Source organism: Furipterus horrens, unplaced genomic scaffold, assembly GCF_987537825.1.
Source record: "Furipterus horrens unplaced genomic scaffold, mFurHor1.1.pri manual_scaffold_11, whole genome shotgun sequence".
Taxonomy (NCBI): Eukaryota; Metazoa; Chordata; class Mammalia; order Chiroptera; family Furipteridae; genus Furipterus; species Furipterus horrens.
The window spans coordinates 29,469,464-29,755,088 of NW_028327181.1; the positions used below are offsets into that span (position 1 = coordinate 29,469,464).

Below are 285,625 nucleotides of genomic sequence, written 5' to 3' on the forward strand. Positions count from 1 at the left end.
GACGATCCCGAGGAACAGGAGCTCGCCCAGGCACCGGTGCTTGGAGACTCCCTCAGGCCTACAGGTTGACTTCTTACAGGTAAGAGGCGTTAGAGACACGTTGGTAGAATTAGGAATTCCGCTACACTGACAGTATTTTTTGCAAATGAGAAACTGCTTAGGTGGCCCAAACATGCCATATAAAGTATTTCTTGCAAGTATTTCTACCAGGCTAGAGTTCTGCTACATAATTGGGATAATGTTTCTTTTTCAAATAGTAATTAGAATTCAGCTGTAACCCCCAAGAAAGTTGAAAACTGACTGGATTAAACAGGGAAACAAAGTACATCCGTTTGGAGAATCGTAATTCCAAATATTAATTTATTTACCAAATTGCAAATCAAATGAAGTTCTTCACAAAAAGTATCGGAGGGAACCAGTTAGAATGAAATAGAGTAATACAGTGAAATGGAGAAAACACTGGTTTGGGATTCAGAACACCTGGGTTTGAATTGCATCTTGATGCCTAAGGTTCTTAATGGGGGCCTGTTTCCTCATCTCTAAAATGGGGAAAAGGACTCTACCTCCTGGGATTTTGTGAGGCTGAAACGAGAAAACGCAGTGCGTGGCCTAAGAAATCTGAGGTGAAGCTGACAAATTTTAGGACAGCGTTTCCAACCTATGCCTGACCGAAGCAGATTTTCCATTTGGTTCGAGTCCTTGTTCTCTGTTAGCCTTGAACAGAAAGGGTGAGAACAGGGAAGCTGATTATCGACAAATAGACTTTATTAAGCAGTGATGTTGCAAAGTTGTGTATAAATCAAGTCATCCCTAAAATGCATTAGGGAAACTCCCACATAAAGGAATTCTATGTGTGTAAAGCAAAAAGGCCTTTCCGAAGGCAAATAACCATTCTGTTACAGCTTTTGTGCAAATCTACATGCTCGCATGTCGGCATGCGTCCTAGTGAGGTATGTGTTTGATTTAACTTCTCGCCCTGTGCGGGCTTACGAGGGAATTAGATGCAGAAAGAATGTTTTCAGAAAAAAGTAGAATGAGTGTCTGGGCTCCTTGGCGCCATTTGTTCTTCAGTTATTCTTTGAGGTTGAAATGAGGCAGGATAGAAAGAAGTAGGGAAAAACCCAGAAGTGGAATGAGGAAGTGGGAACAGACATCTCTGACCCAGTCTGCACCCCCCGCACCTCCCAGCCCCTTTGATGGTGCTGGAAGTCGCAACAACAAGGTCCCCTCCCAGCCAGAAGGCAGGGGTAGAATTTGGTGTCACAAACACTTGGAAACACACACGCTCCCAAGAACTAATGAACTGTGGGAGAGGCAGTGTCCCCAGGACTTCCCGCCCTTTCACAGTGGTGCCCAGCCCTGGCCTCTTTTCTTTCTCTACTTGAATAAAACTTGCTTTATTCTCACTCCCATTTGTCCCTGAAATCTTTCCCGGCAAGTCAAGGACCCGGTGGCCCGACACACAACACACACAAGGTCCCCAACCCTGCAGAATGGCCCGATATCAGACATACTACTTCTGAAGTACAGTAACCCTGGCAGTAATAAAGGGAGAACTGGACCAAAAGACGTTTGATTTACAGAAAGCAGCTTGAGTTCCATCCTTATGACCTCGGTCCAACATTGGCGGGACAGGGCTAGAGAAGGTCGGGCGTTGTACTAAACATCTAGTGTTTCTTCCAGGCCTCTCTCTCTGTCGGCTAAGGAAGGTACAGTGCCCATAAAATTTTCCAGCTCTCAGTCTTCCGAAAGTACCAGCCTGCATCAAAGGGGTGGTGGGAGGTGTGGGGGATGAAGTACTTACTTGCTTTTCCTGAAAATAGTTAATGTTTAGTGATATTTCGTGTTTATTTGGATGCTCTAAGTTATGCAGCAGGGGTCTTCCTCATAGAGCGTGACTTATTGAAGCTGATTACTTGAATAAAAATGTTCATACATGTAAAGGAACAATCCATTTTAATGGATCCTTTTTGTAAAACGAATGATTTGTATTATATGATCATTTCGACTCATGTGTTTTTTAAAATCTGCATTTTCATACACCAGTATCACTTAAAGCAAATTGCTTAAACCTTTCCAGGAGACTTTAGGGCTCACTCAGCATAACCAATCCCCCAAATCCCAATTCCAGGGTATTAACATGCCATGCAGTCACTGGGTTAAGGCCAGCTGCGAGGTCAATGGTCCATTCTCAACTCCCAGGGGAGGGGCGGGGTGCCAGCACCGCCCTGGTGGATAAGGACAGCTGGGAGCACAGCGGGCACAGGCAGAAGGGCTGTCCCGGAAGCATGGGAGCATCCGACAGTGGGGCTTGCATCAACGCCAGAGCTCACGCCGCTGCAGAGTTGTTCACAGTTACTCCCTCCAGACGCCCTCCTCGCAGAAAGATAGCGCAGGTGCAGAGGGAATGGTGTCCAGGGCAGGATGCAGGGGCCGCTGCTGAACCCCCTCCACTGAGCCCCGCCTTCTTCAGCCCCGTCCTGTGTCATAACCAGCTGGTCCCACTTTTGTTTGAAGTGGTGTGTGAAAAATTAATATCCCCCCGGTGCTTGGCAAACACGCTGTTTTATCTCATCAGAACTAGCTGGGCAATTTTTACAGTTTCTGCGTTCTATCTCAGGGTAGTAAGATACCCCGTTTCTGCTCAATCCTGGAGCAATAGGAGCATCCTGCCCGAGACAGCACAGCCTCTCTGGATCTTGCTTTGCTTGCCTGCAAAAGGTGGCTACTTTTCTGCTTAAAGGGAGGTATGTCCTGGCCAGAAATATAAGCTCTGGTGGTGGCTTGAGCACTATAAAAGTAACAATTTCCTAGAGTCCTGGAGCCATTCTCTTTAAGGGAGTCAAGCTTCCCACTCTGAGTCTTGGTTCTTGTATTCAAAGCCCTGTATCATCTGAAGCTTCAGCTCTTTGATATGTGATTTTAATAAGTATCTGTTAAAAAAAACAACAACTTGTGTCTCCATTTTCTAATCTCAAAAACAGAATGAACGGTAGAGATAAAGTGATGATTAGACCAGATCTTGGAAATCCATGTTCCATCATTCTGGGATTTTGCAATCACCAGGATATAGACCTGCCTTTGTGTGTACCCCTGTTTTCCAGCACCTAGAACGTAGCCTGCTTGATAAATGCAAGTTGATGGCTGAATGAAAGAATACTGATAGTAGATATTATCTCTTGCTCTCATCCCTCATCCAGCTGAACATTATGGTCCAGTCAGCTGCTCTTTTTGTTCATGCTGTCTTTGACACGTCCATGCCTGTGCACATGTGGTCCTGTTACCATAAGTTAACTAGTTATTAATAATAAAGTGAGCAAAGGGAATTAGATGCTGAGTTTAGTAAACTGGGGAGCATGAGCCTGCTTGCTTCATGAGGAAGCCACAGCCTCATTCCCCAGGGGATCACAGCATTGCTCCGCCAAGGGGAGTAACACTCCTCCCTTCCCTGCTCCGGTACCAGATTGTTGAGGGGGCGTAGGGGGAGGTGCTTGACCATAGAGGCCTGTTAGTCTAACTAGAGGTGGACCTATGAAAACCCCACAAAAACTTGGGAAGTTGATTGGCTGTTTTGAAAAGGCATCTGGTCTGTCCCAAACCCAAACTAATATAATCCCAGGGGAACAAAGAAGCGCTTGCGCCCCCACCCCACTCCCCGTGACCTGCACTCACCCCTTGCATTTGCGCGTTCTCTCTCACCTCGGAGCGCAGGACTCTGTGAGTCTGGCCCTTACTGGGGACCTCAGCAGGCTGCACGGCCACCAAAGAACTAAGCTTTAATATGAAGCAAAAACTCTGGACACTGGCTTTTGTGTTGGCTTTGCTGAGGACACAGTTGGACTTTTTCCGTAGTGGGACTGAGGGGTATGGGACAGAGGGGACACAGGCAGCCTTCCACATGAATAAACCATCTTGCCACACCACAATCTCCTGAGTGGGGGTCCTTGGAATGCTTTCCTTGCAATCCTGTAGAAGAACCTGATTTCCATGGGCAACAGTCCCTCTGCCCCCTCTGGTCTATCTACATGGGCAACTCTGCTGACCTTGGATAGGCACTGCCTCCTTGTGAGGTTCTCTCCGGATCAAGGTCTCGCTCCTCTGGGCTCACACTGCATTTGGTACAGGCTTCTACTGAAGTGAATTTTCTTACCAAAGCGTAGTTCTTGAATGGGCTTTCTGCTTCCTCCTCCCCCCAGATTTGAAGCAACTGAGGCCAGGGTCATCTTTGATGGACATTTGAGTTATTTTTGGAATAAATGAACAGTTTTACAGAAACTTTCAGAAACAGTACCCAGTGTTATGTTGTGTTTAGAGTTTGGGCATAGTAAATACTTTTTGATTGATTTGCTAGATTACCAGGTACTACCAAGCTTCAATTCTCTGAGAAGGTACAGGCAGAATGTCATTTTAAATGGCATAATCTCACAGTCACATTTTGTTTCTTTGAAACATACATCTACCAACAGTAAAAGACACACACACACACACACACACACACTGATTTTTACATTCTCATTTCATGTCCTAGAAGGGTGTTTAGCGCAGGCTGTTTGGTAGAAAATAGATGTCTTGCGTTCCTTTGATGGCCCGACTTCTGGAGAGAGCAGTGTGATCGTGCAGCGCCGTTTGTTCATTCCCTACTTACCCTTGAGCACATAGCAGTCGCGTCCCTCACCTGAAATGGCTCTCTCAGACGTCAGTGGCCTAATGACAAAATCTAATACAATGACAGCAGTCTTTCTCCTGCCTGACTTCATTTCAGCATTTGTCATCTTTTATCTGTTTGGAATGTAATGTAATTGAAAGCATGGGTTTTAAAGTTTTAAGGACCCTAGTGTAAATTTGTGCTCGTCTTCCACTTCCTACCTGCACAAACTCTGGGCCAGTCACCTTTTAAAAATCTGTCCTCACCCTCACACGGTGCTTTTAATGCCGATTCCGGATGGTGGGAGTCACTTGGGGTTTTGTGTCTAAACCATGCACAGAGCCCAGGGCCTGGCATGCAAGTGTCATTCAATAAACGTTGGCTCCTTTCCTCCCTTGACTTCCGAATCATCACTTGCTCTTGGTTTTCTTCCAACTTACATCTCTGCATAAGTCTTCATAGGGCTTTTCAGTGCCTTGCCCTGTGCCACATATTTCTCCTGCCCAATTTCAGATTTCCTCTTCTCTTACCTGAACTGTCTGCCATGTATAAAGCCAATGTTCCCAAAACATGGACTGATTGTATAATAGTCTCTGAATTGGCCTCTGGGGGTCCTCTCTTTTGCTTCTCCCACTCATACTTCACATGGTCACCAGAATTGATGTTCTTCACATACAGGTTGAGTCTGTCACTGCCCCCACCTCCACCCCTCCCCCCAAAAAACCAACTTGAATAGCATCCCATTGTCTAAAGAATAATATCTTTAACACTCACAGCACTCTGACCCGCCTGGTTGCCCAGCCTCACCTTCTCTTGCATCCTTTCGTAAGCTCCGACTTCTCTCCCTATTTTCAAAAACTGTCTGTGAGGTTTTGTTCCTCAGTGCCCTTACTCAAACTGTTCCTTTATTCCAGAATACCTTATTCTTCTTTTCCACTAAAATCTATACCATCTTAAATGCCAACTCCTCCACACAGCCCGCCTAGACCACCTCTTTCCCTCTAGTTAAAATGTATCTATCTTTCCACTTACCTTGTTTGCACTTATATGTTGCACATAATTAACTCTCCCTTGCTAGACTGTGTGCTCCAATGCACACATTGTCTTTCTAAAAAATGTTATTTATTGATTTTAGAGAGAGAGGAAAGGAGAAAGAGAGAAACATCAGTTTTTGTTGTCTCACTTATTGATGCATTCATTGGTTGATTCTGGTATGTGCCATGACCGGGGATAGAACCTGCAACCTTGGAGTATCAGGATGATGCTCTACCCACCTGAGCTACCAGGCCAGGGTCATGCACTTTGTCTTACTCATCATGTTGTATCGCCAGTGCTCACTAAGTAGGGAAGCTCACACAGTGCTCTAGCTTAACAATTCCTTATAGAATTAAACTGGATTGAAAATCAGCATGAATGGCCCTGCTTCCTAACAAGGGTATTGTCAAGGAGACATAATTAGATGTAACAAAGACTAACATTTATAGTGCACTTCCTATGTGCCAAGCACTGTTCTCAGGCTCACAGCAACCCCGGGAGGGAGATTTCACAGATTAGAAAAACTGAGATACAGACAGGTTAAATAATGTATCCCCAAATCAAGCAGCTAGTAAGTAGAGGACAGGGGTCTAAAACTCAGACTGCATACCTTTGGGTCGGTGCACGTAATGACTATTGGGTGGCACAGATAGCAATTGGGAGATCTTCCGAGGACAGCAGCAGAAGAGCCAGAGCATGCCACCTGCCTTCCTAGGGATGGGTGGCAAGGAGCCGGATGGAGCAACCTCAGGAAGTCTGTCCCTGCCCTGCATTGCACAAAGACTGCCCTTGTAGGATTTAGAGGACAAGGGATGATGTTGGTCTGTGCCCTGGTGTCAGGAACAGGGGCAGCCAAATGTTATGCAAACATTCTCCTTAGCCTTCAGATGGGCAGTTAACCCAGGGAGGCTTCTCTGGTGACAGTCTTCCCGCGGTGACGTCACTGCTCACCCTGGCCCCAGCCGAAGGCCAGCCTTGTGCATTCCCCCAGCAGAAAGGTTCAGCGGCCCGCTGTCCTCTGGGACTGAGCCGCTGTGCAAGTCCTGTTGCGTTTCCTCCCTCCGCCTCTAAACAAGAAGGTGGCCAGTCCGATGTGCTTTATGCGGGTTGTATTTGCCAGCCCCCGCCACCCTCCTTTGACCACGCAAACGCAGTGTGCGTTCCTCTGACTTCCCCAGTAGCCAGCTCCTCTGCGGGGAAGTGAGGGAGGGACCTGCCAAAGTGGCAGAAATGAGGCACCAGGGGCAGGGGTGCAGCTCCCCACCTTCAGGGCGATCTCTCGTCCCCTGGGTGCGTTGCCCCATGAGTCTACTGGTTGATCCCTGTATTTCTCTCTTACTGAGCAAGACATCAAAGCTGCTTGTGAGATTCACTGGGGTGCTTAGCACCCAACAACCAAAATGCCTGGGGCCGGAAACGTGTCGGTTCAAAGCAACATTGTTTTAGGCATAAATGAATTGCCTTTTTTTTTTTTTTAAAGAGAGAAAATCTGGACCTTACAGACCCACAATGCTAGGGTGGAGACCGGGCCTTTAAGAGAGAACTCTGTCATTGCCTCTAACTAGGCTCTAGTTTCCATTAAAGCTGTGCGGAGGAAGCACTCTCTAACCATCCTCGGCCATTCATTCCAGTCCTTAACTGGCCTTACTGTCAGTAAATGTTTCTCATCTAACCTGAACCTCCCACCCTGAGCTCCACACAAACTCACTTCCCCTTGCCCAGCAGCGCAGGAGGGCGAGAGAATCGTGCCTGGCCACCCCTCCTTCTGTAGTTGAAGACAGTCAATGACGCTGCTCCCATCCTGTCTCTCATGTTTCTGTCAGTGTCAGCCGTGTCCCTGACAGCACATCTGCCCACTGCCCTTGCCTGTGGGCCCCACCTCTGCCTGGGGGCACCAGTCTTGGAGGGCATCCTCCCATCTGTGCTCTTAGAAATTGCCAGCCCTGTGTCCCCCGGCAGGTGGGGTGGAGGGGGCCTGCCCCGTACTGCGCTCTCACTCGGCTGTGCGCCCAGGGGAGGGCAAGTGTGACGGCAGCTGCCTCCGGCTTGCGTTCCCTCCTGGGAGTTTCAGCTGCACACTGGACTCCGCGTTGGTGGGTCTGCAGAAGTAACAGACAGGTGTCCAGTGTCTTGTGTCTGTAGAAAAGGGAGCCTGCACAGCTGAGGACAAGCAGCAGCTGCCTGGTAACCCGAGCCCCTTGCATTTCCATCCGAGGCCTGGCAGCGGGTGGGGAGGGGGAGGCCAGGCTGTCCTGCCACCACCTGCCTGGGAGGACAGAGGTGAGGCCAGTTTCCCAGAAAACCATGGAGCTGTCGGCTGAGAGCCAAATGTGGGGGAGCGGTGGGGAGGGGAGAGGCTCGGAGAGGCTTGCAGTGGCCAAGAGTCTGAAGCAGGTTGTGGACACCAGATGCTTTGGGAAATAGTTTTTCAAAACTCTGCTCTTCTGTTTTCCCAGTAAAAATAACTGACACGTTATTTTGTAATATATCCAACTAAAATCAGGGCTGTAAAAAAGGCTGGGGCTACTGGGGACCTGCTTTCCAGAGCTCATGCATTTGTTGATATTTTTGGGGGGGCTTCTGATGGGCTTCAGAAGACCTGGGTTCAAGTTCTGGCCTTGTCTTTGAGTATTGCTATTGTTGGTTATTTATATCCTTGGATAAAGTTCTACCTTAGTCCTAGGTTGCTGGGAAGATAAACTATTATGTATGCAAGCCATTTAAAGAGTGTAAAGGTTGCTGTGCAAAACGTCAGGATGCTGGAGAGAATCACAGGAAGGAGAAACTTGGTTCTTCCCTTGAGGGGCTTATAGTCTGAGCAGTAGCGTGGCTCACACTTGTAGGCGGTTCTGATTTTTGGAGCAGTGTCCCTTCCACCTTCTGACTGGAGAGCGCCACAGCAGAGTCCACAGAGACAGCCTGGGGTGGGGCACAGGCTGTGTTTTGAATAGGGTTTTAATGGGTGAAAAAGTTACGGCTTGAAGCAAAAAGCGGATTGCAGGCGGCAGTGAGTGAGGGCAGTGTTAGAGACTTGAGGTGCGCTGGGCACCTGCTTCTCAGCCAAGGGAAGCCATTTCAGATTTAGTCTGGAGGAAGTTTTGCCTCAGGTCAGCTGAAAGGTAAATGATCATTCTCAACTCCTGCTGTGCCCAAGGCTTCAATGAAATCTCACAGGATTTTAGATTCTAGATCTGGAATCTGTTGAGGGTGGAAAAATTGGCTGAAGTGCGCAAGAGGAGGGAGCTGGTGACCTCTGTTCCTTTAAGAGGCATACATTTAAATCCAGAGTGCTGGCCATGAACTTCACTGGGGCTGCTCCCTGGAACCTCCCTTTCCCCAAAACACCCTTACAGTCATTTGGCCCCTCTATTGTGGACCCTCATGTTTTGTTTGTTTGTTTTTAGCTTCAGGTAAATGGCAGTATCCCAGCTTCCCTTCTCTCCTTAAGCACCAGAGACCCCAGTCTCATCAATAGTTAGGTTCCTTGAACTGGGAAGTTATAGGATCCCCCGCAAAGTGCTTGTCCTTGAAGGAAATCTAAGGCACTGTGCAAATCTGTGGTGCCTTGGTGTAGCTTTGGATCCTGAAGCTTGGAGTTACAGCTCAGCCTCATCACTCCCGGAGCCAGAGGAAGTGTCCTGCTTCCTGCCAGGCCTGACACCTGATGGGGAAGGGTTTCTCCTTTCTGTGCCACATCCGGCAATTAAAATAGAGTAATAATGGAACCACCCTCGAGAGAGCCAGTGGCCGGATGTGGAGACTCAGAAATAAGATGGAGCTGATGTTCTGGGGAGTCATTCTGGGTGGGCCTGGCCTTTGCTTCTTTGGCCACAGTATCTCTCTCCCCTGAGCAAAAAGTACTCCCTTGGTTCCTACTGCCTCTCAGGGGCTGCGCAATGTCATGATGCCTTTAACTCCCCACCATGTGTCATGCAGGGCATGATAGACCCATGGCCACCTGTCACACTTGATGTCTTGCTGAACTGCAGGGACATATTTTCTTGCAGCGAGTTCTTGTGACCTTTAGGGATGTGATTTTCTCTCAGCTCTGGGACACTTGTGAAATGTTCCCATGAACTTCATCCTGGTAGAGAAGCTGGCACAAGCTTCCCCCCCCCCCCCAATTGGAGTCACACAGGAACAGAGGAGAGTAGTGAATCAGAGTATGGACATAATGGTGCATTCTTTTGTATTCCACCTGGTCTATTGGTAAGCTACAGTCTCTACTTGGGTTCTCACTTGCCAGACTTTCTGGAGAGACAAATGCACTATCCTGGAAGAGAGGAGAATGGGCCATAGAGCCTCTGCTCTGAAAACTGTCCTGGTTTAGACACAGTCTTGACAGAGAGCCTTCAATAGGGTGCATCACTTCTAAAGCCACTCTCTCAGGCTGTACATGAGTCTAGGGAGTGAGTGTGTCTGCAGAGCTTGGAACACAACAGGACTGACCTAGACTTTCTAGGTCCCATGAATGGGGACATATTAGACTTATTTGTGACCCACCCCATGCCCCTTGCAGGTTGAAGTGGAATTGAATCATCCCCCAGGAATGCAAAGGGATCACCCTCAGCTCCCTGCGCTCCGCCCCCCCCCCCCCCCCACCAGAACTTTGCTGGATGCTGTACCTCTGGGTACTCACCCTCGAACTTGATTCTTTGCTTGGGATGGGGCTATGGTATTGATACTGGACCTGTGTACTCTGTGTCAGACCCTAGGTCTGTCCTTCCTTGGTGCATCATGTCTGCTGTCTCAGCTTACTCTACAGAGCTGTCCTCTCTTCTCAGCTTGTCAGCTGGGAAGCAGCCTCCAGGAAACTCAGTCTCCCTTTGACTATGCCCGGGCTTCCTGTGCCCCCGCCTGCACCCCAAATATTTCAAAGAAATCACCTTGCTTAGGAGAAGAGAGCCAGCAGGAAAAGTCCCCTCGTTTCCCCTCAGCCCTGTGTCATGGGTGGCCTTGAGTGAGGACTAAATTCCTTGATTTCTCCCTTCTGCTGGCCTGCCCTCTTCCCCCAGGAAAATCAGGGAGTGAGATTAATGAGAGCTGCCTGGCCAATTGTCACTGTGATAAAGTTTGGTTTGTAATCCTATTTCATCAGGCTGGTTGGAACAGCCTTCACTCCAAGGTAGAGTCCCTGGCGAGGGAGTCCACGTACAGTTACACTAGCTGTCACCACCAGGGCCTGCCCTTTCTGGGCAGATGTGACCTCCTCTCACTCCTTCTTCACCCCCTGCTCCTCCTCCTTCCTTTATTTTTATCCAGCGTTTGGCTTCCTCTCTCTGTTTCCTTCTCCCACCTCTGCCTCTTCCCCCTGCTCTCTGCCTCCCTGCAGCGCCAAGGCCCCGCAACCTGGTCTGCCGCACGCAAACCGCTCAGAGTTTGCTGAGCCGGCCCCTGGGGCCCCGGCTGCCGAGTCCCGCTAAGGCACCGACGCCAGCGGGCGAACGAGAGCGGAAGAAACACAAGCGGACGCGCGCGGGGAGCCCCAGGAGGGTAGCAGGATAGCCGGCCGGCGCGAACGGCGGAGGACGAGCGCGCAAAAGTTAGACTCCCGGTGGCCGCGCCTCGCCCCGGAGCTTCGTCCCCTCGGCCCTCGGAGAGGAACTTGATCTTCCGGCATCTCAAGCCGCAAGCGTTGCCCAACGAGAGGGCCGAGCGCGCCGGCCGAGCGGGGAGCAGGACGCGGCCGGCGGAAGCGCGGCGACGACGGGGATCCATGCCAGCGGCCAACCTGATGGAGAACCTACAGCCGCCCGCCTTGCAGGTGCCCGGGCCGCAGGGCGCGCCCGAGGGCAGCCAGGTCTGGTCCAGCTCGTCGACCCCCACCCTCCGCCGCCGGCGCTTCAAGATGCACCGCACGAAGAACGTGCAGAGCCTAGAGGCCGGGCTGGCCCGGGACCTGCCGGGCGTCCTGGCTCCTGGCAAGGAGCTCTTGCAGCTGCCGGCCATCGAGATCACGCCCTCCAGCGACGAGGACACCCCGTGGTCCAACTGCTCCACACCCAGCGCTTCCCCGCGCAGAAAACGCTTCCTCCTCCGCAAGTGGCTGAGGGTGAGGGAGCGGAAGGAGTGCAGTGAAAGCAGGTACGTCTCTGTTCTGCCCCCGGCCTTCCTTCCCAGCCCTCTCCCGCTCCCCAGCCCAACCGTCAGGGGCTCCAGGCAGCACCCTGGCGGAAACTTAGGAGGAATCCAGAAGCCCTTCACCCCAGTGAGCGTCAGGCACTGTGGTGCCTGGCACAAGGGTTAGTGGCATTTCTTCCTGGCAACCCAGGGCGAGGGGCCAGTGACTTTAATAGAGTAAGTATATCTAACACGTTGGCAAGGGTGTCACGCTGCAGTCCATCTGTGATCCTTACAGCAAAGTGAATAATAAAAACCATGCCAGGTAATATTTTTTGCTCCTGTCATGTGCCAGTCATTATAATGAGGACTTCACTGCCTATCTCTAGATTTAATCCTCAGAAAAACTCTTTGAGGTAGGCACTGATAGCATTCCCATTTTACAGGTGGAGAGAGTGGAAGAGGGAGACATTATGGAGCTTTGCCACTTAGACTTACACTGCTAAATGCTCCATTTCAGTTTTTATTATTTTATCTTTGGCAGCATAGGGTTGCCTTTCCTTAGTCTTTAGACACCTAGGTCTGGGCCATGCCATGGTGTTGTGTGCCAGCAACTTTTTTGCCTGGGTAAATGTGGCATCTGTGGAGTGGGCGACGTTCGCTTTTTCTATGCAGAGAATCAGTATGGAAAGCTATAGGCAGCTCTCCACAGCCTTGGCCAGGAGCTGTGTGTGAGCCAAGGTCACCGCCCTGTGGAGGACCTCACTCATTTACATTCAGATTTCAGGGCTCTGTCTCTTAACAGTGGTTTGTGTCCTTGTGTGGGGTAATTGAGCAATTGGCCACCTTCCCTGGGGGTTCTCCCAATCTGATCAATTTCATTCTTTTCACCTCAACAAGTGCTTATTTAATGTTCTTGGGACCTGAGTCTGGTACCAGCTCATGGCGACTGCTTCAGGAGTGGGGGGTGCTAGGCAGAATGAAGGGATGTGGAAAGTGAGAAGAGGGATAGGAGGAGGCTTAGATAAGAAATTAAGACATGGGTTTCACTGATATTGAAGAGGAGGAACCACTGGAAGACATACTGTGTGTGCCACATGCTACTGACTGTACAAGAAAAGAGAGGAGAAAGACTTCCGGAAGGAAGAAACTCAAACCATGACCAACAGGCAGTGTGAGACAGTGGACAGGTCTGAGGCCGGGGCATGCCATCAGGAAAGGGAAGCTATCTGGACAAAGGTGTGAGAATAGTGAGCCAAAAAAAAAGATAAAAAATATGAACAATAAAATGGCAATAAATACATATCTATCAACAAATAGACAAAAAATAAATGAACAAGCAGAACAGAAACAGGTTTATAGCTACAGAGAACATTTTGACAGCTGTCAGATGGGAGGGGGTCTGGGGGATGGGTGAGAAAGGGGAAGGAGTTAAGAAATACAAATCGATGTCACAAAATAGTCATGGGCATGTAGAGCGCAGCATAAGGGATGTAGTCAGTAATATTCTGGTAATATGTGTGGTGTCAGATGGGTGTGAGATTTATTCAGATGATCACTTAGTAAGCTATATAATGTCTAATCACTGGGTATACATGTGAAACTAATGTAAATTGTACGTGAATTGTAATTGAAAAATGAAAAATAAAAAAATAAGATAATGCGACTAAAAAAGAAGGGCAGGGTGAGCCTTGTGCCTCTGAGGGGATGTTGTGGAGCCCACAGGGTCATGCAGAGGATGAGGGTCCTGAGCCGCCAGGGTTTCTCTTTCCTCAGGTGCAGTGGCTGGTGTGTCATCCCTGCAGGTGCAGATGGACAGCTTTGTTCGGGGGCTTGTGTGGGCCTGGGAGAACAATTCCTTTGTCTGCTGCTGTACATCCTGCTGTCTTTCCACAGCATCGAGGAAGTGGGGCACTCGGGGTGGGAGCTAATCTGGAACTGAAATGGTTCATTATGGTTTGTGAGCTTTCTCTTCAAATGTGAGAGATCCTAAAAGAGACTCTGTTTTGATTTTGAGATTCTTTCACGTAGGCTGAGGGCAAAGTATGGGGAAAACAGTCCTGCGTTGCTGGCCAAGGTGGGAGGGGGTGGATTTGGTTAGATTTAAGGAAGACTTCCCTGGTTTAGAGAATTGTCTAAGGGTTCAGTGGAATCTTGTTTTTTGTTGGAGTAGGGAACATACTCTTAAAATAAGGAAGGATTTAAGACAGCTCTTTTAAATGGTGGCTTGTTGCATTGGAAGAATTATATGCATATATGTATAAAAAGGCAGACTCCAGATTCAAACCCAAATTTGTCCTACTCAGATCTTTGCTCTTAACTAGAGTTGTACAGCCTCCTGTTGGAATCTATCTGGATTGTGGCTAAAACAAAACCCCATCATTTTTAGTCCTTGGAAATGGAAGGCTTCTTCGAAAGAAAAGAAGCGATCAAGTGTAGAGACCCGACAGGATTCCCTGAGAAGGAGACGGCATTTAGAGGCATTAGAATACAAAGAATGTTGGTCTTAAGGCCAGGAGACTTAGATTGAAATTGAAGTCCTAGCGTTGATTAGCTGTGGAGTTTTGGACACCTCACCTGAATGTTGTGTGTCTCACCTTCTCCGACTGTGGAAGGGATATCTGTGGGTTAACGGGAGGTCTTAAGAGTAACACATGCGCAAATGCTCTGTAACGGTCCCCTGCTGTGCAGGGGTGAGGGACTGCTGCTGTGGTTCTGTGACTCTCTCGCATGAGGTGGGTGTGTGTTTGAGAGTAGGAAGTTACATACTCACCTGGGACTGCTCGCACGTGACAGGATTTGGGAACAATGATTGGAAAGTGACTCTGCCAGGATTGGCGGCATCAGGCACACCAGGCCCAGCGTGACATCTTCACGTTCCCCACCCCAGTCTGCGTCTCCATACACACAGGAAAGCACTGTTAGTACTGCCACGCGCTCTCTCTGGTGTGTTAGAAGACAGGGGGCCGGAAGGACTTGTGGATTTTAACTGCTAAGTTGAAAATACAAAGAGGATCAGGAGACCCCTTTCTTCGCCTTAGCCCCGGGAAGGAAGAAGTGGAGAAAATGGTGAGGTATTGGCATGGTTTGGGGTCCAAGGACCAGGAGGTTAACACAAAAATACTCTAAGCCCATCTGGTCTGGCTCATGATTGTATCTTCACTATCAGGCACTGTGCTTGGCCTTTCATATGATCCATGGATGCTTGCTGATGAATAAAATAATAATGAGTGGATGAATGATTCCTTTTTCTATACTTCTGGAATGGAATTCTCTTTATTCATGAGTCAGGGAAGATTTCCTTGAGGAGATGGGTCCAGAGCTGAGGTTTATTTTCTTTTTTCTTTATTGAGATAAAATTTACATACCATGCAATTCACTCATTTTTACAGTATGCGATTCAATGGTTTTTGTTATATTCACAAATATGTGCAACTTTGTCACGGTGAATTTTAGAACATTTTCCTGACCTCAGAAACAAACCTGTACCCTTTGTATATTACCCTTAATCCCCGTATTCGTCATCCCTCCAGCCCTAGGCAACCTGGAATCTACTTTTTGCGGAGGCTGAGTTTTGAATGGGGACCAAATGCCTGTTGGTGAAAGTAGTCTGGGTATGTCAGCTTCAAAATGGGGACGGATGACCAAGTGTGGGCTTGATGAGGGATGTGCGAAAATGAGGGTGGGGAGGTGATGGGCTGACAAACTATGATTTATGCGGAAGAGTTTGAATTTAAGTTAATCAGTCAGCCAACAAAGATGTATTGATTCTATAGATGGGGTGCTTTATACACAAAGAGGATTTGACTCACTGGGGAATGATGGTAGGTTCTAATCTGAGGGGTATCTGAAGCAGCCAGATCTTGCTGTTTGGTGTGAACGGGATGGTGAGTTGCAGGCCAGAGCCTTGCATGCTGTCCTGCCAGTGGTCCAGCTGGGAGCTGTGTGAGCCAGCATTTGACCTAAGATGGCTCTGGTTTGCATTGCTGGCCCCGTTGCCGGCTGAGCTCTCTGCATAGTGCGGTCTGAAGTTGGTGAGGTGAGTTCTAAGAATGCATACTGCACGTCCCAAAATCCTGTGGCCATGACTGCTTGTGAGATTGTTCAAAACCAAAGTGAGGGCCAGAGCTCCTCTCTGACCTGCTGGGTGATGGCAAAGTCAGCAATCAGATGGAGCCATGTCTTCTAGGATGTCATCTTCCAGGATGTCATCCTGTCGTTCTCTGGAGGGGGAAGGGAAGCCGAGCAGGGCCAGGTAAGTAGGTTTGGACAGCTAATGGTGGCAGGGAAGCACTTCTCTGCCCCTCGCTCCCAGGTGGCCCCTGTTGGTGGTGCCATTGGCAACATCTTTCTCTTGACTGTTGTTCCCTCTCCTGTCTGGGGTACCTCCCTGTGTGACTGCTCACAGCCCAGCAGGCTGGCAGCGAGAGTCTTGTCAGCCTGGAGCCTCAGGGATTTTGCTTCGCTGTCCTTCTGACCCCAGGTGCTGCCTCTCACAGTGGACAGCCAGGTGCGAGCCCAGCTGGAGTGTGGGTTTGCAGGTGAGCAGTCTTTTAGGACTTGTCTTGCTTCCCGTTTCAGGTTTCAGCTGAGGGAGTGTCCTGGAGGGCGGGTGATCCAAATGCTCCACCCCTCAGCTCTGTGTGCACCCTGCCCTCTCTGAGAAGCACAGGACATGTCTCAAAGGAAAACTCTTTAACAAGAAGCATCAAACAAATGCAAAGAAAACCTGCAGCCGCCTCAGCAGGTTAAGTAATTCATCAGGGCTGGATAAGGAGAAACTAGCAAAATGTCCCCCAGACACACAGTTCCTTGAGGGCGGGGACTGTGTCTCACTTTGTGCCAAGTTTTCTGCTAAGTGCCTTGAATACAGAATTACTTTTAATCCTCAAAACACCCCACCCCCAGGTGGAGCTTAGGGCCGTGGATCCTGAAGTTCAGAGGTTAGCTTGCCCCTGGCTGAGCAGAAGTGACAGTGAGACTTGCCCAGACACTGTACCATTTCCCCAGGGCCTGGAAACAGCTGCCCAGACGCAGGGAGAGGGGGAGCTTCCAAAGGCAGAACCGGTCAGAAGGATAAGGGGGTGCTAAGGAGAAAGTGGAGGGGTCGCAGGCAAGGCTGGTGGGACCTGGCCTTGGTGGCCTGCTCCGTGAGGAGCAGCTACCCTTTGGCTGTAGATGTGGCCTCCCGGTTCAGGCCATTTGTGGGAAGTGAGGCGGGGGAGATGGAGCCCTGTGGGCTGATTCACACCCGCAGGTTTTCTCTGGCAGCTGGGCCTCAGTTTCCGCGGTGGTTATGCACCGAGGTGGGGCGGGGCCTGGGGTGGGGCCGGGGGCGGGCAATTACATGTCAGGCAGGAGACTGGGAGGAACCTGGCTTAACAGGTGATGGTCCTGCCCTGCCTGGTTACTCTCTCCCAGGTGTTCTCTATGCACCAGTTGCTGTGCCTGCACTGATAATCGTTTCTAAGGCAGCTCTGAAGTTCTCGTTAAGGCATCTGAATGGCTAAGCTGCCAGTCGGGAATTTCCTTCCCGACCCCGTGGGGGAGCCCTGGCCTGCCGAGAGCCCCTGGAGGTTGCTGGGCTGCTGTGTGTGTGAGAGCTTGGTGGAGTCTGAGGATTTTTCCTGGAGCCTTTGCCCTTTTGTGGTTCTTTCTTCCGTAGCCCAAGTCAGGTGTGACCTGCTGAGGGGCTGCTGTACCTGGTGTGAAGGAAGACACGGCTTTTAAACATTTTGGGGTGGAAGTGGGGTCTGTGTGCTCTGGCCTTGTGACTTTAGAGCTGAGGAATCGTCCTTCTCTTGGAGGAGATGGGAGAGCTTCTGTCAAGGTGCACAGGGAAGAGCAAATGGGGACCAGAGGTGCTTCCAGCTGGTGAAAGATGTCAGGCTGTGGCCTCCTAGACCCAGTGCCACTGTGGGTGGCCACGTGCCACCTCCCATAGACGGTCCTGCTGTCAGATACTCTCCTCCATTTTCAGACGCTTCACATGACTTGGTTCAAAGTCCTCACCAGGACAGCGTGTCTCAGCCAGTGGTGGGAGAGGTGAGGGATCGGGAAAGCCATGCTTTTCCATTCGAGGCCTCAAGACATTGCTTTCGTCTGAGGATGGCAAGCTTTCGTCTGCATCCTCTGTCTGCGCTGTGGTTGGGGTGAGACTGGTTGTTCCCTGATGTGTAGCCGAGATAGAGAAAGAAAACGGGAGGCGCATGGCGGTGGCGCATCTCGGTGGCAGCCTGGGATGTGGGCCTCCCACCTGAAGTCCAGGCCAGTGTCCCTCACGTCTCTGGAGCCTCCCCATTCTCGTCCAGGTGTCCCCGAGTCCTCACACTGCTGTGACTACGCTGCTTCCAGCCTGTGCCTCTCACCTCCAGTTTGACCCCAGCGGTCCCCGATCTTCCTGCTTCTGCTTAGCAGGTTTAGTCAGGAGATAAGGGCCCTGAGTCAAGGGAGCAGAAACCACAAATAACAAGCCACTACTTGGTTTCCCCCTCTCATTTGCAGCTCTGGAACCAGAGTTTGCCTGGGCGCCTGGTTTGGGGATGGGCAGTGAGCCAAATCTTGCAATATTTGCCCACAATTAGGAAAATACTGAGAGACAGTGGACAGTTAGGTTAGTGACACGTTTTTGAGTCTGTCCAAGGATATCCAGCGTGTTGTCTTAAAGTAAACTTTTACGTTGTAAAAAGTCGATGAATATTGTGTGTGTGATAAAATAGTAGGCCCTGGCTGGTGTGGCTCAGTGGATTGAGTGTCAGCCTGCGAGCCAAGTGTCGCTGGTTGGATTCCCAGTCAGGGCACATGCCTGGGTTGCACATCAGGTCCCCAGTTGGGGGCGTGTGAGAGGCCACCACACATTGATGTTTCCCCCTCTTTCTCCCTCCCTCCCCCTCTCTCTGAAAATAAATAAATGCAATCTAAAAAATAATAATAATAAAAAAAGCTAACAATAGAAAATGTCTTTAAAAAAATAAAATTGTGAGATAATATAAAAATTGGGGGCTGTAGGGAAGAGGAAAAGAGCTGATCCTCTCATGACGCTAACGTAGCCTGCTGGATGTTGTTACCCCCTGTACAAGCTCTCCCTCCTATCTTCTTGTTCGCTGAAGGCCTTTTCTTTTCCATCTGCTCCTCTCTACCTGGTACCCGTGGCAGGTAAGGGGAACACAGGTCCATGGGTTGAGGATTGGAAAGTCTGAAATAAGGGAAAAGATGTATTCCTGATGCCCTGCTTCTGGAGGAGCTGTCCCCCTGAGACACTTCCTGATGCCAGGAGGCCTCTCATCAAAGAAGAGTGCCTTAGGCCAGCCCTGGTGTTCCCGGGACCTGGGACCCGAGTTGGTGTGTCATCCCAGTCGGCCCCTCAGAGCAGCCTTCCTTGATCCGAGAGGCATTTGTTTTCTAGCTGGGTCGTTACGCTCTGATGCTCTTTCTGACCTTTTTGCTGATCCTCCGGGTTGGATGGAGTGGCAGAAATAAAGGTTACTCTGAGCAGGGTGGGGCTTCCCATGAGAGCAGTTTGCCCTGAGTTTGGTGACAATGTGTTCTCTCCACTTACATCTGTGATGAACCACATCCTCCGGACATGTGAAGATTTCATTTACGGAAAAAAAAAGACTTCCAGGAAAGAAGATTGTGTCATCTCTCTTAGTTACTTCTTTATGTCTTCAAACCATACAATGGAGACAGTTCTCCCTAAGATCTAACTGAAATCCTGAAATCCGCCATGGTATGATTCAAACTCATTTTCTTTTGCTTTGTCCTCAGTGAGGATGAGAGAATATTTGGTAACTGTCCTTTGAGAATAGTCTTCAGTGTTAGTGACTTGGGCTGTTCCTTCCAGATTCTGAGGGCAGCCCTGTGGACTCCCTGGGGGAACTGCCAGCCACACATGTGAGAGGACGAGCCGGCCTTAGAGGAGAGCAGAGTAGGAAGTCGGTTGCCCATTCGGGCAGTTCTCAGGAAGGCGGAGAGATTCCGTCCCTCTGAAATGACATCTCCTGCTGGAATTACTTTCCCAAATGCCGCTATTAGTCAGCAGGCCTTTTGTTTAGCATTCAGAGAGATTCATCCGATAATGTAGTTACCGCAGGAGAAGTAATTTTCATAGTTCTACAGTACTTATTGGGCCCTCCCAGCAAATCGGGTGCTGGGCTATGTGTTGGGATACAAAGAGGGAGGAATCACAGCCTATGCGGGAGATCAACATGCAGAAGATAATTTCAGTAGAATATGGAATTCAGACTAAAGCAGAAAAAAAATAGGTCTGAGGAAAAGGTCTGTTGGGAGGGAGAAGGCAGGAGGGTCCTGGGACCTAGATTTCACCGCCATGACTCCCCCTCAGCTGTTCCTTGCTAGTAGCCACTGTTCTGGTTCTGCGTATATCTCAGAAACCTGGTCTTCATGGTGGATGGGACTTGTGTGGTCATTTCTCGTTTGAGCAAACAGAGCGGCCCAAGACCACAAAGCTGCGCAGTGGCAGAAATGGCTTTAGAACACAGGTCTCCCACCACCCAACTGTGTGTTCAGTCAACACCCTGCCCAGGGGAGCTTATCTGTGCCCAAGATGGAGCCTTATCTTCATCAGTGGCCCCAGAAAACTCAGGCAGGCCTCATGTGTCTTTGAGGACAGGCAAGGTGACGGTCTTTCCTAGGACAGACGCCCGGCACCAGTCCGCGGGGCCGCAGCGCCATCAGCAGCAGCCAGAGTGCGGGCTCTGGGCCTGCTCGTTTCCTCTCTGTGCGGTCCTGGGCAGGTCGCTTCGTCTCTCTGGGCCTCGGTACCTTTCCCATTTCTTAACTGGAAAGTAAACATTCCTTCTTTGTCTCATAAGACAAAATTAAGCGGATGGACGTGAAGACTTGTGTTGTTATCATTAGTTAATAAAAGTGAGATTTTTGGGGGGTGGTCTGGGAGGCCTCTCAGTCCGCTCCTCTGGTTACTGTCAGCTGGAATGGAGGTTTGTTGTGTCTTTGGTTATTTATGAGATGGCACTTTCCAATCTGATAGACGAGTTTTATCATCTATGGGCTGCTATTGTCTGTCTGTCTTTTTGATATTGGTGCACTTAAGGTTCTAACTCAGGCTTTTAATTTTTCCTCTTCCTTCTCCTTCCCATACTCTCCCTCTCCTCCCCCTAAATCCACATGCTCTTCTTGGGCTATTTCATCCACTTTCTTGGCTTTTATTATTCCTATGTGATGCTGACTCTCACATTTATATTTCAGCTCATCTCTTTTCTGAGCCTTAGGCTCATGCCCAGGGCATTTCCGCAGGAATGTTCTTCAAAACTCAGCTGGTCCATCCCTAACTGAATCCATCATCTTTCCCTCCAACCAGTTCTGCTCTGATCCTTGCACCGAGGATTGGCACCCTTCAGTTTCCTGAGGCTTGCCTCCCTTTGGAGAGCATGTTCTTCAGCCTGTCCCATCCCCACCGTCAACGCCTCTCAGGTGTTATTCAGGCTCCCTCCTACCTGGCTCTGTGGTCACCTTGCAGCTCCTCCCCTTTAATTCTGCAGCCTGCTCTCACCTCTGCTCCTCCTCCTGCTTCACATACAGCTGCGAGGACTCTGCCCCCTGCCAAGGTAACCTTTCAGTGCCTTCTTTGATTTCCAGGTCTTCACAGACATTGTTCCTCGGATAGAAGTCCTCTTTTGTGACACTGACCCAATTTGCCATTCCCAGGCCTTCTCCTTCGTATCTTAGCTTAGTTATCCTTTCCTCTAGGACATGTGACTGATTCAGGTATTTATTACATTTGTATTTCCAAATTGTGAATACTTGGTCACTTTGTATCCTGTACTGGATCATAAGATGTGAGGGCAGAGTCATTTTATTCAGTGTTTGTTTTAATCATTGATTTTTAAAATTTTATTTATTGATTTTAGAGAGGGAGGGAGGTAAAGAGAGAGAAAGGGGGGGGCATCTATTTGTTATTCCACTTATTTATGTATTCATTGGTTGATTCTTGTATGTCCCCTGCCCGGGGATTGAACATGCAACCTTGGCATATTGAGATGATGCGCTAACCCACTGGGCTACCCGGCCAGGGCTTCAGTGTTTCTTTTATTTGGTGCCTGATGAACAAATAATCGAACAAATGAAAGGCTATAAGGAAATTTGATTGTCATGAAATTCTATTATAAGTCATTTTGCAAAGCGAGAAGTCCCATCGAAGGTGAATAATTACCACCTCATATACCATTTCTGTAAATCTGGATTTTTTATATTGGTTTGTGTGTTTTAAGCCTGTTGATTTCTTTCATGTTTTTTTTCTTTGTCTGTGCCTTCCATCAGATGGCAAGTGCCCAGAGATCCCAGACTGCTATTCTAAGGGTGGTCTCTACTTGAGAGTCAGATGTGGCGCCGTTAGATGGATAGTGTTTGATCTGTTCCAAAACAAGACCTCGGGCTGCAGGGTCACATCGGGAGCACTGCTCCAGCTGACATTTGACCTGGAGCCTGGGTAAAATCTGCAGGTAGTGGTTAGCCTTTCCCCACCTTTGAAAAACTAGTGACTTGAGCACATCACTGAAAGGGAATTGATTTATTTTCTAAAATTTGGACATCAAGCATTGTGAGAGTAATGTCTTCCACCCTGATTTGAAGAGAGATGTGAATGAGGAGGAGCTGGAGGCTGATGGGGGCACTGGCTCCTCTCCCTTGGAGACCGGAGCTTCATTGAGTGAGTGGGGGCGATTTGGAATGCAGACACATTTGTTGCTCTGACATCTTCCAAGAAGCTGGGAGAGAATGGAATTAGCTGGATCTCTCTCTGCAGCTGTCAGATGCCAGAGCAGTTGTTCTCGTGTGTGGATTCTTTCTTCTTCTTGGCTCTGGTGGAAGCCGAGAGCCAGAGGGTCCTTAATAGAAATGGCCCTTCTTTATGCCGTGTAGTGACAGCCTTTAAAGCAGGCCACAAATGCTGTTCATTGAGCTGCCATGGACTGTGGAGCCTTGGACTGGAAGCCCAGGGAGGAGGTACAGAGGAAAGAGGGGACACTGACACTTGTCACTGGGACTTATAGGAGGCAGAGAACGGTGTCTACGTGGACACAAATGAGAGCAATATTGGCAGTAGCAATTTCTCATAGTCTGTGACCTTCTCAAAGGGAGTGACCAGGCCATGGGCTCCGGGAAGGCAGGCACAGAATGTAAGTGTTCTTTGTATATGCCCAGCACTTATCACATTGCCTGGCGCAATAACCTGCCTATGGCATGACAGGCCGTTCCTTCATTTGTCCCTGCGTCCTGTGGGGCCAATGTAATGAGCATGGCCCACTTGGCACGTAGAAAACGGAAACTCTGAAACATGCCCACACGCATACAACTAAGCAGTGAGGCTGTGTTGTGTCACTTTTAAGTCAGGCCTTTCTCTGTATTGTACAGAGCATGTATGTGTCTGGATTACACTGAGGCGACACGCGTATGCTGACAGTGTGGGTTATTGGAATACACAGGAAGTGGAAAGTAAAGACCAAACATTAGCCCTGGCTGGGGTGGCTCAGTGGGTAGAGTGCTGGCCTGCAAACCAGAGGGTTGCTGGTTCTATTCCCTGTCGGGGCACATGCCTGGGTTGTGGGCCGGGTCCCCGGCTGGGGGTGCGTGAGAGGCAACCGCACATCGGTGTTTCTCTCCCTCTCTTTCTCCTTCCCTTCCCCTCTCTCTAAAATTAAGTAAATAAAGTCTTTAAAAAGAGCGAGAGAGCAATAAAAAAAAATAAAAAGACCAAACATTATAAGCAGCTGATTCAGCATGTCTTCACACCTTTGAAGCAGCAGCCCCCTGAAAAGCTGTGACTGGGTTTTACCTCCCCTTGGTCTCCTTCCCACTTGGAGGGACACATGTGATATTCAGGCTGCTACAGTGGGAAGTGTGCCAGTCCCACATATGCTTCCAGCGTGGCTGCTGTGTGTGTGCCCACTGAGTCTGACTGGCTTCTGCTCTTCAAGGACTTAGTGTAGTTTATTTAGCATCCATTTATTCATGTGTGCTACAAAAGATTTTTATTATGATCCATTAGGTAGTCATGTAAATCATACTAATATGTGTAAATTTTGAAACGTGACAGATGCACCTAAGGAGACCATGGCAGTGACAGTTCCATTCGGTGTCCTGTGGTTGGCCACATCTTCTTGTGAGGGACACCCTCTCTAGCAGAAGGCCCTCCTTAGTAATGAGTCCATTCATTTCACAGAACAGGCAGGGATGGCCGTACTGTGTTGGCTGGGGAATCCGGCCCTGGCATGGGGCCACCAGGCCGTTCTGCTTCTCCTCTTTCTTTCTGTTAGATCAAGGACCATTGAACTTCCCTTTGGTTTTCCCAGGAGAGGATGGGCAGTGGAAGCAACAGTTTTGTTCTGTTTTGTTTTACTAGCACCATTAATGCAAAGGATTCAAAAGTTAGGCACTTTTAGGTTATTATCTGTGTATTTCTGACTTCGTTCCTCATAGCCATGGAGAATCTAGAGCCCTGGAGCGCCTTCCCCTCTTGCCTACTAGGCTAAGGCCCCTTTGGGTGGCAGCTGCTGCTGGGGACTAACTCACTTTCACTGTCTTCATCAACTCGTAGTACCCTTCGAGGGTGGGTAAGAAACCATTGGCACCATGCAGGTAACTCTAAACACACTCATTCAGTTTAACTGGACAGATAGCTAAGAATTTGAATGAATGAATGAATCATTGAAAATAAATGTTGTATATTTAATATATAAACATTACACACGTGTGCACGTGTGCGTGTATTTTTAACCCCAGGGCAACTAAGGTGTTCTTTGGCCACAGGATGGTGACTCAACTATTATCAGCAATAAATTTTCATTTGCCTGTTGAATATGATACTTGTCTTCCTGTCAACAGTTGGGTTAGATCCATCCGCTCCAGGGAGAGTTGGAGACTTGGAGACTTGGAGACGGTCTGCCCTGTTCTAGGTGAGGACAAGATGAGCCCAGCTGCGGCCAAGTGGTGACGCATCCGAAGGCACGGGTGGCTGCCGGTTGTGAATTTGAGAATGAGGACAGCTGAGAAAGCCAATGTTTCTAACCTCTTCCAGGGTTATTTTTGAAACATATCGTTGATAACAGCCCAGGCCGACACTGTTGCTCACTGGTAGGTAACTTCCCAGTGGCCGCGGTGATGTTTATCCAGTAGCAATTCCCAGGCTGCTTTCATGGGGGAAAATCCCATCCTGGAGCAAGTCTCCTGCTTTCGGCTGCACTGCAGGATCAGTTTCCTCCTGCATAGACAGGGGAGCACAATAATACCTACCTTGAGGGCTGGTTTGAAGATGAAATAAATAATAAAGATGAGGCACCTCTTAAGGTGTCTGAGCACAGCAGGTTCTCACTCTCTGGTGACTTCCTTTGGTTGCCCTCCCCTGTACATTTAGGGGGAGGGGGAGGAGGTGTTTTCATGCTGGTGTCATTTAGGGCCCGGCTCTGTCAGGGCTGAAGGGCAGGCACTGGGGCTGTTGTGGTGGTTTGTCGCTGTGGCACCTTTGCTGAGTCATTTGGGGTTGGCAGGCCTGGAAAAAATAGTGGTCCGGAGCGTGGTTAGGGCCGTGTGTGATCAGCTAAGGCAGTCTGCTGTCTCCTAGGATTCCCTGGTGGCCTCTGGAGCCTGACCCCCTTCTCGTGGGTGAGGGGAGGGCACCAGTAAGCAGCTGTGAGGGTGTTGTGCGTATCTGAATTGCCCATGATCTGGCTTCATGAAACTTTAATTTCAATGGAATCAGTAGTGCCCATCAGACTCTGTGAAGGAATCTGAATGCATGGAGGGCAGGATAGCCTGCCAAGTTTGAGATGATTGACATTCTTTGATACCAGGTATAATCAGGAGAGAAGATTTTTAGAAAACTGAGAAGCTCTGGCCAGGGAGTGTAGTTGGTTAGCATGTCGCCCTAATATGCCAGGGTTGCAGGCTTGATCCCTCATCAGGGCACATACAGGAATCAAGCAATGAATGCGTAAGTAAGTTGAACAACAAATCGATGTTTCTCTCTCTATCTCTCAAGTCAATAAATAAAAAAGTAAAAAAAAAAAAAAAAAAAGAGAAGAAAAGAAAAATGAGAAGAACTTGTAAAAAAGAGCCCAGGTGAGATTTAAAGACAGTGTTTAGAAGAGATGAGGCATTTGTGAGGCTAGGACAGGTTCTGTGTGTGCTCTGCAGTATGTACGCCATCTATCCGCCTGTATTTGTGGAACTAGGTTCATGCAATTCTCTTATTTTGAGAACTAGTTTTAACTTGTTATGTCTGAATATTTTGTGACTACTGAGTCTTATGTTATTGTGATCTGTTTTATCCCTACTGATATCAACAATAAATATTGTTTGAGTATGTAATACGTAAGAGCCAGGTTTATTATTTAGGAAAGTAGGAAAGCAAACAGTTAAGTTTATTTTGGTCTTATTAGAGTTACAGAATGAAAGGAAAAAGTATTTGTTTAAACTATAAGCTGTGTTTCCCCTATGACCACCCAGAGATGCATTAGGATGAACTGAAATCAAACAGAATTCATTAGAATCTCCCTCTGAATTCCTTCCAAATTGAAAATACACAGGGACTGGCTGATTATATACATTCACATCCAAGCAGTTATTCATTAATAGCATTTGTTATGCAAGTTGCAGTGCTAACCACTTACCAAGGCCCAGCGGGTAGAGTTGTAGACTCCGGAGTGATCTGCGGGACGCAAGTCCAGGCTCTGTCACTTATCGATGTGACCTCAATATACTTTTTAGCTATTTTGAGACTTACCCTCCAACTGTATTGTCTTCATAATACTTTTTACTTTAGACATGATTGTATTCTTTCATCTCTTTGGGGCTGCTCTGCCTCCCAGTTGTGTATCCCAACCTCTGAACAAGCATTCGAGTCCCTGAGAATGGGGCCTGGTCCACCACCGTGTCTTCTGTGGTGAGCACTGAGCTGGCACCTGGCAAACACTCAGCAGCAGCGTGTGACACATACCTTCTGTGGAGTGAGTGGCTGTTAGCCGCCCTCCTGGTTCTGAGTAGTAGCACCAAAGGGCTAAGGAAAAAAAATGTCAGTTACCTTCTCTACTCCAGGAGTTTATATTTTGTACCCAAAGGGCAGCGTGATGTTGTGGGGGGGCAGGTGTCTGCTCTGAGCATTGGCCAACCTGACTGTTACTCTTTGCAGCACTAGTAAGTTCCCCTGTGGCTTTACAAGGGTCTCAGAACTCCCTTGGCCTTTGCTTTCCTCTTCTGAAAGGGAAAGCATTAGGCCGGGTTATCTTTTAGGCCCCTTCCTGACGTAAGGGTTGGTCCATGATTTTATTGCAAGTATGATAGGCTATGATAAAATAAGCTGGAAACAATAGCAACAAAAGGAGGCAGGGAACAGAGGAGCTCACAGGAAGTGAGCCGCAAGGTCACACTGAGGGGGTCTGCACCTCTCTGGGTCCTTCAAGGACAGTAGTTTCCAGGCTCCTGTTAGGTCGCCTGTCTCCGCGCCGCCGCTCTGCAGCCAGGGCCAGCTCACCCTCCTCATTCGGTTCACACAGCCCCTTCTCTGCTAATCACTTAGCTCTCAAACTGATTTTCCAGGAATATTTCCTTAATTAAACCTTCCTTAACTTCACTGCACTGTCAAGGCCAGAGGGGCATTTGTGAGCATCTTATTACACTCATTTCACTTTCCAGAGAAGCGGTCTTCTGGGTTCAGAATGCCGGAGCCACTTGCTTCCGGGTCTGCCAAGGCGGCGCCAGAGCAGCAGGACCCAGACTTCTGAGCCTGGCGGCAGTGCTGTGGCTCCACTGCTGTGCTCTATTCCCATACGCTTTATTTTTTAACTTATTATCTTTTATCCTCACCCAAGGATATGTTTACTGATTTTAGAGAGAGAGGAAGGGAGAGAGAAAGAAACATCAATGTGAGAGAGAAACATCGATCATTGCCTCCCATACATGCCTTGACCTGGGACCGAACCCACAACCTAGGTATGCACTGTGACTGGGAATCGAACCTGCAGCCTTTTGGTGTGTGGGACAACACTTCAACCAGCTGAGCCACATGGCCAGGGCCCATATATTTTATTTTTAATAGATGAGTGTTACATTATGCCTGACTGTAAGACAAGTGTATACAGATGCTATAGAGAACCTGGGGTGGGGGGTGGGTGCCCTGGAATTTTTTTATAACCTACGTTAGAAGCCCTCCTCCTCTTATGCAGGCACAAGGCTCAGACAGTCTGCTGTAGACTCATCGACAATTAGTTGATGCAGGTGGCGGTAACTAACTGATCAGCAGGAATTTATTGCTTATCTCTTGTTTGCTTTGCACTGTGGTAAAGTGGTGGGATCCCAAAAAGACGACAGAACTGACCTCAAGTGCTGGCGAGCAGAGGAAGCAGGATGTTAGAGAACAAAATTAACAAGTAAATTTGGAGATCTCATTGGCTGCATTAAGTGATTCATGAACTGGGGTTGCATCCCACTAGCAACTAGAAGGGTGCTCTGGTGCCTTGTGTGGAATGGAAGAATGGACTATTTTAGGCCGGAAAACTTCCCCTTAAAGAAATGCAGGGGATCTTATCAGGCAAATAACCTCACTAGTGTTGATCAGGAAATTTCAGACTGATTTGTTTAAAGTTCAACTGCTGGGGCCCTGGCTGGGGTGACTCAGTGGGTTGAGTACAGGTCTGTGACCCAAAAGGTCACCAGTTCGATTCCCAGTCAGGGCATATACCTGGGTTGTGGGCCAGGTCCCTGGTTGGTGGCATGCAAGAGGCAACTGATTGATGTTTCTCTCCCTCTCTTTCTCCCTCCCTTCCCCTCTAGAAATGAATAAATAAAGTCTTTAAAAAAATCAGCTCCTGGGGGTTATAAGGGAGATAAATGGTATTAAAAAAATACAATAAAAAATAAAATAATAAAATTCAACTCCTAGAAAAAGCTAAATCTGCAGTTACGTTGGGTATTAAGCCTTGCTGGGGCTTAGCACCAGTGACTCCATTTTGGGCCTGTTGTTTCTTTTTAACAAGGACTTCCTAGGTTCTTCCCTTGCCTCCTCCCATCACTGCAGTCAGCCCCCCCCCGCCCCCAATCTCTCTAGCCTCATTCCACTCCATTAGCCCAAGTTTTCACCCTCTGCTCTATTGAGAAGGACTCATTTCAAATGGTATAGAAATGTCTGAAAGAATTGGGGCAGGAATAAAGGCCATTAGGCAGTCCTTGGTGACCATGGATGAGAGAACAGTTTGTGTCAAGCAATAGAGCTGGAAGCTTGATTGCGGGGAGTGAAGACTTGCGTTGAGAGAAAGTAGATGCAGCTGGTGGACGTCACCAGGTAGAGGGCTGTGGTAATGAAAGGAAAGCAAAAGAGGCAGATGGACTCAGCACTGAAGCATGATGAAACCAAAGATAGTCTGAGCCTATTCTGTGTGAGGATTTGCCCTCTTGGGGCAACTGGGCATCACAGATGCCAACTTATCTCATCAAAATGAGCTCAGGAAGGGAACCCGCCCATTGCAATTTAATTTATTGTCCTCTCACTGAAATCTTCCTGAGGAGCAAATGGCCATAAAGCAGAGAGTGACACTGATTGCTTTTTGGGGTTCAAAGGACCCTAGATAAAGAAACAGTGAAAGACCAGGGTTGTTTCCTGCTCCTCATAACCACCCACCCTTCACTGCTCAAATGTGAGTAATAACAGAAGAGACAGCGGAGAACAGGAGAATTCTGAATGATAAGAACACATAGGATATACAATGTATATATATTGTGTTAGTTTTACAGATGGGCAATTACAGAATAAAGGTGGAGCTTCTTCTGGGACTAGCCCTTTGCACTTCTGCAACTATAAAGAAATTGGGAAGAGCAGAATGGACTTTGAATAAAAAAGAGAAGAATAGTGTTTTCCTTAAATACTGACTTTTAAATGAGATAGTATGTGCCCTGACTGCTGAGGCTCAGTGGGTTGAGCATCATCCTGCAAACCGAAAGGTCACTGGTTCGATTCCCAGTCAGGGCACATGCCTGGGTTGCAGGCCAGGTACCCGGTTGGGGGCATGTACAAGAGGCAACCGACTGATGTTTCCTTTGCACATCGATGTTTCTCCCTCTCTTTTTCTCCCTCCTTTCCCCTCTGTCTAACAATAAATAAAATCTTTAAATGAGATAGTAATGGCAAATACATACAGTAGGCACGCAGCACATGTTAGTTTCCCCTTCTTCTATGTTACAAACTTTTAGTTATTTACAATTAATGATTTTTAGACTTCAAGCCCATTCCTAAACACACATTGAGATTCTTGAGGTCAGGCCCAGGTCTGAGGATACTTTGCCTCTGCCACCTGCTTGCTCGTACCTGGCCTATCCAAAGCTTTCTCTCCCTTTCTCTGTTTACAGGCTACTATTCACATTATTCTTTGAATGAATTTTGAACAAATGATGATCCACTTTGTGTATCATTAGAATCATTTTTACACCCTTGTCTATGTGGATTGGTCCCAGAGCTGAACTAGAAGAGGGTTAATTGAATACTGGGCAAGAGAGTGATTGTGTGTGTGTGTGTTTGTTTTCTTTTATCGTTGTTGTTTAGTACTTTGAATTATCCAGTACCTTTTGCCTTCTTGCTAATGAAAAGTGACCATGAGTGGGATAACCTTGGCAGAAAGCTTGCAGGGTGCTCAGCAGAGGACCCGTGGCCTTTCGTCCTGTGTGGGAAATGGCAGGATGGAAAATGATCACGCTGTTGACCAGGTGTCCCGTTTCTTCCCAGGCCCCGGAGAGGCTCTCTGTGAGTCCGTAAATGACCGAAGTTCTTGTTCAGACTGTGTTTATTTCTTCTAATTGGAAAATGCACACACACACATGCACACACACACGGTACAGTTTTACCATCAACCAGTTTTTCCTGGGGCTAAGGGCAAGTGAGGTTGGCTGGGGGTGGGGACAGCAGTGAGGTGGGAAGGGGGACGCAGGGGGGCTGACAGGCTCTTTCCCAGCACGCAGAGCTCACTGTCTGTCCTTGAGCTCATGTTCCTCTTGTCTCTGGCAGTTTCATCTATGATAGGGTTTCTGTGGAAGTGCTCCTCCCCCACGTGTCCTTGTACTTGAGGGCCGAGGATTCATTCTTCTTTCCAGATGCATTGGCCTCTATAGGGCACAAGGCAAGGCTCCATGGATCTTCCCTTCCTTTCACCTCCAGGACTCACACACTTTCAGTTTCAGAAGTTTGGTGTCTGCTAACGAGAGGAGAACAGACAGGTGGTGACAAAATTAACTATCAGTTAGGAAACCATAGTCATAGAACATCTTGAAAACATATTTATCCCTGACTTTGATCTTCAATCAGGTGTAAAATAGACTCTTGCCACTATTTCTTGGGCTCCTAAACGTTCTATGGGAATTCCCCAGTTGTTTCTAGGGAATTGGCTGACTCAGTCTACTCCAGGTTGGCTCCTGAACCGGGCTACTCCCGTGGCAGCTGGCAGCTGGCAGCTGGCAGCAGGATCCCATTGCCACGGCCACTGGGACCATTTCCTAAACTTCCTTCTGTGACAAGGCCCCAAGGCTCCAGCATTGCTGCTCTGCAGCTGGCCTCTCTCCCGCGTCCTGCCTGTGCCTGAACGGGTTGGCGCCGGCCTCTTTGGTCACCCAGGACCCCACCTCGGGCTTCGGGCCAACTGGTCACTGGCCTCCTAGAAGTCTCTGTAGGCCTGGCTCCAGCTCTAGGAAGTCCTGCCCTCTCCCCGGGCACAAGGTTCTGTCTCAGCTGGCTTGCCCAGGGCTTTTCATCCACGGGCTCTCGAGACAGTTCAACTCTCAGGCATAAGTTGCTTTTCTTAGGTATGGTCCCAAACTTATCTATTTCTATGGCTTCATACGTGGCCTTGTGACCTCATAGTAAGTGCCCTTATTTTTGAACCATCTCATCTCACATCTGTGCCATTGACTGGTCAGCGCAGACTTGTCCCTTTTTGAGTCAAGGTTTTTGCTGCACTGGACTTTCCAGATGTTCTTGCTTCCTGGCTGCGGGCTGCCTCCTGCAGGCCAACAGGAAACACAGTTTCTGCAGAATGAATGTTCAAGCTCTTCCCCGAATTCAGATCTCCCTCTGTCCTATCATTGAAGTCATTGCAACCACCCACCCCTTTCCAGCTCCATGGGAAAGAACAAGGATTTCAGCGGCAGGAAACCTGGGTTGAAATTCTCATTCTTTAGCTTCCCAGCACTTTGCTTGTAGACAAGTCATGTTTGTCGTCTTTAAAATGGGGATCAGAATACACACACACATATTTCTTACCTACTTTGTGACTTTTGAAAAATCACATGGAAGGATGTTCATGGGAGCACTCTGTAGACTGAAAAGTGCTGTCTAAATGTGAAATCTAGTGTTCAAATTAAATACAACATATTAATATGCAGTATCTTGAATACAGTGTACACTGAAAAAAAGCAGCTGGTTGCAGTAGAGGAGGTTTTCTTTGACATAGCCCATATATTTTCAAGGCTTGGGCAGAGCTCCCTTATCACTGGTGACAGCTGCTTAGGCTTGCATTTGTCACAGCTCAGAGGGAGCAGAGCTCTGGGCCAGGCAGGGGTCGGGGGGGGTGGGGAGGAAATCACTGAATTGGGCGATGAACACACCAGAGGGAGAGACAGCCGGGCTTCTATGTGACGTGGGGCTCAGTGGGCCGAAGGGGAAGATGCAGTTGCTGAGGTGGGCTCTGTGGGGTCTCACAGAAGAGGCACTTAAAGCAGAGGGGACACTATCAGCGAAGTTGGGAGCAATGAGTGCACATGTTTATTTGGGAGCCAAGTGGCTCAGTGCAAGCAGAACACTGGGTTTTTGACCAACCCTTCTGCAGAGGAAATTGGGAAGAGGAAGTTGGTTTCCTGTTGTAAGGCCTTGTGTGAGGCAAAGATCTTTGGACTGTAACCTGTGACACTAGAGGAAACTGTCGAAGAATTTTTACCCAGGAGGAGGCACGTTTAGAACTATTGTAGAAGATGACGGTGGTTCAGGCCCGTTTGTGGGCTGGGCCGGCTGGCATCAGCTAGTTGTGCACATTGCTTCCCAGTTGTGAGTTTAGTGACATTGTGCTGGCAGCTTGAAATTGACCATGGTGGGAGTGTTTACACCATGGAATTCAGCAAGTGACATAAATCTGTCCCCTCTCTTCCCCCAGCCAGTTGTTAAAATGTACCAGCACAGTCAAGGGGCCCTGTTAATAGGGTAGGACTTCAAGTTAGCACACCTGGGTTGTGTGTTAACAAGTCCTTAAGGCCCCATCCCAGACCCCCTGAATGAGCATCTAGGGCAAGTGAGGAGGTAGGAACCTATTTTTTTAAGTTTTCAGGCACACTTCTGGCCAAGTTGGAGGCATAGGTAGACACGCTGCATCTCCCTCCACAACTAAGAAGTAATACAACTACCTCAAAACTAGAGACAACCAGAAGTTCCAGAAAATCGAGCTGTATGGAAATCCAACAAACAAAGATATAAAGAAACAATATTCATCCAGACAGGCAGGAGGGGCGGAGCTAGAACTGAGAGAATGTGGTGTGGAGGTGGCGGTGTGGCAGTGGCAGTGTCAGTGGCTGTGGCCAGACAGCAGAAAGCACAGTCACACATATAAAAAAGTAGGGAGAGACACCTGGGGAGCCCTCCGAGTACCAGACCAGACTGCGCAGCTCATGCTTCCAGCGCAGGGGAAAATAAAACTTCATTGCTTCTGGCTGTGAAAACCAGTGGAGGTTGGGGTGGAGGAAGAAACTCTCAGCAGAGTCCACTTGCTTAGAGGGCCCCCACAGTCCTAGAATGTCCACAGACCCACCCACTCTGAGAACCACAACCAGGGCAACAGCTAGAGAGGTGCCAGTCCCATATGAGAAGTGAGAGAAGTGCCTGGAAAAGGGATGAGTGCTGATCCACTGACATTGTTCCCTCTCAGACCCCTCCCCCACGTACAGCACCACAACGTGGTGAAATGGGTCACCTTGTACTGATGAATCCCTAAGGCTCCACCCCTCACAATGTAATAGGTGCAAGAATTCAACCTAAGACACAGGGGCAAACATAGGAGCTTGACAACTTGATGGGACAGAGAAGTATGGCCCAAAAGAGGCAGCAGATCAAGATTCCAGTGGGAGAACTAAGCACTGAGGAGATAGTCAACATAACAGACAAGGAGATAGCCAACCTAACAGATGAAGAGTTCAAAACACTGGTGACAAAGATGCTCACAGACTTGATAGATATGCTTGAGTACAGCAAATGCATAAGGGAAGAAGTGAAGGCTATGAAATGAAGGAAAATCCACACAAAACCAATGGTGAAGGGAAGGTAACTAGGGTTCAAATCAATTATTTGGAATATAAGGAAGAAATAAACAGCCAGTACAGAATGAAGAGACAAGAATTGAAAAAACTGAGGAGAGGCTTAGGAACCTCTGGGAAAACTTTAAATGTGCCAACATCCAAATCATAGGGGTGCCAGAGGAGAAGAGGAAAAGCAAGAAACTGAAAACTTCTGTGAAAAAATAATGAAGGAAAACTTCCATAATTTGACAAAAGAAATAGACATACAAGTCCAGGAAGCACAGAGAATTCCAAACAAGCTAGACCCAAAAAGGACCACACCAAGACACATCGTAATTAAAATGCCAAAGGTGAAAGATAAAGAGAGAATCTTAAAAGCAGCAAGAGAAAAGCAGAGAGTTACCTACAAAGTGGTGCCTATAAGACTATCAGCTGATTTCTCAAAAGAAACTCTGCAGACAAGAAGGGACTGATAGGATGTATTCAAAGTGGTGAAAAACAAGGTCTTACAACCAAGATTACTCCATCCAGCAAAGCTATCATTTAGAATGGAAGGGCAGATAAAGTGCTTCCCAGACAAGGTAAAGCTGAAGGAGTTCATCATCACCAAGCCATTATTATGTGAAATGTTAAAGGGACTTACTTAAGAAAAAGAAGATCAAAACTATGAACACTAAAATGACAACAAACTCACAACTATCAAGGACAGAACCTAAGGATTTGGATGAGACTATTTAGGGACAGTGTGTTGAGAAGAGAAGGGGATTGTGGTCAGAACTCTAGGAACAACTTTTCAGAGCTTGATAGAAGAAAAAAGGCCAAGAAGAGCTAAAGCCAACGGCAATTTGTATATATTTATCAAAGTTGGCAGTTCCTTGGAAGGAAGGGTTCCTGTAGGGGTTTCCAGAATTTCCAAAAAGCCTAATAGAAACCACATGTGCATTTTTCTGTATTAAGACAACCTGAAACATTGTTTGTTTGGCTCAAATTCTATTGGCGTCGTGTGGTAAGGATGTGACTGGAGGCTGACGAGAAGTTCTGAGGGGCGGCTGTGTGCTTTTACTAAATGCGCACACCCCTGAGCTGGGAGACACGGGGAGCTCTGTCAGCTCACTCTTCGAACACAGGATAGGTGGGAGTATAGTGTAAGGGTTCCTGCTGTGGAGGAAGTAGGGGCGTGTGGCCTACCTCTCAGTGTTCCTGACTTGCCCTATGAGAGGAAATCGGTGGGAAAGGAACTTGAACTGCTCAATTTAAGCAATTTGGATAAAGGGACCGGGATCAAGTTGATCGTCCAATGTAAGGTCTGGGGGTTACCTGTGGAGAGAGTGGCTTCTGGTAAGTGTGTGGCACTTGAGAGCTCCACAGCTTCCCAGCAATTCACCTCCTTCTCCCAAGTTAAGGCTCTGGGTCAGGAAGCAAGGGGTTTCCTAAAGGCAGGTGGGGCACAGGGAGCTGGGTGGGGGGAGGGGTGGCGTGGAAGCCTGGCCTCTGAGGCTCCACCATCCACTCCCTCAGAGGTTCTCATGACTTCACGTTCCGGGAAGCACCTTGGCTGCTCACACTACCACTAGGTGACCTGGTTAATTTGTCTTTACTTCCGTAAGAGGGCCTCAGATTTCTCTGCAAAGCTAAGTAGTGATGGGAGCCAAGGAAACTACCAGAATGTGGGAAACTAGAAAAAAGCAATGTGTTCCTTTAAGAGCAATTGAGGAGAGTTTAGGCTGACACCAGTTCTCATTACTCCCTTCTTTCAGACCCCATTTGAGAATGTAATGGGGAGGGGATAAGTATAATTCTTTTAAACTGTGTGTTGTGAGAGGTTTAGAATTTTATTTTGGGTGAGGTGTCCTCTACCCTTTATAAAAAAATACCTCCTTCCCTTCCTTCCTTCCAAGACAGAGACATAATCATGTTTACAAGTAAAAGAACTCTTAAATGTAGAGAGGTGTTAATGAGTTGTAATGAGTTAAAAGATACACGTTTAACTGGAATCTGAATCCCTGCATCTTTGACCAGGTATGCACCTTGCATGTTCCCCTGGAGCGATTGAGCAGAAAGTCCTGCTAACATTGCAGACAAGTAACCAATTTTCACCCAGAACATGCTCTTTCCTAATTAGTTTTTGAAAACATCCAGGTGTGTTATATAAGCTGGCGGCCATTGGCATTGCCCCAAATCGCATCTGTTTACTTATTTTCTATTCTTAGACTTTCCCACACTCGCCAGATGACAAACAGAAATGATTCTCTTTTATTCTCTGCTTCTGTGCGACCTGCCTTTCTTCTCCCACATGCCTTGTCTACTTGAACTGAACGGGCACAATAAATGCCCGAGTCATCTTGCAGGTGCGTGTCATTCAGCCTGAACATGGTGGCGTGACCGATTCTGCTTTTCGGTTGGGGCTCTCAACACGCTTCCCACCAGGGTCTCCATTTATCTTCCTCCCAAGCATTCGATATTTTAAAATATTTATGTACCAAACCAGCAGTGACTATTAAGTACAATGGATATCCACCAAGTGTGGTGTACCTACTAAGGCCCAGACACTTCCTGTGAATGATTTCTACCATTTCTAACCCTCGCCGCAGCCTTTGAAAGCCTGTGGCACACCCATATCTGGCATTTAGAAAAGTGAAATATTTTGCCCATTGTCACCATCAGTGGCAGAGTCAGGACTAGAGCTTATGTCTTTCTGACTGCAAACTCTGAACTCAGATATTGCGATTGGGTTCCTCACAACTCAGCCCCCAACTCTGTGGTATTGTACTGCTCCAGCCCTTGGGGAAACTGGCTAAGGGATCATGAATGTCCTGGCCAAGGTCACAGGGCCAGTAAGAACCAAAGCCAGGGAAACCTGTCTCTGTCTGTCTCCATGCTGTTGCTATTACCTCCACTGCCTAAAATAATTCATTTCCTCGCTTTTATTCATCAAAGACACACATCAATCAAAGCAGCTCTGAGCCTTCTGAAGCTTCCAGTTAGCATGAGATAGTGCTAATGTACTAGGTTGCTCAGATTCAGCCAACAGCAAAAGTGTGATCAGTTAGTCCGCACGTTTAAATTTGTGTGGATCAATGCAGTTTTCATTAGACTCAGAAAATACTGAACTATAGCTCACACATCCCCATAGCTGCTTGGAATCCCCCAAATCTCTCAGAATCCCTTCTGGGCTTAGAAGGCCGTGACCCCTTTGCTGTTGTCCGTGAGAGAAAGAGCTCTTTCTGCTTAAGGAGCAGTAACCCAGTCTCCATAGCAGCGACACCATACTTCCAGAAGGCAGAAGGACACTTTCCTGCCCTTTCTGCAAGTGTTCCAGGTTGGGGGAGGGAGGATGGGTGCTCAGTGGCCTCATGGGAATTGCTCAGCCTGCAAGACCTGGCTTCTGGGATAGCCTGTGAGCGCCTGGCCTTTGAAGTGTGCTTTGGCTCATATTACAACAGGTTTTTCCCAGTTCTTCCTCTGCAATGTTTCTAGTTCAATGTGACCTTTGAAGATAAGCTCCAAGCGCTAGCTTGCTGGCGAAGAATAAAACTGGGATCGCTTTACTTCAGCTGGTTTCCTGCAGGAACATTCTGGAATGTAAAGAAGTGTTTTCCCCACCTAGGTAACAGAATTAGTTTATACAATAACTTTTACCTGAAGCTTGGATTTGCGACAGGAAGGATTTAAGTCATCCCATTCTTGTCTCGCTCTCTTGAGGGCAAGGCAGCGGTTGCTTACACAAGTTCCCTTCCTTGCAGTGATAAGCCAACGTCCAGTCCTGGGCGCCTAAGCAAAGTCATTCCAAATCTTTGTTTAGAATTTTTTTTTTTTTTAACCTGTTAGTACCCTCTGCTGGGCTTCCTCCCAGTTCTTCTCAGCTTTCCTAAGCTGTAGAGCCCAGACTGACCCCCTGTCCCATCAAGGGCTTGGCTGACAGAGAGTGGTCGGGGAGGTGGCCTTCACCTCCTGGCACACACCCTAGTATGGTGGTTGCTTTTTTCATGACTCAGAAGACTTGCAGATTCATTTAGGGAGCGTGATGGGCTGCCTGCTCTCCAGGTGGCCTGTGTCATCCGGAAGGCTCCTAGAAGACGTTATGTGAGTCCTGACAGCTGTGGCTCAGTGGGTTGGGTGTCGTCCCGCAAAGCACAAGGTCACCTGTGTGATTTCGGTCAGGGCACAAGCCTGAGTTGCAGGTTCGGTCCCAGCTGGGGCGTGTGTGAGAGGCAACCCATCAGTGTTTCTCTCTCACATGGATGTTTCTCTCTCTCTCTCTCTCTCTCTCTCTCTCTCCCTCCCTTCTCTCTAAAATTAAATAAATAAAATCTTTTTAAAGAGTTACATGAGGGGGTGAGGCAGTGCCTGAATCTCTGGAGATTCTGCTGAACAATGTGACTTCATGGGATAGAGTGGAGTTGGCGTCCACCTCACTGATTTACGACTGTTGAAAACACAAGGACCAGGCCCCCCCGGGGGCCCTGGAGGAGGCAGGATCCTGTGCACCCACAGCTTTGCCATCGGGGATTTATCTGCGGCCCCTGCTGCTCAGTGTTCACCACTCTTGACGTATTCCCCGACGGCGCCCCAGCAGAGGTCCCTGCCGTCTGCACCTCTCAGGGCACCATGAACTCCGTGCCTCCCAGACGGAGGCTCTTCCCGTCCCCACCGCTTAGCATAGGGCCTGGCACGTGCCCGCTGGGACAAAGCTGAGCTGGGATGCCTTTTCCTCTCACTGCTGCTTGTCCTGAACCTCCTCAAGTTTCAAGGGTTGGCACAAAAACACCTCGTTGTGGAGACACTCCTCTCATCTAGCCCAGAGGGAAGTGAGGCCTCTCTGTTCACATTCCTGTAAGCATTTAATAATTACTTCTAAGAGCTATCATTTTCCACTTCTACATGTAGTTACTGATATTGATTCTTACCTTCCAGATTCAGATTATAAACACCTACGGAGAAGGATGCTCGTCTGATTCATACTTCTATTTTCCATGACCCACAAAGCAATGCCTGCACGTGATAGTCCCTAGCATTTACACAGCAGTTAGTATGTGCAAGGCACTGTTCTTCCTACTTCACATCTGTTCATTTTTTAATCCTCACAATAGCTTTACAAGGTAAGAAGTGTCATGAACATCTGTTTCCATTTTGTAGCTAAGGAAAACGACGCTAAGTGGTTTGCTGGGGTCTTGTAATAAGAAGTGTGGGAGCTCTGGCTGGTGTGGCTCAGTGGATTGAGTGCCAGCCTGTGAACCAAAGGGTCATTGGTTCGATTCCCAGTCAGGGCACATGCCTGGGTTGCTGGCCAGGTCCTCAGTTGGGGGCACAGGAGAGACAACCACACATTGATGTTCCTCTCTCTCTCTTTCTCCCTCCCTCTCTCTCTCTAAAAATAAATAAAATCTTTAAAAAGAAGAAGACATGTGGGAGCTTGGATTCCATCCCAGGCAGCATACGCCGGGGTCTGGACTTAACTGCCGTGGCCGTGCTCCTTCTGTTGGCCTGTGTACGCCTGGAGGGCGCTCTACGAATACTTGTGGAGTGCCTGCAGGCCGATAGTTCTTAGAACCAATCAACAGGTGGAGGTGATCCACTGTTGCTTTCGCCTCTCCCATCTGAACTGTTTCCTAAACAATGGGAAAGCCAGAAGAGGGTGCCAGAGGTTGGCTGGTTCTTGTTTTCCTTCCCTAAGTGTGGGATGAGTTGGCCTCCTGAGGTTCTGGTTTGGAAGCGAACAGTGCCATCTAGTGGGGTAATTTGCTAATATCAGTTCAGAATTATTTTTCCAAAACCCTGGTAAATGGTGGTTTAGTTCTGGGGCCCTCTTCATTAGCTTCACTTCAAGTTTTGATTGCCAGAGGGAGGGTAGGGTGAGGAGCTACAACCAGTCTGTGATAGTTGAACTGAAGTCAGGTTTGATCCCCTTGGACAAGAAGCCACATGCTGGCTGGTCCTGGTGTCTGAGGCTGGCTGCAGACCCCCTCACTCCACCCCTCCCGCCCTTTTACTTCTCACGAAGGCTGCCAGCAGTCTAGACTTCCCTTCCTCTATGCAGGCCCACCTCTGGAGCTGTGTCTGCTTTGAAATTTGAGTTCCCTAGTTCCCTTTTCTTTGGGTTGCCTGCTATAGTATAACACACACCCCACGCCATGTAGGAGAGGGCCCCTGAGGCATGGGCCAGGTCAGTCCCACTCTGAGAAGTCCCGCGGGCCAACAACATGATGGTATAATTTTGTCAGGAGTTTTTAATATGCCAGCGTATGAGACCTGGCAAAGGGGATGATGAAGGGCACCCACACCACAGCGAGCACGTGTGTCAGGTAACTGTGGAGAAAGGAGTTGTGTCCACTCTGGATTCCTGCCCTGCAGCCGAGGGCTTGGTGACGTGCTGTTCTGGTCTCTTGCATTTGAAAATTGGAAATAAATTGCTCCTGAGGTCCTTGACTTCTTGCTAAAGGAACAGAACATGCGTGCATGGTTGGAGCACGACCACAGAAGTCCTGTGCTCCTTTGCGAGGGCACGGCCCTGGGGCAGGCACTCAGCGGAGGCAGGGCTCAGGCCACCTGTCTCAGGGTGCGCTCTGCAGAGCCCAGGGTACTCACTGTGGTGCCGAACTCTAGCAAACAAGGAAACGAGTTGGGTTTTACTGGAGCCTGGGTTATACTGACATACACGACAACGGGATTTTATTATTAAAGTCTCTGCAAAGCAGGGGTTTGCTACCTTTTTCTTCAGGCGGATGGGTGGTGAATACTGTAGGCTTCGTGGGTCTGATGGTTTCACTGCTTATTCAGCTCAGCCTTCCTCTGCCATTATAGCAAAACAGCAGCCATAAATAGTGCGTAATGAATGGGTTGATAACTCTACAGTTTGAATTTCATATAATTTTCACGTGTCATGAATTTTTTTTTTTTTCTGTTTTTTCCCCAACCATTTAAAAAGGCAAACCCCAAAAAGAAAAGAAAGGATAAAAACGAAACACCAAAAGGCAAATGCAGCTCCTAACTCAGCCGGCTGTACCAGACAAGCCGCTGTGGGCTTGGCCCTGGGGGCTGCAGTCTGGGGACTCCTGATTAGTTAATAATTAGCAATTAATAAAAACTATTTGTTCAGAAGCTATCTGTTTAGGGTCCTGAGGCGTGTGAACAGCTTTTCTTTATCTTGAGAGGAGGAAGGGCTGCTGCCTGCAGCAGGGCTTTAAGGAGTGTGAGGACTCCTCCCTCTGGTCCTCCTCTTACCCCTCAGCCTCCGCAGCCTTCCCTGGGGGCACAGAGGCCCTGGGCTACCCCCTGACGCCACCCAGTCTTCAGCCCTACTGGAACCTCCCCCTTCTTCCCAAACTCTTCTTCCTACCAACCTCCCCCCACCCCGAGAGTCTCTCAGAGTCTCTGGGGAGGGTGAAGAGGAGCGGGATTGCCATCCGGTTTTGGAGATGCTCCAGCTCTGTAGCCGGGGAAGAATATGGTCAGGCTCTTCCTCTTCTGCTTTAGGTGTGTTGGGCGGGATTTTCACCAAATTCAATCCCTTGCTCAGATTCCCTGAAGTCAGGGCACTCTGTGCAAATGGACGTGCTTAGAAACTTGCGTCCTGGAAGTTTTGTAAGCTGGTGTCTTTGTCAAGTGGAGCCTAAACGACGCCCCCCGCCCCGGGGTTGGGAAAGAGCCGGCGCTAACGGCCGCGTCCTGTGTTTCCGCAGCAGCCAGCAGAGCAGCCAGCAGAGCAGCCACGATGACGACTCCAGCAGGTTCCTGAGTCCTCGGGCGCCGGAGGAAAGGTGAGATGGGACGGAGGCGGGGGCGTGGGGGGAGGAACCGGTGACGGGGCGTGGGGTGACGCGGGGCAGGAAGGCCGTGCGTGCGCCCTGGGCGAGAGCTGGGCGCTGGAGAGAAGTGGGAGGCTGCTCGGAGGCGGCCTACAGGGGCGCAGCCAGGGGAAGGGACGGAGCCCACGGCTCCTGGCGCTCGGCAGGGAGAGGGCGCAGCGGGCAAACCAGATGTGCGGGCAGGACGTCAGCGTGGCCCCTCTGGCTGTGAATGTTCTAGGAAAGGGGGCCTGGCCCAGAGCAGGTCTGCCTGGGCCTGCGGATAGCGTGTGGGTCCTTGACTTCCTGCGGGAAAGAGCTTACAACATGCCTAGGTGCTGTGAGAGAACCTTTATTAAGGCTGCAGCAGTGGGACAGGGAAGGGCTTAGGACAGAAGTAACAGAGAGCCCAGGTGGGGCTGCGTGGCTCCCTGGAAATGTTATGGAAACCAGTGAGCCGAGTCAGAGCTACTTCGGCTCACTGGGAAGTCAGAGGAATGGGGGCCCTGGAGAAGCTGCCGCTGCCTGCTGCTCCCCTGGTTGCAAGTCTCATGGGGACCCTTAGAGTTTAGGAGCCGTGTGCCTGTGGGGGAAGAAGACAGGGAAGGGGAAGGCGTGGCCGTGCTCCCTGAGGGAGAGTGGGTGCTGGGGCCTTTGTTTTGAAGGGTTTTAAAGGTGGGAGTTTAGCGGAGTGGAGGTCCTAGAGGGGGATTTCAGTACTCACTAGCCTCATGCTGATGTGCCCGAATGAGGTTGATTCCCTTGCCTTCATTTGCCCTGGGCATAGTTGGCCAGTGGCACTAACTGGATTTCTGCTTTTTCCCTGAGGAGGGTGATTTAAGCTATTTACCCCCTGGCCAGGCAGGAGCAGTGCAAACCATTTACTCTCCAGCGTCCTTGGTTAGGGAAGATAGGATTTGCGAGAGGCTGCAAACTGCTTGCCTGCCTCCATTTCCCTGTTCTGCCATCCTGCTGACAGGCCTGTCTCCTGGGGACCTGCCAGCACCTGTATCACATGGTGCCTATGGGCCACGCACAGGCAGAGGCCCTGGGGTCGCAGGTTAAGCCGTGTCCAGGGAAAGTTGGCTGCATTGATGTTAGGTAACGGAGGTCTCAGCTGGCATCCCACAGGGCTCTACTCTTGGTCTGGCTCTGTTTACCATTTTTTATCAACAAACTGGGTGAAAACTAGAAGGTACTTTTACTTCACTTGTCAAACTTGTGGCAGACACCCAGCTGAGAGGGAACAGAAAACGCCGGGGGTGACAGAATCGGGTGTAGTATTATAGAACTATAAGTAGAAACAAGGAGGCTTCTGTTTAAAGTAGATGTGCTATTACGCATTTATATTCCATTTACATTGCATATTTATAATTGACCTGAAAAAGGCTTCCTAAGTGTAGGGTTATCACTGGGAGCCAACAGCACCCAGCAGCACAGCCGCATGACAGTACCGACAGAGTTTCATGTGAAAAAGAATGTGCGGGTTTTATTTATTTACTAGCAAATGTGAACCAATAATAGGACACAAGTATCAGATGATCTTTGAAAGTCTGAATTCATTTATGGAAGCGTAGTGGAAGAGATTTTTTTAAAAAGTTTCCCTGTTGTCTGTCCTAATGTGACCATATTTAGTATATTACATCCAGGTCTTTGGAAATGGATATTGATAAATTAGAGCCCAGAGAAAAGCGATGAGGATCGTAATAAGGATCAGTTGAAGGAAAGGGACTTAACCTGAGAAGAGAAGGGGTAGAGTGACGATATAACAGCCCCTGTTAAGTATCTGAAAGCCTAAGAATGGACCCAGAGGGCTAGAAGTTATAGGGAGAAGGAGTTCAGCTCAGGAGGAGGAAGCGCTTTCAGGGATGAGATCAGAGCCGCACTGCCATGGAATGGGCCTTGCAAAGCAGTGACCTGTCCCCTCCACTGACGCATTCAAGCCATAGCTAGAGGGGGTGTCTGTAAAGGAATTGCCCTGGGCCAGGGGCTGGGACTTCTGGAACCCTTATCTCTTCAGATCACAAAGTTTTGTGAGTTCTGCCTTAGCTCTCCATTGTCTTATGTTGGTCAGTAACCAAAATGAACACTTCAGCTCATCAATTGAGACAGAGGGTGTACCAGGGAGCAAAACCTATTATTCTTGCTAAGATACTTAATCGGTTAGGATCCTATGGTAGTTTCCTCCATCTCTAGAGTGGTCTACACTCTCTTTTCAAAGCTTTCTGGGTTTCAGCAACCATACCCTAGAAATTAGAAGGGACCCTCCCTTCTCCGTGCTTGTGTGCAGGCACCCTCTGAGTGTACCCTACTGTAGTCTAAGCAGATGTCCCCATTACAGCAAAGGGGAGATTTCTGCCTGTGGTGTCCAAACCTAAAGGCTTCTGAGAACTGTTTTCCTCATTCACATCAGTTTCTGTCCTGAAGGAAAAACCCTTTGGAACCGTGATGGGGGCAGAGGGTAGTCCTTTACCTGAGCCAGGTGTGCATCAGGGAGAAGGTTGATTTTAGGAAAATAGTCCCTTTTGGGGATTGTCTCAGAGGCAGAAATAAGCCATTTTCCAGTAGAAAGCAAAATAGATCTAACTTCCCAAGGTATGTATGTGTGTGTGTGTAATAGAATATGGGACATTGATCCGAAGTCAAGGATTCGCATAAACACTAGTTCCCGGATTCAGCCCAAACTGGACCAGCTGTTAGGGTTTCTCAATAGCAGGAACTTTCAAACAAAGCCAGAACTGCAGGAAAAGGAGCTGTTTTACTAAGGACCGTTTATGTAGCAATAAGTAGTTTCAACACAACATGGTCTCAGTTAACCAGGAAGCCTGTTAGAATAGGAAGATTGAGGCCTGGGCAGGGCTGGGGCATAACCAAGTGCCAAGGCGGTCCCACCTGCATTACATACTCATTCCCGCATGCAGGTGTGTGCCACAGACTTTGTGAAGAAGGGTCTACTGCAGTGGTTCTGAGCCTTCCATGCCGCGACCCTTTAATACAGTTTCTCATGTTGTGGTGACCCCCAACCATAACTAAAGCATAGTGATTAATCACAAAAACAATATGTAATTATATATGTGTTTTCCGATGGTCTTAGGCAACCCCTGTGAAAGGGTAGTTCGACCCCCAAAGGGGTCACGACCCATAGGTTGAGAACCGCTGGTCTACTGCATACTGGGGAGCCTGCTGGTGTCCAGGCTGCAGGATGGGCAGGTGGATGGGAAAGAGCAAAAGAAAGCCTTTAAGCCACACCTTTTTTCACTGTGCATTTTGTGAAGCAGCATACTTAGCATTCCTCAGCCACAGGCTCATCATTTGTCGAAGGCTTTTCCTGTGAAGAATCAATGAGATAATGTGTGGAAAGTGCCTGGTACTTAGCAAGTGGCAGATGAGTTTGGCTGTCAGATTTGCTCTCAGTTTCTTAGCAGACCTGTGCAGAGACAGACGCTGAGCACCTGCAAAACGTCAGCTGTCGGTACTAAGGGTGCCTGCGTTAAGGTATGGCGTTTCTCCTCAAGAGCCTTATTGCTACAAGTGAGCAAGTGAGATACAATGTAATAATTTGCATGGGATTATAAAACTCTAAGGGATTTGTTTACTGAGGTGCCTAAGCCGCGCCATGAATCTTGTATACACTTTTAAATATAATCCTCTGAATAGCCCTATCAGAAAGATGCTATTACTATCTTCATATTAGAGTTTAGGAAACAAAGGCTCAGTGGAGTTTAAGAAATTTGCCCATTTAGTGTGTGTGTGCATAATATGGGGACTTGCCTGATTCTTGAATATTTAGTAGAGTTTTTTGGTAAGCCTTTATTATAGGAAGTCTTACATGTAAGGTAGAGAGCAGAAGAATAATAAAGTGATTGATATATTTAACTGTATCAGGAGAAAACTGTAGATTTATTAGGTTGTTTTTTACGTACTCTTTGCTTATTTGTTAGAACGGTGTATATTATGTTATTAATGAAAAGCTTAATAAACAACTTAATTATAATTTTAAATTTTGCCTGAGAAAAACACAGGTACTCTGCCCAGGGCTAGGGTTGGGCGAGGTGGGGAGAGTCAGTGGTTTCCAGAGAGACTCCGTGGCGGCGCCTCCGCTGAGGGCTGTGGGGCGCGTGGCAGCCCGGCACGTGGTCAGCACTGCCTGGCCAGGGAACGGCCTACGTGAGCAGGGAGGCGTGAGAACGCAGGGGCTGCAAGTACTTCAGTATCCCTGAGGGGTTTTGAGGAAGGAGGTCACCACCAGCTAGTCCTGCGAGAAAGACCGCTTTGGTCCCAGTGTGGAAGATGGGTTCCAGGGCCGACAGCAGCCTCAGGTCAGGAAGGAGCCTGTGGCACTTGCTCACCCCTTTGTCACCCCATGCAACGAGCATTTATTGAGCATGTGCTCTTGCAGGCATGGAGGGTGCAGCTGTGAACGAGGTCACCATGGGCTCTACTTTTGTGGTGCTTACTTTCCAGTGAGGAGAGACAGATCGTAAACAAGAAAACATCAAGTAATGACACGTGCTGTAAAGCAAGTGGGAAAGGACGGTGCCTTGGACTGAGCATTTTGAGGTCACGTTGGGCAGGCAGCGAAGGCGAGGTGTGGTGGCATTTACGCTGAGACCACAGGGCAAGCGTCTGGACGGTGGTGTCGCAGTGAGGATCGAAAAGGTGGGGCCCACTGAAGACATGTATCGAACGGGTTTAACAAGACGTGCGTCTGGGTTGAGGAAGGGTATATAGTGTGAGCCTAAGGTTTCTAGTTTGAGCAGCAAATAAAAGGCAGCATAGAGTCTAGACGTCAAGTGCTGGCCTGGGCTGTGACTGCGCTCCCACTGCGTGCCTGTGCTCTTGGGCGAGTCACGTCACTTTGTGCCTCGCTCTCCTCATCTATATGATGGGTTTACATATCGTTCACACTCCTGGGGTTGTTGAGGGTTGAGTGTGTGTATGATGATTAGAAGAGGGCTAGTACCTGGCACATGGCTACTATTATATATGTGCTTGCTATTATATTATTATTATTATTATTATTTATTATTAAAATATTGGGTAAAGGGGGAGGAATTGGAAGAGCAGGGAAGGTGGTAAGTTTAATTTAGTCATGCAGAGTCTAAACTACCCACAGAGCATGTAAGTGGTGGGATATGCTAGTGCGGGGGCTAAAAAAAATTAATACATTTTATCCCACTTTCGAACTTCTAGCTGGGCTATTACATTAACAGAGACAGATTGATAGGAAAAAAATCAAATTTTTAAAAACCATTTTATTTATTTATTTTAAGAGAGACGGGAAGGGAAGGAGAAAGAGAAGGCGAGAAATATCAATGTGTTTCTTTCATGCGCCCCCAACTGAGGACCTGGCCTGCAACCCAGGCCTGTGCCCTGACTGGGAATCGAACTGGCGACCCTTTGGTTCTCAGGCCAGTGCTCAGTCCACTGAGCCACACCAGCCAGGGCAGAAAATTAAGTGTTAATACCTGCACATGGGGCATTCGCATATTCATGAAAATTCCAAAGGCCACGCTGGGTACAGATGGCATTTTGGACAAAGGAGAAAAGGGGTGAAGAGAGTGAGGATGGGTGCTTTACAGGTGGCCGAGGAAGGACAGGGACACTGGGGCAGGAAGACTGTTGCTAAGCAACTCGGAAACAATGGGACACAGGGGTTATCGAGCTACCAGACCCCTGCCTGAAACCCTTCCTATTTACCATCCGTAATTCCAGTTAGGCGAAGGGGAACATCCTAAGATTTCCTTCCTAAAGCAGGTTTTTCTATCTAAAAATCTCTTGGGCAGGAAAGGGGGCAAGATCTTTTATTTCTTGCTAAATAGCTTGAAATAAATGTCTCAAAAGGCAACTCCAGGCAGCTAAACTGTGGTTCCCTGCACCAGCAGTCCCCAGCCTTTTGGGCACCAGGGACTGATTTTGTGTAAAACAATTTTTCCACAGACCAGGGGTGGCAGGGGGCAGGGATGGTTTCAGGATGATTCAAGCGCATTACATTTGTGGTGCACTTTATTTCTCTTATGATCACATTGTAATATATAATGAAGTAATTATACAGCTCCCCATAGTGCAGAATCAGTGGGAGCCCTGAGCTTGTTTTTCTGAAACTAGGGGGCTCGACCTGGGGCTGATGGGAGACAGTGACACTGAAGTGTGTTGCTTACATTCAGTCCACTCTGTAGTCTCGTTCTGGTTGCTGTCCCTGCAGAAAACCCTGCTTCACAAAGACAGGACTTTGGAAATGGAAGCAAGCTCTTCCGTGCTTTTGTGGCAGTCTCAGAACATTCCACCTTGACTTTAATGCAGAATGTATAGAGATTCGAAGTTGTCAGATATACTTTTGAGGTCATTGTCATGTGCGCTCTCAAGCAGTTGATCCTCTTCTAGTACGAACAAAGTCGATTCACCTGGCTTATTCACAGTTGGGTAGTGGATCCATTCCTTCCCAGTTTGGGGGTCTTTTGTGGTTGGGAAGTAATGCTCAAATGAGATAGGCGATCATGTACCAGCTGGGAGAAAGAAGGCCCTGGCTCAGTCTCTTTCAAAATCTCTGCGACTGTTTGAAATATGTCAAAAATCCCAACAGTCACTCATTGCCCTCATAATTCTAGTTTTGCTTTGAATGCAGCCACTTTATCTGCTGACTTGAACACAGTTGTCATCCTCTCCTGAAGTGACAGATTGAGTCCGTTGAGCAGGTTATGTCACACGAGTAAGGAGGTTTTGTGACCCATTCTGTGTCACTGAAATGTGCTGCCAGTGGTGACTGTTTTTCTAAAAGAAATCTCAGGAGTGGCTCTTGTAGCTCAGAAACTCTGGCCAGTGATCTACCTTTAGAAAGCCACCTCACTTCTGTGTACAAGACATGTGTGCTCTGCATCCATCTCCTCACAGTACATTAAGGGCATGTACTTTAATGTGGTTGATAATTTCAATCACATTCTGCAAAATGTTGTTAAATTCAGGTGACATTTTTCAGCTAGCCGGCATTTCTCTATGGATGACAAAGTGCGTAGACTCATATTTGGAAGCAACCTCTTTGACCCGAGTAGTGAAACCAGAAAGCTGTTCAGTCATGGCAGCCGCTCCCTCTGTGATATATCCACAGACAGTGACCAGTTCAGTTTAACTGATAAGTAATCATTCAAAGACTTGAACAGTTCTGCAGCTGTGGTATCGGTTGGCAATAAAAGTGCACATATCTTCATGCACGTCCTCCTGAAAAATATATGTCACAGAAACAAACATTGATGTCTTATTGCCAACATCAGTAGACTCAGGAACCTGGATTGTGTGCCACGGTGACTCACTAATCCTCTCTAACAATTGTGCCTCAGTATCCTCTGCTATTTCATCAATTTGTCTATTTATGGTGCTAGCCGAGAGAGGAACATGTGCCACCGTTTGAACTGCAGCCTCTCCTGAAAGTTCATGACAGATGTCCTTAGCAGCAGGCAGGATCAACTCTTCACTAGCAGTAAAGGGCTTCTTGGCTTTAGCAATGCGGTGAGCCACAAAGAACGATGCTCTTAGTGCAGACACATCTGATGGAGTTGGCCTTCAATAACTGCCTCTGCTTTTTGTGTTCATGTTTTTTTCTTTTTCTTTTGAAGAACTCCAAAGGCTTGTCTTTTAATGCAGGGTGCTTGGTCTCCATGTAGCAAAGCATTTTTGAGGGTTTCATGACTTTGTTGGATATCCGGTTGCCACATGTGATACAAAGCAGGCCTGGAGAATGTGGACCACCTGTTGCAATGAACCCGCAGTTTAAGTAGGAGTCTTGGTATTTTCTTTTAAATGCAGCCTTCTTTTTGCTGCCAGTCTTAGAGTCTTCTGCTGTCTCATCATTGGGTCTTTCCCCCTTTTCAAAGACGCTCTCCAGCAACATTTGTTTTTTACTCATTTTGGCTGGGGGTAGCTTGTGGGCTCACCAAAGCTCGTGGCTGAGACGAGTGTGCAGCGCATGGAAAAGGCACAAGTGTGGGATTAAAGCCCGCCACCAGATGCAGCTTAGTTTCACCTCCCACTCACTGATAGGGTTTTGATATGAGTCTGCAAGCAATTGATTGATTATGGTCTCTGTGCAGTCAAACCTCTCTACTAACGATAATCTGTGTTTGCAGCCGCTCCCCAGCACTAGTACCACCGCCTCAGCTCCACCTCGGGTCATCAGGCATTAGGTTCTCATAAGGAGCCGCATCCTAGATTCCTCACATGCGCAGTTCACAGTAGGGTTGGCGCCCCTATGAGAATTTAGTGCCACTGCTGATCTGACAGGAGGTGGAGCTCGGGCAGTAACACAAGCAATGGAGATCGACTGTAAATACAGATGAAGCTTCGCTCACCCACTACTCACCTCCTGCTGTGCGGCCCAGTTCCTAACAGGCCATGGACCGGTACCTGGGGCTTGGGGACATCTGCCCTACACTACTAAAAGCAGCTGGCTATACCTGTTTGAGTCTCAGGAGGCAGGACTAAAACTTCTTATTTGGACATGAGACTGTAGTTGAGGTAAGAGTCTTGGGCTTAGCAAAGTTCAAGCAGGGGCAAAGGAAGGAGGAATTCACAATAGACTGAAGCCAGGAGAATGAGGAGACCAAAACATCATAAAAATAAAAAAGAAGAGTCAAAGAGAGGGTAGAGCTAGACAGGGTGAGAACCAGAAAGGACCTTCTGCGGTGGCAGTTAGGAGGTCATCAGTGACCCTAGAGCAGTTTCAGAGGAGTTTGTGAGGACAGTGAGAAGAGCCTGGACATGGAGAATTCAATTCATGCTAGGAGTTTGCCTGGAAGAAGAGACATAGAGGTGATACCTAAAGGAGAAGGCCAGTGTGATCGCAGAGAATTTTAGTTTAATATGGGACACACAGCACTGTTTAAGTCTCTGAAGTAGATCCCCGTAGGTCAAGGATGACACCTTCAGAGAGGACATCACTCATCTGTTCACTCAGCAAACCACTGGTTATGCACCATGTGCTCGTTGCATCTTCTGTCTGTTTTGGTGACAATGTGAACACAACTGAGTGTCTGACAGAGAAAATACAAACTAAGATATGTGCATTAAAGGAAGGGAACATGGTTCCATGAGAGAGTGTACCAAAGACGTTGGGCCAGGACAGAAGGGGCCAGGGTGAGTTTGTGACGGCTGAGCGAAGGCCAAAAGGGTGAGTCTGAGATGAGACAGAAGCAGGGGGAGGCTGTGCAATGAGACAAGATGGGCAGGAGCTTGGTGGGCCATGACAAGGACTCAAGTCTTTAAGCTAAGAGCATCAAGAAGCCATTGTAGGTCTTTAAGAGGGCAGGTTACAGTGTCACCAGGAAGGACTGTGCCCCAAGCGGGTCTGCCTCAGGCCAGCCCATGGGTTCTTGACTTTGTGCAGGAAAGATTCCACAACACGAGTCCAAGTGATTTTGAGAGTATGTTTATTAAAGCTGGAAACAGTGAAAATAAGGAAGGGCTTAGGATAAAAGAAGCAACAGGAGAGCCTAGGTGGGGCAGCTTTGGCTCCCTAGAAATGTTATGGGACAGAAGTGAGCCATGCTAGGCTGCGTGGATTCACTGAGAAGTAAAAGCCACAGTGACAGAAGTGAGCCATGGTGGGACTGCTGTCAGCTCACTGAAAAGTCAGAGAAAAGGGGGCCTTAGGGACAGGTGCATGCGGGTCAGCCTGGGACGAGCTGCCCCTGCCTGCTGCTTCCCTGGTTACATGTCTTGCCGGGACCTTTAGAGCTTAGGAGGAAGATAGCAGAAAAGGGGAGAGAAAGGCGTACGTGTGCTCCAGAGGGAGCCTACACCTGCTTGCTTTATCTTGAGGTGTTCTCTTTGTTTTCTAAAGGGCAGGGTGTTTTAGAGGAGAGGATCTCAATAGACTGTTCCTCAGCTCTCTCGGTGTGTCCTTTCAGGATCCTGGTTTCCACTGATCGGCTGGTGCCAGGGCAGGGGTCATTAATCAGTGCAGTTGGTCCTGAGGTCGGCCATGGCTTCACAGCATCTTGTTTTTCTGCTTCTCTGGGCCTGGAGCTGAAACACAACTGAGCCCTAAATGTCATTTCTAGCTTGATCAAAACTCTGTCTCTGTGGTCAACAGACCCCAGGCTTTGTTCCTAAGATCATTTGATGTGGGTCAAAACTTCATTGTCCTGAGAGCCCAATGCTTAAGGGAGTGCACATACAAAGGCTTTTATGGGAGTCATAGAGGCTATTCTCTGGCCCCCCTGTTTCTCCTCTAAGGGGGTCTACCACAGGACTAGCTGTATGCCAGGGTAAGAAAGGTCAGGGGAGGGTCCAGACCACACAGCCCGTGCTATGAAAGGTTAGGAGAGGGTCTGAACCATACAACCAGCCATATGAAAGTTCAGGGGATTTAAACGACATGACTAGCAGCATGCTAGGGGAGGAAAGGTCACCCTGGGGTGAGGTCCTTGTTTTCCCAGTTTTGCCTGTTGCTAGGCACCTGGGGCTTTCTGCCCTGGTGACCTGCTGTGCCTGGCCCACCGTCCTTGCTTTGCTCATGTCTGTGTCACTGTCTACCACAGCAGGATCAGATCTGCATTCTGAAAAGACAGCAGTGTGTAGGAACAGTGGAGGCCACCCTGGTGGATGCAGAGATACCAGCGTGGGCGGTTAGGAGGCTCTTACAGTAGCCCAGGTGATGGATATCGGTAGCTTGACTTGGGATGTGGCCATGAAAGAGGAAAAGCAGATGAGTTTGAGATATACTTAGAGGATAAAACACCAGAAGTTGGTGATGGATTGGACGTAAGGTATGAGAGAGAAAGGAGGTCTCAGAGTTCGTCCTGAAATTCCAAGGTGCTCAGCTGGCTAGCGCCACCTATTGAAAGAGGAAGCAAGGTTTCCGGATGAGGCCAGAAAAAATCATCTAGAAGGTAACTAAAGATAGGATTAGTGTTGAATGGGAGATAATAATGGGTGTGGATGCAGGTGAGTTTACAGGGGCACGAGGAAGGTGAGATGGTTAACAGCAGCAGGACCTATTTTCTCTGTGTGGTAGGAAGTAAGATCGTCTCCTTACATCAAGAAAGGTGGCATGGGGGTAGTGTGAGGCTGGGGTGTATTAATTTGGCTCCTTCTTGTACTGCCTTACTCTGACTAGCTTACCATGTCTTACCAGAACTTGCCCTCACCTCTTCCATCAGGATACGGAGGCTAAGCTGCATCGCGCCTGTTTTACAGGTGCAGGGGTAGGCCGTGGTTAATTCTGCTCAGCGCTTGCTCCGTGATGTGCACTCTTTGTTTTACTTATCTATCTCCCCACTGGCGCAGGAGACCCCGGAGGACGGGAACTGTATCTGCTTTGTTTGGCACAGAGGATGTGCTCGGCAGAGGTCTGTGGAATTCATGAATGAACAAACAGGGAAACCAAGATAACGGGGTTTGAGCCAAAGGACAGGCCTGTGGAGTTGAAGCGAGGCCAGAATGCAGGCTCACCGCGAACAGGCCCAGCCACCATCTCTCTATTAAAGGGAAGATGTTTTCAATTCTGCTTATTCTGTCCCAGAAATTGTCCCAAAATAGCACCTTTGCAGAGCACTGTAGCTCCGCTTACCTGCTTGGCCACTGAGTCCCCGTGGCCCCTGGACACTCAGGTGATCCCTCCGGGAGGAAGGAGCCGAGGAGCAGCCCCTCGGGAGCAGCGCCCGCCAGCCCGCCCTCCTCCGGGCACCGCAGCCGACATCACATGCAGGTAGAGCTCCGTCCTCCTTCTCTGAGGACAGAGCAGGGAAGGAAACTTGCCAAGTGCCCAGAGCGCTGCCAGGTGTTGACCAGCGGAGGAGGGCTCTGCTTGGAGCTGCAGCCTGGGCCGAAGGCTGAGGGGATCCCGGTGACACAGCCTCAGGCTGCCCCACACCTCCTGGCCCCCCGCCTGGCTGTGCCTTGTGTTGAACGTCATCGGGGGTGAGGGGGAGCCGCAGTGTAGGAGCCACGGTGGACCCGACCGCAGAAGGAGCTGCCGGGGCAGCCCGTGCAGGCAGCTCCGGAGCGGCCCCCAGCCCGCAGGGTCCCGGCCGCCATGTGGCGGGCCCCCTGAGCCCAGCATGGTGCACACCCTACGCTCCGAGACTGTGTCGTGCAGCACAGCTGTGAGGCAAGCCTGCCACTTCCGCGTCTCTTCCCTGAGGAAGAAGCTGTTCTTCCTACGAGCCAAGTAGGTGGCGGGGCCCCTGGAGATTAGGGCACGAGGAACTGGCCCTGGCTGAGGGGGCGGGGGGTGACCTGGGACTGCTGATGGATGGGAGAACTTTGGGGGTTGGCTTCCAGTTGGGGGATATTGTCGCCCCTTGCCTAGGGACAGCATCCCCAAAGGGAGGCAGTCAGTGATTTGCTGCAAGAGGCTGAAGGTGCAGGGTAGGTGTCGTGTGGCCTTGGGCGTGGGTGGCATGCTTGTCTGTGTGTCTCCCAAGGGGGTGATGTGGCTCTCTGGGTTCTTCTTAGCTGGCCGGGATCATTATTTTCCTCTTTCATGGTGAATTACTTTGGTTGGTAAAGAACTTGAAGGTCCCAAGAGAATGGTGTATTCTGCCTGAGTTAGGGTGCCCTGGCGTCTTTGGGGTGCTGATACTCCCTTCCAGTGGCAGGGGCCGATGAGTGGGGCATTGGGGTGCTAACTCTGTGTCCATCTCTTATATCCCCTCGTCAGGGACTCGGCTCTTTCTGTAGAGCTGCTGCGCAGGCCACCGAGGGTCTGAGCACACGCCAGGCAGGTGTGCTTTCCCTCACCTGGGCACTGCACCCAGGGGCTTGTGGTGCAGGGGCTCCTTGCCGTATCTTGGCCTTCGTGACAAGTAGAGGGGAGAAGGGGAGAAGTGGTCCTGGAGGAGAAAAAGGCTCTGGCCCCTAGGATCCGAGTGAAATGTGGGCGGGCCTTGGAGAGAGAGGGGCATGCAAACTCAGGGGCACATTGCATTGTTTGTTTACTTATTTATAAATATATGTTTCAGTCATTCACACATTCATTTACTCACTTAGCAAATATTTAGTGAGCACCTACCATTTGGTAGGCGCTGTACTGAGTGCTGGGTGCACAGCAGTGAATAAAGCAACAGTGGTCCCTGCTCTCCTGAAGCTTAGGGACAAGTGAGGGAGACAGACAACAACCAAGTCACCAAACAGGTACAATGATAACGTGGTTAGTGGTAAGGTGAAGAGTGAAGCAGCAGACTGAAATGGAAAGATGGCACAAAGGGAGTGAGGAGAGGGAAGGGAGGAGAAAGGGAGCGAGAGAGTCTAAATGGATGTCAAAGGTCGCTAGGGGCTGGAGGGAGGAGGCGGCTTGGCCTTGGTTCTCTCTGTCGCTCACTCTCATCCTGCACACACATACATGCACATGTGTGTGCACACAAGCATCGATGCCCGGGAGTGTGGAGCCGTCTGTTTTTGTCCCAGGGGTGGCCTCATGGCAGAAGTTTCAGGGCGGTGAAGAGAAACCAAGTCCGTAGTCTGACGGGAGGACGTCTCGGGCACAGGCTGCCCAGTGCCATGCCAGGCACGCAGGGGACGCTGACAGGCAGTGACGGAGGCAGAGCCCTCAGGTCCTGCGGTGCAGGCTGTGGCGGGGACAGGTTCTCTGCGGTTGTCAGGGGGACTCAGGAGTGCTTTGAGGACCTGTGACCGTTTAAATTCTGGCTCTACCGCTTCCTGGCTGTGGGGCTTTCACAAAGTCATTTTGTCCTGTCTGAGTTGGCTTCCTTCCTTAAAAATAGAGATAATAGCATCTACTTTGTGGAGATTGTGGGGATCAAATGAGATAAAAGGGGAAAAGCACTTAGCACTGTGTCTGACATTCAATAAATGGTAGCTTTTATTATTATTTATAAAACATTTTTTCTATTGATTTTTAAAGAGAATGAGAGAGAGGAGCATCGATTTGTTCCACTTATTCATGCGTTCATCGGTTGCTTCTTGTATGTGCCCTGACAGGGGATCGAACCCGCCCCCTTGGGGTATCAGGTCAATGCTCTAAGCAACTGAGCTACACGGCCAGGGCACTTTGGTTATTGTTATTGTCAGCAAACAGTAGACTCGGGCTAAGTCTGTGAAACAGGTGGAAGGTGAGCTTGAAGCTCCTAGAGAATTGCAGGTAGGAGAACTTGGTTTGGCTAAGGCACGAGTGAGTCCGTGAGAGACGACCTCTGTGGACTCCTGAGTCGCCAGGGGAAGCCAGTCATGCACACTGTGCTCCTCACTTTCCCAGCTTATTTCCCTCCTTCCCACTAACCATGTCTTAATTGTACTTGTTTTCTGACGTGGTCATCTGTCTCCCCCACTCATCCCTGAGCTTCAGGAGAGCAGGGACCGCCATCGTTTTGTCCACCGCTGTGTACCCAGCACTCAGTACAGCGTCTGACACATGGTGGGTGCTCACTGAATGTTTGCTAAATGAGTAAATGAATGCATGAATAACTAAAGATTTTCGCTTGCTCTAACGTTGTGTGATCATGGGATTCTGTGACTCTGCCCCAAACTGAGGGCCCCTGACTAGCCCTTATACCTCTATTAATCTGTGACATTTTCATGGTCCTGGAAATAGTTCAGTTTGTACACCCCCCCCCCCCCCCCAATGCGTCCTCCTTTCTCTGAGTCACATACTCATTTGCTTAGGGCAGCAATTTTGCACCAATGTGCTGCAAGGATCTTTAAAATATGCAGTACCTGACTATTTAGTCAGGGGCACTGACCTCTTTTCCCTTAGACTGTCAAATAAAAAAATGACAACAGCCAATGCAACAATAGCTATCTTGTGTGAATAAATCAAAACTATACTTTTTTTTTTTTTTTTTTTTTTGTCAGGTAGGCAAAAAAGATATTTTTTGGTGTGCTGCAGAATTTTAGTAATTAGTTTGTGTTCCATGAGGTGAAAAAGGTTGAAAATCGCTGGTCTCGGGGATCGTGTGGGCTTGTGAAAAACAGCAGGCGTGGTGTTGGGATAGGAGAGAGGGGATGCTTATTTTAGGTCCAAGCTAAGCTCTGGATTTTGGGGGCAGGGTGGAGAGGCAAGTGGGCCTCCTGTCCCCCCTCCTCCCATAGTTCCCAGTTGCAGCTCCGCTCTGGCCACTTCTGTTGCTGTCAGCAGAACTGTCTGCAGGTGTAGCCATCACCTGCCCTGTGTTTCTCCTACCGCTGCACCTCTCCTTTATGCCCCATAAAGGGGGTTACCAATTAGAGCTCAGCAGATGGCTCTGTCTCTGCTGACGCCTTAGCTGAGATGTGATTTGGACAACTGGCAGGATGGTGGGTAAATTTTATTTCCTAAGTTCTCTGTTTCCTGCTAGGAGCAGGCCCACCGCTTACCAGCCAGGGCGAAGGAGGCACTAGCGGGGGATGTCTTGGTGGTGGGTGGGGGCGCTCCAGCAGACCCCACTACGGGCCTGCCCTGCTCTGGGCTGCACTCCCTGCCTCCCTCTTACTTCACTGTTGAAGTGCAGTTGGAGGCCCAATGGATTCTCTTCTCTCTCCTCGGCATGTCCCGATTACTAGCGTAAGTAAGCTCAGTGCAGCTATTTGCAGAGACCACTCACTGCTCTTCCACCTACACAGTGAAGACGTCATTGCACCAGGGGTCACCAGGACTCCAGCTTGGTCGCAAACCGCTGTCAGGAAAAAATTTCTGAGCATGTGCCATTGATATAATGTATATAAGTGTATTTATATAAATCATATATGTGTGCTACTGGACTAAATATTTTGCTTATTATAAAATTAAGCAGAAAATTTTAAAGGATGAGATTAAAAAGAAATATAAGTGGCCCTAGCCAGGTAGCTCAGCTGGTTAGTGTCATCTGGATACCTCAAGGCTGCGGGTTCACTCTCCAGTCAGGGCACATACAAGAATCAGCGGACGAATGCATGAATAAGTGGAACAACAAACCTCTCGCTAAAAATCAATAAATAAAAGTGAAATATATATTTATATGTAGATATATATATCTTGTAATCTTTTCTTCCTGTACTGCCAGGGTGAGTGTTCATGTCCCCTTGATAATGAGGAGTTCACTGGGGACCCCAGTGTTCTAAGACAGTGGTCCTGAGCCTTTTCAGGGGCCTCGGAATCCAATGAGCTGATTCAGCATGCGGAGTCCTGGACCCTTCTCTTCAATTCTGAGTCCTGTGGACTTGGGTAGGCCCCGGAATTTGCAGTTAACATGTACCCCACGTGATGGTGACTCGTAGTCTTGGACCACACTCGGAAAAACTTGCCCTGTGGTCCGAAGCCTCCTCTTACCCTGGCTCTGGCTATTATCAAGTCCACAATTTAATAAGGATGGGACAGGGCAGGTCACGTGTCCCATTCCTGGCCTGTGACATCAGTTTTAGGGAGCCTCTGGCTGGCCCTTGGTGCCTTTTTACCCCTAGCCTGGGACACTGGTACCAGTGCGTAGCTTCTGTTTGTCCCTTAACTGTCCTGTGTGTAGCCCAGGGACCGCCGTTCCGCAGCACGGAGGAAGGTGGCTGAGGGGGCTGTGAATAAAGTCAGTCATTCCATCTGACCTGTCACTGCCTTTGGTGGCTGCTCAGTGCTTCAGCATGTGAGTGGCAAGCAGTTAACTCCTGGGCTCCCGCCCTCTCTTTGGTTTCTCGCTGTCTGGAGGTGACACTTTTCCAACTGATGTGAAGAAAAACCCGTTGTGACCCTGGTTCGCAGGGCTCTGGCTGGAGTGGGCTGAGGGGCACAGAATGTCTGAGCGCCCCCTCCTTCCCTCCCTCCTGTGTGGACAGACAGAAGCTCCCTCCCTCTCGTCTGTCTTTCTGGGAGCCTGGCGAGTTGGGGAGTGAGGAGGTTTCAGGGTTGGACTTCTGAAACCCTCAGTGTGTTAGCAGCACAACAGATTTGCTTTGGGATCCACAAAATGAACCATTTCCCCTGCTCGGCTCCCTTCCCTCTAGAAGCGAACCACAACTATTGCCTGTTTTCTCTTCTGGGCAATGGGCGGATTCCTACCTGGGCAATGGGCGGATTCCCACCTGGGCAATTGGCGGATTCCCACCTGGGCAAGGGTGGATTCCCACCTGGGCAATGGGCAGATCTCACCCGGCTGAGAATCCTCGCTCATACAGATGAGCTACAGAACATGGCTCTGCATCCGAGATGAAGGAGCCCTCAGGAAGGGATTCAAGGGGCTGAGTACTCCTCTCTCTTTCCTAATTCATGAATTCCTTCTTCAATACTACGTCAGGTGGTTACCTGCCTTTCTATGAATAATGTCCTTAATCGGAAATCTGCTAAGGGTAGTTGTTGGGGTCCCTTTCAGGAAACGAGCCTACCATTGTAGGAAACTACTGCAGATCTGCAAACGAGAAGAGCAAACCCAAGACAACGGAGTGTCTGCCCTCAGCTTGTGGGCAGAGTGATAGTCCTGAGGCATTAGCTGTCATTATTGGTAATAATGGCTGCTGTGAGGGAACCAGATAAGGACTCTGAGGCTTAGATCGTCTGCTGTCCTTCCGTGTAAGTGGCCGAGCTGAGTCCCCCTGGAGCTTGTTTTGGTTTGCAGCACTCGGTGACTCCCCCCAGAAAGGGTACGGGGGGTTCTCGGGGCACTTGGGGTCCAGGGCAGAGCTCTCTGCTCTTCCTCCAGTTGATAGATCTTCCCTCACCCATTTCTAGAACTGAGGCTCCACATAGGGAGGTCTGTGGATGAGTCTATTTGTGAAGGTCATCTCTGGGAGAGCTTCAAAACCTGACCGAACAGAAGGATCTTGACAAGGAGGGACAGACCCCAGTGATTCCAAATGATCCAGTTAAATATGCCCGAGGGCCCAGTAACGTTTTTAAGGCTTTAAAAGTATGTTTCCGATGCCTTGTTGATTTTGAGAAGTGCTTCAGGATTTTAACCAACGAGTTACATGTGGGAAAGTCCAGTACAGCTCTTTGACATGCTTTCTGATGCTTTATTTTTTCACTTTCGTGATTCCTCAACTGCAGAATGGAACCGTTACTCTTAATTGGCTGCAGGTACCAACGGAAACCCCTGTAGGCATTTGCGTGGTCTGCGGACTTCTTCACCTTCCCTCTCTTTCTGCTGTGGCTTTGCCGGGAGAGGAGCAGGAGGGCCGTTGGATTGCTTGTGGCTCCTCTGGAGCGAGCTCTGTCCTGAGTCAGCAGGCCGAAGGCCAGAGGACAGACCTGGACGCCACGCCTTCTGCTTGCAGGGCGGGTGTCTGCCTGGCAGGACAGCTCCCACCTCCTAGGAAGCGAGGACCCTGCCAGTGGGTTGCGGTTGCTGTGCAGGGGGTGTTGCGTGTTCTTTTTAGATTCTCTACTAAGATTCCTCTGAGGCCAATAATTCTTCCTTGGATATTTACACAGCGTTTTCCTCAGGTCCGTCTTTTCTTTCCTGCCCCACCCAGCTCCGTAGCTTCACATTTTGGGATGCAGGTGCTGTAGTGGTAGACCACATTAGAGCCGGTGTCCTTCGGAAGAACACCTAAGGACAGTCTGGACAGGGTGGCAGGAGGAACACCCCCCTCCACGTTTTCCTCTGGGTGCCGCTGGCTTTGCTTCCGTGACTGCGTCTCTCCTCCCCGTTCGCTAGATGAAGCCTGAGCTCTGAGGACAGTCCTGTGCATGCAGACTTCCCTCCCTTCCCACTCACCTCCCCCCTGGCCTGTCCAGACAGCTGCTCAGGAAGGGGTGGAGGGAAGCCCACCCCTGGACCCCCTGAGGCTGCTGCTCACACACAGCTGGGTCCAGGGATCTGTGCCTGCAGTCTGTCGCCTCACCTTGTTTTTCTCTCCACATCAGTCATAGTCACTTGGAGGGCCCCTCCGGTGTCCTGCCCCCAGGGGGCTCCCAGTGGCCTTCAGACAACCCTGCATGCTTCTAATCCTGACTCTCCCACCGGCCCGCCTCGCGGTTCTGAGGGTGGCGCTGGCTGTACAGGGGAAGTGTGTGTGGCTCCAACTTGCCACGTGCCATAACAGGGCCGGGCAGTGCTATTGGCCTGTGCCCCTCCCTCCCTGCTGATCCCGGGGCTGCCCACCTGTTCCCACCCTGAGCCCCTGTGTGAGGGGCTTCGACGCCCTCTGCAGTCTGGCGCAGGCGACGGGTGAGCCTCCAGGGCAGCGAGTGGGCAGATGAGCTGCCCAATGCAGCTGTGACTCTTGCCATTTTTGACACGCTCGAACAAATGTGTCATTTGAAAGTGCAGTACAGGGACTGCTGGCTGGAGGTGGCGTGACTGGGCGTGGAGGTGGTGAGGGAGGGAGGGAACTGCGTGACCAGACCGGTGCCAGCTCTGCATTGGCACCAAGGGCCGATCAGAGGTTTGGGGGAACTCATGGAGCTCCTATTGACCCCAGCCCCCGCCACCCCCGCCACCCCCCAAGCCCCCGTCAGATAGCAGTTGTAATAACAACATTATTTTGATTACCATTTATTGAATGTGCCTGTTGTGTGTCCATCACAATACTTGTTTAAGTTTGAACATGTTTTTACTGAAATAGTATCACTATTACCTCCATTTTATAAATAAGGAAACTGAGGCTAGAGAGGTTTCCTGACTATGTAAGGCTGCACGACTATCCAAGGATGGGCTGGACCTGAGTCCAGGCACCGTGACTCTGGGTGTCACCCCCTCCTCCCTGCCCTGCCCCGCGAGGCGATGCCTTGGAGGGTCCTGGGGCTTGGGAGGTCCCACAGATGGCTAGCAGCTGAGGCACGCGGGTCTCCCCTTTGCCTCCTTTTTTTTTCTTCTTTTTATCTTGAGGAACCTCGATGTAAAACTGCATCGAGAGCAGCAAAGACCCTCGGAGTCTTGCGTGAGGCCTGAGCTAGCCTAGGCGAGCGGCTGTGGGGTGCTGCCGCCCGGGGCCTGGTCCTTTCTCAGCCAGCTGGAGCCCCCGTCCCTCCCCCTGTCATCCCCTGTCCAGGTTGGGGTGCAGAAGTATAGGTGAGGGGTCCCTCAGGTCATTTCCTTTCCTCCTAGAACCCTAATTCCTACCGCGGGCCTCACTGCCTGCTCTCGCTGCCTGCCCCGCCCTGCCGCACCCTGGCTGCTCCGAGAGCGGGCGGCTTTGCACGACCATCAGGCTGGAACTTGGCCGTGCCGGCTGCCTTCTCTCTGGTTTCTGTCAGCGCCTGCGAGGCACCTTCTCTCCATCCACGGCCCCTCTCACACGCTCTAGTCAAACCCTCCCGTGGAAATTTCCACTTCGAGTTTATAATCGCTTAGTCTCTGCTCTCCTCCCACCTCCAACTTGATCCTTTTCCCTGAATTTCTCTGCAAGTCTTTCTTTCCCTTCTTTATTTTCATCAGGACTCCTCTGTTGCTTTTTGGTGGCCTTTACCCCCACTGTCCCCGGACTCGCCCTCCTTATTGTCCCCTCCCATTCAGTGTTACCTGCAAGTGTCTCCTGCGGTTGCACTTTTCCTCACTCCCTTTCTGCTTTTTCTCTTACACGAAAGGCTGTCTTGCTTCACAGTTTTAATGTCTTTATTCACCTGAAAAAGCAGGTGGGTTTGGCTCTCTCTCTGGAGCCTGCTTATGCCACTCCCAGCCCCCTCCCCCCAGGGCAGGTTTTCTGGTCTCTCTCTTCCTCCTAAGCCCCAAGGCCCCCCCTTTTTTTGCCTTTGTAACTTGTTTCCTGAGCCCATCTTTTCTATGACTCACCTCGTCTACCTCTGTGATTTGCTAAATAAACCTCTTAGGTTAATTTAAGAAAAAATGAGAGAGCAGGTGAGTCTGTTTTCTGTCCAGTCTGCTTCCATCATCGCCGACTCTACAGGACAGGGATTTCACGTGGGTGTGGGGTATAATCACGTGGATTGGGGAAGATGAGAGGTAACCCACTGAATTAAAAAAACAAAACAAACAAAAAATCCCCGCCTAACACAGGCACTTTCATTGTAATTGTTCCAGACACAGTTCTCAGCCTATTACATATGTTATCTCATTTAACCTTCATAGCAGCCTCTGAGGTAAGAAATGTTATCATCCCTGTCTTAGAGATGAGGAAATGGGCACAGAGAGGCTAAGTAACTTGCCCAAGGCCACAGACAGTGAGCTGTTGAGTCAGAATTCAAACCTAAGCACAAGGCTGGAGAGGCCTGTTCTTCCTGCTCACTGGCTTCGCCAGGAGTTGATGGTTAAAATGCAAGGGAGATGAGAAGTGGCCTTCTAAACAATCAGACACACACTGTCCTTAACCTTCACTCCCCCTCTCTCTTCCCTGCCTCTTTCTTTGCCTGTCTCTCCTCTCAAGAGAAGGTGCCATGTTCTGCATACAGGGAGAGAGGCCACCCAGGGACCTCTCAAAGTCTATGATGTTTCTAGTTTCCTGGAGCTCTGAGTGTCTCCCTGCTCCATCGCCATCCTTTCAGCCCACAGTCAATGCTCACACACTAGAGGAAAGGAATTTTACCTTTTTGGCAAAGACATCTGACCCCAGTTTGCAGTCTGAAGGACAGCAGCGTGATCAAGCCGCATGTTTTGCCAGCAGTGCCCGTATGGCCATGCCCTGCCCTTATGTCGAGAGCGACACGCCCCATAGTGCCGCCGGGGGCTGATCTGACCTGGGGAGCGGACAGCGGCCCTGGGTTGGCTTGCAGCCTCTCCCATCATAGGCTGCTGCCTAGAGGAAGCCTTTCCTAAAGAAGCAGGTGCAGTGTCCAGCCACCCAGCTGCCTTCAGCAGACTGGGGGCTGTCACTTCCCACCACACCTTAACCAGCCCTGACAAAGATCACCCCAGCCTTTCCTCAGGCACCTGGTTCCCCCCGGCCCCGCCTTAACTTGGTACACAAGTACAGTGACTAAGGAGTTAGAATATAATACCCAGGGTAAAGTAATTAGTACGAGGAATTGCCCTGGAGAGAGAGTGATATTACAAAGTGATTTATCTAGTTATTTATCTTTTCTCTAAATAGGAGGCAAAATGGAATGAGATGAAATTGTATAATAGAAGAGAGAGTTTCTGGTCTGTAGTTCAAAAGGCAAATGCATGCAACAAGGGAGTTTTTTCTCCTGTAAGGACTCACTTAGATTGATTCCTTTCAGGCAAGTAGCTAAGGTGCCGATTCAGTGGCTCCTTAATTAGATACTCTCCCTGCTTCCCTTTGTGTCATTCTCGTACCTGTGGTCCTGAAGTTGTCTTTGGGCTCTGGGACATACTCCTTCCCCCCTCCATTATTAAAGCCTCACATGATCTCCCACCTCCAAGGCTGCCTCTTCTGCAGCTCACACACTCTCCCCGCTGCTTTGAGTTCAAGACACGAATTGCTCTGTGACATCGACAGGGTTGCTCTGGCCAGGCAGCTCCCCGAAACGCTGTCCGCTCTGCTCACCATTCAGGGCTGTGTGGCAGGTGGAGGCCTTTAAAACCAGGGTGGCCCATGTGTTTGGTCATTTGGGAGCTTGGATGGAGTCCCATGAACATGGGTCCGTTTTCTATGTGGTTTTGAGAAAACAGAACATCCTCATTCACGGGGACTCGCCTTCTGCTCTCCATCTGTTTGCACACTTGACTGTCAGCCCAGGAACGGAGAGGACTGCAGGCCAGCGACAGCCAGAAGGCACACTTCCAGGACTCAGAGCAGAGCTGACGTGTGTGGTGTGGCAGGGCCCCCGCACCTTTGTGGTGTGTGTGTGGGGCGGGGGCAGTGGTGGTGATAGAACACCTCTTCCCTGGTGCTAGTACGGCCTCCCATCCTTTCAGGTTGACCGCATCTGTGACCATTGTCTGGGGCTGAGGGAAACCAAGCAACGAGTGAAAGAAAACCACCCATAGGCCTAAACGATGCTCTCTTACTCTCATCCCTGTCCTTTTATTGTGGGTTTGTGGAACTTGGCGTCCCGGGCTAATAGCGGAGATGCAGTAGGAAAGGGAGAAGTGATGTATTCCGTGTTTGTGATGTCTGGAAAATAATGTACCTTTAGAAACTAGGGTACACATCCTTTTCCCCCCCTTAATTTTAATCTTGATAGTTGGCTAATTTGGTCAGGTGTCTTGTTCTACTTTTCTGCCTAAAGTGAACATGAATTTACCTTTGATGCCTCTTATTTATTTATTTATTTATTTTTAGAGAGAGGGGAAGGGAGGCAGAAAGAGAGGGAGAGAAACATCAATGTGTGGTTGCCTCTCACGTGCCCCCAACTGGGGACCTGGCCCACAACCCAGGCATGTGCCCTGACTGAGGATCGAACCAGCAACCCTCTGGTTTACAGTCCAGAGCTCAGTCCACTGAGCCACACCTGCCAGGGCTGATGCTTCTTTTAACCCTTTGAGTGCCAACATCGTTGTAAGCAACGCTGACAAATTTTCCCAAAAGTGCCAGCGTTGCTCCCAGCAACTTTTTTTGATTGCTAGAAATGTAAATAACAATGGAATAATTAGTATTTTGTTTTGTTCTCTTTTTTTGTACCTCAGGTTATATAGTACTATAATTTTTTCTCGTGTTGATCCAAATTTTGAATTATGCATGGCACTCAAAGGGTTAAAAATCAGTTTCCTTTTGACACAAATTTGTTAAATGTATGTAGGAACCTCTGGATAGGCCCAAGATTTCCCCCCTATATTTGATAATGTATTTTCTTATAATTTTAATTAAAATTTCATCATTTTTTAAAGGGTTTTCCAAAAGGAAATGTCAAATTAATTGATATTTTATAATCTCCATAATAATGGGGAACAAGAGTTGGGCACAGATTGCAAGGGAAGTGAAGTGGGGGATATTGGGTAGAACGATATTCAGTGACGGGGTTTGAAGCCAGTGAACCAGGTGTGAGGCCCAGTATCCAGTCACTTCAGCCTCAGTGTAACTGTCTCTGAAATGGGGAGAACACTGACCTCACAGGGCTCCTGTGTTTTTCAGATGAGGTAATAAATTTGAAATGCTTTGTAAATCGTGGAGCTCTGTGCAGACGGGAGTTGTGGCTCCTATTAAGTGCTGAGCCAGAGGCGCAGATGCTGGTAAAAGAAACTGGTGGAAGCAATGGTGTGGCCGTACCTACGGAGGCTCTGCTGGTCTGCCTGAGTGTGTGGTTGCATTGTAACGTCAGGTCTGAGCAGAAGCCAGGGTACAGAAAAGAGCGAGGGAAGATGTAGGGGGGTGTTTTCTTATTCGGGAGGCTGGATTGGGAGTGGGGCTGGGGAGGAGGAGGGCGGGGGACTGAGGGGCATCCTTTCACCCAGGAGCTCACCGTTTCTGAGGGGAATGGCGTCCACACCAGTGAGCTGGGTCAGCACTGCAACAGGCTGGCGGAGCTGGGGCTGGCAGAGGGGATGTGCAGGGGAGCCGTGTGCTCAGGGATGCCAAGGATATTGGTCTGCGTGCTTTTCCACCGCTTATTCTCTCTGATTGGGAGAAATATCTCTGAAGAGTGCACTGTGCTTCCCTGTTGGTTTCTTTGCATTTATGCTGGTGGCAGCTCCCGCAAGCGCAGGAACTGAGCACATGCACTGTGTTTTACGGGGAGGGTGGCAGCGGCTTGCTCCCCTCCTCCCTCCAGGGCCTGGGGCGCTCTGGTCCCTTTGCCCTGGATGTCTGTCCACACAGCCTATCCCAGGCTGCCCCAGTGGAGTGGGCCGGAGAGGAAGCTGTCGTGGCTGTGAGCTGTGAGCGAGCACTGTCCCTGCTGGGCAGGAAACCTAGAGTGATGAATGGGGCCGGATGAAGTCATCCCGCTCCTCCAATCAGGCCGCTCCGAGCGAGCCGGGGCCTCTGCAGACCCAGCCCGGCTGGCTGCGCGGCTCTCAATGTGTCTGTAGACAGAGGCCGAGTCTCTGGGAGGGCGGCGGGGCTTGTGAGCCGCTCGCTCTGGGCTGCTGTGTAGGCCTCAGTCAGTTTGAATGTTACTGCAAGGTGAGTGGCTTCACCGGGCGAATTCCTGTCCCTCTGCACCCCGCACCTTGCCGTGCTGGCTCGGGCGTGGTGGCTCAGCACCTCCTTGCACAGCACCTTCCGCTTCCATCCGAGTGCGGCACCTTCGTTCTCACACCTGCCCCCCAGCTCCTCCCGTCCTGCTACCCACAGCACCGGCTCCGTTGGCCCCTTCCACGGGCTCCCTGCTGCCTTACCCACGGGGACCCGTTGAGGGGGGGTGATGGGAGGGTAGGGCCTCCGTCGCTGTGCGCGCTCTCCCAGCAGGGGGCGCCCTGTTGAGCCCCCACACTTCCTTCCTGGAAAGAAGTACCGGGCAAGGGAAGATGCCCCTGACTCAGCCTGATATGGGCATCTGGGGGAACACGTGGCCCGCCCAACGTTCTGGGGGCCCTAAAGCTCTTTCCTCCCGGCAGCAGAGGAGGTCCCAAGGGGCCAGAGAGTAGCAAAAAGTCTCTTATCCTCCGTGACCTTCCAGAGGGGTGGTTTGCCATTTCTGGTGGACGTTTGTGACTCTGCCTTTTCTCTCTGGACGGTGCCCCCACCCCAGGCCCAGCAGAGATCATGGAGCCGGCCGATGTGGCGACAGCAAAGGTAGGATGGAAATGCTGCCGGCCGCACTGTGCGTAAGTGGCTTCGCTTGGCAAGTTCTGCCTTTGGTCCACTTCCTCTCCCCTCCTGTCCCTCAGCCCCCCACTCCTGAGCGTCCAGGGGCTGTGCAGAGTGAAGGGGAGCAATGTGAGCAGGAGGGGCGCAGGAGAGGGAGGCAGGGCTGCGTCCTGGGTCCCCCCCAGCACACGCAGCTCCGTGTGCCTGGAGTCTGAGCCGGTGTGGGGGTGATCTGTGGCTTTGTCTGGGAGACGTAACATGACTCTTTCTCTTAGCTTTGCCTTGCTTTTCATTTCTCTTGATCCTGTCTTTTTAGTCACCCGTCTCCTTTATTCTCTCTCTCCTTCCTCTGCGTTTTCCCCACGCTGTGGTGCCTTCTTATCCTGTTGGTGCCATCTCCACACTTTCTTTTCACCTTCTGTGATTCTTTTCCTTCTGGTTGTTTTGTAAGGAATAGGTGGGGTTGCAGTGGGCTCGAGAATCCTGAGAGCAGAGACTGCCTCTCATCCAGCCGCAGGCAGGCGCTGGCCTCCGGGTGGGTGTGGAGTGTGTCTCTGAGTGGCAGGTGCGGCTGCTGGTCCCTCCCACTGCTCCTCTGATGCCCGTGGAAGCACGGGTCTGGGCAGCTCCTGGGGATGGTGTTAGGGTGCTGTGTTGCCTGGACCCCACAGCACGCTAGAGGGCGTTCCTGAGATAGGTTTCTAATCTCTCCTGAATCCTGCTTGCAATCTGTTTTTCTGTGCATTTTTTCCAGACAGGGAGCTTAAGTCACTGGGAGTGGATGGGGACCTAACAATGCCCTGTGCATAAGCCCCAGCCCCAGCCCCAGCCCCTGGATGCAGGGGGAGGCCTGTGGTTTTTCCAGCATATCTCAGCCCTTTGCTGGGGGCTTCCTTTTTGGCCAGGTGCCTGGGCCACCTCAGAGATGCAAGGCTGGACGAAGCTCAGACTTCTGGGGCAGGCTGGGTATCCTGTGTGTGTATGGAAGGGAAGATGAGGTAGGAGGCAGAAGGAACAATGGTGCTGTGGGACATGTCTCTGGAAATCACAGAACTAGGTTCTTGGCTCCTTTCTCCTACTCCCACATGCTGTGTGACTTGATCTAAGTACCTTAACCTCTCTGGGCCTTCATTGCCTAGTCTGCACATTGGTGAAAATTACATGCATTTGTTGCTTTAATTGGCTTAGAGCTGTCAAATTTGCAAAAAGAAGCTGGGGAGAGACAAATCAGATGAGAACAGGCCTCCCTGGACTCCTAGACTCCCTGACACACTCCCTCTTTCCTGCCTCGGTCCCCGCTTGCCCTCTTTTTCTCAGTCCCTCCACAGACACTTGCATACTGGCTTTGAGAGCAGACAACACAAGGCACTGCTCCCCTTGGCAGTGTACGGAGGCAGCCACGGGCGCGGTCAGCGGTGCCTGTGTTTGGGTCCCAGACCATTTGCTCCAGGTGCTGTCGGGCCATGATGCTGCTGGCTTGGCTGCAGTGCTGAGTGTCATTTCTCACCAGGCTTACTCACTCTCTTACAAAGCTGCTACTCAACTAGCTCTTGAAGTTAGAAGTGGTTGGGATCAACCAGCTGGCTCTCAAAAGGGATGCAGTGATGAGTGCTCTGGGCGAGAGTGGTTTGGGGGGACTGGGCAAAGTTACTCTGCAGTCAGTGTGGACATGCGCACTCCTGTTTGCATTTGCATATGGGGTAGAAACAGACGGCTTTATTGTCCTTGGCCCTTGTGCCCCTCAGTCCGGGCTGCAGATTAGCTCATCAGGTGTGGCGTCACAGCTCGGAGCTGGGCCATTCCTGAGGCGGCATTTGCTCCTCAGACCTGGCCACAGAGCGGATCTGACTGGTCGCAGAAACAGATGCATTTAACCCCTGCACTGTCATTCTGTTTCTTTGACCTTCTCTAGCCCAAACCCTTTGGAGGGAGTTTAGTGCAGGTGTTTCAGTCTGGGCCCATGAGCCGTTTAGGGCCTTGGGTGGATGTTAGGAGAGAGTTAGCGAGCCTCTGTCATTTTTAGGCAGAGTTATATATCTCTGCGCGTTTTTTTCTGGAAGAGTATTCATGGCTCTCATTACATCTCCATTGAGGGTTCAAGAAGCTCCCACAAAGAACCTTGTTGCGTTTTGCAGCCCAGGTGCAAAGAGAACCTATGTGTGTGGCTGATGGACTGAGTCTGGTCATGTGTAATGCAGTGGAACTGTTGAGTGAACAATCTTATTGTGACATATGACTTGGATATCATGTTTTTAATGTCTAAATAATGTGTAGATGCATTCCCCTTACCTAAGCCTTGCCCCTTTTATTTCTGAGATGCTCTTCCCAGGAGTCCCCTTACACCCCAGTGAACTGAGTTCAGTTACCTGAGAATGAAGCAACTGTTGGTCACTGATGGCAACACTGCCCATTCAGACTGTTCCATGCTTGGAGCTGGGCTGCAGGCGGGGACTTTGTCTCCTGGAGTCTGGATCCCCAGGCTCTGTGACTGCACTGCCATGTGCTCCTTTTCTTCTGTTTCAGGTTGCGAGTTCAGACTTGTCCCGACATGACTTTGTTAAGATATGTAGATGAAGCCCTGACCGGTGTGGCTCCGGTGGTTGGGCATCGTCCAGCAAACTGAAAGGTCTCCTGTTCAGTTCCTGGTCAGGACACATGCCTGGGTTGCGGGTTGGTCCCCAGTTAAAGGCGTGTGAGAGGCAACTGATCGATATTTCTCTTGCGCATCGATGTTTCTCTCCCTCTCCATCTCCCTCCCTTTAACTCTCTAAAAAAAAATAAATAAAATATTTTTTTAAAAAAAGATGTGTAGATGATAAATCATGTCCTGAGGCTTTCTATTTCAACCTTGAGAGTGAGGCTGATAGCGTCATTAATTCACTCGTTTAGCAAATGTATTCCCATATGGAGGTTATATTTTTTATTTTTTAAAGCTTTAGAGAGGGGAAGGGAAGGAAACAGAGAGGGACATCGTTGTGTAAGAAAGAAACAGTTACATCTCACACACCCACAACCAGGGACCTGGCCCTGACTGGGAATCGAACTGGCGACCTTTCAGTTCGCAGGCTGGCCCTCAATCTGCTGAGCCCCACCAGTCAGGGCAAACATATGGAGGTTTTAGATGGACGGCACAAGGTCACTGTGAACGAATTGTTCATGGGAACTTGGGGGGGCCTGGTGAGTAAACAAATTATGGTGGCACCAGGTAATATGGGTTGTTATAGAAGTTCGGGTCATCACAGAAGCACCAAAGACCTGATGTTGCCTGGACAGACGGGAGGGTTTCCTGAAGGAAGTGACATGTGACATGAGAATGGAAGCATGGGTGGGAGTACCAGGTGGACAGGGAAGAGAGGTGATCTAGTTATGATTTGGAGTCGGACAGACCTGGGTTCAAGTGCTGGCATGGCCACTCTGGTCTTGTGAGCTTGAGTGAGTTTTCTTGGCCTTTCCTAGTCTGTTTGCTCATCTGTACATAAGGGTGATCCTGTCGGCCCCATAGGGCTATTGTGAGGATTAAATGACATGACTTAGGTGAAAGCGCCTGGCACACCATAGCGCTCCCTGAACGGGAGCTGAGCAGGAGCAGGAGGCGAAGTCCAGGTTACTGCAAGCCGTTGGGCCTGACTTGCAAGTAGGATGCATGTGGAAGATGGGATAAAACCGCAGACGCACGCAGGGATTGACGTACCATGGCAGCCGTGGACAGAGAAAGTACTTCTCAAAAAAAAAAAACAGTCCTTGCAGTTGAGAATGTGGGTCCGTGCACACTGGTGGGAGTACTTTTGAAAAAGTATTCCCTGGCTACAAGGTAGGCAAATGATTGATAGTTTTCTCATTTTGTGCCATCTTTGACACCTTATTTTTTTACATGTGTGTCTTTCCCCATTAGACTATAAGCTTTTTAAGAACACGGGTTGTGTGTTTTTGCTTTTTAAGCCACAACACCCCTAGCACCTAGCACATAGTTGGTATATAACAGATGCTCAATAAATATTTGTTGAATGAACAAACAAACAAGAGAGGTAATTACAGCTGCAAACCTAAAGATTGCACTTGAAAGGCAGCTAGAAACTGACAGCAGGGAACAAGCCCTAGTTACATTTAGGGAGCTAGAACGGACATGACTCTCTACGTCATTCGGTGGGAGGTGGCAGGGAGGAGTGAAGGATGCATTCCAGGTGTCTGACCGGTGACTTGGCTGTTGCTGGCAGTGCCATTTCCTGAGACGGTCCCAGGAGGTCAGAGGCAGAAGGAGGTATAGTGGCGCATTGACGCGTTCCCTGTGTTCCCGCCAGCTTGGAGGGCCTGTGAGGCGTCTCCACAAAAGGGTGCGGGAACACCTGGAAATCTGGGTCTAAGGCTAGGCAAGTGCTAACAGCTATACGCATACGTTTGGGAAGCACAGGCATGTATCCAGGATCTAGGTCATCGTAAGAAAAGAATTGTAACTGTGTGGGGTGAATGTTAACTAGATTTATTGTGGTGACCATTTTGCAATATGTAGTTGACCCTTGAGCAACCGGGGGTTAAGGGTGTCAACACAACCCCCATCTCACCCTGCACAGTTGAAAATCTGCCTAGAATCTTTCACTCCCCCAAAACATAACTTCTAAAAGCCTAATGTTGACCAGAAGGAAGCCTTACCAGTAACATAAACAGTTGATTAACACATATTTTGTATGTTATATGTATTATATACTGTATTCTTACAATAAAGTAAGCTAGAGAAAAGAAAATGTTATTAAGAGCATCTTAAGGAAGAAAAAATACATTTACAGTACTGAATATGTGTATATTCAATAAGTTCACGTTTACATGGACTGTACACCTTACACCTGTGTCGTCAAGGTTAGCTGGATAACCCTACAGGGGTATTCAGTCATGGGCCTGAGCAGGCCTTCTTCACAGGGGAGTCTGAACGTGTGGATTTTGTACAGAAATTGGAAACAGCTGGTGGACCGAAGCAGCATTGCCAGATAAAAGGTAACAAACTGAACTAAAATATAAACGTAACACCACCATTATTTATATTTGAAGACTATTTTAACACAAAATTTAGAAGGACATGTTATCAAAAATTTAAAATCCAGTGTATTTAGCTTTTGAAACTTACTAGGCTGCCCTAGTAACCATTCACAGATCCATGTAAAAACTTCATCATGGTACACACCAGCACTCGGGCGCCCCCAAACCCTCCAAGGTAGCTAGCTGGTGGCTCGGTGGGGAAGGCCACCGGAGCATTTACTGAGGAGCTCTAGTCACGAGACCAGCGGCATCGGAGCTCTCAGGTTTACTCATGATTTTGCCGGTCTCACCATGTCTGTTGTGAAGCTAAGAGAACATGATAGGTATAGAGATTTCTTTGAGCCTTTTTTTCCCAACCTTAGGGTGCTGATGAGAAAATGTCCTGATGGTAAGCAATGAAACATCAAAACCCACCCAATTAGATGCAGCCTGCTCTGTCCAAATTAACCTGGCATTTATTGGCAGTAACAGTAGCAACGTGTTCCGAAGAGAGCGTGTCTGGACACCTGTCACGCAGATAGGAAGTTCTTGTCTCCATAAAGGATGACAAATATAGGATCCTTTTTCTGGCTCTTTTGTGTTAAAGGCAGACGTAGTATAGGTTAGCTGAGAATATTCACCATTACTCGTTAGATGATTGACAATCGTGCACCATGATTACCACCTGCATTCATTTGGGAACACAGAAGTGCTCTGTCCTGCTTATTGTGTAGGCCTCTCCTTACAGGATGGTGGCTTTCAACTTTGTGTTTGCATTATTTAACTACTTTATGTCTATGTCTTACAGTTCTTACTAGACTAAGCTTCCAGAGATCAGGGAGGATATTGGATTTATTGTTGAAATATCAAGATTGGCATGGGGCATGAACGTATTAGGCACTCAATAAGGGTAGTTACGGTTGGGTACATAACTGCCAATTGATCAAACAGAAAGATCACCAAATAAGCTTACAAAAATATCCCCAACAAAACAGGAAACATTAGAAACGTTATTCAGGGGAAGGACAGAAGGTAGATCAGCAGGCCTAGAAATGGAGCCTGTTGCTCTTGCTGTAGAGAGGGGAGGTCTGTGGACACTGGTTGGGAATATCCGTAATAACGGTTAAACGCCCTGGGCACATGCTCCATGTTCTGTCGTCTGCTGTGCCATTAACTCCTGACAACCTCATGAGTGGTTGTCATTGTCACCTTCGTATAGATGGAGCTGTGGCTTAGAGAAATGAAGCGACTTGCTCAAGGTTACGCAGCTGCTGAGCCGGGATGTGAACTGGAGCCTGAGTCCAGGATCCTCGCGCCGGAGCTCAGCGCGCACCCCTGGGACTGTGTCGGGCCCTCGCCAGCAACGAGAGCAGTTGATCTCGCCTGGTCACATTAGCCAGCAGTTTCTGTGCCAGCTGCCGATTCTTGTCGCGTCCTTGGCCAGGAGACTTCCACTGTGGAAAAAAATCACTCAGTTCATCTGTTTGTTAATGGCAATTCTCTCTGTAACTTAGTTGAGAAAAGAGGGCTCTGCCCTGGGTGGGAGGAGGGCAAGAGGCAGCAGCAGGCTGTGGTGGTCTGGGTGCTCCCTCCCTAAGAATCTGAGTTTATAAGCACCCTCCTGGGTCCCCAACACCCTCCATCACCCTGACTTTCTCCTGAGAATCCAACCAGAAGGAGCAGTGGGGGAGGGGGGTATTAGAAATCTGCCTTGTTCTTCCGTCTGGCAGGAGAGATGTTTCTTTTGCTGTGCATGTAATTAGAGTGAGTGACATCAGGCATGTTCCCTTTCCCTCTCTTGGTTAGGGGGTTTATCTGGGGTGTATGTAGCTTTCCTGGCAGGAGAGCTTTCACATCCTAGGGACCACCCTCTGTCTAGCACAGAGTTGTGATCCAGGACACACTGATAAGGAGATGGATGGACCAACCAACCAGCTCGGAGTCAGGCGGTCAAGTGTTCAGGGAGCTGGGGGTGATTTTTGAAAATATTTATTTATTTTTAGAGAGAGGGGAAGGGAGGGAGAAAAAGAGGGAGAGAAACATTGATTGGTTGCCTCTCACACGTGCTCCAGCCAGGGACTGAACCCGCAACCTGGCAACCTCTCAGTTGCAGGCAATGCCCAGCCCACTGGGCCAACCCTGACAGAGTGACTTTGGAGATGAAAGGGAAGGTGGGATACTGCCAGGGTGTCTTCTTTGGGGTTTTCATTGCCAAGCAATGGAAGTCCCCATGAAGAAGGGGTGTCCAGAGCCCCTTCAACAGGGAGTGAGGGATAGCTAGGCTGGCTTCTGCCCGAGGTGAGCAGGGGAGGTAACACCATCCCACTTCCCAGGCTCCAGTGAGGTGAGGGCTTCGAGGCACCAGGTGCAGGTCTTTACCTTGTAGCTTTTCCTCTTCCCTCCAACTTCCACTTCAAGCGGGGTTGGGGGTGGGGTGGGTAAGAGCAATTTCTAGGAGCCGTGAAATGTGGGTTAGTGATACCACACAGGCTGTTGTGAGGATCGCGTGACAAAGTGTGCAGAAGACCACCTGAGACTCTGGCGTGGACAGACAGCCGTCTGCACAAGCCCCTGCCAGCTCCAGTCTGTCAGTAAAACAGCGGGAGTCGGGGGTGGACGAAGCCAACTGGAGCTTGGCTTTGACCTTGCTATCCTGTTGGCGGCCTGGAGGAACATTCTGGATTAGCAGATTGTGAAGGAGGGGCCAAGAAGGATTGGGGTGGTAAACCTGTCCATGTTTTATTTTTTACCTCCGGCACCCTCAGTAAATCCCTGGGGTCACAGAGGCAGAAGCAGCATTCTGGAAATGAACAGTCTCGCAGCCTTTCCACACAGGCCTCTCAGCCTCTGCTGCCCTGCGGCCTCGGCCCTCACCCCACCCCTTCCTCTCCCCTCCCCTCTGTTCCCTCCCTTGCCTCTCCCTCCCACAGCAGGCAGCAGACCCTGAGGTTCGGCATGGGTCCCTAAGGTAGTGGGGTGGCTGGGGGGCTCCCAGCGGGGGGCTGGCACAGCTGCAAAGACCAGAAGGCCAGGCCAGTGCCTGCAGCCTATGCTGTCACCCCAGAGCCAGGGACTGTAGTGGCAGAGGGCGGGGAGATGCTGAGGGGGAGGGGAGATGGGAGGGTGGGGAGCACCTGAGCGGTGTGGCTCTGGGGCTCTGGCCATCTGCCTCCCCGCACACAGGCTCTATTGACTGCAGTGGGGAGCTTGGAAGCGGATTCTGGCTGGAGGACGGAGAGGAGGCTTGTTGCTAAAATGGGGTGTTTAGGAGGCTGCTCCCTCCCCCGCTGCCCTCTGGAGCTTCCTGGCCTCCAAAATGCTCCTTAAATATAACACTCTCGCCTGCCCCTCCCTGCCTGAGCTGAGAGCCTCCGCTCCCCAGTGTGACTGCAGCACTGCTCTGGCCCAGTTTGCACCTCCGGCTCTGGCTCCGGCTCTGGCTCCAGCTCTGGCCTGGGAGGCCCACACCCTGCCTGCTGCTACTGCTCCATCCTCAGGAGAGGGGCAGAGGGCAGGCGCAGGACCCAGGAACTTGAGAGAGAAAGAGCCTCAGGCAGCATGTCCGAAGGCTCCAGATAGGTTCCCAGTCACTGCCCAAGGTCAAGAGGAGGCTTGAGCTGATGTGGAAAGAGCCCCTGAGGAGGTGGGAGTGAGCAGGGCCAGATCCTGCCTGGGCTGGCCTCAGTGTCTGCAGGGCAGGCCAGGGCTGTGAACTCTGCTTGAAGACCCCCATCCAGTCCATGCTTAGGGATGAGGCAAAATCCTGTTCTTGATGGATCAGGAGAGGAGGAGCAGTGGGGCGGGTAAGGCCTCAAGGCCAAGAGAAGGTTAATTGAAAAGGAACTTTTTCCAACTTTCATTCCAAACCCAGTGGCCTAGGGAAGAACCATTGTAACAGGAAGCTGGAGCCATACAGATTCCATTTATGTAAATCCAACCTTGTAAACACAAGGAGCTTTTGAGTATCCCTGAGTCTGGGAAGGGACTGCCATCCTGCCCTTTCCTCAAGTCCGCTCACAAAAACCTAAAGGAGATTGGTGTCAGGTGATATTCTAAGTTCCAGGTTTATTTTTAAATTGTTTCTGCTAAGTAGATACAAAGATTATCTATGAAATATCAAAGATATGTAAAGTATGCTGAAAGAAGAGACAACAAAGGGTGTACTTCTTGCCTGTCCTGCTGACCCCATTGTCTCCCCACCTGCCAAAGGTAACCTTTCTGAATGTTGAGTCTATTGTCCCCTTGAGTTTTCATTTTATAGATACAGAATGTGGTAACCCGCCCCCTTATCCATGGGGGGCACGTTCTAAGATCTCCCCCGTGGATGTCAAAATTGTGAACAGTACCAAACCCTATATATACTGTTTTTTCCTTTGAATACATATCTGTCTGTTTTACGGCCTCTTTGTCATGTCTGCATTGCCAGCATCATCACTCTTGCGCTTTGGTGCCATCACTCAGCACAGTAAGGGTGACTTGAATACTAGCACTGCAGCACCGTGACAGTCGATGTGATACCAAGTGGCCAATGGTGGGTAGCACACAGTGTGGATATCCTGGACAAAGGGATGATTCTCTTCCCGGGTGGGTCAGCATGGGATGATATGAGATTTTGCCGTCCTACTTGGAATGGCATGTAATTTAAATGTATGAATTGTTTATTTCTAGAACTTTCCATTTAATATTTTTGGACCACAGTTGACCAAAGGTAACTGAACTGTAGAAAATGAAACTGTGGATAAGGGACTACTGTATCTATATAGATATAAAATTATATACCTATTGTCAACATAAGAGACTTTGAAACCTGTAGAGGACTTCTGTGAGTTTATTTGAGCCAAACTGACAACAACTGCTGGGAAGCAAAACCACAACTGATTGAGAAAATGCTCCAGGAAATGGCAGTTATGCACCTTATTTTATACATCGCAATCAAAGGAGAAGGCATAAGGGGGTTACAGGAAACCCATTGGTAGTAGATTAGGGAGGCAGGAGGAAGCAAAGAGGAAGAACCTCTGGGATTGGATAAAAAGTAAAATGACAGCCTTGGCTGGTGTGGCTCAGTGGATTGAGTGCTGGCCTGCAAATCAAAGGGCCGCGGGTTCGATTCCCACTCAGGGCACATGCCTGGGTTGCGGGGGACGCACGAGAGACAACTGTTTCTCTCTCGCACAGTGATGTTTCTCTCCCCCTCTGTCTCCTTCCCTTCCCCTGTCTTTAAACATAAATAAATAAAAATTCTTTTTTAAGTGGAAGGATAGACACACAGGTGGGTACAATTAACACATGACAATAACAACACCGAGGGGGTTCCTGGTGTCTTCTCTGGTGACTGTGCTTTGAGGGGTCCAGGAAAAGGAAATTACTTTGCTAATTGCAAATAGGCTTGTTTATCAGGTATGTTTCCTAGTTGCAAAAAGACAAAAGATGGGCTTAGTGATGGTGAAGACTGGCCTTTGTTAGGGAGAAATACCACACTGGGATATGACTCCCCGCCATGAACCGCTTTTAGTTAAAAAGTTTTAATTTCAGACCATCCTGTGTGGTTACTTTAGGTCTCTGAGTTCATGAGACCACCACACAGCCCCTCCCCACCCCCAACTTGTCCGGGGTGCTGTGTGGTCCCCTTTCTTCCACACGGTCTAATCTGTCATTTTGTGTTTGTTCTGTACCAGGAATCGCACTGCACTCATTCTTTGATTTGCAGTCAGTGGAGAGAGGCCTGTTAGGTGCTAGGGACGGCGTTCTTCCCCGCGACTGCGTGATACCAAATAGTTGTCTTCGGTGGTTGGGCCAGCACGCACTTCCACTCGCTCCTTTCCAGCCTTGGTATCGTAAGGCTTCTTAATCATGGCCTGTTCTATGGATATGATGAGATGGCATCTTATTGGAACTTAAATTTGCAGTTTCCTGAGTTCTAGTGAGGTTAAGCACCTTTTAATATATTTATTGATCATTTTCTCTTCTGAAAGTGCTGATTCAAATCATTTGTCTGTTTTTCTAATTTTCTTCCTTTTGCTTATTGATTTTTAGAATTTTAAAATACATTTGTGAACAATTGCTTTTTCAATTACGTATGTTACAAATATCTTCTCGCAGAAAAAGCCTTGTCTTTTCTACTTATGATCAATTTTGGTGATCAGGTGGTCTTAATTTATTAGTCTTCTCCTTCTGTACATTGTCTTTTTGTGACTTTTCAGTAAATAATCAGGCAGCGATCTGTGTCAGGGTTAGTTTGTAATTATGATTTATTGGGGGGAGATTGTTTTTCCTTCTTCTTTCACTGCCAGGATTTAAGACAGGCAGATTTCCTTTCAGGTCCTCAGTGGCATTTAGATTTCTTTAAAGTGTGTTCTTCGGAGGATGAGTAGCGAGCTGGGGCCTGCTCTATGGGATCCCATCTTACACCCTGCACATCAGTGGGCTCTGGACCACATCCTTGCCCATCATGGTCTGTGTGAGAGGCTGGGAGAACCACAGCCCAGTTTCCCAGGTTCTGCAAATGTTCTCTCTAGAAAATGCACTACGTTTCAGTCCTCACTAAATTTGTGGCCTCTACATATTACTTATTTAGATAATATTTTGATAGTTCACTAAACATTTTAAAAGATGTTTTTCTTTCTACATGTTTTATTTTATCTAGTATTTCCAGCTGTTTTAGCAAGAAAGGCCATCAGGATGTCTAATCTGCCCTGTTGCCAGAAATGGAAGACTTGAGAATTTAGTTTTTTCTAAAAATTTTTGCCCTTCCTACAATATGAATATCAGGGAGCAGCCAGGTTGCAGAATCAGGCAGAAGCAAGAGAATGGAATGCACCTGCCTCATGATCATTAATCTCTCTCAACCCCAGAGTCATCTAGAAGTATGTCTGTTCTGACAATTGGCCCATCAGGGAACTTTTAAACCACACAGAGCAGGCTGCCCACTATGAGAACATGAAAGAGGGAAAATGTCTCAAACGAGGACTGCTTCTTCACTTTGCTTGGTCTTATTCTTTAGTTTGCTTCCGGGAAAGAAGTGATTCCTTGGCTCTTTAAAGCCATGTTTGGATTGTATTTTGAGTTTTTCCTTATGGACCCAAAAATGCAGCCAGGTTCTAGAGCCTCATGAAACAAGAACCAGGCGGAGTTCAAGGCAGATGATTGTTTCCCAGTCAACGAGGCTCTTCGTTTTCCTTCCCTTTGGTGGGTCTCACATCATGTCCACACACTTCGGCTAAAAGAAGCACCGGCTTGATTTAGTCTCTTATCTGTTGCCTGGATTCTTTTTGTAGTGGAGGATGTGAGTCCTTATAAATCAGCTTGCCTGGTAGAGGACATTTTTTAGTAAGCATATAGTGCTTAAGACACAGGGTTTGGGGGTTGGGCATGCTTGCATTCAAATCCTGAGCTTGCAGCTTGCTGGCTGTGCGGCATCAGGCAGATGGAAACACTACACACTCTTTAGTTTTCAGCTGCAAATAACAATAGTCGCTACTTTATAATGCCAAGGTGTGGATTAAATTCTGTAATGCAAGTAAAATACTTAGCATGGTGCCTGACTGAATAAGCTTGCAACAGATTCTTATTAATAGTCATAGTTGCAAAGGAGAGATTTTTTGTTTTTGTTTTTTTTAAAGAATGGGTAAAGAGTAAAAGCTAAAGAACTTTAGCATTTACAGTAATGTGTTTCTAATGTAGTGGTTGGAAAGCTTTGATCCAGGTTTCTTGTGTTTCCTGTGATCAGAGCAGTTGATGGGGGTGGGGTAAGGATATTCTCATCTACTTGGAATAATATTTGTCTACGGGCTGGATCGCAGGACCCAGGAGCCCAGTTGAGAGGCTTTTCTAGGTCAGGAAGGAGAACTCTACGCACTTCTGGTAACTATTCCATTTTTACAATACCTGTGCTGAAAGTATGACCTAGCTCCAGGCTCAAGGAGCTTTGAAAACATGACCACAGAGTGTTTAAAACTCTTGAAAGTGTTTCATTGTTTTCTGGCATGGGGCTGAGGACAGAGGGAAGTTCCGCTGCCCTGTGCTGCTCGGGGGTACACCTCCAAAGGCTCAGGATACCTTCTCTTCAAGTGTTTGTCCTGGACCAGCTGAACACTGGAGAGAGACTGCAGTGTTTTAATTAGGTTTGAATAAGGTCACTTCAATTAAGCGCTTGCTCCTAGTACTCCTGCTATTATGTAAGCCTTCCTGGTCAGCAGGGAGATGGGGCTGACCAAGTTTCACAGCCCCTGCCTTCATGGGGTTTGCCACCTAAAAAGAGGAAGGCAGATAATGATCAAGGTATTACAGGTACCATGAGTGTCACCAAGTGGGATTTGCACTCAGAGGGTCTGGTATAGAGGCTGAGCATGCAAACCCTGTGTGTCTGTAGATTGCTTTGGGGCAAGTTGCGGGGTCAAGGCTCATTATGGTTCAGTTGAAGGTTGCTATTTCATAATTAATCCCCTCTTTGTTCACTCTCACCCATCCACATTACTGACCCAGATAGTCAGTAATCTAGGGGAGGACAGGCACAAGCAAGCAAACAGCCCGGGAGGTTGCTGGGGCTGCAGCTGGGGCTGGGGCTGCTCCCTGGGCCCCACGCTGGAGGAATTCAGAGGAGCCGTTCCCACCTTTCCCAGGAGTTGTGTGTTGAGTTGAAGTTGAAAGTCTAGCCCCTCCTCACTTGATGCTGTGCCTGGTTTTGCATCTTCTGGAGCCTGGCACTGGTGATAACATGTTTAAAGCCTGCACCCAACCTTCGTGGCCACCTTAAAAGGATCCCTGGCCTCAGGTGACTGGGGGGCCGTGAGCTGCTTTGCCACCTTAAGCTGCTGCCTCATCACACAGCCCAGAAGTCAGGCAGGTAATTTCCCCAACAGGGGAGGAGGGCTGCATGCAGCGTGCCACGTGCTGTGAACTGGGATGCTGAAGAAGGCGCAGCGAGTCGCGGCCCCGCCCCGCCAGGAAAGGGCGAGGACTCTGTTTAAGGTGGTCTCGCGCAGCTTGCCGGTCTCCCGACACCTTGAAGCCCCACCCCCACCCCCAAGCCTTGCTGGTCTGCTGGGCTTTGGGTTCCCAGGTTTCCCAGGGCTGGGACGAGGCTCCCCTCCTCCCAGGGCGGACGGATGCCTGTGGGCTTTTAACTCTTTGATGGAAGCCCACGGAAGTGCTTCTTTCCAGATATTCCTGGCCCTCTCCCCTTCCTTCCCCAGACGTGCATTGCTCACCTACCCCCCGCCCCCTGACTTGCTGTCCCATCCCGGGACAAAACATGTGCTATGTCTTTAAGTGGGCGGAAGTGGCTGGCAGTGCTTTGCTTGGGTACTGCATTGATTAGGAGATTACATGGAGCTGCGGGAGCTGCCGCCTGGGGGAAGAGAGGTGCAGCTTCTGCTAGGGCTTCACTCTCCCCCGGGCTCTCCCAGGGCTCTCCGAGCTGGCCTGCAGTGAGGGTGGGCGGCAGCTCCGGGGCCGCTGGGCCGCCCCGCCGGCATCACCCGTCCTCAGCAGAACCGGGCAGTGGCTGCGGCAGCTCGGCCAAGCGCTCCGGCCGGCTCGGCCGGGTTTGAAGAAGCTGCCCTTGGCCTCCGAGCCCAGCCCCGTGTTCCGCTGGGAAAGCGGGGAGAAGGGGACGCAGCAGTTCTGGCTGCTGCTCTCTCTCTCTCTCTTTTCTTTTTCTGTGTTCAAGTCACATTACATGGGATTCTGTTCTTTTGGGACTTCGTCATCTTTTCAAATATGTCCTGGGACCTCTGGAGCTGTACCAGGGATGCTAAGGACACGGTTGGTGGATTGTCGTGACTGTACTAATGAAAGGATTCAAGCTCTCCTGGTAAGTCGAGGAGGGACGAGGCACCGTCCTCTTCCAGCCGAGCCGGGTGCCCGCAGCACCTCGGCATCCTCAGGCGTCTCCTTCGGACAGGGCCGGCCCCCCAGGTTGGTATTGAGGGGCCACACACTGTGAAGTTAGGTTCATGCCAGCTTCTCCCTGGGATTTGTGGCAGTTGGGGGGCTGTGCAGAGGATCAGGCTGCAGCTGAAGAGAGTCTCTAACTTTGGGGGGCACAGGAAGGTGCCCACCGAGGGAACTGGATAAGGAAAGAGAGATTGCATGCCGTGGTCCTGTGTGTCCGCACCAGACTGGGGGTGCAGAGTGCTCTCCCTAACCCCGCCAAGGGGCCTCTCTCAGCGGCTCCTTGGCCCCTCATCCTGTGCACAGCCTCTGGCCAATCAGAGGCTCTGTCTGAGCAGAGAGCCTTGAAGGGCCTGGTGGCCCCACTGCACGCCCCCCGCCTGCACGTACCATACCTTGGGGCTGTGTGGGCATCTCTTCCTGGGCTTGATGTGGAAAATCAGAGCCGCCTCAGGCTTGACATGTGGGTTAAACTGTATTCTAGCCACCTTATTAGTCGGAATGCATTTACCTTCCATTTTAAAGGAGAAACCTTTACTTCTCCCTCTTCTTTGAATCAGAGAGGTAGGTGAGTTGGCTTTTTCTCTGCTTGGCAATGAGGCTTTGCTTGGGAAACTTTGTCAGACCACAGTCATGGCTCTCCCTGCTGGGCACCTCGTGTAGCTCAGGAGACAGGGTCCTGGCTGGAGGATGGCTCCTTCTAGAAATGGCGGTGCAGTTGGGAGCTGGAGAAAGAGCTTGGGAGAGCCCCCTGCAGGGAGGCGTCTTGCCCTCCTAGAAGCCAAAGCAGCCCAAAGGGGGTGCTGGTGGGGTCATCTCTGAGCTGGGCAGGTACTGAGCAGTGTGCGCACAGAGTCACCGCCTGGCTCCAGGTCCCGCCTGGCTGTGCAGGAGCCCCTGCCCAGGTTCCACCCGGGCAGCGTTAGTCTAGCCCACGAGCCTTACTCCCGGGGCAGCAGTGCCTGCCGAAGGAAAGCAGATAGCTTCATTGCAGCAAGCTTTGCCCTCGCTCTTACAGACCGTGAGGTCCTCTGTAGTGATGAGCATCGCTGACCTCCAGCCTGTCCTCTCTTCTCCTCCAGCTTTGCTCCTGCTTGCTCTTCTGCTTGGCTCTTGTGCCAGAAGGCCCTCTTTCTAGGGGCTGGTGCCCTGTTCTTAGTCGCAAGCCATGAGTGGAGTCCGTCGGCACTGGCACTGGGGGTTCCGGGCCCATCGGTATCTGAGCTGCCACTGGGTTCCTTGGCAGAGCAGAGCTGGGCCTGCGACTTGGCTCAGGCCGCCAAGGAGGGCCGGGGGCTGCTGGGAGAGCGGTCCCTCAGCGCCCTCCATGCCCAGGCTGCCAGCACCGCGGGGCTGGGGCTGGGGGGTGCTATGCGCTGTCTGTCTTTCAGGGTGAGATATCACTGGAGCACAGAACACGTCTGTGCTCAGCCCCAGCTGGTGCCTCCTGGTTTCGCAGAGATGTTTACCTTTAAAATCTGTCTTGACTATCTCTTGATGCATTTCAACAGAAAAGCAGTGTTAAGCTGGGAACTGTCATTGATGTAACCTTACCCTTTTCAGCCAAACAGAATGTTGCAAGATGGGGAAATGTTGGCACTTAAGCCTGCCTAGATGCTGTTAGAGCCTGTACTTGTGCTGTGGAAGTGTGGGCTTGGAATCCTCTGTCAGGGGTCTCCACTGTCCCGACAGGGAGAACTGGTAGAGACAAGGTGACCAATGTATTAGCTACTTTGTTCTGGATAACAACACTGGCTGCCTGTGAGAGGACGGACTAACGGACTTTCTAATGTCTGGATTAGTATTTCTAGAAACATTTCTGGAATGCCTACTGTATGTTAGTGATTAAAAAAAGATAATGCTGATAATAATAATTAGAATGGCAGCTAACACGCATGGAATGCTCACCGTGTGCCAGGCACCACACTGCGCGCCTCACCCGTGCTAAGTCCCGAAGCACCTGCCGCGTTATGATTAAGATCCCCGTTTACAGAGTGAGGGGCGAGGAGATAGACCCAGAGAGGTTACAGAACCTGTGTGAGGGCCCACAGGTGGGCATCTGGCTTTGGATTTGTAGGTAATTTTCCCCAGGGCTTCGCAGGTCCTCAGTTGCCCCCCTGTGCGGGCCCCTCCCTCTGTAGATTGACCTTTTTTCTGCTTTGCTGTCTCTTTGCCTTATATTTATTTTGTTAGTTAATTAGACTTTTAAAAGTGTATGGAAATGCTTTGTGTCCTTCCATCCTCACTGTAACCTCTGCATGTGAGAGGTACAGAAACGGAAGTACAGAGTGGCCAAGAAAGTGTTTTAAATAAATTAATGCAACTAATGAGTGAAAATCCAGGGTGCAAACTCTTGTTACCTGACTGTTACTTCTGTTTTGTGATTACCACAGCAACAAGGAGGTGCAGACCTGCCTTCCCAGAGAGCAAGGTCAAGGTCTGCACGTTCGTTACTTGTCCAAACCTCTGTTCTACGAATGTTGACCTCGTATTTACTGTTTTTCACAGCCCTGTGCCTAGACATTATGGGGCGAAAATGGAAAGGGTGTGGCCTCTGACTTCTAGGGACGGGGGTTGGGTAGCCTTACAGGTAGAAGGAGACCCGACTGTCCTCCTGCTCACACAAAACCTATAAAACAAGTCAGTAAATGCTCAGGGACGGATACATGCAATGAACAACAAGGTCTCTGAAAACGCAGAGGAGACCAGAATTCCGAGGAGACCAGAATTCATTTCAGCCGGTAGCAGAGAAGCGTGTGAGTGGGGCAGTGAAGGCTGGACACACACTGTGGGGTTAGGGAGCTGTCACAGGGGTGCTTTGGGATGAAGCTGGTCAGGATGTGTGCCTGTGATTGACAAGTGGCTGGACTGACAAGTGGCCCTCTGCCTTGTCAGGGCGGGGGCTGTAGGCTCTCCCAGAGCGGATTCTGTGATTCTGTCTCCTGATAACCTGGTGAGGAAGACACGGCAGCAGGGAAGGTGGGAGATGGGGTGCCACTCGTACATGGGCAGGCCGGCCAAAGCAGAGCTGTGGGACATGAGGGATTTGGAAGCCAAGTAACTTTTTGAAATAACAACCACCAGTGACCTCCTTCGCTGCTAGGTGGTAAATGCTTTTTGTATGCCCATGTGATGTGAAGATATTCCTAATTCCCACAGAGCTTCGCAATCCCAAACACCAAGAGCGGCTCCAGTTTTGTGGGGCAGCTCCCACACAGACTGTCTCAGCCCCCAAAGGACTTGGCAGGCTGTGGGGACATTGGTCTGGATTCTCTGCTCGTGCTCCTGCTCCGCACCCCCGTTGGGGTTGGTGGTGGGGTCTCCACAGAGCTTGAGGCAAGTCAGCGTGATGGAAGAATTTGATTCTAGGAAAAACCAGAAACACTGTGGTTCTTGCATGTAGCGGGGGGGTGGGGGGACACGTCTGGCCAGGAGGGATTAGGAGGGATTTGGAGCCCCCTTCTTTGTTGGCGTGGGTGTGAAGGCCCAAGCGTGCTGCTTCTACACCGTTTGTTAGGGATTGGGTGCTGTGTGAGCGAACCTGGTCCTTTATGTCTCCCCGGTGATGGCGACAGAAATTTGTTTTTGCACTCCTCGGTGTTTCTCAGAGATGCATGGTCTTTCAACACTACAGGTCAATTGTCCCATGTGCTTTTTTCCATCCTGTCTGTTAGTGAATGGAGCACTGTTCTTCAGCTCTGGTTCAAGTCCATGAACGGAGAAGTGGATGAGGGTGCAGCAGGGAGAATTTCAGTTAGATGTAAAGGAGTTTGAAATTTCTGTCTCTAGAGTGTGGCTCCTCAGGAGCTTGAGATTCTGGGGAGCCATCTCTGATCTTGAATCTTGTAACCACCTTTTTTGACCTGCTGGGTGGCCTTGCAGGTGATTTCTGTTTGCCTTGGTGGAGGGTCACTGTTGTGAAGTGGGGTTGAATAACAGTGCTGGACAGATGGGTCTGTCTCTCAGCTTCCTTTTTACTAGTGCTTTCTGTTGGGGACCCCCGACCCGCAGAGATGCCCTGGTGTCGCGGATGAAATGAAGACTTCCCAGGCAGCTTGAGCTAGGGGAGAGAAGGCCGGCCAATGTCGAGACAGATGCCCCGATTGCCTTCCTCCAGGGTCTTCCATTGAGTGCAGCAGCTTAAGGGCATAGAGCATGCACGTGAGGCCCATCAACCAACGTTAAACAGCGCTGACTACAGAAAACAGATGTTGTTCAGGGGTAACAGTTGGAGGGACGGTGAGCTCTCCTTCAGGTCAGGGAGTGTTGGACACAAAGACTTCAGAAGATCCATAAGGAGGGTGAGTTCATTTTGAGTTAAAGTTAACCTCTGCTGCTACTGTGATAAAGTGATCAAGTGAGGTAGTAGAACGGGGCAAGCATCAAAGGACATAAAGCATTTTCTCATGTCCCGATTCCCACCGGGGTCCCCTGTCTATAGCACAGAGGCACGTATGCACCCAGCTTTTCCAGTTTTCCAGTCAGGTCTTACAGGCTTCGTTTCCTTCACCTGGCCTGCACGGTGCTCCAAGTCTTGATACTTTCCCAGGGGGGACCCCGACAGTTTAGAGAAAAGCCATGTCCTGATAGAGGGGCCACTTGGGTTGTGGGCTGTTGGTGCACTTTCTTAGCCAGCAGGAGACACTAAAATAAACCATGGTTTGAACATATCAAGTATTTACTTATAAATATCCCCCAGCAGGCACACTGCTTGGTAACAGTGTAAGATTTACTTTATTATTTGTTGGGGTGAGAATCAGGAGTTTCCACCCTGTGGAATATCCTGGGCACTGAGTGCTGGTCAGCTAAGCGTTTAAACTCCTTAAGGGATCAATACATCTCAGCCATGACTAAATCTTCTGACTCTCAATTTCTTAAAGCATAGGCCTTCCCCACCTCTCACCCAGGCTTTCCTCTGCCTTGAGAGAAGCAGCGGTAAACATCACTTGCTTTGTTTTTTGTTTGTTTTTTTTGTTGCCGTCATCCTTATTACTTCAAGGAGATTAACTCTATTGGAATGTAAGCTTCTGGATGGCCGGGATTGTGCTCAACAAATCAGATCATGGGTACTTGAGGTTCTTTGCTGCTGGCTAGAAAGGCTTCTTCCTGGTCATTATAACTGTTGTCATTGAATTTTATAGATTTAGGGTTTCTCATGATAGAGCTGGATGAGAACACTTCTTCTGATCTCTTGCTAAATTGTCCAGAAACTAGGCCTTTGTTTCCTAAATGAGTTGTGAAGGTGAAAGGATGTGATATACTAGCCATTGCTAGATGTCTTGGTTTACTTACCCCTAATGCCGTTCTTTGGTTTATGACTGCTGACTTCGACTGGCTAGGCTAGGCTGCTCTGTGATAACAAACACTACCCCATACCCACTGGGACCTCAGTAGCTGAACTCATTGCAAGGTAGTCCTTGACTGCTCCAAGACCCTCTGAGGCTCCAGAAACCTCTCCAGGGAAGTCATCCTGCACTTGGTGGCTCGGTGATCCAGGCTGCAGAATCCCCTGGCCCCTGTCCGCCATAACTAGAAGGGCGGAGAACATGGCTCTTCAGTACTTCTCCTTGGCAGTGAATGCAGGGCCCTGCCTGAGTGCAGGGAGCGGGGTGCAGGCTTGTGAACTTCAGGAGCGGGGGAGGCTGGGTGTGCTGGGAGCATCGGCTGTGCCCACCGTCGCTGCCCTGGTGGAAGTGCAGTGTGGGCTCAGGCCCTCTGAAGCCCGACCGTGGTTCCTTGCTGCCAGAGGAACAAAGACCTTAATTTGAGATCTCCTTGAGGACCTTGCGTGGTCATGTCGGCCTGCCATAGCTGGGGGCCAAATGCAGCTTGCTGCCTGTTTTTGTATGGCTTAAAGCTAGAGATGTTTATTTTACATGTTTAAGTGGTTGAAAAAAAATCAAGTGAAGACTAATATTTAATGACATGTGAAAACTGTATGAAGTGCATATTTCAGTATTCGTAAAGTTTTATTGGAATGCAGACATGTGGTTGTGACAGAGAGCTATGGCCCACTAAGCTAAAATGTTTATTGTCTGACCTTTTATACAAAGTTTGCTACCTCTCAAATGCAATGAAGTGATAGGTTTTTACTGGCTACTTCCTAGCTAGCAGTCTTGTTGGTAAGGATATTACTAATAATAATAGCTAATGCTATTTGAAATATTGTGTTTTCTATAAACTCAGTCATTTTTTGAGCTATGTAAAATTGTAATGTAGATTTTCAAAATCAGTAAACTAAGGCACAAAGAAGTTAAGTAATCTGCCCAAGGTCACACGGCCCAAAAGATAAGAGCTGGCTGGTGGTGCTTTTCGTGCTACAGGGACGGAGCAGTTGGGGCAGGTCTTTGCCCATGAGGAAAGAGAAACTGATACCTGTGAAGTTAGAGAAATACCCTAAGGGAATTTATGAAGACGTTTAATGATATGAACTATAACTACCAAGCTGTGCAAAAGCGGAATAAGGGAGAGAGAAGTAATGGGCAGAATAATTGGTGGGGGGCACTGAATGGAGGAGGTAAGATGCTGGTTGATGCTTGAAGAGTGGAGGTCCATGAGGTTTTAAGGGCTGAGGGGGTCTCTCGGGCAGGGAAGAAGCAAGAACTGGCCCCAGGCCCCAGAATGAGGGCCTGGGGGAAGGCAGAGAGCTGAGCGGCCTGATCAGAACCCAGGGCTGTGTGGGGTACTGGGGCAGAGTCCAGGTGGCAGCACAGGGTTCCCCTGTGGACAGCCTCCTCCATGAGGCGAAGCCCCCAGGCGAGGTGACCGGAAAGCTTGGCCATGCTCTTCCCAACACCCTGGGCACGAGGGCCTGGGTCTGAGAGCTGGCAGCGAGTGCACGGTTTGGGGCACGAGTGGAGAGTAGCGTTAGACATTATAACAACGCTCCTATGAGTGTTTTTTAATATCTCATACAACCCTTACTCAACCCTACAGGAAAGGTAGCATTCGTCTTGTTTTATAGGTAAAGAAACTGAATCTCAAAGAGGTTTAACCAGCAGGCCCGAGACCGCAAGGTGCGTGGCAGAACTGGGGTAAAATCGAAGACATCTAGCTCTAAAGCCTCTGCTCCTGACCTCTGTACTCTCGTCTTTACATTGGTGAGAAAAGAATGTTTATTTGGTAGAAATCTGGAGCTTTAAGCTTAAGTTTGAAAAGGTTTGCCAAAGAAGTGGGGCGGTCTTTCTGGCCAGCAAGGCTCTGTATCAGTGGATCCTACAGCGGAGTGGTTTTTTCCAGTGTGCTCAGCCCCATGGTGAGCCACGGCCCCCGCCAGCACCGGCGTGGGGGACGGCACTTCAGGGCTGGGTTAGGTTCATTTAAATAAGTTTTTTTAAAAATTGTGAAATGTATTATGCATGCAGATAAAAGTACTTAATGTATCTGCACAGTTTAGAGAAATACAGTTTACCTTTGAACAACACCAGTTTGAACTTTGCAGGTCCACTTATGTGTGGATTTTTCTCAGTGAATATTATAAATGTGGTTTCTCTTCCTTATGATTTTCTTAATAACATTTTCTTTCTCTAGCTTACTTTACTGTATGAATATAGTATATATGTAATACATATAACATATAAAATATATATTAATGGACTGTTTGTTATCCGTAAGGCTGTTAGTAGTTAAGTTTTGTGGGAGTCAAAGATACATGTGGCTTTTCCACTTAGCAGGTTCTGTGCCCCAAACCTCCATGTGGTTCAGGGTCAAGTGTAATTAAACAATGACTGAGCCCTGATTGGTGTGGCTCAGTGGATTGGACTCAGGCCTATGAACCAAAGAGTCGCTGGTTCGATTCCCAGTCAGGGCACATGCCTGGATTGCACGCCAGGTCCCCAGTTGGGGGCACCTGAGAGGCAGCCACACATTGATGTTTCTCTTCCTCTCTTCCCATCTCTCTAAAAATAAATAAATAAAATCTTAAAAAAACAAACAGACAGAAAACAGTGTTTCTTCAGCATCCAGTGAAGCACTAGAACATTACCTAAACCTTTGAAAGCTGTGCGGTAGTTCTGTTTGTTTCATAAAATATATGAAAATATTCAAAGGCTGAGTGGACAAATCCCCCCAAATACAAATTTTGGGAGCTGAGCACTGACTGGGCTCCTTAGTCTGGGCTGAGGGCTGCCCTCCAGGGGCAGCAGGTCTTGATTCCCAGCCAGCGCCTCTTGGTTCTGACAGCCGGACATCCAGCTCCCTCCCTCCAGCTGTGAGGACAGAGGGACACCCTGATGCTCCTGCTGCTTTCTCGCTGTGGGATGCCAGGCAAGCTGCTGCCTCTCCCAGCCTCAGTTTTCCTGTCCATAAAAAGGGGCTAATCGCAGTTGTAAGGACGGAGGATCAAAGGAGATCGTTCCTGTTAATGCACTTGGGAGGAGCCCTGGCATGTGGCAGCCGCCTTACAGATGCTGAGCTGCTGTTACTGTCTCTATTATTTTATGTCTGGAGTTGTTCAAAGGGAGCATGGTCCTTGCTCTCCACACACGGAAAGTCCACTGTTGTTCCTCAGGCTCTAGAGCACCAATTTTCTACCCGTGCTCCGCACGGATTTTTAAAACATGCAGTGCCTGACTATTTTCAGGGAACTGACCTCTTTTCCCTTAGATTCCAAGTAAAAAAAAATGACAACAGCTGACAACAGTGGCCGTCCAGTGTGAATGACTCAAAATTGTCTTTTTTTTTTTCTTTTCGTCAGATTGGCAAAAAATATATTTTCTGCTGTGCCGCAGAATTTTAGTAATTAGCTTCTGTGGGCTATAAGATGAGAAAGGTTGAAAATTGCTGCTCTAGAGATGCACTTAGGAGAATTTGACCAGAAAAAAAAGATTGTAGCCCACAAGAGAAACAAATTCTGTGGCTGCAAACACACGATACTCCCAGCATTCAGAGCTCGGAATTAACTATGAAAATCCGAGTACAGATTTTTATAAAAAGGAGTACTGTCATTGCAGCTACAAATGTAATGGCTTCTTCTGCAGACTGCTCAAGAGCTGAGTGGCAGCGGCTAGCTCCTATTACTAATGGGACTGACCACCGTAAAAATTTATTTTGCTTGCTTAGGTCAAAGAAGGCAAGAACTAGAAGTAGAAATTGTTGGTTCACGAAATCAGAGGGTCAGAAGAATTATTTGAACATGCCAGAGTCAGCAGAGGCAGAATCATAAATGTATTTAAAAGATCCATTTTAGACCAAAGGATGGCTAAGGAAAATAATGTGCAGTCAGCAGGGCAGATCGCCTTCCCAAGCCAGCGGTGCAGTCCCCCACATTTGCATCCTGAGGCTTGTCAGGCGAAGCCTCTGGAGACACAGGGGTTTTGCATGTCAAGTTCTAATGCCACTGGATACCAACCCTGACCGTTCAGTCGGGATGAAAAGTTGAGGTCACTGCAGGGAAGCTAGTGCAACACAGGCTCCCAGTCTCCAGAGAAAGGGTCCAAAAGATCTTCACCGAAAGATAAACCTGTCCGCACTGCAGCGGGAGAGGCACCTGCGCCGGCTGTGGAGTTTTCCTGCAATAGCAGGCACGGGGGAGACCCTACCCAGAAGGGGGTTCAGTTCCAGCTCCTGTGCCATCACATCAACAAATGAGGGCGTGGCCTAAAGGGACGATGGGACGGATCAGGAGGGAACTTGGGGGGAAGATTAAAAGAGCCTCTTCCTTCAGAGGTCCTGAGCCTGAAATCGGAGAGGATCTGGAAGGGGTGAAATCTGCAGCTCTATCTATCCCACCTGTTGTCTTAGAGGGAGAGCATCAGCGGTGGCGCAGATCCAGCTTCCAGTTCAGGGACCGAGTGACCATACCCGTGCAGGACAGAAGACAGAGTCCCAGCAGGGACACTGCGGTGTAGGATTTGAAAGGCTGGTAGCTTGAAAGGAAAGGTAAAACTAGCTGATATTTTTCCTGGCTACTCCCAGAAAGACGGTCAGCATTCTCTGGAAGTGATTTTCAACCTTTCCATCTCGCGGCACACATACTAATTATGGAAGTTCTGCTTGACACCAAAAATATATTTCTTGAGGTTCTGATTAAAAAAAAAAAGGTATGATTTTGATTCACTCATACCAGATGGCCACTGTTGCATTGGCTGGTGCCATTGTTTTATCTGACAATCTAAGGGAAAGAGGTCAGCGCCCCTGACTAAACAGTCAGGTCGTGCGTGTTTTACAGATTCCTACTGCGCACCGGTGGAAAACCGCAGGCCTAGGCGTAAGGGAGGGCCACTCTGAGCTGGTCGGTAAGTGCTGAAAATAGTGAATGATTGTCTTCAGCAGTCGCAATAGGCCCTTGGCCACCGTGGCCAGAAGGACCTTCAGCTCCAGGTCTGGACCTGCCGCTGCTCCCTTGCTTCCCGCAATGGGCTGAGCTCCTCACTCGTACCACATGGAGAACAAATTAATAACAGTTGTCCATCCACGGTTCTCCTCATGTTGTCCCCTCCTGGTCATTCACATGGAAACACAGAGCTCTTCTCCCTTGTTCTTCCTTGTGCCCCCCACTGTGAGCCGTGTTTCGGCAGCAACTCTCTGACGTGCCCCCATCTGTGACCTCTGCCTCCCTCTCAGTTCATAACCTTCGCATGTCTTGGTTGGCTTGTTGCCATAACCACCTGGCTAATGCCTTCTTCTTCTCCTTTTTTCTTTGCACAACTTTATTGAGATATAATTCATGTACCGTACAGTTAACTCACTTAAAGCATACAATTCAATGGTTTTAAGTATTTCACAGATATGTGCAACCATCACCACAGTCGGCAATTTTACAGCATTTTCATCACCACAAAAAGAAACGCTGTACCTTTAACTAGCAGCCCCCAACCCTCCCAGCCCAGCCCTAGGCAGCTACTAGTTTACTTTCTGTCTCTATTCCCCTATTCTGGAATTTCATGAATGGAATCATGTGTATATATGTACAAGGGGGGGGGGCAAAAAAACTGGAATTTATTTGTAAAAAATTGTGTATTTATTCTTACATGTTTAAACTTCAGTCACCTTCAAAGTGCTCTCTTATTTGATGCACTACACCTATTGAGACATTTTTCCCCTGCTCAGAACAGTTTTTGAACGTTGATTTTGATGCCTTTTAGTGCTTCTGCTGTTTTTTGTTTCACCTCTCACATCAGCAAAACTTTTCCCTTCGAGGGCTTTTTTCATCTCGGGAGACACAAAAAGTCACTCTGGGTGAGATCAGGTGAATAGGGAGGGTGGGGCACAGGGGTGTGGTTTTTGGTCACAAACTGCTGAATGCTCAGCATGAGGTGAGCGGGTGTGCTCATAAATCACCCACCATGAAATGGGCGAATGCGGTGAAAGACTTTTCCAAAAAAATTCACTGAAGCCTAATGCAGCCTCTCACAACAACGCCAGCTGGTGCACTGATACAGATGGGGCCTAGAACACTCACCTAGTGGCAGAAGCCCGTACTACAAGGGGCCTGTCCTCCAGAAGACACTTCCTGTTTTTGGGGGGTCCCCCCTCCTATATGCAGACTTTTGTGACTGGCTTCTGTCACTCAGAATAGTGCCTTCAGGGTTCATCCAAGTTGTAACACGCATCAGTATTTCATTCCTTTCCTATGACTGAGTCATCTAATGGCTTTTAACTCTCAGGTGCATTTTCATTCAGCTGTCGCGCAGGCCAGCTTTCCAGCCCTTCTTTAAAAACTGAGTTTGGCTCCTTATTGCGTGACACCATGGCATGGCCTCCAAGGACTTCTCCGGCCGGCTCCGCCCTGACTGTCCAGCATTCATTCATCCCTCCACGAACTCTGTCCCCACTGTCCCAGCGCACTTTGTAGGGTGTGTCCCGTCATGTCACTAGTCGTGGGTTTCACTGCTCATTTTCTTATCCTCCTCCTTTCTCTGCCTATGGAAATCTTATCTATTCTTCATAATTTACCTTTGCTGTCACCTCCCTGGATAAGCCATCCCAGATCTGTCTTATCCCCAAATAGGAATTACTTAGTTCTTTTTCATCCTCTGAACTCTTTGCTTGAACTCCCAAGTTAATTCATTGTCTTGGAATAGATGTCATTCTATCTTGTATAACATTAAATCTTCTCTGAGAGTAGAGAGTCATTCTAATTTATGTTTTATGTTCTCATCGTATTTTCTACAAGGCTTTGCACATAGTTGGTGCTCAAAAAATATTTGGTGGGTAATTGATTACCCTTTTGAATTTATATAGTCCTTTTTCCTTTTCAAGGTTCTTTCATATATTTCTTCTCTTGAAAATCAGAATTAAACAACTTTTGAAAGAAAAAATATCAGCAGTTTTAACTTGTTTGAATGTTTGTTTATGTTGGCAACATGTTGTCTGTGGGCATTGTAGAAAAAATAGAAAATATAAAGTCAAAAGAAAAAGAAATTAGTCATAATACCACCGCTCAGAGATAAGCACTATTAACATTATGGTTTATAGTTTTTGAGCTATTTTTTCTATGTATGTTATACATAGAAAGATATGGGTAGCTAAAATTTATAACTTATTCTATATACCTTTCTGAAATTTTTAGTTTAATATTTGACTTCTATAATAATAAATATTAATTTCTGTAATTACTTTTAAGGGTAGCATTGCCAATATACTAGTTTGTCCATTCTCACATTTGACGTTTAGGTTATTTCTAACTCTTCAAGATTAAAAATCTTGTCATACTAACATTCTTGAGATGAAAATTTAGAAGCCAGATTTCTAGGTCCACAACTTTCAATACACAGCACCCAGGTGCCCTCCGGAAGGGCTGTTCAGACTTACACACCCAACCGTGAGTTTCGTGACCAGTTCACTCCCTCCCCTGGTCCCTGCCTGCTCTGCAGCCCCGTTCTTTTTAGCCTTTGCCAATCTGATATTTCACAAGTGGTGTCTCAGAGTTGCATTAATGTGGTCATTGGTGACATGCTTTTAATTTTCTCATTACACATTTGCATGTCTTCTTATGAGTTAATGCTTTTGTTTTTCTTCGCCCACCTTTCTGTTGAGGTGTTTGTCTTTTTTATTGCTGAGGAGCCTTTAACATAAAGATATTAACCCATAGTTGTACTTGTTATAAGTATTTGCCCTAGAATTTTTGACTTTTAACTTCAGGCTGATTTTTTTGGCCCATAGAAATGTGTTTCTTTGCTTGAATGGATCTAGTCAATCCCACTTTCCATTTATGGCTTCTGTGTTTGGTCGTATTCGTAGGAAGTTCTTCCCAACCTCAAGAGTGTACATATTCACCTAGGCTTTCTCTGAGTGCTTTTGTGGTTTGGTTTTTAAAATTTAATAGATTGCTCCATTTTGATACAAAACCGTACCTACTTTTATGAAACCCAGGTTACTGGGTTTTCAGTCATGGGTCTAGAAGGGACTATGATGGGCCATGTCCATTTTTTTAGTGTCAGCCCGTAGATGGGTGCCTGTTTTCCAGAGAGGCTACCACTTCCCCCTCCGTGGCCAGTGCTTCATAGTCCTTTCTGAAGTCATCTCTGCTGTTGTGTGCAAGTTACATATTAGTAATGTCTATCAACAGGCTGGTTTGAGGAGTAAGTGAATTTGCAAGTTAGATAGACGGCAATTTGCAGCGCACTGCTTGGCACCTGAACATCCCACATGGGTTTGTTGAGTGACTGAGTGAGCGAGCGAATGAAGGAGTGAATGGGGGTGTGGGCAGTGATAGCAGGACTGAGGGCAGTGTAAGGCAGCGGCAGTTCTCGCACGGAAGCCCAGCCTTGGCCAGGCAGCAGCGTGGGGACAGCACCTGCCAGCTACAGCGTGCTGTGGGGAACGGGGAAAAGGGAAAGGTCATGATACGGGTTTTAAGACGGTGACGATCTAAGGCTCTCACACACCACACAGAGGGTACGTAGGCAAGTGTGAGCCACAGTGGAGAATTCTGAAGGATGCTGGAGGTTGAAATTGGGGGAATTTACCAGGGAGGTCTCTCTGGGGACGATGCATTGGGAGCAGAGCTCTGAAGGAAGGCTGGGGCCATATAGGGTGGATTTGTGGAATGAGGTCATTTTATGCAGAGAGAATGATGTAGTAAGCAAGCAGTTTTTGTCTTTTAAAAAATTTGAAATAGTGATTTTTTTTTTTTGCTTCTCTTTCCATCTCCTTTGATTTTGATCTCACTCTTTCCTCATTATTAGCTTTTCCTTTCCTTCCTGAATTTAGTGCCCTTGAGAAATTGCCATGAAAGAAGTTGTTAGTACAGTTGAGAAAGTTATTTTTGGAGGGCTTGAGCTCCCTAGGACACCAGGGAGCAGGAAGTGAGACCCAGTGGCCTTATGAGGAGGCTCCAGTCACAGCAGCCCCTCTGGCTCCACTCCAGGCAGAAGGGAGGGAGACTTGGTGTTTTCTGTGATTTATCCAGCATAGCAGGTGCCCCTTTCTTTCAGTGAATGAGTGAATGAGTTTCCTGAGATGCCCAGCTGTTCAGGAAGCTGATGAAGAACAGACTCACTGGATCCCAACCTGCTGTTTGCTGGGAAGCTGGCTGGGGGGTGGACGATTTGCTGAATCTGTGGTTTCCGGATCGAGAACCCCCTGACCTTCGCCCTCGCTGACTGGGGAGGACATAGTGATAGGTGGTCGTTCCTTCAGTGTGTCACGACATTGGCTGAGGCGGGAGACCGTCCTCTGTGAGCTCCCCATCTCAAGGATGGAGGACCTGCCGAGGCACAGGAAGAAGAAGGCTTTGAAGTGCAGGGAGAGGCCCAGCAAACTCTGGGCAAGGATGCTGAAGAAACCAGCCTGAAGGCGTCCCTGCAGTTGGCTGGTGTTAGCCAAAAGCTCTTTGCTTAGAAGTCAAGTACTTGGGTAAAACGCTCAGTCCCAAGGTGGAAGGGCGAGAGCAGGCTTCTGCCTCCACATCTTTATTCCACCTTCCACAGGGTTCCCCGTGGTCTCCATGAACACAGCCCTGGCCCACTGCCTGTTTCTGTAAATAAAGTTTTATTGGGACACAGCCACAGTCTTTCATTTACATGTTGTTTATGGCTGTGCTAACTCTACACCTGGAGTTCAGTAGTGGTGATGGACCGGATGGTCTGCAAAGCCTAAAATAGGTGCTGTCTGGCCCTTTGCAGAAAACATTTGCCAACCCTGGCTTTATGTTATAAATAGATGACTAGCTGTGAGTTGTTTTTCCATGAGAATCACGATTTGCACCAACCCATGCAATTTTCATAATGAACGCCCCATTTTTTCGTGAGGCATATTTGCAAGACGACTTCCTGAAGCCAGTGGTGTGGTCTGGGATTCAGGCTCTGAGAACATACTATGACCATCTGAACGACCCTTTCCGACCCACATGGAGTGTCTAGGACCCTAATAAGAGACCTGATCAGTTTCCAGTGTTTATTTACTGCTCAGCGAAGGCCAGTCTTACAGAGGAACGGGGGCTCAGGGAAATTCGGAGCGGCGTCCCAGGTTACGTGACATGGCAGGATTTGAACCCCATCTGTGGGAGGAAAGCGCCCTGCACTAACCACTGCCCTGGGGTTCCCGCGATCCCCCCTCACCCTCTCTGTCCTCTGCGCCCCGCGCCTATCCCTCTGTGATTACTGTGATTCCTGGATCAAGAATCCCCTGGCCTTTGCTCTCCTGGGTGAAACGTGCTTCCCTCGGAGGAGCATCCATTCCTCGCTCCGTTTCCTTCTTCACTCTACCCCGCTTCTTGCTGTCGTCTTTCTGATCACCCTGTCCCCATCCCTGCCCCATCCCTGCCCCTGCCCCTGCCCCACCTCCCTGGGGCCGACTCTCCCTGGGAGGATGGTTTTGAAAAGCAAATGAGACCTTGGGTTCCCTCCACAGGAGCAGTTCCTGCCCCATCCCCTGCAGGGGCAGCAGTCCCCTAGGTGCCCTGTCTTCTCGGGAAGACAGCAGGAGCCGGGGAACCAGATGGAGGGGGAGCATGGCTCAGGGCCCTGGGGCACGAAGTGGCCTGACTGCACGCATGGCAGCTGCTGGGCTGGCTGAGCTGGCATTTCTGACCTTTGTGGAAAGAGGGCGTCCTTAAAGGGACAGTGAGCTCTTTTCTTTCCTGGTGGCCGACTGCCAGTTGAGATGCCAGGGATTTGAAGAGGCCATTGTTCTGGCAATGGGAGACGGGGCCCAGACCGCCCAGTCTTTCTCCTTTCCCATTACCAACCGCGCGTCCTTCTCTGATGTGCGGCTTGTCAAGTGTGGAGGGACGGTGAGCTCTCGCCAGTCGCCCACCCACGTGCCCTCCTCCGCCCCAGCGTGAAGGCAGCCTTGTCACCAGGGCTGAAGGGCAGCATGGCTCTCACACAGCGCCCGGCTCCCCCCAGGGCACCACAGGCGGGCGAGGGGCCCATGTGTGTGGAGCGAGGCAGGAGGACTAGCTTTGCACAGGTGCCTTTGCTGGACTCCCTGCAGGGTAGTCGTCTCAGGTGCCTGTGAAAACCAGAGGTTCTTGGTTCCAGTTCTGGAACTTCCGAAGCCCAGGAGTCTGAATGGCAGCACGCACACCAGAGTTGGTGAACCACTGACTGAATTCACAGCCCCCGGCCTGGCAGCTCCTCAGAACCGTGTGGGGACACACTGACGCGGAGTGTTCGCAGGGCCCATGGGCTTGCGCGAGGCGGCTTCTCTGCCGTGGTTAGGAGCGGGTAGCCTGGAGCTGGCCCCCTGGGTGTCACTCCTGGTCCCACCAGCTACTCTCTCTATGATCTTGGGTAAGTTTCTTAAGCTCTCTGTGCCTCAGCTTTTCTTAGCTGTAAATTAGGGATCATTTAGTATGGGGTGGTTATGAGGATAAGAGGAATTTATGTTTGTGAAGTTCTTATAACAGAACTAGCATACCAGCAGTACTGCATAAGCTTTCATGAAACTTTTTTTTTTGTAGACTGCTTTGGATATCACGATTTGAATAGTCTTAGTGGCAGGTCCTTTGGAGAGGCTGGCCTTGGAAAGGGAAAGCCTTGCGCTTTAGCAGGTGACCAGCAGTTGTCAGCTGCGTGTGCATGCACATGACTTGCTAGGAGAAGGTGGCCCTGCCGTTTGCCCACCTCATCTGCTGTCCTGCAGAGTGAGGAGAAGCGTCCCCTCCTGACTTCCAGCTCTGGGCAAGGTAATGCTCAGGAACGCGGCAGCACTATCGCAGGAAGGCTGGGAGCCACATCTGTAAAGGCTGGCTGATCACTTCAGAGAGGAGTTTGAGGGAGAGAAGACAAGCTAGAGGCCAGAAATAGCTAACCATAAATACACGGTCTTGTAATTACTGTGCACACCCAGCTCCATTCCTCTGCTCAGCCTTCCTGACCTCAGGGAAGGAGAAGGGACAGAAGTGGCCGTGGGGACACGGGCATGTGTGTAACCAGGAATACGTGGGTGGCGTGCCCTCAGGAACACTGTTGAGCCGAAATGGGCACCATGGTTAGGCGTGCTTCTAAGTTTTTATGATAACTTTTTGGTTTGGCTCAGCCATTACTCCTCTGAAAATGATCCTGTTGGACTAAATCTTTCCATGTTTAGCATCCAACTCAAGGCCTGTCTTTCTTCCTGTGCTCTCTAATTTCCCTTTGCATTCATTGCTCCGCCGTCACAGTCAGTCAGCTGCTTTTGGACAAGGCCAGGGGTGGAGGGTAGAGGGGGTTGGGAGAGACATCTAGCCTGGGGGGGTTGCACTGTTCAGACTACCTGCCCTCCCCCCAGGGTGTTCTGGGAAATAATCAAAGCTGGACAGAAGGTCATTGGTCAGAGAGCGTTTTAATGCCATACACCCAGGCAGTGGTATTTACTAGATCCTAATACAAGGGTGTTTGGTGGGCCAAATGCTGGATTATTCCGGAGAAAACAAGCCGGTCCTCCAGGGCACATCTCGTGAGTATTTTCCATCTTGACTGTAAATGTCAGCATACAGGGAACTCAGCAGTGGGCAGAGGTCTCCGAGCATCCACGTGCTCCCACTGAGCATATTTACAAGACTTCCAGGAAGCTGCCCAGCAGCGTTTCTGTTCTTGGTGGGGTTTTATACCTTTGGCGGCTCTGAGACCCACAGTGGTGGGAAGGAGCAGCCCTCCGTGGTTTCAGAGACAATTTTGTCGGCCTCTCTGGGGAGAAGGATTTGGCCTCCTGCCCTATTACTTAAGAATATTCATGCCTTATTTTAGTTTCTTTTCCTTCTCTCTGGAGCAGCTGCAGAGGAGATCACTGCTTTGGGTGGGAAATGGGGCTGAGTGAAATCCCGTGGAGCCTGGGAGTGTATTCCTGGCCCCTAATAGTAGAGGGAAGACAGAAGGATCTTTTAACCCAGAAGGACCTATAGAGCGGAGGCCGGTGGAGATCCCTCGTGGTTTCGGTACAGAAGTCAGAAGGCCCTGAGTTCAGCCTGCACTGGAGCCTTGCTGGGCCCCTGCGCCTGGGCACTGCTCAGCCACAGGTGATGTCCCCGCGTGGGGGGCTCTGCGAGGTCATCTGGATTCAGCTGCAGATAAGGACGTGAAACAGCCTCCTGGGTGGAAGCTCACCGTCCACGAGCTGCCCTCCTGCCGTGTCTGGCTGCTTGGACTCTTAGAATATTCCCTGTTATGTCAAATTCAGTCTTGCTCTCTACTGTCTTCCCTTTGGAGAGACAGAAACAGACTCGTCCCTCCTTTGGCTCTCTGCCTTCCCCTTTTCCTGAGGGCTGCTGGAGGGGAGCATGTGGGAACATGTTCGGTATGCTGTTGACGTTCTCTCTCGTTCCGTCTGAACATCCCTATTACTTTACGGTTTCGCATAGGGCAGGGCTTCCACACCTGCACCGTCTTACCGATCTTATCTGCACAGTAGACCTCACAAGGTGTGGTCGGTGCTCTCTCTGAGTTTGCTCCCACCGGTATTACTTGCAGCAGGTTTATTACCTCCTTCACTTCCTTCTATTGATGAGGCCCAAGTATATTTTAGTTATTCTCGCAGCCATGCTGGAGTGTTGGCCTGTGCGGAGCGTTGTGGTCTCTGCCCACTGGTACCTAGACTTTTATACCCTTCTTCTGGTGTTGTAGGAGAAAGGTCCTTGTCAAAGGTCAGGGGTTTATTCTGCAGGACCCCTTACACAGGCACACCCCAATGCCCGGTACTTGGCTGACAAGCAGCAGCGTGAGGATTGTGGGAAGGGAGTTTGGTTTTGATTGGAGGGTGTTGTACTGCCAGGATGTCATTGCATGTGTCTCTGGTGAGTCAGTGTCCCGGCTTGCACTTATCACCTTGGTCACATCTCTTCTGCTCCCACCTGTTCCCTTCCAGCAGCCATTAGGCTTCGACTGGAAGAGTCAGGCTATGTTAAGGCTCCACAATGAGAACTGGCTTAGAGCTTAGAAAGAAGGGGCTGCCCAGCTGCACAGCACAGCACCCCAATGGCTTTGCAGCTCTTCTTCTCCGGGGACACAGAACAGGGAGAGGTAGGAAGAGGCGAGGCTGATAGTCGGAGGCAATGATGTGGTCAGAAGGAGAAAGTGAAAAGAGGGCAGGACTCACGGGCCCTGCCCCGTGTGGCCAGCCTTGCCCTTCTTTCCGCCTCGCTCTCCGTGGCCACGGAGCACTCACTGTTCTGCGTCTGACCGGCACGTGGAGATGTGTGAGGTGAGGAATGGCCATGAACCTTTAGAGCAGGAAGTAACTGAGGGGCTCATCTGGACCAACCCCTTCTTAGGACAGGTGGGGAAACTGAGGCCCAGAAAGGGCAGGATGTTCTGGGATCGCCCTCCAGGCTTGTCTGGGTGCCTGTGCCGCATGAAGGCGATGCTGTCTTAGAAAGGGAGGTTGGACTGTGGCTTGTCAGTACTTCTCCATGCGGCCGAACTGTCTTCGTCGAGAGTGAAGTTCATATTGTGTCTCCCGCTTGGAGGAGGCCCATTCTGGGAGCAGCAGCATAAGCAGCCCAGGCGCTGCCCTTGGAGGGTGACTGAGCTAAGTGCTGAGTGCCACAGCAAGACGTACCCTGAGAAAACGGGCTCTGAGAAAAGAGATATGTACAGATTCTCTACGTTGTAGGGAGGCCCAGACAGGGCCTGGCAGCCTCTCCAAGCGCTTGCGCCCGGGTGCAGAAAGCCAGGCGCTAGGCGGTGCTTCCAGCAGTCCGGTGCTGGCCTAAGGAAAGGGAGGCTGTGGACGTTTTCTGAGTACCTGTGTGACAGCCCTCCCCGTTACCCTCTGCAGAGTCTGGGCTGAAGCAGAGGAGCTGGGGCAGGAGGCTTGGAAAAGGAGCTCCGGCACTTTGCTTTTTACATGGGTGTCCATTCCAGTTGGCCCCATTGACCAACCAAACTTCCAAGGTGTGGGCATGTGGAATGGGGCGGGGGGGTGATACCTAGGACCCCAACTGCGGCAGGGTCATGGCTTTGACTAGCATGCCTCCCTAACTCGTCATGACCCTCTGTACCCCCCACCCCAGCACAGCGCCCTCCATCTCTCTTCCCCACCAGCTCCCAGTGCAGGGGCCTCCCATGGGGTTTTCATGACGTGTGCCCTTCAGTGCCCAAAGCCCGTTGGTTCTCTGGGTTAAAGGAAGGGGGGGCACGGGGTGGAGATGCGCCCCGCATCTCGGGCTGGTGGCCAGAGCGACGTAAGGGCTGCTGTTAAGTACAGCATGCCAACAGCTTCACCGGGCACCACATGCAGGCTTCCCTCTTCAAGACCTTAATCCAGGATTAGGGAGAGTCAGTCACCTCTGCCAAGGGGTGATTTGGAAAGGGCTTAGTGCCTCTGATGTCCTGAAGCGGACAGAGGTAGAAGCCGTAGGGCAGTCCTCTGCCTGTCCCGGGGCAGGACGCTCCCTAGAAGCCCCAGGCCAGTCCTGATTCCTGAGCCTGAGACCTGGCCTCTCCCCCGCGCGTTGGCAGCGTGCGCTGTCACCTCCCTGCTCACACACACGCCTTCACGGGAACTTACAGGTGCCAAAGGTGGGACAGGGACGCCGGTCAGGACGTGGAGACAGAGCTGCCTGCAGGAGCTTATTGAGAGGTGGCCTTGGAGCAGGCCTGTGTGTCAGTGAGAGAGTCAGGACTGGGCTGAGGGGCGCGCTAAACCAGGCTGTACTGCCTGCCCGAGGCTGGGGCCAGTCCCCTGAGGGGCTCTGGTTCTGGAATGGCCCTGCGGTTATTCCAGACTGAGGTGAAGGACAGTGTCTGTGTTTGTATTTGCAGCCATTAGGTGTGGTCTGCCCTCAGGAGGGGCCCTGCTGCTCCCGGAGGCTGCTCTCTTCGCCAGCGGCCGTGCCCAAGGAGGAGCTCGGCTGGGACCCCCCAGCAGCTCCCACGCTGGGCAGCTGAGCCAGGTGCGCCTCGTTCTGCAGGGGGCCGCACGCCGGACAACCGCTATCCACAGTTTCGACACGTGTCTAGGGCTCTCGGACATGTACTTCGCTTTGTGTGTTTTCTGCCTCACAGTCACCCTCGTGTTGCGCAGGCGTTTGCTCCCTCTGACAGAGGAGAGGCCGTGGTTGGAAGGCTGGAGGTAGCTGGTGGCAGGTCGTATTCAGAGCCAGGTGACTCATAAGGTGGTGGGAAGAACACTGGATGAAGTGGTGTGTGTTATTATTTAATCCTCTTCCAGGGCCTTTAGGTTGACCCTGGGATCGTGGGCAAGTTAAACTACTTTAATTTGCATATAAATAGATTAGATCTGTGCCCGTGTTTTGAAGTTCTCCAGTCCCATGTGTAGACACCCTCCTGGCCTTCCAGCTTGGGCAGTCAGGGTTGCCTAGGGAGAGGGCGCCTTTTCTCCTTCCATTGAGTGAGATTCTGAGCTGCCCTTGGGTTATCGGTCCCATCTGTCACACTCTACACTTTCCTGTTTCTGCTTTCACGTCTCTGCACCTCGCTGTAGTCCGTGGGCCCCATGTGTACTCCTGCTACCACCTGCTTCCCATAGGTTATTTAACTGATGCTCATTTTCCTCAGTCTGGTTTCTTCCTCCCCGGGAATCAACTCTATCTAGTTCCTTGCATGGACCATTCCGCCTGCAAGGTCACTGCTCTGATCGCGTGCAGATGTGCTCCCCTCGGGGGCCCAGCGCTTGCAGTGCCTGCCGTCACATGCAGACGCTTGCTGGGGGCACCACGCAGCCGCTCTGTTCCTGAAGATGCAAGAAAAGGGGGGTTTTCCATCTCATTTCAGTGCATCACAGAGTATCAGCACACCTGTCTACATGGTTATCTTCTCTTGTAAAGGGAGCAGTTTTCAAGAGCAAATGTGATTGGGCAGAATTAAAACCTAAAGATCAAGGAAAGGAAAGGTAACATGAGAGGATATGACCATTTTACATTTGCTAAAGTCTCTAGTCTCAGATGCACTGGCCTCATGTGTACTGATTGAACTGGTCAGTGTGTTCATAATCTCATCGATTCAGTTCCTGTAAAATTGTAATGATAAGATTAAATGAGAGCTAACCCAATGTACCCATTATAAAGTGCCTAGAACAAGGCCTGGTACATAGTTCTCAATGAGTGTTAGCTCTGATCATTAAAACGCAAAATTATTTTTCAAAGAGGAAAAGTGACTTTGATTATGGAAAGACTTTGACTTCTAGAAAATGCAGCCACTTGGCTGCAATTTCAGAAGTAAGTTTTATACTCTGTTACTAGAGAATTAAGATACACCCGTGTGGACCAACGACCCCTAAGTCTTGCTGCACACTGCAATCACCTGGGGATCTTTAAAAAGCACTGATGCTGCCTCTTGCCTGGACACTCTGATTTCATTGGTCAGGGCGTCATCCAGGCAGTGGGTACGTGAAAACTGTTAGGTGATGCCCAAGTGCAGGCCATTCAGCGGATTCATGATTGATCCAGGCTGAAACTGTAGGCGTGATGGGTGGAAACGTTTAGAAAAGAAGAAGGTGCTCTGACTGGCATGGCTCAGTGGGTTGGGTGTCATCCCAGCAGCCGGAAGGTTGTCGGTTCGATTCCTGGTCAGGACATGTGCCTGGGTTGAGGGTGCGTACTAGAGGCAACTGATCAGTGTTTCCCTCTCACATCGATGTTTCTCTCTCTTCCTTTCTCCCCTTCCCTCTCTCTAAAATAAATAAATAAATAAAATCTTTAAGAAAGGCAGACAAGAAGAAGGATATACCCAGGAGCTACTTAATGCTCTTCGGATCGGGTTACAGGTGATCTGGGGGGGGGGGTGTTGGCATGTGGGGTGAAGCAGGCTTGGAGAAATATGTAGAAGGAGCTCTATGCCCGCAAGTGCTGTTGCCAGTAGGCTGGGGCCGGGTCTGTTTATCCTGCTGGGCTGCATTTGCCTGGAGGGAGAGCTTGTATATCTGCTGAGGCCTGACCAGCAGGGTGAACGTGGGTTCAGTGGTCCTGTCGGTGGGCCACAGCGTGAGTGGCGGTAGAGCTCTGAATCCTCAGCTCCCTCTCCCCGCGTGCACCGGGCCACTTCTTGCTTCAGGCTTTAATTACATAGACATCGCCGCTCCTCATGTGAGAGATGCAGTATTTATGAGAGGTCTTGGGTTACAGCTGGGTCAGAGGCAATCAATAGACCCATTTGGACACCCCTGACCTGGCTGCCATGGATTCAAGTATGGATTGGGGAATGGAGAGAGGGCGGAGTGGGATTCGGCGGGTCATCAGTTTTCTTGCATTAATGGTTCATAGAACTTGATGGTATCCTGAGCACGAGTTCTGGGAAGAGTTATTTACGAGGGTCTCCTGAGCACCTGATAACCAGGTACAGCAACTTTTTACGCCACAGGGATTGACTTAAAAGACCTTTCATGGCCCCTTCTTGCTCTTTGAATGCTTTAGAAACATGTGGACTTCTCTGGCTCACAATTTAGCTTTTTTTCCCCCTCTAAAACATTGTGAAAGACTCTTTGAGTCTGGCCGCGTCACTTGCTGGACACAGCCCTGCGTCATGGCTGAGAATGGACCCTGGAGTCAGGGTCGGGAGGCGGACTCTGGTTTCTCTGGCTGCTGTATGATCTGGGGAAAGTACTGACTCTCCGAGCTACCTCAGCTTCCTCATCTCTGAAGCAGGGGCGGCGTGAGGATTCAATGAGGGAATACATAATAATGTAAGAAAAGCTGTGGCTGGCCCATGGAACGTTCTAAGAGCTGCTAGTCATTTTATTACCACTGAGTCACCTGAGAGCAGGGATGATGTCTTATTCCGCTGAGCTGCTTTTTGCTCACACCCACCGTATATATCGGTACGCGTTCATTTTGAAATAGAAACCACGCCGACAATTTGAATGGGGAATATTTCATATTAGGAACCGTTAACAAGTAAAAGGGTACCAGAGGACTCTAAAGAATGTAGGATTAAGAGATGTTAGGGGCAACCACTACCTCTGGGACTGAGCAGAGCACCCAGCGAAGGAGCACCCTTGCCAGGGGCTCCCCGCACAAGGCTAGGAGCCAGAGGTTATTGGAAAGGGAATGGCTGTGGCCCCATGGGTGGCACACAGGTGCGGCAGGCTGGGGCAGACGCCCTGGAGGCTGCCCGTGGGTGTCAGTGAGACTCCTGCGGAGGCTGGCGAGGTGGTCCCAGGGCCCGGTTTATGCAACACCGGGCAGGGCAGGGCCGTGGACACCTGGAGCCGAGGGGCAGTCAGTGGATCACTGGCCCGAGCAGGAACAGTGGAACTTAGCCTCGCAGGTTGTTTGGAGGACCCGATGCAGTATTGTGATTGCAGCTGGTCAGGATGAAATGCAGTGACCTCTGTGTGAAGTGCATGTTCCTTAGCAGGTGTGTGTTTGTGGAAGAAGCGTGGTGTGGGGAGAACATGGCGGTCATGAATACCTGTGTGACCACGGCTAAGGACAGGCTGCTGTGTGCAGCTTCCTCCTCTGTTTGAGGAAATAAAAGTTTTATGAGTAAAACAATATGTGCTTAGCATGTTCTGGTCCTTTTCTCTTTTGACTCAGCCCCCACAGTCGCGGTATCGCCCAGATGTTCGCGCTTCATAAAAGCGCCCGAGGCTGGGATGGTGGTGGTGATACAATCGGGCTCGTCTTTGCCTGTCATTCCCCACAATTTAACAAATTCAGACTTGACTTAAATGTGTGAAGTCCTCACCATGTAAAAGTCTTGTTTTTGTTGGGATGGGAGTCAGATTCAGAGGTAGAAGCTCTCGTCGCCAGCAGTAGGCCCCGGGGGAGAAGCAGAGGCGCTGGGACGGAGGTGGGCCTCTGGCGTGGAGGGTGTGGCTGAGTGGGGCCCCGGCTCCGCGGGCTTTGCGGACGGGCCTCCGGGTGCTGCTTACACAGTGCGTCGGGTGCTGCACAGGGCTCTCAGGAGCCTCTTTTCCTTTCAGAAATAGAAACTAGTGTCAGGTTTCCATATCTCTCAGGCAAAGGTTTCATTCAGAAGACGATACCTACTTTTCCCTCAATTTCCTAAGTTCGTTTACAGAAAAGTAGTTTGGGAATTTAGGCACCAGAGAGGTGGCTGCTAACTGCGGAGACCGAGCCCCTGGGCCCGAGTTCTGCCTCTCCGAGTCTGGGCCACCACGTGGCAGGAGGACGAGGAGGGCGGCGCAAGTCCACAGGCACCGGTAGGAAGAAGCGCCCGCCCGCCCTGACCCGCGTCAGCCGCCCCTCCTTCTCATGCATAGCGGGACTCCCGAAAGACAGGCTGGGTGTCAGACAACCCGCTCGCCTGTGTGCTGACCATCTCCTCTGAGGAGGCTCTCAAACCCTCTACCGCTCAGTTTCCTTGTCAGAAAAGTGGGGGTGATAAATTCCTGTACTACAGTCTTGCTGGCAGGGTTAAGTGAGATCATGCAGTTAGAGATTTACCAGATTACATGGAACATAGAAAATATGTCCATTATCAGGATTTATGTAGCTCAAGTGAGGAGCTTCTAACCATGGAAGGAAGATTTATATTTGATAACGTAGTAGACATCGTTCATGTTCTCTGACAGGCTTTCTCATTATATTTTTTAAAGGTTTTATTTATTTATTTTTAGAGAAGAGAAGGGAGGGAGAAAGAGAGGGAGAGAAACATCAATGTGTGGTTGCCTCTCGTGGCCCACAACGCAGGCATATGCCTTGACTGGGAATCGAACTGGCAACCCTTTGGTTCACAAGCCAGTGCTCAATCCACTGAGCCACACCAGCCAGGGCTCATTATTTAATAAGGTCTAATTTGAGAGGAGTTGGCAAAGAGCTTTTGGGTGACTGAGCAAGTAACATTCACCCACCTTATGCATCTTCAGGAGCTGAGACTTTTCTTAGATCCAGACTCAGGTGAAGGCTTGTGAATACCTGTCTCACTACTAGAAGATATCTTTGTGTTTTTCAAAAATAGCTATTGTTTTTGACCTGTGTTGGTGATAGTTTTCATGTATTGGATAGATACTCTGTGTCAGATGCAGTCCAAAGCTTGTTACATGTATTTACCTCATTTAATTCTCACATAATTCAGTAAGATTTTGTTATTTTTTGTGACTACTTTAAAGATTAAAAAGTCTGAAGCTTAGCGAGGCTAACTTTTCAGAAGTCGCCGAATTCGTGGTTGAGAGACGCAGCACGTGAGGCCAGGTGTGTTTGGTCTCTGCGCCTGCCCTCCTGCTCAGTGCCGTCAGCCTGAACCATGGGGCACCAGCGCTGTAGGGCTGCAGAGGGCTGTTGGGAAGAAAGAGGACTCTGTGCATTTCATAAAGGAAGAAGCACAGCCTCGGAAGAGCTGGTGTGATTTGTCCGACGTCACGCGTGAGTGAGTGAGGCAGCCAGGGCCAGGGTACTGGCTGTCGAGTCCACCGACCCCTGAGTGTGATCTGACGAAGGACAGGGCAGTCCATGCCGGTATTCACTGAAGCCCTGTGCTGTGCCCCGCGCGCCTCCGTGCTGGGAGGGCACGGAGGGAACGGCCTGCAGTCTTCTTAGTGGAGATAAAAGCAACAGAGTGAACAACAGAATCTGTCCTTAAGGTTCAAACTGTGTACTGCGGTTTACAAGGACAAAGTTGGGGAGACCTAGTCACCTTCTCTTCGGTGCTTTTCCATGCCATTTTGAAACTCAGTCATTTTTTTTTCAACAGTGTAAGGGAGGAAATACCTATTATTGGCTTTCTCAGGTGAAGAAACTGAGTTTGAGTTGGAGATTGGTGGGTGACTTGCTCAGGGTCACAGAGCCAGGACGCAGCAAAACTTAGCTTTGAATGCAGATCTTACTCCAAAGGCCAAGATCTTTCCATGGAGTAACTAGGAGAGGCTGGTGGGTGGTCCGAAGCAAGGAAGAGGTTTGGAAAGAGGCGGAGCCTGAGCCAGACAACAGTGTGGATAGAATCGGGGTGGTGCATGTGTTCTAGGGTGATACCAGTACACCGTTCTCTGGAGCTGAGAGTCCTCTCGGTAAGTGAGCTGGGGACCAGAGATCCCAAACCTGTGTGTTTCCCAGATACATGAAGCTGCTGTTCCATCGTGGGCTGCAGACAGAACGGTCCTATAAAGACCTGTCACGATGAGCTGGTAGGCAACCCCAGAATGAGAGTTTTGGCCAACAGCTGCCCAAGCAACCTGAGCTCCTGGCATGAGTCTGGACCCAGGTGACGTCAGGGGACTGTAGTGATTATTCACCTCCAGCATGCTGTCCGGTGCAGCTGCAACAGAGAGAATTTTGTCCGCCCCTTGAGAACATTCAAAGAGTGAGAACGCTTACTCCAATCCTTTGCTACTCAGAGTGTGGCCCCTGGAACAGTAATGTGGGCATCACTGGGCATTTGTTAGAAAGGTCGGCTCTTGGGCCCTTCCCTAGACTGGCGACATCAGAACTTGTGGTTTAACAAGCTCCCCAGGCAGTGACAGATTGAGAGACACTGTGCCAGCTATCACTATTTTTGTTGTTGTTTGTGTGTTTGATCTCAACAGCCATCTGTAGATCAAACACGAGTGACAGTGCTATGTAAACTGTACATGACTTTCCGATGTTCATTGATGTCGTTGTTGAATGGAAGACCTCTTGTCTGACTGCGTTCTTCTGGGGCCACTTCAGTACCAATCCTGCGTTTCATGGAATAGACAGGAGGAGAAACAGTGTTAAAAGGTGCAGCTTAGAGTTTGGAAACCCAGGCGACCCTGCTTTGTTGAGAATATAAGTGCCTGACTGGAGAGCCATTTTTCTTATCTCTAAGAGTATGACCTGCTCAGGAAGCAAGTGTCGGGTCGGTCACCTGGGCCGGCGGGGGAGGGCACCAGGAGTCCTCCGCCGCTTCCTTCTGCCACTTTCCCCGTTCCCTCTGTGCCCAGAGCTCAGGCAGGGAGAGCAGCCATCAGCCTTGAAAAATGCAAGGCTCTGTTTTGAGCCAGGTGCCTGTGTTTGATTTAGTGTCACCTCCTTGATAAAGGTGGACCTAATGGGCAGCCTGGGAAATAATTGGTGGCAGCAAAGGGAGCAGAATCCCCCCCGGAGCATCAGGTAGTGTTTTTCCAGATTTGGGGGTGAAGAGGAAATGACGCCGTCAGCCCCAGCGGCTCTGTCCGCCAAGCTGGTATGAATAATTGAGAACTGGCAAGCCGACAGCACCACAGAGTTGCATTATGTAAAGCGGCAGGCGGCAGGGTGCGTGTGCGCCCGTGTGTGCGCGTGTCTGAGTGTGTCTGCGCGCGTGCGTGGAGAACAGCTGTCTGTGAGCAAGTCAGAGGGAGAGAGAGAGAGAAAGGGAGCAAGGGTGAGGGAGAGAGGGGCTGTCAGCCTGCGTGACCACACCAAATAGCTGCAGAGGGTGGTGGGGGGGGGAGGGAAGAAAGGGGAGTCATGTTTAAAATTCCAGAGCAGTGTGAAACAGCAGAGAAAGGAAGCTCCCCCCGCTTATGAGAGCCCTGCCCCCACTCTCCTCCCCGTTAGAGACAGGGCTACGGGGTGGGCATGGAGGTGGGCGCCCTCCTGCGTCCTTGGGGCCCCCACTCCCCGTCCCACCCCACTGCCCGATGCATGAATGAATGAGGGCCTCTCTGCACTGCACTCTGCTCCCGTTCCTAATGGCTTCCAGGTTAGTGCTAACTGCTGACGCGCGCGCGTGTGTGTGTGTGTCCGTGCGTGCGTGCATGCGCATCTTTGTTTCCTTGGGGCCTTTTGAAGGGGTGCCATGCCCAGGGGTCGGATCAGGGCCCTGGGGCGGTAGTGAGCACCTGTGTGTCTGGCTGTGTGCTCGTTCCAGCTGGTGCAGGCTGCTCAGAGCTTCCGAGTACACGAACCTTCGAAAGCAGAGCAAACCGGAGTCCATGTTGTTTGCTTCTGTTCTGTGTTGGGCGATCGGAGAGCAGCACCATGACATCATGCTGCAGAGATGCCACGTTCTTTTCTCTCGTCCCCCGTCCTCTTCTCCTCCACAGTCGCACCGCTCGAGCTGAGCTTTGGAGCAGAGAGGGGTGGGCCCAGCTCAGGCGGAGGGAGGGCTTGGGTGGGGTTGGGCTGATGGGGTCTTCTTGACCACAAGCCTCGTTCAGGGTCCTGTGACTTGGAGGAAGGAGGGCAGAGGACTGAATTAGCAGTGCGTCCTGGGGAGCTGGCTGGGGCTCCTGGGGCAGGTGTGGACAGGCTCCTGTTCTGCACCCACCCACTTCGCTCGGGGGGGCCCCTGGTGGGCCGAGGGGAGGCGGGCCACCCTCTCAGAGATAGACAGATGCTTTTCTCTCACTGGGAGAGAGCCTAGGGATGTACTTCCGGAGAGGATGAGAGAAGTGGCTAGCTCCCCTCTCAGGGAAATAAAGGGTTTGTGTATTCTTTGGCTTAGCGACATTTGGCTCAGAGATTTGCCATGTGTTTTCAGACAACAGATAGTCAGTGGCTGGGCCTTACTCCGCCACACCTCCTTGCATTGTTAGTTATTTGCCTGATTTAGGCGAGGGGAGGGGTGGAGGAGGACTCGGAGCTCTCGGTTTCCCTGGGGACTCAGCCCAGCCCCCAGCAGGGCTAGGGACAGGGACCATTGCCTTTTACCTGCTCTGACAGCACATTGGACCACCCCCCCCCGCCCCTGCTCCTGTGCCTCCACCCCTCCTCCCTCCGTCGAACCTGGAGCAGGGTGCATGTTTTCTCCTGTGCCCTGGATCGCACTCCACAGGTGCACAAGGTCAGGACCAGGGTGCACGAGGCCGGCCTTGGGGGAAGGGAAGGAGCCAGCGATGCTTTGGGGGGCTGCTCATGGCAGGGCGTGGCAGTGTGAAGGCCACGGAAAGCAGCACCCCTGGGAGAGAAAGCGGGAATGGGAGCTTGTGTCATCCCGCCTGCAGAAAACTCCTCCCCTCCTCCGTTTCCTCTGCAGGCGGGAGCAAGCCTGCAGCCCCTTCCCTCAACCTGTGGAGTCGCCAGGCCCAGGTTCCCCATCTGTGGGACACGAGACACCCTCCTCCCCAGCTTGACAGAAAGAAGCAGACTCCCAGGACAGACGTTTTCACTGTCTTACCTCGTGAGGCCAGGGGTCGGCCAACTGCTTTTGTAAAGAGCCAGCTAGTAAATATCTTAGGCTTTGTGAGCCACACTCGCTGTTGCAACAGCTCAGTTTTGCTTTGTACAGTGGGAGTAGCCACAGACCATGTATGAACTAACGAACATGGCTGTGTTCCCAATAAAACTTTATTTATGGCCCTGGCTGGTGTGGCTCAGTGGACTGAGCGCTGGCCTGTGGACCAAAAGGTTGCCGGTTCAATTCCCAGCCAGGGCACGTGCCTGGGTTGGGGGCCTGTGAGAGGCAACCAATCGATATCTCTCTCACACAGTGATGTTTCTCTCCCTCTCTTTCTCCCTTTCTCTCTCTCTTAAAAATAAATAAATAAAATATTTGAAAAGGAAAACAAACATTTAAAAGGAACTTTATTTTTGGACTCTGAAATTTCCATGTCATGTAATATTCACATGTCACAGATATTTGTTTTGCAGCATTTAAAAACGTGAAAACCATTCTTAGTTCGTGAGTCCTACCAAAGCTGGTGGTGGCCTGGGTTGGCCTGAATGGGACAGCGCAGAGTAGAAAGTCCTGCTGATCGCCTGAGACCCCTTAGGGAAGCGGGAAGGGCGCGGGCAGCCCTCCCTACACGTGTGTGTGCCCATCCACAGCCTCCTGCTCCTGGTCACAGACGAAACAGGGTCGATTCCGTTGGCCTGGTAACCTCAGAGCCACAGTGTGGCACTTGCTCAGTCAGACAAAAGCCTTCACGTATCAGGCAGGAAGCATCCAAGAAACAAGTGTTTGGACTAGAGGAGGGCGGCGTGTGCTAAGGGCCTGATGCCTCCAGATAAGAGGGGCTCAGAGGGCTGTGGTTTTGCCTCTGGCCTTGAGGTCTTTGTGTGAACATCAGGACGCAGTATGATGTGAGCCGGGGTGAGCGCTGGATGGACTTGTCACCCTCCCAGAACCCGGGTTTGCTGTTTTTCTGGTTGTGGGGGAGTAGGGGGCTGTCCCTTTTGGGGATGGGCATCCACACATCACACCTCATGCGCTCCCCTTAGCCTGCAGGCTGTAGCCAGAGAGAAACAGGGACTAGTCCCAGATTCCCGCGATTCAGAAGATGACTCCACAAATACATGTTGGCAACCCCGATTTCCAGAGCAGGCGGGGTGATGGTCCTGCCCCGTTGTGGACTCCTCAGAGCACCTCCCTGCAGCACTGCAGCAGTTTGGGGCTCCACAGTTGGAGGGGGATTGAGATGCACAGGAAGCCATTCAGAGGAAAGTGGCTGAAGAACCCACAGCCACAGCCACGCCGTGTGAGGAGCGACTGAGGGCCAGCAGCGGAGGAGGTGGGACGGGGCGCCTGAGAGCCACGCTCCACCGCACGTGGGAGAGGAAGGAGGTTTATTCTGCGGCTACCAAGGGGCTAGAAATGGGACGTTTGGTGGGAAGGCTTCGGAAACTGTTTATACTTAAAAGAGTTGTTTGAAGATGAAATGAGCTGTATCATCATTTATCCACTTGAGATATGATCCACATGAAGCTTTGGTGGAGATGTTGTAGGAGAAATGACTTTTAACTTCTGAAAATAGGTGTGAGGAATCAGAATCATTCCACCTAAAGACAGGAGGATGGGGATGGACAGGGGTCACAGCTAATAAAGTGACTTCAGGCCTGGCAAAGCTGGAATAAAAGAAAAACGGTATTAAGTGCATGAGAGCAGGCTTTTGTTTCGATTGTAAAGAACTCCCTGAAGGTAGCGGGAGACTGAGTAGGATACAAAGGGAAGCCCCGGGTCTGTGCCCTGAATATATTTGAATTTGGGTAAAGACTCTCTTGGGCAGTGGTTCTCAACCTTCCTAATGCTGCGACCCTTTAATACAGTTCCTCGTGTTGTGGTGACCCCCAACCATAAAATTATTTTTGTTGCTACTTCATAACTGTAATTTTGCTACTGTTATGAATTGTAATGTAAATATCTGATATGCAGGATGTATTTTCATTGTTACAAATTGAACATAATTAAAGCATAGTGATTAATCACAAAAGCAATATGTAATTATATATGTGTTTTCCGATAGTCTTAGGCGACCCCTGTGAAAGGGTCGTTTGACCCCCAAAGGGGTCGCGACCCACAGGTTGGGAACGGCTGCTCTTGGGTGACTTCCGTACCTGCCTGCAGCCAGGCATATTGGCTGGCATCTTTCAGCCCCTTTTGTGCGGAGGTTTCTGTGACTTTAACAGAATGGGTATTCTTCAGCCTGTTTCTGCTTGATCTCTAGCAGGGAAGTAAGTCAGAGCTGGGTTTGACTCCGCAGGGGTCTGGAAGGGACTAGTCCCGAGCTTGGCTCTGGAGGGAAGGCAGGGCAGGGCAGGGCAGGGAGGAGCCGTGTGCGGAGGCGCCCCTGCTCCCGCCGCCTGCCATCCTGCAGTCTGATTGTCCGGCTGGGCGCAGTCTCTCGTTCCCGGGTGGGGTGGCCCTGCCCGGGGGCGCTGGGGCGGACGTTGGCAACGCTGGCTTAACCAGAGGCTCAGAGGGCCTGGCCCCGCTGCCGAGCTTAGATGTGAGTCCCTCTGTCTGGGAGAAACTGCTGCTCAGCAGTCCCCGCCGCGGCCTTTGTGCCTCCCTGTCATCCTCCCCTGGCGTCCTTCTGGGGGTCGGGCAGCATCACTCTTTGTTCTCACATAATAGAAGCTGTAGCTCAGAGTATTTGTCTGCCCCAGATCGCGCAAAGGACAGCCGGGCTCCCCTGACAGGTGGTGACGGGCCATGTTTTGATGGAATCTGAGCAGCTCCTGTCGCGTGGTGTTAGCTAATAACAGGTCTGCCCCCCCCCCCCCCCAGGTTGGGGGCTCCTTAGAGCGCCTCAGACATCACCTGCCCGGAGCACGGGCTCTTCAGCTCTCTGTTGGAGGGATGCAGGCTGCACAAGTTCTTTCAGTTTTCGTAGCAACATTTCTCTCGCTGGGGGTGGGGGACGGGCCCCGAAGAGCCCACCTGGAAGCTCGAGGTTCTGCTTGGTTGAACTGCCCTGCCCTCCTTCAGTGGTTTGTGGCTTCTAGAAGACTGGAAATTTCTTTTAAGGAATGGATGTCCTGGGATAGCTTAGCCCCTTTCTGCTTTCACAGGGTCCCGTTTTCCTGAGTGTTGAGGCTTCTGAAATACTTTGGGTGGGACTGAACTTAGATTTGGCTGAGGTTGATAGGGAGTCAAGTTTAAAAGCATGAAGTCCCTACGGCGCACCCAGTATCATGTCTAATATTGTGTGTTTAATCTCCGTCTACAAAGAACCAAGACACAGCTGCTACATGGTCACTGCCCTCTGGGGCCCTGGGAAGATATCACAGAGTTGATGGCACCTAATAGGTGCTCAGTAAATGCTTAAGGCCATTGAACCAGCAAAGTTAGCTTCATTTCCGAAGACAGTGAAGCTGAGAGAAAGCTGGGTGGATAATGATCACCAAGAATTATGGAGAAATAAGGACCAAAGACATGGAGAAGTAAGGATCGTGACGCTTAAAGTCCCTTCAGACCTGTTCATACATGTATGCGGCCACCCAGTGGGTGCTGTCTCCTCAGAAGTCTCAAGCAGAGGCCTGGTGGCTATTGTCAGGGCCTCGCAGTGGGAAGCCCTGTAGCAGGTGGCAGGTCGGATGTGCCCAAACGACAGGCCCGTGTGACAGATCCGTTCAGCCAGCACTAGCTGCTAACCCCGTAGGGCTGCCTCCTGAACATTAGCAGCCTGTCCTGTTGCAGACGGTCTTGGGGAAAGGAAACTGTGCAACAGCGCCGAGTTCCTGTATTTAGTTTTAGCACCTTCTGCTTCACACTAACTCTTTCCGCCCAGCCTCAGGGGCCAGCTGAGGGCGAGAATAGCAGCAGTCTGGATCCCCGCCCCTTGCCATGCAGAACAGGCAAAGGCTAGAAACAGGATTCAGTTTCTTAACTGGGGATTTACTTCTTACTTCTAACACTTTTGTTGTTGTTGTTCCATGAGCAATTATAGGAAGTCCTTTCCTTTGGGGCTGCATTGTCTAATTAGGTTCCATTTCTGAAAAGATTCTGCCTCTCACCTGGTAAAATCGGCGTGACCGTCCGACAGAGAGTACAGATGCACGGAAAGAGGAAGTGCCTTTCCTCAAGGGCACAGCTCAGAATTTAAACTCAGACTCATACATGGAGCTCGAGACGAAGTGACCCGACCAGCAGAGTCTGGGAGTGAATGTCATATTTTTGTTTTCATGGATCCAGAAGTCATAATAAGAACCAATGGGCTGGTGTTACAAGAAGGCAGATTTGGGACAGGCTTAAGAAAGAAATACCTAACAGAGTGAATGCACAATGGGATGAACAGCTTTTTAAAAAGCTCCTTCCTTGAGTCATGCAGTGCATCCCTGTGACCTCTGCATGCACCCATCCCGGAGGACCACACATAACGATTGCCTGGGACCAGGAGGCCACTTTAGATGGAGCGGGCCTTTAAGACAGGCTACTCTGGGGAGGCGACATTTGAGCTTGATCTGAAGGTTGAAAGGAACCAGAATTAAAAATTCTAGAGTGAGAGTTCCAGGCAGAGGGACCAACAAGCACAGAGATCCTGGGACTGGGGTATACGCGGTGTGTTCAAGGAATGGAAGGGTCCGAGGAGGCCGGAATGGAGTAAGGGGAAGGCGGTACAGGGCGAGCTGAGGAAACGTTTCCCAGAACCAGCACTCCAGGTGCTAGACTGCTGGCAGTAAGCACGTCTCTGAGGGGGTATGAGCCTCTCCCTGCAAAAGGTGAGGCGGCGCAGAATGGGTTTGGTGCGGCCTCTGAGCCCTTTAGGTGAAACGATTCGTGTCTGATTTCTGACCCTGGTTGTCATCGTTTGTTCCTCTTCACAATGTCCCTGGAGATAACAGCAGCTCTGGCTCCTCCCTCAGTGCTGGCAGGACCCAGCCAAACTTACTTTGTTTTGGTCGGAAGGCGGAAAGTGGGTCAGGCTGTTTGGGCATTTCAGGCATGGAGTCCTGGTTCTATGGCAGGCCTGGTCTCCATGGCAATGAAAACTAGTATTTGTCATGCTTGTTCCTGGACTGAATTCCAAACTCTGGGCTCAGCAGAAGCTGTGGGAAAGCTAGGAGTGGGGGACTTGGATGGACGAAGGCTCCCGTCGTGTTGACGAGGATTGCTTCTCTTGGCCCAAGTCGGAAAGGCAGGCAGCTGCTGCCCCATCTCCAGCCCTCCACCCATCACCTCTCTGGACCACGCGCACCAGCAGAAGGGCAACTGAAGTTCTGCTTTTCTCCGCTTGGCCAAAGACGTTCTGTGGCTCTTACGTTAATTAGGCAATAAATTCATCAATAGCTGAAGTCACTGCTAGCTAGGGCTTTCCCCACAACAAGTAATTCATTTCAGGCTTACATAGATCCCTAATGAGAATGGGTCTAGATATTAATTAGTCAACTGGATGCAGTGTTTTACCCGGCCTCTGCCACCTTTCATTCCCCTTGCAAGATTTAAAAAAATGTTCTTCAGCTTCCCATAGATACTTGAACAAGATAGGGAAGGAGAAATGGGTGGAGCGTGTTGGCCATAGGAAGTGCCCTTAGTTATCTACACAGTGTTTCAAGAGATGGGGACCAGTGAGGGGCCAGTGAGTGCTGAGCAAGGGTAAGGCTTGGGCTGGTGGACCTTGGGAGCCAATGTCTGGGTGACCGGTGGCTTGTTAGTGAGCCTGGAGAGGTGTCAGGCTTCCGCTGTGAGGTGTGTCTCCTCTGTCAGTGGTCTGAACTGGCATGAGTTCTTGTTCCAGCTTCTTGGTTCCAAATTTCAGGGCAGAAGAACCTGTCCCTGAACACCTTGTAGACTTCACCCAAAGGCCCGACTTGGAAAGCCCCCAGGAAGTTTCAGCAAGCTGCCCAAACCGAGGGTACAAGGTGTTCATCTCGGTCAAGACCTTGCTCTGGGGCACTGAGGGGGGCCCCTTCCGTGCCAGGCTCTGCAGTTGGCCTTGTAGGGACTGTGCCAGGAAAGGAAGGCATTACTGCAGAGTGCTCTCCTCGCCTGCCTCTTGCCAAAAGGCGTGCCAGGACCAGGCCGAGACTCCGCTTTAACGATAAGTTGGGAAGAGAACCTCTACTCCAGCGATTTTCCACTGGGCACTGCAGGAATTTTAAAACTTGCATTATCTGACTGTTTAGTCAGGGCCACTGACCTCTTTTCCCTAAGACTGTCAAATAAAAAAATGACAACAGCCAACGCAACAATAGCAGAATTCATTCAGTGTGAACGAATCAAAATTTTACCCTTTTTTTGTCAGATTGGTAAAATATATAATATTTGGTGTACCGCAGAACTTTATTCAGTATGCCACGCGAGGAAAAAGGTTGAAAATCTCTGCTCTACACCATGAAAAAAAACCAAACAAACAAAAACAAAAGGCATCTGTCCTGGAAGCGGCGTGGCCCCTTTCTTCAACCAGGTGACCATAAGTTTCACAGAAGGCGCAGTTCCCTCTCCTGTAGGAAGGGAACTGGTCCCCATGGTAGTTCCTGCCAGGTCTAGAGGCCAGGTGACAGGCTCACAAGGAGTGGGTTCCATACATGGTCATGGGGAGCTCCTCTTAAGGGGAGCAGTAGTGCATTTCTTCTCCTTGTACACCCCCACCCCGTCCAGTGTCCTAGAAAGTGGGGCGAGGGGGAGCCAGTGGATGCCATGCCATCTCTCTGGACCTGGGTTCCCGTCCATAGCAAGGAGAGCACGGGGTGGGACCAGCCCTTGCCCCTGTCTGCCAGGTCATCTCTTGGGTTCCGGGGACTGTGGTTTTATTTTTGTGGGTAAAGGGACCTAAAACCAGGAAGTCCAGGATGTCATAACAAGGAGCGGAGCAGGCCTGGGAAGCTGTTTTTATTAAGTGACTTGGTATGTTGCTTTCTAAGGAGAATGGTCCACGGGGTGTTTGGGGCCCTGCTGGGATCTGTGATTTGGGCTGTTTTCCCCTCTACAAAGTTCTAGTTGGGTATGTCCTTTCCACCTCCCGTCTGTGGTTTTATGAGGGTACTGAGACACTGCTAAGTGACAAGCCGAAACGCAGAGGAGCTGAGGAATAGCCACCTTCAGAAAGTCATAGTAAACTCTGAATTTAGAATCTGTTTAGGTGGACAGACCTCATGGAGGCATTTGCAGGGAACATGTAAATTTCATGCAACTGTTATGCAATTACACCTGTGGGTTTTTCGGCTCAGACACTTGAGCATGTGCTGTGGGAAGATTCAAAGTGGAGCTGGCTAATTCGCCTGGATATTTGCAGTAATATTATGAAGAAGTGAGGGGGATCATGGATGAATCTTCGGAATTGGCATGAGGATGGGAGGTGTGTGTTCCTGGCTAACAGGATAGTCACCTGTTAGGAATTAGGGACCACTAGGTATCAGAATCAGCTGTAACTGGATGCTGCTGAAGAGAAGAAGGGGTGATGTGCCTGTAATATGGCAGTGGGGGTGGGTTCTAGGGTTAATTGTTGGGCTTTTACACCCAAAGGAGGTGACATTATCCCACCGGGTACCGAGTCGTAGCCTTGCCTTGAGAACCACGTCTTTGTGCTCCCTCCCTATCAACCCCAGGCTCCTCGCCACGGACAGTTTGTATGACAAGCTCAGCTGACTCTGTTCCAGCAAGTCCCCTGCCTGGTAGGCACTGAACAGCTGATACACTCAGAGCCGTGTGAGGTTTTTGCCATCAGGAGCAGGTCTGTCACTAATTCCTCGATATGTGTAAGATTAGTCCTTGGGAACAGTGGCTCTCAAATTTTAGAGGACATCAAATCAGAGTCAGTGATGGCGCTTATTTAAAACGCAGGTTCATGAGACCACCCCTTGGAAATGGTCCTTAATTGAGTGGGGGCGGGGCTGGGATTCTGCACGTTAAGGACCCACCCCAGTTGTATCTGGTCCCCACTGTGGGAAGTAAATGCATGGGAGAAAAGAGGGCAAGCATACCCACTCCACATTTTATAGAGGGGAACAAAAGCCTTTGTAATAGTAATAATAGCACCTCAGTTATGTTTATTGAGCATTCATTATATATCGAACACTGCACTAAATAGTTTACTTATGTTATTTCATTTCATACAACAGCCCTAGGAGAGCTCACTCATCCGATAAGAAAAATGAGGCTTAGAGGCCAAGGTCACACAGCAAATGGCAGAGCTGGTACTCAAACCTGAGCCTGCTGACACCGCACACTGGCACTTAATCCTGACCTTGTGGGGTTCAAGCGGGCCCTCAGCAAACAAAGGTTTCATTGGAAACTGGCTTTCTAGATTTTTAATTAAATGCTCCCTCTTTTAGATTGGGTGCCTGGGAATGCATCGGACAGTCTTACAAAAGTCACTGGCGCCCTGGCGCTGAGACTGTCACAGCTGTGCATTGGATCATCCAGTCCAGCCCTGGGCTTAGGAGGCGCAGGGAAGCGAACACGAAGAGTCCAGGGCTGGGGTGGGGGGTGGCCCGGGGTGGGAAAGAGCCAGGGCGGTGGAACTTGGTGGCCAGAGAGTGGGAAAGGAGCTGCTGCGATCCGGAGGTGGAGGTGCAGGGGTGTAGAACGACAGGTACATATTTTGCAATCTCTGGGGCAGAAATAATGGACTTCTTTGAAGACAAGTTCACTTGAATGAGAAACTATGGAACATTGTCTACCTGTTCTGCTCTGCTCAGGGCTCTGAACAATGTATGGGTGGCTGACCAGGGAGCTGGTTTGCCAACAAAACCTACCTGGCCCGTAGGGCATAAGGGTGGGAAAAGAAAGCCAAGCAAAATAGTGTGGCTCTCCCATGTCTCGACTGGGGGTGGGAGATGCTGCAGAGGGGTGGGAAGTGAGTGAATGACCCCTTGCAATGGGTTAAAGGCGACGGCTGGGGGTCCCAGCAATGGACCTCTTATTGGGGAGAGTTGGTTACAGGAATCTCTTAAGCATTAGTTTAAGCATGTTAGGCTTCAGTAACACGTAGTTTCTTGTGATGCTCTGTGCCTTGCATGCTATTTAGGCCTTGACCCCTTCGTTCATAGTGGGGTTTTCGTTCCTTTTCAGGAGCATTCTCTCCTCTCCTACTATCGTGCCCTTTCAGCTGGCTAACACATTTTTCAGAACTTAGCTTAAGTCTCAAGTGCCATATCCTTAAGGAGGCCTTTCTTGGTCCTGTAAGTCTGGCTAAGATCTCCTGACTCTCTCCTATCACACCGCTCACTGCTTATATTGAAATGAGCGGAGCGCGTGTCCAGCTCTTCCTGACTAGAATGTCCCAAGCACAGAATCCTTACAAATCACTAGTATGAGCGCGAACGCCCTAGCATTACGCCAGGAGCTCAGTAAATGCTTATAGAATTGGGAGATCCAGATAGGAAGTCATAGGACCTTGGCCTGGGACTTAACCTCCCTATTTCTCAGGTTTCTTGTAAGTGAAGTTAAGGGCTGGATGTATTAATACTAAACTCTGGAAGAGACTCCTAGTCCCACAGCCACTTTAATACGAATCTTTCTTCCCTTTCTGTAGCAAATCTGAGGTCATCTTTAAAATCCCAAGATTTTGAAATATAATGCAATATTATTATTAATAATGGTGGCAGGATCAGATTAATGGCACATCTTAGAGTTTGTGTGGAAGACACAGTACTGTAGGTTATAAGGTACACAGAAATTGGTTTTATTTGCACAGCAGGACATCCACATCTATAGGATAACGGGGTGCCTTTAAAAAGCGTTTTAGGAACCTAGCAAGTCTCGTAGTGATTTTGCTGATCTTCAACTATAGCTCCAAAAACATCTTATCTACTGTAGGGTCAGGGAGCAGGCAGAGCGTGGGTCGGGGTTAAGGGATGCATGGGCAGAAACCACAGAGGGCTTTAACCACAGGAGAGGAGTGGTCAAAGTTGGCGAATTTTCTTTTTAGAAAGTTCATTTTGACAGCAACCAGGAGACTGGATTGGAGACTAGAGGCAGGAAGTTGATTGCTCTTTTTTTCCCCATTCACCTGGCTATCCATCTACCCCAGCAAACAAACATTTTTGAATGCTTGGGTCTGAGAACAAACCCTGTTATCAGATAGGCCAATATTTCAAATCCTGTTCTGCCACTTACCCATCTGTGTGACTTTGGGTGAATCCCTTAATCCAGGGGTCCGCATCCCCTGGGCCACGGACTGGGACTGGTCCGTGGCCTGTTAGGAACTGAGAGCCGCACAGCAGAAGGTGAGCAGCGGGCCAAGAGTGAAGCTTCTCTCACATTACTGCCTGGGCTCTGCTTCCTGTCCCCTCTCCCATCCCCCCAGCCCCCATCCATGGAAAGATTCTCTTCCATGAAATTGGTCCCTGGTGTCCAAAAGGTTGGGGACTGATGAATAGTCAATAATTCAATTTTATCAACTGAAAAAAAATGACTAATAATAATATCCATTAATGCTTCCTAGGTGGTTGGGAAGATTAAGTAAGATAATATTTAATAAGTACTCAGCACTATGCCAGAAATTATTAACTGCTCATAAACATTTTGCTATTTTATTAATATTAGCAAGTTGGAGGCACAGACTTGGGAAACGCCGTGGTACTGGGGATGGGTGTGGAGACCTTCACTACGGTAAGATTCAGGTCGGCACTTACTGTGCACGTACAGCTTACGGAGCATCACGTTGGGCGACATGGGGAGTGCAGTGGTCAGGTCTGTGCCTCCAGGCAGAAGGTGTTACACGCTTTATTCAGTGCAGTGGTGGAGCTTCAGGAAACTTATCTGGAGAAGGTGGGGTCTGAGATGAGTCTTAGAGGATGGACAAGACTCCATCCAGTAGGTGGATATGGAGGGCAAGGACTCTTCCCGCACAAGTAGGGAGCGATGGCATGGCAGTCAGGAGGCAACAGAACGAGAATGCAGGTTAAGAGAACCAGGGGAAGATGGGTGGGACTAAAATATAGGAACTATTTAAGAAAAAAGCTAAGGAGAGAGCAAGTGTTGCAGTGTAGGTAAGTGTCAAATTATTTTCAGTAAAGAACTTTGAATTCCATTCTGAGGATTTTAGACTTTCATATGAATCCCGGGTTGTGGGGGGCAGAAAGATTTTATCAGCTTACAGTTAGATAGATTTAATGGCAAAATTATGAATGAGTATGGAAGAGAAAAAGGAGGTGGAGGAGACCCCGTAGAAGGCTATTGGAGGAGTTGAGAGGCATCGAGACCCTGAATTACCCCCGTGAGGATGGAAGGAAAGGATGGGCTAGGGAGCTTTGCCGCAATAGAATTGGCAGGATTCAGGGATTCAGTGACTCACACTTTGTGGGCTGAGATGGAGGGGGTGGGTTTGCAGCCTGAGAGACCAGGAAATGATAATGGCGCTACTGAGAATGGGAGGCGTGAGGGGTGGGGGTGGTGGGGGGTAAGATGGCTTTCAGCTGAAGGTGCTTCTGAGACTTCTGTCTGTAGGAAATGTCCTCGAGGCTGCAGACTGCTGTACTGAGGCTAGTCAGTGTGAGCAGAGCTGAAAGCAGCTACGGGAGCCCCTGCTAAGGCCTAGGTGAAGTCACAGAAAGCAGGAAGTGGCCGGGGTGGAGAAGGACTGGCCTTCGGAGAAGCGCTGCATTTCATTCGGAGCAGCAAGAGAGGAGGGAGTGACTGAGCCAGGAAGAAGAACAGGAGAGGAGAGTGTCACAGAGAGAGGAGGAGAGAGTTTCAAGATCAGCACAGGTGATTAACAGTCTTATAAGCACAGATGTCCAAGTGTCAAATGACACTCAAGTTGTTTATTGACTGATGTATTGAAAGCAGAACTTCAGATGTCTTGGGTGGCATATATAGGGTCCGCTGACGTGGGGCCACTATGGGATGAGGAGTGATAGGCATTTTGATCACCTGACTGATATTCATTCACGTGGTTTTTGGATAGTTGGACTGAGTTTCCTCTAGGTAAGAGTGTTTTGCCCACTCCTTGCTTGAATTCCTTCTTCTTAGCCAGTTACAGTGGGGATTCAGAGTTGAGGAGGGATAAAGGGATCTCCTCTCCATTCCTGAGTCTGAATCACCACATGGGAAGATGTGCCTTATTTAATGAGAAGACAGAAGCCAGGCTCTGGGTTCACCATGTCTGGGATGGGCATGTGTGAGGTGCCAGCCACTTCCGGTACTTCTGTCAGAAAACCAGGAGAGGTTAGGGGTGGAGTTCCTGGCTGTTCTTCCAGCAAAGTAACCCTAGAAGAAAGTTTAAAACTTGGCTATGGCTTGCAGTTGGCCCCAGAGAAAGCAGGCTGCTCCAAAAGGTGAGCACCTGGTTCTGCTCTTCAGGAGCTCCCACCCAAGGGTGAACCACCCAAGACTGTGGGCAAAGATCTATGTGCCACGATTTGAAAGCTCGGCTTTGCCGACTGAGGGAAAGAATCACCTTCTTTAGGGTCTGGCGGAGTGAGTGAGTTCAGGGAGTTAGAGGATAAGGGTGTGGGTGGCGTGAGGACTTAAGAGCCTCATTTTCTAAATCACAGTTCACATTAGTATAATAAGTGAGTGTCTGAATTTAAATTCTGTTTTGGGATAGAGCAAAACAGTGGGCCCTATGTGTCTTCACTCATTCTGTGGTCATATTTCTCTTTCTTTTCTCTGGTCTCCTTTTCCCCCCCTCCCTCAGTTTTCTCCCAGGAGTTGGAACCCTGTCCTCTCTCCACTGCTGCCCTTCCCACACCTGCTGGTCTGGGCTTTGGGGCTTTCTCCCCATTCTCTTTGGGAAGGATCCCCAGGTGGAAGTCTCTGCTGAAAGGGGCATGGTTTTCATTGCAAATGGGTCCAGTGGGACATCTGAGGTTGCAGCTGGATCTTCATGCAAATGACAGGTTCCCCTACCCTGCACTCCCTGTGCTTGGGGAAGGCCAGACATGGCAAGTCCTAGGGCCCTCCCAACCTCGGCCCCTGCTGTTTCCAGAGCCTGTCCCTGCTCTCAGACTGCTGAGTGGCTGAGGGGGACCCCTGGTTTTTGTCTCCCCACCTGGGGCTTCTTTGCCTTTCCAGCCTCTCACACTTGCTTTCCTTCCTGTTTCCTCTGTCTTCTTTCATACTTTACCTTTTCCTTTTTCCACCTTTCATTCTCTTGGAGCAAAGCAAACACCTATTAGAACTTAACTGCATGTAATTTTGTCTCCTCTTTCTTCATCTCTTCTCCTTCCAGTCCATTAAGAACACAGGCTTGTATCCAATAGTAAATACTGATACCACATAGAAGTGTTCCAGGAAGTGAATTTGGTACTGCAGGGGGTGTGGTACCTGCTGGGAAGGCACACGGGAGGCGGGTGACATGGAATATGGGAACCGCTGCTGTGTTCTCCTTTGCCCTGGGTGGGGCAGCAGGACTAGGGCGGCTGACAGGGGAGGGGTATGGTGGGCTGAGCTGCAAGCCAGACAACCAAAGTCTGTCAACTCTCTATGATCGCAGGACACTTAGCGTCTCTTTGCCATGCACTGGTCTTCATTTTTAAAATAGGGATTATGGTATTTGATTTAAGAACCCACTGAAGGAATATGTATGTGAATGCTTTGAAAAGTAGGCTTATTATTGTTATTTATATGGACAAAAGCTCCCAAACAAAATGGAAAAACTGGGTTTGCCGCATGGGTAAAATGAACTGATGGAATTGGATGATCCCTAATGCGTCTTCCAGCCCTTAAACTCTATTTTTCCCAGACAGTTCTTGGCATACAGTAGGGGCTCTACGTCATTTGGACGGATGGGTGGGTATGTAAAAGGCCAATTGCCCTGCCGACTACCCCTTCCTGGTCCCGCTCCCATTTCACGTGGGCGCCGGCGCCCCCGTCTGGCCAGCAGCAGTATTACGGGGCAGTGAGCGTAGTGGGGCCCTCTTCTCCCTGGTTCTCCCCAGCCCCAACCCCTGGCTCCCGGAGCCGGCTCTCTGGGACCCGCCCTGGCCTTCAGGCACTCACGACCTGTCTCTCCTCCCCATCCCCTTCCACCCTGTCCCCACGTGCCCCTGCAGCACTGCCAGTAACTCCAACCGCAGCACGCCGGCCTGCTCCCCGATCCTGCGGAAGCGCTCGCGCTCGCCCACCCCGCAGAGCGCGGACGGCGACGCCATGGTGGAGAAGGGCTCGGACCACTCCTCGGACAAGTCCCCGTCCACGCCGGAGCAGGGCGTGCAGCGCAGCTGCTCCTCGCAGTCCGGCAGGAGCGCAGGCAAGAACTCCAAGGTGAGCGGGCAGGCTCGGTGCTTGCCTGTTAGCTGAGGCGGGCAGGTGGTGTTGGGGGCCGCGAGGGGGACAGCCCTTCCCTGGAGCGACCCGAGGTGACCCACTGGCCCTAGTGTCCCAGAGGTAGTCCTCACTCCGCGAGGCGAGGGCGGGGCGGGCAGGGCAGGGCGACCCTAGTTAAATGTTATTTCCCAGCTAAGCGCTCCGAGAGGGGCCGGGCGCTGGTAAAAGGATTCCACGGTGGCTGTGACTCTCCCTAGGAGCTAGGGAGCCTCAGATACCTTGATACGGGGCAGAGGGATGCTCCGGGGATCAGGAGGGGTCTCTGTTTAGCTCTTCTATCTGTTTCAACCTTGAGGTAGAAGGGGCCTTATTTGGAATGACTGTAGTGCCAGGAGGAGAGTCCTCGGGGAGTGTTGCAGAATGCTGTTTTAACTTCCACCTCGGCCATCACCCCTTCTCCCTTTGGTAACATCTGACAGCATCTGTCCACGGGGATGGCGACGGGGCCTCTCCATCCCTCCCAAGTGGCCAGCGCGACCACCTGAGTGCTGAGCCTTTGACTAAGGATATGCATCAAGTAGCTCCCGGGGCCTGGGCCACTTACCGTGCCCCAGAGAGTCTTTTCCCCTCAGTCGGGGGGAAGCAGGACATGTTTATGTCTAGATGCTCCTTCACCAGTGGACTTACAGGCCCTGGGGTGGTGTGGGGGGACTGGGGGGGCACAGGATTGGGCATCCCGCCTGAATTTGCCTTTTGATTTCTTGTTCTTCCTCTTCTTCCCCACCGTTTCCCAAATACCTTCTTTGCATGCATGGTCTTAGTCTCACAAGCGCCTCTCAAAAGTAAGCCATCTTTCGTCTGTCTGTGGTCTCCCCTCTGATGTTGACCTGTCTGCAGTGTGCTGTGCCCTTCCCTCTGCCCCTGCCCATTCTGGCCCGTGTCTTGCTTGGTCCCTTTCCCAGAAGACCGGGCCCACTGCCCTTGGCAGGCTGGCTTGAAGTTACCAAGGGACCATTTCCACTGCACCTGGAATTGGAGAACAGACCTGCACCCCACCCACCCACCCCCGTGTTTGCCTGCTCCCCAACAATGCCTGGGGCTGGGGATCTGTTCCCTCCTTACATGGTGCCAGCTAGAAGCAGAGTCTGGCCAGGGCTTGTTTCATTCCTTTGGGAAAGGGAGGCTCTATCCAGGCGGGCCTCAGTACTGATGCCCCCCCTTAGGTCCGCTTTGGTGAGTGATTCCTGATTCCCTGATTGAGGGTCACAAATTCCCATAGGTGAGTTCCATGGTGCACTAGAACGACATCGGGAGCCCTACCTGGCACCTCCTTTTCTCCTCCTGCCCCCTGAGAGCTGCCCAGCCTGAGCTCCCCATACCACTCCCTACCCATCACCAGCCCGGGGCCCGTCATGTCCCTAGGAGGCTAGGTAGCAGTCCGTCAGGCCTTGCAGACCTGTGGCCAGGTCCAGGGGCAGTGCAATGCCTAAGTCTGCTCAGAGCCCCAGAATCTCCAAGGCCTGAGGAGACCTGGGAGGAAGTGGAGGGGGAACAGTAGATATTTTATTAGTGTCAGGGTCCGGGCATAACACTTACGGGGAAATGGGGGGGATGTCACCTCAAGAAGAGAAAGCCGAGGGATGACTTAATAACAGTCTCAAGCCCTGTAAGTGTTCTGGGGAGGAGGAGGGACAACAGCGGAGTCTTCCCTGAGGAAGGAATGAGAGGCAGCAGGGCTCATCCTACCATCAGTGACCTTCAGGCTAGAAGCACATCTGGGTTCCAATGACGTTCAATGACTGTTGCTGGCTGGGGATGGGAAGAGCTCTGCCTGCAGTAGGGGAGCCAGGAGGAGTTCTCTGTGTGTTCAGGGTCTTGGCGGGTGCGGGCACATCTGGCAACAGGGCTTTGAGATGACCTCTGTCACCCCCTCTCCAGCCCCTCACACATCTCTCAGGGGAGAGAGCAGGTGCTGCCAGAAGGGGCACCAGGTGGTCACACCTCTCAACATCTGCCCACAGCCTTTGCTCACTTTTCCATCCTGAGCTAAAGCTCTGAGCTTCCTTAACCTCTGCCCAGCAAGGCCCTCAGTGAGCAGAGCAGTACTTACTGTGGTCATTTGTCACCACCACTTACAGAGCGTCTCTGGTAGTCAGGTGGTGCTAGAGTTTTCAGGAACGAGGATTTGTTAAAAGCTCCCAAGTAGGTCTTTGGAAAAGGTGCGTGAAACCAGATTCCTCACAGTCTGAGAAGGGAGGTAAAAACTACCTAGAGTATCTGTGAATCAAGCCTGAACGTGGAAACCCAGGCAGAGCTGGGGGTGCTACATGCATTCGGGGCGGGAGACTCGTTTCTGAGCAGGGTGACTGGGACACGTCTCAGGGGCCAGTGCACTGACTCAGGCCAGGGCTCTGAGATTCTGGAAAGGCCACATGGGGCACAGAGAAGGGCCCGCGAGTTAAGCATGATCGAGCATTAATCTCAGCCCCCCTTTTTAGAAGGAGCTAAGGAGGCAGGTGACTGAGGACTCAAGGTTTCCCTTCCCTCTGAAGAGCTGGCGGAGGCAGCGCCTACCCCAACACACATACACTCTCTGGGTTCCCGGCTCTGGGCTGCTGCCTCCCCACCCCGTTCGCTCACCAGCCCTGACCATTGTCACCCACATCATGATCCTCTAAATGCAGTTATGACCAGACTGGCTTGTGCGGGAGGGGCACCCTACACCCCAGCTCTGGGAAATAACATGTGTGGGACACCCAGGCTTTAGAAATCAAGTCCCACCCAGGTCGGGGCCTGGAGCAGACAGTGCGGAGAAGCTGCCGCAGTGAGGAGGACAGAGGAGGAGAGCATGTTTGTGTGGTGGGGAGAGACCTCCGGTGCCCATGGCAAGGGGGCTGGTAGTTGGAGCTGCTGCAGCTGCTGTCCCAGCCAGGCCACTGCATGCCCTGTCCCAGTCGCTCTCCCAGAGGAGGGGACCTCACCATTTTTCAGGGAGGCTTGAGCGAGCCACCCCTTGCCCCAGAGCCAGGCCTCACACTGTGTCCTCTTCCCTCCACTGGCCGCCATGTCTCCCTGGGCCTTTGTGCAGGGCTGGGCTTGCTGTGAGTCTGTAACTGCACTGCTGAGGCTGACCCGGGGGCAGCCCTGACCAGGGCAGGGGGCTGGGAGACAGCAGGCTCACTTCCACTTCCCAGGACCCTTGGAGTTGGTGCTTGCTCCGTGCCCGCTTCCTCTCTGTAGTGCCGGCCGGGGGCCACTAGAGGGAGCCAGCGGCCGTCTCCTGTTCCCGCCAGCTCCCGATCCGGGATGGCCGCAGGGGAGGTGCCCAGTAGCCCCGGGAGCCCTCCTGTGCTGGGTGTGCCACGTCACCCTGCTCTGGGTCCCTGGGCTTTTTCCCCTTGACTTTTCTCTATTTTTTAATTCCTAACTTTTGTGGGTTTCTTTTCAGTATGACAGACTTAACCTGATCAAAGTAAGAAGTTTTTTTCTCCTAACTTCTATTAGATGTAGAGATCCTCATACCCGCTTTTGTGCCCTCACCCTCATTTTCCTGTTCCCCGGAGCCACTGCACCGGCCAGGTGTTTTTAGGGAATGGGTCTATTTCCAGGGACTTGCATTCCCTTGGTGCTCGCTCTTCAGACCTCTTCTAGGAGGCAATAGACCTGTACTCTGCTCAGTTCACTATTCCTCGACAGCTTTGTCTTTGGGTGCTTTTCCTGACTCCTTCTATAACTGAACAAAAACAAAAACAGAAAGCAAAAAACAATGGGGTTCGGCTGCCTGCCGCCGTAAAAGCCAAACTCATGAGGCAGATGCTGCTGCCGAAGGAAGGAGGTTTTTGTTCAGGCGCTGCACAACCTGGGAGAATGGTGGACTCCCACCTCTGCCATGGAAACTGTCCAGCCATGACCTCAGCAAGGCCAGGACAAAAGCCGGAGTCCAGAGTTCCTGCTCCAATTTGGAGCTTGCATGTGGCTGCTAAGTGGCCATAGTCACAGTCCAGAGGCTTAGCGTCTTCCAGCTGCTGTTCCTCTCGATCTCCCTCCTGGAGCCTGCATGCGGCTTCTAGAACTGAAAGGTTGCGTGCTCCTGGGAGAGCGTGTGAACCTGCCAGCCAGTGCATCAGCAGGAGGGCAAAAGGGTGTGCACATGCACGTGAGAGAGGGAGAGGAGGCTCCCTCCTGGAGGCCGTGGGCCATGTGGCTGCTAGGACCATGTGGTCCGTGGAGAGGATGCGCGTGAGTCCAGGTCATGAGCAAGCACAAGTCAAGAGAGAGAGAGAGAGAGCACCTCTTTGTTCCCCTGGGATTATATTTGTTTTGGATGTGGGCAGACCGGGTGCTTTCTCAGAATGATCAATCAACTTCCCAAACTTCCATGTGCTTCAGGTAGGTTCACTTCCCAACCGACCCTTTCTCTCCCCAGGCTCAACTGACAGGCCTCTTTGGTCTAGTGCCTGCCTCCCCCCGCACCATTTTGCCTTCTTTGGCACATGGGCCTGTCTTTCCCTGGTCCCACCTCAATCTGGTACCAAATAGGTGGGTAGGGCTATTTTCTCTATCCAATTATATTCCAAGCTTTTTGTGCTCAGGCCCTATTCATTGATATTTCTAGGTTTCCGTGTGCTCAGTGTAAGTACCTCCACCTGCCATTATCTTAGCCAACAGGAGAGCCTCCCTGGCTCTCCAGACAGACTGTCTACTGGTAACACCTCTTCTCCTATTAGCCAAATCCATTTACAACCTGTTAGAAAAGCCCTCCTCCCCATTCCAGAGTTCTGGTCTTCCCATGTGTCTGGCCCATGGAGGTGTCTGTCAGTGAGCCCCCTCCCTCCTGCCAATGGAAGACCCTGTTCTCACCCTCTGAGGCCCCCACAACTGGGCCCACCCTGTCAGGACTCATTCCTGGGAGAGCAGAGCCTTCAGGGTCTAATCTGCATCCAAGAGCCCACAATGGGTATTCTCAGGGACTTCCATGGATTAGGCTGGAGGGGGATGTCCATCTTTCTCAGCGGTAGCAGATAAGCTGCCAGAAATAGCTGGGTAGAGTAGCCTCACACTGAGGAACAAGATAAAAATTCTTGCTCTCATTGGTATATGAGGGGGAATCTCCCCCCCAAAACTGGAATTATCTTCTGGAGGGCAGGCCCCTTCTAGTAGAGCTTCCCTCGCTAGGTGAGTGAGTGTTCTAGCCCATCTGTATCGGTGCACCAGCTGGTGTTGTGAGAGGCTGTGCTCGGCTTCAGTGAATATTTTTTGAAGACTCTTTCAGTGCGTTTGTGCTTGCCCAGCTCATGATGGGTGATTTATGAGCGCACCTGCCCACACTGCACTGAGTGTTCAGCAGTTTTTGACCCCCGTGCCCCATTCTCCCTGTTCACCCGATCTCGCCTTGAGCTATTTGTTTTGTTTCCTCGGATGAAAAAAGTCCTCAAAGGGAAACATTTCACTGATGTGGAAGAAGTGAAACAAAAAAACGACCGAAGCACTAAAAGGCATCAAAATTGATGAGTTCAGATGTTTTGAGCAGTGGAAGAGGCATCTCGATAGGTGCCCCCTCTGCTGGAACGGGAGAGCTGGGGTGGGGGGGTGCACAGGGCCACGCCTTCCTCAGCACAGCCACACTCACCCACGCGTACCCCCAGCCTGGCTCAGCGATGTGCTGCCACAGTGGACCGTAGGACCCGGGGGAGGGGACAAAGGCCGTTTGTTGTGCCCAGGCTCCGAACCTCTGCCTACAGGTAAAGTGTTGGCCTGCAGGAAGCGTTTCCCACTCCCCAGTGATTCTCCACCTGAATCACGCCCTTGGCCAGCTTTGTAAAACTGGAAATACTCCAGCCCCAACCTGAGCGTATTGGATCAGCACCTCGAAGGATGAGGCCTAGGCAAGTGTACGCGTGTGTGTGTGTCTGTGTGTGTGTGTGTGTGTGTGTGTGTGTGTGTGTCTGCTCCTCTCTGCCATCTGCCTTTCTGGTGGGGTGTGCGTGAGGCCCCAGGCCAGCGAGATGACAGAGAGACAAGGCAGTCTTAGCCCTCCCTCCTTCCCCTAACATACCTGCAGTCACCAGGGCTGGGCATGGAGAGAGCGCTGGGATTCTGGAGCTGGGCGGAGCCTGCTCTTGTTGGTATTGGATTACAGTGCCACAGTCCGGGGGGCAGTTAGCAGTGATGTATCTAGCTTTCCTCCCAGTGCAGAGCCCTCGCCTGCCCCTGCCGTGACCACGGAGGCCAGCGGTCAGTTGCTGGGCAGGAGTGGGAATGGGTTGGTCTGCTGGCTGACACACAGCTGGGAGAATTCCTAGGCACTCCCTTTCCCTCCCGTACATCAGGCATCCTGTCCTGCCTCCTGTAGAGCGGCTGCCCAGGGACGGAGGGCCGCCTTGGTCTCCGTCTGCACTTTGCTTCTGGTCAGGGCCCATGGGGGACGGGGCCTCGGATGCCTGCGTGCATCCTGCCCCCCATCCGCAGAACCTTGTGATGGGGCTCCGACTCCCTTCCGGTTGAGCTCTGGCTGGTGCTGCCACTGCCTGTCCCCAGCGCGGCAGAGCTGCCAGCATGGGCTGCTCCCCGGCCTGCCTTCGGGGCTGTCTTGAGAAAGGAGGGCTCTCCTGAGCAGCCACATGGGAAGTGTCAGCTGCCTCTGGAGTCCTCTCGCTGCTGCCCCGCTGTCTGTGTCCCCTGCCCTCCGGAGCTGGGGGTTCCTGGCTGTGCCTACCGTCTCCTCCCTGACTAATGTCACTTTCTCTTTTATTTTGTCCTTTCAGAAAAGCCAGAGCTGGTACAATGTAAGTATCCCTGTTTATTATTCTTGTGGGTGCTCATGAGTGGGAGGGACATGGGTGTGGTTGGGGAATGGAGAAATGTAGCGTACCTGTGGTCAGTAGCAGATTGAGGGGCCCAGGAGGGTGGGCCTCTGCCCTGACCAGCCCTCCATCAAAAGCCAGACACAGTGGTGCTCTTCTGTTGCAGGACAGGACTGCTGGGAGGCGGGATTGGTTCAGGGAGCCCAAGGAGAGTGGGCACACTCTGTCCTTCCCTAGACTCCTGGCCAGGCTCCTCCAGACTTACTGAAAGAGACCAGTCAGGGAAGACTGGACAGAATTCTGCCACTGAGACAGATCTGGGCCAGTCTTAGGGCCATAGTGTCTTTAACCAAGACATTTGGGGAGAGAGAGATGCAGCCAAAAGGCTTTCCCCCAGTAGTATAGAGAGACTGCCCATCTAATGGAATTTGAGCTCTCCGCCCCCCCACCCCAGGGCATGCCTCAGAAGCCCCAAGGGTGGCCCCTCCTAGAAGACATCCCTGCACTTGGATCTGTGGCAAAGGTGAAGCCTGGGGTCATCCATGGGGTGGTTCAGCAGGTGCTCTGTAGCCAGAAACTGCACAGTGGGGCCACATCTGCTTCATCCCATAGACTGGGCCACAGGATGTTGAATTTCCTCCTGAGGAGTGGGGAGCAACGTCACTCAGCTGGCCCGCTAGCTGTGCCCGCCCCATGGGACTGCATGGTGCTGGGGCTGGCAGTGGCCGCTGGGGCGTGGCCTCATCTCCTTGCCTGTCTGTCCTCTGACTCCACTGCGCCCACACTCGATCCCAAGGGAGCACGCAGCTGCCATCTTCCCCTGTTCCCGAAGCCCAGGCTCTGCCCTGCAGGTGTGGGACAAGGTGGCCGTGGGTGACAGAAGTTGAAGACACTCTGGGGATGGGATAGGGGAGACGCTCGGGTTTAAGGTAGGGCCTTAGGTCAGAATCACTTTGGGCATGGGGGGAGTGGGATGTTCTCCACCCAGCTCGGTGTCTCCCCAAATCATGCGGCTGGCAGTGAGCCCCGAGCTTTCCCACCCGCCCCTCAGCGGCCTGCTTGCTCCTGGGTGGCTCCGTGCACTGACCGATCTGCCTGCTCATCCCCGTGCAGCACAGACAGGGCGGAGGTGGGTGGGCTGTGCTGTCGGGGGACTTGCGGGCAGAGGGGGCCTGTGGGAGGGAGAAAGCAGTGTTGCCCCTTCTTTCCCATCCCACCACCTTGGGCCCGCCGGGGCCTCATGGCCTCCCTGCGGCTTAGAGCGCTCATCCTTCTGTGTGAGGGGAGCAGGAGCTGCTTTCCGGGGAGCTGAGTGGGGACTTGGCATCCTCGGCCCCATGAAACCTTCCTCCCTTCTGAGCCATGTGGCAAAATCAGCGCCCCAGATGGGGACCGGAAGCACATGGCTGCTGAGCATTCAACGGTGAAGACGTTCCCACTGAGCCCTGCAGGTCCCCCTCCTCGTGGTTAGAGGCTGTCCTCGCCTCTCCTCTGCTTCACGCCCAGGCCCGTCTGTTCCAGCTCTTCCCTCTCCTTGAACCCTCCACACCTCTTCCCTCTGGTCCCCCGTTCCCCTCCCCCCACCTCTGTTTTACCTCTTTCCTCTGGTTTCCAGTCTCCTGGCTGGCTCTCTGTGATTCTTGCAGGCTTCGCTCTGTCCTGTCTCTCTCCTGTCCCTTCACCTCTGATGTCCTCCCCCACTGCTCCACCCCCCGCAAGAGCTGGCATCTGAGCACTCAGCAGTGTGGCCTCTTGGCTGCAGGGCCAGCCGCCATCAGAGGGCCCAGAGGCCAAGGGTTTTGATGACAGATACATGAGAGGCAGCAGAGGAGCTGGGCAGGGCTGGGGACCTGCCTCCTGGCTGATGCCCCGGCAGCTGGAGGCGCGCGGAGGCCGTCTGCCCTGGCTGGCTCAGCAGAGCTCCTTACAAAACCGCAACGCCGGCCCCAGAACCCACGTGGTTCCCAGGCCTTTCCTGCCTCTCACCCTCCTCTCACCCCCCACCCTCTCCCCGAGAAAATTACAGAAACGTTACTGACTTCCATCCATCACAGATCCTCGCGAACAGCGGCCAAGGGCACTGGACTCAGGCTGTCTGTCCTTCTGTCTTCTCAGCAGTGCCAGGCCTCCCGGGACCCGGCTGTAAATGTCCTCCTGCTGCTCCCTCCTCCTCTGCTCCCCAGTTTTGGGTTGCCAGGCAGATGTGGCTCCTTGCATCTGCTCTCCACGGCCTGGTGCTGCCCTCTCCTGGTTGTGCTAAACTTCCCCAGGGGGCGGCCTGACTGCTGGGACGGGGAGCAGAACAGAACGACATGCAGGGGGATAGAAATGGCAGGCAGCTATGAGGCGAAAGGCCGGAGCCGGGATGTGACAAGGGGCCCCCAGCCGGCCTAAGCTGTGGATGCCAGCTGTGTCCAGTTTCTCTTTTCATTCTTTTGCCACATGTTTTATGTCCGAAGAGGAATCAGCAGCTGCCACAGTGGGTAGAGCCCTGGAGAGGCTGCTTCAAGTAACACCAGGACACCCCCCCTCCCCCGCCAATGAAAACCTTGCCCCCGTCCCAGGGCCCAGACCAGTACTCCGACTCTGGACTTGTCCCTTTGGGATGCCTGCTCCACACAGCAGGCATCACCCCCTGTGTGCCCACTCTGAGCAGACCATGGGCTTGAGTGTGGCTCTTCTCCTGGCACACTTGCCTGGTGTTCTCAGGAAGCTGCGACCTGGGCGCTTTCTCAGAGCCGCCTGGGTCATTGCACGCGGACGTGGGTGCCCCGTCCTCCCAGTGCGTGTGCCCCTGAGTGGCTCCCTTGCTCCTGCAATGTGGTGTGTGTGTGTCTGCTCTCGTGGGCACATGCCCCACCAGGAAACTTCAGTTCAGCCACAGCTCCCCCTGCTGCCCCCCACCCCCTGAAGTCTGCAGAACTGCCTCCCAGGAGTCTATTGATGGTTTTTCAGGAGGCCCTTGCACTGTGGCTTTGACCTGCTTCTCTGTTTTCCCTTAGTCTGCCCAGTCCTCATATCAGCCTCAGCGTCACCCAGGACGGTTGCCCTTTGACCCACCTCCCGTTCTCAGCATTGCTGGTGGCCCTCTTTACAGTCTCCCTCCCAAGTCCCCATCCTTGCACGGAGTCCTGCAGAAAGGTGAAGGCTTTGCAACCCCAGCCCGAGGGCCACAGAGAGATGCCCCGTCCAGACTCAGGGCGGTGAGTGTTGGGGCAGGGTTGCAGGCCCGCTGGGTATGAGGAGAAGAAGCCGCCCAGCACTGCCCTGCCCACTCCCAGCTGCCTCCTTCCTTGGTCTCCTCCCACGGGACGTGGCAGGACCCCAGGGGCGCGTGGAAAGGTGAGGCGTGAGAGCCGCTCTGCTCTGGTCAAGAGTGAGGTTTGAAGGTGGTGTCATCTCCAATTGACCTGAGTCCCGCCCAGGCCTGGTTAAATCTGCACCCCTGACCTGACCATTCCAGTTATATCCGTTGCGGCCCCAGCGGACGTGAAATGGGGGAATAAGCAGAAACGGGGCTCTGCCTTCAGCAGGGGTCCAAGGGCAGAGCTGGAGGCGGAAGGGCTCCAGATGGCCCCTGCAGATGCCCTGCTGGCTACAGTGGGCTTGTGTCGCCGGGGGAGGAGGCAAACAGCTGCAGAGGTCTCCCTGGCGCCGGGTGGGCAGAGGTACCATACTCACCTGCTCCGCCTCTCTCAGTCCTGTCCTCTTCACGGTGGCCCACGGAAGGAACATTTCTGGGATCAGGAGACAGGCGCCCAGACGTGGCAGCTGTCCTAGACCTAGAGCCCCAGCTGCCTGATGCCCTGGTTTGGGATCAGAAGCTGGCTGTGTGGTGGTGCCCAGCCCGAGGGAAGGCCACACAGGCCTGAGATGGACAGAACTATGCGGGAATGATATTTGCATGTTTGGGGACAGTGATGTGGGAGAATAGAAGGGGGACCCGCCAGTGGCAACCTTGGTAGCCTGCTGTTAGTTTCTGGGGACTGACGTTTCCTCTTGGTCCTTTTCTCCCTCTGTTATTTTGAAGAGTCTTCCTGTCGCCCCACTGCTGTTCTTGACTTTCTGCAGGGTGATCCTGTCTTCAGAGGAGACCACTCCCACGCAGTCCTCTCTGTGTTCCTGTATCACACCACGCCCACCCTGTCTCTTATCCCTGGACTCAGTCGCTACCTCCTCCTGTCTCTATCTCCTGTCTGGCTCCTCCCTGCCGCGATTTGATTGGGTTGGAGGGCCAGCGTTTCCTTTGAGGGTCTTAACTAGTATCTCCCTAGATGAAGCCAGGTCTCCACCCAGATCCCCCTGTGTCTCTCCCAGACTCACCCCCACCCTCCCTCCCCCTGCGGTTCCCTGGGACGGGGTGCCGCTTGGTCCCAGCGCCCAGTGTTTGCCATAGAGTTAATGTTTAGCCTGGAGCCAATTCCCTCTCCTCTACTCCGAGCCACAGGTGTCCTGCCCTGCCCTGCCCTCCCCGGCTGACGCACTGAGACTCATCTTACACCTGCTTCCCCCATTGTCACCCAGACAGTCATCTCCATGTGTAACCCACAGCAATCCTCAGATGTTTCCAAGCAAGTGCTGGAGGGGTGAGCCTTGTGGGGCTGGGTCTTGGGCTCCGTGTGGCCCAGGACAGAAGCATCTGTTCACCTGGAACGTGGAGTCATTGAGTCTCCCTTTAGACTGCCGAGGACAGGCTGACACACACAGGGCAGAGAGAAGCACCCATGGGTGATCTGGAGACTGTGGCAGGGTCCAGGCCCCCGAAGTCCATGTGTATAGCATGGGGATCTGCGTGGGCATGCACGCATAGGATGCTGTGTGCATAAGGACAGGTTTGGAGGTGAGTGAGGAGTGCATTCATTTGTTGCATTGTTTCTGAGCAGCACCCCCAAGTGCTGTGGCCCAGTCAAAGCTGTTAGAGGTGTCGCCCTCCCTGGAGAAGGCGGAGATGAGATGGAGGGAGGCACTGGATGGGCCGGGGATGCACACTGAGGGAGGGTCAGGAGTCTGCGGAAGGATTCAGACTTTTCCTCTACTTTCTCCAACATGGTTCCACTGGGAGCCCTCAGGTTCCTGTGAGTCAGAATCTTTGGGCTTGGGAGTCAAGGATCTACATCTTCATGCAGTCACTGGTCAGTTAGAAGCACACTGAAGTCTGAGTGCAGTTCACCAAACCACTGAGGCTCCTGGGAAAAGGGTGCCATCCATCCTCCCGGGCAGACGCGAGACCCCCTGGCAAGGTGGGCATTGCTGGGTTAGGGTGCGGGCAGGGCCCTGTTACCCTCAGAAGTCTGACCTTTCCTGGGAACGAAAGTCTGCCCAGCCCGTGCTGAAGGACTCTGGCCCCGGCTTCTCTGTCGGAGCTCCTGTTGCCCTCGTTGGCCTGACCCCGTTCCTCTTGGGGAGATCCCAGCTTGCCTGCATTGGGCTGTCCCCTTTTGACCGGGGGCCAAATTCTCTCTTCTCAGCATTGCTACTTGGCCTTCAGGTTCTAAGCTGCCAGGGAATCTTCCTGGACTTGATCCCTTCTGTGAGGCGGAGGCAGGGCAGGGTCTCTGGGAAGGAAGGGGCTGCCTCAGCCAGCCCTGGAGCTGTGGACCTCACCTTCTCCCGTCAGCACGTCAGCAATGAGATGAGCTAAACTGCCAAGTCCCCTGTTGCTGCGGCTGCAGGGAGTTCAGTGAATGGATGGGTACGCGACGGGAGAGTGCGTCCCTAAGAAGTCCCTGGCTGTTGGAGCCCCCAACTTCAGTGTCCCGCACCTTCTCATCCCTTCCCCCACTTGGCGCCCGGGCCAGCTCCTTTCCATTATTGCAGGAAACATCTGCGGGAGGCCAGGCCAGGCCAGGGTTACTAGAGGACGTTGGCCAGTACCCTCACCAGATCCTGTAACTTGAAGCATGTGTGGGGCTCTGGCCTGCCCGCCCACCCGTCCTGCCTCCCCCCTCCCTCCTGCCACCAGCGAGTCTAACAAAGAAGTTGTTTGCTGGTCAGCCAAGAGGAATACGGTCTGGGAGGAAAGGGGTGTGTGCAGGAGAGGGGGCGAGAGCAGGCTCTGTTGCCAGAGACATTGGTGGCTGCTCTGCCGGGGTGAGGGCAGTGAGTCATAGCGACCGTGTCCGCCCAGAGGAGAGGTTGCACATTGAATGGACTGCGGTATGGGACAGGCCAGACGGAGCTGGAGGGCTGGGCGTTAGTTCTCTGCCTGGAGTTTCAGACCGACTATGAGCCACTCTGCTATATGTGAGTAACCGGTCGGGCGGACCTCTGGACCCGACAGCAGGGCCACGCTCTTCCTGTGCAGTTTGCCTGTCTGGCAGGGCCTGCCGCTCAGCCCTCAGCCGCCCCGTGCACCTGCCGTGCTGAACACCTCTTCTGGCTCAGCAGGCGTCTCGGAGTGACTGTCCACGCGGACCAGGAGGAGGGGCCGGGTCACCCTTAGCACGGAGACCAGACACCCTGTGGGAGCTGAGCGGGGCGAAGCAGAGCCCAGCCATGGGAGGCTGGCCAGCAAGCCTGTCCCAAGAACTGTGTTGACCACACCCTCCCACTTGTGAAACCTGGTGCTGGGAACCGAGCTCTGGGAGAGAACAGGGAGCGGGGCAGGGGCACGTAGACCCTCTGCCGAGAAGCCGGAGGCCTCCCATCTGTGTTCAGCCCGGGGGAGCCTGTTCGCACCCCGTGGGGACAGTAGAGCTGCTGGGCTCCAGCAAGAGGTGTGGCCTCGGGGCGCCATGGAATCTTTGACGGAATCTGGGGTGCTCTGGAACCTCCTGCTGGAGCCGGACAGCCAGCCCTTACAGGGGTACCTGAAGAAGGTCGCAGAGGCCCCTGCTGGTGAGGAGCTCTGCTGCTGGTGTGGATCTGAGGACATCCCAGCTGTGAGTGTGCACCTTCAGTTCTCTGTGCCCGTGTGACTGACAGTCCCCATCACTCCCCACTGAGCCCCGCTCCCAGAGGGCTCCAGATTTGACTTAGTTCCCTCGTCGACAGTATAAGGGTTGTGTTAATCTCCCACCCCAGCCAAAGGCCTGCCTCTGGGCAGGGAAGGCTAGTGGGTGGCCCAGAGTAGGTGAACATCTCACCCCAGGGGAATGTGTTCTGATGGGGCGTCTGTTGTCCTGCTCTTGCTTAGCACAGTGGCCCTGTGGCCAGGTAGAGGGGTGGCTCAGACCAGAGCTCCGGGTCAGACTGCCTTGACACATAGTCCACACTCCCACTCAGCAAGAGCATTTCTGGGCACGTTGCTTCACCTCCTTGTGCCTCAACGTCCTCCCCTATAAGATGAGATAATAAACACCTTGTGGTCTGGTGAAATGCTGCCTGTGAAGGGCCTGTGACGGTGCCTGGTGTGTGGCAATGACTCATCCGTGGGAGCTGAGTTGTAGCTCTAGAGGTCATGGGACATGGGCAGGAAGGTGGCGATGGTCAAGCAAGGGTTTTCAGTGTATGGGCTGTTCTCTGAGGCCAGATGGCCCTTTGGAGTGGATATCTCGGTATCACTGTGGACATAGAATATGGACCAGACACATGTTATATTTCTGGTCACAGAAATCCTAGGATTGGCTGGCTTCCAGAGTCACTCCCAGTGGCCCTAATACTAGGTTCAAACATATGCAGGTGAATTCAAAGTTTAGGATTTTTCAACATAGTCCTGTTTTGGAGTAGGAACCTAGGTGTCCACTATTGCAAGCAAAACTCATTGTATGAGCAAGCCACAGCAGACGTTTAAAACTCAAATACTGCAGGCAAAGCCGCTGAGGGCATTCTCTTCCCTCTCTCTGCCGGAAAATGTGTCTGCTCTGGAATCAAGTCACTCACTTTCTCTCCCCTCACCTCCTGGGGTCGTCCTGTTCCCGCACGGGGGCACCAAGCCACTCGGCTCAGGCCGCAGCCCCTGCTTCCTGGTGGGCCATTCAGCTTTGCAGAAAAAGAGAAACCGAGTGGTAGACAGCTCATGCTGTTGTCGTGACAGCTATATGCTGGAGGATTCCTGGGAAAGTGGGTGAGGAAGTGTCCATGACCACAAGCCATCTGTGCCCATCACCAGGACAGCCTGTCTACACGTGTGTGCTCCTAGCAGGAGGTTGGTTTGCTGGCCAGAGGGCAGGAGTCTGTGCTGAGGTGCATGGCTCCTCCTGTGTCGCTAGCACTGCTGGGTGCCTTTCAGCCACAGGCCACTTTTTTTTTTTTTTTTTTTTTTTTTAAGACTGTGAGCTTGGAAAGAGCAGGATTTTCGTGTATCCAACTGGGTCCTGGTATTGGGTTGGCCAAAAAGTTCATTTGTTTTTTTCCCTAAGATGGCTCTAGTTGTCTTGAATTTCATTCGAAACACTTTTGTTAGATTGTATTGTGACGGCTGTCATATCAGTGTGCATTTAAAAACACTTATCAAAATTGGTGAATTTTGTATAACCATTTTAATATTGAAGATGGATGAAAAAATGCAACATTTCTGGCATATTATGTTTCATTATTTCAAGAAAGGTAAAAATACAACTGAAATACAAAAAAAAGGTTTGTGCAGTGTTTGGAGAAGGTGCTGTGACTGGTCAAACGTGTTAAAAATGGTTTGGGAAATTTCATGCTGGAGATTTCTTGCTGGGTGATGCTCCACTGTCAGGTAGGCCAGTTGAAGTTGATAGCAACCAAACTGAGACATTAATTGAGAACAGTCAACGTTATACTCTGCAGGAGATAGCTGACATACTCCAAATATTCAAATCAATAAAGTTATCGGTGAAAATTAAAAATGTGTCTTATTTTAGGAAAAAACTAAACGGACTTTTTGGCCCACCCAATATTTCCCAGGCGGATTTGCCAGGGTCATTTATGTGTATGAGTCTGTACTGAGGCGTCCAAAAGCGAGGTGGGCACAGGGCACCTGGAGGCACAGGTGGTGGGAGAGGTGAGCACAGGACCAGGGATCCAGAGATGTGCCGCTGGCCAGCTGGGGGACTGAGGGCAGCGGGGACTCCCCTCGGGCCTTAGTTTCCTCACTGATACTGTAAGGGTTGGATTAGATAATCTTGTAAAGGATGGTGAGGGAATGAGTTTGGGTGCCTCTCATTGCCGGTACACTCTACTGCGTACCAGTTTTGTGAGTTTTATTAATACAATCTTTGTAAAAAAGTGTGATTCCTCCCTGAGATACAGTTGACATATAACTTGGTGCCAGTCTTATGTTCTACAATTTTTTTCCAGTCATGAACTTCACACACAGCAAGTGCTTACTGTTAGTAATGAGACCTTGTTCTGAGGGGTGTGCTGGGCGCCGTGATATTCTGAGTCCTGCTAGCGGGACGGGCAGCCCCCTTGAGCCCTTCTTGCTTCACTGTTAAGGTAGCACTCCGGCTGGCGGAAGGCGGAGCAGCAATAGCTGGCATGGGGGTCTCAGGAGGCTCCCTGGAGGTGACCCCCTTTCTTTGTCTTGTTAGGCTATGATGTGGGCCCACTAAGTAGCACGTTTGACTTTTTCTCATTGACGGACACTGGCTACAAGGCCTTCCTCTCCACAGTGGCTTTCCGGTGCCAGGCCCCCTTTGCCTTCCCGGGCCTCCTAGGGTCTGTGGGATAACAGAGCCACGTCTCTGCCTTTTACACATGCGCAGGTCGGTGCTCCTGCACCTTCCTCCCAGCTCCCCAGAACAAGGAGCATCCTGCTAACCTTGGTCGTTGTCATGCAGGTGTTAAGCCCCACTTACAAGCAGAGAAATGAAGACTTCAGAAAGCTCTTTAAACAGCTTCCAGACACGGAGCGCCTCATTGTTGGTGAGCCAGGCAATGTGGGAGTCGGGGCCAGGAAGGAAGCCTGGGAGTTGGGGGGTATCACTGAGGTTTCTTCTGCCTGGAGGATCCCCAAGCAAGCAAGTCCGTTTGGGAACAGAGAGCGAGGCTGTCCACTGCACTGACCCTGTGGGTGGGGCTCGGGGCTGGGCACCACGTGGTGGTGGCCTTGAGGGAGCTCCCTCTTCTCTATGCAGGCAGTTCAGCAGTGACGGGCTGGGGCAGTTGTGGGCTGGGGAGTGGTATTACATGATTTTCTAGGCCTTTCCAGCTCCTCTGCCCTCTCAGCCGTCCCTCTGCCTGTAGGCAGCCGTGGGTTTCACCCCTTCACCTTCCTGGTGGTGAGATGCTGGGGACTCCCCGGGCCACTGCTTCAGACTCGCCCAGGCCGTGGTGGGCAGGTGGGCTCCCTAGTGCTAGTGAGTGGGAAGGCTGCCTGACCTCAGGTGGCCTGAGGAGGTGCTCCCTGGCACTGAGCTCTCCCCAACCCTCCCACAGATTACTCTTGTGCACTCCAAAGAGACATTCTCCTTCAGGGCCGACTCTACCTCTCTGAAAATTGGATCTGCTTCTACAGCAACATCTTCCGCTGGGAAACTCTGGTAAAGACTCTGGGTTTGCCGCCTCAGGCTGTCCCCTTGGCTGGGGCTGAGCAAGCCTCCCCCACTCGCTCCCCTTGGTTGACTTCCTGCTCTAGCCAGCCTTTGCGAAATCAGCAGAAGCAGGTGCCTGAGTCTCGAAGGCTAGGTCTCTTCTACTGTGTCTTCCCCTCCCATTCTCTTGGGCGTAGAAAGGAGTGTTGAGAGCATTTGCCAAAAGCAAATACTTGGCAGGAGTCACCACAGATGGTAGGAGAGGAGTCAAGAGGGCACTGGTGTTGGGACTCAGAGGAACTGGCTTGTACACTTTCTGGATCCTGCAACTAATAATTAGCTGTGTGATTTTAGGCACGCCCTGTATTCTTTGCCTCTGTTTCCTCATCTTATAAAATAAAGTGGGAAAAGATAAACTAGATGACTTTTATGGTCCCATCCAGTGCTACTGTCCCGTGTTGCTCTAAGTGACACAGTAATGGAACCTCTGCACCTGTATCAGACAGTGAGTGTAGAAATGAGCAGGGAGCTCCCTGGACCAAGAATTAGGTTTCCCTTGGGCTCCAGGCCAGGCTTGGTCACCGCCTCACTGTCACCGCCTCACTCTGGGTCCTCTGAGATCTGGGGCTAAACCAGATGATGTCTAAGGAGGTTTGGAGATACATGGACTGATCTGATTGCGCTGTCTGGACTGGGGCTGTGTGAGCACTCTACCTGTGTTAACGCCTCTTCCTGCTGTGATTCCCCTCCCTGTCCCCGTGGCAACGCCAGCTGACCGTCCGCTTGAAAGACATCTGCTCCATGACGAAAGAGAAAACAGCTCGCCTCATTCCCAATGCCATCCAGGTTTGCACCGATTCGGAAAAGGTAAGTGTAAGTGGAGTCTACCCTTGGGCCTTGTTCCCCCTCCCCCAGACCCTGGTCCCCCCACCTGTGTATTTCTGCCCTCCACTTGCATTCGTGAGGAGGCCATCAGATTAGGGTGAGAGACGGGGTCTCCTTCCATCCGGTTTGCTGTCGTAGCCACACATGGGGAATAGTGCCTCACATGTGCTGATGTGAAACCACTCGTGGGATCATCGCATGAAGGACTGAGTGTGTGAGGGCGGTCTTCTGTCCCCCTAAGGCTGGTTCGCAGCCCCCCACATGCCCAGTCCCAGTAGGTAGTGAAGGAAGTGTTTTGTGGTGATGAAAACCTCAAACACGGAAAAGGAGCGCTAGGGAAAGCGTGTGGCTGTGGAAGGACATGGGCCCTGTGGGGACTCAGAGGCCCCGGCACCTGTGCTGTGGTCACAGGTGCCGGAGAGTTGGTCATAGGTGCTGGAGACATCAGCAGCGGAGGAGCAGCATGTCTTCGTGCATCACCTTGGAAGCCTTAACTGACACTCGGTGCATTTTCCCTTCTGATCTAGCACTTCTTCACTTCCTTTGGGGCGCGGGACAGGACGTACATGATGATGTTCCGGCTGTGGCAGAATGCGCTCCTCGAGAAGGTGGGTGTTGCCCAGGGCCTTCTTCAGCCTGAGGAGGAGGCGTGTCCAGTCAGGGTGTTCTTTCTTCCTGGGTGCCGGGCCTGGGGCGGGGGTGTGCTTGCCTGGGGTTTTAGCTGGTCCCAGGGGCTCTGAAGTCCTCGCGAGCTTCTCACCGGTGTTGTGGACCTGAGTCCTGTGAGCAGCCTGTCTCCTTGGGAATGGCCTTCCTGCTGCCTGAAGCAGGGTCCTTGCCGGCTCCAGGCGCTCAGCCCACCGTTTCCATAGTGCCCAGATTTGTTTCAGTTGGGCACGGATGAGGCCACGCAGGGCCCTGTGGGGAAGCACCAGGTCAGTCGGGAGCAAAGGGAGCCTCGGGAAAGTTTGGGCAACAGCCTCTGGTGTGGTTTTCCCCGGCAGAAAGAGTGAGGCGGGGCAGGTGGGCCAGGCAGACTGGATTGGCTAGTCTGAGCAGCTGAGTAGGGCTTTGGGGCATAGAAGCTGTCTCTGGTTGCCTGGTGCCTGTCTCTGGGGTAATGAGGGCAGGGAGTGTGGGCTGCAGTGTGAGACCAGATGGGGAGGTGGTTGGACTGTGGGCTTTGGATTGGCCGGTTACACACGAAAGGTGTGCTCTTAGGTGAGCTTTCTATCTCTGGGAGTTAGCTGACCCTGGGCAGCGCAGGTGTTCCCCCCTCAGCAAGGCCTTGGCTGCCAGAGCATCAAAAATAGGAAAACTAGGAAAACAGAGTTAATACAGCACCACCAGCCACTCAAGTGTGTGAAGGACGCTTAATGAGGGAAGTGTCACAGTTGCAGCCCTAAAACACAGTGAGGTGCTAAGAACAGCCTCCAAGCCAGAGAAAGAGACGTGAGGGGAAAAAAATTAAATAATATAATTAAATTATATTATCTATGAATCTTATTTACCTTGACTCTAGCCCAAACTTATTACTATCTGAAGAAAATTAAGTAGATTTATTAGGAAGCGTTTTTCTCCAATCTGAACGTCTCTATAGCCCTGGTACAAACCCTGGTACCTTACAGGCTGACCTTCGGCCTTTATTAGCCTCGGTGATGGTGATGTGATGATGCGTTTGAGTCTCCACTGGCAGGTCAGTTCACAACTACTGTCCTTTCTGAGCACGACAGGGTTGTCCATGTGGCTCCCCTGCCAGATGAGCAGGGTGATCTGCTGACTGTGCTCGTCCTGACCATGGTCTGACACACTGAGCCAGGGAAGGCTGCTTGGGGGTGACTTGTTAAGAAGGGAAGATATGGGTTGGCAGAGAGGCGGGAGTAATGATGCCCATAAGCTGGTGATAGGAGGTGGAGGTCCAGATAGAAGGGAAGCTGTGCCTCCCTCTGGCGCCGTGAGGGCCGCACGGCGCTGCCATCCTCGGCCCTGCCGGTTGAGGGAGAACCTTCCTGGCCTTGTCCTGGAACCTGGCTCACAGCACCCTGACAACTCCTGCTTCTTCAACTTGACCTTCAGAGGATGGGCTCCAGGAACACTCAGGTTCTTTACCAAATCTGGTGATGGAAAACATTCTTTCAATTTACCTTTGGAAGCAGGCCCATGTCACGCCATGCAGGGCCATGTCACGCCACGCAGGGCCATGTCACCATGCAGGGCCACAGCGCACCACACAGGCCCCATGGGGAAGCACCAGTGTCGGGAGGCAGGGGGAGCTCGGGCAGGAGCCCCTCGTGTGGTTTTCCAAGGAAGAAGGGAGTGAGACCGGGTCGCCAGGCCAAGCAGATTTAGGATTGGCTAGTTTGAATAATTGAAATAATTGATAACTTGAAAAAATTTTTAACAACATTGACTGCTTTTGTTTTTCTTAATGCTCTAACCCTTCTTTTTCATATACTTATCCCCCCCACCTTCTCCCCTCCTCCCAACCCAAGACACATTCATGGCCTCCACCTCTGATCTTAGTTCTTTGACTTTCTGTTGCCTCTTTCCCAAAATTTTGCATTTCAGGAGAGCTAACTTTTCTTAGGACATAGCTTTTGAGGAGAAAGTGTAGACACCCAGTGAAATAAGAAAAACTGAAACTGCCGCTCAGAGCGGGCAGCAAACCGACCCTACTGAAGCATAAAGGCACAAGTATTTAGTTATCAAGAAAGGTCGGGTGCAGTGACCCCTGAGGCCCCTAAACTAGGCGAGTGGAGGCTTCTTTGTAACTGCAGGACCTGCTGGGCTATGGCACAGGCCACCTTCGGGGTCGTCCTCGTTCTGGGCTGCAGTACGACAGGGTTTGCGTGGCCACTGTAGTTTAAGGAGACTCCTGCCGTGTCCACGAGACCGGCTCAAAGGCGCTCCCGTGCTCGCGCCGCGTCCCAGTCAAGCTCTGTGATCGCCTGACCCACGGCAGCAGCATCACGTTGGGCCACTTCAGGCTGGAACTCATCTACACGAGTGACAAGTGAGCAGCTCCTGTCCTCGGGCCAGCCAGTCCCATGTGGACACCCGGGTTGTGTGCGCAGGCCTAGTCCTTGGCTTTGCTGAACGACGTTTTCTGGGACGGAGGCCTGGTGTCCTGTTGAGATCCTGAGAAGACAGCGCGGGTGCCCTAGGTCGTCATGGGGGCGTCGGCCCCCTCGGCTCAGCAGGGAGGGTGGAGAGCGGCCTAACTCAGCGCCCCCAATGTAGAGCGGGGTCCCCAGGAAGGAGGGCTCAGCGTCTCTGTTGTCGTCTACAGCCCCTGTGCCCCAAGGAGCTCTGGCACTTCGTCCACCAGTGCTACGGGAATGAGCTGGGCCTGACCAGCGATGACGAGGACTACGTGCCCCCCGACGATGACTTCAACACGATGGGGTGAGGGGGCGGAGCCGTCTGCCCGAGCCCTTCCCAGGGGGCCAGCCGGCAGTGAAGGCCGCTGGGGTGGGGGTGGGGGGGCATTGAATAAGGCCTCGAGCAAGCAAGGGAGTAAGCCACCAGGACGCCTCCAGGAAGGACTCCCAGGCAGAGGGGACAGTAAGCCTGCGGCGATGGGTAAGGGGCAGATGGGAAGCAGGGAGGTCAGGAGGCGGACCCCAGGGCCTCTGGGCCAACGTGATGACTGGCTGTTCCTCAGAGCAGGGTGAGAAGCTGTGGGAAGGCTTTGAGTAGACAACTGATAACATCTGACTTAACATTTTAACTCTGGCTCCCTGGTTGACAGTGGACCAAAGGGGAGCAGACTTGGCTAAGAGGCTGTTGAATAATTTAGGTCATCTAGATGAGAGGTGATGGTGCTTTGGACCAGGAGGGTAACAGTAGAAATGGTAATGAACCCTGGCTGGTGTGGCTCAGTGGATTGAGTGCTGGCCTGTGAACTGAAAGGTCACCGGTTTGATTACCAGTCAGGGCACACGCCTGGGTTGCAGGCCAGGTCCCCAGTTGGGGGCGTGGGAGAGGCAACCGATTGATGTTTCTCACATCGCTGTTGCTCTCCCTCTCTCTCCTACCGTTCCCCTCTCTCTACAAAATAAATAAATAAGCCTTTTTTAAAAAGTTATAAAAGAAGAAGAGGAAATGGCCATGAGTGGCTAGTTTCTGAATATATTTTCAAGGTAAAACCAGAAGTATGTTGAAGGATTTGCTGATGGATGAAAAGGGAACCAAAGGTGGATTTAAGGGTTTCTTGGATTTACCACCTGGAGGGATAGGGTTGTTCCAAACTGAGATACACAGTCATATGACAGTGCAAATCTGGGGGCGGATGGTGGACAGGAGGTTGGCTTTACCACCTGAGTTTGAGATGACTGTTCTTCATGGGCCTGTGTGGTGGAGGCATCTGTGTGTGTGTGAGGGGCGAGCTCACTGGGGTCTTAGTGGACAGCCGTGAGATGGGCTGCAACCAGCAAGAACTGGTCCTGGGGATACTCAACAAGCGGAGGAAGCAGCAAAGGAGATCGTGAAAGGATGTTCAGTGAGGTGGGGAGCACTGGGCATTTCGGATCCTAGAAGCCAAGAGAAGGAAATTTTAGGGAGGGGTGTGTCACTGCTACCATGTGCTGTTGGCAGTGGAGAAAGAGGGCACTCAGGGTGATACGAGCGTGCTTGATGGTAGGGTGAGAGGCACAGAGGAACAGAAAACGAGGAAAGAACGTCAAATGTGCAGTGCGTAGACCTGGGCTCAGGCGCGACTCTGACACTGAACAGTGCTGTCACTTAACTTCTGTGGGTGTCCATTGGATGATCTCTGAAACACACAGAATGACTTCCTCAGATGCATCCAGATGAGGTAATACGCAAAGTATGAGTCAGATGCTGATGACGACAATGATGACTTCTCCCTTATTAGAGGCTGACATCCCCGAAGCGTCCCTGGAAGGGCACCCACCTTTAGCTCAAAGAGGGTGTCCCCTTAGGTGTACAATGCCAAGAAGTTGACTGGTTACGATGCAGAATCTGGGCCGTCCCCCAAAGGGCGTTCATGTCTGGAGTTCTGTCCTAGTCACAGTGTGGGAAAGAAAATGTAGGCTCAGGGCCCAGATGTTTGATTCAGATGGTCAGGTTGGGACGGGACAAAGGAGTTTATGACCAATAATGGCCCTATTTTAGTAGGGACAGATCTAAGGAGGGTATCTAGGAAAGGTGAGTTTGCAGCCAGACACTTCACGTGGGGGTTGAGAGTATAAGGTGGGGAAGAGGTTTTAGGAGAGCACTGAGGGGGGCAGCATCGGTGAGTGATTAGCAGAAGGTCAGATGCAAAGCAGAGGTGCAGGAAAGCCAGAGTTCTGGGTGTATGGAGGGGTTGAGGCTCTTTGAATGGTTCTGTGCACTGAGGCTGACATGGCCTCGTGGCGTCTATTTCTAGCTACTGTGAGGAGATCCCTGTGGAAGAGAATGAAGTGAACGACAGCTCGTCCAAAAGCAGCATAGAGACCAAGCCGGATGCCAGTCCGCAGCTACCCAAGAAGTCTGTCACCAACAGCACGCTGACATCCACGGGGAGCAGCGAAGCCCCTGTCTCGGTATGGGCAGTGAGCCCTTTGCTTGCACCCCGTATCCAGAGGTCAGCGTGGCCTAGCTTGGTTGACCCTTCAGGACAGTAATCTGGGGAGTGGGTGGAGGGAGGTTGGTTACATTGTGGTCAGTTCATTCAAGGAGACGTCATGGGGCCACTGGGCTTGCTCCATCCTAAAGGTCCAGTCCAGGTCCTGGGCTGGGCTCTCTGTGTCTTGGGTAGCGATTTTGTATGGCTCCTGAGCAGATGAAAACCATTCAAGTTCATTGCTCCAGATCAGACCTCCTTGTAGAGAACTCTCCCAAGTCTCGTTTTCCTTGATCTGAAGGCAAAGTTGTACATGAATATAAGACTATGGAACTGCTATCAGTTTACTCATTTATTCAATACATGATGGCTTTGAGTCCCTAGTATATACACTCTGATTTATTTCCCGCTGTGCTAGACTTCATGAAAGAGATGAAAATGTGTGAGAAGGCTCTCTGTCCTCTGGGGCTGGGTTACAGAGGGAATAGAGGCTGATGAAGGCGGGGTGGCAGGGTAAGCTGGGAGGTGGCAGGGCAGGTGGGGTTCCTGGGAAAGGCAGCCTGTGTTACGGGGGCTCAGGAGTCTGTCTGCCTGGCAGTACAATGAGATCATCATTCACTTCATGCCGAGTCTCCATTTTCTGCCTCTGGGGTTATCCTTAACATGTAAAGAATTATATCTATTCCCTTCCAGGGCTCATGGGAAAATGATTCAAAAAATGCTTATGAAGCCTTTTGAGCCTCTTAGGAAATGAGGTAGTAGCAAGGCACAGGCTGACATGCCACCACAGAGTTGCGGCTCCTGGGCCAGGCCTGGGAAGGAGGGAGCTGACTGCCCGCTGCGGGGCTGTGTGTGCTTTCTGAGTGCCCGGCGGAGGAGGGCCGGGCTGTGCGCAAGGCCTGGCTCTGGCTCCGGCTCCGGCTCTGGCTCCGGCTCTGGCTCTGGCTCCGAGGCAGGGGGGGGGGGCAGAGAGCACCCAGAGCAGGACTAGAGCCCAGGCCCCTGGCTTCCATGCGGGTGACCGCTCTGCCTCTGTCCCAGTTCGACGGCCTGCCCCTGGAGGAGGAGGTTCTGGAGGGCACGGGCTCCCTGGAGAAGGAGCTTGCCATGGACAGCGTCACTGAGGAGAAAATGGAGCTCATCGCGCCCCTGAAGTCCCCGTCCCTGAACTTCAACGACAGTGACGGCATCCCCACCGAGCTCAGCGACTCCTCCGACACCCATGATGAAGGTGGGCATTTGGAATGGAGGGGGCTGGAGAGACGTCCCTGTGTGGACACTGGAGTCTGTCTCTAGGCTTCTGGTGGAAGGCTGGGTGGGGAACAGCTTTTTTTAAAAAAAATAGTATATACATCCCTTTTCCAGGTATTTGCTTGCATTAACATCATTCTATGTGTGTCTTTGCTCAACCTATAATGCCTGGTCCTGCTATCCAGTCTTGTCACTAAACGCGCCTCTGTTGGCACTGGCCGGCCTTGCCGCTCTGTCCCACACACAGATGCAAGGCCAGGTCGTGTTTACATGCCACTGGAAAGGGCCCATCAGCTAGCTGCAGCCTCGCTTTAGGGGCCCCAGCACAGGGGCCCAGACCAGGCTAGAGGGAAGGTCAGGTGGGCTTGGAGGCGGCCCTTCCCAGCAGTACTTCTAAGAGGGTAACTCCTGCTCCTGACTTCCCTGCTGCAGAGGGTTGGCTTCTAGGACCTCACTGGGGGACACGCTGTCCTCACTGTCAGCATTCGTGGATTTGGGTGATGGCTTACTTCCACTGAGTTGCTGGTAGGTCTGACCCAGTGAGTTGATGCAGAAAGTGCCCCCTCATCCGTCTGTGGACAGTCTCCCCTGTGGCTCACCTGCAGTGGCTTTCTCACCTTTGGTTGGTTTCAATCCAGAATGCAGGGCCAGTGCAGTGACTGTACAGGTTGGGTCCTGTATGATTACAGGCGTGACCTTCATATAAACTGAGGAGTGGCGATTCCCCCCACTGTGCCTGTCCTGTGCAGTCGTGGGCATGACCCTGCAGGTTGCTCCTGAGATCCTCCCTGGTCTCCTAGGGGCTCGGGGGTGCCCGGCACGTCCACCTCCTGCTTGAGGTCATGCACCAGCTCGTGCAGGTGCAGTAATCGGGGACTGTGGGAGACACACAGGGGTGCTAGCAGCTCGCCTGTACCCTCAGACATGTTCTCCTGCAGCAGGTAGAAACTTCCGAAAAGGAAAGGTTATTGAAAGCATGGAAGAATTGGCTGTCTTATGGAAAGAGAGCAGACTTAGAGATCATGGCCCTGCAGAGCAGCCCAGCCTTAGAGACGTTTATGCAAACAGATTCTTACAGATTGATCAGTTCCCTTGAACACACCTTTGCCATGGGTTGCATGCCATTTGCTATCACTTGTGGTTAACTTAGACTCTAGATAACCCACCTTTTGCGTTCGGGCAAGGTCAGTAAGGGGTCATTGATTTATATTTTAGTCTAAGATCACCTGAATTGGGAGGCTTGAAGGTGTAGAAGCAAAGAGTACACCCCCAAACTATAACGGCTGCACAAATGGCATGGGTCTGGAGTGAGTGGTGTGCCTGCCTGAAGGATGGAGCTCGGCAGCCCGCTCCCTGGTCTCCCTGGACCCCAGGTGGCCCTTCCCACCTTAGCCACACGGACAGAGCTCGGGGGGTTTCCCCATGGTCCCCTGCCCCTTCACTTCACCTCATCCTCTTCATGCAGGGGAGGTCCAGGCTTTCTACGAGGACCTGAGTGGCCGGCAGTACGTGAATGAAATTTTCAACTTCAGTGTGGACAAGCTCTATGACCTCATGTTCACCGAGTCGCCCTTCCAGCGGGATTTCATGGAGCAGCGACGCTTCTCAGGTTTGCTCCCCTGGGCTGGTGTCTCCCACGCTTCTCCCCTCTCTTCCCAAGCGCCCTCCTTTTCCAGGCCACCTGATGGCCTGGGGAACCCTCTCTGTGGCCTTCCTCGGTGCCAGAGTTCCCTCAGGGCTCTGCAAGCTACTCCTTCCCCCAGGACTACTCCTTCCCTCAATGCCACAGCAAGTGCTTGCCCACTAAGCCCAGGCACGTGGTGCAAGGCCCCCAGGCCGCAGGAGGCCAAGGCTCTGCAGGGCTCACCATCTGATAAAGAGTAACAGCCACCACTTACTGGTTAGGCACCTGCTCTATGCCAAGCACATTACGTGATCTCATTTAATGCTCAGATCTGCGCTGCGTGCGAGTATGGTGACCCACACCATACCAGAGAGGACACTGGGACTCAGACTGCTCTCACTTGCCCACGGTCGTGCAGCTGAGGAGGGGCTGAGCCAGGATCTGGATCTGGGGTTCGCCTTGTACCTCGGTGCTCCTGGCTCATCCCTTTGCCCCTGTCGCCGCACAGCAGGTGCTGCGGCTCTGGCCCTGCGAGCTGCTCAGCAGCTGAGTCTGTGAAAGGGCATGTGGGCCCCAGGGGACCCCGCCGCCAGGAGGCGCGGGCAGGCTGAGGGCATGGGGCGGGCGTGCCTCTGGGGAGAGTCCTTGTTCTCAAGGCTCCCAGGCCCCCATCACAGTAGCTCCAGTGTTGCCAGCAGCCTGGAGGTGGCCCCAAGACCTCCTGCCCCAGCCCAGGAACAATCAGTATTCGGGAGCCCCGTGTAGACGCTCAGCAACGCCACAATGAGCTCTTTCTGCTTTAACTGCCCTCCCCCGCCCTCCTCCCAGCCCTCTGCCCCCTTGGCTTCCTTCTGGAGGCCGGTTGGCATTGAGTCCAGGCAGAGGAGCTCACTCGGAGGGATGCGCAGCCATGGGGAGGCCTTTTCCCTCCTCATTCCAGGGCTCTTCGCTACCCTCAGATATCATCTTCCACCCCTGGAAGAAGGAAGAGAACGGAAACCAGAGCCGAGTGATTCTTTACACCATCACCCTCACCAACCCTCTGGCTCCCAAAACTGCCACTGTCAGGGAGACCCAGGTGAGGCGCGGGCGGAGGACGGAGCGGGGGCTGGAGGAGCCTCCGCTCGGATGCGGCCGGGAGGGCGCTCCGGCGTGCCCGCCTTGGTTAGCCCCGGAATGGCGGCGTCTCACGGGCTCCGATGCGCCCTTCCCGGAGGATCCGGGTGCCCCGCCCCGAAGCCGGGCGTCGCGTGGGGAGGCTGGGGACGGAGGGTCGTCTCCTTCCCACGGGGCCCCTCCTCGGTGGCGCCCAGCAGCCCTTCCCCCCGCAGACGATGTACAAGGCGAGCCAGGAGAGCGAGTGCTACGTGATAGACGCGGAGGTGCTCACGCACGACGTGCCCTACCACGACTACTTCTACACCATCAACCGCTACACGCTCACGCGCGTGGCCCGCAACAAGAGCCGCCTCAGGTGCAGTGCCTCGGGGCGGGGGGCTCGTAGGATGCTTCTGGAAGGACGTTCCTGGACTTTTTACGCTTGGGAACACTGTTTGCTTCCGAGGAAGGAGGGGGGGCTGGGGACTCGGCCTGCTGACTCGTTCTTTCCTCTCCCCTCCGACGCCCTTGACCCCCGGCCCCCCGCTGTATCCTGACGGGCTCTTTGCCACGTGCACTTTCCCCGCGCTGCACATCTCTTTGGTATCACTTTTTTTTTAAGTGATTTATTTATTTGTTTATTTTATTTTTAGAGAGAGGGGAAAGGAGAAAGAGGGAGAGAAACATCACTGTGTGGTGGCCTCTCACTTGCGCCCCCAACTGGGGACCTGACGTGCAACCTAGTCATGTGCCCTGACCGGGAATCGAACCAGCGACACTTGGTTCGTAGGCCGACACTCAATCCACTGAGCCACAGCATCCAGGGCCTCTTTGGTACCACTTTTATAACTACTGCCACTTACTGATTGGCTGTAGTTTATAAAGTACTGTGTTTCAAGTACATTCTTTAGAATGACCAAAAGAGAAGGGTTATTTCTCATTTTTCAGATGAGAAAACTGAGGGTCATATAAGCTAAGTAACTTTGCCAGGAGTCGTGGGCCCATAAGCGCTGGAAGCCAGGTCTGCAAACCTGTGTTCTTGGTACCACACCATGGGTGTTGTGATCGGCTGCTCAGCTCCCTGCTGGCGAGCTCCCGGGGCAGGAAGCCCGCCCACTCCCCCCAGCCCCCCCCCCCCCCCCCCCACGTTTCACTGCTCAGCACAGTCCTGTACATGTCAGAGGGCTGACAACGTCCGAATGAGCGAAGGAATAAATAGATTCTGTTTATGGGTAGAGTCCTATCCTGGGCACTGCAATGTGCATTCAAGGAAGGAAGAATTTAGACCCAGAAATTTTAAGAAGCTTGTAATCCGAGTCCTGGCTGGGTAGCTCAGTTGGTTAGAGCATCGTCCCAATAAGCCAAGGTTGTGAGTTCAATCCCCGGTCAGGACACATGCAAGAAGCAACTAGGGGAATGTATAAATACGTGGAACAACAAATTCATGTCTCTCTCTCTCTCTCTCTCTCCCCCCCCCCCCTCCCTCCCTTCCTCTTTCTCTCTCTAAAACAAGAGAAGCTTATAATCTGAAAAGTTAAGACATCCACCAGGCACCCCGCCCGTTTGAAAAAAATTGGTTTGGATACGTGTATCTTAGACCTGGTTCTTTTGGTAGTATGGAGTGGAACTTCAGTTGTAATTAAAATAAAATAGGTTTTATGAAAGGCTGCAGAGATCTCCCGGGAGTTAGGAAGATCTGAATCCCCACCTGTCAAAAAAGGCCTGCATCTTTCTCATTGTCTTCTTAAAAAATTTTTTTGGTCACTCTCCTGTCCTCCCTTTTCTTCCTTTATTTTCCTCCCTTCTCTTTGCCATCCTGTCCCCCTGTCGTCTCCCCTGCCACGGTGTCTAGGTTTTTATTTCCAGCTTCCCTGGAGGAGCTTCTGTTTGCATGTCCTTTCTATCTGGTTCACACACATGGGGCTTGTTGACTCAGATTGATTTGGCAGAGGGTATCACCCTCAGTCCAGTGAAGAGTTGCTGGGCAGAAGATGGGTGGCGGGGGGGTGGGGGGGAGTCAGGTGCTTCCCTCAGGGTGGAGCGGGTGTCCCTGAGGAAGTGGCTGAGGACAGGGCAGCTGGCCTTAAACATGGGGCTCACCCTGGAAGAGGGGCAAGTGAGAGTGAACCTAAGGAGGAGAGGCAGGGAGGAGAGGCAGAGAGCAGAGTGCAGGGAGGAGAGGCAGGGCTGAAGCCTGGGGCAGTAGAGACCCATGACTCCGAGAGGAGGCTTGGAGAACGGCAGGAGCCAGCCCCAGGGACAGCTGATGCCCTGAAAGATGGAAATGATGGAGCCCAGAGTCTAGCTTGGACATGAGAGTGTCTGGAGGAACTGAGAAGGGCCTGTGGTAGACAGGCCTCTGGCGCCATCACAAGCCCCCTGGGAGGAGGCAGTTGGCATCATGCGATTACTCTGGGCCCTTGTTAGCTTTTATCTGCTTAAATATTCTGAAACTCAGTTTGTTACTTACAAAAATGAGGATAAGTCCACTAGCTCCACAGACATCAGTGGGTGGCCATAGACAAGAGATGATAAGATGGATGTGAAAGGACTTTTCACCCCATGAAGTGCAGCACAAATGTAGATCTGCTTTGGACTTGAACCCAAATTTACCATCTCCTAGCAGAGGAGGGTTTGCCCAGGCTGACCCTGTTCTTGGCTTGTTCCTCAGGGTCTCCACAGAGTTGTGCTATCGAAAACAGCCCTGGGGGCTGGTGAAGACTTTCATTGAGAAGAACTTCTGGAGTGGGCTGGAGGACTACTTCCGGCATTTAGGTGGGCATCATCAGTTCACTGCTGGTGGGCTGTGGGACTTTGGAGAGTGAACGGGAGGGAGGCTGAGATGGAGGAGGGGTTTCAGGGGGTCCCTACACCTGCCCCAGAAGTGGAGACAAAATATGGCATGTATGTGAACACATGTGTTTTCCCAGAGATGGTGCCAGTAACTTTCATGAGATTATTAAGGGATCTGTGGCTGCCCCACACCCCTAGAATGAATGTCAGATCTGGTCGCACTGGTGATAGGTATTACGGAAAGGACATGGCCTGCAAATGCGTCCCGTCGGAAACGGGATGTGCCCCGAGTTGTGTATAGAAGGACGCAGATGTCAGGAATGTGGGTTTCTACACTATGGTGAACAACCCTGAACAGGGGGGTGGGCTGGGCCAGGTCCCTGCAGTACTTCTTGAAGCCCAATCCCTGGGGGACCCCACTGTTCCCATCAGCATCCCCGAGTACAGTATAGAAGATGCTCTCCTTAGAGAAGACCCAGCTAGGAGCTGGAGGAGTTGCTTCTGTAAGCCGGTGTGTTGGGTTGGAGGTTTGGGCAGATAGCCCCTGATGCGACCTTTCTGCCTGACAGAGAGCGAGCTGACCAAGGTGGAGAGCACCTACCTGGCTGAGATGCACAGACAGTCCCCCAAAGAGAAGGCCAGCAAGCCCCCGGCGGTGAGGAGGAGGAAGCGCCCACATGCCCACCTGCGGGGGCCTCACCTAGAGGAGGTGATGAGCCCCGTCACCACACCCACAGACGAAGATGTGGGCCGCAGGATCAAGCATGTGGCAGGTGAGTGCCGGGGGTGGGGGGTGGGGTTGGGGACACGTGGTGTGCGGGGCTTTGGGCTGGAGCCGCGCTCCTGAGTACAGCGCGTATGCAGCTTGCACACGGTTCACTGAGCCTGCGGCCGTGGGTGCCCTTCCCGTCTCTGCGTGCTCTTCAGGCTCCTCAGGACCTGCTGAGGCTGGCCGTGTGCTCTGCGGGGCACAGGCTGCCTGGGGCTTTGTGCCCTGTGCTACCTGAGCTTCGTGCCCACCAGATGGGCTCCTGTGTGCAGCTTCTAAGTGCTCCGAAAATGCACCCAGGAGAAGCTGGAGCTTGGACCCCAGAGACTCCCTTGGCCACAAAGATCAGGGAGTCCAGGGCAGCACCTCCCCCACCCCAAAAAGGGCCCTCCAGGCAGTGGGTTCCCTTGACATGGCTCCCTCCTCCCATCCCGCCCTTCACAGCCTCATGTCTTGACTCAGTCATGGGAACCTGCAGCAGTCAGAGGCCTTAGGGACTAACCAGTGTGGTGTCTTGCACACCGTGCTGTGCCCACACCTGGGCGTTCACCTGAGCTGGGTGGGAGGGGAGAGCAGGCAGAAGCGGTGCAGGAAGTGCCGGCTGCGATGTCCCTCCGCAGCTCCCACCACAGGGTTTCTGACTGACGTTGCACTTGGGTAAATGGACTCTCAGAGAGGTTATGTGACATCTTGGCATCATGTAGCTGGTGTGGACGGAGCCAGAGTGGAAAGCTTCTCAGGTCCCAGCACAGTGTGATCTCCCCTTTGTCCTGGGTCTGGGAGTCATAGCTATGCAGGTCTATTGATTGCTCTTTTGTTTAGTGACCTGAATATTCACCTTGCCTGCCCCAACGCATGGCCTTGCCCTTGAGGATCTTGCTTTTTACCTTTGGAAGGCTGGGGATTGCCATGACAGCATCATAGATGGTTCTCTGTCATTCCCAGAAGTTCTGTGCGTGACCAGTGCCCCGTCAGCTGTTGGTGGTAACAGCCTCTGTGTTTCCTCTGCAGGTTCCACGCAGACCCGGCATGTCCCCGAGGACACCCCCACTGGCTTCCACCTGCAGAGTGTGTCCAAGCTGCTGCTGGTCATCAGCTGTGTGTAAGGGACTGCACCCTGCCTCCCCCCCCCAACTCCCGCCTGCTGCTGATCCCACCCCCGGGCCTTTTTAGGCACAAGGGCACCCTTCTGCGCTCCCCTAGTCTTCTCCCTCCAGGCCAGGTGCTCTGTCTGCCACGTCGTGCCTCTCTGCTTCATTTTCTGTGTTTCATTCAGCAGTTACTCTGTGCTAGGCGTCCAGGATTCAGAAGAAAGCATGCAGCATCCAGGCCCTTCGGGAGCTCAGTTTCATGGGTAATAGACAGGAAATTCAAAATCGCTACACCAGCACACAGATGCCAGCACAGAAGTGTTCCAGAGCACTTTAGGAGCCCATGTGTTTCCTTGTGAAAGACGTTCTGGGGGTCTGCTCCGTGCCAGGAATGAGGACCGTGCCCCCATGGGGCCCAGACTTACAGGGTAGCCAGGCAAGATCCACGAGTACAGTCCAGGAAAAGCATATGCTTATTTTATCGTGAACAATTAATAATAATTACCATAATGCTGTAAAACAGTAGGCTTGATAACGTGCACAGGAGGGGGCTGGGCTATGGAGAAAGTCAGTTGAAAGCAATGGAGGCATGAGACGGGAGGACACACCAGCCGGAGGTATGAGGCCACAGGCTGCTCAAGACTTCTGTAAATCCTGTGGAACAGGGAGCCGCCGGGACCAGTGCGGGCAGATGGCTCCTCCCCTGCCTGACGCCGAGGTCTTCCTGGACAGCGGGGTGCTCTGAGCATGTGTGGCACAGACGGGTGGGGGACAGGAGCTGCCCAGGTGCCTGCTCTCCCAGCTCTTCACCAGGCACTGGACTGCGTCTCGTGTGCAGTGCACCAGGAGCGCCCCGCAGCCCGGGCCTTCGCTGAAGCGTTTTCAGAGAGCAGAGCGCGCAGGGGCCCTGCCCTTGGGACACGGGAGGAGCACCGCAGTAAGGAGGCCCAGTTTGCGTCTGGGGACAGTCTCGGATAGTGTGTGAGCTAGAGGAGGACGGTGTGGAGGCAGGGAGTGAACAAGTGGGCTGCAGTGATGGGTGCGATGCGGCTGCCGGCCTGAGATGGGGGGCCACTGACGTCTGGTTGCGTGGGGCAGGAAGAGGCCTTACTGATCCCGTGTCTGTGAGTGGTTTGCGTCATGAGCAGAAAGCTGGACCTTAGTGAGGAGGTGTCAGAGAAGATGCTGTCAGTGCCAGGTGTCTGGGCTGGCATGGGTTATCCAGACGAAGGTGACGGCTGGCATCTGTTCCTGTGGACCTGCGGCTAGGGAGAGTTCAGGCTGCAGGTGCAGAGGGCGTTACAGGTGGCTCTGAAGCTGTGGGCGGAAGTGAGGTCCCCGGAGGGGGATGCAGAGGTGAGAAGGGCACACCTGGGCCCCTGGAGGACAGGAGCCTGTGAGGAGCGAGGGTGGTTTGCTGGTTACCTGTACTTGACATGCAAGTGGGTGACGTGGGCTGACAGCCGCACCGTGATGTTCTTTGCGTTAGTAATCTTGACCTGCATGCCTTCCACACGGACAGCGGTCAGCCTGCTTTTGCCCACCCACATAAAACAGGAGTAGGCGTAACATCCTTCTGGATGTGGCGTAAGAGGCCAAACTCATTTTACAAAATTAAATACAGAGGCAGCTGTGAAGCCGGTAAAATTCACCCGTGGCATCATCACTGAGCTGTTGGTAAAACCACGTCTCTGCTGTGAGGCTTGGTAGGTAGGAAACTAACTGCGCGTTAGTCCCGTGTTCACCACTTTCTGCGTCTTCAGTTATTTAACTAGCGAAGGCCTGCTCCCCTGGGTAACTGTATGGCATGGCGTTGATGAACTTCAGGGCTTTGTGGCTGTACGGTGAGATCAACTGCTGATGCATACATGTGGGTAGGCGTGAGGGTCAGCTGCCCCTTGCCTGGCCGGTCCGAGCCCCCATATGCCTGCCCATGACCACCTTTTCTGTGGTTAGACCACCTCTGAGCCTTTGCTTAGACAGCAGGCAAGGTGTCCCTTGACCTTCACGGAGCACAGACAGGCTTGTTGAACCCAGAAGCAGCTGCTAAGAGTGTGTGCAGCTCACACTGAAATGGCGGCATGCTGACCATGCTGTGCGTGCTGATAGGACGGCAGACAGGATCACTGACACTCGGCACATCACAGGTTTCTGTGGGGAGCCGAGCACCCAGAGAGCACAGCTGAGTAGCCTCAGGGATTTGCAGGTGCCAGTTAGAAGCACAGGTGAGAAGTTCAGCATCATATACACACATGTATTTTGTGAGGTTGAAGGGACAGGATAAGATTTTCTTTCTTTGTTGGTAGTTTCGATCTATTCCTTTAGTCTTCCCACTTGGTCATTTTTTCCCGACGTGTGCCCATACGTCCTGCTTTGATGTGGATAACCGTGTGTTACAGCGGGCCTCCTGTGTGCGGGGCATGTTACGTGCCACCCTTTGATCCACGTAACAGCCCGGCTTTCTCAGGGGAGCAAGCTGGGCTTCAGAGAAGCTAGCAAACTTGATCAAAAGTTAAACTTCTAAGTGGTGAGCGGGAGTTGTAGCAGCCTCTCTTTGCCCGAGTCATTTCTCCTCACCCCAGGAGCTCTCACAGAGTGATCTCTAGCAGCCTCTGGGGCCGAGGAGAAGTTCCCGTCTCTCAGGGACACTCTGTTCCCCACCGGATCCTGCGACTCCTGGGCTGTTCTGGCCACCTCCCCCACACCCTCCAGTTCTGGTGACCCCTGCGGGCCTGTGGCAGGAGCAGGGAGGAGGCTGCAGCTTTGGGACAGTTCTGACAGCCCCTCACAGGCTCACTGGGGCGGAGCCAGGAACCCCACTGAGATCCTCTTACAGTCTCACCCTTCGGTTATGTCCTGATACTGGGTTGGTGAGGACACGCTTAGAGGGGAAGGGAAGGAGAGAGAGAGGGGGAAACATTGATAGGTTGCCTCTCATACGCATCCCAACTGGGGACTGAAACCCCAACCCAGGCATATGCTCTGACTAGGAGTTGAACCAGTGACCTCTTGGTGTATGGCATGCCGCTCCAACGAGCTGAGCCACACCAGCTAGGGCAAGGGTTGGGGACGGACTCTTACCTCGGCTTGTCACCCTTGAGATCTAAGAATCCGGGCACAGTAGTTGTACCTGCTCCACTGAAGGGCAGCTGCCCCTCCCCCACACAGGTCTGTTTCTAACCTGCTCCTCCCGGTTTTCCTCCCTGCTCCCGTTAGGATCTGTTTCAGGTACTGGCTCTTTCATGCGCTCATCTCGTTTCCTCTCTGCCTTCGCCTCGCTTCCCCCAGGCCCCGGGTCTGGGGGACTCCTGTGTGTCTGCTCTCCAGTGCCTTCACCCCGGCCCCTGTCCACAGCCCTCCTGTCCCGCTCTGACCCCTGCAGAGTAGAGTGCTTCCCCCCTCTCCCCCTTGCCACATCCCTCCGCTCCCTTGTTTGCTCATTGCAATGTTTCCGGTGACCCACTGGTCCAGGACAGCAGCCTCTGGGGTGGGGGTGTCCCTGGCTTCGCGAGGGAGCATGCTGTCTCAGTGGCCTCTCATTGCTGTTCCTCTCCCCGCCCCATCTCCCCACTAGTCTGGTGCTGCTGGTCCTCCTCAACGTGATGCTCTTCTACAAACTCTGGATGCTGGAGTACACCACCCAGACCCTCACTGCCTGGCAGGGCCTGCGGCTCCAAGAAAGGTACTCCTGCCTCTTCCCCGTGTGCTAGCGCCCTCCCTCTCCCGAGGCCCAGGCCCGCGCCCCACCGCCCGGCCACCTCGGGGCTGCCCGCTGCCCTGGCCAGCGGAGAACCCTCTGTAATGAGGCCGTAAGTCAGCTCCAAGAACTGTGCCTCTAGCTCTAGTCTGCGCTTCACCGAGGGCTCAGGCCACCAGGGCAGTGTGCAGAGGACAGAGCGCCTGACGGGACCTTTGACCCTTAGAGGTCTGGGAGCATGGGACAGTCCACCGAGTGTAACCCCAGCTGCTGGGATACCCCTTCTCCACCCCACAGGCTGCCCCAGTCTCACTCAGAATGGGCCCAGCTCCTGGAGTCTCAGCAAAAGTACCATGACACTGAACTCCAGAAATGGAGAGAGATCATCAAATCCTCAGTGATGCTTCTTGACCAGGTGAGACGCCCCTCCAACCCCTTCTCTCCTTGTCCCAGTCTTCTGAAGCCAGAACTCCTTCCCTGTGCCCTGAGAGAGACCCCCACCGCCATCACCACCCTTTGGACCTCATCCTCCCTCACCCATTGTTCTCATTTTGAAGCCACCTGTGAGGGAGCTTTTGGAAACGCAGGTGTATCCCCCCCAGATAATAAATAGAACAACACCGGGGATTTGCAGCAAGAAAGCTCTGTGTTAGGTGGAAAGTGAATCCCCTTTTTTTTTTTGGCCACTGATTGCCATCTGACAGGCCTTTGAATGGAAGAGTAACCCGCTTTTTGCAGAGAACTGTCCTCCCAGAAGGCATGTCTTTCTTATTCCTGGTGATGCGTGCACCCCTGCCCCACACCCCGAGCACGCACGCGAGCTCACCGCCTGCGAGGAGGGCCCTGTCCCGGAGGCCGAGCTGACAGCCTGGGAGGCGGGCTGCGCTGTGTCTCCTTTCCACCGTCTCTGCTTCCTAGCCCTGTTACTTGTGTCCTTTCGAAGAGTAGATGCGTCTATCTACCGAAATTGTTCTGGGGAAAATTAGCAATTAGCTTAGTTTTCTCAGGGGAGGGAGCTTCTTGCTTCCCCCAGAAGAATTGAGCATCTCCGAAAAGCTTCTGCATGGTTGCCAAGACAGTGGGACCGGCCTTTGCTGTGCAGGAGAGGAAGCAGTGCCTGAGGGTTTGTTCTGTCCCAGCAGAAGTGCTGTTCCCGAGGGGTTTCTTTCTGACGCCTGGTCGGCCAGGCCGGAGATGGAACCCTAACCTTGCCCCCGAGGAGTTTTGTGACTTCAGTCAAGGGATTGGCTAGTAGTGACCTTCGGCCTCCTTACTTATAGAATGGGAGCTGTCATCGTTGCTTCGTGAACTTGCTGTCAGGATTTGATGACAGCTGGGAGGCACCCGTTAATACTGAATTCTGTCTTCCCTTCGTAGTTTGGTCTTGGCTCTAAATTAAGGAGAGAGTGTTTCAGTGCCGCCATCAGGATATAGCAGGATGTGTGTAGAGTGGCACGTGTAGCTTTGGAGCCACGTTCAGGGAGGGATACGTTTAACCAAAAGCGGGTAAGCAGGATGGTTGAGGGGGCGGTGGCTCTGTCGCATCAGGACGGGTTGGTGGAACTGAAGGTGTGTTCAGACCGAGGGGGGGCTGGGCCGAGGGGAGTGGGATCGCCTTAGACGCTGAGCTCCGACGGGCCAGGTGCTTGTAAAGCTCCAGAGGGCGGAGCAAGGGCTGGAAGTCGTAGGGAACTGGGATTTTGAGTTATTAAATGGAAGACTACTTACAGTTAGAGCTACTCAGCCACGGACTGGCTGCTCTGAAGGACTGAGAGTTCATCCCCAAACGCACTTCAGGAGGTGGCGTGAAGGAACTTAGGAATTAAATGGGGTGGGCGGGGGAAGGCAATTGGACTGGATGTCCCATATCTAATTCTGTGTCAGGGTGGGTCCTCTTACGCTGGAGCTGTCAGATTTATATCCCAGTAGACTGTACAGGTGTTCATTGGCTGTCGTTTCATTACCTTTAAGAGTAACTTATTAAACAAACAAATAAATAAATAATTTAAAAAAGAAAAAGAGTAACTTATAACAGTAATGGGCCCCTCACCTCTATTAAGCAGAGGGTATAGAAGAACCAGAGACTAAAGTGGTCGGTGAGGCAGTCTACAGCCGCTCACCCATGAAATGTCACTCCGTTGGGCTGCAGCAGAGCGGCTTACTTAAAGACAGTATTTAAGTGTGTTGCGGGAGGATGGGCCACTAAGATTCTGCCACTGGAGCTGCCCCATTTAGACTCTGTTCCATAGCCTCACAGTGTTAGTGTGTCTGTTTCTTAAAGGAGGTTAAGAAACTCATTAAGGTTGTCAGGGATAGAGATACAACTGAAGCCGGCTTGGTTCTCTGCTCGGCACCCAGGGTGGGGGAGGACACGCCACCTCGCAGCCTCAAGTTTTAGTGGGTGGCGGATGAGAAGCCGGGAAAGGAAAGACAGCTGTGAGCCGAGAAAGCCTGGATTTCTTCTGGGTGGGGGAGACTAGGCCAGACAGATGAGTCCCAGGCTTGGGGGACACGGTGACAAAACATTCCAAGGTAGGAGTACAAGGAGCACAGTGGCATCAGGATGAGCGGGGAAACCAAATGGAATATGAGTGTAAGACCAAGTACGCGGCCAACTAATGTGGCTTCTTGTAGCAACTGAATTTTAGTTCTTAAAATTCAGGTGGTACAAGGGCCACAGATCACGGAGACACAGCGAGCCGAGCGCCAGGAGTCCTCCGTGCTCGACGGGCTGCACATATGCTCTCTGCCCGAGACCCCGTCCCTCGAGACTCCCCCTTGGTTGGGAGCCCAGTCAACCGGGGGCAGGGAGAGGGGCTTGCCATAGTGGGCATGGCGGGCGCTGCTGCATGGAGAAGCCCACTCAGGGCACAACGCCGGTTGGGGTGGGCTTCCCTGTCTTACAGATGAAGGACTCACTCATCAATCTTCAGAACGGCATCAGGTCCCGTGACTACACATCAGAAAGTGAAGAGAAGAGGAACCGCTATCATTGACAAGGCAGGAACAGGGCAATGGCAAGAGGCCTGTGCAATACATGTACATAGACCATATAAATATATATATATATATATATAAATATATATATATACAGAATATAAATATATATATATTATATACAGATTTTAAAAAGATAATGCCTATGTACCAGGGAGAAGGAGCTGGATCGCCTCCTGTGCTGGCTGGCGGAGGGCCGAGGAGGGCAGGGACCGCCTCTCAGCACCACCCTCCCCGCCCCGCCTCCCCACCTCCTCTCATCCCCCCCCTTCCCCTTGCCATGCTTGGCTCTGAGAAGGGGAATGTTGTTGAGCCAAAGTCATGCCTGTGAAGGCTCCAGGGTCTTGAAAAGAAGTCTCTGGGGGGCATTGCTTAAGGTGCTTCATTCCCTGATCCCCTTTAGATTTGTTTCCAAAACAAAAGAGAATCTTTCCTTCCCCACCCCACGCTTCTGCAGGGGTTCTCGTGGGAACAAGGAAGCAGCAAGGGCAGGAGCCCAGTCTACACGCGCCCTGTGAGGCCACCCCCTTGCCGGGGCCCTCGGGCCCAGAGGCCTGCTGGAGGCTTGGAAGGCGCCCTGACCGGGTGGGCTCCGCAGCCACAGGCTCCCGAGGACTGACTTGTGCATGAAGAGTGCCCCCTCCATCACCCCGCCCTTTCCTCTGACCTGTGTAGGGTGTGCACCCAATAAGGGCTGCGGGTTTCTTACCTTCCCACCCCACCCCCTTCTCTCTGGTCTTCTCCCAGGCTGGATCTGGGGGAGGCGTCACTTTCTAGTGCCTAAAGCCCTATTTTTTCTCTGTGCCCTAAGAGCACATTGTTTCTTAGCCAGGGGGAAGCATTTTTGATCTTGTTAAACTGTTCTAGTGGTTAGAAGCAGTCAAGTCTATGGCTCTAATTCCTTCCCTTTGAGCTGTCAGCTTAATTTCCAGGATGAACCAGGGTGTTGCAGGAGTGCCAGGGTTTGGGAGAGTGAACACCCAGCAGTGCAGGATTGTGGGGTTCAACCAGAGAGCGCTGTGTGAGTCACGGCCACCAGGACCCAAGCACTAACATGGCCTCCAGTGTCGTTAACGGTCAATAAGGACCGCTTCAGTCAGTCCAAGGCACTTTGCACGTGGAAGAAGACTTGAGCCCTTGGAGGGAGGGATTTGGCAAAGGTGCATTTATTGGGATCTGAAAAAGCCTGATGGAGTCTCTGCCCCCAAGGGAACCATTCCACATCCTTGTTTCTCAGCCATGGAGCTCTGGCCGAGGGAGCAAAACCTATTGTGTTTGTACCAGAGAGCTCGGATATCGCCGAGGAGCAGAAAGAAGACTGAGGTTGGGTGCGTGAGTCACCCAGGGCCCTTCCGGGGCTGGCTCCCGGGGACCCATGCATTTATGTGACTCTGCAGGACCCTCTGGGCACACTTACCATCCTTCATACACTGACTGCTCTTTCTCCACCTGGTAACCAAAGGAATCCTGCCCACCCCTGGTAGAGCTCACAAAAATTCAGGAGAGAGTCATGCCCGCTTGGCAAGGAGAGCCCTTCCTGATCGCTGGCTCTTCTGGTCGGCCCCATGATGCAAGGCGCAGGGGAAAGGAAGATGTTATTACAGATCAAGCCTGAAGGAAGAGCCATTTGTATTCTTCTCTCGGAATGGCCTGAGCATCCCTCCTTGACAATTACACGCATTTGACCTTTCAGTCTCTCTGAAAATAGAGCCTTGTTATTGCCATACAGGCAGGATGAGAAGATAGAGATACGTGTGCCCGGGTCATGCCCCGGAGAATAGCCTGAGAAGGCTTCGTGGGATCGGCTGCAATGTGCATCCCTCCCCAGGAGAGGGGTTGAATGTCATCAGTCCACTCAGGGAATGAGGGTAGCAGAGGAGCTGAAAGGTGCATGTGCCCGTAGGCCAGTGGGCCACTCCTCCCCCCTGCCCAGGACTTGGAATGGGAGAGCCGGGGATGTCTGGGCTCCTGGGCCCTGAGCCAGGAAAGGAGGAACAGTGCAGACTACTAGAAATTTTCCTGTTGGAGTAACCAGAAGCCAACATTCTTCCCAGAAACTTTTAAAGACAAAAATGGTAAAGTCTCTTAATGTATTCCATACCTATTTATTTATTTATTTATTTAAATCATGCCGCGATTACCGGTCCCAGGTGGGGCCCTGAGCGTGACTTACAGGGTTCTTTCCTGGGAGCACAGTGATAGAAGCTGACCTGGCTACACAGTTGTTAAGGCTTTTGCTTGACTGGCCAGGCCCATTCCGGGGAAGAACAGGCGACAGGGAAGGCAGCACTTAGTTTGTTCAAGGAACCCTCACAAGTTCCGGGGATCTGAACCCGGGGACTGCGCAGCGCATAGGAAATGTCCCGGGCCGTCTCCTTCTGAGCATCGTGGGTCTCCTGCAGGTGCTCTCTGTTCTGACAGTTTTCTCATTTTCACAACACAACTCTTCACTCCCAAACGACGCTTCGCCTCCCCATTCCGTGACTGCCCCAGGCCCTCGCCCCGACGAGAAGTCTGGGAGTGACACACCAACAATGCCATAGCTTGGGGCAGCCGCCCGGCCGGCGCGGGGCTCTCTGCAAGGGGGCCTCTAGGTCCTCCCCGCTCAGCTTATTTCTTTCAGCCATTGCTTTTCGGTTTTGTTCACGTCAGAACTTGCAGTCTTTCTGCAAGGATTCGTGTGGTGGAACTTGGAGAGCTTGTCCTCGGTCTCAAAGACTTTGGTTCGCACCGGGTGAAGAACAGCTGTAGGGCCTACCCTTCCCCGCCAGCTTTCTGTGGGGGCATGAAGAGGGTCGCTCTGCAGCTCTTCCCCTCTCCCCGCCCCCCTGCCCGGTACACGGCAGAACACCCTTGGCCACTAAGACCAGCAACTGGAAGCTCTTTGTAAGCGCGCTGAGCTGTGTCAGGAGACTGGGGCCCGAGTCCCAGCTCTGCTACTGGACAGGTCACTGCCCCTCTCTGAGCTCCTCCAGCAGGACAGGGTTGGTCTAGACTATCTCTAATATAGGTTCTAATTGGGCATTGTCTTGGAAGCTACACCAGCTGGTGCAAAGCCCGGCTTTCTTGGACTTCAAGGCTTCCTTCTGGGCTGGAACTTCCCTGGTATTGAGATGAGTGGAAGGACAGTGTCTGGGTTCCCAGGAAGTTAAGGGTAGTTAAACCTTTTTTATGGGCTAGGAAGGTTAGGGAGACCCAGTAAGATATGGGAGGATGGGCAGGGAGGGGGGTAGGTATGCAGGCAGCAGGGAGGCAGAGAGAGACTAGGCTGGCTGTGTTGCTCAGTGTTCGCCTAAGATGGGGTCTCCTCCTTTACTGGCCGGCTCTTAGGTTGGGAAGGGACCTTCCTTTGGGTGGTCTCTAAGTTGGGAGGAAAAGGATAACGGCAAGCAGGGCACCATGTCTTCCGTTCCTAGGCTATGAAGCCTTTCGTTTGCCATCCTTCCTCCTCCTTGCTGGAGGAAACAGTGGAGAGAAGTCACTCCTGGTTCTAGCACTTCTCTTTTGGCTCAACCCAAACTTTGCTGGGGTTCAGATTAAGTGTGAAGCTCAGGCAAAAATCTTTGGGTCGCCTTAGGACACTGCCACAGAATGTGGGGTTGTGGGGTGGGGGGAGGCACCGAGAGACCTTGAGCGGATCGCTTTGTTAGAAGTGGCTTCTCTGCATGTCCCTGTCCCCACCCACGCCTGAACCACATCTAATGCATGCACTGGCAGCACCTCTTGGGTGACAACTTGAGGAAAGGACTAGGGGAAGCGTCTCCTTGGACTGTGTGTGTTCTGAGAAGGATTCTGTGCCACATTGGGCTGCTTCCTTAGCTCCGCAGGGCAGCCAAGAGCCAGCCCTTCCCTGCCGCACCCCCAGAAGAAAGAGCACTCTTCTCTGGTCCCCAAGACGGAAGGGCTGTACACCCTGCTTTATACCTCTGGCTGCACCTGCCCACTCCAGTGCAAAACCTGAGAACCTCTCTTCCCAGCGCTCTCCTCCCCACCCTGCCCTGCTCTCTAGGCTGTGGGACAATCATCCCATCTTTGACCCTCATTCCTGAGCTGCCTCAGGCCGGTCCCACTGTACTCCACCTCTGTGTTTTCTTCCAGAAGAGGCGTTTTGGGTCTAAGAGGAGCGTTTTTCTGGAAGGCCATCCTGTAACGCCCCTGCTTCCCTGATATGGAGCAGGAATTTGCACACACTGTAGAGAGCTGCCCTTCCCTCTCTGCCTAGCCTTGTTACCTCACTCCTGCCCTGGCCATGTGGGGCGGGGCCCGGCCAGCTCCCTGTTTTGTTCTGGGAGACAGCTCAGAGGCTTTGGGCATTGTTTTCTGCTGTGACTTGAGTGAGGTCCTCAGCAGGCCTAGGAGCCATGGCTCCTGACGAGAAGCTCATGCCTGTCAGGAGGACCTGAGGCCAGACCATCTATCTGGTCTACTGGACATGGGAAGACATCAAGAGCGTTGTCTTCTTTGCCCTTGGGCATCCTTGCTTCTCAATACAGTGAGACCCTGCAGAAGCAACTTGGTGGCCTCTGCTCTGGGCAAGACAGCTGGCTGTGTCGAGGAGCTGTCCCTTAGCTGGTGTGCCCGTGTTGAGATTGCATAGTAAAAGCAACCATTTTTGCCAATAATAGTGTGTGTCTCCAAACATTTCCCTGTGCTACACTCTAGGGCCAGACCACTCTCTGCATGGACCAGATCTTCTTCCCAAACCCATGGTGCTTCTTCCCCCACCACCTCCCTTAGCCTAGATCCCGTGGTGGGGAGGGATGGGTCAGAGGCTGCGGGGCCCCTGGATAATTCTGACATGGGGTGAGTGGGTTGAGGCAGAGGGAGCAGCCCCCAACACCTGCACTGGCCATGTATGGGAAAGGACACAGGTTGATTGCAGCTGAGTCGTCTGGCCACCTGCATCTGGTTCTGTAACTGTACTTTGCCTGGCGCTGTGCGCAGGGTCTGAAAACTTACTGCTAGTACCTAGAAACATACAAGGCTTCCCAGCCAAATCTTAATGTAAAGTAGCTAGAGCCACAGAAGGACAGTATGAATTAAAAGGAAAAAGTATTGAACTTGAAATAATAAATGGCGTGTGTGTGTTTATTGCTTGATTCATTAGTGCTTGTTGTCCCAAATGTTTTTGGTCTTCCCAGCTGTGATCAGGGCCAGTTCTGAAAGCATTTGTGGGTAGGCACACTTATACCTGTGTGCACAGCCATCCACCCAACATTGAGGACTTCCTTCCCAGGGCAGGGAGGCAGCCTGATGAAGTGGAACTGGTAAGAAATTTGGGAATCAGACCTGAGTACAAATTGCATGATCACTATTTACCAGCTGTGTGACCTTGGACCCCATTCATCACTCCAGGTCTCAGTTTTTTAGAGATAATAGTGGCTGGTACCATACTAGGGTAATTTTTTACTTCATTGTTAATACTTTTGATATTATAGGAGAGTACGGTGGACTGTGGATGAATCCCGATGACAGTTTCTTGAACATTGCCCTTTGGGACCTTGGCACTCCCAGGAAGATGGGCACTGGGAGCCAGCCTTGCCTTATTGCCCTGTTTACGGAAGGTGGCAAGGGCGTGCAGCCCCTCCTGCCATTCAGTAATCCTTGCAATGTGCCCTTTGCCACCTGATGGGAACCTTATTTGATGTCAGGCAGGTGAGAACACAAGTGACTCTTGGATTCCTTTGTATTTGGGGAGGGAAGAAAAGGGGACACAAGAGGCTAGGTCACACATTTATTTAATTCTCGACTACTAAATGCATTTTTTATTCTGTGGGCATCATTCCACTGATGGTGAGTGAGGAATGGATGCGGGCTGGGGAGGCATGAAGGAACCACAGAACACTTAACACACAACTATATGCCAGAGCAGCCAGTGTTGAGACACTTTATTGACATGAACAGGGAGTTTTCTGAAAAACACTACATAACCAGCAGTAGGGTGTTGAGAGCTTGGGTGGTCAGCAACATTTCTAGAGTTCAGAAAAATATTGCCTATGCAAAATCAGGAAAAAGCAATATGAAGGTGACAATATGGTAAGAGTTCCATCAGTTCAGAGACTTAAGTTTGCTAACTGGGTTTGAGGGTGTTTTCCAAGCCAGACTCTGTTCTTCAGTAGTCTCGCCCATCATGCACACTGCCCGGCAGGCGCAGCTCTTGCCCAGTGGCCACTCAGGGACAAATGACCCAGTTACTGGTGTTGAGGCCCAGCTGGCCTGTGATGGGATGCAGTCTGGTCTGTAACTCAGACATGGTTCAAGTGCTTATCTCCTGGGCCCTACTATAAACTCAGGGAAAGGGGAAACTAAACATGCGTTATCGACCACAGTAGAGTTTCAGAGATGAGGAGGAAAGTCTTGGGCGAGGATATTATTCAGACCTGAGACCGCGGGGCACACTGAGGGCCTGGACTGGTGCTAGACACAGTGGGTGCTACAGTGTGGACTGAATGGGTGACCAGAGTGGTGGCCACATCAAATACTATCCACATGTTTGCAGGGACTAGATGATGTACTGCATTAGAGATCTTCCATCTATAAAAGGTGGTGAGAGGAGGGCTTCTTTTGTTTGTTTCATTCTTTCATTTCTATGTTAACTTGAGAAAGGGGAACCAAGATAAAAAGAGTATCTGAAATGTGTTTAGCTCTTGCTTCTTTCTGCAAAGAAGCAATTTACAATACATAGCCTCGCCCTCTGATTTAAGTGCGGTTAGGTCACAAACTGAGATGGCTGTATTTTCCAATTTGATCTAGTTGTTTTGGGCGAGGGGCTCTAGTCTTTTAATAATTCACTGCTCTACACACATTTCCAGCATATTCCCTCTTTGAGCAATTTCTTTCCTACTAACATTTCTAGTTTGGCTAAGGAGAAACTAGAAACTCAGAGAATCAGAAATCTGGGTATATAAATGGGGATAGTAAAACTAAAGGATAATGCATTCAATGAGCCTGGAAATACAGGTTGGGGTAGGGACAGGCACTGACGAGGTGTTTCCACACAGCGCTAGGGCTGTCATGTGCCAGACTGGGCCAACGGTAGAGGTCACTAGGTCAGAGTGCTTATGGGGCTGAGTTGAGCAATCAAGTTCATGGCAGGAGGAAGCAGTAGGAAAGGGACAGTGAGACCCAGCCTAGCTTGGCCTTTAGAGAATTGTGTTGTTGAGGATCAGTCATGGAAGTATCCAGCACCAAGGCAACAGATTGGGCTCCTTACGTGATAATAGCCCTTGAGAACGTTTCTAAGCCCTTTGATGAGAGCAGCATGCAGATAAAGCTTCCAGAACAAAGCATGTGGGGTCTGGGTCCCTCATGGGAATATGGGGAGAAATGGAGTCGAGAGGATTTGAAATAGGCTGGTGATCACAGTACCTTGCAGAGCTATGGTCATGACCACGTCTCCCGGAAGTTTAATTGCAATTCAGGAGAAATAGTGACATGCAAACCAACTAGAGAGGCAAAACCAAAATGAGATCGACTCTTAAAGCACATTGGTAGAGAAGCAGTTTAGTGGGGTTAGGGGTGAGAGGAGATGCTGACTATCTCGGGACAGCAAGAGCGGCACAGGAAGAGGAAAGGAAGCAGCTACGCTCTAAGTGGAAAGAGAATTGGGCCAGGAGTTAGAAGACCTGGATTCCAGCTCTCCAGTTTCCAACCGAACGAATGTAGGGTATGGTAAAGCTGCTTAGCCTCTGTTTCTTCATAACGAATACTAGTAATATCTGCCTCACTGGGCTATTGTGGGGAAGAAACAAGAAAATTGAAATGAAAATGCTTTGTAAACCACATAGCCCTAATGAAAGTATTGAGGAAGAGAAGAAGTCAGAAATTAGAAAAACGAAAACAGGGAAGATTACTTATAAAGAATAGATTTTTTTAAATGATGGGTATCATTCAACTTAATTAAAATCACCCAGGAAACATCTGAGTTTGTTTTTTTTTAAAGAAAAAAAATCAGTCATGCCTATGTCTTGATTGCAAGTTTGATGCACGGTCTACTGGAGCCAATAGGAGAACAGTGGTGTAGTAAGGAGCTTGCTTCTACCACAATCTCTGCTGTCGAGTCACATGACCAGGAAGACCTCATTAGCCAGGCCTATTTTCCTAATTATAAAGAAAGAAACATCTACATGCTGTCCCCTATTTCTGAGCGATTTTATGGGAAATTCCCAATGAGAAGGGCCTTGAATATATTGAGAGTATTTTCTTCAAGATGTGAACAAGGGCGTTTTAAGTGCTTCCCGGGTTGGAAGAGATGAAAAAAATGAATTTGTCAGGTGAGGCCCATAACCAGTGGAGTATGATCTTTCCCTATACGTTCCTCAAGATATAAGGGACTTCTCACTCATCAAATCCCATTCACTTTCATCTCATATTTCCTAAAACATCCTTCCCCCATCTCATCACTAGGTGCTGAAGGACATCACACTTGGACCAGTCAGTGAATTAAAATGAAACATGAGATTTGACTAAAATTTATCCAGTGTTCACCTGCTCTCCTAACACCTAAAACAAAACAAAAAAACCCTGGACGTTATGGGTTCACAAGTGAAATATTTGGAAGCCACCTAACCCATCCCCTATTTATTACTTCATTCATTTGCTTATCATCCATGTTTCTGAAATATACATTCTTCTGAAGGATGTTTCAAATTCACAAATCCTTTCACTAAGGAAGTTCTTCAAGTCTACTTCATGTCTTTCTCTCTGCCTTTCAGCCAAGTTCTGGTTACCAGAATCCGAGTTAACCTCAGCCAGGCAATTTCAGACAGTAATGGACAGAGGAGCGTGCCAACTCCAGCACTTGTTCAAAGTGATGTGGAGCACAGGGGAGAGGTCCAGTTGGCATGGATGCTGCTTGCTTAAAAGCTAGGATGACGTGAGGTTGAGTCTGTGTAGAAATGTTGGCTCCTCGGTTCTGGCAAAGTCTTCGGGTGTGTCAAGGTTGGATGGAGTTAGGAAGTCAGAGGTCAGTGGCTGTGTGGTGCATGAACCGAAGGGTGAATGTAGGGAGGGAAGCGATGTGGACTCTGGGGCACCCTCCTGACGCTGTGGACATCACTGAACCTGGGGTATCCAGTCCCTCAGGGCTCCGGTCACCTGTCAGTGATAAAACAACTCACTGAGAACTTCCAGTCCGGTCCAGCCCAGCTGAAGACTCTGACCAAATCCATGATCCTTACAAAGGATGCCTTTGTCACTACAGGTAAGTAGTTCAAGGTGCCCCAACATTCAGGCCAAAGCAATTCACCTCCTGAAGGTCTGACAACACACAGCTTTGTGACTGGGGCATCGACTTAAAGAAGTGTCCTGAGGGTGGGGACTTGGGTAGGGTAGAGATTAATCTCAGGGGCTAAATTTAAAGTCACTTTGATAATGGGTGACTTGTCACTTGTACAACCTGCCATCCTTGTCCATCTTCCCCTCCCCTTTCCTGTACGTCACCTCGAGTCACCCCTTCTATTCCTCTACTGGCACCACAGAGTTCTCTCTGTTCTCTGATGGGATGGCAAGGTAGTCAGACCTGCGGGAGGACAAATGGGGAAGAGAATCAGTACTTTTGTACCCAGAGGTGGGGACGCAAGGAAAGGGAAGGAGCAAGGATGCCGGAACGAGGATGTCTACAGAGCAGCTCTGCCTTTCCTTCCAGCTGGGCTTCCCAGCAGAAAACTAGAATGGCCCTTTCAGGGACTAAAATAATAGGAGTTTTCTGTTTGTTTGATTTTACTTCCATGAGCAGACTGCTCATTTATCCACATTGTTCTCAGGACTTAGTATCGCTAGAGTAAAATGCTGGCCAAACTGATTGGTGAAATTCTATTTTATAGTTGCTTTAATGCCCATTTCCTTGATTAGTGGTGGAGTTGAGCATCTTTTTATAAGTTTACAGGCTATTTTGGTTTCTGTTTCTGTAATTTGTTCATTTGCTTTGCTATTTTTCCATCTGAGATATCTTTTTCTCCTGATTTCATATCTTGAAAATATCTTCTTCCAGTCTGTTTATCTCTAACCTTTGCTTATGTATGCTTATGGATCTTATAATAAAAAAATAATTTTGACATACAGGGATTGGCATGAGTAGGTTTACAGTTATGAGTATGCAAAACAATTTATTATTGTATTATTATTATATTTATTATTATTATTAAATTACTTTTGCCCACCCCTGTATATAGTATAATCACAATTACCATTTTTCCTTTTTGCTTTGTGTTTGAAGAAATCCTCTTGATTCCAAGGGAATAAAGATATTCTCTTGTATTTTCTTAATAGAATTTTTAAGTTTTGCATTTTACCTTGTTTTAAACCCACTCACAATTTATTTTTGGGTAGCGTGAGAGATGGAGGGTCAATTTTTTTTCTGTTTGGATAAGGAACCATCCCCATTCCACTTGTTGGACAGTTGATTCTTCCTTCAGTGACTGCACTGCCACGTCTGTTGCGTACAGGTTTTTATATACACATGAACGCATTTGGGGACTCTCTGTTTTGTTCTGTTTGTCTGCGTTACATGTATGTCAGTATCACAGTCTTTACTCTGATAATGCTATAAGAAATCTCCATATCCAAAAAAAAAAATCTCCATATCCAATAGGAAAAGTCCTGCCAGCCACCTCCTCCAAACTTACTATTCTTTCTTTGAAATGAGCAAACTATGGCCCTTGGACTAAGACAGGTTGTTACTTATTTAAAAGGTTGTTGTTGAAGAAACAAAACCAAAGAATAGTATGCAAGAGAGACCCTGTGTAGCCCAAAAGCCTAAATTATTTACTGTCTGGCTCTTCCTTGGTTTGGACTAGTTTTGGCCCTTTGGCCTTCCATGTGACTTTTAAAATATATACATCTTATTGATTATGCTATTCCACTTTCCTTATTTTCCCCCATTGCCCCCCTTCCACATGGTACCCCAGCAACCTGCCTCCCCACCCCGTTCATGTCCACGGGTTGTATATGAAAGTTCTTTGGCTTCTCCATTTCCTATACTATTCCTAACACCCCCCTGTCTATTTTGTGACTTTTAATATCAGCTTATTTAGTTCCTTGAACAATTCAATAAATACTTTGATTGGAACTTAATTCAATTTGGAGAGAACTGTCCTGTTTGTAACAGTAAGGTTTTATTCTCCATTGAAATCTTTTAAGTCTTTCAGTAAAGTTTTGTAGTTTTGTCCTTACAGGTCTTGCACATTGTTATCAAACTTATTCCCAGGCTCTGGAGAGTATTTGCTGCGATAATAATTGAAAAATCTTTAATGATGTAAATATGGCAATGTTTTTGTAAATTTTTCTGACTGGAATATAGGTTATTTTTATATTTTTGTTTATATCAACAAACTTGTGGGATGTTCTTACTAGTTCTAATAGTTTGCTGACCCTAGATACCCTTAGATTTTTTTGAAGGTTTTATTTTTAGAAAGAGGGGAGGGAGGTAGAAAGAGAGGGAGAGAAACATCAATGTGAGAGAAATATTTACAGTTTGTCTCTGACACACCCCCAACTGGGGATCTGGCCCACAACCCAGGCATGTTCCCTGACTGGGAATTGAACCTTTTGGTTCACAGGCCAACGCTCAATCCACTGAGCCACACCAGCCAAGGCAGATTCCCTTAGACTTTTTATGTAGGTAATCATAGTGGGTATGAATAATGGTAATTTAGTTTGTTCCTTTCCAATTCTTACTCTTTTCTTAACCCACTGCCTAGGATCTCCAATATAATTTTGAAGAGAAACAGGGAGAGAGAGTATCCTTGACATGTTTTTAATATTATAGGCAATTCTTCGAAAGTTGTAACCCACAGATGATATTTGCTGTAGGATATCTTGGTAGCTTCCATTTATCAGTTTAAAGATGCTTGCTGTTTAGGTTTAGATTTATATGTATGTTTCCTGCTCAGGACATACTGTTACAGAAACAGGGGTGTTCCAAAAAAAACCCCAGAGTTTGCAGCTGGGGGATGGGGAGAAGGAAGCAGCTTTTCAGAATGCCTCCACATGCCTGAGGCCGGTGGCTAGTGTCTTTTTTATGCAAAATGGCTTTAATGCATCCAAAGCCTCAGGTAGATGGGAGGAGTCTTGAACCAGGGGATGGTATGGAGAAAGCACACAGAACCTGCGTAAGGTTCTGTGAATGGTCAGAACTGGTTACCGCACCCACTACATCAGAGGATGTAGTCAGGGATTTAAAAATAAGCGGCAGACATTTTAGGCGGGCTGACTGTGCGGATTTCACTAAGGTTAGGACTGACTGTGCGAATTGGACTAAGGCTGAGGCTGACTGTGCGGATTTCAAAAGGACTAACTATACAGTTTACAAGGAGGCTGAGAATCCATGAGGTTCTGGATTAAAAGCTGGTGGACCCCATAACACAGACGAGGTCTCCCCAATCAGGATTGAGTGATTGGCAGCTACTGGTAAAGCTGAACCGTGTTTGGAAAGTAGGGAAAGGGTTTCTCTGACTTTTCTAAAAACTAGCCTGTTTTGGTAGGAGGGGGGAGGCAAGGATATGTGTTTATGGGTGTTTTAAAGAACATAAGACTTAACAACAGAAATCCGCAAATAACTAAATCTATATAACTGTTAAATAAACTATTCTTTTTCTTTTCACTAAACTCTGGTACTGAGAGTTATAATTTTGGCGGCGGGCAATCGGGCCCCTAACTAAAGAGCCCGCGGGTTTGTTTTCAACTGGAGCAGCCCAGGGGTTCTGTAACAATACTGTGCTTCCTCAGTCTGAAGAGTCCTGCTTTTCCTTAGCCACTGTATCTGGATAGTGTGTCTGCTCCTTTTTCCTGGTTCTATTTCAGTGGATCTTCTCACTTTTCTTCTTCATGTTTCATTGTGATATTTCATCTTTTTATATCTCTATCCTTTGTTCTGCATAACACCTTTACATTTATCTTCTGGTTATCAGCATCTGGTAAGCCAATCCATTGAGTCTTACGTTTTATTGACTGTATATACAAGTATATATATATATGTATATATATGTGTATATATTTGTGTGTGTGTGTGTGTGTGTGTGTGTATACTTATATGTACATTTTTTGGCACTTCTTACCAGACCCTGAGGTCCAGGGCTTCACTGAGAAAACCAACAAGCCAACTTATACAGTTCCTGGCTCTCTGGTCTGCAGAGAGCTCTGGTCTCCATATTTTCTTACCACTTCCTAACACTGAGCTCTTGGTGACCACCCACTCTGTGCTGTGACTGTGGAAAGACAGACACTGGCCTCTCATCCCCTGTGGAATTTAGGTGCAAGTAAAGAATTTTTTAAAGGCTGGGGATTCCAGGCAGCTTGGTAGATGAGAGCAGGAGTAGAAAACAGGCTAGAAGAGGCCCAGGGGTGGCTGTGATTTAGGAGGAAGACAGAGAAAGGCCAGGTCCAGCTGCTTTCATGTGCTAATGAGTCACCACCATCAAACAATGCTATCCACGAAAAACTGCTGCTTTAAATCCCCTGGCAGGGCCGGATGAAGCCAGAAGACGCTGACCTGGATATGGACCCACCCCAGCTTACCATGACCTTAGCAATGTCACTTGCCCTCACTAACTCCAATTTCTTCTTATTCTTATTCTCATTCTCCTCCTCCCTCTTCTTTTTTCCAGCATTTATAGTCACTATTTCTTTTAATTGTATTATTTATTTTTACTTCCATTGCCAACCTCCCTCCCCTTTGGCAACCTATATATCTATATATCTCTATATCGATAGGTCTTTTCTGTTTCATTGTGTTTATTCATTTGGTGTTTTTTTAATATTCCACATATAAGTGAAATCATATAGTATTTATCAGTCTGACTTACTTCACTTAATATAATACTCTAGGTCCATCCATATTGTCACAAATGGCAAGATTTAATTGTTTTTACTGCTGAATAATATTCCATTGCATATATATGACACAGTTTCTTTATCCATTCATCTATTGATGGACATCCAGGTTGCTTCCATATCTTGGCTATTACTAGTAATGCTGCAATGAACGTAGGGTGCATATATCTTTTAGAATCAGTGGTTTGTTTGTTTGTTTGATTGGTTGTTCTTTTGATAAATACCCAGAAGTGGAATTGCTGGATTGTATGGCACCTCTCATTTTTAATTTTTTAAAGGCTCTCCATTGTGGCTGCAATGATTTATAATCCCAATAGTGCACGAGGGTCCCCTTTTCTCTGCAACTTCATGAGCCCTTATTTGCTGATATATTGATGGCTATTCTGAGAGGTAGGAGGTGATATCTCACTCTAGTTTTGCCAGGCTGGTGGGAGCTGATCAGGTGCTTAAGGTGACGGAGTGGGGAGGACAGGTGTGGGCAGTAATGTCTTGCTGATTCTACTTGCTCCCTTTGTTCACGAAGCCAAAATGGGCCCCAGTGATGGGTGCCAGTGTGCACTGCAGCAACCTTGCAGGGAGGCCAGAGCACCTAGATAGAGCCCTCGCCCACCCTCTGCAGAGGTGGGGGAGATGCAAACCATGGTGCTCCCAGGCAGCCTGCCCCTGAGCACTCCCGCAGTGCCCAGACAGCTCCTGTTGCTCCCAGCCTTCTCTGTACAGTGTCTCTCTTGTTTATGTACAGAGCGCGGCTTTGTGTAGAAGCCACCTCTTTCCCCCCGGCCTGTGCCGGTGAGTTTGGAAGCGTGCTGGAGCCAGGCTGGGCTTCTGCTGACTGGAGGACCGACTTCCATGGCTGCAGCAGCTCTGGCTTCCCAAAGGGAAGCAGGTGCTTGTGGGGAAGCCCCGCTTGCTCCCCGCAATGCAGGGGGTCTTGTAGGCAGGCTGCAGAGCTCCTGCCACCGGAAGTGGAGAGGAGGGAAGTCATCGAAGCTCACTCCCTGCTCCTCTGGCCCAGAAATCCCCATCCCCACCCCCACCCCAGCGTGCTCTGTTTGTGGTTCAGAAGCGGTTCATTAAGCCGTCAGTTGCCTCGCAGGAGTAACTGCTATCAGTGTGTATACTGAGCTTGCTCATGGGAGGGGGGGCTCGGCGCCCTCCTACACAGCCTTCCCTATACAGCCGTCTCGCACCTCCCGGCTGTATTTTTCTTTTCCAGTTTTTTTTAAATTCCTATTCAAATCTGCCTGTTCTGTTTTCTTAGCAACTTACTCTATTCTTATGCTTTTGATTCCTTCTGTTACTGCTTCAACTTTTTAAAATAAATTTATTTTCTATATTCCATTAGGCCCTTCTTGTGTCTGAAGTTTCTTGGCTTTAATCCTGCCTCTTGCTCATGTTGCATTACTTGCTGCTGTGTCTTGTAGTTTTGGATCAGACTGTGAAATCAGACTCAACATTGCTTTATCTGGGAGTCCGGCTCACCCTCAGCTCCAGGCGGGCCCTTCAGAATGGTTCTTCACTTGCTTCTCCATGGTTAGCACTGGCTGGGGACTCTTTCATGAAAATTATTGAACTTCTCAGTTTTGAGGTTGCTGGATCATTTGGGTCATATAAATTTAAATCCCAAACATTGTGAGAGCAGGCTTGTGGTTACTAAGTCTCAAGTATCTCTTATATTTTTCTAATTGGAGGCAGGCCAAGATGGATAGTTTCTTTGGCTTTCCCCGGGCTGGTGGACTGATTATTTTCTGATCTACCCTTGGTGTGAGCCCTAGCTCTCTGAGGATCCCGGCTCTCCTGGGGGCCTCAGACCGAGCTCCGTTTCCTGTATGGGCCCCATTGTGTGCCCAAGCGTGGGAACTCCCTGTCCACATGTGGGCACTTCCTGTCTGAGTACGCAAATCCAAGCCCCTGTGTCACCAGGAATGAGCCTCCCCCAGTGGAGCAGTTCTATCTATCCCCATATCTGGACAGCTGTAATTTTTTTCTTCATTGAGATCATAGATATCATGCAAATTATGCTTTATTTTATCCAACATTGCCAGGTGGTAGTAGCCCAGGGTTTTTAGGTCATCACCTCAGCAATGTTGCTAGCCTTGTAAATCTGTGAGGGTTCTTTTCTGTCTTTCCTCTCCCGAGATAACAGGCCAGTGTGGTCTCTCAAGCCCTCAGACCCCCTTAGTTCTCACCCGGGCTCACTGCACAGTGACCGGGGCTCTGACAGAAGCAGCCCAGGTGTGTCTGCACCTGGAGAACGAGAGCCCCTCCTCTGCATGTCTAGCTGCTGCCAAGCTCCAGGGGAGGAACTCGTTGCTGGAGCTAAGAAAGTGTGTGGGCGGCCTGAGGGCAGGGCTTCGGGACAGGGGAAAGCGGGAGGGGGGGGGGCTAAGGCTCAAATCCCAGTCTCTCCTCTCATCCTCTGCAAGCCCCCTAACCCTCCAGGAGCCCGCACCAACATCTACAGAATGGTCATAACCGCGCTCATTTCGTAGGGTTTGGTGGCGGCTAATGAGCTCTACATTAGTGGTTAAGGGGGCAGGCCAAGAGCTAGCAGGCCTGAACTCAGACCTTGCTTTCCCTCTTGCCCTGGGCAAACCCTCCCGGGCTTGTCTTCCTCACCTGTAAAGTGACTATGCTGATGCGGGCACATCCAAGGCTGTTGTGAGGGAAGTAGATGACTGTGTAAATTGCTTAGCATTTCACAGGTGAGAGCAAGCTCGGGGAAGGTGCTACCCATTGTCATTCCGGCATCGCTGCACTTACGCATTTTCTTGAGCTGCCTCTTCGGCCTTTGAGACCTTCCGGTAGCAATATATCATCTCAATGAGCAGCCACAAGGTGAGGAAGACCAGGAGGATGTACATCATGATTTCCGAGACGACAGAGGTGAAGTCCTCTCCAGCTGCAAGAGGGAGAAGGAGGCTCAGAACGTGAATGTCCAATGAACCCAGAACTGTCACTGAGGTGAGAGTTCAGTGAGGCCTATTTTAAGTATGGCTTCAATGAGCACTGGCTCTAAAGGACCTCAAGAGGACATCAAAGGAATTTCGTATCCTCTGACTGTCCCGTCTGTTGACTTTCCTGCCGACTTTGATCAGGTGTTTGGAGGCAGGGATGAGCGGGAACGATGGGTGACAGAAGAAGCTGCAGAGCAGTGAGTGGAAGGGGTCCCGGAATCAAGTGAGATGTATAGAGTGAGGCCTCGAGCTTGCTCCTTACTGGTGTGTCTTTTATTTGAGAACCAGTCTCTTAATTTGCAAAGTGACAATAATAATTTACATTATTGTATTACCTAATGTACTTAATATTTTGTGAAATTTAAATGTCTACACAGATGTAAGGAATATGTCTTACTTAGTTCAACCTGTTATGTCATCTGAGCTCAGGGTGGAGGAGGGTGGCTGGCGTCTCAGAAGAGAGTCCGATGAACAAAGGTCCAGGGCCCATGCAGTCTGCCCGCCCCATGACGTGGATCTGTTCTCTCCAAGGCTGGACTAGAAATGAGGACACCCCCAGCTCATGAACCCGAACAGACATGAATATTGGAGGATTCCATGTATGAACCAGAGTGTCCTCAGAGTTCTGCTTCTGAAGCCCAGATCGGAGCCTGCCGTTCCCTGTTTAAAACCTTCAGCGTTCCTGTCTGCTCGCAGAATAAAGCCCAGTTTGCACTAACACAGCTTGCGAGGCCATGCACGATCCAGCCTTTCCCGTCTCATTTCCATTCAGTGGCCCAGCAGAACTTCTCTTCCCACACACATTGCGGTCTCTCAGAACCTGTGGACATTTTTCTCCCTCTTCCCGCTTCCTAGATTGTATCTCACACCCCACTGCTACCTCTGTCCCAACATTCCCTCCTGCTCTTTGGCCTCCTGATCATTCTTTCAGACTCCACAGAAGCTCCCTCTTTTGTGAGACCTTCCTCAGCATCTCACGCAGTTATTCACATCCTTCCTCCAGTGCTTTGCTCATCCATCCGCTGCAGCTCTTCTCAGGCTGAATTGTGATGTGTTGATCTCTCTTCTCTACTGACTGTGCTTACTGAGGACATAGCTCATTGATTTCTGAGCTATCAGACTGGTGTCTAATCCCAGATTATTCAAAGTATTCCATAAGTATTTGTTGAATGAACGAATATAAATATTGATCTGTTTTGTGGCCAATAAAAACAAGAATTAAATGTGATACATGGCCAATGTCCTGATACATATTCCTTCCTAGTGGGAAGGAAGGTCACAGCCCTGTCTCCCCTTGCCAGCTCCCACCAGCTAGTTGGCCTCCTGGTCCTCGTTATTCTTAGAGCCCCAGCCACCGGCAAGGCCCTGCTCCGTAAAAGCACAGTGTAGCCTGTGCTGACCTTGAGCTCCAGGGTCCTTTGGGTGTTCTCACTGGAGCCAGAGGCCATAGACACAGCCCGAGACCCTGGAGAATTCAAATGTCTTCTCACAGACCTGCGAGGCGGTGGAAGGAAGGCCTACTGGGGGCACTGCCGAGTGGCGGGGTGGGTCCCAGGGGAGTGCGCAGCTCTGAGCAATGCGAGAGGACAGTTCGGGTAGGCCCAGCCGGTGGATGGAGGGTCCCAAGGGGTCAGAGGAAAAGGAGGAAAGCACAGGTGGCGGGAGTTAGAACGGCGGTGGAAGGAAAAGGTGCAGCGGAAGCAGAGCCAGCCGGGTAGGCGAAGATCTGGCTTGCTTCTGGTGCCGATTTGCTTCCTGTCCTTGGGCAAGCCCCCCCTCCCAGCGCTCTGTTCTCCCAGCCGCAAAGCCAGGCGCACCAGCTAAGGAGGCCTTTCAACTTCCCTGTGCCAGACGCACTCCAGCCTGAAAGGCGGTGCAGAGAGAAAGCCCCACAACCCCTGGATTCAATGGGAGCCACACTTCCTCCCAGCCCTAACATCCTGAGAGGCGCTATGGCTGATAACAAACTTGTTTTCCTTCTGTTTTCTCTTGAGCCTTGCTCCAGTGCCTGGCGGGCGCTGGCTCAGCTTTGCCATACTTTCTATTGGCTGCACAGGGGTCTCTGGAGGCAAAATCCCGAGAGAGCAGGAGCTGGAGACAGCGGCCTGTTCCTAGTGTCTGGCAGCCACCAGCCTACAGTTCCTCACGGTGACAGTAGAGGGCGCCAGGTGCCCTCCCCGGGGACGACCGTTGTGTAAACAGAAGAGGATAATGGGCGTTCTGAACAGGAAAATGCCTTAGAGAGCTTGCAGTCCAAGTTCTTCGTTTTACCCAAGAGGAGACCGGCTAGGAGGGGGAAGTGGCTGACCATGTCGAGATTCAAGTAGCCCGAGAGTCCTCCTGCACTTTCCAAAATGACCTACTTTGTGTTTGAGTCCTGTCGTCTAAATCATGACTTCCACCGTTTGCCTCCGAGTTTGCTTCATGAATTTTATCACAAAACATGACAAAAAATAAACTTGTAGTCAGGGAGCTAGGATTCTGGAGATCCTTTTCTAGGAGGCGGCCTATCTTTAATGTGACCGCTTTTCTCTTTCACACCCCACACCTTTTGCCTGCTCTCCCAACTGCATCTGGGTAGCAGTCGTGCTGGGCATGTGCTGGAAACAGATGCAGGATGGCTAAGTGTATGGAACCATCAGTTGTCCTGGGTAAGAAAACATAAGCAGAGATGCATATATCGCTGTTCTGACGTGTGAAAGGCACATTTGCAATGGGCTGGGAGCCACGGCTCTGAGCCCATTGAAAGCAGAACAAGAACAGTGCATGAGAACACTCTAAGTTCACCCCAGTTTCTGCACGTGATTTGCAACAGAATTATGTGAGTCAACTTGGTGAAAGGACTTCCCACCATAACCAAGAACTAGCTGAGAGAAATCTGAAGATTTTAAATTAAAAACTGGAGAGTTATTAATGTGTTTCCTTCTCCCAGCTGAGAATGAGGTTATGTATGAGAGATGCCATGGTGGAAACGGGGCTGCTCGTGTGGTCCTCAGGCAGAAAGAAGAGGACAAAAACAGTCGAATTCTGGTTGGAGCGGTGGTTCTCACAGTGCGGTCCCAGCAGCAGCAGCCCCTCCTGGCAACCTGCCAGACGTGCACATTCTCAGGCTCCACCTATGGAGCCAGAAAGGCTGGGTTCTAAGATGCCCTGCGGGGATTTTGAGGCTCACTGAAGTTTGAGTACTACTGGTTTAGAGGTGTATATGGCTTATATACTGGAGGGTGTATTTCTCTGAGCCCACTGAGTCAGGAGTTCAGCACAGGCCAGAGGAGACAGCGTAGCTGATTTGGCAGCTTCTGGCTTCATGAAGGCTGTCCTCCGTCTCTAGGGATGAGAGTCAGGGGGCTAGGAAGAGGTCATCTGCTCCCTCTCCAAGCCTTTCTGCTTTGAGGAAAGGCTGGTTGGGCAGTCTGCATCCTGGCCACTAAAGGAAGACAAGTCAATGGTGACAGTTTTAGAAATCACCACTCCAAAATACATGGGTTTTGTACTCTACGAGGGTCTCATCTGTGTGGAAACCCACTGTCACCCCCAATCCCCCCCGCCACCAAGAGCAGAGACCCTAGAGACCCTGTGCCCCAGCCTCACCTTCCTCGGTGACTCGGAGGGGGATTAGCCGTGTGGTCTTCACAAAGGGGCGATGTGCCTCAAACTCAAACTCCCGGGACACGTTGCAGGTGTAGACACCGGAGTCATTCAGGGTGACATTGATCACAGTGATGGACACATCCTGCAAGTCCTTGCTCCCGTTCCACTGCAGGCGCCCCAGGAAGGGGCTCTCTACCTCTTGGTGGCCGTTCCGATACTCATAGATCTGCGGGGAGAGAAGCAGAGGGTAGGGCCACGAGAGAGGATGGGGTAGGAGAGCTCAGCTGGGGCGAGGGCAGAGGAGAGTATTGTGCTGCAGGCACAGGAAGAAAGGGGACAATGTCCCGAGGAATTCCAGAATATGGGGGTGGGATGAGGAGCCTCAGAAGAAGGCAGGGGAGAGCAAAGACAGGAAAGATGGGTGAAGGCAAACAGGCGTCAGGACGTAAGATCACAGCACGGAGGGACAGCACAGGAGGTGAGTGAAGCATACAGGAGACCAGGGGGTAAACTGAGAGAGACAAAGGACTGTGGGGAGACAGAAAGAACAAGAAAGAGAGGAAGATGTGTCATGAGGGCAGCCAGAGAGAACAAGGTGTAGAGAGCAAGGGAGGCAGGCTTATTAGTGGTGACGGCAGCTGAAAGCCCTGGCCTTGAACTGGGCACTGTGAGGGGTCCCCTCTGAGGGCTCCCCTCTGAGGGCTCGTGGGCAGTCTGGTCCAGGCCACAGGATTCCATTTTCTACTAATTTAATCCTTCTAATAAGAAAGTGTAAAAGATAAAATGAAAACCCTGCAAAGTGCCTGGTCAGGTGACTAGCATGCAATAGACTTTGAATATGATTTGTCTCTTTTTCTGCCTCCCCTGCAGTGATGGGGATTGTGACCAGGACTGATGATGTCCAGCCGGCTGAGTGCCTGTTGTTTCTCAGGGGCTGGGATGAGTGAAGGCTTGGCTCTCTAATGAGGACCTGCCCATGCTTTGAAGAAAAAGGGCCAGTGTTTGTCAGATCATCCATCAATCCCCAGACTCTCAGGAGCCAGGTCTACAGCACAGAGGCCAACAGAAGAGAGGCCAGAGCTGCAGGGAGACGTACCAGGAAGTCTTTGCCGCCCTCGGGCCTGTAGAACCACTCCACCACTGTGGTGGCCTCCACCTCCTCTCGCTTCATGCAGGAGATGCAGCGCAGCTTCATGGAGTTGCCCTGGACGGCCTCGGTCTCTGAGGGCACCTCCACACACACGGGGAAGCACACACTGGCTGCAGAGAGGCCGGGCGGTGGTGGAGGGACATCGGCAGAGGGGCGTTGGAGAACAAGGAGAGAAAGAAAGGACAGAGAAGGAGGAGCGTGAGATAAGTTTGAAAACACCGTGTACCGGTGTCTATACCTGTCCCTGTGCTCCCCAAGTGTGCATGCTCACAACAGGCAAGGAGGGGGATCAAGGAGGCCTGGGTGACCCAGAAGTGGCTGCGCGCCTCCAGGCAGCAGTGGGGATGGGATGCCACACACACTGAGCCCTGCCTGCAAAAGCGTCTAGCCTAGGTGGGGACAGGGCTGCATCCACCCATCTGCCGACCACCCATCCGCTGACCACCACCTGCCCGTCACTCAGGCAGCGCCACTGAAACCTGCCCTGGGCCAGGCTGGCACTAGGCGGAGATATAAAGCTGAGCAAACACTGGCCGTGCCCTTAAGACAGCTACAGTCCAGCAGGGAACACACACTCCTAAGTGTCGTTAAACTGCACCCTGGCGAGTGACAGACTAGTGGCTGCTTGTCCCAGAGGAGGGGAAATGGTTCCAGCTGGGGCTGGGGAAAGGTAAAGAGAAGGACGCTGGGACTTGAGGTGGAAGGGATTCATGCTGAGAAGCCTACTGTGCGCCCCTCAGTGTGAGGGGTCAAATGATTTCAAGCCACAGTGAGATGTTATGGTACCTGTATGTTACGTACGGAAAATGTGGGTAATTCTTATGCAGGGTGGTTGGATGGGGCAGCAAGGAGGAAAGTGGGGCGGGAGCTCACTGGCCATGAGGCTGGAGCACTGCTTTAAGCCGAGAAGTAGAGAGATAAATATGAACACGTGGAGAGAGGTCAGACTGGGGGACACTTGCATGCCACGCAAAGGTCTGGACTCACAGTTCCCGTTGGCAAAGGCCAGCACATGAGACTGCCAATCCAGAGCGAGTGCACAGGAGCCTGGCAGCAAGGCCAGTGCGCACATGGCCTCATGAGCAGGTGTAAGATGGGTGGAAAGAAGGGGGAGCCATTCCTCTGGACCTTTAGGATCAGTCCAGGGTGTCTGACTTTACAAAAGGAAGTGGTCAGCAAGGGCTTGGAGATAGCCTGGGGCCCAAGTCTGGTGAGGAGCAGATGGGAGCGCAAGGGACACTCCACTTGGACACGGAACTTGCTTGTCTTCAAATGTTTGAAGGCTCCTCTGTGGAAGATAAAATAGATTCTGTCCAAACGTTACAAGAAATTAAGTTTAGCTCAATTTAAAAAAAAAAAAAAAGTATTTTCTGGGGTTGAAGCTGTACACAATTCGAAACACTATGAGAGAGTTGGCACTTCATTGCATGGAAGATTCACAAGTGAGGGGACCACCAAGGATTCCCATATCAAGACCTCTGAAGCCCTATCTGATGCTACCTCCTCATGAGTCCATAATAAAGACAGAGACCCTAAATATGTAAAATAATGCATAGTGATATTTGAAAACTAGTCCACTGTAAATGGTTAGTCTGCTCCTCTACTGGCAGACAGTTATTTCTATAAGCAGAGGAAAGAGCCCTGACCAGTGTGGCCCTGCAAAGTGAGGGGTCGTGGGTTCGATTCCTGGTCAAGGCACATGCCTAAGCTGCGGATTTGGTCCCCAGTCGGGGTGCATGTGAGAGGCAGCCGATCGATGTTCCTCTCTCACACTGGTGTTTCTGTCCCTTTCTTTCTCCCTGCCTCCCCCCCTAAGTAAATAAATAAATTACATTAAAAACAGAGGAAAGCTTTATTTAGAGCTTAAAGTGAGACTGATCAATTAATTTTGAGTAAAAAATGAAATATCGTATTTGACTAAGAAGGCAACAAATTTCATTTTTCAACAGTCTATAAACTAGTGGTCATAATATAAATTTTAAAATATTAAGGAAAAATAAACTTAATTGGTTTTAACTCTCAAGCAAGCTGTGGCTGGTCCTCTCGGATAGTCGGCAAGAGGCTCTCCTGCTCCTGTGTGTGGATCGTCACTTCAGTGGGTACATATCTGGGGAGAACTGATCTGTGGTGAGTTTGAAGTCTTGATTACAGGCCTGGTTTAAAAAGGGAAGAAAGAAAAAGGAGGTGTGGTCTGTACACAAGTTTGGGAGTGGATAGAGATATGAAGAGTATGTGCTCATATTTAATGAGATGTGGTAAAGGCAAGTTAGCTCAATTATGATGGCTTGATACTATATGGTCACAATGGCCAAGGCAAGATGAAGATGGTATTTGGCAACTGAAGGGGTGGGTTTGAAAATAATATTTATCTAATAGATTTGTCATGAGAATTCTATGGGATAATTTATACAAATGTGCTTTATATAAGTATCACTTGTTAATGTTGTTTTATCCTTCACTGACTTGGTCACTGCTCAGCAAACATACTGAGTGCTTACTGTGTGCCAGGCGTTGAGAATACAACAGGGAACAACACAGAAGCTGTCTCTGCCCTCACAGAGGCCACAGCAGAGTGGAGAGAGAGAGGGAGAGAGAGAGAGTGTGTGTGTGTGGGAGAGAGAGAGAGAGAGAGAATAAGCAACTTCTAATTGTACTGAGTGCTGTGAGGCCAAATGAAGCAGAACGGGGGAGATGGACAGTGCCTGAGACCACTGGAGCCGGCCTCACGGAGAAGGGCACCGCACGCAGGTGCTGAGGACAAGAAATGGGGGAGCAGGTTATGCGACTGTCTGAGTGGAGGTGTGCCACACAGAGGGCACAACAGCTGGGGATCCTAGGGTGGGGGTGTGTTTGTTGAAAGCAAAGAGCACAACCAAGTGCAGGGAACAAGGCGAGACTAGAAGGAGACAAGGCAGGAGACATCAGCCAGGGCCAGGTCATGGCTGGTCTTACAGACCACGGTTAGAACTTCGGCTTTGGTTCAGAGTGCCAGGGGGAGGAGCCCCAGAGGGTCCCAAGCAGAAGAACAACGTAATCTGATTTATATAAAACTGCACGATATGACTGCTATGTTGAGAATAAACTAAAGATGCGAGGATGTGAAGGGTGGGAGCAAAAATAACAGTTGAGAGGTTGGTACAGAGGTCAGACTGAGACACTCGACGGTCTCGCTTGGCTGAAGGTGGTAGCGGAGCTGCTGGGGTTTGAAAGGGAATAATTTGCTGGATTAACATCCTACAGTAGGTGGGAGGTGGTGTGCTCTAGTGGAAAAGTAGGTGAGTTGGCCCTAAACAGGAGCACAGTTAGTTCACTTAGTGGAGGAAGCGCAGAGTATGTGTAGTGGGAATGGTGAGCATGGCGTGGTGGCCTCTCCTTCCCTGTGTTGCCCCTGAGATGACAATAATCCTGGCTTTCTTCAGAGAGCAAGCCCCGTGGACTCCCTGCTCTCTGAAGGGTCGCGGCGGAGAGACTCCCCTCACCAGGCCCTGGATGGTGTACTGCAAAGTGGCCTCCAAGGCCTCTCACCCCGTTTCCCTGCCCTTGGCCCTGTGGCTGCCCCTTCCATCAAGAACTGAACCTGCTTCTGAAGTCTGTGAGTCTCCTGGACACCGCAGCTCCTCTTGCTCTGAACTCCTCTGGACATACAGGAAGAGGCTGTACCTGGTGAGAGGGATGGTGGATGTCCCACCCAGAGTGCTGACTATAAATAACAAGCTCCTGGAATAATCTGGATGCATCACCTGATGTTTGGTCTCCCTTTCAATTTCCACAGTATTAAACAACGAGGAAATTTATGAGAAGAAAGAATATGACAACAAATGACGATCGTATTTAACTAAGGGACAGCATCAATCTGCTACGAGGTAGATAGTAATGTATATTGAACAAACTCCTCTAACACCCCCACAGCTTTCTCTTCTTTGGGCATTGCTATATCGCTCCCCCAGAGCTTTCTCTAGAATGCTTTCCTTCGCATGAAGATGATAAATGCTTTGATTGGAATGTAAACACTTCCTGAAAGGAGTAACAAATAAAGTTACTTGCAAGTATTAATACCCTGCAATGACTTGGCCTATCAGATTAGCCAGTCACTTAGCAGAACCTGGGAAGAACTGGATACAAGGTGGGCTACTGGCAGAAGAGAGGAAAACACTCCCCAGCGGCGGACATCTGGGATAGTAGGCCAGGAGAAGAAGAGTAGAGAAGGCACGAGAAGCTGAAGGATGAGTGAAGCCCTAAAAAAGGCAATGGCACGGGGGAGAGCGGAGAGGGGGGCTCAAAGAAGCGATGAGGGGGTGGACGTCCACCTGGCAATTCTGCACAGCAGCGAAGTGTTCATGAGAAGTTAGAACAAGTGCTGGAAGACTCAAATCAGGAAACAAGAGTTCTCTAGCAAGTCCCTTCCCCTTCCTGAGCTCATTTTCCCATCTCTGAATTAGAAATAGTACTCCTTCTCCTGACTATCCCATAGGGGTGATATAGGGACCAAAAAAGTCATGGCTTGAAAAGTAATGGTGTTTTGTAGACTATAAAGCCCCAGGCAAGTGTAGGGTTGTTTGTTGTTATTATTATTATTTGAATTATTAAAAGAAATAAGGAAACTTTTTTCAATATATGCAGAGAGTAAAAGAACGGAAAAGATTCTTTGTATTCATATTTGCATCATGCGAAAAATCAGCTTGGGAAGGGAGACTGTATCTAAGGTCAGTACTTTCCAATACTGAAATTACATGCAAACAAAACGAAATTTCATGTGTGAAGCCAGGCCCTTCCTCTTACATTTTATGACCAGGTTTCCTGGACTGTGTCTCTTTTTCTTCTACATCTTTCCAGTTTAGTGAATCAATGTTCAGATTACAAATAAACTGAGAATGAGCAAGAATGGGTGAAATGTGCACATTACTTTTCTAGGTGTTCAGGAGAGAGAGCGAGGGCGAGGAGGGGAATGGGCACCCTGCCAACTTTAGTAATATTCTGTAAATGTTTCCCTACCATTCAGCTGCGGAGCTGAGAGTGGTGTTAGAGATCATCAGCACCAACTTCCAAACGTTACATTTGAGGAACCAGACTCCCTAAGTTTCACACATCAAGCTAGTGGCAGAGCTAAGACTCCAATATAAACTTCGCAAGTCCTAGTCAAAAGGCCTTTGGTCTATAGAATGTTTTCCCCAGCCACTGCAATTCAGTCAGGGGCCCTAAAATTGAATTACAGTTTGGGAAGAAAGGCTTTATAGAATCTCAGCCCACCCCTGGTCTGCATCTTCATCTCCCATGTCTCCAGCCTTAACTTCCCCTGAGAAAATCCCAGCCGTAAATCTTCCAGGCAGCCAAGATCACTGCCTGCTTTATCTCCAGGCCTAACCTCTCCTACTGGGAATAGATGTGGCCAGTCTGTCCTTGGAACTGGCATTTCTCCCCTGCCCCCATTCTTTCCAGACTGTCATCAGGCACGTTGTTCAGCAGGACGCTTGCCTCTGCATATCTGGTCACATGCAACACCCAGATAATGCTGGCAATCAGAGTCAGTCTTGAAGCCTTAATAAAGTGAAATTAAGGCAAAGAGGAAAGTCTCATGAGTGTATCTGCCCCTGCACAGGCACGGTGAGTTTCATGCCGATCACGGGGGTGTGATTCCACATGCCTAGTTTCAATAAGGCTGATGGGTACAATCACTTCTAACTATACAGGTTATTAATTTTGGGCATGGAGGAAGGTCACTCAGATCACGTACAAGCAATATATCAACAGAAAAGCAGCCAGCTTTCCCCTGAGGATCTACCTGGACACCAAGGCAGAGATACCCAGAATTACACAACTACCCACACACACAAAGACACCCCCCCCCCACTATGTCCTTGCTGGTTCATTCGGATACCCATACTAACATGCTCAGACACACACCAGTGCACACGTTCAGCCACTGAGGAACACACGGGTAACAGTGAAGCATTCTTTCAGCTACATATTCAGATATTATCATGCAGCCTCATCAACTCCCTCTGCACATGCAGGCACCCCACTCCAAGTCCACGTCTGCTACCACTCTGCTTAGTCGTACTGCTGCTGGGAGGTAGAAAGTCACCCCAGTCCCTCACAACAGACAAGCAAGAGCGTATTCATCTTTGGAGGCAGAAATCCAGCTCCCCAAACACCAAAGCACCTTAGCTCCCATGTTCGTGAAAAAAAGAAAAAGAAAAATGCAATCTCAGGAGCCAATTTCTCTAACACATGGCAAATGACTAAAGCCAGTTTTCCTCCCATTCCTTATTAAGATTAAGCTGATGGCTCAACAACTAAAGTATTTTCAGTCTCAAAATGCATACATCCAGCCATTTTTAATATAGAGAAATCCACTTGAAGATCCAGTAATGTTTCCAAATTCACTCCTCACTGAGAAATGTAACTGCAACTGCAATTTCTTGTGACTGCATTCACTCTTAGTAAAGGGGAAAAATAATTCGGAATAATCAGCAAATGGAAGGAGGGGTGGAAGAACCAAACACCCAGGGAGGTTCAAGGATAAAGCAACGGGGCGGGGTGGGGGTGGGGTGGCTCCAGTCTCTGCATCCCAGCCCTCTGTGTTTCCATGTCTAGCAGACAGAACAGAAGGAGCCAACCAGGGCTCCTTTTGTCACCAACGGCATCAATGAGTGTCATTACTGTTAGCATTATTGCTGCCACCTGCATCGCATACGGCGGGGTGCCGGTACTTACCCCAGAAGATGAGCACCGAGGAAGCCAGGGGAAACAATCTGTTGAAGGCTGGCATCTTCTTAGGCGGGTGGCGTCCGAGCTAAACAGAGATTCCCTCGGTCAAGAACTGCGCCCTCTCAGGTACTTTCGAGGAAACGCTTCGGGACAAACTGCCCCAAGGGGGCGACTTTCTGGCTGAGAGAAGGGCCACGCGCCCGCGGCTGGGCGGGCTCTGCGGGACTGTCGAGCGGGCCGCGGTTTCCGCTGGCAGCTGCCCGAGCAGACCGCCTCGGTTCGCGGTCGAGGATCGGCGCCCGCGCCCGGCCTGCGAGCGCGCCGCGGGGACCCGGCTCAGCACCACGGACAGCGCCTTCCCCGCCCACCCCGGAACTTCCAATCCCGGGTGCGTCTCAGCTGCTCCGCTTCGCACCTCGGTGAGGACTCACTCGGCACGGCCTGCCCTAGGCGATCGGGCTGTCGGAGGGGAGCATGTCGATCCACCTTCGCCTCCCTTAGCAACAGCTACGCACCAGCCAGGATCAACCAAGACCCGCGAGCCCTGGTTTCCTCCGCCCTGACCGGCTGCTCTAGCTGGGCGTGCCCCACGCCCGAACCCACCGGGGCCGTCTGAGCTCCGGAATGCGTTCACTTCGGTGCCCTACACACCCGCCTTGGCTCTCCGGGGAGGCCTGGAAGGACCAGGCAGGAGGTGGAAGCTCCTATTTCTCGGGCGACCGCAGGGATGTGGTGGGAGTGTGGGTGGTCCCTGCCCCGCAGCTCGCCGTGGGTCTTGCCGGAGCCCCGGTCCTGGGTGGCGGGTGACCAGCTACCCTTCTCCAGGCTCCCCAGACCTTGTGCGCTCAGTCGGTCTTGACATGCGCAGGCGGCTCTCCGCCCCCACCACCACCATGGACCCACCCCCTGGTGCACACACTCCCCACCCGCCGGCAGGCGTGCCGCTCCCGGGGCCAAGCCCTGCGCCGAGCGCGGGGCGGAGCTCGGAGCGGCGCCAACCCCTCCAGCCCCCGCGATTTCTCCGCTGGCCGCCTGTCTCCGGGCGTCCCTTTCACACCTCCGCGCCTCTCTCCGCGCCTCTCCCCACACCGGCACGTCCTCCCACAGTTCCCACCCTCCGGGCAACCCCACTCCTGCCCCCGCACAGACAGCGCCGGGAAGGGGAGGGACGCATGGCTTTCAGGCAATGACGTCATCCGCCATGCACAGCCTTCGCGGCTCCCGGCCTCTCGCCCCCGACCGCACCCCGGCCCCTCCCGTCCTTCCTTTCTAGCCTTTGTCTTGGCTTGATTAATTGGTTCTGCTTATACTGAACTCAGCAAGGTAATCCCTGCTGAAGAGCAGTGGGGTAGGGACACGGCGCACCTGTTCCCACGTTCGCCTCCTCACGTGGGGAGATGACCCACTGTCAGCGCGAGAGTGGTTCTGCGGGTGGGGGCACCCCCCCTCTTGCTCTAACCATATGTATTTATTTACTTATCTATCGATTTATCGATCTATCTATATCTATTCATTCGTTCAGTTTAGAAGTAGACAGATTGTGATCTGGCTGCTTCCAACTATTCGCCCCTCCCCCGTCCCGCCGCTGTTCCAGCGCCTCCTCTTGAAGGAAACCTGAACCCAAATTGAGTAACAGGTTAGGAATGCCTGGAACCGAAGTGAAAGGTTAATCAGGAACACACCACCCCCTCCCCCGCTGCGTTTCTAAAAGGGGAAGCTTGAGACTGGTGTCCCAAAAAAGAAAGAGTAACAGCTGACTTGTAAGTGAACCACATACAGGAAATTCTCCCTTGTCGCATATCACAGACCAACGGAATGTCCCCAACATGGAATCTTCTTCTTGGACAGAGAAGGACAGGCCATGAACTGTATGCTATTTGGAAGATCAGCCTTTGAAGCGTAGTGTGTTAGACTTTGATGAGAAGTTAAAGTTGATTTAATTCAACCTTCTTTCCAATTTAGCAATTCCCCAGAACATTCCTGAAGAACAGGCTTGACCTTTTTCAGTGATGAGAGCTTTCTGTTTCTAAGTCAGTCCCTTTTATTGATTAAGGAAGTTCTTCTCGCTATGCAGTTCAATTCTGTACTCCTCCCTTCACCAACCCCAGTAAGTGGTCCTCCATGTGTTTTCTTGAAAAGAGCTTTGTGTGCTTCCCCACGCCCCACCCCAGACTTTTCTGTTTGAGGTTGAGCTTTATAAGTTTCTTCCGGTGGACTTCCTGGTAGTTTCCAATCCGTAACCATGCTGATCATTTTCTCAGGAGGGTGTTTAGTGTGTCAGCATAATTCTCAAAGTGACGTCCACAGCAGGAACTGATTGTCCCCTCTGTGGTGTGAGCCCCATAAATCCAGGGGAATCATGCCCATGTTTATTTTAGAAGGTGTCTCTATTTAAATATGTTTACCACTCTATCTCACTTATAATGAGTTTATGGTCAATTAAATTCCTTAAGTGTGTGGTTTTGTTTTTTGTTTTTGTTTTTTTTTTACTTAACCTATTGCAGAGTCATCTTGTACTTATACAGGAAATTTTAGAAAAATTAATATGAAACTCTATACTTACTGCTGTTAAAGTTTATTAGTTTTGCCCTGATTAGGTGGTTCAATTGGTTGGAGTGTCATTCTGTTCACCCAAAGGTTGCTGGTTCAGTTCCTGGGCAGGGCACATACCTAGGCTGCGTGTTGCATCCCGGGTCTGAGAGAGTATGGGAGGCAACCAATTGATCTCTCTCTCTCTCTCTCTCTCTCTCTCTCTCTCTCTCTCTCTCATCAGTAAGTATATCCTAAGGTGAGGATTAAAAATTGTATCAGTTTCAACCAACTATCACATCCTGTTAATACTTTCATTAGATCTAGATTAAATCATCCAACATAGCTCCCTTCTTTAGGTTTATTTCAGCTCTAGGTTTGACAATCACAGGATCCAAACATGGATTTTTAAAAATCGGTGAAACCAAAAGGAAGAGTTCTTTGACATGATTTTAGAGACCACACTCGAGCTTGACAATGAGCTGTGAATTAGACTTCTTTGGTATGGTTGCCCAATCTCAAATAAAAACCCAGTGTATCTCCCTATTTCCATGTTTATAACATGATATATTCAGAAATTTTCAAACAAAGAGTATATGTGACAGGGATTAGTCTTATAATGACCCAGAGAAAGGATGTAAGATCAGTGGTTTACATTTACATACAAACAGATTTTCAGCAAAGTATTTCAAAAGATCCCAAAGTAAGGTGGTTTACCTTTTGTTATATTCAAGAAGTTGTTACCCAAACAATTACTAGGCTATTGTAGAAATAGAAACCCTTCCACAGGTTATAAGTTTGAAATGGATTATTGATAAAGTTCCAGTCATCTTTGAGGTTCTATGATTTTATTAAAAGGCTTGCCCAAATTCATAGAGCTACCAAGACTTTTTTCTCTCTGATAATTCTATAAACCACCATTTCAATCACCAACCAACCACCACCACCACCACTGCCACAATCATCACCATCAGCACCACCAGCACCAGCACCACAATCACCAGAAGCAGCACCACCAGCAGCAGCACCATCACCACCAGCAGCACCACCATCACCACCATCACCAGCAGCACCATCACCACCAGCAGCACCACCATCACCACCATCACCAGCACCCCACCACCACCACCACGATCACCATTACCACAGTGACAGTTGGCTTCGTTTTACATAATTTCTCCTCATTTCTATTTGTGCTTAAGTGTGTTTTATAAATATTTACCAACTCCAATTTAAATAATCACTTTGAGGTTTTTACACGAGGTTTTAGGAACAATGTAATTGCCTCTCTTCTATCGAAAACAGAGTCATGTGGACTTCCGGCCAAGATGGAGGCTTAGACGGACACGCTAGGTCTCCCTCTACAACTATAGTGGAATACAACTACTTTAAAACAAAGGATAACTAGAAATTCCAGAAAATAAAGCTACACGGAAGCCCAACATATGAAGTTATAAACCAGCGGTGCCATTTGGGCAGGTAAGAGTTAAAGAAGGCAAAGCTGTTTGCGGAGCGGCGGGGCGGGGCGGCGAAAAATCCTGGAGGTAATCAAGCCCCTGGCGTGCGCGACTCCAATCAAGCCCCTGGCGTGCGCGACTCCGGAGCTGGGGAGAGCAGCCGCAGCATCGCCTTGAACAGTGAGGCCCAGGGGGGCGGGAGGACGGATCCCGGTCTCCTAGCTGAATAACTGTGTGAATCCATCTTGGACCCCCGCCCCCACAGAAAGCACCACAGAGCTGCGAAATAGGTCGCGGACAGGCAGGCGCCGGCGGTCGCTGATTTGTGACGCGTACGCAGGCACTGCCCCCTGCCCCCGACAGCCGGCCCAGGAAAACAAAACGCATCTGTCAAAATGAGGCAGGCAACTATAGAGATCCCGGTAACACAACTCACCAGGCAGCAGATAGAGAACCTGACAGATGAACAGATAAGAAACCTGTCAGAGGCTCAGTTCTGGGCCATTGTCATCAGGTGGCTTACAGAATTCACAAAAGAGCAGGAAAAAGATATGAAAGAAGCGAAAAACTTTCATAACGAAAGGAACAAAACCACATACGAGACAGATGGTGAGGAATCCAGAGTCCATTTCAACAAACTGGAATATGGAGAAGGAACAAGCAGTCAACCAATGCAGCGAGAGGAAATGGCAAGCAACAATGAGAGGATCAGAAACCTCTGGGACAGCTATAAAAGGCCCAACATAAGAATCATTGGTTTGCCAGAGAATGAGGAAGATGAACTAGAACTTGAAAAATTGAGTGAAAATATAATAAAGGAGAACTTCCCAGACTTGGGGAAGGGAATAGACTTGCAGATCCAGGAAGCAAGGAGAGTTCCCAAGAGACTGGACCCAGGGAGAACCACTCCAAGACACATTATAATCAAAATGTCAAAAATTAAAGATAAAGAGAGAATCTTAAAAGCAGCAAGAGAGAAGAAAAGAATTATGTACAAAGGGGTCCCAATTAGACTATCAGCTGACTTCTCAAGGGAAACCCTACAGACAAGAAGGGACTGGCAAGAAATATTCAAAGTAATGAAAATCCAAAACCTACAACCACGAATACTCTATCCAGCGAAATTGTCATTCAGAATAGAAGGACAGAGAAAGTGTTTCCAGGACAAAATAAAACTGAAAGAGTTCATTAGATCCAAACCACTGTTATATGAGAAGTTAAAGGGACTGGTTTAAAAAACAGAAGCTAGGGAGATGAAACAAAGGCAAACGAAACAGGCAACGAGAATGGAAAAGGAACTGTGGGTAAGGGAAACATAGTGGGGGGAGGCCAACAGGGAGGGGGAGTGGGGAGAGGGAGGGAGATGATATAGGAATTGGGGATCATGGTAGGAGGGAATGGAATAGACGGAGAGAGGTTGGGAGGAACTGTAAGCACAACTAATGGACATAATCTAAAAGGGGGGGACAACTGGAGGGAGGGGGCCACCGGGTGGAGGGGAGCAGAGGGAAGGGAAAGGGGCACAAATGTAATATTTTAATCAATAAAACACATTAAATCTGAAAAAAAAAAAAAAAAAGAAAACAGAGTCATGTGGTCTTTTCAGTGTTCTGACATCTCCCTTGAGGTTGGGCAATGGCTCTCAGTCACTTTTGCAAATACCTTAAATTCCTTAAAGTAGATTTGGCCTTGTTCTGAGAATTTTTAACTCATTTAAATTCTTTGTTATTCCTTTTTTATTTCTGCCATATTGGCCTCAGTCCTTGCTGTTGATTTAGTTTTGTTTTATTTTTATGTTCTCCAGCCTGATATTCGTCTTCTCCTTACTGTTGATGGGTGAAATCATCTATGTTGGTCTCCAAAGAGTAACCAGAACACTCCGTGTTCTATAAAAGCATGCATCTTTCTCGCTTAAAGCCCTTCAGTGGCATCTTACTGCACGTAAATAAAATCTAGACTCCTCACCAGAGCTTCACAGGGCTCCCTGAGCCTGGCTCTCTCTTCACACCCATGTCTGCCATTCCCTATCTGGTCCACAGTGTTCCAGTTACACTTAATTTTTTTAACTGCACCTCAAGCTTACCAAGTTGTTTTCCCATTATAGAGTTTCTGTACCAAATATCCCCCTGCCCAGACTGCTCTTCATACCGTGGCTGGATTCTTGTGTTCAGGTCCTGCCTCAAGTGGCTCCTTAGAGTGGCACTTCCTGGTGCCTCTTTCCCTGCCGGTTTCCTGCCCACTTTCCCCACCTGCAGCTACTCTATCTCATTATCCTGCCTCTTGTTCTCTGTACTTTCTCTTACTGTCCCAAATTATTTTACTTAAAATGCATGTGCTTACGTATTGTCTGTCTGATCCCATCAGGTGAAAGCTCTATGAAGCGGCCTTGTTTGTCCTGTTCGCTGTTGCGCTCCTGCCCCTGGATGGCAACCAGGGAAATAGTAGATCCTCTATAAATCTTAAATGACTGAATGGAGGCCATAATCAATAGAGGAAACCAGAGGAGAATAGTCAGAGAAGTGGGAGAAGATCCAGAAAGGTGCAACGCCACAATTTACAAGGAAAGAGAACCTCTAGACTCGGGAAAAATGCTGCTTAGAAGGGACTCAGAGGGTGAGAAGCAGAAATGGGAGCTTGGGGGCGGAGGTACTCAGGGAGTTCAAGGCAGGGGATGACGCTGATAAGAGGGAAAGAAACAGCATCTGAGATATGCAGGGAGAAGTTAGTTTCCTGTTGGAAAGACATGCATTTTACTAAGAAGAGTGAGAAGAGTTAGAGGAAGCCGTGGCAGCAGTGATACTGTGTGTAAAGGTGACGTATGAAAACCTTAGGTGCACACAGGTCTTGATAAAGCAGGAAGAAAAATTACCCACGGAGAGGAGGGGGAAGGGTGCGGGGACTGGAGAACTGAGGACGAGCGAGATGATCTGGAATCTCTGTGGGCCTCTTCTCGATGCATTGAAGAACGAGTGCCAAGAGAAGCATTTCAAGATTGACAGACATCTTTTTTTTTTTTTTTAAGTATATTTTATTGATTATGTTGTTACAATAGGTTCCAATTAAGATTGACAGACATCTTCACTGAGGCAAGATGAGAAATTAGAGCCTGACATAAGCAAATCAGGTGACCTGCTTATGCTGTTCTAAGTAGATTTTGAAAAATAGCACACACCCAATGGGACACAGAGAGGGAAGAGGCATGTTTATTTAAAACTGAAGCCAAAGAGCACATGTGGGACTGAGAGATAGCAGGCTCCCCCAAATTGTTCTCTAATCTTCTCAGCCAGCTGTGTGGCTGTGGTCACCAGCCAAGGGAAGCTTGGGATTAGAGCAGGAAACAGTGATTTGGTGACCAGACTATGAGGTTCCTTCCTGGATCTGCTTGGGGCAGAGGGCCTGGCAGGTAAGTTTGGGTCCAAAATCTTTGTTGAATTGAATTCTGTCTGAATGGTTGAAGAAGCCAGAACTTTCCTGTCACTCAGGAGGACCCTCACTCATTTACCCCACCCTGGGTACAGAAGAAGCCACTGTCACGCTGCTCTCGAGCCATCTCCAGGAAGCCCATGTCATACTTCCGTGAGAAAGCTGTCGCGGCTGGCTATGGCAATCCAAACATTTGAATGAGAATAGGAAAAAATATAACTGGTGACAAGGGACTTCCACCTCTTCAGAAAAATAATTTATACTATGTTTCAATGACTGCTGTTAGCATGACATAACTTTTTAATGAATTTCTGGCATTCATGTGGCTGGAGCTCTTAGTCTAGGCAGAACGAAAACATCTCTTTGAGAAAAAAGTATCTTTATTACCTTTCCTGCTGATCTAAATACCATGGTTTTTCGTTTGGGGCAGGAGGAACAGTGGAGCGAGCCCTGTCTGCCTCCGTGCAGGTCGGGCCAGGGGCCTGTGCTCCAGGCTGGGCGGGGCACTGAGACAGCCCTGACGCTTCCCTAAACTTCCCTGAACTGACTCTCTCTCTCTAACTGTCCGTCTCCCAGAGTTTCTGCAAACACAAACAAGGTACCATGTGTAGATATGTTTTCCATGTTGTGAAGTGCTATAAAACCAAGAGAGGGTAGACTCCCGTTTGGATTATTTCTTTAATTCTTACAGAATATGCTCAGTGTGATGGGAAATAGTCAGCTTTTCATGATTTATGATCAGCTTCATTATCATTTTCTTCATCGACATCATGATCATAATAATATTTGAGGACATACTTTTTCCCAGAACAATGCTATGAACTTTATGTGAATTAACCCATTTAATCCTCGCAACATTCAACTTACATATGGCAGGACTATTTCTCAGACTAAAGGCTCTTTGTCTACAAAGCCTTAAGGACTTTTCTTCCTACAGGTGTGCACCATCAAAATACACATGCTGCCTGACCGGGTGTGGCTCAGTGGGTTGGGTGAAAGGTCACCGGTTCGATTCCTGGTGAGGGCACATACCTGGGCCGAGGGTCTGGTTTCTAGTTGTGGGCATATGAGAGGCAACTGATTGATATTTCTCTTTCACATGGATTAACGTGAATGGAAACCTCCTTGCTGTTTTTTTTTTTTTAAAGGAAGAACTATTGGACCTCATCTAATGGTTTTATTTTTAAGACATGCAGCAAACTTCATTAAGTTTTTTAAGACATATCTGTGAGATATGAAAGACTGGTCATCTATTTTAAAGATCACAAAAACTGATAGCTAGAGAGATTCAGTAATGGGTATACTGTTATAGTTCATTTATTCATTCATTTATTTAGAAAATTTTAACTCTCTGCCAGCCTGGCTTTAAACTGTAAAATTATGTGGTAAGGGCTATTGTATACAAGTGGCCTGGAAGATGGAGTCATGGGTTATGTTTGGGGGCTAGTGGAGAGGGGGACAGCTGGGAAAGTTCAGAAGGAGGTCACACTTGAGTGCAACCTTGACAAGGTGAGTGGAATTTCCCAAAAGAAGAAGAGGAAAGGTTGGGTGTCAATGGGTGTTTCGAGAGGCCTGCCTGGTAGAGGTGGGTGTCACTCCACAGTTCTTAATGTGGGGCACTTGGTCATGAATGCCACTTCTAAGTAAGGGTGTGGTTTGGAGTGGCTGAGTGTAGTGATGGAAAAGAGCAATATCTTGGGACCGGACAGGTTTATTCTGGATCCTTGGCTTGTTACCTCTGTAACTCTGGGCAAGTTATTGAATTCCTCTGAGCCTCATTGTCTTTAGTCTAAAATGAGAATAATGATATTATTACCTACCTTGTATCTATTTATAAGAATTAAATGAATTAAACATGTAAGTCACCTGGTGCAATGCCTGGCCCTTAGCATAAACTTAATAAATATTATTTTCTTCTGATTTCTTCATAAATAAGGGCTATGAACTATTACTGTCTTCTTTTTTTCAGGAAACTAAATTCAAGAGAAGCTCAACAGCTTGACCACACGACTGCTATGTGGCAGAACTGTCCATTCTTTGCTTTTCATCCTCGGGTGTCCCTCACTCAGCACTCCAACAGACCTGGATTTCCCCTTCAGCCATGTGTGGCCAGGAAGTGTCCAACACACCAGCTCCAGGACTTGAAGGAGGAAGGGGAAGGGCCTCTGTATCCAGACCACAAAGAACAATAACAAAGCTTCTAAAAGTGATTGCACTTCTGTAAATACTTGCAAGAGAATGTTGCTATGTCAAGTGTTTGGGAAATTGGTGTCTCAAAATAATGAATGAAGTCAGGCCAAGACAATTTCAGGGAGCTGAGTAGCTACCAGGTTCTTCCTCCTGCATTCAGACCCATGTCTCCCTGCTTCTACTCCCTGGGCTCCCACTGCACCCACATCACATGCTTCTACCATTGCTTTGGTCAGGTAAATTTGTAACTGGGTATTTTGGAGTCTGTCTTCATAATTAGCCTACGGTCTTCCCTCTGAGGCAAAGATTTGCATTCTGCATTCCCACTCGAGGATCTGAGAACACACTTTCTCTTGCCAGAACAGTAAAGATGGCCCCACTTTCTCTATGTTCTCCATCCTTTAAAGCGTGGTAATTAGAACTCACTCACCTTCTGGATGAATGAAAAACCTGCACTGCAGAACGAGGAAGAGAAACTTAAATACAGGTTTTCCTTAGGTAAGGAGGTTTTGTGCAATATTTCCCAGGGAAAGTAGGGAAATGTTTATTCATTTTTAAATCTGTAGAAATGAGCAAAGTACTCAGAAAATAGTTTTAAAGGCAGTCTATAGTGAGTGTAAGACACCAGTGGTAAAAAGGTGTCACACTGACAAATGGTTAAGATACAAAACAGATTAAGGGTAAGATATAGAGAATCAGTCAGATGACACATAGGTTATAGCTCTAACAGTAAAAGGTACATGATGTGGGTGCATTATAAACCTTTTTGAAGCAAAGATGGGATTTCAACAGAAAAGGACCAAGAAGCACAATATTCCTGACAGAAGAACAACGTGAACAAAAGCATAGAAGTAGGAAAGTTTCAGACCTGAGACGGGGAGATTAATGCTTTGGTTTGTTTGGTCAATGGATACATTTAGGGAAGTGGTGGTGGATAACGCTGGGAAAGTAAGTTATGTAAACAGTCTTTAATGACTATTAAAAAGTCTAGACTTAGTCCGATAGATAGTTAGGAGCAATTGGGGATTTTAAAACATGTGAGCAGGTAACAAAAAACAGGTTTGGAAAAATTAATTTGGCAGAATAGGAGACCTGGAATGAGAAAAATAGGGGAAATGCTTGCAGTAGGTGTAGTAAGAGGAAAGAGGGGCTGATGTGGGGCAGTGTGAAAGGAAACGTCTGATTCTGGAGAAAATGCGAAGGCATGACATTGTACTGGGCAAGTGACCAGACATAGGGCAAGGAAGGAAAGGTCGCTCAGTCATGGCAGACAAGAAAACTTTTATGCCATTAGAAGTTAAAGCGAAGAAATCAGAAGTGGGGACTTGGGGAAGAAAAATGACAGATTGTAGATCTTATTTGGCATATTTTTGTGTTTCAGATACTGGTAAGTCACTTAGAAATTTAAATTTAATCATCAGAAGAGGCAACAGTTTGGAAATGAAGGTTTGAGAGCCATTCTTATAGAGTGATAATTAAAGTAATGGAAGTGGTGATATTTGGAAAAGAGATATGAAGAAATGGGAGGTCTAAGGATACCTAAATTCAGGAGGGCAGGAGAAGCAGTGGAACCAAGAACAGAGATGGGGAAAGAGGGATCAAAGTGACTAGAGATGAAAATGGTGCTGTGTCAGGGAGTAAAGCTACGGGCCAGGCCGTGCCAACAGTGCCTGGCAGAGGCAACGGGAATAACAATTGGCTGGGAGACTTGGTCGTCAGGAAATCACCAGTGACCTTCAGAGGAGTTTCAGTGGAGGGGAGTGGGACATTATGTTATGGAAAAAGTTAAGCAAGAAGAGTTGGGGCAAAACAAGTGGATGCGATTGGCTTCATTAGACTTTCAAAGCATTTGATGGCAGGAATAAAAGAGGGATAAGAAATGATGAGAAGAGACTTTATGGACAATAAGTAAGGGTTCATAGGGAAGGTCATATAAGCAAACACTTAAAGGTCAACTCAGAGAAAGACTCAAGATGCAGGAGAATGGTGATAACTGAGGGAGGAACTCAATATCAAAGAGGAAGGGGGGAACTTGGACCAAGAACATTGGCTGATGGTTCAACCTCAGATTTAGGAAATGAAAAAAAGGAGAAAGAGCAAGGATACACAGAGATTTGAGGTAGGAAGAAAGGAATTTGAAGTTGCTCAAATGAGAGAGATTATGTGCCACTGAAATAAGCACTAAAGTCATTTGTTATGAATGGGAAAGATGGCAGAACTGGGGCCTTGAGGAGAATGAGATTGAAAAATTTCTAGAAAGTGGCATGATTAATTAATAAAAGTTGCATAAAAGCGGGTGTATCAGTAGACCCAACAAAGGGTGGACATGTGGTTAATCCAGTCCAAATGATTTCAGGACGTTTTCCAGTAATATTTGGCAACCATTCTCGAAGGCTGAGGAGTGGCAAGGAGGATCAGGAGGAACTCGAGGTGTTGAGGCCACCCAGAGTGACAATAAGTAAGTGTGTGGAATGGTTAGTTATGGTTCGTTATATGTCAAGTCTAACAGATGTCATAGTAAAGAAGAATAAAATAGCAGAGAGTGATTGGTGGTGATGATAAGTATAAGAAGCAATTGTAGGGGTGGCAGGCATTTGAGGAAGAAGGAAGGGCAGGGATCATCATCAGAGAGGATTTTGGGGGACAGGCATCTTCAGTGTGGAGTCTCTGTAAGAGCATCTGTATTTTGGGGGGCCTGGTAAATGAATGAGTACATTGCAAATGGGAGACATCTTGGAGTTTGGGAGATCAGAAATAAGTAATTTTTCAATGTATATACCTCTGTACAAATTTGAATTATTTTTCCAACAAACAAATATTACTGCCAGAATTTTTTAAGACAATGAAATCAAAACAAAATTATAACATTCAAAGGAAAAACAGAGAGAGAAATTTCAGGTTGCTATCCAGGTTAATAATTCAACAATTCTTTTTCTGAACTCACTAAACATTCAACTGGACTGGACTGAAAGTTGGTATATGTTTGAAGTTTCTGGAATTTAAAAGAAATGAAAGGAACATGTGAAGCCAGCATACGAGAAGCGTTTTTAGCATGAATGAATCATTGACAGTTCCAAAGGTGATGGTGGGGATGAGAAGAGGGAACAGCCATTCCTCAGGAGAAGTCAGGCCCTGAGTAAAATGGGCTAAGTATAAGGAAGTTGGTAGGGAACTTTGAGGCGGATGCAACAAAGAGTGACATACTGCCTTTCACGAACTCCACAGAGGAAGCGATCATTGAGCCATGTGGACAAAGCCATGGTCTGAATATGGCGATGGGGAGTGGGGATAATGAATACTTTGCTTCCAGGGGAGCAGAAGTAAGCTGATCATACAGCCTCCTTGGAAAGGCTTAGAAGAGATCTAGTGGTGTTGAGGGCTGGGGGAAGGAGTACGAAAAGACTCAGTTAATTGAAAGACTGAAAAGTCAAAATTGGGGAAAGTTTGTTCATAAAAGGAGAAAGCTGAGTTGTAATGACATCCTAGTCCCCCTCCCTGCGACTGGCATCTGTGATGCATGGACGTGACCCAGATCAATCCATCAGCCACTGTGTGTTACAGCCAGTGCCGGCCCCCCGCCCCCGCCAAGGCCTCGAAGGCCTTGAGGATGGAGTCAAGTCTCAGAAGGGAGAGAAGATGCCTCTTGTTTTTATGCAGGAGGGAAGAGATGTACCCTTGGCCCTGTTTTCTTGAATAGCTGAAGTGGAAACTAGGAGAAAGGAAACTGCTTCTTTTTTAAATCTCATCACTAATGGCCCCCTGCTTCGGTGTTCATCTTCAGGATCAGAGTGAAAAGAAAGAAGGAGATTCTGGCACTTTTCTGAATCTCACCAAGTAGAGGATGATGTTTTGAGATTTTTAGTAAAGTTACACAAAGACTTTAGATTTATTTAAATTCTACTTTGAGTAATCAGGAAGTGGCTAAAAAGGAAAAAGAGAAAAAAACAAACCCCCAAACCCAAGCCTTATAGAAAACAAAAAAATGGCTTTAAAAAAAAGAGCCAGAGAGCTAAAGAGCCTAATTCATACTCAGCTTAAAAATTGTATTCTGGTGCCGGATACATTGCAAATGCCATGTTAAGTGTTTGCTATTGCATTTGTAACTGATGTTTATTGAGCTAGTAAATGTTGAACATTATATATATATATATATAATCTCATTTAATCTTTACAGCCACCCTAATAGCTGTATGTCATTATTATGTTCATTTTACTTCTGAGGAGACTGATGTGCAGGGTGGGAAGGAAAAGTCTGCTGTCACATGGCTAATGGGTGGAGAACCTGGATTCAAACTCAAGTTTGTCGGACTCCAGGAGCAGAGTGCTTATTACCACGCACACTACCTACACCACCTTTCTTTGTACCAACAAGCTCCATCTCTCAGAGGAAGTAAACATGAGATGAGGCTAAATGGTAGTAAGAGAAATTGGGGTCTGTGCTAAGGAAGAACATCCTGAGTGCTTAGAGGATACTGAAAATCAAAGATAGATACATCTTCTTGGAGTGGTTTAGACCTTTCCGTTTCCCTCCTTCCCTCCCGCTCTCCCTCCTTTCCTTCTGTAAATGTCCTAGCCCTGCATACGGTGAGCCAGAATTGCGCGCAAATTAGTGTCGTAAGGAGCATAGAAATATGGTTGATACAGAGCTCAGCTCCCTGGCCTCCTGGGTGTGTGTCTGATGTGCTCTGTGTCCTGAAGTTCCCCAGGGAAGCTGAGCTCCAGGTACCGCAGGGGTGACCTGTTTCATGAAACGGCCTTTCCTGCCTTCATGTTCTCCCCTCTCTCGCTTCCCCGCTCCCGTACCTCCTGGGTACACTGTGAGTCTCAAAGCCTCCTCTCAGGACTTGCTCCTGGGAGAACCCAGCGGAAGTCCGGGGCTCTCCGTGGCTGGGCGCTGGCCCGCCTCTCTGACCTCGCCTCAGGTCACCACCTGTCATGCACTGTGCTCTGGCGACACTGGCTTTTCAAGTTTTCTCCCGAATTCAGGTATGCACACCTGCCATTCTCACTCGATCGAATATATATATTTTTAATTGCACATGAGCGGCTTTTACTAATCCTTCCTGTCTCTGTTTAAATGTCACTGAAAGAATGTGTTCACCACACAGGCTACGCTCAGTCTCCCACACCACAGCGCAGTCTTACCATTTGCACACGAACCGCCTCTCTGCTCTCTTACTGGTCAGAGGTCTGCTCCTTACCTGGCAGAAGGTTCCTGAGCTTCTATCCAGAGTTCGGTACAGTTTCTGAAAAGTTTGCATTTAATACTACATATTTTCCAAACAAATGAAAAAGAAGAGGACATAGAAGAGTTTGAGAACAATGAGGTGGACTCTGGTACAAGGTAAAGTGAAACTGGAAAAATGGGAGAGGTTGGGGAGGGCTTTACATGGAATGGCACTCAGCCTGAAGAATAAGTAAGATTTACAGACGAAAATGGCATTTGTCCAGCACCTGCTATGGGCCTGGCATTGTGCTGTTTTAACAATGTGCGTTATACAATGTAAGTTTTACAAACTTGCAAAAACTATTCTAATTTTTAAAACTGAAGCTCAGAGAAATGAAGTAGCTTGCCCACCACTGCAAAGCTAGTAAGCGATGGAGCCATTCTTCAAACCCAGATCTTTTTCTTGTCTGTAACCGAAGTACATTCTATTTCTAGTTCTACCTCAAAATCCATGTGTTGATGGAATGGAAAACCAGGTGCTGAGCTGTGGATGCAGTGGAGCACTCCACCATCGCTCGTGGGGAGAATCAAGTGTCTGACCCATTAACCAGAGTCAGGGGCATGATTCTTGTTGCATCCTGAGTGATGAACTGGAAGAGCTCTGGGAACAGTGAACTGTTTAAAAGCCCCAAGACCGAGCGTGCATCCCTGCAAACATGGTGATACCACCTCTGCCTTGCACGCTTCATTGCATTGTTTTGAGACTCAAATACAAAAATATTTGAAAGTAATTTATAAATTTCAAAATTCCTGATAGATTCTGGTTGTTACAACTGTGCTGTTTTTCCAGATAGCACCTAAAGTCACCCTGTCTGCTCGTATAGTTAGGAAATAGCAATAAAAGAGTTTCTGGGGTATGCCAAATTGTAAATGAGGAATGAAAGGACAATGACAAATAATTTAGTTCTTCTACCAATTTCTATAATTCCATGAAGATTTACTAAAGCAAGCAGAAAGGAAGCTCCTGGACAGCACTTTAATAAACTATGTGAAGCCCTAGCAGGTGTGGCTCAGTTGGTTGGAGCATTGGCCCATAACCAGAAGATTGTGGGTTCGATCCTCAGTCTGGGCATTTATGGGAAGGCAGCCAATGGTTGCTTCTCTCTTGCATTAATATTTCTCTCTCTCTCCCTTCCCCCTCTCTAAAAGCAATAAAAAATGTCCTTGGGTGAGGCTACAAACAAATAAATAAAGTGAAGAAACTTTCTTAATACTAAATGTTCTTTTACAGTCCTAAGATCCATGATATTTTATAACCACTATAGTCAGAATGTCAATGTTTAGTGAATATATCCCCTGAGAGTAGATTCTTTGGAGGATTAACTAAATTACAACATTCCATTTACCTTGCTTTTTGATTAATAAGTATTTAAAATATGGTGTAGGGAAACACGTAATTTAATAGTCTGTCAAAATAAAAAGGGAGCAATGTGATAATTCTCTTCTCAGTTCCCAGCTTTTAACAGCATCCAAGTGACAGGTAAAAGTTGGGCACAACGCAACTGCCGCCGCAGCTTTGTCCTGGCCTCTCGGCAGGCTGTCTGCTTCCTCACATGCCCCAGCTCTTTCTCTGGGTTTGTCCTCGGACCACTTGCTTCCCAGTGCGCAGAGGTGGATTAAGGTCGGTTGAGGCCCCGGGCGCAGAAGAAAATATTGGGCCCCTTAAAAAAAAAGAGAGAGAGACAGGGAAAATAAAAATACATGTTAACCATATTTTTAAATAAATAAAAAATATTATGTACTATTAATGTTTTATTTCCAATAAAATTTGAATATGATATATGTATAATTAATAGTATAATAACAATCACAAAGTTTTGAACTAATAGTTGAACATATGTAAAAGTATAATTAGAATTAATGATAGTATACGTATAATAGGAGTAACAATCAGAAAATTGAACAAAAAAATCATAGAATTTTACTTGAAATTAAAATTAAAAATGTAAAAATATTTAAATAAATGCAAAAATTATTCATAAACTATGAAAATCCAGGCACTGATGTAACGACAGGAATTGATTTTATCTTAATATAATTTCAATAGGAATTAATTTTATTTTATTTTAATTTCAACTTACCTGAATATTTATTTATACGCACAGAAAACTATTTTTAAAACCGTAAATGAAACAAGTGCATATCCACAAACTAATTTACATCCCTGCGTGTTTGCGTGTATCGTAAGTCTGCACCGCAGGAGAACGTTTGTAAGTACGAAGTAGCAAATACGGTTCTATTGCTCCGATGAGCAGTAGTGCAGCCGTGGGGGGCCTGTGAAGCGTTGTATGTGTCTAGTATGCAGTGTAGTAATGAAATAATGAAAATAAGCGAATGTAAACATACTATCAGGCTTTACTGACTGTAAACTTGTATGTAATTAAAATTGCACATATGAAACCAAACTTGGTGTCATTAGAAAAAAGTGTAGAGTTGGGGTTTTGCAGGGCCCTTCAGAAGTTGGGGCCCAGGGCACGCGCCCGGTGCGCCCGCCGTTAAATCCGCCTCTGCCCCTACACACTCCTAGAGGACTGTGTCAGATCGTACGGTGTCAACTTCGTCACACCGAGAACTGTTTCTCAGAGTTTCCTACTCTGTACGCTTCTTGTTTAGAGTTTACCAAAAGAAGAGCTTACATGAGACTCAGAAGGTCAAAGTGAAGCAGTAGCCATTACCCTCAAAAGTTCATGGCAAACAGAGAGATGCTCTGTGGGTGCCGGGTTCTTCTTGCTCTTCTCTGCTCTGTAACCAGCTGGTCTTCCAGACAGCTGGCACCCTGATTCTGAGAGCAGCCCCAGGCTGGCCTGTGCACCACGAGGTGGTGCCTGGCATAAAGGCAGCAGCTCCCCACAGGCCTGTGCACAATCCTCCCCTGTGGTCCCCCTCCAGCGGCTTGGCATGACTGCTTCTCACAGTTCCCAGCAGCCCTGGCTTCTCCACTGTGCAAGCACTTTTGGAAGACTGTTTACTTATTCTTTTTTTTCTTTTTTTCTGATTCTCTAACTCCTCCTTCCAGACCTTCATTTCTTTAGCTCCTTGTACTTCTGTGTCTAATCCCTATAATAAAGTTTAAGATCTAAAAGAGACCTAGTTCTTATAATAATAAATGTCTTATATCCCTAATACTCACAGTAGTTCTCTTTCTCTGAGTGATGCTTTATTGGAACCAAATGTGGATCCAGAGGGTGAGAATCTGAATTGCTTCTCTGATCTGGCTAAATTCAAAGCCAGCAATTCTGTTGCCACTGGTAAGTAGGATACTAGCAGTCAAGGACATACGAGAGCCAAACAATTACTTAGTTATCACCTGTAGTTACCTGGAGTAAATTGTCTGTGGAAAATAAAGCTCTAGATGATCAAGAAGATATTGCTGCAGAACATTTAAAAGTATAAAAAAGACCACAGTGGTGTTTGGTTTCTTCCAAATTCACTGGAGAACTGGGAAAAAGAAAATAGTGAGATCAGGGCTTAAATTTTCAGCTCAAGGTTAAGATAAAAACCAGAGAGTTTCTGTTACTTCCCTGAAATAGGCCTTTGTCTCCTGTAGCCTCAAGATTTAAATTTCTGAAAATCAAACACAAAGTTTAACTCTTCAATGGTTAAATTAAAACACAAATTGAATTCACAGCCTTATAGGATCTCTCATGATAAAGTCAGGGCATTGATGGGGAAGACCATGGACCCTTAAAATTAGGTTAGGGAACATATGGGCAGATTCTGATGATATGGAAAAAATTCTGCCGAGCCCCCTTTGCTTGTAGAAATAGCCTTCCATCCTGGCTGGTGTGGCTCAGTGGATTGAGTGCTGGTCTGAGAACTGAAAGGTCACTGGTTCAATTCCCAGTCAGGGCACATGCCTGGGTTGCAGGGCAGGTCCCCGGTTGGGGATGTGTGAGAAGCAGCTGTTTCTCTCTCACACAATGCAGTTTCTCTCCCTCTTTTTCTCCCTCCCTTTCCCTCTTTCTAAAAACAAATAAAATATTTAAAAAAAAGAAAGAGCCCCCTCCCCTTATCTGAAAAATTTAACTTATCTTGCCTGAAGAAGATTTAATGACCCCTCCATAGGTAATTGTATGGGAGTATGGATCCTCCTGAAGACACAACTTGGACGACTCCTCACTGGTCCTAGATCCCTAGGTTTAGGAATTGAAACACAAGTTCTGGCAGTCCCCAGGGACATGACCAAAGAGAAAATAGCAAACATACCCCAAAGTTACAAGATTCTGACAGTTTTTATTGAAATAAAGGAACACCTGAGAATGTTTGGATCAGGGTGAATTTATAGATATGGGTGCACTGACCAGAGATGATGTATTCGGTGTTTGATCTTGAATGACTGAGAGTTGCTCTAACAGTTTGCAATGGTGATTGACTTTTTTACCTGTGCAGAAGACAGGTGGATTTTGAAGAATGCTAATGGATCCCTGGGAACTTTGTCAGTGGGGAGTCCTGTTGCAGCTGCTGCTTCCGGGGTGGTTTCTTTACTGGCGCGAATCAGCATCATCAGCGACCTGGTATGCAGCCATTGATTGCTTAATGCTTTCTGTTCTTTTCTTAATACCTGTCAGCAGAAATTACCCCTACATATCAGCATTTTAATAAACTAATATTCTCTTGAGCATTCAGCACACTATCTTACATTTTCAACATTTACGTTTTATTTTATGAAGAAGAAGGAGGGGGTGGCAGAGGAGAAGGAAGAGGAGGAGAATAAGAAAGAGGAGAGAAAGAATGTCTTGGAGCTTCTTCCTTTGTAGCTATACCTCAGTGGGGCAGGAACAGGGGGCATTGTGGATGGTGGAAATGCCCAGACAAGGATGGCAGCATTCCAGTGCAGGGGCTCCTTATGTAACAAGATTAAAGAAACAATCAGAGGTCAGAAGAAAGGCCGAGGCCACAAATCAAAGGTTGTATTCACCAAAAGTACTGAACTTCTAGAACTAGGTGACAACATGGCATAGTTTAAAAGGACATTAGTTAAGTTCCTGTCTTAGCTCTACAATGAACATGATTGTGTCCTTTGGCAAGTTACTGTTACTTTCTCAGGAGTCATTTCTTACCAGTATAATGACTGTTGGATTATTTATTGGCCCTTTGAGCTCTAGCATTTATTTATTTCAATGGCTCATTCCCCAAATATCTGTTGAACACTTGCTACATCCCAGGCACTCTATTTGGCACTGAGGATACAAAAATGTAAAAGAAAGAATCTTTGCTCTTGAGGAGATAAGGCCTCATGAAGATAACATTCATTTAAAGTGAAACTTCAGAGACTTTGAGCCAAGATTGAAGCCTAGACTGACACTCCCCATCTCCCTCCACAACTAAGAAGGACTACAACTACTGCAAACCCAGGAATAACCAGAAGTTCCAGAAAATAAAGCTACATAGAAGTCCAATGTATGAAGTTATAAAGGAGTGGTGCTCATCTGGACGGGTAGGAGGGGTGAAGCCGGGGTGGAGAGATCAAGCTGTGCTGGTGGCGGCAGCTGCATTGACAGTGGTGGGATGGCGGTATGCACAGACCCCCGTATTTAAGGGGAGGCGAGAAGCACCTGGGGAGCACCCCCGACTGCAGACCACACCCGTCGGCTTGTGATTCCAACACCAGGGAAAGCAGACCCCCATTTCCTTGGACTGTGAGGCCTGGAGGGAGTGGGGACCATGGAGGCAGCTCCCACTCTCTCAGTGGAGAATGAATGGGAGGAATCCATCTTGGACCCCGACCCCCACAGAAAACACCACAGTGTGGTGAGAAGGGTTGCCTGGTAGTGACAAGTGCACAGGGCTCCGCCCCCTATAGTGTAGGAGGTGTGACAGCCCTGCCCAGGAAGCAAAGGTAAACACAAAACTGTCAGGGTGGCAGCGATCATGATAGAGATCCCGGTGATGCAGCTGACCAGACAGCAAATACCTAATCTAACATCTCAGCAGATAGGAAATCTTTCCGAGGCACAGTTCAGAGCTTTGGTTATAAGAATGCTTACAGACCTAACAGCAGATCTTAAACAAGATGGGGAAGAAATGAAGGCTAGTCCTACTGAAATGAATGAAAACACATACGAAACTAGTGGTGAGGGAAAGAAAACCAGGGATCAAATCAACAAATTGGAACACAGGGAAGGAACAGACAGTCAACCAGTGCAGAAAGAGGAAACAAAAAGTGAGGAAAATGAGGAGAGGCTCAGAAACCTATGGGACAGCTATAAGCAGACCAACATCTGAATCCTAGAGTTGCCAGAAGGTAAAGAAGAAGAACTAGAAATTGAAAAATTATGTGAAAAAATAATGAAGCAGAACTTCCCTAACTTGGGGAAGGAAATAGACTTACAGGTCCAGGAAGCACAGAGAGTTACAAAAAAACTGGACCCAGGGAGAACCACACCAAGACTCATTATAATCAAAATGTGGAAAATTAAGGCTAAAGAGAGAATCTTAAAAGCAGCAAGAGAGAAGAGAATTACGTTCAAAGGGGTCCCAATAAGACTCTCAGCTGATTTCTCAAAAGAAACTCTGCAGGTAAGAAGGGACTGGCAAGAAATATTCAAAGTAATGAAAAGCAAAAACCTACAACCACGATTACTCTATCCAGCGAAGCTGTCATTCAGAATAGACAGACAGAGAAAATGCTTCCAGGACAAAGCAAAACTGAAGGAGTTCATCAGATCCAAACCACTGTTATATAAAATGTTAAAGGGACTTCTTTAGGAGAAAGAGGATCAAAACTACAAACATTAAAATGAAAACTGTATCACAACAACCAACAACAGAAGCTAAGGAACTGAAACAAAGGCAAACTAAGTAAGCAACGAGAGTGGAAAAAGAATTATAGGTATGGGGAACATTATCGGGGGAGGTCAGCAGGGAGGGGGAAGAGGGGAAGGGAGGGGGATGGTACAGGAATTAAGATGCATAGTAGGAGGGAGTGGAGTAGACAGGAAGATGTTGAGAAGAACTATATGCACAACCAATGGGCATGGACTGGGGTGGGGGGACAACTGGAGAGAGGGGGATCACTGGGTGGAGGGGAAAAAAGGGAAAAGATATTGGCACAACTGTAACAGTATAATCAATAGGGCATATTTTAAAAAATAAAGTCAAACTGCAGTGTGATACTGGAGGTACATACAAGTGTCAAGAGTGTTACAAGTTGGAGAAGACACCTGGGTTCTAGTACCAGATGGAAATTCGGAGTTACTTTATCTCTTTTGGACTCAGAGGTACCTATAACCCAGGAATATTTGGAAGATAAAGTATTCAAAATCAGGTATTAAAACTTCTTAGAGTTCTTATGAAAGATAAATTATCAGAAGTGAGCTGGTAAAAAAAAAACTGAAAAGCCCTGGTCTGCAGGATTTACCAGCTTCTGCAGTGTCAATCCCCCCACCCGGGCTAATTTCTGGCTCCCGGTGTGACATCTCTGAACAAGGACTTGGGAAGGAGTGCCACACTTGTGTTGTGAACCCAAGCCAGCGCCAGCATAACAGTGCTTCTGCTCCGAGTGGTCCTAATTCTAATCGGGGTTCCCAGCCACTGTCCACTGAGGCTTCAGGCTTGTGTGCCTGGGCGCTGATCTGCTGGGGGGACACTTCACGTCTCTGTGCCCAAGAAACCTGGGCGCAGAGGAGACGGAGCAGGTCCTCAATGCCAGCGCTATCCTGCCCTTCTCTGGGAGCTGCTGCTCCACAGTCACATCATGAAGAGAGAGGCTTCTTCCCCTGAAGGAGTTTCCATGGCAACCTCATCCAGCAGGCAAAGACGGCACTTTAGGCTCCAGCTAAAAGGTTAGGAGATAAAAATACATTCTGATTAATCCAGGACCCACATATGTCTATGCCTGAAGAATTACCTGAAAACATAAAGCCAGTCAGGGTGAAATTTACATATTTTCCTTTCCTTTCTTAAGAATAATAAAACCCATGGACCAATGAACTGATGGCTCCTTCGGAAGCAGACGCCTTTCTCTGAGGTCGCGGTTTGCTGGTAGCTTTTCTCTCTGCCTGTGCATCATACTGCAAAAGGGTCTGTGCACTGGGAGGTGACGGTCCAGCTGGGTCCATACCTGAGAGCAGACTGTCATGGCCCAGAGACCTGGGATGCGGCATCATTGCCGCATGAGGCAGGGAAGCCTCCGTATTTCTTAATTCCCTTTCCTTAAAACCGCCTTCCCTGCCTAGCTTACAGAGGAATAGTGAGGCTCAAATGAGGTCATAGATGTGGAGCATTAAAAAAAAAAAAAAGGTTCTACGCAAATGTGGGTTGTGATGGTGGCTCAGGAAGTTGCCTGGGGCTGAGGTGGAGGGAAGAGGGAGGGAGGGAGCAGGGGCCCCCCGCTGGCAGAGGCAGGAGGGGCTGCAGGGCTCCATGGGCAGGTCCCAAGGCTGACAGTCACCCCTCCAGCCCTCACGGACCCCCCAGGCAGTCTCTGTGTTATTGTCCCAGCATGACCTGCTTCCTATGCGCTCCATCTTCCCTCACGGGGACGTTCTCCTCCCATCCAGGTGCCTGGACTCAGACTTGCTAGCTGTCTGTCCCTGTTCCTTGCTGTGTTCCATGCTGGGTGGGCATCAGCGAACACACAGCCTCCTTCTAACTTCAGTTATAGCTCACATCTTTGTCCTGGCACATTATTCTTCTCCTGTGCGTTCCAGAGATGTGGCTACTGACCCTGGCTCGCTTCAGCTACTGCCTGGTTTGGGGCTTTCTTTCCCTGACCATATCTGTCCTCAATAGAAGGGAAAGACTCTCTTACAGTTATTTTACTGTGCTTTAGCAGACTAAGAGGCCTTTACAAATTTGAGGCCTCTTTTTCAGTACTTTAAAATACTTTCTTTTTTATTTTTTAGGTTTTCCTGTTTTATTTTTTAAAGTTCTATGAAGCAATGATATATGCAAAAGAAGCTGCAAAAATAGTACAAGCTGTCCTGTGTACTTTTTAGCCAGCTTCCTATTGTGAGATAATATACACCAATAGAACAATAGCAAAATTAGGAAGTTGGTCCTGGCTGCTGTGGCTCAGTGGACTGAGTGCTGGTCTGTAAATCAAAAGGTTGCTGGTTCAATTCCCAGTTAGGGCACATGCCTGGGTTGTGGGCCAGGTCCCCAGATGGGGGCTTGTGAGAAGGAACTGATCGATGTATCTACTGCACACCAATATTTCTTTCCCTCTCTTTCTCCCCTTCTTCTCTAAAAATAAATAAATAAATAATTTAAAAAATATTTCTAAAAAGACCAGAAAGTTGACATTGAAGCATCAGTGTTAACTAGAGTACAGGTCTCATTCAGTTTGGATCATTTTTAAAACTTACATTCACTTCTGCATTTGCGTGTGTGTAGCTATGAAATGTTATCCCATGTAGAGGTTTGTAGAACCACCCCTAGAGTTAAGACCCAGAACTGATCTATTACCATAGATGTGAAAGCCCATCCCCACCCATACCACCCCACTCCCATCCCTATCTCCAGGCAACTGTTAATCTGATCTTTATCCTTATTATTATTTTTTGGTCATTTCAAGAATGTTCTATTAATGGTATCATTCTGTATGTAATCTTTTGAGATTGACTTTTTTTCAGTAAGCATTATAGCCTGTGGTCCACCCAGGTTGTTGCATGTATCAATAGTTCATCTCTTTTTATGGGTAAGTACTATTTTGAATTAAGCAGCTATAAACGTTCATGTATAGGTTTATTGTGAAGTTAAGTTCGCATTTCTTTGGGATGGATGCCCAAGAGTGAAATTGCTGGCTCATATGGTAGTTGCACATTAAACTGTTTTCTGCAGTGACTGTAACATGTTCACCTCCACAGGCAATCTGTGAGTGACCCACTTTCTCTACACCCTTGCCAGCTTTGGCGTTGCCACTATTTTTGTTATTTTAGCTGTTCTAAAAGGTGTGTAGTGATATCATGTGGTGATTATAAATTATTAATGGCTATGGTATCGAATACCTTCATGTGCTTATTTGCCATCTCTACCTGTTTTTTTGGTAAAAATGTTTGCTCCTATCTTCTGTACACTTTATACTTGTTCTGCTTGTTTTATTAATGTGGATTTTGAGAGTTCTTTATATAGTCTAAGTACAAGACCTTTGTCAGATATGTGATTTACAAATATTCTCTCCTGGTCTGTAGTTTTTACTTTTATCTTTTTAACAAGGTTTTTCAAAGGGCAAGTGTTTTTAATCCTGATGAGGTCCAATTTGTCAGTCTTTCCTTTTATGTATTGTGCTTTTGAAGTCATATTTAATGTTTTTGTCTAGCCCAAAGACTCTCCTCCATGTTTTCTTCTAAAAGTTTTATAGTTTTACTTATATTTAAAACTGTAATATATTTTGAATTAATTTTTGCCTATGGTGAGAGGTTTGTGCCAAGGTTTGTTATTCTTGTCTATAGATGTCTAATTGTTCCATCACCAGCTGGTGAAAAAATGATGTTTCCTTCATTGAGCTGCTTTTGCATCGTCAACAATCAACTGAGCATATCTGTACTGGTCTATTTCTGGGGCCTCCATTCTGTTCCACTGATCTGTGCAACTGTTCTTCCACCAATACCTCACTGTCTTGATTACTGTACCTGCATAATGTCTTAGCTTAAAGTATAGTGATTCTTCCTATTTCATTTTTCTCTCCCACAAATATTTATGCCTTTTCATATACATTTTATAAATAAGATTGTCTATATCTGCAGAAGTTCTTGCTTGGATTTTGATAGGTATTGCATTAAATCTATAGATCAATTTGGAAACAACTTACATCTTTATGATATTAAGTCTTCAAATCTTTGAGCATGATATGTCTCTCAATATATTTAGATCTTTTTTGATGTCTTTCATTGGAATTTTCTATTTTTTAGTATGTAGATCTGTACATGTTTCCTTAGATTTATACTTACGTATCTCATTCTTTAGGAGTCATTGTAAATGGTATTGTGTTTTTAGTTTTTGTTTTCTACACGTGTGTTGCTAGTATATAGGAATACAATTAATTTTTGTGATTGATCATGTATCCTGTGAATTTGCTGAATGTGCTCATTAGCTCTGTAAACTTTTTGTTGATTCCTTGGGTTTTTCTACACAGATAATCATGTCATCTGTAAATTTGGATAGTTTTCTTTATTTCCAATTAGCATGTCATTTATTTCTTTTTCTTGCCTTATTGTTATGGCTATAACTTTTATTACTATGTTGAATAAGAGTAGTCAGACTGGACATCCTTGTTTTTTATCTTAATCTTAGGAAGAAAGCATTCAGTTCTTCATTGTAAAATGAAAGTTAACTGTTGATTTTAACTATGAAGTTCACTGTTATGTTTATTTACTTATTTATTTGTCTATCTATCTATTTATTTATTTCTAGAGAGAGGAGAAGAGAGGGAGAGAAACATCGATGTGAAAGAGAAACATCAATTGGTTGCCTCTTGAACGTGCCCATACTGGGGACCAAACCCACTACCCAGGCATGTGCCCTGAGCAGGAATCGATCTGGCTTGATGCCCAATCAACTGAGCCACACCAGTCAGGATCACTGTCGATTTTTAGACATGCTTTTTAATAATTTAAGGAAGTTCCCCTCTATTCCTAATTTCCTGAGAGTTTTTTAAATCACAAATTGATGTTGAGTTATTTCAAATGCCTTTTCTGAATCAACTGATTTTAAAATGTTGAATCAGCCCAGCTGGTAATTCCAGGCCTTACCCCACTTGATTGGTATAAATTATGTTTGTATTTTGCTGGATTTGATATGCTAGCATTTTTTAAAAGTAATTTTACATCTAAGACCATGAGTTACATAAGCCTAAAGTTTTATGGTTTTGTTGTTGTTGTTTTAAATATAGTATTTGCCTGATTTTGGTAATACTAGTCTCACTCTGACTCCAAAAAACCTCCGCTGCCTTGCGGCATACCTCTTCAGGGGAAAGGCTAAGGGAGTAAACCCCGACAGAAAATCCGGAGCCGGAGTCCCTAAGGCGGTTTGACGTTGTAGTCAACACCGGCAACTCCTGCGGCGCACCTGAAGCCAAGCTGTATCGACTCCGTCTTTCCCTTGGACCCTTCAGCTGCGAAGAGAGGGGGGGTCTGCTGCATGGGCAACAGCAGACCCTCCATATCACCCTGCCCGGGCTCTGTAGCTTCAGCTTCGCTGGAGAGGACACTCCAGCGTCATCGTAAGAGGTCGATTCAACACGGGAGGAGACAGATACCGTGTCACTCCCGAGTCGGACTGCACAACCATTCTCGGCGGTGCAGATAGACTCTTAAGAAGCTACACCATCGTCTCTCGAGACGGACGGCTGCCGACGAGTCTCATAAAATGGGTTGACAAATTATTTCCACTCTTCTGGTTTTTGAAAAAGATTGTGTAGATTTGACGCTAATTCTTTTTAAAATGTTTGGTAGAATTCTCCAGTGAAAAGATCTGGGCCTGAAGAATTCTTTAATGGAAGTTTCAAATGATGGATTCAGTTTCTTTAATAGTTATAGGACTGTTCAGATTATTTGTTTTTTATTCGGTGAAGCCTCTAACATTTTTGAAGTCTGAAATCTGGGTTACCCGAAAGCAGAATTTGAGAGCCATGGGCATAGGCTGTGACTTGGCGAGGGGGTAGGATCCCAGGCACTGGGAAAAAGATATGGGGTAGGAAGTGGGTGAGGGAGAAGCAACACAGGAGTGCACCACTGAGCTCATGCCACTTGATGTGAAGCAGGACTATGTGCTCATTTCACAGGATCCCCAGTTACCCATGCGCTTTCTAGGTGGTTCCTCTCCGGGAGGAAGAGAAGAGAGTTGACCTGCTGGTGCCCGCCTTCCATTGGCCAGAGTTAATTTCCCCCATGCTCCTGAGCAGATCACGGGAAAGTGCCCGCCTCATCCCGTGGCATCTTACCTCATTGTCCATGGGGAGCCCCCTGGACAAGAGCTGCATGGCACCCACTCAGACAGGAGCAAGGGCCTGCTGAGCTGTGCCGTCCAGGTGGGGCAGTTTAGGAGAGCTGGTGCTCACAGTGCACAGGACTGAATGAATGACCCAAGGCCTCTGAGGTGGTGAGGCTGCCAGGATCTTCATTCAGTGGTGCAGAAGGTGTCTGAGGCCATTGAAAAGCTAGAAAAGAGAGTTTTAAAACAAGTCAATAGTTGGATTAGTTTCCAGAACTCTCCAAAAAGCCTCCTAATGTTTGTACTTAGTCTTTACTTAAAATGTAAGTAGAGTTGGGTCTGACTTTCTCCCACAATCTTCCTTCCTTAAGTACAATTTATACTCCACCTTTTGTACCCAGGGATGGAGTTTACCAGTCTTCCTCTTTCTCTTCCCTTCCCACCTGGGATACCTCATGTTCCTTTCCAGAAAGGAGTTCCTCTGCAAATCACACATGCTCTGTCATAGAAGAGCCACACGCAGAGAAAGTAGATGCTCCCAGACTCAAATGGATCATTTAGAGTCTTAGGTGGCTCAAGACAAGGGTCTCTGCTCTGAATGATCTTCCTGTCTTACATATGAAAAGCCAACCTAGGTCATTTCTAGAGACTAAATATTACTATTTCCATGGTCCTTGGCCTGGAAGGCCACTTTAAGAATCATTGGATTAGTCCTGGTGCAGCTCAGTGGATTGAGTGCCAGCCTGCGAACCAAAGGGTCGCTGGTTTGGTTGCTCAGTCAGGGTACATGTCGGGGTTGCAGGCCAGGTCCCCAGCTGGGGGCACTTGAGAGGAAACCACACATTGATGTTTCTCTCCCTCTCTTTCTGCCTCCCTCCCCCTCTTTCTTACAATAAATAAATAAAATCTTTTAAAAAAATTAAAAGAATCATTGAATTATTGTCCTGAGCCATGTGGTTCAGTGCATTGGACATTGTCCCCCAAAGCAAAAGGTCACCTGTTTTATTCTCGGTCGGGGCACATGTTGGGTTGCAGACTTGGTCCCCAGGAGGGGTGTGTTTGAGAAGCAATCGATCGATGTTTCTCTCCCTCTCTGTCTCCCTCCTTTCCCCTCTCTCTAAAAATAATAAAAGTTATCCCATTTTATGCCTATTCAATCCTAATGTGCAGGATAGTAAGAAGCTAGGAAAAGTCTAGAGATGAAAAAATTTAAAAAGGTCAAATGATTTGAACAACTAACAGCCAGCTGGCAAATTGCAAGTCCTTATCTCCCTTAACCAAGGACACTTGAGAGAAAATGGTTTATACCTCTCCTCCCTGACCAGAGAATACATAGCTCCAATCTCCCTGGTTTGGGAGACAGAAAACAGACACCCAATGAATGCCATTTGTGCCAGCTAACCCAAGGATGGAGAAAGGCAAAAAAATAACAAAACCTGATTAGAGCCAGACAGACGTAAGATAAAACAGTGAAACAACCAAAGAATAATCCCAAATCCCCCATACACTCATTTTGATGAATTAGTGTATTAAAAATGCACCTGGAAAGCTGATGAATATTCTTCTGAACCCCTCCCCTAAGATTCTTGCCTACAGGAAAAAAAAAGATAAAATGCCCTCAGGACAAAGACCATGCAAGCTCACTCTAGAGTGGTGGTCCCCAACCTTTTTGACACCAGGGACCAGTTTCGTGGAAGACAATTTTTCCATGGGTGGGGGTTGGGAAACAGTTTGGGGATGATTCAAGCTCATTACATTCAAGCTCACCTCTTGCTGTGCAACCCAGTTCCTAGCAGGCCCGGACCAGTGCCGGTCCATGGCCCAGAGGTTAGGGACCCCTGCTCTACAGCACGCCCATGCCTCTTCCCAGGCATGAATATTTTATTTCCTCCTAAACCTTAAGGATGCCCATGAGACTTGCAGCCAGGGGAGCAGCAGGCAGCAGCAGCTCATCCCAGGCTGACCCCTGATCTTCTCTCCAAGGCCCCCCCTTTTCTCTGACTTCCCAGTGAGCTAACAACAGCCCCACCTTGGCTCACAGGTCCTATGACTTTTCTAGGGAGCTAAAGCAGAGCACCGCCTGGGCTCTCCTGTTACTTCTACCCTGCCCTCAGCTTTAGTAAACGTGCTCTCAAAGTCATCTGGACTCATATTGTGAAATCTTGAAGTCAAGGACCCACACACCGCAGGCCAGCCTGAGCCAGACCTGCTCAAGGACGTCTGTCTGGTAACACTAAGTCCCTTTAGGGCAACCACTTAAATCTCTTTTAGCTGTTTCCTCTAATATATAATCTCTTTTAGCTGTTTCCTCTAATATATAATCTCTTTTATCTGTCTCTTCTTCCTCCATATATCAAAACAATATGCTTGTGCCTCCAAATCTTCACCTCTCAGTTTTTTATATATCCCAATTTCCTGTTACAGATGAGGATTTAGCACATTCCCATTCTGCTTTCCCCCTCTGCCTTCTCATGCGGGCTCCAGGAGTGATATTCCAGACACTCAGAAAACGCCAGCTGCTGGCTGCTCAGCCACACTACTGTGCATCAGACGAATACCACATCGTTTGTGTGTGTTTTTAAATTAGTAAACAGCCTATAATAGTAGAAAAATGCTGAAATTTCTGGCGTCAGACTTCCTGGGTTCAAATCCCGCTTCTGCTACTTGTAGCTGTGCATCTCAAGCAAAGGCTTAATTACTCTGTGCCTCTGGAGGGGATAACAGTGGATGCCTTGTAAAATTTTCCTGAGGGTTAAATGAGTAAATACAGGTAAAGCACTTAGAATGATGCTATAAAAAGTCATATGCATGCTTGCTATGATTATTATTTTTTGATTACATTATTACTACTATATTGGGGGGGGGGTCAAAAACCCAGAATTATCTTCTGGATGATGGGCCCCTTGTAGTAAAGGCTTCCCCCGCTAGGTGAGTGTTCTAGTTACCCATCTGCATCAGTGCACCAGCTGGTGGTGTTGTGAGAGGCTGTGTTCGGCTTCAGTGAGTTTTTTTTAAAAGACTTTTTCAGTGCGTTTGCCCATTTCATGATGGGTGACTTACACACACACCTGCCCACACTGCGCTGAGTGTTCAGCAGTTTTTGAGCCAAAATAGCATGACCTCCATGCCCCACCCTCCCTATTCACCTGATCTCACCCTGTGTGACTTTTTTTTTGTTTCCCTGGATGAAAAAAGTCCTCAGAGGAAAACATTTTGCCAATATGGAAGAGGTGAAGCAAAAAATGGCAAAAGCACTAAAATGCATCAAAATCAACAAGTTCAAAAACTATTTTGAGCAGTGAAGAAACTGTCTCAATAGGTGTATTGCATCAAATGGAGAGCACTTTGAAGTTTAAACATATACACATAAATACACAATTTTTTAATAAATAAATTCTGTTCCCTGCCCCACATAAGTCTCTCTTGCTGAGCCAAGAGAATATGATAATTTATTTCCTTTCTTGTACAATTTTTAATTTCTTCTGAAGTTGGTAATTGCATCATTTATAAAAGCATTTACAATGGCCAGGACTTGGTGATTGGTTATGAAGGTGATGAAGAGGCAGGTGGAAGGTTGACCTCAGGGGCATGGCTTGAATGACTGCATGGAAGGAGGACCTTGTCACTGCAGAAGCAAGGATCAATTCGAAGACTACCCTCTAATAAACTTCCCATGGCTAGCCCCCTGTGTGGACATCTCCTCGCCCTGTTTGGACTTCAGTCCTCTAAGCTGAGCTGCCCTCCCTGCGTGGATGGGCTCCTCGCTCTCCCAGGATGTGATGCTGCACACCACAGCCCCCGCCCTTCATGGATGGCTCCTGAACCTGTTCAGTCTTTGCACCTACGCTGAGCCAGCCTCATACAGATGCTTTGCTCACTTTGCTGGGGCTCTGATTGCCTGCACCAGGCTGACCCTGCTTGGGGACTCCCTTCTCACTCACTCTGGACCTTCCTTCCTTGGGGACTTCCAGTGCTAGGCAGCCCTCTCACCAAAGCTATCCTCAACCTCTTGGGCTTGGGCTCCAATTCCCTGAGCCACTGAGGCCCTCTCACCCTGAGGAGATGCCTACCTTGCTCAACCTCACTTAAGAGCAAGAGCCTCCTCTTTCTGGAAACATTTCTGCATTAGCTCCTCAGACACCATCCTCACTGGAAACACCCCCAGGTCCCCTGATATCCATTGCAGTCTTATGTTCTGCACCCTTCTCGTCTGCCAAGCCTCTACATTGTGGAATGCCCAAGGGCTCAGTTATGGACTTCTCTCTCTTCTCTCACTCCCTGGATGATCTCATCCAGTTCCATGGCTTTCTGGTTATTTCCACAGGCACAGTTCCAGCCCTAATTTCTCTTCTCATAGTGAGACTCAACTGCCTACTCTTCCCCTCCAATTTGACACATTGGTCAGGGCTGGAACCTCCCCTTAAACACACTCCATGGCTTATTCAGTTAGCTCTCTGCTCACTGGCTATCACTATATGACCTATTACGTATTTGTTTGTGGTGGTGTTTTCTCTCTACTTCCTGTGTAAGCTCCATGTACGCAGGGCCTTTGTTCGGGTCACTGTTGTGTTCTCAAAGAGCATTTGCTGAATAAATGAGTCAACTCAACCAGTAGAAAATAAATAAATAAATAAAAATAAAAATAAAAAAGCATCTACATTTTCATGACCCAAACACTAAATCTTTCCACTCTTCAAAAGACATATAAATTCCCCTTTCAATAATGTATCCATACAGTCTCAGATAATCAGTTATTATTCCAGTTCCAAGCTTTTTGCCCCTTTATCCTGGATCTATTTCCCCTGGAATCCTTTATGATCCCTTTCCAATTTGTCCTGGCTACTCTCTAAGCCTGCAGTACAGCCACAGCATGGGACTTCCCTTTGCGAACCTGCTGTCAGAAAGCTTCCCTGGTGCCATGTCTTCCTTCTCGGGTTAATCCCGCTGCTCAGCCTCCGCACTAGTGACATCTTGAGTCAGATCGCTCTTTGCTGTGGAGGCTGCCCTGTGCATTACAGGATGCTCAGCCACATCCATGGCTTAACCCCCTAGATGCCAGGGACACCACCTTCCACTTGTGACAACTCAAATGTCCCCAGACATTTCCAAATGTCGCTGAAGGGCAAAACTGCCCCTAGTTGAGAACTTGTGAATTAGTCCTTCATTCTGTTGACTCACATCCCACAATGGCTCCCTGAGGAAGGCTGTGCAGGATATAACTTTTTTGAGGCCTTGCGTGAAATCTCTCTAATCCAACCTTATTTTCGCTAATTTTACTTGTGTAAGGTGGTTGATTGAAATAATACACCCCCTTCCTCCACCCTGGCTTTTGAAGCTATTGTTCTGCTTTCTTTTAGCTTCCAGGGTTGTTATTAAGAAGTCTCACACCATTTGCAACAACATGGATGGAACTAGAGAGAATTATGCTTAGTGAAATAAGCCAGGCAAAGAAAGAAAAATACCATATGATATCACCCAATACAGGAAACTCAAGAACAACACAAACAAAGGAACTAAATAGAACAAAGAGCAGAATAGCAGTCAATAGGGGGGTGGGGAGAGGGAGAGAAGGGGGATAAGTAAGGGAAGGGTTTAGTCAAAGAACCTGTATAAAAGACTCATGGACATGGACAACGGGGAGGGATATGATTGCGGGAGAGGGGGTGGGTTGGGTGGGGGAGAGAAATTAGGGGAAAAGGGGACAACTGTAATTGAAAAACCAAAATAAAAAAAAAAAAGAAAAAAGAAAAAAAAAAAAAAGAAGTCTCACACCATTCAGATTCTTTTTTAAAAATTTTATTATGCCCATTATTTTAGATAGCAATCGCTGTGTACCACACCCTATGTAACTTAATGGTTTAAAACAGCAACCTTATTTTCGCTAATTTTACTTGTGTAAGGTGGTTGATTGAAATAATACACCCCCTTCCTCCACCCTGGCTTTTGAAGCTATTGTTCTGCTTTCTTTTAGCTTCCAGGGTTGTTATTAAGAAGTCTCACACCATTTGCAACAACATGGATGGAACTAGAGAGAATTATGCTCAGTGAAATAAGCCAGGCAAAGAAAGAAAAATACCATATGATATCACCCAATACAGGAGTTCTGTGAGTTGATTGCTCTCCGTTGGGGCCGCTGACGTGGCCGGCCTCTGAGGCAGAGGACAGGTGGCCTGGGACAGACAGCAGAGCGGCAGTCACCTCTCGGCCCTCAGCCAGAGCGCTGCAAAGGGACTCAGCCGGGGCACTGGGCCGGCGAGCAGCTCACCCCCCGGGCAGCCTCAGGACGTCTCTCGCCTCATGACCAACAGAGCACACAGACTTTCACGTGGCAACTCACAGTTCCCCGAAGCAGAGGCTGCCAGGCATGCCTGAGGCCTGGGCTCCACGTCGCTCCGGGGCCAGATGCTTAGGTGGAATCACGGGGCCAAACCAGGTCCCGTGTGGGAGGGCTAAGCAAGAGCGTAGAAGCTGGGAGGCACAGTCCGTTGGGTCCATGTGTAGAGACCAGCCGCCAACGCTGCCACATTTTAATTCCCGAGAACTCTATTGTTTTCTGAGGGTTTATTTTTTATAGCCTTTCATTTTTGCTTCATGAGTGCAGTATCCTCTCTTTTCTCTCCGAGAATATTAATTATACATTTAATGTCCTTCTTGTCTCCATTTCCTTTGACTTTAATTTCTTCTGTTTTAATTTTTTGTAGTTGAATGGAAGCTTTCTTCACGCATCTGGAAATCCTTAAGAGATCTGTTCCAAGCAGAGCTCTACCATGCTGCCTGGCATCTCAGGGACGGTGGGAGTGGTTTGTCACCTCATTGCCTTTCACTCATGGTGATTGGCAGAGCACTGGCAGTTATATTGTAGATATTTTAAATGTCGTTCCCCCCACCCCCTTAGAGCTCTTCAGTCTCTCCATAGAGAGATTATCCAATCTTTAGCCTGGAGAGAATTTGTTTGGCATTCAGAGCTCTTGAGGCCAAGCTGCCGAAGGGTCTGGATGCCAAAGGTGATTTCCACACGCCCCCGAAATTCTCTTCCCAGCATCACGCCTCTTTCCTGTTCCTTACGGGGATGGTATCCTGTCTGAAGACTCTTGCTTTAGTTTTTCTAGAGGATAACCTCGCTCCTTCTATGACAGAGGGAGGGGATCGCCTGACACCTCACACTGCGGGAGAGGACCTCAGGGACCAGCTGCCCATTATACCAAATCTCAACCTAATCCTCCTTGTTTTCAGGGCCTCCCTCTTCCCATCTGAGTATGTGGTGCCTCCAGTTTTTGAGGGTTTTTGAGTATGGCCACGAATCAGCTGGACTCTCACCAGTGTTCCTCTCAGCAAACACTGTGGCTTTATCTTTTCAGCTCTGTGAAGTCCATTCTAATCCTCTATCTGCACTTGATTTTCCAAAACTTTGCTGGTATTTCTTGTCAGATGGTGTCTCCTCTGTGTTCTATCTGTCCTATGGGTTTATAACTTTAACTCTTATGTTAGTGGGAACTCAGGAGGGAGTGTAGATAAACAGATGTGTATTCACTACATATACCCCAAAGACTTTTGTTTTCTAAAGCCCAGAAGATATTTATCATTTTTTAGGTTCAAGATCAAATGATTTCACCAATAGTAAATTCTATCCAACTTCGTCTAAGCTGCTGCAATGCATGATATGGCAGTTCTCGACTCTGGCTGCCTATAAGGATTGTCTATGTAGCCCTGAAAAATGCTGGTGCTGGGATCCTACCCCAGATCAGATTAATGAGAATCTCTGAAATGGGCACATGTGGTAAATTATAGAATTTTCTGATGCATAACCAGGGTTGAGAACTAGCAGTGTGGCTGCTGGGGGCAGTGGTAGTCCTGGGCAGCAGCATCTGAGCTCTGTGTTTGACTCCGAAGTCGGACGACTCTTGCAACACACACACACACACACACACACACACACACACACAACACACGCTTTCTCATCGACTTTCCATGCAAGCTTGTCCATGCCTAGCTCTGGGGAAGCGAAGTATTTGGGACTGTTGCTACTGTCCTGATACCTACTTTTGTATTCTATTCTGAACCACTATGAACCTCACAAACAAGAGGGGGCTCACATATCCTTCATTTTGATTACCTATGGGGTAAGAAATCTCAATTCTGCCTCTTCTCCTTGACTTCCCTTACTCTGTGCTAAAGGGAAGCTTCAGGGCATCTAAGATGAAGACCGATGGCAGATTGGGAAGGGAAAGGAAACCTGTAAACGTAATAATATTTCAGCCTCCTAAACTTCTGAAATTTGAGCTTCTTCAGTCTTTACATAGATGTTTTAAATTAGGTAATGTATATAAAGATTATCCGAAATATACAATGTGCTAAAACATAGATATTTTTAAATCTAAAGTGTGTGATTTTACAAGGACTCCCATTAGTAGTAAAGTTAGCAAATTACGTAAAATCTTTATAACCTAAGTCTGAGAAAGTAGTAAAGCAGTGATTTAACTAGACAGTGATTTAACTTTCTTTGGCTGCTCAGTCTAAATATCATGTCAGTTGATTTTATTTACATGTCAGTTCCCATTATTTACGTGCTTGTTTTTTCAAATTTTAAGATTCCTTAAAGCTACATATTTAGTGTTCTGGACACGATACTTGGATATATATGTTGGATATAAAGCCTAAGGGTCATTAATTTCTTTCCATCTGTAGATGTATAAACACTATCAGCATCATATCAAGAAAATTAGTCATATTCAGCCACGTACTCAGTCATATATGACATGCATATGTTTCCCTCACATGAGAAACTGGTTGCTCTGTTTCTACAATTGTGTAAGTTTGTATGTGAATGCATGGTCAGCAAGAACTCATTGTCCACTTGAAGTATAGTGATTCAGCCCCACTCTGTGCTCAGAACTCTTTCAAGTGATGGGAATGAAGCAGCAAGCTAAAAAAATACAAATCCATTCCTCCTCAAGCTTATATACTAGCGAGGTCTGGGTTTTGGCTTGTGTACATCTCTAACCATGTTTTGACAGGGCACTTCATTTGCTTGTCTACCTCCGGACTCATGACATAACATGAATTGGAATGATAACCCACGTCTTTCTTAGACAATCAGCAAAATACTTTTGGTTGGGCCCCTCAGATACCAAGACACATGGCCCTAAGCTAAGAGAAAATGTCCCTCAAATTGCATCCACCAAACCAACTTTCTAAAAGAAACAGCAACATTCACAAGTCAAAAGCAAACCTGAGAAAACATTACGTACTCGTCTGGTTTAGGCTCATCCTGCTCATTACTCCCTTATGGTGTCAGAATTAGCGTGAGTTCGCTGTCCGGTAGATATGCCATCCCCCTTCCGGAACTGCCCAGGTGTGGATGGTGTTCCTCCTCGAAGGCTTACGCTGGGCAGCGAGCTGAACACGCCACCTGCTGGTGTCAAGCCGCTTCTAGGAGCGCTGCGAATGTGCCTCTCAAGTATTTTTTTCTAGCATTTTTTGAAAATGTCCAAAGGGAACTGGGTTCTGTTTTTTTGGCTGTTCTTTAGTAGGAGAACCAAAAGTCCCTTCTTTCTAGGCTAGGTGCTTAGAAGGAAGCTTATGTTCTATCCTGTCTTCTATGCAAAACTCAGGAACCTGGGAACAGAGCTTCCTGGAGAGGCACAGGCAGGCTAAAATGAGTATATGCTACCTCCTGGTGCTTGCTGTCCTCCTTACAAATAAAGTTTTTATGATAAGACATCAGTCAAATGAGCAGTAAGTATCTCGCAGCCCACAAATGGATTTTACGAGCTTACCCTTCCTGGAGGAGCCACTGGGACTGCATCAGCCTTCTTAACCATTCTCTGATAATAGAAGTTGGTCAGGAGTCCATTGCAAATCTTAGTTGAATGTTATGGACTCGGGGAACTTGTTCTATTTTCTTCCACCTAGATGACATGTTCTTTTTTAAAAGTATATTTTATTGATTATGTTATTACAGTTGTCCCAATTTTCCCTCTTTACCCACCTCTGCCTGGTACCTCCCTTCCCTCCAGCAATTCCCCCTCCCTTAGTTCATGTCCATGGATCATGCATATAAGTTCTTTGGCTTCTCCATTTCCTATACTATTCTGTCTGTTTTGTACCTACCAGTTATGCCTTTTGATCCCCGCACCTTTTCCCCCATTCTTCCCCTTCCCCCTCCTCACTGACAATCCTTTATATGATTTCCATATCTATGGTTCTGTTCCTATTCTAATTGTTTGCTTAGTTTGTTTTTGTTTTTCTTAGATTCATTTGTTGATAATTATGAGTTTGTTCTCATTTTACTGTTCATAGTTTGGCTCTTAAATGTGTGCCTTTAACATTTCATACAATAAGGGCTTGCTGATAATGAACTCCTTTAGCTTTACCATGTCTGGGAAGCACTTTCTCTGCCCTTCCATTCTAAATGATAGCTTTGCTGGATAGAGTAATCTTGGTTGTAGGCCCTCACTTTTCATCACTTTTAATATTTCTTGCCTGCAAAGTTTCTTTTGAGAAATCAGCTGACAGTCTTATGGGAACTCCTTTGTAGGTAACTCTCTTCTTTTCTCTTGCTGCCTTTAAGATTCTCTCCTTATCTTGAAACTTTGGTATTTTAATTATGATGTGTCTTGGTGTGATCCTCTTTGGGTATAGCATGTTTGGGACTCTCTGTTCTTCATGGACTCATTTGTCTATTTCCTTCGCCCAATTTAGAAAGTTTTCCTTCATTATTTTTTCAAATAAGTTTTCAATTTCTTGCTCTTTCTCTTTTCCATCTAGCACCCCTATGATTTGGATGTTGGCACGTTTAAAGTTGTCCCAGAGGTTCCTAAGCTTCTCCTCATTTTCTTCAATTTTTGTTTCCTCATTCTGTAGTGGTTGATTGTTTATTTCTTCTTTATGTTCCAAACTGTTGATTTGAACCCCAGCTTTCTTCCCTTCACCATTGGTTTCATGTAGATTTTTCTTCATTTCTCTCAGCATAGCCTTCCCTTCTGCATTTGCCATACTCAGTCATGTCTGTCAAGTCTGTAAGCACTGCTATCACCAGTGTTTTGAACTCTGCATCTGTTAGGTTTGTTATCTCCTTGTCGCTTAGTTCTCCCACTGTAGCCTTGATCTGATCCCTCTTTTGGGCCATACTTCTCTGTCTTCTCAACCTGACAGTCTCCTGTGTTTGCCTCTGTGTATTACATAGAGCTGTTGCACCTGGTATGTTATAAGCAGTGGAGCCTCAGGTATTCATCAATATGGGGCAACTCATCCCTCCACATTGTAGCACTGTAATATAGGGGTCAGAGAGGGAACAATGTCTCTTGCTCAGCACTTTCCCTTTTTCTATCACTTCACCCTCTTCCCATATGCAACTAGTGCCCCTCTAGCTGTTGCCCTGGTGATGGTTCCAAGAGTGGGTGGGTTTTCAGACATTCTAGGACTGTGGAGTTCTCTAAACAGATTCTCATGAGAGATAGACAGTTTCTCCTACCACCCTTAACCCCCACTCGTTTTCACAGACAGAAACAATGAGACTTTGTTTTCCTGGTGCTGGAACCGTGAGCTTCATGGTCTGGCCTGAGACTGGGATCACTCCCCAGATGTCCCTCCTGGCTTTTATGTGTAACTGCTCTTTCCAATGACCAGCCACAGCCACTTCCTTGCTGCCATCACCACTGCCACCACAGCCACCACACTGCATCCTCTCCACCCCAGCTCCACCCCTCCTACCTGTCTGGATGAGCATTGCTTCTTTATATCTTTGTTTGTTGGACTTCCAAGAAGTTTGGTTTTCTGGTAGTTCTGGTTGCTTTTGTTTTGAGGTAGGTTTAATCCTTCTTATGGTTGTGGAAGGAGGCAAAACGTGTCTACCAACACCTCCATATTGGCCAGAAGTTCCCCCTGGTATATGACATATTCTTAATCTCAAAGTTTCATTTAAAATCTTGACCATACTCCAAAACCGGGAATTGATAGGACAGGCAGTTCCTGTTCCTACAATGCACAAGCAAGCATCCAGTAGAGGCTAGAATTAAAACACTTCCAGATAACTATGGCATCTGCTATTATTGGGATGGTGGCAGAGCTATTTCCAGCAGCAACAATACTAGCACACTACTTTCTGTTTTGCCCCAAAATGTTCCCAAAATTTCCGTATACTCCAGCTCTCAGAGATAGACATCATTGCCCCCTATTTTGCAGGTGAAGGAACTAATGCTTAGAAAGTTTAAATGACTCTTTCATTTCTAGCACCTGCTTAAGGTTGGTGGTGATGCCAGTAGTTTCCTTTTAAACTTGTGGTTAAAAACACATAATATATGTACCACAGTTTTTTGATCCACTCACCCACTGATGGGCACTTAGGCTGTTTATAGCACTTGACTATTGTAAATAAAAATATGAACATATGGGTGCATAGGTTCTTCTGAATTGGTGTTTCAGGAATGTGGGAAGGGCATGGGAGAGCAGCGGGGGGGGGATTGGGACAGCTGTAAAAGAACAATAAAAAAATCTAAAAAAAAAGCTGAAGAAGAAAAACACATAACATTTATCATCTCACTCATTTCTAAGTGTACAGTTCATGGTTAAGTACATTTACTTTGTAGTGCAACAGCTCTCCAGAACTTTTTAAAATATATATGTTTATTGATTTTAGAAAGACAGAAACATCGACATGAAAGATAAGCATCCATTGGTTGCCTCTCATATGTGACCAGGGATCCAACCCACAAACTAGGGATATTTCTTGATTTGGAATCAAACCAGCAACCTTTCAGTGCATGGGACAATGCTCCAACAAACTAAGCCACACCAGCAAGGGCTCAGCCTTCTCATTTTTCAACCTGATAATCAAGTTCATTTTTTTTTAAAGTATATTTTATTGATTATGTTGTTACAGTAGTCCCAATTTTTTCCCCTTTGCTTCCCTCCACCCAGTAGTCTCCTTCCCTTCAGCAATCCCACATCCCTTGGTTCATGTCCATGGGTCATGCATGTAAGTTCTTTGGCTTCACACTTTCCTATATTATTCTTAACTTCCTCCTGTCTATTTTGTATCAACCAATTATGCTTCTTAATCCCTGCACCATTTCCCCATTCCCATTTCTTCCACCTCCAAGCTGATAACCCTCCAAATGATCCCCATACCTATGACTCAGGTGTCCCTTCCAACTTTTTAAAACATGTGACTGCGCTTCCCATTGGCCTGCTGCTGCCACCACCACACCCATCCTCTCCACCCCGGCTCTGCCCCTCCTACCTGTCTGGGTGAGTATTTCTTCTTCATATCTTTGTTTGTTGGACTTCCATGCAGCTCGGTTTTCTGGTACTGCTAGTTGTTTCTAGTTTTGAGGTAGTTGTATTCCTTCTTAGTTGTGGAAGGAGATGCAGCATGTCTGTCTAGGCCTCCATCTTGGCTGGAAGTCCAGAACTTTTTATTATGCAAAATTAAAATCTATATCCATTAAACAACTCTCCATTTTTACCTCCCATGAGCCCTTGGTAACTGCCATTCTACTTTTTGTTTCTATGAATTTGACTAATTTAGATACTCATAAAAGTGGAATCAGACTTCCAGCCAAGATGGAGGCATAGACAGACATGCTGCATCTCCCTCCACAACTAAGAAGGAATACAACTACCTCAAACTAGAGACAACCAGAAGTTCCAGAAAATCAAACTCCATGGAAGTCCAGCAAACAAAGATATAAAGAAGAAATACTTATCCAGACAGGTAGGAAGGGTCGAGCTGGGGCAGAGAGGATGTGTTGTGCTGGTGGCAGCAGCGGCGGCAGTGGCAGCAGGCCAACAGAAAGCATGGTCACACATTTTAAAAAGTCAGGAGGGACACCTGTGGAGTGTTACCAGCCCCTCACTGGACCTCACAGCTCATGGTCCCAGACCAGGGAAAATCAAGCCTCATTGCTTCTGACTGTGCAGACCAGTTGGGGTAGGGGTGGAGGCAGAAACTGCGGGTCTCAGCAGAATCATTTGTTTAAAGGGCCCCCAGGGCCCTAGAACGTCCGCAGACCCACCCACTCTGGGAACGACGGCAAAGACAGCAGCTAGAGGGGTGCCAGTCCAGTGCGGAAGTGGGAGAGGTGCCTAGAACAGGGGCAAGTGCTGGACAGGCAGCACTGTTCCCTCTTGGACCCCTCCCCCACATACAGCACCACAACGTGGTGAAACAGGTCACCCTGTACTGATGAATCCCTAAGGCTCCGCCCCTTACAACGTAACAGGAGTGACAGCTTTACCTGGGACGCAGAGGCAAACAACACAGGAGCCTGTCAGAATGAGGAGACACAGAAGTCTGGCCCAAAACAGGGAACGGATCAAGTTTCCAGTGGGAGAACTAAGCAACGAGGATATAACCAACCTAACAGATGAGGAGGTGGACAACCTAACAGATACAGAATTCAAAACACTGGTGATAAAGATGCTCACAGGGCTGACAGATATGCTTAAGTATGGCAAACACATAAGAGAAGAAGTGAAGGCTATGCTAAGTGAAATGAAAGAAAATCCACACAAAACCAATGGTGAAGGGAAGGAACCCAGGGTTCAAATCAATGATTTGGAACCTAAGGAAGAAAAAAACAGTCAACCAGTATAGGAGGAGGAAGCAAGAATTGAAAAAAATGAGGAAGACTTCCCAAATTTTGTGAAGGAGATGAACATACAGGTCCGGGAAGCACAGAGGGTTCCAGGCGAGCTGGACCCAGAGGGGACCACACAAGGATGCATCATGATTGAGATGCCAAAGGTGAAAGGTGAAGACAGAGTCCTGGGGGCAGCAAGAAAGAGGCGGAGAGTTGCCTACAGGGTGGTGCCTATAGGACTATCAGCTAACTTCTCAGAGGACACTTTGCAGGCAGGAAGAAACTGGCAAGCAGTATTCAACGTGATGAAAAGCAACCTACAACCAAGATTACTCTATCCAGCAAAGCTATCATTTGGAATGAAAGGGCAGATGAAGTGCTTCCCAGACAAGGTGAAGCTAAAGGAGTTCATCATCACCAAGCCATTATTATATGAAATTTCAAAGGGACTTACTTAAGAAAAAGAAAATCAAAACTATGAACACTGAAATGACAATAAACTCATAACTATCAACAACTGAATCTAAAAAATAAAAACAAAATCCAACTAAGCAAACCAAAATAGGAATAGAATCATAGGTATGGGGATCATTTGGAGGGTTATCAGCTGGAAGGGGGCAGGGGGAGAATTGGGGAAATGGTGCAGGGATTAGGAAGCATAATTGGTAGGTACAAAATAGACAGGGGGATGCTAAGAATAATATAGGAAAGGATGAAACCAAAGAACTTATATGCACAACCCATGGACATGAACTAAGGGTGGGGGGAACTGCTGGAGGGAGGGGGTGTACTGGGCAGAGGGGAGCAAAGGGGAAAAAATCAGAACTGCTGTAATAACACAATCAATAAAATATACTTTTTAAAAAAGTGGAATCATATAGGATTGATTTTTTATGACTGGTTTATTTCACTTAGCATAATGCCCTCAAGGTTCATCTATGTTATAGCATGTGACAAGGTTTTCTCCCTTTTTAAGGCTGAATGGGATTCCATTGTATTATATAAGTAAACAAACATTTTGTTTATCCATTTATTTGTCAGTGGACATTTGGGTTTCTTTCACCTGTTGGCCATTGTGAATAATGCTACTATGAACACGAGTGTACAGATAGCTCTTGGAGACTCTGCTTTCAATATTTTTAGATATACATCCAGAAGTGAAACTGCTGAATCGTTTGCTGGATCACGAGGTAGTTCAACTTTTAATTTTTAGGAACTGACATATTGCTTTCCGTGGAGGTTGCACCATTAACAATCCCACTATCACTGAGTAAGGGTTCCAGTTTCTACACATCATTGTGGACACAATTTCCTGTGTGTGTGTGTTTTTTTTTTTTGTTTGTTTGTTTGTTTGTTTGTTTTTACTGTGTGGTTGCCTCTCACTCGTGCCCCCAACTGGGGACCTGACGTGCAACCTAGTCATGTGCCCTGACTGGGAATTGAACCAGCGACACTTGGCTTGCAGGCCGACGCTCAATCCACTGAGCCGCAGCAGCCAGGGCTTCCTGTGTGTTTGATAGTAGCCACTCTAATGGGTGTGACGTGATAAAACTGTTCATTGCAAGTCCAGTGTGGACCACACCACAGCAAAGAAACTTCCACATCACACCAGCCACAGCTGAAACACCATCACCTAGTGGGCCCTTCTGTCCATGAGCTGGAGGGTCCATGTAGTAACAGAGAATATCCATAGTACAAGCCCTGATCCTCCCAGGACCCCTCCATATGTTGAACCCCGAACCCCTAATGGGATGACATGTGAAGATGGTGATGTTACAAGATAATAGGTTCGATGAGGTCGTAAGACTGGGCCCCTCCTCACAGGACTAGTGTCCTTGTAAGAAGAGACACCAGACCACAGTGGGCAGCCTCTGTCCTTGCAATGCACAAAGAAAATGTCTGTGAGGGCAGCGAGAAGGTGGCAACTGCACCCTGAGACAAGAGCTCTCACCCCAAACCAACCGCCTGGCACCTTGATCATGGACCTCCAGCCTCCAGACTGGGAGAAAATAAGTGTCTATTGTTGAAGCCCCCGGTCAGTGGCGTTTTGCTCTGGCAGCCGAGTGGACTGAGACGAGCGGTGTGCTCATTGCTGCCGTCCTGGGTCTCCTCCACTGTCTGCTGGCGGCGGTGAACAGAGCCTGCCTATTGGTCACAAAGCGGCGAAGCTCAGTCTTACCGAGCAACAGAGGCCCAGGATACAAGGCAGTCATCAATAATGAGTAATCTCAGATAAATAAAAACTGGACGTAGTGAAGAGGTCCTGCCGTGTACAAAAAAGACTGTGGACTGGGGTTGGAAAATAAAGGTTTAGGAGGACTTTTAGTAGTAAATGTGCATGGTTAGTAGCTCTGTCTGGAAATAGAGGGCCTGATCATTGGATCCATCTCCACCCAATGAGTCTCTCATCTCTCCTCCCCACACTTTTCCAGAACACACTCTGTAAGAGCTTCTAAGATGCAAAGGAGACTTTAGACTGACTTCATGATACTATCGAGGCCCATGAATTTAGCCTTGGCCCATATTCTTGGCAGAAAATAATGTCTGTGTTTGCCATGCACGGAGAGGCAAAGGGGCACCTAGCAGCCAGCCGCTCTCTGATTACCGTGGGAGGCTTTCTCCACTTACATGAGCAAGGAAGGAGGAAGTATCCTGTTTCACAGTTCATATTGATTTCCTGGCTGTGCCTGATACCTGCTTGTGGATAGACTTAATGGCTACAGATAAGTGAGGCTTGTTCAGTGAGTAGAAGTTAAAAAAAAACTCTTCTAAAAATACATGCTTTGTGTGGGTCCAGAAAAACAAACAGAAATGAGGCTTTTAGGCTGCAATTTGCTCTGGCCAGTCAGCCTGGGCCCTGAGGGGAACTCCAGTCACGATCACGTGTAGTGAGGCACAGGAACAAAATTCAGCTACTGCCGCTACACGACATGTGAGGACCAGGTCTTGTGCTCTCTGCATCTCTGGGAGTGTCCCCATAGGGTCATAGGTAAGAGCAGTGCAAGGTTTGATCTGATTAAGACAGCAGTAAAGACAGAGGAGGTGGCCATGGATGTGACACTGGAAGGCTCCTAGGAAAGGGGAAGAGATTGAGAGGGATAGGGAGGTGAAGTCACAAGGAGCAAGTCCTGTTTGGTGCGAAGAACCTGGCACAGGATTAACAGGACAGCACACATGGTGGGGAGCACTCAGTGAGGCCCTTCTCATCAGGAAGGTACAACATGAAGAGCTGGTGCCGTTCTTTGGACAGAGAGAACACGGCGATGGAGAAACGAGGAGAAAGCCACAGTCGGGGACTCAGGCAGACGAACGCAGAATCAGGGCATTTCTCATTAGGTGGCAGAAGCCTAGCCACTGCCTAGGTGTCAAGGACAGCGTGCCAGTCCTGGAGGCCCAAGGATGGATGGAAGAGAACATGGCAGAGCCTGGATTCAGAGGGCCACACAGTAGAGTCTGTCGCATGGATATGCAAGCTCAGAATTCGGTTGCACAGGCTTGTATCCCATCGCTAGCTGTACTAACTCGGGACATTTCCTAAACTTCTAGGGGCCTCAGTTTCTTCATTTGACAAGTGGGAATCATAATGGCACAGACTTCATAATTCATGGGACTTAAACTGCATAATCCATGGGAATGAATGAAAAAGCCACATGGAAGCATTAGGTAAATATCAAAGGCTATTGGTTTGATTGCAATTATTGCTACTATTATAAGATTGAACCATATGAAATGGCTGATATCGAATTATTTTTGGACTATAAAAATGGACTATTTTTACACAGTCAGATAATCAGGCCTAAGAGTTGCAGTATTATCTACCCTTTATTCTATGATGCAATTTTGGTTCACCCTTTTAGCAGTACCAGTCTTATGGGATTAACTTCCTTTGGCAGAGGAGGAGTGTAAGGCTCAGAGAGTTAACCAGGTCTGGTTCCTCCCCAGCTGGGAGCTTCTCTCTAAGTCAGACACTGGCCACTAGACAAAAGAGAGCCAAGAGGGAAGAGGATTACATTAGGCAGTGCACTAAAATATTCTCAGTTACAGACAGAAAAGGGAAGAAATACATATTATGGGGTTGATGGAGTTCCATAGTAAATTCCTCTTTAAAATGGAAGAGGTCAAGCTTCCTAGGAATAACAACAACAGACCATATTTACCGAGGGTTTACCTTGATCCAGACATTTATGTAGGTGTTTTACGTGCACTGATTCACAACTTCACAATAACCCCATTTTACAGGCGAGGAAACTGAGGCACAGAGGGATGGCACTGCCCGCAAGGAGCAACTGAAGTTATGCACCCTGGCTCAGAGTGAGTCCTGTATTCAAAGGGCTCTGCAGAATAGATGCTATTTCAAAAAATGTTTGAAGGAGAAGGACCAGAGGTGAAAGGGCTAGGGAGGCAACCCCCTGTGTGTGGCCTTTGACCCAAGAAATTGGCTGTCTGGTCATTGTCTTTACTTGATGAAAACTTTGGCAATGTGACATCACCAACAGTTTAAATAAGGGCTTCAGAGGACAGGAAAGAAACAGACAGCCATGCTCTGACCTTGCAGGTGGCCCTTACATCGCCTCAAGGAAACTTTCTCCCCAACAGGCTGATGGCCACCTGGCTGAAGTGTTCTGCTGGGAGGCAACAGGGAGCAGGAGGTTTGGGGATCACAGGTTGTGATGGAGGAAGGAAATTTTGAGAATGGGGAGGGGACAGACATTTGATTTTATGGATAAGGGAACAGAGTCTCAATAAGTGACTTTCCCAAGAAACCCAGCCAGCAATAGACACTGGGGATTCACATTGAAGTTCACCTCTGAACTTTTGCTTGTTTATTAACATGCTATATGGTGTTTCTATTTGATGTGGGTTCTCCCCGGATGTGGGGGGAGCTGGCGGGGCAGTGTCTGAGGTGGAAGGAGGGCCTGTGCCCCGCAGGGCTCCGGCTGAGCCATGGGCAGCGTGGGCATCATGGCCGCGGCCTTTCAGCTCCTGCCCAAGGGGGCATCAGTGAAGCTCTTTTTGCTAAGAACTTGCAGAGGATCCCAATACATAACTCTTATTTAAAGAAAACAACCAGCATTTTTTGTGTCGCAGCAGTTTCTGTAACAGAGACAGTCTGTTACTCGCTGGGCTCTCTGAGGTCACCTCTGCTGCCCAGGCCAGACTGCCCATCCCCTGGGGGCCGCTCAGAGCTGACGTTCGGCTGGGCAGGTGGTCATGGCCACCTGGGAGGAAGCACAGCTGCAATTATTTGAGTGGAGAGTGGAAGGAGTTCCCCTCAAAGAGTTTACTTTTGTATCCCAACTCCCTCAAGTCTTCACGTCACTCATTCTTTCAAAAAATATCTAACTCGTTCCTATTCCTTCAGCACCGCTCTAGGCACCAGCATTCCCATGATGAGCACAACTGGGCACACTCCCTGCTCTCAGAAACCCAGTATTTTAGTTGGGGAGACAGAAATAATCAAGTAGACCAACAAATACTTCATACAGTGCTAGGCAGTAACAAGTGTCTTAAAAAACATTAATTGTGCGAAGAGGCTAGAGAATGACAGAATGCTATCAGGCAGGAGAAGGTGATTTCCAGGAGCAAGCACTGCCCTGTGTCATTGCTCAGAATAGGGTAGGGACCGAGAAATAATCACTGGGTTTGGCAGTCTGGACAAGGGTGTTTTCAGGGAATAGTGAGGAAAGAAGACAGGTTGAGGAGGATCTGAGAGAGGGCATCTCCTTGATGATGGTGATATTTTTAGTGGGTTGTTAGAGAGGGTTTTCTATTTTTAAAATCTGTCTTTCCATAGTTTCAGGGCTTGAACACTGGTAGGCTGAATAATGGCCACCCAGAGAGATCAAGTCTTAATCTCCAGAAGTTGTAAACATTACCTCATTTGGGGAAAGAGTGAATACTGTCTCAGGGTAACAGATGTGATTAAATCAAGTATCTTGTAAGGGGGAGAGTATCAGGGATTCCGCAGGTGGGTCTTTGTAAGAGAGTCGCAAAGGGAGACAACAGACTCGCAGGCCTTAAAAGATGGAGGCAGAGGTTTTAGCCAGGCAGCCACAAACTGGGAATGTCATGTAGCAGCATCAGGAAGCCGGAAGAGACAAGGAACAGACTCTCCTTTGGAGACCCCAAAGGAAGCGCAGCTGCGATGATAGGTTGATTTTGGCCCAGGGGTGCTAGTTTTGCACTTCTGGTCTTCGGGACTCTAAGGGAATAAATTGCTGTTGTTTTAAGCCACCACATTGGTGGTAATTTGTTACAGCTGCGATTGCAAACTAATACAATCCAGGAAAGAGCCAAAAAGGCCAACGGCATCACATCAAAGACCAAGAGCATATTAGATCACTGATACAGAAAATAAAATTAGAGAAATGGGCAAGGACCACAAAGGTCACAGAAAAAAACTAGGAAGAACTTCTGTTGTGAAAGAAGGAGGGGCAGATGAAGAGAGTGGGAGAGGGAGGCAGGGATAAGGTATTGGCTCTAGGTTGTGGCAACTTGCCAGGTTAGCATCTTACTCCATTGAGAAGACAGGCCTACCAATTTGATCCAAATTAAAAAAAAATCCTCACTGAGGATATGTTTATTGATTTTAGAGAGGAAGAGACAGAGACAGATAAAGAGAGAGAGAGAGAGACAGAGACATTGATTGGTTGCCTCCCATATGCACCCCAAATGGGGGTTGAACCTGCAATCTAGGTATGCGTCCTGATTAGGAATTGAACCCACAACCTTTTGGTGTATGAGGCAATGCTCCAACAAACTGAGTCACCTGGCCAGGGCTAAATTGAATTATTTTAATGCCTTGATTGTACTTTGCTGAAACTGGGCTTGTCTTCGTCAGGGTCTAAATTCAGGTCTTGAAATGATCCCTTGGTTTAAATTAGGTGGTTTCCCAATGTTGCTTTTCCTTCTGCTCAAAGTTGACTTCAGTTGGCCAGAAAGTCCTAACTAAGTATCTGCCCAGTTTTTTTTTGCATTTGGATGTGGCCTGATTTGACATGGCAAGCACCAGTCTCCTTGCCTGCCTCCCCACCTCCGGTTGATGTGACTACTCCAACCTCTCCTAATGCATTGTTGTTTCTGTGTATTTTAGGGAGGCAGGCTAGGACCGTGGAGGGAGCACAGGGCTTAGATTTCGGATCCTGTATAGCACAGTGGTTAAGAGAACATTCTGTAGTCACACTGCCTGGGTTCAGATACTGGCTCCACCCCTTAACTTCTGGTGGCCATGGGCAGTTACTCAATCTCTCTGGTTCAGGTCAGCTGTTTTCCAGTTGACCTGTTTGATATCAGACCTATGTGTTATTCATTTATGAATTCTTAGTGCTTAGCATAAGCCTTCCACTATATATTGGGTTGGCCAAGAAGTTCATTTGTTTTTTTTCCATAAGATGGCTCTAGTAGTGCTTAGTCGTCTAACTTCATTCGAAACAATTTTTAAAAGTCTTTTAAAAAAACATTTCATTTATTTATTTTTCAGAGAGAGGGGAAGGGAGGGAGAAAGAGGAAGAGAGAAACATCCATGTGCGAGAGAAACATTGATTGACTGCCTCTTGAATGTCCCCAGTTGGGGACCCGGCCCACAACCCAGGCATGTGCCCTGACTGGAATCAAACCAGTGACCTTTTGGTTCACAGGCCAGCGCTCAATCCACTGAGCCACACCAGCCAGGGCCATTTGAAACAATTTTGTTAGATTGTATTGTGACCGCTATCATATCAGTGTGCATTAAATAAATAAATAAATAAAAATCAAAATTGGTGAATTTTTGTGCAGCTCTTTTAATATTGAAGATGGAAGAAAATATGCAACATTTTTAGCATATGATGCTTTATTATTTCAAGAAAGGTAAAAACGCAACTGAAATGCAAAAATAAAAGATTTGTGCAGTGTATGGAGAAGGTGCTGTGACTGATCAAACGTGTCAAAAGTGGTTTGCGAAGTTTTTTGCTGGAGATTTCTTGCTGGATGATGGCTCCATGGTCAGGTAAACAAGTTGAAATTGACAGAGATCAAATGGACACATTAATTGAGAAAAATCAATGTTATATCACATGGAACATAACCAACATACTCAAAATAAAGTCATTGGTGAAAATGAAAAATGTGTTTTTTATTTTACAGGAAAACCATGCAGACATTTTGGCCAACCCAATATTTGCTGAATAAATTACTCAATGGCAGGGACTCAGTAGATCATGATAAAGTGTTACCATCTGGTGTCAGCAGAGTGAATGAGAAGTAAAGAATACAAAATTACTGGCTGGCTAATTCATCATTCTTTTCATTTGAGCTTTCCCTTATATGTGATTTTTTCAATTATATTATACATTGCCTCTACATTAAATTATATGTACTTTCATGTCTTCAAATCTATTTGGAGTTTATAGTTGGAAGACTTTTTCTTTAACTTCTTCAGTGAATGTTCATTTTCAGAAGCTGAGAGTGATATTCATAGGTAAAATAGTCAATATGTGCTTCTATAATCTAGCCCTATGGAAGGTACTTGCATGTACTCTGAAGTATATTCAAGATACTTTTGTAGCCAGGCACGTAGGGATAAACATAAAAAAAAAATCAGAGTGAGGTATTGTATTAAATGCCTTAAAATGGGTATTTGTTTATTCATTCACTAATTTATTCATTCAGCATCCAACAAATATTTATGGAGTACTTACTATGAAGCAGGCACTGTGACAAATGCTAATGACCCAAAGGTGTCCACTGGAAAACCTGACCGCTCTGAGGAAACTATAGTGACTCTGCAAGTTCTAAGTTTTCAAATAATACCATGCAGAAGATCAATCCAATAGCTGCTGGTCCATCCAATTTCTCAGTGCAAACTCCTGAGACTCTGAGGCCTGGGTCTGTACGAGGTATAGACAGAAAGCCATATTTTTAACAAGTACTTCAAAAGTTGCTGTAATTAATTTATTGCTAATCATGTTGCAGAAATAAGAAAACTTCAACAAATTTGAGCTTTATTTATCTATAACCCCTCATTATCTCAGAGATTGTGTCAACTCGGGAATCCCTGAACACAACCCTGAGACCTGTTGAGTGGCCTCAGACCCAATACTGGAGCCAAATTTTAATCTGTATAACCTAACGTAAACGATTCCTTTTTCCTGGTGACTCACTGAGATCCTGCTTTGTACAGCTTGTGTATTGCTGAAGCTTTTAGTAGCTGAGCCTAACAAGCAGTTGGCAGGTGGCAGTGAATCTCAGGGTACCTTGGGCATTTTGCTGACCTGCACAAGGTCTGGCGCTGGTGGCAGCCAGTCTTGGTACACATCTTGGCCCCTCTCATGCATAACCAGGCCCAGCACAGGCAGCTAACAACTGTGGATCATCTTGTAGCGCTCCTAACAGCTAGGCCAGGACTGGTAACAGACCACACCTGATTGACCTGCACCTGAATCCCTCCCTCAAGGCCCCAGAACCAACATACCTGATGGCTGGCTTGGAACCACATCAGAACGAGATCTGATTAGCTCCACAAGTGGTACACCAAAGGGAGGTCTTGGGAGGCACCAGGCCTTGCTAGGCAAGTCCCACTCTGTGGGGTCAGCACCTACACGGCAGCTTGTACACTGTGGTCTGGGTCAATTCGGACAGTCAACCATACCCATGAATGGGCCATCAGCAATCAAGACTCAGCCCCAATCGGAGGGCTCACATAAGCCACACAAGGAACACTCCTGAAGCACCCAGCTTGGGTGATCAGGGAGACTGCACCACTGAGTCCCACAGGACACCCGCTACATAAGGCCACCCTGCCAAGGCTGGGAGACATAGAAGATCACTCTAATGTACAGAAACAAACACAGAGAGGGCAGCCAGAATGAGCAAACAAAGAAACATTGCCCTAAATGAGGAAACAGGAGAAATCTCCAGAAAAAGAACTACATAAAATGGGGGAAACCAATTTACCAAATACAGAGTTCAAAACAATGGTTATAAGAATGCTCAAAGAACTTAAGAATTGGTGACCTCAATGAGAATTTCAACAAAAATATAGTAAGCATAAAAAATTTTAAAAAAGACCTAGAAAACATAAAAAGAACCAATCAGGAATGAAGAACACAATATCTAAAATGAAGAATTATAGTAGAGGAAATAAACAGCAGACTATATGAAGCATAGGATCAAATCAGCAATTTGGGAACAGCATAGCAAAAAAACACCCAATCAAAGCAGCAAAAAGGAATAAGAATTTAAAAAGATGAAGATAGTCTAAGGGTCCTCTGTGACAACAGGAAGCATAGCAATAGCAGTACCAGAAGGAGAAGAAAGAGAGCAAGAAATCAATGACCTCTTTGAAGAAATAATGGCATAAAACATCCCTAACCTGGTGAAGTAAAATGACACACATGTCCAGGAAGCTCAGAGAGTTCCAAACAAGATGAACCCAAAAAGGTCAACACTATAACACATCATAATTAAAATGACAAAGCTGAAAGACAAAGAAAGAATCTTAAAAGTAGTAAGAAAAAGACAGTTACCTACAAGGGAGCTCCCATAAGACTGTCAGCTGATTTCTCAACAAAAACATTTCAGGCCAGAAGGGACTGGCACAAAATATTCAAAATGATGAAAAGCAAGGACCTACAACCAAGACTACTCTACCCAGCAGAACTATCATTTAATATTGAAGGAGAAATAAAGATCTTTCCAGACAAGAAAAAGCTAAAGGAGTTTGTTCCTACCACACAATTATTACAAGAAATGTTAAAGGACCTTTAAGAAGAAAAAGAAAAAGAAAAAAGAAGAGGAACATAGCTAAAAAGAATAAAATGGCAATAACTATTTACCTATTAGTAATCACTAAATGTAGACCCATTCATATGCTGTCTACAAGAGATCGACCTCAGAATGAAATATACTAATATCAGACAAAGTGAACTTTAAAACAAAAGCTATAAAAGTAGACATAGAAGGACACTACATAATGATAAAGGGCTCAATACAACAAGATAATGTAATTCTTGTAAACATTTATGTACCCAGCATGAGCACCTACATATATAAAGCAAATGTTGATGAACATAAAGGGAGAGATCAACAGTAATACAGTCATAATAGGCAATTTTAACACCCCATTGACATTAACGGTTAGATCTCCTCTCCAAAAAGTAAAAATTGAAACAGTAAACATAAAAGATACACTAGACAAAAAGGATTTAATTGATATTTTCAGAGCATCTCACCCCAATGCAGAATATACATTTTTTCCAGAGCACATGGAACATTTTCTAGTATAGACCACATGTCAGAATACAAAAGAAGTCTCAATAAATTTAAGATTGAAATCACATTAAGCATTTTTTTTTCAATGACAATGGCACGAAACTGGAAATCAACTACATGAAAAAAACCACAAAAACATGGAGGTTAAATAACATGTTAACTAAACATTGAGGGGGTTAAAATGAAATCAAGGGGAAAAATAAAGTTACCTTGAGCCAAGCTGGGGTGGTGCTCTGCAGCGGTCTGGGCCTGCGCTCTCATATTCTGTCTGAGTAATGTTCTTCAGATAAGAAGAGATGGTAAGAAGGAATTGCTGAGCGTGACGTCAGAGGAGTGGCGGCGTGAGAGACCCCCTCTGTCTCTCCCCTTGAAGCTTTAATAATTTGAGCAGCTATAATTCAACAAAGGGTTCTGTACTCAACGCACAAACACATCTGGGAGATTTGCACCTTTAAATATCTAAAGGCGGGCAAACGTGCGCAAACCGGGGAGGCAAGAAGGCGCTGAGACGAGCCACAAAGCGCAGCACCCGCCCCCCCAACCCCCGCCCCCTCTGGGCGCTCACAGCAGCCGCAGCCTGGAGAAGGGAGAATCAGGTTGTTGCGGGGACTCTCTTCAGCCAAAAGGAGCAAAGAGCTTTGGTGGGTATTTTTTCAGGAGCGGGCAGTATGAGCTACAGCTGAGCCCAGTGAGCTGGGCAGAGACGCAGCACACAGGTGTGGTGTCAGCATTCCAGACCGAGGAACAAAGCCGCAGAGCCTGCCGTCCCTCACCCTCCCGGAGCTTCCTTTCTTCACTCCTGGTGTCGGCTTGCAGAGCACATTATCTGCGAACCTGGGAATTGGTACTAGAGAACCCCTTTCTCCCTGAGCCAAGGGCACACTCTGTGACTGGTCCTGGGATCAGAGGCGCAGGTGGGACTCGACAGAGGTCCAAGGTTGCCATTACCTAAAGGGCAAAGAAACTTACAAGACAGACAGGTTCTCCCAGCCAACCGCACCCCCAGGCATCATGGCCACACCGACAGCAGCTTCTGGTTGTGGGGCACAACATTAGGATTTCACGGATTTGCAGCCCCATTGCCCACCACTCTCGTTGCGGGGCTGGTCCCGGGAATTGGGGTGACCGAATACAGGGGAGGCGCCCACCTTCCAATTTCCCACCACCCCATGGAGAGCTGAAAAGCCAGAAAGGAAAAAACCTTATGATTCAGCGCCACCTACTGGAAAATAATAGAAATAATATTTTGTAACGTATTAGAGGTGCCACTCATACATGTGAGGGGGACCAAAGAAAAGGATTTATTTATTAAAAATTGTGTATTTACTCGTATATGTTTAAACTTCAGTTACCTTCAACGGACTCTCCATTTGATGCAATATACCTGTCAAGACATTTTTTCCCACTGCTCAAAACAGTTTTTGAACTCATCAATTTTGATGCCTTTTAGTGCTTCTGCCTTTTTTGTTTCACCTTTTTCACATGGGCAATACATTTCCTTTTGAGGACTTTTTTCATCTGGGGAGACAAAAAATGTCACTCGGGGTGATATCGGGTAAATATGGAAGGTGGGGTATTGGGGTCATTCCGTTTTTGGTCAAAAACTGCTGAAAATTCTATGCGGTGTAGGCAGGTGCACTTGTCAATCACCCATCATGAAATGGGCAAACATGTTGAAAGAGTCTTTAAAAAAAATTCACTGAAGCTGAATGCAGCCTCTCACAACAACACCAGCTGGTACACTGGTACAAATGGGTTCCTATAACACTCACCTAGTGGGGGAGGCCTGTACTACAAGGGCCTGCCTTCTAGAAGATAATTCCATTTTGGGGGGGTTACCCCCTCATAGATGCCTAGACAGTGGGGACCCATCAAATACCATGAACAAATGTAGTGTGGCAGATCAGAAATAAAAAATTTAAATCTCCAGAAAATAAACTAAAGACATGAAAATATGTTACTTTAATGACAGAGAATTAGAGATTGCAGATTTGAAAAAACTCAGTGAGATGCAGGAAAATAAAGATAGTTTAATGAGCTCAGAAAACAAATAAAAAACAAAATGAGTACTTTAATGAAGAGATTTAATTTTTAAAAAGAACCAAAAAAAATCTGGAGATGAAATACTCAATAAAAGCGATCAAGAATGAACTAGTGAGCACAGGAAACAGAGCTGAGCAGATGGAGAGAGAGAGAGAGAGAGAGAGAGAGAGAGAGAGATCAATGTGTGAGAGAAACACTGATTGATTGACTTTTGCATATGCCCAGTAGAACCCACAACCCAAGCATGTGCCCTGACCAAGAATGAAGCCAGTAACTTTTTGGTATGTGGGCCAACACTCCAATCAACTGAACCACACCGGCGAGGGCCCAAATAAATTTAATAAAAAAATAGTTATCTTGAGATAAATGAAAATGAACACACAACAATGGAAATTCTATGGGAACACAGAAAAAGCAGTCCTAAGAGGGAAATTCATAGCAGTACAGGCCTACCTCCCAAAGCAAGAAATATTTTAAATAAACAATCTAAACTTACACCTAAAGAAACTAGAAGAAGAACAATGTACAAAGCTTAAGGTTAGTAGAAGGAAGGAAATTATGAAGATCAGAGCTGCAATAAATAAAATAGAGACTTAAAAAAACAATACAAAAGATCAATAACACCAAGAGCTGGTTCTCTGAAAAATAAACAAGGTTGATAAATCTTTAATCAGTCTTACAAAGAAACAAACAAAAAAAACCAAATAAATAAATTCAGAAATGAAAGAGAAGTAACACCACAGAAATGCAAAGAAGTTTAAGAAAATACTACTATCAATTATATACCAACAAATTAGACAATCTGGAAGAAACGGATACATTTCTAGAAACATACAACAGTCTAAGACTAAATAAAAAAGAAACAGAAAATCTGAATAGGCTATTTACAAGTAACAAAACTGAATGAGTAATTAACAAAACTTCCAACAAACAGAAGTCCTGGATAAATGGTTTTACAGGTGAATCTTACCAAACATTCACAGAATAAGTAACACCTATCTTCCTCAAACTATCACAGAAAACTTAAAAGAAGACCCTCAACTTCACTTTATGAGGCCAGCATTATCCTGATTTCAAAATCAGATAAAGACATTACAAAGAAAAAATTATAGGCCAATATCCCTGATGGACATAGATACAGAAATCCTCAACAAAATACTAGCAGACCAAACTCAGCAAAACATTAAAGCATTCATACAGCATGATTAAGTGGGATTTATTCCTGGGATGCAAGGATGGTACAATATTTGTAACTAAATTAACACGATAAACCACATAAACAAAATGAAAGATAAAAATTATATAATATTAATAGATGCAGAAAAAGCATTTCACAAAATCCAGTACCCATTCATGATAAAAACTCTCAGCAAAGTGGAAATAGAGGAAACACACCTTAACATACAAAAGGGCATGTTTGACAAACCCACAGCTTACATCATACTCAATTGGAAAATACTAAAATTGCTTCCTTTAAGGTCAGAAACAAGACAGGGATGTCCACTTTCACCATGGTTTTATAACATAATGCTGGAGGTCCTAGCTACACCGATCAGACAAGAAGACTAGAAGTCATCCAAGTTGGAAAAGAAGAAGTAAATCTGTCATTATTTGCAGATGGCATGATACTATATATAGAGAATACACCAAAAAAATACTAAAACTGATAAATAAATTCATTAAATATAAGGATACCTAATAAATATTGAGAAATCATTGCATTTTATACACAAATAATGAATTATCTGAAGGAGGAAATAAAAACAATTTCATTTAAAATTGCATCTAAGTAATACCTAGTAACAAATTTAACCAAGGAGGTAAAAGACCTGTGCTGGGAAAATTATAAGACACTAAAGAAAGAAATTTAAAAAGATACACATAAATGGAAGCATATACCATGTTCATGAATAGAAAGAATTAACATCATTAACTGTCCATACTAACCCAAAGCAATTTATAAATACAACACAATTCCTATCAAAATACCCATGGCGTTTTTCACAGAACTAGAACAAATAATCTAAAAATTTATATGGAACCATAAAAGATTCCAAATAGCCACCGCAATCTTGAGAAAGAAGAATAAAGTTAAAGGTATCATGACGCCTGATAACAAACTAAGCTACAAGGGTATAGTAATCAAAACAGCGTGGCACTGGCATAAAAACAGACACATAGATCAACAGAAAAGAATAGAGAGCCCAGAAATTAACACAGGCCCTATGTGGTCAATTAATATATGACAAAGAAGGCAAGAATATACAATGGGGTAAAGCTGGTCTATTTAATAAATGGTGCTGGGAAAATTAGACATCTACATGCAAAAAAATGAAACTAGACCACCATCTCACACCATACACGAGAAAAAACTAAAGATGGATTCAAGACCTAAATATAAAACTTGAAACCATAAATTCCTAATCAGTAAAATGTAGCAAATAGGACTACATCAAACCAAAAGAATTTTTGCACAGCAAAAGAAACTATTAAGAAAACGAAAAAACAACCCACTAAATGTAAGATCATATTCACCAATGACACATCTAATAAGGGTTTAATATCCAAAATTTATAAAAAACTCATACAACTCAACACCAAATAAACAATCCAATCAAAAAATGGACAGAGGACCTGAAAAGACATTTCTCCATAGAGGATGTACAGATAGCCCATAGACTTAAGAAAAGTGGCTCAACCTCACTTATTATCAGAGAAATACATAAAACCACAATAAGATATCACCTCACACCTGTCAGAATGGCTGTTATCAATAAATCCACAAACAAGTGCTGGTGAGGATGTGGAGAAAAGGGAGCACTCATGCACTGTTGAAGGGAATGCAAATTAATGCAGCAACTATGAAAAACTATGTGGTTCCTGTTTTCCATACCTCCAAAATTAAAAATGAAAGTGTCTTATGACCCAGCAATTCCACGTCTGGAAATATATGCAAAGAAACCTGATACACCAATTTGAAAGAATATATGCACCCCTATGTTCATTGCAACATTATTTACAATAATGCCAAGATTTGAAAGCAACACAAGTGCCCATCAAGAGTCAAGTAAGTAAAAAAACTGTGCCCTGGCTGCTGTAGCTCAGTGGATTGAGTGCCAGCCTGTGAGCTGAAGAGTCTCTGGTTCGATTCCCAGTCAAGGCACATGCCTGAGTTGTGGGCCAGGTCCCTGGTTGAGGGCTTGTGAGAGGCAACCACATATTGATGTTTCTCTCCCTTTTTCTCCCTCCCTTCCCCTCTCTCTAAAAGTAAATAAATAAAATCTTTTAAAAAAATCGTGGGATATTACTCAGTCATAAGTGAATGAAATCTTATCATTTGAAACAGCATGAATGGACTTAGGGAATATTATGTTAAGTAAAATAGGGCAGACAAAGATATATACTACATTGTTTCACTTATATGTGGAATCTAAAGAATGAAATAAATGAACAAACAAAAATAGAAACATTTATAGGTCCAGAGAATAGACTGATGGTCTCCAGAGGAAAGGGGGGGGGCATGGGGGATGGTTGAAGAAGGTGAAGAAATTAAGAAATACAAATTGATTGTCACAAAAGAGTCCTGAGATATAAAGTACAGCACAGGAAATATAGTCAATAATATTGTAAGAACTAAGTATGATGCCACGTGGGTATTTAAAACAACAGGTTATCACTTTGTAAAGTATATGATTGTCTAACCACTATGCTGTACACCTTAAACTAATACAAAAATATTGAATGTAGACTGTGATTAAAAAATAAAATAAGAGACTTCCGGCCAAGATGGAGGCACAGACAGACACGCTGCGTCTCCCTCCACAGCTAAGAAGGAATACAACTATTTCAAAACTAGAGACAACCAGAAGTTCCAGAAAATCAAGCTGCATGGAAGTCCAGCAAACAAAGATATAAAGAAGAAATATTCATCCAGACAGGTAGGAGGGGCGGAGCCGGGGCGGAGAGGACATGGTGTGGTGGTGGCGGCAGCAGTGGCAGTGGCAGGCCGGTGCAAAGTGCAGTTACACATTTTAAAAAGCCGGGAGGGACACCTGGGGAGCGTTCCCAGCTCCTGACGACACCCCGCAGATCACGGTCCCAGCACCGGGGAAATCAAGCCTCATTGCCTCTGACTGTGCAGACCAGTGGGGGTTGGGGCAGAGGAAGAAACTGCCAGTCTCAGCAGAGTCTACTTGTTTAAAGGGCCCCCACGGTCCTAGAACATCCACAGACCCACCCACTCTGGGAACGACAGCCAGGGAAACAGCTAGAGAGACACCAGTCCCATATGGAAGTGGGAGAAGTGCCTGGAAAAGGGGAAAGTGACAAGCAAGCGGCATTGTACCCTCTCAGACCCCTCCCCCACATACAGTGCCACAAAGTGGTGAAACAGGTTGCCCGGTACTGACGGATACCTAAGGCTCCGCCCCCTATAACGTAAGAGGTGCGACAGCCCTTGCCCAAATCACAGAGGCAAACACAGAAAGATGAGGAGGCAGAGAAGTACGATCCAGAAGCGGGGGCAGATCAAGGTCCCAGTGACACAACTAAGCAATGAGCAGAGGGCACGCCTAACAGATGAGGAGGTAGATAACAGATGCACAGTTTAAGGCAGTGGTGATTAGGATGCTCACAACTCTAACAACAAAGATTAAACAGGACAGGGAAAGAATGAAGGCTATCCTGACTGAAATGAAGGAAAAGTGGTGAAGGAAAGGAAACCAGGGTTCAAATCAACAAATTGGAACATAATGAAGAAACAGTCAACCAGTACAGAAGGAGGAAGTGAATTTTAAAAAATGGGGAGAGGCTTAGAAACCTCTGGGACAGCTATACATCTGAATCATAGGGTTGCCAGCAGGTGAAGAGGGAGAGAAAGAAATTGAAAAATTACGTGAAAAAAATTAAGGAAAACTTCTCTAATTTGGGGAAGGAAATGGACATATGGGTCCAGGAGGCACAGAGAATCCCAAACAAACTAGACCCAGGGAGGATCACACCAAGACACATCATAATCAAAATGCCAAAGGTTAAGCATAAAGAGAGAATCTTAAAAGCAGCAAGAGAGAAGAGGAGAATTACTTACAAAGGAGTACCTATAAGATTGTCCGCTGACTTATCAAAAGAAACTTTGCAGGCAAGAAGGGACTGGCAGGAAATATCCAAAGTGATGAAAAGCAAGGCCCTACAACCAAGATTACTCTATCCAGCAAAGCTATCATTCAGAATGGAAGGGCAGATGAAGTGCTTCCCAGACAAAGTAAAGCTGAAGGAGTTCATCATCACCAAGCCATTATTAATATGAAATGTTAAAGGGACTTATTTAAGAAAAAGGATATCAAAACTATGAACATTAAAATGAAAACTGTATCACAACTATCAACAGAAGCTAGGGAATAGAACAAAGGTAAACTAAGCAGACAACAAGAGTGAGAACAGAATCGTAGGTATGGGGAGCATGTGGGGGAGGGCAGCTGGGAGGGGGTGGTGGGGAGGGAGAGGAAGAGAAATGGTGCAGGAATTAAGAAGCATAGTAGGAGGGTGGGGAATGGACAGGGGGATGTTGAGAAGAGCTTTATGCACAACCCATGGACATGGACTAAGGGGGGAGGCCTGCTGGAGGGAGGGGGATCACTGGATGGAGGGGAGCAAAGGGAAAAGAAATTGGGACAACTGTAACAGCATAATCAATAAAACATACAAAAAAAAAGAAAGAAAGTCATAAGGAAAAAGAAAAGAAAAGAAAAAGAAAACCTATAATAAACATGTATTTTTCAAGAAATCTGGATTTCGGTATGTTTTTGTTTGACCGTAAGTCCCTGCAAACAGCGGACCACCTGAAACCCCACCTCTATTAGAGTCACACATAGAACAAGGTGGTCCTAGGTAAAAATACCTTTCGTGAAGCAAACTGAGGTGGAAATGTCATCAGAGAAACCCTGGGCCTTCTCCACCACGCTATAAAGAATTACAGATCAGCAAACCTATTAGCATGCATGCAAAATTTATCAGTGAATTGGAGAGCAAAAGCAAGGGTGGCCAAAGGCCGGGGTGGCAAGCTCACCCTAGGGCTGCCAGAGGCCCTGTGGCCAGAAGGCCAAGAGAGCCAAGAGAGCGAGTCCTTTGCTCTGAGGACATACAGTCGGCGGGATGGGGGGAGGGCAGGGGGAGAAGTTACATATGATTGACAAATAAAGGTGGTGCCAGCTTTTCCCCGGGGGGAACGGGACTACCCAAACTTAGGTATGTGTGGGGGTCTGTTAGCCTGAATCCTTATCTTGCTCCAGACGCTACTTGTCCATCTTGTAAAACACATACGTGAAGGGAGGTGGCTAATTAAAGTTGGAGCAGTTACCCAAAGTTATTTACGGGCTCTTTCTGTAAGCATTAGGGATTCCTTCCTAAAACAGATAGTGACCTGAGATAGGCAATTAACCAAAGCTGTTTTATGGGTCTCTTCCCTTTGGGCTCTGTGGACCTTTTCCCGCCTTTCTGGATTCGGGACGAAAGCAGTTTCAAAGGCTTTCCTTCCCAGATAGTGGAAACGATACATAGAATTTCAAGGACTGCCCTCCTCCCGCGTTACCATGGCGTTTTCTGTGATGTTGGAACACCTGGCACTATTATCAGGCCAGGCCCAGGGCTGCTGAGTTAGCGGGTGAGACATGTCTCCCTCTGCTTCTAGCCTCCTCTAGTAAGTTGTTAGATTGCAGTGGTGAGGGCCCTGCCTTTAGTTCCCTTTTGCTAGTCATTCGACTATAACGGAGTGTGGTGGTCAAGGTCACTGTTTTTCTCAGTTTCTTTTTTCCTCTACTCATGACTCCTGAATCGATGCACTACTAGGAAGAATGTTGCAGTCGTTGATCAGGTTTAGGAACATGCTAGTGCCCCTTCGGCCATGGAGGAAGTCTCTGTGCAGCTCAAAGGCCAGAGCGCACATCCGTGTTCTCTCAGACTCTGCCAGAGTGCTAGGGAGCACACAGGGCTGGGTGGCAGTGCCCTTCTGAGTAAGGACAGTGGGAGGTGACTTAGACTTGCTATGTTCTAAGCCCTGGGACGTATAATCTCGCATACATTTCCTCTTGTACTTCTTGTGAGAAGACTTATTCCGAAACTCATGTTGGAGTGATAAGGTCTGAGACTCAGATTTGGGTTTGGAGGTGAAGGTAGGACACGGGGTTCAGCCAGTTTCACTCTAGTTCTGTGGTAGAGCTTGGGCTCAAGGCTCTACTAATTATCTTACTTTCTTCTCTGCTATTACATCTCCCTTAAGGAGCTTGTGGTATGCAGTAACTGGTCAAAGGAAGTGTTCTCTGGTTCTTTCCCCAAAATAACATCTTCATTAAATTGGTGAGTCAGAGACTCTATCTATCTTTTTATCATTATGACTACATCAGTCAACTTTCACACATTCTCCAAAAGTTTTCAGACACTAAATTACTCTTCAATAAACATTTATGTTCTCAGTAAATATTTTAATCCTAAAGCTAAATGTTAAAGGAGTAGAGAATTACTGAGATGCAAAAAAAATTTTTTTTCTACTATGAGTCCGGAATTGTACTACATGATGGGCAAGCAAAACCAAGAGGAAAGTTAACAGGTGATTACAACACAATGTTCAAAGGGTCATGTGGGAAGTATATGAAGGGAAAATGAGAGCACACTTCTTAGAGGATATGAACCACAATTTAAGATTTTAAAATAAAAAGAGACCTGTTTGGTGTGGCTGAAGTGGTTGGGCAATGTCTGGCAAAGCAAAAGGTCACTGTTTCGATTGCCAGTCAGGACACATGCCTGGTTTGCGGGGTCAGTCCCCAGAGGGGATGCGTATGAGAGGAGGCAATCAACTGATGTTTCTCTCTCACATCAATGTTTCTGGCCCTCTCTGTCTCCCTTTCCCTCTCTCTAAAAATAAATAAATGAAATCTTAAGAAATAAATAAAAATAAAAAGGAGTTGCTTTACTGGTATGGCTCAGTTGGTTGGGTGTTTTCTTGCAAAACAAAAAGGTCTCTGGTTTGATTCCTGCTTGGGGCACATGCCTGGGTTGTGGGTTTGGTCTCTAGTCGAGGCACATATGAGAGGCAGCCAACCCATGTTTCTCTCTCACATTGATGTTTCTCTGTCTCCTTCCCTTCCCTTATCTCTATAAATAAATAAAATCTTTTTTTTTAAAAGGGAATTAGTAGGTAAAAGTTGGTAAGAATCAGGTGAGGGATGGACAGAAGAAGCTGCATGCCAAGGTAAGGTCTTTGTACCCCATCTGGGACATGCTGGGAAGCCACTGAGCATTTTATGCTGAAAAGTAATAGGATGTGATTTAATATTCAGAATTTTTGCTGGCAATCACGTAGAGGGTGAGTTAGGGAGAGGTCACACTGGAAGCAGTCAAATCTGTTAGAATACCATTGTACTAACTCACGTGATGACGTATGAACCTTTGCAGTGGGGGAGGGAGGAAGAAGGGCAATGAGGGGGGAAATGTGGATCATTAAGGATAATGTAGAATGAACATCACTGATGGGATACAGAGAGGAAGGGGCAGGAAAGAATATAGGACAAATCACAGGATTCTGAATTAGGTCAATGATGGCCAGTCACTCAGGAAGAAGAGTAGATTTGCAGATATTCGTTTTACTGAGGATACAATGCTCTCCCCCATCTTTACCTCTGATTCTTTCCATTTTGGAGAATGACTAATGGAGTTCTTGATGTGATTTAAAAAAAAAACAAAGTCCATGGGCATCGTACATTTTTTAAAAAATTGAATTCCTTACGTACTCTGGCCGCTTTTACTAACCCATTTAACTTGCGCAGGCCGGAGTGCCAGCTTGACTGCCCAAGAGGGTTTGAGGTCCAAAGACCTAATTGGCCATAAGCAGCCCAGTTTTCTGTACGTACGACTCTTGAAGATTTGACGCAGCAGCGGGGAGCTTTCAGAAAATTGAGATCCCAGATACTTTCCTATTTCTTTCCAGTTTTGCAGACTGAGTCCCTGTGGAGGGAATGAGCCTCCAGCATTGGGAGGCGGCTTCTAGTGGTAATTTCTTAAATTGCAAGTGCAAACGCAGGTCTGCAGAACCTGTCTTGTGATTCATTTGCTAGGTCCAGGGCAGCTTGGAGTTGAGGCTTTGGTTTGGTGGCGTCAGGAACAGCAATCACTACCTCCATGTTCCCGTTTTTGCTTAGCAGGTGGTCAATGAAAATTCCTAGAACTTTGAAAAAATAAATTTCTCTTTTAAGCCACTCAGTTTGTGGTAATTGTTAGGACATCCCTAGAAAATGAATACAATAGGGTTCTTACAGAGTAAATCAGTGAACACAGGTAAAGCACGTAGGAAACTGGCACAGAGTATTTTCTAAGTGGATGCTCTCATTAACCCCCAGAGTCACACAAGGGATAATAGTGGGGCCAGGTTTAAACTCAGACTATCATGCAATAGTGACTTCACAAAATGGGAAATACCAATTATACCTCAATGAAACTGAAAATAAAACTTTAAAAAACATAAGAATGATAGTGTAAGTATAGAAGACACTAATAAGCAAAGTATATTTTTTCTATTTAAAAATGGGGAATAAAAAGTTACATGGTTGAAATTAAGATAAAATATAAAGCAGGAATGTATCCTTTTAAAAAATGTCTTGTTTTTAGATTAACTCACAAATTACTGATCCCAATCACACTGAATACAAAGTCAAGCACACTGCTTTTCTTTAGGTCCTGGCCTACAAGACTGAAAAGAACTGCTAGCAGCAACACAGGGCTAGGGAAAATTTAGAATTTTACTAAAATTGGAAAAACTACAGAGAAAAAAAGTAGGAGATTTGGATCTGAGGTGGAGCAGGGTACCAGCAGCCTATGATCTTCGCCTGGTTGACTTTGGAATATGGGAGGCTGAAGGCCGAGGTGGAGCTCCTCACCGCCCCTCACTCCAAAGATTTCAGCAATGGGAAGATATACAGGAAAAGAGGGAGGAAAATTAAGAGATTCGAGGTATGTAATATGGATTCCAAAAGGAGATTACTTGGAGAAAACCCTTAAACTCATCAGGAACTTCCAAATCATGAAAGGAGTCAAGGATTTCAAAGCCATTCTTCAAGAGAGGAGACAGTTTGCACAGAAGGTGAATTTTCTCCAAGGGGAGATCCGATCTCCGAGGTCTCACTCACGTCTCCCTAATCTTGAGAAAGGCTGGCATATCATCTGCCCTGTTTTAGACAGCCTGCTATTGTAAAAACGACAGGCTTTGGGTTGGCCAGCCCTGATTTCTAAACTGTTCCACTGATAATTAGTACATTTGAATATGTTTCTCCTCTCCTTTCAGCTTTGGTTTCTTAATCTGTAAAATAAAAAACCAAACCAAACCCAGGAACATGTATATTGATGATTAGATAAGTTACATTAAACATCCAGACTATACTCCAGGGCTGAATGGTAACTGACCGGAAGGGCCTGAAAACTGAGAAAAAGGCGGCGGCACCTCATTCCTCTGTTCCCTCTCCACTGGCCCCACTCCGTTCCCTCAGATTTGCTCTTTTTAGGTTCAGGACCGTTCCTGCCACAGCGTGTCCTTCTCTCTTCCTCCAGCACTGTGATAAAGATGGCCTTTTTACAATTCCCTTCTTGGCTACACCCATTCGCCTCCGACAATTCACTTTACAGAGTGTTTTTTCTGTTCAGCCTTTCTGTGTTCCATGCAGGCCATTTATTCGTTCCACCATTTGTCTCAGCTTCCTCATTCCACCTCCCAGGGAAGCCTCCCAGTTTCTAATTGACCTGTCTCAGAGGTCCCTGTGATACTAAACAAACTATTTAAAATATTGGTGTGGAAGGGCATCAAATAACCATCATTTACAAGTGCTCAGCCCAGCTTTAGGTTCACAAAACCATCATGGGCACAATTAACTCCTGGGAGCTGCCGTCCTTTCTGGGAGTCTAGCGATTCAAAATGGCTTTTTTTGGAAACATAATCTCATTTCCCTCACAGAAGGACTGTAGAGGCTGCTGTCTTTGATGTAGGGTGGCATTTGGGGAGGCCAACAAAGGCCTCAACCCAGTACCTGGGTCCAGGTTCTTGTTCTGGCACAAGAAAGGATTAGAGAGCATGACAGACGGATTTAGCAAAGCACAGTAAGTTTATTAAAGTGATAGTATGCACTTGAGAAGTGAGAGTTGAGTAGACATGCTTTGCCTCCTTGCACAACCATAAGAAGGATTACATCCACCTCAAAACAAAAAACCAGAACTGCCAGAAAATCAAGCTGCATGGAAGTCCAACAAACAAAGATATAAAGAAGAAATAGTCATCTAGACAGGTAGAAGGAGCAGAGCCAGGGAGCTGGGCAGAGAGGATGTGGTAATGGAGACGGCAAGGTAGTGGCTGCAGCCACTGGCTGAAGGAGCAGTCACACATTCTCAAAGCTGGGAGGGACACATGGGGAGTGACCTCAGCCCCAGGCCAGACCGTGGAGCTCACAGGTCCAGCGCTGGGAAAATAAAGCCTCCTTGCTTCTGGCTGTGAAAACCAGTGGGGGTTATGGCGGCAGAAGAAACTACCCTTCTCTCAGGAGAGTCTATTTAGAGGCCCTCCCAGTCCTAAAACATCTGCAAACCAACCCCCGCTGAGAATCACCACCAGGGCAACAGCTAGAGGGGTGCCAGTCACATAAGGGAAGCAGATGAAATGACTGGAAAAGGTGTGAGTACTGAGAAAGCATTGTTTCCTCTCTGACTGCTCCCCCACATACAGTGCCACAAGGCTGTGAAACTGACTGTTCTGCACTGATGAATACCTAAGGCTCTGCCCCTTACAACATACCAGGTAAGACAGCTTTACCTAAGACACAGAGGCAAACATAGGAGCCTGTCAAGTTGAGGAGATAGAGAAGTATGGTCCAAAGAGGGAACAAATCAAGGCTCCAGATGGAGCACTTAGTGACGAGGAGATAGCCAACCTAACAGATGTAGAGTTCAAAACACTGGTGACAAAGAGGCTCACAGACGTCACACACATGCTTGAGTATGGCAAATGCATAAGGGAAGAAGCAAAGGCTATGCTAAGTGATACAAGAAAAAGAAAGAAGGAAGCCAGGGTTCAAATCAACAATTTGGGACATAAGGAAGAAATAAACAGTCACCCAGTGCAGAATGAAGAAACAAGAATTGAAAAAAACAAGGAGAGGCTTAGGAACCTTTGGGACAACTTTAAACATGCCAACATCAAAATCATAGGGGTGCTAGAAGAGGAGGAAGAGCAAGAAATCGAAAGCTTATGTGAAAAAATAATGAAGGAGAACTTTCCAAATTTTGTGAAGGAAATAGACATACAAGTCCAGGAAGCACAGAGAGTCCCAAACAAGCTAGACCTAAAAAGGACCACACCGAGACACATCATAATTAAAATGCCAAATGTTAAAGACATAATCTTAAAAGCTGCAGGAGAAAAGAAGAGTTACCTACAAAGGGATTTCTATAAGACTATCAGCTGATTTCTCAAAAGAAACTTTGCAGGCAAGAAGGGACAGTATTCAAAGTGATGAAAAGCAAGGACCCACAACCAAGATTACTTTATCCAGCAAAGCTATCATTTAGAATAGAAGGGAAGATGAAGTGCTTCCCAGACAAGGTAAAGCTAAAGCAGCTCATCATCACCAAGCTATTATTATATGAAATGTTAAAGGGACTTATGTAAGAACAGATCAAAACTATGAACATTAAAATGACAAACTCAAAACTATCAACACCTGAATCTAAAAAATAAAAACAAAAACAAGCTAAGGGAACAACCAGATTAGGAACAGAATCATAGGTATGGGGATCATTTGGAGGGTTATCAGCTGGGAGTGGGGAATGGGGAGAAATGAGGAAATGGTTCAGGGATTAAGAAGCATAATCAGTAGGTACAAATAGAGGGATGTTAAGAATAGTATATGAAAGGGAGAGGCCAAAGAACATATAGGCACGACCCATAGACATGAACTAAGCGGGGTGGGACGACTGGAGGGAAGAGGGGTACTGGGCAGGGGGGAGCAAAGGAAAAAAAATTGGGACAACTCTAACGGCTTAATAAAAAAAAGGAAAAAGTGGAGAAGCCAAAGAACATATATGCATGACCCACAGACATGAACTAAAGTTGGGGGAAGGGTATTGCTGGAAGGAAGGGAGGTACTGGGTGGAGAGGGGCAAAGGGGGAAAAAAGAAATTTGTAACAAGTGTAATAGCATAATCAGTAAAATGTACTTAAAATTTAAGATTAGTCCAGTCAGGGCACATGACTAGGTTGCACGTCAGGTCCCCAGTTGGGGGTGCGAGAGGCAACCACACAGTGATGTTTCTCTCCCTCTTTCTCCTTTCCCCTCTCTCTAAAAATAAATAAATAAATAAATAAATAATTTAAAAGAATTTAAGATCAGCACTAAACCTTTTTTTTTTTTTTTTTGAGGAGAGTGATTTTGCTGTTCCACTCATATACGCATTCATTAGTTGCCGTCTGTATGTCTACTGACCAGGGGCTGAACCCTTAACCTTGGTGTATTGAAATGATGCTCTAACTGATGGAGCTACCTGGCCATGGGGTAGCTGGAATGTTTTTATTAAATGTGGGCAGTGGGGGTGGTGCTGTGTGTGATAGGATGGTCCTTGCCTTCTGAGGCTGGTGGGGTGACTGCCCACATGGCTTGTCCTTGTTCCTCCTCTCCAGATAGCAGGTTTGTCCTCTCGATTACAGGGAACTGGGGAGAGGAGAAGCGGGGAACAGATGGTCAGTGAAGGTCATGGCTGTGATGTTCCAGCCAAGACTGAAAAGGGGAGGGATAAGAGCTTGAGGTCTTTGTTCCCTATTCTAACCGCCTTATCCTGACCTTAGAGGATCTCTGCCAAGTTTGCAGAATTCAGTAGGGCCTTTTCTTGTTCACTCTCCTGCTGCTCAATGAAGAGGAGGCACTTGAATGGGGCTTTGGTGGTAGTATTTTGATGTTATTATAAGGGAAATTCTCCACGGAGTTCATTAGAATCTGCTGTAGTTTAAAGCTGAAGTTCTTGATAAGATAATTAAAAATAAAAATTTATTTTGCCTTTATCCTTTCCATTTATTTCTATTGGGACTTTGGGATGGAGGTTAAATATTCTTTATTCCTAAGCTAGTGTCCACAAATATTTGAACATCATTTTAATTTTAACTTTATTAGCTCATGATTCCACCACTTCCAACAAGTTGTAACAATTCTCTAAGTTGTTTAGACCACTTTAGTTTCCTCTCAGTATCTTCAAAATCCTGCCTTTTTCTTCCTCAGACACTATTGGAGTATTCAAGAATATCAGGACTCAATGCTGAAGAAAATTCTGTAGGGAACCCCTTCCAAATGACAAGAACATCTGTGCTGCAGCACCTCGCTATGTCCAGCTGTTCTTGCTCTCTCCAGGGTCTCCATCTGTACTGGCCCTGCTGCTGCAAACAGGGCCCATTTGTGTTCAGACTTAGGAGAAATCATGTCCCTTCAGCACCCTCAGAAAATACAGGAAGTTACAAGAGGGCAGAGGTTTAGTGTTAGCACATGAAATTTTGCAGGGGTATCAGCAATAAAATATTTGATGTTCCAACCAACTGGGCCAGTCTCTCAACTTCCCCTTATATTCTCTAAAGATTTTCATTTATTGCGTATAACGCAGACAAATCAGCGAATAAAGTCAGTTTGTTCCGCTACTGCCAGAATTTAGCCAACATCCACATAAATTAGTTAAAAGAAATTATCTTTTGAGGCTGTGACATGCTACCAAGAACAAATCGTGTAGACCTATGGGTTCAGAGATGTTTGCATACTAGGAGTCTCTTCTGCAAACTCCAGGGTCAGGTCTTACCTGTGTGCATACATCCCACCTGTGGCTTTGCTAAATACGCCAAGCCTTCTACCCTCATGGATAACTACTCTGTACCCTCTGATCTCTTTGTAAGTATAAACGATGTTCAGAAGACTCAGGAACCTGAAACCCTGGAAAGTGACTGTAAAATGGAGTTTCAGAAACCAAAGAACTTGGCTGCCAGTGTTATTTTTACTTATTTCACATGTATATTTCTAGAGGACAACAGCTGACTGGTATTAAAACCAAACTAGTTAATTAAAATATCATTACTGACCAAAGTGAGTTTCCTCATTGGGCTGTCCGGGCTGGGGCCTTGTGCCCCGCCTGCATGCCTCTGGGGGACACTGGCACACAGTGGGTTGAGGAACAGAGCAGAAACCAGGCAGAGACGATGTCTCCCTTCTCATGCTTTAATCCCATACTCTGTGCTCCAGTCACGGAGGACAGTCTCCCCAGTCCTCGCCACGCCCACAATCAAAGCAGGTGATGTTCATCCTTCTTCAGCCTCATTTCCATGGAAACTTTATCAGGCCACAGAGATCCCTGGGCCATGAAAACACTACTATTTAGTTCTTAGTTACATGAAAGTGAAATCACGTTAAGAAAAAGCAACCAAGGCAAATACATGAAAACCATTCACTCCTGGTGATTTCTTCAGGGTCCCAGCAGCTGGCATTCATACCTTTCCCTGATATCAGAGAACCAGGGTCAGGGTGATAGGGGCGCAGTGTCAAGAGGGTAGTCTTGATGGCCTTGGCCAGCAACAGCTTTTTCTTAACCTTTCCACTACCCCATCTCCCCTCTGCAGTTTTCTTCGTGTAAATGAGGTGACCCAGCCAATCACGATTCTATGGTTAACACTGCCTTTGTCAGCTGACTCTTCCAAAATTCCCTCAGACCCCTGTGAAGAGGGTCGGTGGGTGGGCTGGTACACATGTGGGAATGTAAATGCTCTCTCATTATGCTTTACTAAACCCCTTGGCACCCAAATGTTACATCCCACTTGTCGTAGGAAAAGTGCTAGGGACAAACCAAGAGACAGGCAGGACAGCAGGAAGGCTAACAAACAGCATGAGAATTCTAACAGGAATAAAACCACACAAGGAAATAGGCTTCTGACTAGGTCCTCCTTTCTAGCAGTGTCTGGCACCTGGCATGACTTTGACCACGGGGAAGGGAGCACCCTGACAAGGTCCATGTGAAGCAGCTTTGAGGTTTTCGCCCATCAAACACTTCTCCCAGCTCTCCCCAGGATCAAGGAAAGTGCATGGTGAGGAAGTGAATCAGTGAGCTGTGTAGTCATCCTGGGACCGGGTGGCAGAGTAATCAGGATGCAAGTATCTGACCTTGAGTTCAGGGCTATGTGCTTTAAGATCTGAGCCCAATAAGGATGGAGTCCTACAGGCTGGTCCCTTACGTTTGAAACCTAAAGGGTTGTTCTGGGCAACTTTAAACTTCAGGCCGTTAAGTAGTCTTTAGAATAGCTAACAGCCCATTTTGGGGAAAACAGAATAACCACAATTCTTAAGTCTTCTAACTCTCCTAGTTCACACCCATGATGTAGAGGCAGGAGCACTCCCGTCAAGGAGAAGCCTCAATTCAGGTTATACTTTGGGCAAAATAACTCAAGGAAAAGAAAGTTGAGAGGTTTTGCCTGGGGCGTGAGTCGTTCTTATTTGCGAGGAGAGGTTATGTCTATCTCGGCAAGTCAGGAAGACTCCCTGGAAAAGGCCCCCCTAGGATGCCCAGAGGCTTCTCGCAGCCCCTCCCTGGGTCAGGGCTGACTGCAGACCTCCGAGGGCGGGCCCCTAGCTAGGAGGTCTTCTCTGAGTGGGTCCTCTGGTGCCTGATTAAGTGATAGCCTCTGCTGAAGCTCTTCCCACACGTGGGGCAGGTGAACGGCTTCTCGCCAGTGTGTGTTCTTTGGTGCCTGACGAGGTGGTCCCTGCGACTGAAGCTCTTCCCACACTCGTCGCAGCGGCAGGGCTTCGCCGTGGCGTGGCCCCGCAGGTGCTTGGCAAAGGCGGCGCTGTGGGCGAAGCACCGCCCGCACTCGCTGCACAGGTACAGCTCGTCGGCGGTGTGCGTCTTCTGGTGCGCCAGGCACCGCCTGTGGTCGCTGAAGTCCTCCCCGCACTCCCCGCACAGGTAGGGCTTGCCGCCCAGGTGCGTTCTTTGGTGTGTCGTCAGCACAGACTTCTGGCTGAACCTTTTGCCGCAGATATTACAGAAGAACGGCTTTTCTCCCGTGTGCGTCCTGTGGTGCCTCACAAGGTCTGACGTCCAGCGGAAGTGTTTGCCGCAGTCGTCACACCGGTAGGGCTTCTCCACAGGGGGCGTTCTCTCAGCCGGGGCCAGAGGGGAGGCCTCGTTCAAATTCTTCTGGTTTAGGGGGAATTTGTAAGGCGCGCCCAGTTTGTGGACCTTCTGGTGCCTGGCAAGGTGGGAGCTCCGTGTGTAACTCTTCCCACACTCCATGCACTTATAGGGCTTCTCTCCTGTGTGAGTTCTCTGGTGTCTAACAAGGTGGGAGTTACATGTAAAAGTTTTTCCACAGACAGAACAACCATGATGCTTCCCTAACAGTGAGTGGAATGGCGTGGTGTCCTGAAGATTCGTTAAACTACTAAGCTGAGAAATACTTGTATCAAATCTTCTTTCATTAAGTCTACCTGGATCATCCTCAAAGACTATTTCCCAATCTGGAGTCTGGTTGATTTCTGGATCTCCTAGAACAGACGTGTGGATATCTTCCAAACTCAGATCTTCCTGCTCAAGAAACTCATCCTCATCTTCACTCCTGTCTCCTGAAGAGAGGGTGAGAGGAGAAAAGGGAAAATTACAGGGGGAGTGACACCTTCTACACCATTGGAGGATTTTAACACAGTTCTGAAAGGGCCAGACCACGTAGCAAGAAGCCCATATTTCATAACTGCGGAGGTCGGGAAATGAAGAAATAATCAGTTATCCGAATGCCCATGATAGGCCAGGCACTTGTCTTGCATTATCTCAAGCTGTCAGAAAGCCTTCCTATGGACAAATACTATTATCCTCATTTTACAAGTTGAGGATCTAGGGTGTAAGTGAACTGCTTAGTAGATGGCATAGCTGCAATTCCAAAAGTCGTCATCCCCCCTCCCCCCGCCCCGCTTTCACCATGTTGTATTACACAGACCTCAAATGAATGCTGGGAGGGGTAAGAGGAGGAAAAGGCTGAAGAATCTGGCACTGAAAGAGGGAGAGAGTAGTAATGCCCAACAGGTTATAAGAACCAAAGAGGGTATCCCCGAGGGAGGGAGCAGCAGTGACTAAAGGCACTGCCAGCTCGGGGGAAGTTCCCTTTGCCTTTCCTCACCTGTGTAGGTAAAACTCAGGATTTCTGGCTCTTGCGGCTCTAGGGTGTCTGGAACCAAAGGCTCTTCACTAACATGGGAGATCTCATCTAGCCTGGGGATTGGAAATGCTGTTCAAGAGAGGGAGACAGGGCATCATGAGTGGTTAAACAACTCCCTGTGGTAAAAGAGGACCAGCAGGTCGGTCGGTCCAGGCTTTGGTCTCTTTACCTTGAGCGCCTCCACCCAAGCCCTGCACACCCTCTGCCTTTCCCCTACAGCTCAACAGTCACACAACTGTAAATGCTGCCCTCCTTTCCCATTTTCAAATAAGTAGATTACCTCCACCTTTTACTGCTTGTTTCAAAAACTCACGCTTACTTCAACTATCTGAAAGCTGTAATATTCTAACTTTATTTTCTTATAAGTTTCCAACCACTTTCTAAGCATTTTCTCTCCCCTTAACTTAGAAGCGTATCATCTTCCTCAGCTAATCCTTCCGTCTCCTTGGTGGGACAGGCATAGGAGTGTCGTACATACAATCTAAGCTCTAAGACCCCCATAATTTCCAACAAGAGGAAGATCTCGGTGCTCAAAACATTCTAAAAACATTTGAAATTCCTTACACAAGGAGACCACAATTCCACAGTCTTCTTCCAGGACATATTCTCCATAGAACTCTTTCTGTGTTGGATCCAGATCGCTCCACTGGTCCTGGGAGAAGCACACAGCCACATCCTTGAAAGTGACCAGTCCCTGAAACAGCAGCAGGACGCCATTACGACGTGACGATGCCTCACAGAGCCTCACGCTTTGTTCCTGGGACGAAGGTCTCGGGTACGAGTGGAATCCGTCCAGGATACAAAAGGAACTTAGAGGGGACCCTTGGCTCCTTCTTGGGAAATGTGGGTTCCCCCCGCTGTCACTGCTTCCCGCCTCTGTCCTTTCACACTGGGCCTCCTCCTGCTCCCGCCAGCCTCCCTTTCTCTCAGAACTATGTTCTTCTTCTCCTTGAGGGTATTGTTACAAAAAACTGTCTTACTCCCTATTTGATGCTTCAATGCTATTTACAATTCTGTAAAAAGTCATCTTTTCTAGGACGGCTTCCCTGACTGACCTTCCGTAATCACCCTTGTCACTTACAAAGCCTACACAGCATAAACAGGACCTGTTACTCAGGGAGACCTGCGGACTGAAACATGGGTAAGTTCCATTCCTTTTTCCTCCAGCGACACAGCTTAGCCCCGACTCCCGGCCCTGCCCACAGTCAGTCTTGGCTCGCGCCGTGGCCTGCCGACTGCAGTCCCTGGGACAGCACTGCATGCAGCTTCTGCAGCAGTCAGTCACGCTCTCAAATAACTACCAAGTTTATTCCTAAAAACCAAACAACTTCAAAGTTGTACTGGAGGGTGTGCTACAGAATCATCCCATTCAGTGAGTCCCCATGGTCAGTGGCAAATACAGTCTCTGGAGCCTGCAGATCTAACTGAGACTATTACAATTTATCTCACTAGATGCAACTGCCCCACCCCTCACAGACCAGGGAAGAGCTGAGAACTGAAAGGGACCAAAGGCGTGGGAATCTGGTCCTGTCTGACCCGCTGCATGCACGGCTGACACTCTGTGGACAGTGGGAGGTGAGGGAGCACCTGTGACAGGGCAGTCAGAAGGGCCGCCACCTCTGGGTTCCCAGCGCTCCTCTCCTCAGGAAGGCCTGGCTCCTGGGGCACTGGAACCTCTGCGAAGAAGAGAAGGCAGAGATCAGCAACCGCTACAAGTGGCCAGCAGCTGAGCATCCCCCATAGTCTTCGGCGGGAAGGAGGGAATCAAGAAAGTGGCCCAAGGGCGGCTCAAGTGACCCCAACACCACTCCGCGTAACGCTGGCAGGCGCCAAGAGAATGACCAAGAACGCCGCTCTCCAAGCTTAGCCCTTAGCCCTGCTCACGGGGGACTCCCGCTAGCACTGCCTCCTCTGTACACCCGGGATTCTGTGAGTTACTGCTGTTACAATCGACCCAGCCTCGTTGATACAGGAGAAGCAGCCCCCTCCCCACCCCAACTCTTTCTGCCGAGGCTTCACCGCTCTCCTGCAGGGGCCGGAGCTCCAGGTCACGGCACAGGCTCTGCTCCGCTGGGGCCCCCAGGTCTGGGCTCTGAGTGGTCTCCTCATAGGACTCCTCGGGGCTCGGGGTCTGCGCAGGATCCTGCAGCTCACTAGGTGACTCAGGCTCTGCTCCTGGATGCTCCGTCTCCTCTGACAGGACTTCCTGGCCATGAACATGGACAGTCACCTGGGAATAATTCCAACTTCCAGTCACCATGGAGTCAGGAGGAAAGTCTTGGTTGTCACCAGGGCTTATTTTAGGAGAAGCTGCCAATAGAAAAAAACTCCCAGAGGGACCCAGATGAAGAGGGAAACTCCAGTTTCACTGGGGCATGTGAGGAGCTGTTGAAGGTTGTCTGCACAGAATATAGCAGGGACGTCAGATACAGCACTGCTTCCTCATGTCCCTCCACCTTGTCTCTATCCACCAGAGCTCTGAGGGCCTGGCCTTCCCATCTTCACTTATCCCGCCTACAGCACCTATCCCACCCGCGGCACCTATCCCACCTGCAGCACCTATTCCACCTATCCCACCCACGACACCTATCCCGCCTGCAGCACCTATCCCACCCGCGGCACCTGTCCCACCTGCAGCACCTATTCCACCTATCCCACCTGCGGCACCTATCCCACCTGCAGCACCTATTCCACCTATCCCACCCACAACACCTATCCCGCCTGCAGCACCTATCCCACCCGCGGCACCTATCCCACCTGCAGCACCTATTCCACCTATCCCACCCACGACACCTATCCCACCCACGACACCTATCCCGCCTGCAGCACCTATCCCACCCGCGGCACCTATCCCACCTGCAGCACCTATTCCACCTATCCCACCCACGACACCTGTCCCACCTGCAGCACCTATCCCACCTATCCCACCCGCGGCACCTATCCCACCTGCAGCACCTATTCCACCTATCCCACCCACGACACCTATCCCGCCTGCAGCACCTATCCCACCTATCCTGCCTGCAGCACCTATCCCACCCACGACACCTATCCCGCCTGCAGCACCTATCCCACCTGCAGCACCTATCCCACCCACGACACCTATCCCACCTGCAGCACCTATCCCACCTACTCCACCTGCAGCACCTATCCCACCTGCTCCACCTGCAGCACCTATCCCGCCTGTAGCACCTATCCCACCTGCAGCACCTATCCCGCCTGCAGCACCTATCCCGCCTGCAGCACCTATCCCACCCACAACACCTATCCCACCTATTCCACCTGCAGCACCTATCCCACCTGTTCCACCTGTCCCACCTACTCCATCTAACCCACCTGAACAGAAATCCTTGTGGTTTCCTTTCCTGCCTTGATGTCCTGAGTGGGGAATCTGTGACTAAGGCTTTATGACACCCTTTGAGGAAGTGACAGAATTCTCCCTCACCCAGGAACTAGAGATTCAACATCCAAAGAAAAGGAAACCAAAGCCATGTGACCCTGGGTTGATCAAGGCACTAAGACAGTCCCTAGGCAGATATTGCAAAACCAGAAAGTCACACTCACACACACAGACACCACCTCTGCCTCTGCCCCATGGGGTTTACGGAGGTAGGCACGACCCAAAGGCAGAGCCAATTAGGTTTTAGGGGTGATTTGTGGGGCCCTGGAAGCCCTCCTGCTCCCAAATCCATCCTTCCAGCAAGTAGTCCCCTCCACGTCACACAGACCAGGACTCCCCTCCTCACCCACCGCCTTGGTCTCCTGGGCTGTTTCTGCAAACCCTCCACCAGCGTCACGGCCTCCTCGCCACTCTCTGGCCTCTGGCCCCGCACCCAGCTCTGCAGCTCTCCGGGCAGGACAGTGAGGAACTGCTCCAGCACAAGCAGCTCCAGGATCTGCTCCTTCGTCCGTCGCTCCGGCCTCAGCCACTGGTGACAAAGTTCTCGGAGCCGAATGAGAGCTTCGCGAGGGCTTGCTGCCTCCTGGTAGCGAAAGCATCGGAAGTTCTGGTGCGAGGTCTCGAGCACGGGCTCATCCCTCTGTAAGACAGACTCTGGCCTACAGGTGAAATCGTCTTCCAATTTCACTGTTAGAATCCCCTCTTCTTCCCAAAGATCCTGGTCCGCGGGTTCCAAGGCCACAGCCATCGTCTGGCCTGTGCTGGTCTCACAGCATCTAGAGCTCACACTGCCATCACCCCCCAGTCTCAGCCTGGGCACCTCGAGGAGTTTCTTCTCACTAGGGACCTGGGTAGAGAAGTAGAGACAAACAGTGTAAGCAAGAAATTCTACACAGGGACAGCAGTCCTGAATGTCATCATAATCTGGTACATGTAACACTTCCTCAAACTGCCAAGTCCCCTTTCCCCTAATCTCTATAACCACATGTTGTGAACAGATCTAGTTGGAACAGGATGGCCGATGCCTGGAGGGATGCTCCCTACCTCCTTTCCCAGGCAAGGTTCACACCTCCTAGAAAAAATGGTGGCATTTCCACTTTTCACTGAGACTTGTGAAGCCGCAAGGAAAATGGCTAGGGGTGAGGACACCCAATCACCTGCTCAAAACTGTGGCACTGACTAACGTGTGTTTTACAATATATGTCTATTGACCAGGGCATATATTCTCAGAAGAGACTCATCGGCATGGCTGAAAGACATAGGGAAGGCCTTATCCAAGTTCATTCTGGAGGGAATCATACCCAGCATTCATTTCTTCTGTAAAATGGGAGCACTCAGCGATCCCAGGCAAGGACTGAATGAGTTAACGGCGAGGAAAGCCACGCACAGTGGCGGGCACACAGGCACCCCCAAAAGCAACTTTCCCCTTGTTAAGACATCTTCAGTGGGAAGACCTACTGGCACTCCAATCCCCGCGTTCAAAACTGAACTCATTATTCTTACTCCTGAACCCTCTCCTCTTCGTGAACCCAGTCTCGGCTGGATCATCCCTCTGTTAAGACTCAACTCTGTAATCCCTGGATTCAACTTTGATTCCTTCCCATTGCTTACTGCTAGCTTATTAAAGCAATTTTACCTCTGGATGTTTGCTTCCTCCTTTTCTTTCCCAGAGACTGCTTTAGTGTGGGCCCTCATTCCTCGCCTGGACCACTGCCGTAACTTCCTAACTGGATCCTGGCAGTACCCAACTGTGAGCAAAGGGCAGCAAGAGTTACCTGGGGGGCTTTTGCAAAACACAGTTAACACACATTGTTCTTCTGGACATTCTGACTCAGTCAATCAGGGCAATAGCATCTTTAGAAATGCCATGTGTGTCCCTGATATGCATCTTGGTGAAGCAACACCTGGGTGTGCAAGGTTAAGAGTGAGAGCCCTGGAGCCAGGCTGCTGGGGTTTGAATCCTGGCTCTACTGCTCCGTAGGCATAACGCCATGGGCAAGTTCGCCATTTTCCTCATACCTGTTCCCCCATTTACAGAATGAAGGTAATAGGTATTCATCCAGTGGTTACTATCAGGATTAAATGTAGTATTATCTGTGACATGCTCAGAAGAGTGATGGCGCCCCAATGGTAACTGTTTTTTAACGTTTCTAAATTATAGTTCCAGCTGCATTATTCAACATTTAAAAAATAATTTCTTCCTGTTCATAAGATCAGTTCCAAAATCCTGAGCATGGCTCATGAAGCTCTTCACTATCAGCCTTCAATCAATTTTTTATACTTCACATCCTACCCTCTTCTGTGTATTACCTGGCTGTAACAAACGTGTTGTGGATCTTCCTACAAGTCTTTTTAGGCCCCCATTCTGTGTGAAGGCTGTTTCTTCTGCATGGAATACTCACACCCCACCCTCAGTGCTGCATGGTGTGCTCCTATTTTTTGACAGGTCCCCTCGTCTTCATCCCCATAATTTGCAGGTTAGGTCCTTATCAGTTCTCATCTGGATTACTGAAACTGCCTCCAAGTGCCAGGTACCTGCCTCCAGATTTGTTGCCTTCAAGTTACCAGTCACAAGAGTGAGTGCTCTTGGCAAATCTGGTCCCTACTTAAGACCTTTGATCACTCCTCCCTGTCTTGTAGTGAAACAGAAACTTCTAAGTGGCATATATTAGGCTGACCTTCATCTTACTCCCTTTGACCTCCTCTCCAATCCTTTCAAACACATATATACTTGTGTGCATGTGAAGCACAAAAAAGCCCTAAGCTGTTTGGCTTTTGAACACGCTGTTCCTTCGGACTCTTTACTCTTCATTCGGTTAGACTTTACTTATCTTTCAAGACATAGCTCAGGCTTCAATTCCTCTGAGGAGTTTTCTTTGATCCCAACCCCCATCCATAGACACGGTCAGAAATCACTGTGCTTCCATAGCAACCTCTATCACAGTATGTCCTATCAAACAGCCATTTTAAATCTTTCCTGTGAAACACCTTAAAGCTGGGGGCTATGCTTTTCATAAATCTCCAATACCTACAATAAAGTGCACAATATGAGGCTTGTCTGGAAAAAGTCCAGCGATTGTTAATGTGACAAGAACAGTTTGAGCAACATCAATATAACCAGGCAGCCAAGGAGAGTGGACTGGAATACACATACATGAGCAATGAACAATGAACAATGTCGACTTCACTGTACTAGTCAGTGGGCGTGGTAGATGTAGTTGAGTGAATATGTGTACCACGTGACCGTCGCATTCAAAATACCTGAGTACAGAAATAAATCTGCATCAAATTTTGTGTTAAGCTTGGTCATTCCTCTGTGGAAACTATTTGGATGATTCAGAAGGCTGCAGCTATGGGGCAACTAGTGATTGTCAGCGTAATCACGACAATGTGCCTGCTTGTGCCAAATTTTCTGGTGAAACATCAGATCACCCAGGTGACTCAGCCTCACGCCTACAGCCCAGAGTTGGTGCCCTGTGACTTCTGGCTTCTTGCAAAACTAAAATCACCTCTGAAAAGGAAGAGATTTCAGACCATCGATGAGAGTCAGAAAAATATGATGGGCAGTTGATGGTGACTGGGAGAACTGTGTGAGGTCCCAAGGTGCCTTCTTTGAAGGGGACTGAGGTGTCATTGTCCTACATACAATGTTTCTTGTATCTTCTTCAATAAATGCCTCTATTTTTCATAGTACACGGCTGGATACTTTCTGGACAGAGCTGCATGTGCATTTAAATAAATAAACCTCCACTTTGAAGTTTTCTTCCTTCCTTAACAGGAAGAATCAGTCTTTTTCTCCATTATGTTCTGCTCTCTTTGTTATTTACCCGATCTTGTTAATTCTACTTTCTAAACATTTTCCAAATTCATCCATCTCATCTCTACTGTCAATGCCCTGGTTGAGCCATTGACCTACTAAAAGGCATTACTGTAATAGAATCCTTTAAAAAAATGTGATATCCCTAGCTCCTGCACTTCACTGATACATAACAGGTGCTCAAATGTTAAATGAATGACTGGTCCAAGTTTTACCACTGGTCTTCCTGGCCCTGACCTATCTAGACCAAGACACAATCTTCACATGTAACCTGAAGAATTCTTCATTTTTCAATTCCTGCACTTAAAGAGAACTGCCTCAGATTCACCTTCAAGATTATCAATCCACTCTTAACAGCTGTGTCTAATGTGCTGTTGCCCATCAAATGAATTTAATTTCAATGACCATATAATTCATTTTCATTATCTATATCATATTGCTGCCATGCTTAGTTTTTCTATTATCCTAAAATATTTACTATATATTTCCATAGTCTGTTTTGGATAGTTCCCTAACTCTAGATTTTCACATGCTCGTTTCCTACTTATTGAATCTGCTGTCTCTACCTCATGGTAATTTGTTTTCTCAGGGGTTTTGTAATTTTTAAAATTTCATGCCCATCTTCAATGAGATTGTTTTTACTTTGGGAGTTCCAAGAGCTCTAGCTTATCAAGTGAGCTCTTTGAACAGAATTCCATTTGTTTTTACCTGAAAACTAATGGTTTCAATGCTCTTGGATCAGCTTTTACGTTAACTTCTCAGAGTATTCCTGAATTACGCTGGTATATTTGGGCCTATGCCTGTGAGTGATTTCATCCTACCCATGGTTACAGAGGCCTCCTTCCTTGCCCTTTCCACTGATTGCTGGACAGAGGTCCACGGAGGATGCAGCCCATCAAGGCTCCAGGCTGTCAGATAGTTCAAGTCCATGTACGTCCCCCCTCCCTACCAGCTGACTAGTTCATGGCTTCTTGCTGGTGCTTATGTATTAGCACCCCAAACTCTCGAAGCCTTTATTTTGGTTTGAAGTCTCCTTGGGCTGTGGTGGAGTCAGCTTGTACTTATTCCTCTAGTTTTTAATTTCTGGAACCTATATATTTACTTTTAGTTTTGTGGGGGGGGTGGGGCAAGTGGGTGCAGACATTTAATAATGGGTGGAGCCTGCTCAGCACTAGCTGCACCTGCAATGTTGAGAGAAGGTATGAGCAGTGAACTTCATAAACACAAAATCAGCCAATGGCTTCATCTTGTTCATATGATAAAACTGAAACTTATGGTTTGATTCTCAAGGCCCTTCAAGCCCTGGCCCCGTCCCTACCTCTTTTCCCGCCCGATTGCCACTCCCATGGAGTGTCACTGCTTCGAAGTACTGTTCTGTCTCTCTTTTCTATGCCCTCATTGGGACTTCAAGAGGCCATCCACTCTGCCTGAAAACCCCTTTTCCCCTTTCCTTGGTTATCTCGACTCATCCTTCAGGTTTCTGTTGCCCAGGATGCCTTCCCTGGCCCCCAGACCCCAGCACACATATGTATCTATCTTCTTGTGCGGTAAAATCGTTCACCTTGTTGTTTCCCTCACCAGACTGTAAAGCTGAGGGCAGGGCCATGAAGAACCCAGTTCAATGCCCGTCATGCAGCTGGTGCTCACACACAGCACACTTCTTAAGTTTTTCTAAGTTTTTCTCTGGAAGGATTGATACCATGTCTTATTGTCATTCATTCATTATTCCAGCAAACCACGTGCTGGACAAAAGAATAAATAAGTAAAAACCATTTACTGCTTGGGTTGTAATACTCCTAGTGGTTCCCAATGTGATGAAACCACAGCTCATCACAAGGAATCTTTAAGTTGCCCTGGGATAACCCAAATCAAGTCACACAAAGCTGCACATTTGGGGAAAAAAGTTATTTTCCTTTGAGGATTTAAATCAACTTTAATAAGCACAAAACCAGACAGCCAATAACTTAATGTAACTACATAATGATGATTTGCCCAGACAAAGCTTCCAATCCCCTACAAATCTTACAAGGCAGGGAGAGAAGATGGAATCGATACATGGGGACCTCTGTTATCTTAAAAGCCTGAGAACCCACACCCAGCGAGGCAGATGAGGAACCCTCACTGTTTTCACACAGCACCAGCTACAAGAGACTCCCTACTATGGAGTCTATGAACCATGCATTGACTGAAAGGTTCTGCTCCCGCAGGGCTGTGCTTCCCAAAGAAAGAGAATGTAACAGTGCCACATGAAAACTGCCATTTTTAAATGCCCTTCAGGATCATGAACTGAGATTTCCAATACTTGCTTGTATTTACTTTGGCAGCCTACGAAAATGAGATGAAGGCAAAGGGATCACCAGTAGCAGAATGAAGGAAGAGGAGTCCTTGGTGAGGCAAGAGAGGGGAAGGAAGGAGCTGGAGGACGGCGTCCTGCGGAAAGGGCGCTGGGTTAGGTAGCCCAAGCCCGGCTCCAGATCCCCGAGAAACTGGAGCTGCGCTGGGGCTTTAAGAGGCAACGTACACAGGAGCCCTGGTAAAGGGCAGAGCCCCTGCAGATAACTGCTCTCCCAGTTCACACGATGAGCTGAGATCTGTGAGTGTATGGACTAAAATGTGCTTGCAAATGACAAGTATCGACACCAGAGACAAAAATGGACCCTGTCTGACTCTGTAATTCATGGGGTGTGCTGACACTGCAAGTCTGTCTTGCAAATTTGTTGCCCTGGCCCTTCTAATACCTTTCCATTCAATGTCTGTCCTTGGAAGGCTTCCACACGGACAGATAAAAAGCAAACAACAGGATAATACAGAGAGAATGTGAAGCCAGGCCAGGAAGAGTGAGACCTGGTTCCAGAAGCCTCTAAAACAATGTGTACAGACAGAGGTGCTTCACAAGCATGGGCCTCATTACCTAGTCTCCTGAGTGTGTATTTCTAGAGTATATGGGGCAGAACTGGGGGAAAGACTAAAAAAGGTAAGACCTCTCTCCGGTCTTTGGTCCAGCTGTCCCTGCCTCTTACCTGAACGTGTCAGAGGCCTGCGAAGACCCCAACTCAGTTCCACTGACAAGAACAGAAGCTGCAAGGCAACGAAAGGATATCGGTTTCTTGGCCTTGAAATGTTACTACTTGTGGTGATCTTTCTGGAGCCTAAAGGACAAGGTTTGTAGTCATATATTATCTATCTAAAGGAGAGCTAGTGACCTATTTAATAAAAATAATTAAATTCTAGAAGAAAACAGTGATCAGAAAAGTTCAAATGGTTATAGTTAGCAGACATCTCTATCCCTGCCAGTCTCCATTCTTATCTTTTACACTAATGCAGGCCCATAACCTAGAAATCTGAGTATGACTGTTCACAGGGTCACTGCAGCAGCTCCTCTCATTGTTCTAGAATAGAAATCAACTAATAAAACATGTTAACTGCCCTTTTCCAATGCTGTGTTGTTCCTTAAAACCAAAGATTGTCCCGGGATGACCCTTCTACGGGAAAGACTCTGTTGTTATGTTAACTTTCCTGTACACAACCGCTCACCTACACTTTCCACATAATGGGTAGTAGCTTTAGAGCCCCGGGTTGGATCCCTCACCTCACTTATTAGCCATGTCACACTCCCTCCGTCTCAATCTCATCCTCAAAATGTGGCTCATACTTCCTCTCATAGTTGTTCTTAGGAGGAAATGAAGTAACATAGAGAATCATTCAGCACAGAGCCTGGCATAGGGCAGACGCTCAATATATTTTATTCTCTTTCTTTTTTTCAATTTACTTTAAATTCTTTTGGGAAGAAGGCAAGACTTAAATGTTAAACAAACAGTCATTATTTCATCAAAATTACAAAAAATATTAAAACATACAGGAAAAATTTTAGTCTGTTTACTGTCATATCAAAAGTAAGATTCTTTCTCAAGGGCAGAAACTTAAAAAGAGGATTTAAGTCAACTGTAATAAGCACAGTTACATTAAACTCTGCCAAACCATATTAGCAATACTTCTCCTTATCAATATCATAGTCCCCTCCCCACTCCCTGTAACTGGGAGGGAGGCAATTTGGGGCAAGTAGTTAGCACACCCAAGAAGTCCCTTGAAAAATTCACTCAGAACGGCAAAAGAAATAAAAGGGAATACATTCACTGACTTGTTTCTTTCAAACACATCACGATAAGTATGTGTCTAACTATGTTTAGAAACTATTTTTAAAAAGCTTTTTGGACTTCCAGTCAAGATGGCAGTATAGGTAAACATGGCTCACCTCCTTGCACAACCACACCAAAATTACAACTAAACTACAGGACAACCATCACTCAGAAGAGTCAGAAATTGAGTTGAATGGAAGTCCGACCACTACGGAGTTAAAAAACCCACATCCAGCCAGGCTGGTAGGAGGGACGGACACATGGACGGCCTGGTCCCACACCCACGTGTGGTGGGTAAAAATTTGGGATATCGGAGCCCCACACCAGGCTCCCAAGTCCAGGGTTCCAGTGCCAGGAAGATAAGTCCTCATAACTCTGGCTGCAAAAACCACTGGGGATTGAGTTGGTGGAAGAAACTTTTGGAGTCCCAAGCAGTTCCTCTGAAAGAACCCACACATGGACTTACTCAGACTCACTCCCTCCGAGCTCCAGCACCGGGGTAGCAGCTTGAAAGGCACCAGTGGCACACAGGGAGGAACTGAGTGTCTGACATCAAGGCAAGAACTGGGGAACAGCTTTCTCCCAGGCAGAAAGGCAAGCAGAGCCACAGAGCCAGCAGGTGAGTGCCATATCTAAGACTCCATCAACCTGGTTAACACTGTTTGCCCTGCCCTGAGGATCCCCAGACTCTGTCCCACCCAGTTGATGGGCCCACCCAAGCTGTTAACCATGATTTTTCCACGGCTGGTTGTGGCTCATGCTTCACAACTTCTTAAACCCTCTCAAACAAGCAACAGCCAGTCTCAGTGAACTCCCAGACACAGGCCCAGCACTAGCAGCAGCCAGCCTAGATTCACAGCTTGGCTTCGCCTGGGAACCTCCAAGCCCAGCACAAGCAGCAGCCATCTCAGATTGCTTTATAGCTCAGGCAGAGAGGCCTCGGGCAAAACACAGGTGGGGGTTGACCTGCGCCTGCACCACCTGGGAAAACCCAGAGCCTGCACACCCAGTGGGCAGCTACAGTTCATGTCAGAGCACCACCACCCTGCCCCTGCACAGCTGATCCTTCATGGAGGGTGGCGGTTGGTGGTCAGTGGTCACAGCCAGCCCCTGTAGCTGACTGGCCTGGGTAAATCCTTCCCATTGACCTGTCAACACCAATCAAGGCTCAACTACAAGAGGAGGGTGTACTCAGCCCACATGGAGGGCACACCTCAAGTACCCGGTTTGAGTGAAAGGGGAGACTGCCACTGGACCCGAGAGGAAACCTGCTACATTAGGCCATGATACCAAGACAGGGAGTCATAGCAGCTCAACTTAATATGTAGAAACAAATACAGGCAGGTTGCCAAAATAAGGAGTTAAAGAAGCATGGCCCAAATGAAAGAATTGACCAAAACTCCAGAAAAAGAACTAAACAAAATGGAGTTAAGCAATCTGTTAGACGCAGAGTTCGAAATGCTGGCTATAAGGATGCTCAAGAAACTTAATGAGGACCTCAATAGCCTAAAAAAGATCCAGTCAGAAATGGAGGAAACACTAATTGAAACAAAAAACAATTTACAGGAAAACAATAGAGTGAATGGAACTGAGAATCAAATCAATGATCTGGAACATAAGGAAGTAAAAAACAACCAATCAGAACAAGAAGAAAAAAATGAGGATAATGTAAGCAGCCTCTGCTACAACTTCAAGGGGTCCAACATCCACATCACAGCGGTGCCAGAAGAAGAGAAAAAGCAAGAAATTGGAAATCTATTTGAAAAAATAATGAAAGAAAACTTCCGTAATTTGGTGAAGAAACTAGACATGCAAGTCCAAGAAGCACAGAGAGTCCCAAACAAGTTGGACACAAAGAGGACCACACCAAGACACATCATAACTAAAATGTCAAAGGTTAAAGATAAAGAGAATCTTAACAGCAGCAAGAGGAAAGAAGTTAGTTACCTACAGGGGAGTTCCCATAAGAACATCAGCTAATTTCTCAAAAGAAACTGCAGGATAGAAGGGATTGGCAAGAAATATTCAAAATCATGAGAAGCAGGGACCTACAGCTAATTTTGCTCTCCCCAGCAAAGCTATCATTTAGAATGGAAGGGTAGATAAAGAGCTTCCCAGACAAGGTAAAGCTAATGGAGTTCATCACCACCAAGCCATTTCTCTATGAAATGTTAACGGGACTTATTTAAAAAGATCAAAACTATGAACGACAAAATGGCAATAAATACTTGTACATAACAATCAACAACTGAATCTAAAAACAAACTAAGCAAACAAGAACAGAGACAGAATCATGGATACGCAGAGCGTTTTCATGGCTGCCAGATGGGAGAGGGGTGTGGGGAATGGGTGAAGAGGTGAGGGGATTGAGAAGTACAAATAGGAACTTCTGGCCAAGATGGAGGCTCAGACTGACATGCTCGGTCTCCCTCTACAACTAAGAAGGAATAGAACTACCTCAAAACAAAAGATAACTAGAAATTCCAGAAAATAAAACTACATGGAAGCCCAACGTATAAAGTTATAAACCAGCGGTGCTCGTCTGGACGGGTAGGAGGGGCGAGATCAGAATCGGGATGGAAGGGTCAGGCTGAGCTGTCCGACGTAGCTGCGGGAGTAGCGGCGGGACTGCGAGAAACGCCAGGGGCGCAATCCCGGCTGCAGTTGAGACCCGGCAGCTTGCGATTCCAACGCTGGGGAAGGCAGAACCCCCATTGCCTTGGACCGTGAGGCTGTGGGGAACGAGCCTCCTGGTCTCTTGGCGGAGAGTAATGGCAGGAATCCATCTTGGACCCCCGCCCCCACACAAAGAGCCGCAGAGCAGTGAAAAAGGTTGCCGGTCGCCACCGGTCACCGGTCACCGATTGCTGCTGGTCGCTGGGCAGTGACGAGTGCACGGGGCTCTGACCGGAAGAAAGCTAAACACAAATCTGTTAGAATGAAGCAGACAACGACTGAAATCCTGGTGACACAGCTCACCAGGCAGCAGATGAGAGACCTGACAGAGGAACAAATAAGAAACCTTTCTGAGGCTTAGTTTAGAGCTATAGTGATAAGGTGGCTTACAGAATTAACAAAAGATCTGGAACAAGACAGGGAAGGAATGAAAGCCACTCATACTGAAACAAACGAAAACACATACGAGACAAGTGGTGAGAAAATAAAAGCCAAAGGTCAAATCAACAAACCAGAACATAGGGAAGGAACAACCAACCAGTGCGGAAAGAGGAAACAGAAAGTGAGGAAAATGAGAAGATCAGAAACCTCTGGGATAGCTAAAAGCAATCGAACATTCGGATAATAGGATTGCCAGAGGGCAAAGAAGAACAACTAGAAATTGAAAAATTATGTGAAAAAATAATGAAGCAGAACTTCCCGAACTTGGGGAAGGAAACAGACTTACCGGTCCAGGAAGAACAGAGAGTTCCAGAAAAACTGGACCCAGGGAGAACCACTCCAAGACACATTATAATCAAATTGTCAAAAAATAAAGTTAAAGAGAGAATCTTAAAACCAGCAAGAGTGAAGAAAAGAATTATGTACAAAGGGGTCCCAATTAGACTATCAGCGGATTTCTCAAAAGAGACCCTGCAGGCAAGAAATATTCAAAATAATGAAAATAAAAAACCTACAGCCACGAATACTCTATCCAGCGAAGCTGTCATTCAGAATAGAAGGACAGAGAAAGTGCTTCCAGGACAAAGTGAAACTGAAGGATCATCAGATCCGAATCACTGTTATATGAGATGTTAAAGGGACTTGTCTAGAAGAAGGAGGATCAAAACTATGAACATTAAAATGAAAACTGCATCACAACAACCAACAACAGGAACTAGGGAATCGAAACAAAGGCAAACTAAGTAGGCAATGAGAGTGGAAAAAGAACTATAGGTATGGGGAACATTTTGGGTGAGGGCAGTGGGGAGGGGAAAGGGGAAAAGGGAGGGAAATAGTACAGGAATCAAGAAGTATAGTAGGAGGGAATGGAATAGACAGGAAGAGGTTGAGAAGAACTATATGCACAACCAATGGGCATGGACTAAGGTGGGGGACAACTGGAGGGAGAGGGCCATTGGGTGGAGGGGAGCAGAGGGAAACGAAATTGTGACAACTGTAACAGCATAATCAATAAAACATATTAAAAAAAAAAGAAAGAAATACAAATAGGTAAATAGCCATGGGAATGTAAAGTACAGTACAGTATAGGAAATGGGAGTAGCCAAAGGCCTTATACGCATGACCCATGGACATGAAGAACGGTGTGGGGATAGCCTGAGGGAGTGGGGGTTGCTGGGTGGAGGGGGGCATAGGAGGAAAAATCAGGACAACTATAATAGCATAATCAATGAAATATAATTGAAAAAAGTATTTTTGCCACTTAGAAGTTCTTCTTCATTAGATTCAACATAAGATATTTGAGTAGCACGGGGAGAAGTGACTCCAAGCTTTATTACAACAGGTTTCAAAGAACGTAAGGTATAGAGAAGGGGAGACAGGAAGGATAAAGAGGCCCAATAAGCAGCGGCGGTACAGCGAAGTCAGTGGGGGCTAAGCCATAAATATGTTTCCCCCTGAAACTGTGTAAACTTTGTGGTTAGGATCAAAGTATAAAACGGACATAAAAATGTCACTGACAGTAAATGCAAACATGAAAAATGTAAAATAAAGCTACAAAATCATAACAATTAGCTTTTATTTTTTACTGAAAATGTTTCCTATAGGTATGAACCAAAGGCCCATAAGTCTGAACAGTTGACAGACAGCCCTGCCTTTGGAGGAAAAGGACCTGTATCCTTCCTTCCTAAGGATGTGTCATCTTGGACAAGTCACATCAACCCATCTTGAGAACAGGGATGATTCGCTATCTAAAGGCAGAGAGCTGAACCATTTTTTGAGAAACCATCTAGTTTTTTAAAAAAATTTATTTATTATATTTTTTTCTATTATCATCCAGCTTTTTGAGGTGACAAGGATGTGTGCTGACAGAGACAAGGACATGTGGCTTCTTTACTGAGTGCTAGGGCCCTGATATTAGCACTGAATGGTGAGAAGGTTTCATTTCAGAGTTGAGGCAGGCTAGAGGCCAAATGCAGGTTTTAAGAGTCCAGAATTAAATATGTGGCCATCATGATTATACTGGTTAATCTCCAACATGAAGCTAGACTTTCAACCTCAAGTAGGGGTTAGTATCCAGAGGTGGTTAATGGTCTACATAAAGCAGGCATCCATACGCCCCAGGTTAAAACAGAACCCAGCCCCATCAAACCTGAACGCCCTCTTGACAGCAGCCAGAGTTCAACTAGCTGTATCCGGTGAATTTCTACCATGAACATGGTCAATGCCAATCACTCAGAAGAACCATTACTTGATTAAAAAACAAACAAAAAACAGGATATTATAAATATAACTTGACCTGAGTTGTAAATATGGATAATACAGACTAGTTAATTCAAAAGTCACTTACTAGATTTTTAGTTTTGTAATTAATATTCTAGCCAGGATACTCCTAGCTCGGTAATTAGATGACTTCCTCTGGCTTTGCCCAAGGCTCCCTTGCCTATATGATAAAGGCTGGAACCCATGCTGGCTGGACGAGAGGAATCAGAACAGTATCAGGTTTCCACTGTGGACTAAATGGTGTCCAAAGCAGTAGTCCCAGGATGCCATTCTTGCTTTGGACACTGTTTAGCATCTTTATCTCCCAACTGTGAGCCCTGCCCCTTAGGGCAAGGATCTCTTTATTTATTTTTGTTTCCAGTGCCTAGCACTTGGTAGATAAGGTGCTCAATAAATGTGTGTTGAGTTTAATTAAGCTCTTTCTCTTCCAACTTGGATGTAGAAACTGCATTCAGAATCAGTGGATTCCAGGGTCAGTTATGGCCTCTGGCATTAATTATTGTTTATTCCCATCTCCTAGGATAATCATGTGGCAAGCGATATATTGCTTCACTATGTGGTATCAGTTTAGTAGAGAAAAACTTGTTGAAGGAGGCAGGAAGGCAGGGGATGGAGTTTATTTATTCCAAATATCTACTGAGCATCAATTTTGAGTCCCACACAATTCAAGGTGCTAGGCAGAGAAAGATGAAAAAAAAAAGCACAGGCTCTGACCTTAAAAAATGTAATATATAGTTAAGAAATAGCAGGGACTTTATATACTATGGACTCACAGCAAAAACCTAGTATATGAATATAAATTATATGATAAAAATAAAAAGTCTTGTCACGAGAAGTAAGAAAATTAAGGGAAAAACATCAATATTTCATCTTCAGTTTGGCATAAGATAATGTAGCACTGAGGTTTTTTTAGGTACACCTTCTTAATTCTAAAATGAAAGAATTCAAGCCTAAGTGGTTAAATTACCCACACAAGATCATATTACTAGTTTCCAGTACAGAAGTACTCACCCACACGTAAACCACTGCAAGGTTTATGTGAAGAAGTCTGGACCTCAGTGTGAGAAACCCAGACCAGCTGCACCAGCACCTAAGAACTTGTTAGAACTGCAAATTATCAAGCTCCAGCCCAGACCTCTTATCAGGAACTCTGGGGATGGCCTC

The 285,625-nt window shown here is 48.7% G+C and overlaps 3 protein-coding genes across 7 annotated transcripts; 1 reads left to right on the top strand and 2 right to left on the bottom strand.

Moving 5' to 3' along the window:
• The first annotated feature begins 11,137 nt into the window (after positions 1-11,137).
• GRAMD1B (GRAM domain containing 1B) lies at positions 11,138-165,728 on the top strand. 2 transcript variants are annotated; one of them, XM_090257704.1, is made up of 20 exons: positions 11,138-11,764; positions 41,710-41,787; positions 126,479-126,689; positions 133,457-133,477; positions 143,182-143,266; positions 143,780-143,883; positions 144,646-144,741; positions 145,287-145,367; positions 148,049-148,164; positions 150,152-150,308; positions 151,370-151,559; positions 153,045-153,188; positions 154,163-154,281; positions 154,535-154,677; positions 156,973-157,076; positions 157,664-157,867; positions 158,875-158,965; positions 162,529-162,636; positions 162,949-163,066; positions 165,558-165,728. In XM_090257704.1, exons 1-20 carry the CDS (start codon positions 11,397-11,399, stop codon positions 165,645-165,647), a joined length of 2,628 nt encoding a protein of 875 aa, XP_090113830.1. In that variant the 5' UTR covers positions 11,138-11,396; the 3' UTR covers positions 165,648-165,728. The 2 variants fall into 2 exon arrangements, with proteins under 2 accessions (XP_090113830.1, XP_090113828.1); XM_090257702.1 differs by lacking the exons at positions 11,138-11,764; positions 41,710-41,787 and adding exons at positions 66,500-66,627; positions 67,196-67,239.
• Positions 165,729-174,103: 8,375 nt separating this feature from the next.
• Positions 174,104-194,738, bottom strand: SCN3B (sodium voltage-gated channel beta subunit 3). Of its 3 annotated transcripts, XM_090291561.1 has the most exons (6): positions 193,891-194,738; positions 187,123-187,286; positions 186,027-186,252; positions 182,242-182,380; positions 175,090-175,168; positions 174,104-174,744 (listed from the first exon to the last, which is right to left on the bottom strand). In XM_090291561.1, exons 1-5 carry the CDS (start codon positions 193,943-193,945, stop codon positions 175,105-175,107), a joined length of 648 nt encoding a protein of 215 aa, XP_090147687.1. In that variant the 5' UTR covers positions 193,946-194,738; the 3' UTR covers positions 174,104-174,744; positions 175,090-175,104. The 3 variants fall into 3 exon arrangements, with proteins under 3 accessions (XP_090147687.1, XP_090147688.1, XP_090147686.1); XM_090291562.1 differs by lacking the exon at positions 175,090-175,168; XM_090291560.1 differs by having other exon boundaries at positions 174,104-175,168.
• Positions 194,739-264,495: 69,757 nt separating this feature from the next.
• ZNF202 (zinc finger protein 202) lies at positions 264,496-271,952 on the bottom strand. 2 transcript variants are annotated; one of them, XM_090291917.1, is made up of 6 exons: positions 271,458-271,952; positions 269,734-269,944; positions 269,302-269,390; positions 268,279-268,408; positions 267,676-267,783; positions 264,496-267,127 (listed from the first exon to the last, which is right to left on the bottom strand). In XM_090291917.1, exons 1-6 carry the CDS (start codon positions 271,857-271,859, stop codon positions 266,133-266,135), a joined length of 1,935 nt encoding a protein of 644 aa, XP_090148043.1. In that variant the 5' UTR covers positions 271,860-271,952; the 3' UTR covers positions 264,496-266,132. The 2 variants fall into 2 exon arrangements, with proteins under 2 accessions (XP_090148043.1, XP_090148044.1); XM_090291918.1 differs by having other exon boundaries at positions 271,462-271,770.
• Positions 271,953-285,625: the final 13,673 nt, after the last annotated feature.

Coding starts and splice junctions, on each gene's coding strand:
- SCN3B (XM_090291561.1), bottom strand. CDS start 193,945: ATGCCAGCCTTCAACAGATTGTTTCCCCTGGCTTCCTCGGTGCTCATC. Junction 187,287..193,890: donor CTCGGTGCTCATCTTCTGGG/GTAAGTACCGGC, acceptor GCCTCTCTGCAG/CCAGTGTGTGCTTCCCCGTG. Junction 182,381..186,026: donor CCTCCGAGTCACCGAGGAAG/GTGAGGCTGGGG, acceptor TCCCTCTTGCAG/CTGGAGAGGACTTCACCTCT.
- GRAMD1B (XM_090257704.1), top strand. CDS start 11,397: ATGCCAGCGGCCAACCTGATGGAGAACCTACAGCCGCCCGCCTTGCAG. Junction 148,165..150,151: donor GATGACTTCAACACGATGGG/GTGAGGGGGCGG, acceptor GTCTATTTCTAG/CTACTGTGAGGAGATCCCTG. Junction 150,309..151,369: donor GCAGCGAAGCCCCTGTCTCG/GTATGGGCAGTG, acceptor CCTCTGTCCCAG/TTCGACGGCCTGCCCCTGGA.
- ZNF202 (XM_090291917.1), bottom strand. CDS start 271,859: ATGGCTGTGGCCTTGGAACCCGCGGACCAGGATCTTTGGGAAGAAGAG. Junction 269,391..269,733: donor CCGGCCCCTGCAGGAGAGCG/GTGAAGCCTCGG, acceptor TCTTCTTCGCAG/AGGTTCCAGTGCCCCAGGAG. Junction 267,784..268,278: donor TGGAATTGTGGTCTCCTTGT/GTAAGGAATTTC, acceptor TCTCTTGAACAG/CATTTCCAATCCCCAGGCTA.